At 44.8% G+C, this 265,895-nt stretch overlaps 2 protein-coding genes across 2 annotated transcripts; one reads left to right on the top strand and one right to left on the bottom strand.

Moving 5' to 3' along the window:
• Positions 1 to 48,963: 48,963 nt before the first annotated feature.
• Positions 48,964 to 58,566, bottom strand: LOC115458674 (inhibin alpha chain-like). Its single transcript, XM_030188504.1, has 2 exons — positions 58,249 to 58,566; positions 48,964 to 49,727 (listed from the first exon to the last, which is right to left on the bottom strand). The coding sequence occupies exons 1-2, from the start codon at positions 58,538 to 58,540 to the stop codon at positions 48,979 to 48,981; spliced, it is 1,041 nt and encodes a 346-aa protein (XP_030044364.1). The 5' UTR covers positions 58,541 to 58,566; the 3' UTR covers positions 48,964 to 48,978.
• A 24,638-nt stretch (positions 58,567 to 83,204) lies between these two features.
• On the top strand, positions 83,205 to 260,577 carry LOC115458670 (obscurin-like protein 1). Its single transcript, XM_030188499.1, has 25 exons — positions 83,205 to 83,514; positions 115,721 to 115,990; positions 125,882 to 126,142; positions 127,126 to 127,428; positions 133,846 to 134,133; positions 142,855 to 143,130; positions 147,079 to 147,351; positions 151,332 to 151,607; positions 152,117 to 152,389; positions 158,291 to 158,566; positions 162,604 to 162,876; positions 166,765 to 167,040; positions 173,172 to 173,447; positions 191,874 to 192,149; positions 203,417 to 203,692; positions 208,142 to 208,417; positions 208,505 to 208,771; positions 215,226 to 215,495; positions 216,503 to 216,769; positions 216,938 to 217,204; positions 230,266 to 230,378; positions 245,814 to 245,967; positions 254,736 to 254,897; positions 256,422 to 256,526; positions 260,507 to 260,577. The coding sequence occupies exons 1-25, from the start codon at positions 83,220 to 83,222 to the stop codon at positions 260,512 to 260,514; spliced, it is 6,057 nt and encodes a 2,018-aa protein (XP_030044359.1). The 5' UTR covers positions 83,205 to 83,219; the 3' UTR covers positions 260,515 to 260,577.
• The last annotated feature ends 5,318 nt before the right edge of the window (positions 260,578 to 265,895 follow it).

Raw genomic sequence — 265,895 nt, 5'->3', positions numbered from 1 at the left:
AAAAAAAAGCCAGAACTGATCACTTTCTCAAGATGATTACTGGTCACGAGAAGTTGGGTTCAGCCTTGCTGAGGGGCAAAGAGAGGCCTGCCTTATGCGTGCAGTGTGGACTTTAAACAAGGAAAAGATGTTACAGCCCAGGTCACTGCCAGTTCTGTTCTAGGGCTGAACGCCAGCAGTTACTTCTCAGTCTTTTCCACGCAATCATAGGTCACATTTTGCATTTTTCGCCCTCAATTTATTGTGTTCCTGTGCTAACCAAAACCTCCTCACTGTGATTGAGGTGGGGGGGGGGGGGGGGGGGAGCTGAGCAGTGCGGACAGCACTTGCCTCTGAACTTACTAGGGTGGACAAGTGCCAGCCCCTGGCTTGACTGATCAGGGATTGCTTCACTGTACAGATCCAACATCAAAAAATGCTGTCAATTTCTAGAATAGCAGCCAGTAGATTTATCGTAGGATGTGTGAGAAGACCTTCTTATAAGAAGAGCAGTATAGGCAGACAACCTACACAAAGTATAATCCCAGGTCCAATAAAAGGCACCACAATGAATCATTTAGCTGCCTTTTAAGTCGCTTAACCCTCCACTGCCCCTGGGACAATATAAGCACCTATATATATTATATAACTGCTTTGATTGTAATCACAGAAAGGTGGTATATCAAACTCCACCCCCTTCCCTCTTTATTGTGTGTGTGATTATACTTTCTGTAGGTTGTCTGCCTGTAGTGCTGTTCTTATATGAGGGTCTTCTCACACATCCTATCATGAATGAGTATTTATTGTAATATATTGGCTGCTATTCTAGTAATGTTTTGACTAAGCCTTTTTTAATGTTGGACATGTGTTATTGCTCAACGATTCTTTGGATCCTACTGTTAATTTCTAGATCAGCATTAAGCCAACAGCAGGTAAGGGAGCTGCTGTCCTGTTTCCTACATCAATCAAGAAAATAATAATAACCAAACATTAATAATATTTAAAACTATGCTGGAGGAAGCTTGAAGTTCTGAATCATCTCAAGTAATTTTGTATTTTGTTGAATTTTTTGAACTTTTACATGTTTGTTTTTTAAGTATCTTGAGAACATTTATATTTAGTAAACAATGGAACATTTTGTATTCAGAAGTGGGTGAAGTTTGTGTTTCTCTGACCCTTTTATGTTTGAGGATGCATTTTCAAGAAAGTACCAATGATATAAAAAGGCCCATTTTATGTATGACTGAGAGACCTCTAGGCTGGGATGGGCTCAGTTCCCCCAGTATTTTGCAAAAAGGTTCTTTGAATGAAAAGCCTTTTGAAAAATACATATACATGTTCAAGAGTGCCAGGAGTATTTGCTGTCATGTAGAATGAGAGCAGCCATTTTGCAAATATATATGTGCGTTAAAAGTGTCATCAGCTTAGCAGCATCCACATAGAAGAGCCAACACTTGTAACTGGAAGGGGCAATTTAGCAAATTTCATCTGTTCAATGGTCACATGCCTGTGTAAAGGGGGGGCCATTTTACACGCCTATACCTATAGTACCACTGATTAACTAGTGAAGCCGTAATTTATTTAATTTGGAAGAGGAAATAATGGGGGATTAAGGAGAACTACTCTACTAATCCCTCTTGTAAAACCTAAAGCCCTGCCTAAAATGAATCAGTCCATGCCAGTGATCTGGTGCAGCCCCCAATTGTGAAATTTGAATATACGTGTGTTCCTAAATACACATACAAATTAAATCTCTGCATCCTGAGGGATCTCAGTGTGTACATAGCTTTCTGAAGTATATGCAGTCTCCATGAGTAAAATCAACCTCCAAAATGCACAAACTAACCTGACATTCAAATGCAAACTACACATACATTTTCAAAACATGCTCACTGTCCATATTGGATGTCTTCAAGTTTAGGCTTCAATACATTTGCATAGATTTAGTTGCTGAAGTTAGGGACCTAATGCCAAAGATTGGGCCTAATTTTTTTTCCTTAAATGTTCCTTCACTCCTGAAGGAAGAGGCTGATTTCAGTGTTAAATCATTTCCTATAAGAATGTTATATATGTATGTACATCACTGAAAAAATACTTGTTGTGAAGTTTTCACAGTTCCCCCTCCACTCCTGCCCTGTGCCCCTGAATTTCATAATGGCTATTCTAACCCCTACCACTAGGGTTCATCCTTTCATATAAGAGCAATCACTCCTTATGTAGAAGATGACCTCCTGAGGGTACTAGGGCAGATTATATGGACCGTACTAGATGGACTAGATGAATCATTCTTGTCTTTATCTGCCATCATTTATTATGTTCTCTGTTATCCCCTAACAAAATGTCCTTCTCCCTGCAATTAAAAATATGCACATGCCTTTAGATGACTGAAAATGAACTTAGGCAGATTTGCTAGATCTACCTGTGTAACTCAGTTTATACCCATATAGATTCTGATGAAGAATTTGAAAATGTCCCCCACCCCCGAAGTTTATTTTTACATATATATTCGGCACCAAGCCATGCTAATATTCAGCACTGGGACCCAATCACTATCCGGATAAATTAGGACAGCAAAATAGCTATCTTAACTTGTCCAGATAGTGTTATGGGTATCCAGATAGCGCAGAGTGTAAAGATGTTCATTCACATTATCTGGATAGTGCAGGATGGACAGTAAAGATTTTCATGCATATTTTCTGGATAGCACCGGGAAGATCAGTAAAGATTTTCATTCACATTATCCAGATAGTGCCAGGTGATCAGTAAATATTTTTATGCACAGGGGATCCAAGATGGCGCTTTACTAGAATGTACCTGACGGAGCTCTGTCCCGGTTGTTGGTTTTTGGCTCCTGCCTGCTGAGCTCCTGACCTCAGAGAATGAGGAACAGGTGAGGATAGGTGCGGGGCATTCCCTCTGTGCCTCATAAGAACATAAGTGTAGCCATACTGGGTCTGACCAATGGCCCATCTAGCCCAGTATCCTCTTTTCCAAACAGTGGCCAAGCCAGGTCACAAGTACCTGGCAGAAACCTAAATCTTGGCAACACTACAAATCCCAGGGCAAGCAGTTGCTTCCCATGTCTGTCTCAATAGCAGACTATGGACTTTTCCTCCAGGAATTTGTCCAAACCTTTTTTTAAACCCAGATATGCTAACCGCTATTACCACATCCCCCTCCCACCGATATGGCAAATTTACAGACTACCTTGGACCTCCTGGATTTGGCGACTGCTTCAGCCAAGCCTGCTAATTTGTCAGCAGACAGTACATAAGTGTTGCCATACTGGGAAAGACCAAAGGTCCATCAAGCCCAGCATCCTGTTTCCAACAGTGGCCAATCCAGGTCACAAATACCTGGCAAGATCCCAAAAAAGTACAAAACATTTTATACTGCTCATCCCAGAAATAGTGGATTTTCCCCAAGTCAATTTAATAATGGTCTATAGCATAGACAGGTTCTTCTTGAGCCCCGTCATTTGTATGGCATCTCCACAGCCCAGAAGTGATTCAGTCATTGTGAACTTGTGTGCCCAGGCAGGATTCCACGAGAGTGTCTCTGGGCAAGCTAGAGAGTTCCAGTCTCTGCTTCTTCACCTCAGGAGAAGAGCCGATAGCAGTATCCTTAATTTATCTTCACTACAAACTGTGAATGCTGTGACTCAATCCTGATGGTTGATGGTTGCTTCTACTTTGGGACAACAGGCTGTGGAGAAACCAGCCATGGTGACACTTGAGTCACTATGGGATGCAATTCAAAATTTTAGTACCTCTCTACATGATATAACTGCACGCTTTGCATGTGGATGATGTCATCTATGGAGCCTGGTGCAGACACTGCCAAGTGCACTGTCACTTTTAAATCTTTGAGGCAGTGTCCCAGGTGCCTTTCTGCCTGATGCTCAAGCACAGGCCAGCAGTCTATCATTTTTTAAATCTCAGCACGTCAAACATTTATCTCCATGTCAATGAGGGTGCCAAGTGGCTTTAAGAAGTGTACTTGATGCAATAGGACTATTTAAGGCCCAGACCCCCATAACTGGTGTGTTCAGTGCTTGGGTCCAGAGCACCAGGACATACAGAGTAGCCTCTGCCTGCGCATGCAATTGGGGACCCTTAAAGCCTGCAGAATCCAGTGTGAAAAACTTTGGTTCTGCATCGACATTGGCACTTGACATGGAACCTGCATCGACATCGGGTGCACTGGTGCAACATTGAGTTGGTCCAATGTCAGACTCGGTACCCCAGCCACACATGGACTCACGTCCTCTTCAGCAGTGCTGCTTGCATCGAGGGACCTGCAACTTAACCTAAGAAGCATCGCCATCGTTCTTCCAGGCATTCTGCCAACACCTCCCACACATCAACGTGCTGAATGCATGGGAAGTATCCATGCAACTTGGACCACTCTCCTTCTCTCCAACATTTCTCATCAAGAGCCTTCGAGGTCTTCAAGATCTCCTATGCCTGCACATGCTATAACTCATGCTGCATCCACACCGCTTTGTCAGCCGGTACTGACACCTACTCTACAGGAGAAAATCTGGGTAAAGAGGAGTTCTCAGGGCTTCTTCATACACAGTCTGTACAGGGTGCTTGCGCTAACCTTGGTCCAGCCCATCAATAGAAAGACAGTCACGGGAGAGGTCCTGCACACTGGCTCAACGACAACCATCAGGGGCAGCACAAACTTGCCTGACCGATGTATTGCTCGGCAGAGGAACTTTCTCCAACCTCAGAGACTTATCTACTTTGACGCAGAGCCAATGCTCTAATCGACACTCTCTTCCACATACTTCCCATGAACAGCACTTTGAAGAGTCAGATTCAGACCTCTCCTAGGAGACATATTAGGATCCATAGGACATCTCGCCCAAGGATTTCTATGGCATCCCATCTGATCCTTCTCCACCACCTGAAAGACGTAGAGCTCCTCCTACACAAAATATATCATTTCCTGTTTTTTTCTGTGAGATGGCTCAAGCCATACCTTTCAAATTACACAGGAAGAATCTCATTCAGATCTCTTTCAGGTTCTAGATTATGACTTTCCTCCTAAAGAAGGAATCACTGTTCAACTTCATACAATTGTGAAAAATACTGTAATCAAAAACGAGGAGACTCCAATGACAGTTTGACTTGCCCCAAAGAAAATTCATACAATGTGTAGAATACAGAAATGGGCTTTAGAAAACTCAGTTAACTTCACCATTCAATAGTTGTGGAACCAGCTTTAAAATACTTTTGCAGTGCAAAATTTATGTTTCTGCTCCTCCAGGCTGAGAAGCTAGAACATTAGACTCTTGGCAGAAAACTTTTCAAGCTTCAGTGTTAGCCAATTGCATATTAGATTACAACTTTATTCCATGATTTACTTAAAATCTCTAATACAGAGTATTCTCTCCTTTGCAGAATTCCTTGTACTTGAGAAGGCCAATGAATTCCATAGGCTTTACAGAAAACTTCTAGACTGTTGTAAATATCTGGCATGGAAAGCCTTTGATGTGTTTTCACTCATTTCTGCCTTAGGAGAAGCAATGCAGTGTCTCTCCTGGCTCAGGGTCTCTGAACTCAAATCTGCTGGCCAGGAGCATCTAGCAGATTGGAGAAAATTTGTTCAGTGACAGTTGAGGAAGTGGCCAACTTAATTAAAAAAAACAGATACTATAAAAACTCTATCTAAGCCACAAATTTCTGCTATCTCTCTTTCTAGAAGATTTGCACAAGGTTTTTGATGCTGCAAATACAATCTACTCCATATTTAAAACTAACCAGCCAGGAACAGCTCCTGGCAAGTTAAATGGCACTTAATCAACTATCCAGCAATATTCAGCAGGAGATAGCCAGTTATCTCCCACTGAATATTGCCAGTTTGCGGATAGCCGGTTATATTGTACAATATAGCTAGCTATCCGTCGATATTCAGTGCATCGTCGTTTAATTTGGCCAAATTAGGCTGCCAAAATAGCTGGAATATCTTTGGCCGGTGTAAACTTACTGGCTTGTGCTGGTCACCAAAAATGGCTTGGCATTGAATATCTGGGCTCAGCACCGACAGCGGGAGGCAGCCTGGCTACATCCTGTTGTCTGAATATCGGCCCCTATATGTCTAAGTGTTGTTACATTCCAACTCCTCCACTTAAAAGGACTACTCCCCAACGCTGACTTCCAAGGCAGCAATGGAGTCAATAATCCCAGACTCCTCAATCTCAACAGCGTAGTCTTTGCCTCCTTCCTCGAGAGCATTCTTACTGTACAGTTGTCTGTGCCAAGAGACCCACTGGTAGAAACATAAGAGTAGCCATACTGGGTCAGACCAATGGTCCATCTAGCCCAGTATCCTGTTTTTTTCAAACAGTGACCAAGCCAGGTCACAAGTACCTGACAGAAACCCAATCAGCAGCAGCATTCCATGCTACCAATCCTGGGGCAAGCAGTTAATTCCCCATGTAACATAGTAACATAGTAGATGACAGCAGAAAAAGACCTGCATGGTCCATCCAGTCTGCCCAACAAGATAAACTCATATGTGTATACTTTACCTTGATTTGTACCTGCCTTTTTCAGGGCACAGACCGTACAAGTCTGCCCAGCAGTATTTCCCGCCTCCCAACCACCAGTCCCGCCTCCCATCACCGGCTCTGGCACAGACCGTATAAGTCTGCCCTCCACTATCCTCGCCTCCCAACCACCAACCTCTCTTCCCCCACCTGCTCCGCCACCCAATTTCGGCTAAGCTTCTGAGGATCCATTCCTACTGCACAGGATTCCTTTATGCATATCCCACGCATGTTTGAATTCCGTTACCGTTTTCATTTCCACCACCTCCCGCGGGAGGGCATTCCAAGCATCCACCACCCTCTCCGTGAAAAAATACTTCCTGACATCTGTTTTGAGTCTGCCCCCCTTCAATCTCATTTCATGTCCTCTCGTTCTACCGCCTTTTTTGCGGATTAATACCTTTCAAGTATTTGAACGTCTGTATCATATCACCCCTGTTCCTCCTTTCCTCCAGGGTATACATGTTCAGGTCAGCAAGTCTCTGCTCATACGTCTTGGAACGCTCTGTCTCAATAGCAGACTATGGACTTTTCCTCCAGGAATTTCTCCAAACCTTTTTTAAACCCAGATACGGTAACTGCTGTTATTACATTCTCTGGCAAAGAGTTCCAGAGCTTAACTATTTGTTGAGTGAAAAAATATTTCCTCCTATTTGTTTTAAAAGTATTTCTATGTAACTTCCTCAAGTGTCCCCTAGTCTTTGTAGTTTTGGAACGAGTAAAAAAAAATCAATTTACTTCTACTTGTTCTATACCACTCAGGATTTTGTAGATCTCAATCATATCTCCCATCTATTTTCCAAGCTGAAGAGCCCTAACCTCTTTAGCCTTTCCTCATACGAAAGGAGTTCCATCCCCTTTATCATTTTGAACCTTTTCTAATTCTGCTATATCTTTTTTGAGATATGGCGACCGGAACTGAACACAATACTCAAGGTGTGGTCGCATCATGGAATGATATAGAGGCATTATAGTATTTTCAGTCTTATTCACCATCCCTTTCCTAATTATTCCTAGCATCCTGTTTGCTTTTTTGGCCGCTGCTGCACACTAGCAGAATATTTCCGCGTATTATCTACAGTGACACCCAGATCTTTCTCTTGAGCGCTGGCCACCAAGGTGGACCCTAGCAGTAGGCAACTATGATTCGGATTATTCTTTCCAATGTGCATCACCTTGAATTTGTCCACATTACATTTCATCTATATAGAGCCGGCACTTTGAAATTATGTCTGCTGCTGAGCGAGGACTTTTGAGGTCTTTTCCTCCCTTAATAAAAATCAAATTTAACTAAGTCTGACAGTGAGGAGTTTTCTAAAGATTTTCAGCTTGAGATTTTGTTTTTCATTTAATATTAGTCAGCATTGTGCAACCATAGGACATGGGTGGAGGAATACAGATTAAACAAATTGAGTCTTCAGTACTTATCTAAAGTTACATTTTGATCGAGAGGCAGAATGTAGGCAGTAATGTGTGGAAAAAATATGTAAAGAGGACCAAGTTGCTGTCTTGCATATATCAATCAAGGAGACTCCTCTAAGGTGCGCTGTGGAAGTTGACATCGCTCTCAAATGATGGGCTCCAGTGCAATGAGAAAATGGTATGTTGGCTTATTAATAACAGAAGAATATGCAATGCAATGCCTAAGAATGGTGATTGAAGGAAACAAATAATTGTGAAGATTTCCGAAAGGGTCGTGTGCATTCAAGGTAAGCTCTATGACATAAGTACATAAGTAATGCCACACTGGGAAAAGACCAAGGGTCCATCGAGCCCAGCATCCTGTCCATGACAGCAGCAAATCCAGGCCAAGGGCACCTGGCGAGCTTCCCAAACATTCTATACATGTTATTCCTGGAATTGTGGATTTTTCCCAAATCCATTTAGTAGCGGTTTATGGACTTGTTCTTTAGGAAATTGTCTAACCCCATTTCAGAGTGTGTAATTGTCTGGGTGAGAGTGAGGTTTTAGGAAGAAAACAGGCAAATTTCCTGATTCAGATGGAAAGGAGGTACAACTTTGGGAAGAAATTCAGGATGAGTATGGAGAACTACTTTGTCTGTGATAAACTTGTACATGGGGAGTAGTGGACCAGAGCTTGGATTTCACAGATTCTTAAGGCTGATGTGATTACTACTAGAAAAATAGTTTTCCAAGCTAGAAACTTAAGATCTGTGGAGTCCATGGGTTCAAATGGAGGAGGCGAGGTTGAGATCCCATTCTGGAGTGAATAAATGAATAGGGGGTCTGGTATACCAAAGACCTTTAATGAAATGGATAATCAATGGATCAGAAGAGTGGTTAATTATGTAATGGGGTTGTGTAATGTGGAGATTGCAGCAATGTGTACTCTTACTGAGGAAGTGCTAAGACCAGAGTTAGAGAGTACATCAAGTATTGTACTAGAGTAGAAATGGAGCAGTTTTGTAAGACTTTGGGTGGAAAGTTCTCTTGATGCAGTGATGACTAACTGTATTTCTGAAGCTGGGAATTTCAGTCTGACCCCTAAGTCTCCAGACGGTGAGGCACACCTTGGCATTAAGGGGGCTGAGCACTCTTAAGGAATCTCAGCCCCCCCTTACAGTGCCTTAGTGACATAGTTAATGATGACAGATGAAGACCTGAACAGTCCATCCAGTCTGCCCAACAAGATAAACTCATTTTACATGGTAATACTTTATATGTATACCCGAGTTTGATTTGTCCCTGCCTTTCTCAGGGCTCAGACCATAAAAGTCTGCCCTGCACAGTTCCTATATTAAAAGTTATGAAGCTAATGTCGAAGCCCATTCAAATTTACACTCCAGCCCCTCCATATCTATTCAGTCACAATCAGGGCACAAAACACAACAGAGTGAATGCACACATAAATCAATAAGAGGAGTTTGAACTGTATGCGGAAACAGCAAGCCAATGACATGATGAGAGGGCTAATATGTGTGTAGCTACACTGGCAGAATATAAGTTGTGCAGCAGAATTTTAAATGGATTGAAGGGGGGAGAGATGGTTTAGTGGGAGACCTGTGAGGTGAAAATAGTGTGGATAAGGGTTCTGGTAGTGTGCTCAGAAAGGAAAGGACAAATTTTAGTGATATTATAGAGAAAGAAACTACAGGTTTTAGCAGTCTGTTGGATACGTGCAGAGAAAGAGAGAGAGGAGTACCCACTGGAGTCGATGCTATTACTTACTTGCCTGCAGCCCTGAATTTCCTCCTGACCCCAACAGCCTCCTGTGGTTTTTTTGGGCAGTATTCAATATTCAACCCAAAAGTGTGCCAAGCCTCATTCTGACATTTGCCACAGATTTTGACTACACTCCCGTGGGAATCCCGTAGCACCTTCTTCCATCCCCACTGGAATCCTGCAATCCCCATTCCCCTGCAGCTCTCTATTAGAGCTGTGTGTGTTTCTCAAGTACTGCAAAAGCAGGGTTGCTGCAGGGCAAGAGCAGTTGAGTAGCAGAGCTGAGTCAGTACTGGAATAGGGGCCCTGCAAGGCAGGAGTGAGGTGTGTGATCAATGCTGACTGCTATGTAGGTGTGGCAGTACATAAATTCAAAAGAAAAGAACACAAACTCCTTCCTCCCCCCCCCCCCCCCCCCCCCCCCCCAGAGCTTCCTAAAGATGAATTATTTCTCTCTCTCATGTAAAGTGCTTTGCAAGAACAATCCTTGACCTACTTTCGGTAGGAATTTGAGAGGAGGGAAGAAGCAGCGGTGTAAATGGCAGGGATCTTCTCACCCCTGGGATCCTTCCTACAAGAAAAGTCCTACGTGCAACTGCTCATTTCCCTCTTTTCTGACTCTCCGGTTACATGGGCTTGACAATCTGCAAAAAAATGAGGAAATCCTTTCTGCTGAGTTTTCAGGCAATTGCCAAGGGATAACAAGCCATACACTCCCAGCACCTCAGGGTGACAGTGAAGGAAAAGTGAGGTGGCAAATACTCAGCAAGCACAGACACTACTGCTAGGGAGCGAAAGATTAGTTGTAACATGTTACATGTTGATTAGATAGAAACTGGGGCACTAGCAGCAATGACTCCTCAGTTCTCAAGCTCTCATTCACTTTCTTTTAAAATAGAAACATTCAGGAGAAGTCCAGTAATTCAAAAGGTATGATAATCACCAACTTTTGTACATAGAGAAATCAGACATATGGGGTGGGGGTGAGGGAGGGGTATGGCTGGGCAAGGTAGCAAGCAGCAGCACAGTCCATGTGAAAGTATGAAAAACGCACTGCCTGGCATGGTGGCGCTGCAATCTCCTTATTCCTTCTCTGCAATAAAACTTCTGAAAGTTGAGAAAATCCAGGGAGGTGATCAATATTAGGCAGTGAATTAGGATCCTCATGAATGGGACAGTACTTAACACATCCAGGCTGTGTCCTGCTTACTGTGCAGTTAATTCATTACTTTCTACTGAAGAGATTTTTATTTTTCTCTAGATTTGCCATACTGGGACAGACCAAAGGTCCATCAAGCCCAGGATCTTGTTTCCAACAGTGGCCAATTCAGGTTACAAGTACCTGGCAAGATCCCAATACATTTCATGCTGCTTATCCTAGAAATAAGCAGTGGATTTTCCCCAAGTCCATCTTAATAATGGCTTATGGGGGGAGATCACGTGATGTGCTGAAGAGAGCGGAGGTGGAATTGCTCTCCTCTCGGGCGGAACCCTCCCTGTCGCCATAAAAACGTCCGTTTCAACCTCAAAATTATAAACTTAAAGCGTACAGATAGTAGGAGTGCATGGACAGCTTTGTTACGCGCCTAGACACGAGGATGCCGCCGAAAAATGTAAAGAAAGAGGCTGAGAGGCCCCGCGCCGCGGAAAGCAAGATGGCGGCGAGCCCGCCGAAAGAGACGCCAGAGCCGATGTTCACAAATCAGCAACTGATACAAATAACAGAGGCGGTAAAATTGGCGCTGGATCCCCAGTTAAAACAGTTAGCCACTCAGTTAACGTCAGTAGAAAATCTACTCGCCGATACGACCAGGCGCACAGGCGAACTAGAACAAAGAGTGTCCGCCATAGAAGACGAAGGAGCCGGAACAACAACACAGCTTCAGGCATTGAGATCCCTGGTGCAAAAGCAATCTCAACAAATAGACGACCTTGAAAATCGCTCGCGACGAGCCAACTTGCGAATAGTAGGCATACCTGAGAATGTATCAGAGCGCCTACTACCTTCAGTGCTAGAAAAGTGGCTGCAAAATGAGTTTGCGTTGTCAGACGGAATGGGTGCCATTTGCCTCGAGCGAGCACACCGAGTGGGGCGGAAAATGGACAATAATCAGAAACCCAGGATGGTGATGGTAAAAGTACACAACTTCGTGCATAAGGTGGAAATTTTAAGAGGTGCCCGACTGAAACGAGAAACCTTGGCCTTCGAGGGCTCTCCGGTGAGGATCTACCAAGATTACTCCTACGCACTGCAAGAACGGAGGAGGGCCTACAGCCAGATTTGTACAACATTGGTGGAAGCGAACAAAAAATTCATGCTAATATACCCCGCTACGCTACGAGTCAATCACCAGGGCAAATGGCAAGTGTTCATGACCCCCAAAGAAGCTCAAGAATGGGCGGCAGAGACACTTCAGTCACAGCAAAGCAGAGATAAATAAATAAAGGACTAAAGAGAACAGACTCTGGATTTAAGCAGCAGGCAAAGCAGAGGCCCAGAGCCATCCAAGGAGGTATTGAAAAGGGGCCCACAGATAAAGTAAATGGCGGGGGAGGGGAAGCCCCACATCATTGATCTCACTATTTCTCTCATATGTTAGGTGGGGGAAACAGAAAGGTTTGTACGGGGATGGGTAAGGAGTTAAGGGAGGGCGGGAGGGAAAGGGTGGGGCAGAAGGGTAGGAAGGGGGGAAGCAAGCAAGCATTGACCATGACACAACACATCTCTAAGAAGTCCCATAACACAACAAGAGAGACCTGGGTAAATAGAACAACTCACAGAGTCTCGGGTGAGGCTGGGCACCTGAGGCAGACATATAAATACTATTTGCCATATAGAGTCCCACAGACAAAAGCACATTAAAACCATCAGATTTGCCTCCTGGAATGTGGGAGGCATAACGACCCCAATAAAAAGGGCAAAAATCTTATCAAATCTAAAGAGACAGAAAGTAGATATCGGATGTCTCCAAGAGACAAGACTTACGCCAGAGGAGCATAACAAACTAAAAAGGCAGTGGGTGGGGGAGGTACACTCAGCATCCTCTGGGGATCGGAAAGGCGGAGTGGCAGTGCTGATAAGAAAAGGGATAGGTACAAAATCTGAATTAGTGAAAGCAGATCCAAAAGGGCGATATATTTTGGTACGGATATGGGTACAACAGAGAAACTTCCTAATTCTGGGAATATATGGACCAAATATTTATGAAGCACAATTTTATCCTAATCTCGTTCAGATGTGCCTCCCATACAAACCTGGGCAGCTCCTGGTAATGGGAGATCTCAACCTAGTGGCAGATCCAAATGCAGACTGTTCAAACCCGAGAGTTGCTTCGAGAGGAGGACCAAGAGCGCATGTACTTAATTCCTTTAAGCGTTCACTCAATTTGGTAGACACTTGGCGTAGTTTACACCCTGGGGAGAGAGACTTTACTCACCTTTCCAGAGCACATGGCACACTTTCCAGAATAGATTACATATTAATAGCCCAGACCGCGTTTCCGTGGGTGCGGGCCGCTGAGATAGGCCCAGAGGAGATATCGGATCACTCCATAATATGGATAGACGTGGAGGTACCAGGGTTCTATCAGCAGGGTAGGAGTTGGAGATTCCCAAACTATTTGTCCCAGAATAGTGAATTCCAAGAGCATATCAAAAAGAAATGGGAGGACTATGTTCAGAATAATAGGGAACACATGGATCAGCCTGGTCTGTTCTGGAGTGCAGCTAAAGCCGTACTCAGAGGAGAGATAATAGCCTTTGTACACGCTCACAATAAAAAACAAACAATAGCAATAATGAGACTGGAACAATCCTTAAAAAAAGCAAAAGCCAGATATATCAAACAGCAGACTCAAGAACATAAAGACCAGCTTCGAGCAATGCAAGTGACGCTAAATGCCTTACTTCATGACCGAAGCAAGAGATACCTAGCATACCAGAAATTTAAATTTCGCAGGTTTGGAAACAGACCAGGGACGATGTTAGCAAACTTAGTGTCGGCGTGGGGACCACGCAAACCGATAATAGCCCTCCAAGATGAGACGGGTCTCCTGCAGAATAAGAGCGAAAGGATAGCCGAGATATTGACAAAATTTTTTTCTAGACTGTATAGTTCGCCTGAAGACCCAGAGGAAGGAGAAATACAAAAAATTTTGGAACAGGCAGAGCTCCCGAAATTAACAGACAGTGAGCGAGCAGTCCTAGAAGAACCACTAGAGGCTAGGGAGATACAGGAGGTGGTGAAGTCACTACCACTTGGATCTGCGCCGGGCCCGGATGGGTATACTGGGGAATTTTATAAAATTTTACCACTCTCATTTTACCCTGTCATTAGTGACTACTATGAACAAGTAGTTGGGGAGGGGCAGTTCCCACATCATGCAAACACAGCCTTGATCTCCCTGATCTTAAAACCTGGGAGGCCAGAGGGCCAGGCTGACTCATATAGGCCCATCTCATTACTCAATGTTGACCTAAAAATACTGGCCAGGATACTAGCAAATCGCCTGGCCGGGATTTTGCCCAGGTTGGTGGGGGAGGAGCAGGTGGGATTTGTTAAGACCAGACAGGCAGCCAAAAACGTGCGCAGACTACTATTAGCCATGGCGACCGGTCAGCTGACAAAAACCCCAACATCCATAATTTCACTTGACGCTGAAAAAGCATTTGATCAGGTGGGGTGGACATATTTGTTCCAAGTACTGAGGCATATGGGATTTGGGGGCTGGTATTACAGAGCTATAGAATCCTTGTATGCAAATCCGACTGCTTCGGTGATAGTAAATGGAGTTAAAGCAGAATCATTTGGAATATCCAGAGGCACTAGACAGGGATGTCCCCTATCCCCTACATTGTTTATCCTATCATTAGAACCCCTACTGAGACTTATAAAGAGAGCAGAGGGAATCCCCGGGGTGAAAGTTGGGGGGGATACTATAAAGGCCCTAGCGTTTGCAGACGACCTGATGATAATATCAACCTGCCCGATGAGCTCATTGGACCAACTGCTGAGCCTAACAAAGGAATTTGGGCAAGTCTCTGGTTTCAAGCTAAATAAAAAAAAGTCTCAAATAATGGATGTATATCCGAGAGGAACTCAGCAGGAGAAGGAAAGCTGCCCCATAGCCAGAGTGGAAGAGAAAATTAAATACCTTGGAACCAACATACCACAAGACCTATCTAAATTATACCAAGAAAATGTCGAGCCCTTGCTTGAGACCACTCGCATAAAACTCCAGTTGTGGGAGAAATATCCGCTGTCCCTTATGGGACGAATTGCTATTTATAACATGATGATAGTGCCAAAGTGGCTCTATAAATTTCAAACCCTTCCACTTTTTCTTAAGAAAGAAGATGAAAAACGCTTGCACCGGTATATACAGCGCTTTCTGTGGAAGGGAAGGAAAGCACGCCTCCCAGTACGGACGTTGCAAATACCAAGAGAATATGGAGGATTGGGATTGCTCAGCATCAGGTATCTTACAATAGCAAGTGGCATGCGACATATTTCTGATTGGTACAGATCAACCTCAGACTTTTCAGCAACAAATCTGGAAACAACATTAACTCAGGGAATACATTTCAGTAGCCTGTTGCATGTGGGAGGCGGTCAAGCTCCTAAAGTCCTACAACAATCGCATATAATGCCCACGGCAAGGGCGGTCTGGAAGTGGGTTTGCCGTCACCATCAATTCTCTGGACGAATTACGCCTTTTCAAGCAATTTGCAATAACCCACAATTCCTACCAGGAACTCTACACCGTAGATTTAACCAATGGCAGCAGAGAGGACTGGTATACTTACATCAGGTCTTGACATCAGAGGGGAGAATCAGGCCTTTCGTGGAGCTTCAGGCCCAGTTTAAATTTGATGAAAGAGATAGATTCTACTATTGGCAATTGAGACATTATATAAACAGCTTGCCCTGGGAATGCCTCACGGAAGATGTGCAGGAGGAGATATCCTCAGCCTTTTAATTTAAGGCACAGGGCAGAGTGTCATTGACAATGCATCACAGACATTTAAGAGACATGACAGAGGAAATAGATTATGTAGCTCTGGCCCAGGCGTGGACGGAGGAACTACAAATGACCTTAACGCCTCAAATACTACAGGAATACATTTATTCGACGCAAAAATCATCAAAGATGGTCCAATATTGTGAAATGGAATACAAATTTGCATTAAGAACTTACATTCCACCAAGGAGAGCCTTCCATATGGGCATATCTCCAGATGGAGCATGCCCAAAGTGCGGGACGCAGGGCGCGACACTAGGGCACATGTTCTGGACTTGCTCGAAAATACAAAGATTTTGGACCAGAGTAATACAAATGACATCCAGTATGTGGGGCGCCACATGGAAGAAAGGGCCGCTGTTGCTGTTCGGAAGGCCAAGGATAGTTCAACCAACTACAGCAGGCTTCAAGGGATTTACTTGTAGAGCTGTACTGGCAGCGAAAAAACTTATTCTCACAGAGTGGATTACAAACAAAGAACCGACTCTGCAGAAGTGGCGTGAGTTGTTAATGGATTACATGAAATTCGAAAAGAGATTAGCAGATTATAGAGGAGAACGGAGATTCACAGACAAAGACTTTTATAGACTATGGACCCCATTTTGGCAATCAATACCCCCAGGGGGTAGAGGACATATTTTAAATATGTGAGAAATGGTCAATGTTACAATCAAGCAGAATAGTCTTTATTTAAAAGGGACGAGGGTGGGAGATGGGAGGAGGGGAGGGGGGATGGAGATGGGGATAGAGAGGGTGGAAGGGGGGGGGTAAGATTTAAAGAGTTAAATTTAAAGTTTGTGACTACACAGAATATTGTACTAAGGCTGGGAAGGGGTAAATTTCCCTAACCAGACCTGTGTATAACTTAGAGAATAGATTTGCATTGGAGAGAGAGAAGATTTTGTTAAATGTTTTATTGTAACCATATGCAAAATAATAAACAAATTTTGAAATAAAATAATGGCTTATGGACTTTTCTTTTAGGAAGCTATCCCAACCTTTTTTTAAACCCTGCTAAGCTAACTGCTTTTGCCACATCTGGCATTAAATTCCAGAGTTTAATTACACATTGAGTGAAGAAATATTTTCTACGATTTGTTTTAAATTTACTACTTTGTAGCTTCATTGCATGCCACCTAGTGCTAGTTGTTTTGGAAAGAGAAAACTAGTGATTCATGTCTACCAATTCCACTCTACTCATCATTTTACAGACCTCTATCATATCTCCCCTCAACCGTCTTTTCTCCAAGCTGAAGAGCCCTAGATGCTTTACCCTTTCCTCATAGAGAAGTCATCCCATCCCCTTTATCATTTTTGTTGCCCTTCTCTGTACCTTTTCTAATTCCACTATATCTTTTTTGAGATGCGGCGACCAGAATTGAACACAATATTCGAGGTGTGGTCGCACCATGGAGTGATACAAAGGCATTATAACATCCTCATTTTTGTTTTCCATTCCTTTCCTAATAATACCTAACATTCTATTTGCCGCCACAGCACACTGAGCAGAGGGTGTCAATGTATCATCAACGATGACACCTAGATCCTTTTCCTGGTCAGTGACTCCTAATGTAGAGCCTTGCATCACATAGCTATATTTCGGCTTCTTTCCCACATGCATCACTTTGCACTTGCTCACATTAAACATCAACTGCCATTTAGGTGCCCAATCTCCCAGTCTCGTAAGCAGGGGCGTATCTGGACTCTGGCGGTAGGGGGGGCCAGAGGGAGGGGGCATATTTTTGTCCCCCCCCCGGCGTCACCGATCCCCCCCGCCATTTCCGGACCCCCCCCCCGCCACTGCCAGACCCCCTTCCTCACCACCAATGACACTCTCCACCCCCTCCCACCGCCGCCAACCCTCCCCCGCTGCTGTCACTTACCTTTGCTGGCGGGGGACCCCAACCCCCCGCCAGCCGAGGTCCTCTCTTCCATGCAGGCTGCAAGTTGCAATGCTTCCTGTTCTTCTGAGTCTGACGTCCTGCACGTACAACGCGCAGGACGTCAGACTGAGTTCCAAATTCTGAGTCTGACGTCGACGTCAGACTTAGAAGAACAGGAAGCGTTGCAACTTGCATCCTGCACGGAAGAGAGGACTTCGGCTGGCGGAGGCTTGGGGTCCCCCGCCAGCAAAGATCGGCAATGGGTTGGTGGCGGGCGGGCGTGCGAGCGGGAGGTGGAGAGGGTCGGTGGTAGGGGGGTCCAGGGCGAAATCTGCAGGGGCCCAGGCCCCTGTGGCCCCACGCAGATAAGCCCCTGCTCGTAAGGTCCTCTTGTAATTTTTCACAATCTTCTTGCAAATTTAACAACTTTTAATAACTTTGTGTCATCAACAAATTTATTTATCTCACTGGTTAATCCCATCTCTAGAGCATTTATAAATATGTTAAAAAGCAGCGGTCCCAGCACAGACACCTGGGGAACCCCACTAACTACCCTTCTCCATTGAGAATACTGACCATTTAACCCTACTCTCTGTTTTCTATTTTTTAACCGGTTTTTAATTCTCCTATCCCATGACTCTCCAATTTCCTCTGGAGTCTTTCATGAAGTACTTTGTCAAATGCCTTTTGAAAATCCAGATACTTCAGATCTGATATCAAATCTGATTATATTATGATCACTGTTATCAAGCAGCCCCAGCACCATTACCTTCCTCACCAGATCATGCGCTCCACTAAGGACTAGGTCTAGAATTTTTCCTCCTCTTGTTGGTTCTTGTACCACCTTGCTCCATAAAGCAGTCCTTGATTTCATCAAGGAAGTTTACTTCCCTAGCATGCACTGATGTTACATTCACCCAGTCAAAATCAGGGTAATTGAATTCACTCTTTTTTTTTTTCGGTTACATTTGTATCCCACGCTTTCCCACTCATGGCAGGCTCAATGCAGCGGGCAATGGAGGGTTAAGTGACTTGCCCAGAGTCACAAGGAGCTGCCTGTGCCCGGAATCGAACTGAGTTCCTCAGGACCAAAGTCCACCACCCTAACCACTAGGCCACTCCTATTGTGTTCCCCAGTTTGTTAGCCTCCCTAATTTCTGATAACATTTCTACATCTGTCTGTTCATCCTGGCCAGGTGGAGGGTAGTACACTCTTTTCACTATCCTTTTTCCCCTTTACACATGGAATTTCAATCCATAGAGATTCCAAAATGTGTTTTGTGTCCTGCAGAAATTTTAGTCTATTTGATTCAAGGCCCTCCTTAACATACAATGCTACTCCTCCACCAATTCAATCCACCCTGCTACTCCTCCACCAATTCGATCCACCCTCTCACTACGATATAATTTGTACCCTGGTATGACACCGTCCCACTGGTTATCCTCTTTCCAGATGTGAAGCGTTTGTTTACACTTTCAAACAACAACAAAACCAGGAGACACAAGATGAAGCTAGAATATGGTAGATTTAAAACAAATAGGAGAAAGTTTTTCTTTACTCAGCGTGTAGTTAGACTTTGGAACTCGTTGCCGGAGAATGTAGTGACAGCAGCTGGCCTTACGGAATTTAAAGGAGGTTTGGACAGATTCCTGGAGGAAAAGTCCATTGAACATTATTAAAAATTTTTTTTTTTTTTTTTTTTGGGGGGGGGGGGGGGGGGTTGCCGGGTTCTTGAAGCCTGGATTGGCCACTGTCGGAGACAGGATGCTGGGCTTGATGGACCCTTGGTCTTTTCCCAGTATGGCGGTGCTTATAAGTACATACATAAGTACATCTAATGTTCTATTTAGTGGAATATATTCTAACATCTTATTTCTTAGGCTTCTGATATTCGCATATAGACATTTCAAACTATGTTATTCCTATTTACATCTTGCTCAGCAGCCGACAGTGATAATTTGCAGTCTTGACTATCTGTCTGCTTTTTATTTAAATACACTATCGGACTCATTTTCAAAAGAGAAAAACATCTAAAAAGTGATATGTTTAAATGATTTTTATTAACTTTTCACTTAACACAACATACTTATAATGCATAGTGTCCAGGCATTGTATTTTGCTAATACAGTCACTTCTATATTTTTGTCAGTGTCTGGACTCTCTTTACAGCTTAATTTCTTTACAGCTTAATTTCGTAACACCCACTCCCTCAGTTAAACATCCCTCCCCCCCCCCAGGGTCTACTACCCATCCCCCCTCCCTTCTCCCCCTCCCCAAGAGGCAGGTTCCATTGTCCTTTTGTAGAAGTCCATTTTGTTTGGCTTATTTACATATTCAATAAGTGTCCTCTGGCCACAGGTGTCATAGAGTTTAGAAAGGGGCCCCATCTGCATTGAAATCTCAGATCTCCGTCCGGGGGCTGACGATTTATTTCTAATCTTTCAAATCTCATCAGCTTTATCATCTCCCCTCGCCAGAATTGGTTTTGAGGTGGTTTCGGGGACAACCAAGCTGTAAGTATAGTTTTCTTGGCCACAATGATGGCCCGAGCTGCAAACTCCCGCATGCCCAGGGCCCCCTGGCCTTGCATTTGTAGTTTCCCAAACAACATCTCCGGTCCAGGGCACCAGTCGAATTGCCAAATGCTTGAGATCCATTGTAACAGTTTCTCCCAGAATGCTCGTGTGGCTGGGCATGTCCTAAAAAGTGATATAAGTCTGCCAGTATTTTAAAAACCTATTTTTAGACGTTTTTCTATGAAGTCCGTTACATCCAAATCTCAAGCGGGCATTTCAGGGGCCTGTTCAGGGCTGGACTTGGGCGTTCCTAAGACTTAGATGTTTTTCAGCCATAATGGAACAAAACAAAAACATCCAGGACTAAAACTTGGACATTTTGAGCTAGACCTGTTTTTGTTACAAATAAGGCACAAAAAGGTGCCCTGAGTAACCAGATGACCACTGGAGGGAATCAGGAATGATCTCCCCTTATTTCTCCAGTGATCACTAACCCCTCTCCCACCCCCCAAAAACATTACTTGCCAGCCTCTGTGCCACCCTCAGATGTTATACTCAGGTCCATCGGAATAGCATGCAGGTCCCTGGAGTAGTCTAGTGTTGAGACAGGTGGACCCAGCTTCCTACCTCTCCCTACCTATTACAATTCTGGAGGAAACTGTGAGCCCTCCAAAACTCACCAGAAACCCACTGTACCCACATATAGGTGCCCCTTCACCCGTAAGGGCTATGGTAGTGGTGTATAGTTGGGGGTAGTGGGTTTGGGGGGGCTCAGCAGACAAAGTAAGGGAGCAATGGTCAGATGTGTACCTGGGAGCATTTTATGAAGTCCACTGCAGTGCCCAAAAATGCTGACTCCTCCTACATCCCAATGGCTTGATTTTGTACGTTTTGCACTTGGACATTTTTTTTCCAAAATGGACCAAAAAAAAAAAGTCCAAATCACAAAATGTCCAAAACACAAAATGTCCATACTATTTTCGAAAAAATAGATAAGACGCTTTTCTTTTTTTTTAATTACCTTCTTTCCTGTTCAGAATTTGGACATTTTGTGAAAAACATCCAAATTCAGATTTAGACGTCATTTCGAAAATGCCCCATCCACGTCTACTATGGTCTCTATTGCAACCTCCCTATCGGGATGCCCTGACTTCCCTTTTTTGGTGATATCTTTAAAAGATACCTTGTAACGAACCATGCATTTTTGAATGACTGTTGGCCTTCCCCCAGTTTCTAGTTTTAAAAGCTGCTCTATCTCCTTCTTAAATGCTGACGCCAGCATCCTGGTCCCACTCTGGGTAAGGTGGAGCTCATCACTCTGGGAAAGAGGAACCCGAATTATAGCTATGTCATGCAAGGTTCCACGTTAGGAGTCACGGACCAAGAAAGGGATCTAGGTGTCGTCATTGATGATACGTTGAAACCTTCTGCTCAGTGTGCTGCTGCGGCTAAGAAAGCAATTAGAATGCTAGGTATTATTAGGAAAGGAATGGAAAACAAAAATGAGGATGTTATAATGCCTTTGTATCGCTCCATGGTGCAACCGCACCTCGAATATTGTGTTCAATTCTGGTCGCCGCATCTCAAAAAAGATATAGTGGAATTAGAAAAGGTGCAGAGAAGGGCGACGAAAATGATAAAGAGGATGGGATGACTTCCCTATGAGGAAAGGCTAAAGCGGCTAGGGCTCTTCAGCTTGGAGAAAAGGCGGCTGAAGAGAGATATGATAGAGGTCTATAAAATAATGAGTGGAGTTGAACGGGTAGATGTGAAGCATCTGTTCACGCTTTCCAAAAATACTAGGACTAGGGGGCATGCGATGAAGCTACAATGTAGTAAATTTAAAACGAAAATTTGTCTTCCCTCAACGTGTGATTAAACTCTGGAATTCGTTGCCTGAGAATGTGGTAAAGGCGGTTAGCTTAGCGGAGTTTTAAAAAGGTTTGGACGGCTTCCTAAAGGAAAATTCATAGACCGTTATTAAATGGACTTGGGGAAAATCCACTATTTCTGGGATAAGCAGTATAAAATGTTATGTACATTTTTGGGATCTTGCCGGGTATTTGTGACCTGGATTGGCCACTGTTGGAAACAGGATGCTGGACTCCATGGACCTTTGGTCTTTCCCAGTATAGCAATACTTATGTACTTAACATTACAAAGAAGCTAAGGTGTACAGCCAGTTGCAGGTTCACTCCTAAAATTAACCCACTTCACTATTGCCCTAGAGCACTGCAATTTCAGCACTGACCCCTCCCCCCTACACACATACACAGCTCTTGTTAATGTTGTGTCACTCTTGCATCACTCCTTGCAATTTGAGACTGGAGCTTAAAGTGCACAGAAGAACGGGGAAGGGAAAAGAAAGGGGTTTGTTTGAATGACATCTTACAAAAGGTTCTTTGTTCAGGGGAATGTGGGCTGCTGAAATCCTAGCCACCAGTCCAGCTTAGGGTGCAGTTCATGTGTTTACTATTCCCAGAGAGGCACTGATTCAAATCAGAGTAAAATATAAACTGTAATGCAATATGCATTCCTTTCAAATGATTTCCTTCATACAAAGGATCTCTAAACAGTTCTGAATCAGATACAAGTTTTTACCTTTATTGTAATGAATCCCTACTTGTAAATCACATGTGCTACTTATCAGTGTTCCCAGACATGGCAAGTCTCATATTCCTCTCCTCTTTGGCTTAGAAAGTGGCAGCAGTCAATGGTGGATTTAGGCACTTGAAAGACTAAGGGATGGGGGAAATGGAATTTGTGAGGGAGAACAATAAAACATACACAATTTAAAATATACACAATATAAAACATATACACGGGGAGAATGGGAAAGAATGGGGGGAGAGAAGGGTTCTCTTGTTGGGGGGGTTATCAATAGAAATCAAACAAAATAAAACATGGAAAATAAAATAAAATGATACCTTTTTTATTGGACATAACTTAATACATGTCCAATAAAAAAGGTATCATCTTATTTTCTTTTCCATGTTTTATTTTGTTTGATTTCTATTGATAACCTTTAAGAGTGGACTAACATGGCTACCACACCTCTCTACTTGTTGGGGGGTAAATTGAAAATTGTTGATGATTAGTTGCTTAAATTGTCATGATCCTAAGGAGCTTAGCCGAGATTGGGTGGCAGAGCCGGTGGCGGGAGGCGGGGATGGTGCTGAGCAGACTTATACGGTCTGTGCCCTGAAAAGGACAGGTACAAATCAAGGTAAGGTATACACAAAAAGTAGCACATATGAGTTTATCTTGTTGGGCAGACTGGATGGACCTTGCAGGTCTTTTTCTGCCGTCATCTACTATGTTACTATGTTTATGTTTGAGGTGTTTGTATCATCAATAAAAATGATTTAAACATAAAACATATACACAATATAAAACATACACAATAAAAAATTCATCAGACAAACAAAAAGCTCCATAATGTCCATAAAATTAAGCTAGTACCATTTGCCCTCCAACATCTCAGTTCCATTATATTTAAGCTATTCCTTTTCAGTTCACTTCATAAGATTCTTAAAATGATAATGTTTTGAGTTCCTTTTTTTTCACTGTCCCATATTCTACATCTGCTTGAGAGCGGGAGAGATGAATAGATCATTGAAGGTCGGGACCTGGCAAGGAAAATTAGATTTTGGTTGGGGGGAGGGGGTAGTAGTGTCTGAGTCAGAAAGCAATAGCTGAGAAGAGTTCATAGGTAGAAACGAGGGGGTGAGTGGGACCCCTGTATTTTCCAGCATAAATGAGATTAGAAGAATACAAAATTGAATTTCTGATTAACAGCTGTTTGAAATGAAATAAGGATAAGACCAAAGGGAAAGATGGTTTTGAATGATTATTTTACAATAGATGATATAAGTTGGAATGTAATTTGAAAATATTGGTGATAGATAAGGGGGAAACCACTGCTTGTCCTGGGATTGATAGCATGGAATGCTGCTACTAATTGGGTTTCTTCCAAGTACTTGTGACCTGGATTGGCCACTGCTGGAAGTAGGATACTGGGCTAGATGGACCATAGGTCTGACCCAGTATGGCTATTCTTATGTTGTTGTGTAATGGGAAATGCAATGTAAACAAGAAATGAATATTACTTGCATATCAGTACACAAATATGCACACACATACCCCTCCCCCCCCCCCCCCCCCCCCCACCACACACACACACACACACACACACACACATTAAACACTATAAAAAGCATGTTTGGAAAGCTATTCTCTGTGGTCTGCAAAAATACACTTTTCCAATCCACTTTTCATATGGAATTTAAAATTGTGAAATAAACCCATTGGAAACTAAGGGGTAATGTCACAACTGTGGCCGTGCCTCCACTTTCAGTCTCACCTTGTCTTCCGGTGGTCAGCTTCAGAAATGGCTCCAGTCTGTTCTTTTCTTTGCATTGTTGCCTCTGCTACCACTTCCCATGTGTTCCAAACCTCACTCTGGTGTTCAGTGTGTTTCAAGCTTCTTTCCTGTAGTTGTGACATCATCAGTGAAGGCCCTCATAAGAAAGATTAGGACATTCATCCAGGGCCTTTGCAAAGCCAAAGGTCTCCAGGTTTGTCAGTGTGCTTGTGTAGCACTTCTAGTTAGTGTGCCTGTGTGGCACTTCTGCCTTGGTTTTATCGGTCTGTCTGTGTGCTAGGGTTAGCACTTCTGTCTTGGTTATTGTTTGTTTTTTCTGTTTTTTGATTCTGAGTGGTTGTGTGGCACAGCCTTGCTGTTCTGTGTGGCTTCCCTCTACCCATGTGGCTGTGTGGCCCAGCCTTGTGCTCTGCCTAATCTGTCCTGCCTAGTGCTCTGCCTAGTCTCTTCTGCCTTCTGCTATTGTGCTTGGGTTCCAGTTCAGCCGTGCGGTCCGTATGAGAGGGCTCTGTGTGTACGGGTTCCACTTGCGGCCCATTTGAGTGTTTTCTGTTCTGGCTGTACTTGGTTCTGTCCCTGTGTTCCCTGCCTAGTCAAGTGCAGTCAAGTGCTGTTTCTTAGTACCGTCTGTGTGCTCTCTATACTTCTGGTCTGTTTCTGCCTGTGTGCTTATTGCACTTCTAGTCTGCTCCAGTCCTGGTTGGAGGGTTTGCCTGCTGCTGCCGTTCGTTGACAGCAGCCCAAGAGCTCACATTGTCCCTGAGTCCATGATAGCTTTAGTAATGTTAAGTAGTAGAAGAAGTAGTAGTTTGCTAAGACCCTGAGACCGTGACAGGTAAATGTTTAGCCAATGGCGGTAAGCATTTGTTTTGGCCACCGCCAGCATTTTGCCCAGATATTCAATGCTGGACCAGGTCTGGGCATTGACTTTGAGTACAACGTAGAAAAGAAGTGGGGAAGGTAGGCTCTTTCCAAACAGAAAGGAAGACGTATGATAAAAAGTTTTATTGATAGAATTCAAAAAAAGACTCAACACAGAATGGGCACCTGTTATTTGAACCTCAGTTGCCAGAGAATGTAGAAAAAGCGGTTTAGCGGGGTTTAAAAAGGTTTGGATAGCTTCCTAAAGGAAAAGTCCACAGACCATTATTAAAGTGGTCCTCTTGGAAACAGGATGCTGGGCTTGATGGACCTTTGGTCTGGCCCAGTATGGCAACACTTACGTTCTTGTGATTTTATGCTGCTTATCCGAGAAATAAGCAGTGAGTTTTCCCAAGTCCATGAACTTTTAGGAAGTTATAAACCCCTCTAAGGTAACTGCCTTTACCACATTCTCTGGCATAGAATTCCAGAATTTAATTATAAGTTGAGTGAAGAAATAGTTTCTCCGATTTGTTTTAAATTTACTACTTTGTAACTTCATTGCATGCCCCCACCCCTAGTCCTTGTATTATTGGAAACAGTAAACAAGCGATTCACATCTACCTGTTCCACTCCACTCATTTTATAGACCTATATTTACCTCAACCCTATTTGATTGAATCTTATCTTCCCTATCCTAATACAACATTTTGTACTTATCCCGTACTGGAATTGGTGAATGCCTTCACGCTATCATGTAAGCCACATTGAGCCTGCAAATATGTGGGAAAATGTGGGATACAAATGTAACAAATAAAATAAAATAAGTATTTCATTGCCGTTTCTTTTTTTTTTCTTTTTTTACACTAAGCAGCGCACAAAGCAGCTGCATTCCCGAACCAATATGCGGAAGCAAACAAAAACAAAATCGTTCCTGGGCTGGTCCGGAGGGACTAAAGGAAAGCAAATTAGGTAAGATCTAATTTCTCATTAAATGTAATTATAATTTTAAATATTAAAAAGTAAATAAGTACATATTTTGTGCCCTTTAATTATAGTTTGAAGTGTTAAACTATAATGTAAGTAGTTACAGTATTCCAATCTTAACAGTCTAGCGAATGGAGAAGGCATGGAGAAGGCAATAGCAAGTGAAGAAATCTGCATCAAAGGATATAGTAACATATATAACATAGTAGATGACGACAGAAAAAGACCTGTACGGTCCTTCCAGTCTGCCTAACAAGATAAACTCATATGTGCTACTTTTTGTTTATACCTTACTTTGATTTGTATCTGCCATTTTCAGGGCACAGACCGTAGAAGTCTTGCCCAGCACTAGCCCCACCTCCCAACTACCAGCCCCGCCTCTCCCCCACTGGCTCTGCCACCCAATTTTGGTTAAGCATCTGAGGATCCATTCCTTGTGAACAGGATTCCTTTATGTTTATCCCACGCATTTTTGAATTCCGTTACCGTTTTCATCTCCACCACCTCCCGCGGGAGGGCATTCCAAACATCCACCACTCTCTCCATGAAAAAATACTTCCTGACATTTTTCTTGAGTCTGCCCCCCTTCAATCTCATTTCATGTCCTCTAGTTCTACTGCCTTTCCATCTCTGGAAAAGGTTCGTTTGCGGATTAATACCTTTCAAATATTTGAACATCTGTATCATATCACCCCTGTTTCTCCTTTCCTCCAGGGTATACATGTTCAGGTCAGCAAGTCTGTCCTCATACATCTTGTAATGCAAATCCCATACCATTCTTGTAGCTTTTCTTTGCACCGCTTCAATTCTTTTTACATCCTTAGCAAGATACGGCCTCCAAAACTGAACAAAGTACTCCAGGTGGGGCCTCACCAACGACTTATACAGGGGCATTAAAACCTCTTTTCTTCTGCTGGTCACACCTCTCTCTATACAGCCTAGCAACCTTCTAGCTATGGCCACTGCCTTGTCACACTGTTTCATCGCCTTCAGATCCTCAGATACTATCACCCCAAGATCTCTCTCCCCGTCCGTACATATCAGACTCTCACCGCCTAACACATACGTCTCCCGTGGATTTCTACTCCCTAGGTGCATCACTTTGCATTTCTTCGCATTGAATTTTAATTGCCAAACTTTCACCATTCTTCTAGCTTCTTGTCAGGTTTTCAAGGCAGAAACTAGGTTTGTGAGCCCTTGGGACACTGCCGTGGAGCAGCAGTGGCAGGCAAAACCACCCCACACCAGAGGCAAGGCAGAACTCTGACAGGAACAGCTAGACTTCACCTGCACTTGACCACCGTTCCTCAGGAGTTGAGCCCCTGGGTGCAGGCGGCCGGCAGGACTTAGCAGACAGGGCAGGAACTGGATACCAACTAGGCTGAACATGGACTGAGGGTCAGAGGGGAAAGGAATATACATGGGCAGCAAGGCAGGAAACTGGGCTAGGACTCACAGGCAGACAATACTACACAAAGCAGGAAATGGACAAGCTAAAGAACAGGAACTGAAAGCTGCAAAGCAGCCACTTAGAAAGGAAGCACAGACAGGTAAGAGACAGAACTGAAAGCTGTCAGGCAGCCACTAAACAAGAAACACAGACAACCAAGAAGTAGACAGAGAAATACAAACAAGAAACAAGACGGGGAAACAAGCAATACAGTACAAGATAAACTACACAAAGACTAGACTAGAATCAGGCAAGAATCTCAGACAATAAACTGGACTAGGCAGAGTGCACAGCGCACACCAGCATACCAGGGACCTTAGGCGATGCCATGGCAAACACAGAAGTTTCCAGCAGGTTAATAAAGCCCATCAGCTGCTGAAATTCACTGCAGGAATCACAAGGCAGCTATGGGTGCTGTTCAGGCACAAACAAGAGAAGCAAATCTGGCAGCCTGGAAGATACGGACCGGACTGGGCTGAAGTCTGGAACGGGTGACAATCCATAGCAGCCATCAGTTCTGGCCACCAGAGGGCGAGGTGAGCACAGACAAGGAAACATTCACATGCGTGACACTTCTGCAGATCTTTTTTCATGTTTTCCACTCCCTCCGGGGTGTCTACTCTGTTCCTAATCCAGTTCATCACGTCGGGTCCTATCTTCAGCCCATCAAGTTTATTCAAGAGCCTCCTGTGGGGAACCGTGTCAAAAGCTTTGCTGAAATCTAAGTAGATTACGTCTATAGCACGTCCCTGATTCAATTCTCCAGTCACCCAGTCAAAGAAGTCAATGAGGTTTGTTTGGCACGATTTCCCTTTGGTAAAACCATGTTGTCTCGGATCCTGGAACTTGTTGGCTTCCAGGAAATTCACTATCCTTTCCTTCAGCATCGCTTCCATTACTTTTCCAATAACCGAAGTGAGGCTTACCAGTCTGTAGTTTCCAGCTTCTTCCCTATCACCACTTTTGTGAAGAGGGACCACCTCCGCTCTTCTCCAATCCCAAGGAACCTCTCCCGTCTCCAAGGATTTATTAAACAAATCTTTAAGAGGACCCGCCAGAACCTCTCTGAGCTCCCTCAATATCCTGGGGTGGATCCCGTCCAGTCCCACGGCTTTGTCCACCTTTAGATTTTCAAGTTGTTCATACACACTCTCTTCCATGAACGGTGCTATATCCACTCCATTCTCATTAGTACTTTTGCCAGTCAATCGCGGTCCTTCTCCAGGATTTTCTTCTGTGAAAACAGAACAAAAGTATCTATTTAGCAAATTTGCTTTTTCTTCATCATTATCTACATAGCGGTTTGCAGCATCTTTCATTCTCACAATTCCCTTTTTAGTCTTCCTCCTTTCACTAATATACCTGAAGAAATTTTTGTCACCCCTCCTTACCTTTCTAGCCATTTTTTCTTCCGCTTGTGCTTTCGCCAGATGTATCTCTATCTAAAATGACTCCAATAATTTTAACAGAACGAGAGTCCTCTGAATAGGTGGTAGAAGAGAAAGTGGGGGTGGTTCATGTCAGGAAATTAAGACACTGTTGGTCTTAGCTGGGTTTACATTTGGGCAATCTGCTTTATTTCATCAGCCACTGCATTACACTGTCCAACTCCTGTATTTGTCTTTTCTGCACACATTCCCAATTACTCACCAATTAGCCTCATTCCTTCATACAGTTCCTGTATCACACCCAATTATTCCACATCGCATACAGCTTCCTCTTCAATCTGTTTGTTTTCACTTTTATAAGTTTCAAGGAAAGGAATTTCCTCTCTTGCTACAGCATTGGTTCTAGCAAATGCTTCTACCTGCCATGAGCAACACCCTTAATCTCTCATCCATTATCCTAATTCTCTGGGTGTAGAAACTAAAGCAGCATCTCAACCAGCCTGCAAACCTCATTAGATATGAGACTCCATGATATAATTGTAATCCCCTATTAGATTGGGGATTACTAGAAGAGTAAGACCTGTAGAGAGTCACTGAGGTCCCTGGGTGGGAGGAAGCCCAGTCCTTGGGAGTGTTTATGCAGAGGAGGTGGAGTTGAGAGATAATAAAGGGGTGTGTATGCCCTTGGAAGGGGGGCCCTGGGGAGGAAAAGGAAGAAAGCAGAGCTTGAAGGAGAAACTTGTGGAGTCAGGGGACTGGGGGCTAAGGAGAGCCTGTCTCAGTGACCAGGATGATTCCAGGAGTGTGGACACCTCTGGGGAAGGATCAAACCAAGAGGGTTTGAGCTGATAAGGAAATGCTTCTTGGGATTAGAAAGGAAGCAGTGATTGACATCAAAAACTTAGTGCAAACTGCACAGGGGAACTGTATATAACTGTACATACTTTTAATTGCCCTGGTTGTCCCTGTAAATATACCTGGAAGTGAAGGAGACGAGATTCCCTTTGAGGAACCACAGAAGAGAGAAAGAGAAGTTTAATGCATTATCTGTTGTTGGACTGTTTTTCCTATTGAATTGACTGAAGCTGCTGGTTGCAGAGTTAAAATAAAGAGTTCCAGTTATTTTCTTACAAGCTGCTGACTGTGGAGTGGTCATTTTGTATGAGACAGTTTGTGGCTACCCCCAAGACAGCTTATGTTTAACTGCCAGCTTTGCTTCCCACACAGGATTTGAACCTGAGGCTGAGTTTCCTGAGGGAGAAGATGGTCATCCCATCCGCTAACACTTCTTTCCCCAGGTGGAGGCTCCACGTTCCAAGTGTGGCATTGGACTCGCCAACATGACATGTTCCTTCGAGCAAAAACAAATACCCTTGCTGACGGACTGAGCAGGATAATGCAACAGCACGATTGGTCTCTCAATATGGTCACAGCCCACAAGATCTTCCAAGCGTGGAGCACCCCCTTGCTGGATCTTTTTGCCACTGAGATCAACCACAAGATCCCTCAGTTCTGTGCCAGGCTTCAGGCCCACTACAGACTAGCGTCAGACAGGTCTTCTGTATACGTATCCTCCCATACCTCTAGTGGGCAAAACCTTGTTGAAACTCAAGCACGACCATGGAACCATGATTCTGATCGCACCGCTCTGGCTGCGACAGATATGGTTCCCTCTTCTTCTGGAGTTACCGTCCGAAGAACCGTGGAGATTGGAGTGTTTTCTGACCATTATCACACAGAACGAGGGGGTCATTTCTACATGCCAACCTCCAGTCTCTGGCTCTCACAGCTTGGATGTTGAGAGCTTAGAATTCGCTTTGTTGGGTCTTTCGGAGGGTATCTCCCAGGTTTTGCTGGCTTCAAGGAAAGACTCCGCTAAGTGGGGTTATTTTTTCAAATGGAGGAGGTTTGCCGACTGGTATGAGAGCAAGGCCCTAGATCCTCTTGTTTGCCCTACACAGACCCTGCTTCAATACCTTGTACACCTGCCAGTCTGGACTAAAGACCATAAGGGTTCACCTTAGTGCAATTAGTGCTTATCAACGTGTAGAAGGTAAGCCCATCTCTGGACAGCCTCTAGTTCGATTTCATGAGAGGTTTGCTTCTATCAGCCCCCTGTCAAACCTCCACCAGTGTCATGGGATGTCAATGTCATTTTCATCCAGCTGATGAGAGCTCCTTTTGAGCCACTGAATTCCTGCCATCTGAAGTACTTGGCCTGGAAGGTCATTTTCTTGGTGGCTGTTACTTCACCTTGTAGGGTCAGTGAGTTTTAGGGCTTACCGCACGATTTGCCAGAATTACAGCCTGCTCAATGTGGCTGCTGGTGATAGTTCCAGCTTGAGCATGCGCCATTTCCGTGCTCCAGGAAATTTTTGTTTTGTAGAGCAATGCTAACCTGCCGATACTTGGGCATCGCTGCGCACTGCTCGGTTAAAGCCAGGTTATAAGAGGAGCCCTTACTGCCACCTCAGTGGGTAAGACATAAGACATAAGCATCGCCACACTGGGACAGACCAAAGGTTCATCTAGCCCATCACCCTGTCTCCGACAGTGGCCCATCCAGGTCACAATCACCCGACAAGATCCACGGAGCAAAACATTTTGTATTGCTTGTCCCAGGAATAGTGGATTTTTCCCTACGTCCATTTAATAACATTCTATGGCCTTTTCCTTCAGGAAGCCGTCCAAACCTTTCTTAAACTCTGCTAAGCTAACCGCCTTAACCACATTCTCCGGCAATGAATTCCAGAGTCGAATTACGCGCTGAGTAAAGAAAGATTTTCTCTTATTTGTTTTAAACTTACTGCACTCCAGCTTCATCACATGCACCCTTGTCCTAGTATTTTTGGAAAGCGTAAATAGACGCTCCACATCTATCTGTTCCACCCACTCATTATTTTATATACCTCTATCATATCACCCCTCAGCCACCTTTTCTCCAAGCTGAAGAGCCCCAGCTTCTTCAGCCTTTCCTCATAGGGAAGTCGTCCCATCCCCTTAATCATCTTCGTTGCCTTTCTCTGCACCTTTTCCAATGACTTTTTACAAAGAACAAAGTGCAGTGTTCTGAACAGTCTGCAATCGCTTAAGTAGGGAGGTGTGAGGTGAGCAGGACAGACCACACTCTCCAGGCACACCCCCACACTCCTCAGTGTGTCCCTCCATGCCTGCCTCTCCCCGTTACTCTGCAGATTCATAACTGGATCAACATAACACCTTCCCCTAAGGATACGTCCTGCTTTGCCATACTGCACATAGCAGCTAAGGAACAGGATATCACACTGAAATATTCCTAGTACTGCAAGACATCTTATTCTGCTCTCTTACTGTTAACTTTTAGGGATATACAGATTTTCATAAAATTGGGAACTTTCCGCTTTCTTCATCTTGAACTTCAGAGCATTAGAGTGTGAAATTATTCTGTTGATGGATAGAAGATTGGGCTGAGCTCTTGACATCATATCTTCTCGTCACCTCAAAATTACTGTTTCCATTTTTGTTTGCGAGGTACCTGACAGAAACATGGAATGATGGTTGAAAACTGATAATGTTAGAAAAATAATCAGGTAAAAGGTGAACAACTGAAGGAAAGGAGGGTCTGATCTGTGCTGCTCTTCTGGCACACGTCTGAGCTTGTCTGCTACTCACGAAATACTTCAAACACAGTACAGTAAGTGGTGCCAAAGAATCTGACTCAAAAACAAGGAAGTATATTGAAAGCTGCATTTTCTGAGGTTATACATGTACTGGGAGTGAAAATAAGTCTGACTCACAGAGCAGAAAAACTCCATCTCACAACAACCACAATCCAGTAAAATTACAGAGACATCTTAAGGCAAAACGCCCAGAATTGAGTCCAGTTCTTGAGAAATAACATGAATCAGTGATAGCATCATATTGTTTATCATATGATGCCAGTAAAAATATGTCTGAAGCATGATGTCTTGAGTCATTCACACAAGAAAGACTGGGTGAAAAGTGAGCTAGGATTCATTCCACTGCCTCTTGTGAGCTCAGTCACGTCTTGCAGTGATGAAGCAGAGTTAGCATGTCCGGTTTACTTAATTCTCACTTCATGAACCCATGGCCCTGAGCATGTCCGGCAACTCAACTCACTTTTGCTGTATTCTAGAGACAGTGGCAAGAACGAAATCATCTTCACTCTCACAAAAGATTATGAGATTAGCTGGGGATGAGGCGCCAGTGGAGTTAGAAGCAGAAGAAGCCACATTGTTGATGTGAACAATCATGTGAAAAGCAAATTTTACAGCTGTCATCACCCAGCTTCCCAAGGCAGCACAGCTTCCAACCTCACAGCATTTACAGTGTTCTGCCCTTTTCACCGGATGTGACTGGCAATCAGCTAAAAGCAGAGTATAGAACATCACTATGAGAAGACTCAGAACTCTTGAACCAAAATCTTCTTTAATGCAGTAATCAAACAAAGAAACAACTTACAGTACAGATGTGCTGGACAAGAGTTTTTGCCTTGCAAACTGGGAGTCTGTCCTCCACCAGCCCTCTTCATGCAATAGAGAAGCTGAGTAGACATTCTGTTTATAGTTTTACACTGGTGAAATCTTGATAGCGTCACAGTAGCTTCAAGAGGGTCATACAGCAAAATACAGCATAGGCAGTGTAAGTTCACAGAGGAGAATGCTGCAGACTAACTCTTACAGAACTCAATGGGAAGAGAAAGAGGGGGCAACTAGCCCGGCATGCACAGAGAACAAGGCAAGCCAATAGAAAGAGTCCCATAAGACACAGGGATCTGGGACATGTGCTCTGGAAGACCCTATTACAGGGAACTACAAAATTACAGCGATATGTACCCTTGTTATATATCCTATCATCTGCCTCCATGCAAATGGGGGCAGAACATACAATGCTGTGTGTCATGTTCCCTGACTGTTCAGGATATGGGCATTTGAGGATGGGGCGGCCATCTTGGATTTGGGTATCTCCAGGATAGGGCGACCATCTTAGAGGTGGGCGTCTTAAGTTGTGGCAGTCATCTTGGAGTTGGGCAGTTTCAGGAAGGAAGGTCATATTTGGGCGTAAGAGCATCTCCGGTGGAGGCAGCCATCTTGTTGACAGCTGCACATGTTTGGGCCTAATTCCTGTTCTATTTAAAGCCCGACTACCAGTCCTTCCACGCTTAGGCTTCTACTCAGTTCCTTGGGTAGTTGCAGTTCTTCTGGATACCTTCACATCTGCTTCTTGGTCTTGACCTTTGCCTGTTCCTGGATCTGCTACTGCTTGCTGCCTGGTATTGACCTTTGCCTGTTCCTGGATCTGCTTCTGTTTGCTGCCTGGTATTGACCGTTGCCTGTTCCTGGATCTGCTACTGTTTGCTGCCTGGTATTGACCTTTGCATCTGCTACTGTTTGCCGCCTGGTATTGACCTTTGCCTGTTCCTGGATCTGCTACTACTTGCTGCCCAGTACTGACCTCTGTTGGCTCCTGGTCCTGCTTCTGGCCGTTACTTGGCCATGCCCCGTGGACTTTGTTCTGGACTCGGTTCTCTCTGCTGTTTGCTTCCCGCACCTGGGGGCTCAACCCCTGGGGAACGGAGGGGGACACAGGGGGAACTCGGGGTTGGCCGACACCTCGGTGAGGAATCCTCCTCCATCGGGCACAAGAGCTCACACCTCCACTGGGTGAGCCTGACAGAAAGCCGAAGCCATGAGCTCGTCGGACAAGTCCGAGATTGCTGAGTTGACCCGAATTGTACAACAGCAGCAAGGACGGCTGAATCAATTATCCACGGCATTGCAAAATGTCTGCTCCCAGATGCAGACGGGCCGCCAGGTTGCTCCCAGCCCGACGGAGTCGGTGGAATCTCTCTTGGGACTCCGGATGCCCGACCTGCCACGTTTTGATGGTACACCCTCGACCTGCCGAGGTTTTATTAACCAGTGCAGAATGATATTCGAAATGCAGCTCAGGGCCTTTCCATCTGACCAAGTTAAAATCACATATATGATGACCCTCATGTCTGGTTCAGCCCTGGGCTGGGCTACTCCCCTCTGGGAACAGAAGGACCCCATGTTAACCAATTTCAATGAATTCTTATGCCAATTCCGCATGGTGTTCGACGTTCCCGGAAGACCTTCATCCACCACTGGAGCATTGTTGCGGGTGCAACAGGGTACAGACTCTGTGGGGGAATACGCTATTCATTTCCGGACCCTAGCTGCAGAACTTGGCTGGAACCAAGAGGCCTTGACTGCCATATTCTGGCAGGGATTAAATGGTCACATTAAGGATGAGCTAGCTGGACGAGAGGTACATACATCCTTGGATGCTGTAATCTCCCTATGTACCCGAGTGGATATCCGGTTCCAAGAGATAGCCCGGGAACGGGCAAATCAGCGTCCGGGACCAAGTTCTGCCTCAGGCTCACAGTCCCGTCATGTTTCTCAAAGGGCCTCAGAGCCAGCAGCGGAGAGTTTGGAGGAACTTATGGTGATGGGCCGATCACAACTCCCCGAGAAGGAGCGAGTGTTTCGCCGAAGGAATCGGCTTTGCTTCTACTGCGGAGGGACTGGTCATGTGGTGGCTTCCTGCCCTTGTAAGTTGGGAAACGACGGGTGGCCCTGGGTCATGTATCCTCAAAGCCTGAACAAGGATTCCCATTACCCAAAAGACTTGTTATTATTCCATTAACTCTGCAATATCGGGATTTCACAGTATCCATCTCGGCTCTGATTGATTCAGGAGCTGTAGGTAATTTCATTGCCGCCGAACTCCTGACGAAGTTAGGTAACCCTTGTGTACCCTGTGGATCGCCCCTGCAGGTAACTTCGGGACAGGGGGTAGCCTTGCCTCATACTATCATGCAAGTCACAAAACCTTTACGGATGAGGCTGGGTGTGAGCCATGTTGAGACGATCTAGCTGTACGTTCTTCCTCAGGCTATTCACCCAGTAATCCTGGGCATGCCCTGGCTACGCCAGCACATGCCTCAGATAAACTGAGAGACCGGCAACGTGGCTAGTTGGAGCCCTCGGTGTCAGGAGACATGCCTTGAACTCAGGATCTCATCTGGAGGTAATGTGAGGGTAGCAACGGGAGGCATGAAGGCTTGCAGATCCCAGCTTCCCACTGAGTATCAGATGTTCCAGGACGTTTTTGACACCCAGGAAGCGGACGTGCTGCCCCCTCATCGTCCTTTTGATTGTGTGATTAACCTCATGCCAGGACGGACCCCTTCCCGGGGACGATTGTATACCCTGTCCCGTGGGGAATCAGATGCCATGCGCCAGTACGTTCAGGAGAATTTGAAGAAAGGATTTATCCACCCCTCCTCCTTGCCCGCTGGCGCGGGATTTTTTTTTGTGTCCAAAAAGGATGGCTCTTTACGTCCATGTATTGACTATCGAGGATTAAATGCCATCACGATTAAGAACAGATATCCTTTACCCTTTATCCCAGAGCTCTTTGACCGTCTCCAAGGGGCCACCATTTTTTCAAAGTTGGATCTAAGAGGTGCTTATAACTTAGTGCGTATCAGGCCAGGGGATGAATGGAAGACGGCCTTTAATACCCATGAGGGGCACTTTGAATATTTGGTCATGCCTTTTGGTTTGTGTAACGCCCCAGCTATCTTCCAGGATTTTGTCAACTCCATCTTTCAAGATTTGTTATACTCCTCCGTAATTGTCTATCTGGACGATATCCTTGTTTTTTCCAAGTCACCCCAAGAACATGTACAGCATGTACGGGAGGTACTACAAAGGTTACGAGAAAATCGCCTATTTGCCAAACTTGAGAAGTGTGAGTTCCATCAACAAAGCATCCTTTTCTTGGGATACATTATCTCTGCCACTGGGTAGCAGATGGACCCCGGAAATGTCCGGGCTATTCAAGATTGGCCACGTCCACAGGGACTATGGGCGGTGCAAAGGTTCCTGGGCTTTGCCAATTACTACAGGCAATTTATTCACCAATATTTGGTAGTGGCAGCCCCTCTTACCACCTTGACGAAGAAGGGAGCCAATGTGCGGAATTAGTCCCCACAAGCTATTGAAGCTTTTGAAAGCTTAAAAAAGGCTTTCTTATCTGCTCCGGTCCTCCACAGTCCGGATACCCAGCGGCCATTTATTCTGGAAGTGGACGCCTCGGCCTTAGGGGCTGGAGCTATCCTATCCCAGACTTCTGATACAGGGAAGAGTCACCCTTGTTTCTTTTTTTCTCAAATGTTTACAGCAGAAGAACGAAATTATACGGTTGGAGATCGAGAGCTGCTGGCCCTTAAACTGGCCTTAGAGGAATGGAGGTATCTCTTGGAAGGGGCACTACATCCTATTTCCGTAATCACGGACCACAAAAACTTATTGCATTTGCAGGAAGCAAAGAGACTTAATCCCCGTCAGGCCAGGTGGTCCTTGTTTTTCGCCCGCTTCAATTTTCATCTCAGTTTTCGCTTAGCCTCCCCAAGCCTCTTATACCGAGCGCCTATGGCCATTGAGCATATCCACTAATAACTCACATGAATAAAGATCTTCCGACACAACTAGCAGTGCTGAGGATCCTTATTACCTTTGAATAAAATGCCAAAAAGAAGAGGCAAGGCAGCAGGCTCTCCCAACGCCTGCCTCCTTACCTGTTGGCCCTATGGACCGATTTGCGAGGACCTCAGGGCAGGGTAGAGTAGTCGGGAGCGGATCCTTAGGAGACGCCGGCATGATGGAGGACTCTTCGGTGTCTCCAGGACTGGATACAACGTTGAGCCCCAACGTGAGTCCCTCCTCCAAAGCCCATGCGGGCGAGCTCTCCCACTGAGGGAGCGAACGCTCAGATGCCGGGAGGCATAGTTGGAGTGATTTCGAGAGAAGCCCAGAGAGAACAGACCAAGAGGGAGATAAGGAGAAGTTTTCTCTCCCCAGAAGAAGGCAGCCCATTGACAGAAGGTATGGGTCAAGAAGCCACAGGTACAGAAATGAAAACAGAGCAATTGAATATTTCCCTAATATTTCAGGTAATCAATAGAAATCAAACAAAATAAAACATGGAAAAGAAAATAAGATGATACCTTTTTTATTGGACATAACTTAATACATTTCTTGATTAGCTTTCGAAGGTTGCCCTTCTTCGTCAGATCGGAAATAAGCAAACGTGGTAGATGACAGTATATATAAGTAAAACATCCAAGCATTTCATTGACAGTATCATGTTATTTTCTTTTCCGTGTTTTATTTTGTTTGATTTCTATTGATTACCTTTAAAAGTGGACTAACACGGCTACCACACCACTCTACCTAATATTGCAGAAACCACCAGAGGTAACATTAGATTCTCCGTGGGACCTGGTAGCAAAAATGGTTCAATGCCAAATACAGCAAACTGATTTATTATCTCAAAAAGTCAATAAGATTGAAAAGACCTTTGAGAAAAAATGAAAATGATATAAAGCTTTGTTCTGAAAAGGTTGATATGTTAGAAGAAAAAGTTCTGAATATTGGAAATGTTCAAACAGCTATGATAAAGGACATATCTAACTTAAGGAACAAAATGGAAATTTATGATAATTATATGAGAAGATATAATTTGAGATTCATAAATTTTCCTAGACTTAAAATGATAAGTCCGTTGGAGATGATAAAAAGATATTTTAAAGAAATCCTGGAGATTCCTGAAGAAAACTTGCCACCTTTATCCCAGGCTTACTATGTTCCACAAAAAGTACAGGAATCGGTATTGCATCATCAAACATCCTTGGACATTACAAATCCTTTGGAGACATCAGATACTGAACAAGCCACCGATGCAACATTAGTTGCCACGGTGGCCCTATTTCCGGACAAGCAATGGCTGTTCAAAATGTTTTTTAAGCATAAGGACAAGCCATTTTTGGGTTTAAAGATACTTTTGTTTCCGGATGTCTCAAAAGAAACGTAAACAATTTTTGATATTGAAACCTGAAGTATTGCGACTAGGCGGAACATTTTTTCTTCGCTTTCCTTGCAAACGTATAGTATCATATAAAGATTGTAAATATGTTTTCACGGAGCCATCACAATTAACAACCTTTGTGGCTTCTAAGAAAGTTGAAGGAACGAACTAATATAAACCTTGCTATATATCTACTAGTTGTTAAAACTCCTTAAAGTTGTTTTCTTTTAAATCCTCCTGTTTAAAGGATGTCTCTCCAGTATAATGTGGACTTGAGTGTTTCGAGATATTATGTAACTACTTTGAAATATTCCTAAATTAACACTTTCCAATCAAGTGTAACTCCTTGAATAAATGTTTATGAATAAAAATTAAAATAAAAAAAATAAATAAAAAGATCTTCCAGGTTCAAGCGTGTCATCTTCTCTAGACTCAACCTCCAAGATGGCCGCTATGCCTTTCATACAAACACTATTTTGTCAGAGATTCTGATTGGACCATTCAAACTAATGACATCCAGTCTAATTCAGAGTTCAATCCCTTGGGTTCCAATTGTGTGAATAGTTTGCAAATGATGGAGAAGATAAGAATAAATACACAATTAATAGTGTTACAGTAATCGAGTCTTGATATAACAAATGCATGAATTAGGGTATGAAGGGAGGCAAAATCCAGAAGATGACTTACAGGAGTGAAAGCAATATAACCAATAGAAACCCTTTCTTATCACCTGCCAGACTCGGGGATCGAAAGAAAGCCTGGAATCAATAATAACACCCAGATATGTGAGCTCCAGCCTTTCTAATTATGAATCATCACAGCAGTTTGCAGACTTGGGGATAAGTAGCAGAGAATCTCAATACTTTTTCAGATCCTGTCAGGTTCTTGTGACCTGGACTGGCCACTGTTGGAAACCTTTGGTTGAATTCAGTATGACAATTCTTAGCCAGATGTACTCTAATTTATTTATTTTTTATTAAGTGATTGATTAATGATTGATTAAGATTTAATTACCTTTATGGAGATTTACCAAGGCATTTTAATATAAAACTTACAGTTTTGTTAACAGCGTAATAATAGTAAAATGACCAAATATAAACATAAATACAGTCAATGAGGTAAACTTGAAAACAGTAAATTGAAACCTAGTGTAACCGAGGCCTCAACCACACCAGCTCAACTCGCTGTCAACTTGGTTTAAAGGGACAAATTGTCTTTCAGTACTTTCTCTATTGTTCACTCTGCTCACCAACTCACACAGTCACCACCAAAGTGGTTCAAGTGGTCCGAAATAGAGATTTGTGGATTTGTGGTATGAATGTGGGCTTTGTATGGGCGCTTTAGCCAGTCCAGGAAGCAAGTGTCCTCACTCTCATGCTACAAGGAACTGTGCTGCTGCACACTGAGTATTTTAGTTGATGCAAGGTAACTTTACTGAAACTTCTGCTATTAGCAGTCAACATTTTATAACTCCTTATTTACAGTATGATATCACATATGTGGGATCGTTCACCCCAAGACAATTTGCAACTGTCTCAGCCACTCCATGTCCTTCTTGGCATAACTCAAAGATTTATATATTTACACTTCTACTGTCCATCTACCTATCCTGTTGGGTCAAGAATAATCTGAGGCTGCTCCTGACAATTCTGCTGCTGATCCAGTTCCCTCAGGCACAGACCCTTTAGGCTGCCCTTCCAGCGGTGCACCTTGCAAGGTTGCACCCTGATATTGAACAGGCTACCCCTGCTCTGGATCCTGCTTCTAGGCTGGATTCCCCTTATCCATCTGAAGTGCCAACTCCTTCTCAGTTGCCACTTATAGGGGCAGCATCTACTCCTTTACTCAGCCTGAGTTTATTTTGCACTCTAGGATCCCCCAATACTCCCAAGGGTCCTGGTAGGGGTACAAACAACCAAAAACCTTGTGTTCCCCATTAAAATCCCTTTTATTGTTTCCCAAATTCCATCCCTGCTGTCACTCACTACAGGGAACCACTTTACCTCAGCAATTTCTCTGCCAACCTTTCCCTTGGGCAGGCGTCCTACTCTCTCTCCAGCCCACTGGCAGGGACCTTCCTCCCCCTAGGGCCTCTGGAAAAATGTATCACCTCTAATAATACCCATATAATGGGGTATTACACTAGTAACTATTCAAAATGAATTAAGTCAAGAAAACAGGCCACACCTATCGTTTGTAACCTGTTATTTCTAATTTTCTAAGTGAACAAAGACAGCAGCCAATTTTAACTGGACGTTCTACCTTTCACAGCAACCCATCAACATTCAGTGCTAATTCCTGGTCATGTGCAGATACAGCAGATGTCCAGAAGGTGGTGCAATTCTCCAAACACTGAAAATGAAGCCTGTCCTGTCAGCAAGTGCCCAGCAGATATCTTTACACAAACAGGTTAAAAAAAGAAAACGTCTCTAACCCCCTAACCGCACCTCTCTATTTACAGAAGCAAAACATTGTTCAGAAAGACCTGTGGCTTCATTTCTTACAGCGCTCTTGGCATACCTCAGTTTTGCAATGTGCTACCTTTAAAATGGGAGCCACAGACGGGGATAATCTTTCAGCATTCGCTGCTCCTTGAAGCCCACACAGGAAGTTCTCTCTTACACAATGGAAGTACCAGGGCAAACATTAACTTCTGAGAGCCTGAAATCATACTCTACATCCTTTGCTTCAGAAGGGAGGTTCACTATGCTTATAGTATGCATGGAACTAACCCAACCTGAGGCACAGCCCCTGACACAATTGATGGTGTAAAAACCACACTTCAGTTGTTGCTGGATTCAGAGATGCCAAGTCACTCAGTTCCAGGCTGGAGATTTTGGGCCAATCATGGTCATCCTGGGCATTTTGGTTGGCTTTTTCCACTTCTTTTGATTGGTTTTGATCTTACATCCCAAAGCAGTGTGGGAATTATAATGTCTGATCCTGCCCATTGAAGACAGTGCTGCAATGGGGGAAAGCTGACAGTCACCTAGGAGCATATGGTTCAGTGTGGAGTATCTTTGAAGGATACTATTGAAACAGAACATTTAGGGAATCCCAGTAGAGAGGTGTCAACAATGCTGAAAGTAAGCCTGTGTACTTAATGAGAGAGCAGAATAAAGGATGCACGTTATCCCCCGTCAACTGCTAAGCAGCTTGTAGATTGAAGGAAAAAAAACACAATTTGAAGTGCCTGTATACAAATGCTAGAAGCCTAAAAAATAAGATGGGAGAGTTAGAATATATAGCACTAAATGATGAGATGGATATAATAGGCATCTCAGAGACTTGGTGGAAAGAGGACAATCAATGGGACACTGTATTAAATGATATGGAAATCGGAATGATGAGTGAGGTGATTAAATTTACAGATGACACAAAAGTATTCAAAATTGCTAAAACACATGCGAATGTGAAATATTGCAGGAGGAACTTAGGAAATTGGAAGACTGGACATCCAAATGGCAGATACATAGTAGATGACGGCAGAGAAAGACCTGCACGGTCCATCCAGTCTGCCCAACAAGATAAACTCATATGTGTTACTTTTTGTGTATACCTGACCTTGACTTGTATCTGCCATTTTCAGGGCACGGATTGTAGAAGTCTGCTCAGCACTAGCCTCGCCTCCCAACCACCAGCCCCGCCTCCCACCACCGAATCACAGGTACCTGATGCTGGTGTCCACCTTAGGAGTCAGCACTCAAGAAAAAGAGCTGAGTGTCATTGTAGATAATATGTTGAAATCTTCTGCTCGGTATACTACAGTGGCCAAAAAAGCAAACAGGATGCTAGGAATTATTAGGAAAGGAATGGTGAATACTACTACTACTATTTAGCATTTCTATAGTGCTACAAGGCGTACGCAGCACTGCACAAACATAGAAGACAGTCCCTGCTCAAAGAGCTTACAATCTAATAGACAAAAATAAAGTAAGCAAATCAAATCAATTAATGTGTACAGGAAGGAGGAGAGGAGGGTAGGTGGAGGCGAGTGGTTACAAGTGGTTACGAATCAATAGCAATGTTAAAGAGGTGGGCTTTCAGTCTAGATTTAAAGGTGGCCAAGGATGGGGCAAGACGTAGGGGCTCAGGAAGTTTATTCCAGGCGTAGGGTGCAGAGAGACAGAAGGCGCGAAGTCTGGAGTTGGCAGTAGTGGAGAAGGGAACAGATAAGAAGGATTTATCCATGGAGCGGAGTGCACAGGAAGGGGTGTAGGGAAGGACGAGTGTGGAGAGATACTGGGGAGCAGCAGAATGAGTACATTTATAGGTTAGTAGAAGAAGTTTGAACAGGATGCGAAAACAGATAGGGAGCCAGTGAAGCGACTTGAGGAGAGGGGTAGTATGAGTAAAGCGACCCTGGCAGAAGACGAGACGGGCAGCAGAGTTTTGAACCGATTGGAGAGGGGAGAGGTGACTAAGTGGGAGGCCAAAATAAGACCAAAAATACTAGAATGCCTCTCTATTGCTCCATGGTGTGACCTCACCTTGAGTATTGCATTCAGTTCTGGTTACCAAAGATATAGCAGAATTAGAAAAGGTTCAAAAAGAGTGACCAAAATGATAAAGGGGGTGGTACTCCTCTCGTGATGAAAGGCTAAAGAGGTTAGGTCTGTTCAGCTTGGAAAAGAGACAGATGAGAGGAGATATGATTGAGGTCTACAAAATCCTGAGTGGAGTAGAAGTAAATTGATTTTTTACTCGTTCTAAAAGTACAAAGACTAGGGGACACTCAAGGAAATTACATGGAAATATTTTTTTCACTCAACGAATAGTTAAGCTCTTGAACTCTTTGCTGGAGGATGTGGTAACAGCTGTTAGCATATCTGGGTTTAAAAAAGGTTTTGACAAGTTCCTGGAGGAAAAATTCACAGTCTGCTATTGTGACAGACATGGGGAAGCAAGTGCTTACCCTGGGATTTGTAGCATGGAATGTTGTCAGAATTTGGGTTTCTGCCAGGTACTTGCTTATTTCTGGGATAAGGAGCATAAAATGTATTGTAATGTTTTGGAATCTTGCCAGGAATTTGTGACCTGGATTGGCCACTGTTGGAAATAGGATACTGGGCTTGATGGACTTTTGGTCCCAGTATGACAACACTTATGTACTTGTGACCTAGCTTTGGTCACTGTTAGGAAACAGAATACTGGGTTAGATGGACCATTGGTCCAAATTAAGGTGGTCAGAAATCCAGTACTGTCCCAAAATCTCCAGCCTAGAACTGGGTAATTTGGCAGCTCTGCAGATTTTTGATGGATGAATTTAGGATATATGTCCACCCTATTGCAATAAGGAGTGAGCAGTTCATTTACCGTGGGAGCGGAACTGACATTTTCCACAGGGAAACTGTAGTAATGTACTGTCAAAATTTACCTAATATCAGTGCTTTTTTTTTTGGGGGGGGGGGGGGTTTCCAAGAAGAAATGATGCTAGTACGCATCGTAGAGACAGATTCTCTGCCTCCCCAATGACCACAGTGCTACCCCCCCCCCCCCCACACACACACACATACAGACACAAACGTAAGATCACCCTCCAGGAATGCGCACTCATTCCTGCCCATTCTAATTTTGCCATCAAAATGGCTGCCATGGCTTCCTGTTGCAGCTTGTGGCAGCCATTTTGAGACTGGATCTGGCCTAGGCAGGAATGGCTCCTACCTATGTTCATTAGAATCTTAAAATGGCTGCTGCAACCTCCTGTGGCAGTCTCGTGAGCTCCTGTGGGAAGTCATTGTTTCAGATGGAAAAAATATGCATAAGAGAAAAGAGGGTACGACCTGCACGGGGCACTAATCAAAGCAAAATCCATGCAGGAGGAAAGAGAGTGGACAAAACAAGTTATTTAAAAAAAATCACTTTTCACTCAACAAACTTTTTTTTTAAATTCCTGATCCCAGAGCAACACTGATAAATGGTCACACACACACACACACACACAAGCTCCTCCAGATAATTGCTTTACCTTTTTATCTGACTAGCTTCAAGAGAGACAGCTGATGTACTAGGACTGTTTTCTGGTAGGAAATTGATGGTCAGGAAGGCAGTTCTCTTTTAGCAGTGAGAGACAGGGGGCATGGCTGATAAATCATCTAAAGTAGAGGCTGACAAATGCGCAAACCAATAGGGAGATAATCTCAAAAAACAGTTTATTCAGAATATTCATATCAATATCAAGGACCCGACACGGTCCGTGTTTCGGCGCCAAAGCGCCTGCCTCAGGGGTCACAATCAACTTTCTCTGAGAAGAAGCTGATAGGCTTGAATTCCTTTATGTATGCAAGTTAATCCACAGAGAGAACAAAGGAACAGCCAACCGATCAGCAAACACCATGGTTTGCGCATTTGTCAGCCTCTACTTTTGCTGTTTTGCTTTGACTTTCCGTGGCGGCTCCTCTTGTCTTCTTGGATTTGATAAATCATCTAATCATTAGTAATAGTTCAGTTTTAACAATAGGATTTCTTGTTCACTCACAAGGAGCTCTCATGCAACTGCTCAGTTGTACAATACCATCCCCTCCTCAGCTTGGAATTCAGAGAGACTCCACAATGTCTGCCAATATGAGAGACCCAGTTACCCCCTTCCAGGAGGGAGCAGGGAGATGGTAGGCCAACCTTCCTGATGCATTATGGAACCTGCAGAATCAGGACCAAGATTAGAGAGATGTGGTAACCGTGTTAGTCCACTTTTAAAGGTAATCAGTAGAAATAAAACAAAATAAAACATGGAAAAGAAAATAAGATGATACCTTTTTTTATTGGACATAACTTAATACATTTTTTTATTAGCTTTCGAAGGTTGCCCTTCTTCGTCAGATCAGTGATTTTATGGTAAGAATCCTAAAAGGGAACTTTAAAACAATACAGGAACGTAAGACCTTTGAAGTCAGAATGATTAAATAATTTGACACCCACCAGACAGGACTTAACAAAGATCTGGGTTTTCTAGTCCATTATAAACCATAAAATTGTACTGCTTTGTCACCCTCCTGTCTCCATGCATATCTCCCTGTCCATCATCCACCTGACTCTTCCTGTCTCTCACCTAACCCACCCTCATCCTGTTAGACTGTCACTGAAATGCTTTGATGTTTCATTTATATACACTATCATCTACCAATATTTGCTTATTTCCGATCTGACGAAGAAGGGCTACCTTCGAATGCTAACTAAGAAATGTATTAAGTTATGTCCAATAAAAAAGGTGTCATCTTATTTTCTTTTCCAGGACTACAGTTAAAAGCAGAACCGGCCCAAAAGTCTCTCTCTTGCAACTGGATAATTTGGCAGCTTTTCGGATTAACACTGGATTGGACCCTATGCAAGCATGTACTTGTAGGCCTCACTAACATGGACCCCAGTTATTTCTTTCTTTTAATTTCAGATCATTTTTATTGTTTTTAGAAACAGAACAAAGAAATGAACAGTACAGCCAAATATTGATCCAGGAGTTGAATAGCCTTGTAAGTGATATGCACAAGTCAAGCAATGTAAAAGCAGTGTCTTATTTAAAGGAACCAACAATGAGAACATCAAGAAAAGATGAACCAGAGACGACAAGATGCAAATCCCAGATAGAGTTTCAGTCTTCTCCATCTTCTTGACTTAATTTGTTTGGATGGGTTCATCCTTACTATATTTATTATACTATATATAAACAGCTTGAACTCTGGGAACGTAATGGATTGAGATAACACTTCTCTCCTTGGTCTACTGGAGACCTCCCGTTATTTCTTTTCTTCCCCTCCTGAAATCACATTCATTTTTCTCTCTCTTCTTCCCCACCGCCCCCCCCCCCCCTCCCAGGGAACAGTGCAAGTGGCAGCAGTAATAGTTTGTGAGTAAGCACATACTTTGAATAGTGTGGTTTATTTATTTTATTTTATTTATTTAACACATTTGTACCCCACATTTTCCCACCAATTTGCAGGCTCAATGTGGCTAACATCAAACCGTAAAGGCAGTCACCAATCCGGTAACTAAACAAATAACATTTACTATCAGTTAGCAGTGGGATTTGATGCTGCATTTCTATCATGCAAAAATAAGCATTAAAAAATATTTCTATGGTTTTGTGTGCTTCAGCTCACTATATATGCAACACCTGGATTAATCCATACCACTTGAAAGCATGAATTGTCTACCACGTGGCAGAATATTTTAGTTTTTTATCTGCATTTTCAAAACCCACATCTCTAGATAAGCTAATCAATAGTCAAGCAGGACTGCATATTAACATTTTAGTCCCCAGACATTAAAGGATGTGTCGTAATATGTGCCAATGCTAATGATGGATATGTTGAGGAGGAAACATCGTTCCCTCCACCCTCCCAAAAATTTGTATAGAATATAAAGTGTTGGCACTAATTTATTACTAGGCCCTATGATTGAGGGACAATGGGAAATTCATTTCACGAGTGACATATGAATTGTAGGCACAGATGGATCATGGATCAAAACTTGCCTGAGGCGTCGTTTCCTGATCTTTGATGAGCTGATGGGATAGGCCAAAGGGAGGAAGTACTGGTGGACCTAATAAGCAATTCTATCTATTAACCACTTTAGTGGTTTAATGGATAGAGCCAGGGAATTGTCAAGATGCCCAGTTCCATGAGGCAGATTTTAATCCAGTCCTGAATTTCTGACAACCTTATCCTGATGCATTACCATTACCTGCAGTGATGATTTACAATTGCTAGTATCAGGGCTACACGTAACGCACCAAAGTAGGATATAACTTCAGAAGCATGACTGGCCAAAAGTCTCCCTCACAGAACTGGGTGGTTTGGCAGCTCTGGAGCACTGGCCTAACAACCAGGGAAGTTGGGCAAGTCACTTTTACTCTCCGTTGGCTCTGATACAAAGCAGAGACGCTAGAGTGGACTGCGCCAACAGTGAGATTTATAGGCCATGTGCAAAAAACCTCCACAAATGGAAGACTAGAGACAGTACGAGCAGAGTTTCAAAGGAATTTGCCCAAGTAAGTTAAGAACATAAGCATTGCTGAACTGACAGACCCAGAGTCCATCTCGTTGCCTACAGTGGTCAGTCCAGCTCACAAGTGCTTTGCAGATTGCCAAAAAGTATAAAGATTTCATGCTATGTAACCTTAGGGATAAGCTGTGGCTTTGTCCAGATCTACCTTAATAACCGTTTACAGATGTTCCTACAGGAATTTGTTCAAGGGGTCCTTTTACAAAGGTGCACTAGCGTTTTTAGCAAGCTCTAAAAATAAGTATGTACTAAATGTTAGAGATGGCCATATATTTCTATGGGCATTTCTAGCATTTAGCATGAGCTAAATTCGCTAGCTCGCCTTTGCAAAAGACCCCCTAAGTGACAGGAAGTTTTCAGCTCACAGAGTTTACCAGAACACGTGCATTAGTACAGTGGACTCTCCAGCTTAAATCTTCAAAGATAAATGTCATTTATGTGAGACCGTCTCCACCTGAGATATAGAAACATACACACACCTTCTCTTTTCCAGTGCTGAGCAATTGCTCCTCAGTTGATTCAGTCAGGGCCTCCCCTCCTCCCCCACCTCAAATAAACAGTTGTGTCCAGCACCATGTAAAATTCCTGCTGAAACATTGTTCTCACACTTTCTCCCTTTCCTTTTACATTTCTACCCCCCCCCCCCCCCCCCCACTGAGTCTCTCCCTACATACAAATGTAGTAGTTTGGGGAAATGATGGTGGTGAGGTCCTTCTAGTCTCACATAAAGGTACAGTAATGGGGGGGGGGGAGGTGATGGTAAAACGTTTTGCATTCTCACATATAGACAATAATCTGGGGCAGATGACTGATATCTTTTTAAATCTCACATACAGGCAGAGTAATGGCAGGGTGAGACCTCGTGGGGTCTCATATACAGGCACAATCTTCTGTGATGAGATTAGGAATGAATTCATATTTGAAGGAGTATCCTCCATCGGAGGTGGTACGGACCCGTAGAGAGCTCATGGTGCCAGGAAGGGCAGCACAACAGAGATTGAGGCCCAGCCTGTGGGTCAGGCTGGCGGTGTCTGAGCAGGTGCCGTGGCAGTAATGAAAGACAAATGAGCTAGGATGAACAATCCACTTGTCCCAGCCCAGCTCCTCAAAGGAGATGTTGAGGGAAGCCCGATGGCACTGGCTATGGTTCAGCAAATCTGAAGGCCTCTGCAACACTTTCACAGCTGCTGGTGACCAGGGCACAGATGAGCGTCGAGATCGTTCTGTACTTCTTGGGTTTGTGACAGACAGAATAAAGGGTAGCTTATCAGGCTCTGAGACACACGGACAGGCTGGGCAGCGCACCAGCAGTACAAAAAACTTCTGGGAAATATACGGAAGGAATGTCTGTGAAAAGTGAAAGCATGTCCAGTTGTCAGAAGTGTAGACTGCAGAGGGCTCCATGTTAATATGTCCATTCTTGGACAGGATCAGAACTTCTGCAGGGAATGTAGACAGGTTTTGTCCACTCGATGACGGAAGAGAACCTGTGTAGAGCCAGAACTGAGCAGATGTTACGAGGCGACTGAGTATGTGTGCTGAAGGCTGGAAGAGATAGGTGAAAAGATTCTCTGAATCGCCAACTGGCAGCTGCTTCTGAGGGTCCTCGCAGGGCACATCTACAAGAGAAGAACAGAAGGCATGAGAAAAGCCATATCTGGTCAGATCAAGATCCATCAGGCCTGGCAGCAGCTAATCCAGGCTACAAAGACGGACCCAGCAGATATCCCAGGGAAAGTGGGGCTTTCAGCATATGGGGATTTCCTCTCCAGGCTCTGCACTGACTTTTCAAACCTAGCCATGCTAACTGCCATGACCACGTCCTCTAGCAACAAATTCCACAGGTTGAATGCTTATTGAGTGAAAAAAGTACTTTACATGTTCTACCTTGCCAACCCAACTGCCCTAGTTTGTCTTCACCATATCCTTTACCAACATCTTCCACAGTTTAATTATGCATTGAATGAAAAATGACTTTACTTTTGTTTTAAATGTGCTAATTTCATGGTGCATACCCTTGTCTTGGTGTTGCTTGAAAGGTTAAACAATGGAAAGGGGATGGGAGTTGATATACCACCTTTCTGTGGTTACAATTAGACCCCGTTACATATTATATACATGTACTTATTTTGTATCTGGGGCAATGGAGGGTTCAGTGACTTGTCCAGTTACAAGCAGCTGCAGTGGGAATTGGATCTGGTTCTCAGGCCATTGCACTAACCATTAGGCTACACCTCCCCCATCCATTCCCAATTTAACAAGTTCACTCACTTCTAACCATATCTTCCCCTCTCAGTCATCTTTTCTCCAAGCTGAAGAACCCAAACCTGTTTAGCCTCTCTTCATAAGGGAGATGTTCCATCCCCTTTATTGTTTTCGTCATGCTACCATATCCTTTTTGAGATTGCATGACAAGAACTGCACAGAGTACTGAAGGTGCAAATGGACTAGGGACCTATGCAGAGGCATAATGATATTCTCAGTTTTGTTCTCCATCTTCTTTATTGATCTCTAACATTCTATTTGCTTTTTTGACCACTGCTACATACTGGCAGTAGTCATTGTATTATTCACAGTGACCCTAAGATCATTCCTTCATCATCACCTCTGAGCTAGGGCCATTGGGTACCAGCCCTCCTACAGTGTAGAGTCCAGAGAGACTACTCTTTCAAGGCATTAGTGTGGACAACCACATAGTTTCCCTGGAGGAAGGGCAAATGGGCTGCGCTGAAAAGGAAAATTATAGGAAGCACAAACATTCTCTGGCTTTGTTCCGTCTTGGTTTTCTTGGGAGAGACAACCCGTCACATTTTAGTGTATGCTCTGGTGGATCCTCCACCACTTCTATCAAACTATCAGTTGGTGTACCTCAGGGCTCTGTCTTGGGTCCTCTTCTTTTCTCTCTCTATACTTATTCTCCTGGCAGGGGAGGGAAGAGATGCTGCAGATGGACACACGGAAAGGCAGGAGGAGGGGAGAGATGCTATAACTGGACAACAGGAAAGGCAGGGGGAGGTGAATGATGCTGCAGCTGGACACAGAGCAAAATCACACTGAACAGTGTGATTCTGACCATCTGCCCCATGCACAGAGAAATAATTGGTGGGATGTGATGAGCCCAGGCCCTTTTCAGAGAAATGGACTCTGGACGGATGTTCTGGTCACTGCATCTCAAAAAAGATATAGTGGAATTAGAAAAGGTACAGAGAAGGGTGATGAAAATGATAAAGGGGATGGGACAACTTCCCTATGAGGAAAGGCTGAAGCAGCTAGGGCTCTTCAGCTTGGAGAAAAGACAGTTGAGGGGAGTTATGATAGAGGCAGTGGTGTGCTGGAGTTGGCTCGCACCGGCTTGCAAGAGCCGGTTGTTAAATTTATTGGCATCTTGCGAGCCGGTTGTTTACCGAGTGCGAGCCGGCTTGCCTCTCCTCCCCCCACCCCGCAAGCTGCAGGCTCCCCCGCTCCACAGGTCGTCCATCATCTCCTGTCTGCCCTCAGCTCCCCGATAGCTCTCATTTCCTTCCTGCCGCCGCCGCCCTGCCTTTAAATAGTGTATTCTTCCTCGAGTCGCGGCACCAGCATTGAAAGCAGCAGGCTCAGCTCAGCTCCAGCCTTCCTTCGCATGGTTCCGCCCTTGCGGAAAGAGGAAATACATCAGAACAGGGCGGAACCATGCGAAGGAAGGCTTGAGCCGAGCCTGCTGCTTTCAATGCCAGCACCGCGACTCGAGGAAAAATACAATATTTAAAGGCAGGGCGGCGGCAGGAAGGAAATGAGAGCTATCGGGGAGCTGAGGGCAGACAGGAGATGATGGACAACCAGGGGAGCGGGAATCAGGGGGAGCTGGAAGAAGGCAGGAAATGTCTGGCGTTGAGTAGGGGAGGGGCTAGAAGGTTGACATAGGCTGCTGGGGGGGGAGGCTGGAAGGAGATGGTTAACATGGGTGGATGGAGGGGAGGGCAGGGGGAGAGGAGGGTTGCTGGACATGGGTGGATGGAGGGGAGGGCAAGGGGGAGAGGAGGGTTGCTGGACATGGGTGGATGGAGGGGAGGGCAAGGGGGAGAGGAGGGTTGCTGGACATGGGTGGATGGAGGGGAGGGTAGGGGGAAGAGGAGAGTTGCTGGACATGGGTGGATGGAGGGCAGGGGGAAGAGGAGGGTTGCTGGACATGGGTGGGTGGATGGAGGGGAGGGCAGGGGGGAGAGGAGGGTTGCTGGACATGGGTGGATGGAGGGGAGGGCAGGGGAAGAGGAGGGTTGCTGGACATGGGTGGGTGGATGGAGGGGAGGGCAGGGGGAGGGGAGGGTTGCTGGACATGGGTGGGTGGATGGAGGGGAGGGCAGGGGGAGAGGAGGGTTGCTGGACATGGGTGGATGGAGGGGAGGGTATGGGAGAGGAGGGTTGCTGGACATAGATGGAGGAGAAGGAAGGGAGAGAGAAGAAATGCTGGACATGGATGGAGGGGAGAGAAGAGTGAGGAAGGAGATGAGATAAGGGAAAAGGAAGAGAGGAGAAAAACTGTACATGGATGAAGAAAATAGGCAGAAGCTGGATCCACTGGACAGTCAAGTCTGCAGAGGACCCAGCTTTTACTTACGGATGTAGGACAAGAAATGAAGAAGAAAGGTGGAAAGTAAAGAAATAAATGGAAAGGAAGCCCTGGAAACTGAGTTAAGAGGACAGATAGCAGCAGAATCGGATACTGGGCCAGCACAATCAGAAAAACAAAGTCACCAGACAACAAAGGTAGAAAAAAATCATTTTATTTTCATTATAGTGTTTGGAATATGTCCACTTTGAGAATCAGGTGCTCAACATTAAAAGTTTATATTTATTTACTTATTTATGGCATTGTATCCCACTTTAAACTTGAATTAGATTGGAACCTGGGCTAATTTAATTTTTTTTTCCTGAAGTAATGCATTGCCCCCCCCCCCCCCCGGCTCACTCCCTGGCTATAGCCAGCTCTGCAATTTTTTTTTTTGGGGGGGGGGGTGGAGGCAGAGGTGGATGAGGGGGGGGGCGCAGAGGTGGACCGGGGAGAGAGCCTGTTGTTAAACATTTACCAGCACACCACTGGATAGAGGTCTATAAAATGAGTGGAGTGGAACAGGTAGATGTGAATCGCTTGTTTACCGTTTCCAAAAATACTAGGACTAGGGGACATGCAATGAAGCTACAAAGTAATAAATTTAAAACAAAACAGAGAAAATATATTTCTTCATTCAATGTGTTTATTAAACTCTGGAATTCGTTGCCAGAGAATATAGTAAAAGCAGTTAGCTTAACGGGGTTTAAAAAAGGCTTGGATAGCTTCCTAAAAGAAAAGTCTATAAGCCATTATTAAAATGGGGGAAAATCCACTGCTTATTTCTAGGATACTAAAATATATAAATTGAGGAGAAAATCACTAAGAATACTTGCAGTTAACAACAAGGTGGAGTCTCATATCTTTTTGCACGGATATTCATATCACTCCCCTGGTGACTCTATCGACATGCATAGGTTTAATCATCGACTAAAACCACCTCCACCCTAATGTTGTAATTGCAAAACATAACTTATATTGCCACACCAAAATGTGCAAATATGCATGAACGTATACAAAAGACACTTATCTTAAGGAGCATATAAACTCCATCATTCAGACTGGCGTGTGTAGAAGCCCCGACAGTGCCTGTTTCTCTATGCTTCTTCTGGGGGAACCCACACCATTTAGCTGAATCGTGTCTCGACACAGCTACTTAGGATAAGCAGCATAAAATGTATTGCACAGTTTTGGGATCTTGCCAGGTACTTGTGACCTGGATTGGTCACTGTTGGAAAGAGGATTCTGTTCTTTATGGACCTTTGGTCTGTCCCAGTATGGCAACACTTAGTACTTACATATATAACCACATTTTGCAGTAATGTGTGCAAAATGATGGAGTAACAGGACAGCCAAATGACAAACCTCAGTTTTAATGATAATCAAACTCTGTTTAGCACTGTCTGCCTCTTCAGAGGAATCCAGGGAACCCAACTAAGCTAAAAATACTTTTATACTGCAAATATTTTATCAGTTACATGTGGTTTACAAATAAAGAGGCCAGGCATACATGTGAAAATACAGCCAAACTAATCAAACTAACCATTAAAAAACAAGAATACCTCCAAGTTTCTGGAATTTAGGGTACTTTTCTTAACAGACACACACTTCCCCAATTTCCACCAGACCTTCAGGAATCTTTTTGCAAATTTCCCCTGCCTATTCCTAGTGGAATAAAAACCAGATTACCATTACCACAGATATGATAGTCTAAATCATAACATCAGCTAAAGCCCAGAGAAAGATAAAAAGATGTAAAATTGGGGGGAGGCGGGGAAGCATGAACCCTGCACAACTGCAGAGGACCAGGGCTTAGCATATGAGAAGGATGAGTTCCCCTTCATCTTCACCAAACTTGTCCAGTTTCAAGGCAACATGGAGAAGTGGCACATTTGTAGGAAGGGGGGCAGCCCTCAACACTACTGTCCCCACAGCCTGTTTTCCAGGACCGCAAGAAAACAGCAGAAAAGACCAGGAGAACCGGCTGAAAACGTTGTGTGCATATCAAGACACATGTGAGACAGGGACAGCACCAAAGCTTTCACCCTTCTCCAACCAGGACTTTCTCACCAGACAGGACTTAACAAAGATCTGGGTTTTCTAGCTCATTATAAACCATGAAATCCTACTACTTTGTCACCCTCTTATCACCATGCATATCTCCTTGTCCCTCATCCACCCGGCTCTCCCTATCCCTCACCTAACCCACCCTCATCCTGTTAGACTTCTGTGAAGAAGAGAAGTGGTCTGAGGGTGACAGCCTTATATTGAGACTGTCACTGTGAGAAAAGAAGGGGTCAGTGGGTGCCAGCCTTATAACGAGGGGGTCACTGTGAGAGAAGTGGTGAGAGGGTGCCAGCCTTATAACGAGGGGGTCACTGTGAGAGAAGTGGTGAGAGGGTGCCAGCCTTATAACGAGAGGGTCACTGTGAGAGAAGTGGTCAGAGGGTGACAGTCTTATAATGAGGGGCTCACTGAGAGAGGAGGGGAGGTTGAAGAGCCTACAGTCTTATAATGAGGGGGCCACTGAGTGAGGAAGAGAAGGGTGATCGGTAACAGCCATATAATGGGGAGGTCACTGAGATATGAGGGGAGGGGTGGAGGGTAATGGCCATAGTATGAGATTATGTCAGATAGAGGACTGGTAGTGTGAGAGGGTAAGAGCTGACAGAAAGAGGAGAATTAGTATGAGGGTGACAGCTGTATAATGAGGTTCTGACAGAGGGGAGAGTTAGTGTGAGAGGGTAACAGCTGTATAATGAGGTTTTTACAGAGGGCAGGGTTAGTGTGAGAGGGTGATATCTGTATAATGAGATTGTGACAGGTTATCGTGAGAGGGTGACAGCTGTAAAATGAGGTTTTGACAGAGGGGAGGGTTAGTGTGAGAGGGTGACAGCTGTATAATGAGGTTTTGACAGAGGGGAGAGTTAGTGTGAGGGTGACAGCTGTAAAATGAGGTTTTTACAGAGGGCAGGGTTAGTGTGAGAGGGTGACATCTGTATAATGAGGTTGTGACAGGTTATCGTGAGAGGGTGACAGCTGTAAAATGAGGTTTTGACAGAGGGGAGAGTTAGTGTGAGGGTGACAGCTGTAAAATGAGGTTTTTACAGAGGGGAGGGTTAGTGTGAGAGGCTGACAGCTGTAAAATGAGGTTTTGATAGAGGGGAGGGTTAGTGTGAGAGGGTGACAGCTGTATAATGAGGTTGTGACAGAGGGGAGGGTGAGTGTGAGAGGGTGACAGCTGTATGATGAGGATTTTACAGAGGGGAGGGTTAGTGTGAGAGGGTGACAGCTGTAAAATGAGGTTTTGACAAAGGGGAGGGTTAGTGTGAGAGGGTGACAGTTGTATAATGAGGTTTTGACAAAGGGGATGGTTATCGTGAGAGGGTGAGCTGTATAATGAGGTTTTGACAGAGAGGAGGGTTAGTGTAAGAGGGTGACATCTGTATAATGAGGTTGTGACAGGTTATCGTGAGAGGGTGACAGCTGTAAAATGAGGTTTTGATAGAGGGGAGGGTTAGTGTGAGAGGCTGACAGCTGAAAAATGAGGTTTTGACAGAGGGGAGGGTGAGTGTGAGAGGGTGACAGCTGTATGATGAGGATTTTACAGAGGGGAGGGTTAGTGTGAGAGGGTGACAGCTATAAAATGAGGTTTTGACAGAGGGGAGGGTTAGTGTTAGATGGTGACAGCTGTATAATGAGGTTTCTACAAAGGGGAGGGTTAGTGTGAGGGTGACAGCTGTAAAATGAGTTTTGACAGAGGGAAGGGTTAGTGTGAGAGGGTGACAGCTGTACAATGAAGTTTTTACAGAGGGAAGAGTTAGTGTGAGAGGGTGACAGCTGTATAATGAGGTTTTTACAGAGGGAAGAGTTAGTGTGAGAGGGTGACAGCTATATAATGAGGTCTTGACAGAGAGGAGGGTTAGTGTAAGAGGGTGACATCTGTATAATGAGGTTGTGATAGGTTATCGTGAGAGGGTGACAGCTGTAAAAAGAGGTTTTTACAGAGGGGGGGGGGGGTTAGAGGGTGACAGCTGTAAAATGAGGTTTTGATAGAGGGGAGGGTTAGTGTGAGATGGTGACCGCTGTAAAATGAGGTTTTGACAGAGGGGAGGGTTAGTGTGAGGGTGACAGCTGTAAAATGAGGTTTTGACAGAGGGGAGGGTTAGTGTGAGAGGCTGACAGCTGTAAAATGAGGTTTTGACAGAGGGGAGGGTGAGTGTGAGAGGGTGACAGCTGTATGATGAGGATTTTACAGAGGGGAGGGTTAGTGTGAGAGGGTGACAGCTATAAAATGAGGTTTTGACAGAGGGGAGGGTTAGTGTGAGAGGGTGACAGCTGTACAATGAGGTTTTTACAAAGGGGAGGGTTAGTGTGAGGGTGACAGCTGTAAAATGAGTTTTGACAGAGGGAAGGGTTAGTGTGAGAGGGTGACAGCTGTACAATGAGGTTTTTACAGAGAGGAGGGTTATCGTCAGAGAGTGACAGCTGTATAATGAGGTTTTTAAAAAGGGGAGGGTTAGTGTGAGGGTGACAGCTGAAAAATGAGTTTTGACAGAGGGAAGGGTTAGTGTGAGTGGGTGACAGCTGTACAATGAGGTTTTTACAGAGAGGAGGGTTAGTGTGAGAGGCTGACAGCTGTAAAATGAGGTTTTGACAGAAGGGAGGGTTAGTGTGAGAGGGTGAGCTGTAAAATGAGGTTTTGACAGAAGGGAGGGTTAGTGTGAGAGGGTGACAGCTGTATAATGAGGTTTTGACAGAAGGGAGGGTTAGTGTGAGAGGGTGACAGCTGTATAATGAGGTTTTGACAGAAGGGAGGGCTAGTGTGAGAGGATGAGCTGTATAATGAGGTTTTTACAGAGAGGAGGGTTAGTGTGAGAGGGTGACAGCTGTATAATGAGGTTTTTACAGAGGGGAGGGTTAGTGTGAGAGCGTGACAGGTGTATAATGAGGATTTTACAGAGAGGAGGGTTATCGTTAGAGAGTGACAGCTGTAAAATGAGGTTGTGACAGCAAAGCTGGTGCCATAGTAGTGGGTTCTCTAGTCATGTCTTCAGTCTTACACCCTCTCCCTGAGGCACTTTTGAGGCCACTAGTCTGTGCCCTCTACTCTCCGCCCCTCCCCCCCCAGGAGCCTAGTGGTTAGAGTGCTGAAATGATAACCAGGAGAGCCCAGTTGAAATTGTACCACTGCTCCTTGTTACCTTGGGCAACTCATTTAATTCTGCATTGCCTGTGGTAGAAAATTATGAGTCTTTCATGGACAGGGCAATACCTAATGTAAGTCACCTTGAGCTATAGCGGAACAAAGTGTGAACAGAATCCTAATCAATAAAATGATTGAGTTTGGCAGTCAGGGCCTTTTGCTTTGCTTTGACTGCATATGCTCTTTGCCTCTCCCAAGAAGTTTCTGCCCTAGGCAACCACCTAGGCTTGCCCTTCCCAGGAGACGGAGAGGTTGAGCGGTGACGCAGTGACTGTCATATAGTGCCTGATAATCTCCTGAATAGACCTCCAGCCCCTGTCCCCTGTTGTGTCCCTGCCTCTCTCACCTGTGGAAGGGAAAAGGATAACCTGGGTGCTGTCCTCGTGCATCCTGGTGTCTTGGTCCCAAGTCTGACGCCTGAGCATCCTGGTTCCTTGCACTCCTCTCCTGTGTGTGTCCCTCTGCTCCCGATCAGTGACGTTCCTCACACCAGGGACTGGTCCCAGGAAGTCCAGCATCTTGTGCTGGATCATTGCTAGGATATGCTTGCGCTCAGCTTCAGTGGTCTCACAGTTCAGGACCCACCTTGGAGGCCCCAGGATACAAGCCAGAAGCAGGACAAAGTGCAGCAATGCCATTGTGATCTGCAGGCAAGTTGCTCTTGTGCTCAGCTCTTCAGCTGTGCTTCTGGGCATGTAGAGCTTGGTTGTTTTTATCAGCGCAGGGCTGGTGTGGCATTGAAATGATATTGAATAATCTGTCCCCACTTGGGAAAAACGTAGACAGCTCTGGAATGTGGTGTCTGCCTGCAGGGATACAGCCAGACTGGAGCAAAGCAGAAATACTCGGACAGTAAATGGGTTCCTAGAACCCATCTACTCACTATCACATGGAGCAGCAACCAGCCACCATGCACCGTTCCTCAAGAGCTGTGTTAAGCCCTGGACTGGCACCAGGGCCCGTGCTTTCACACAGCAGTGGTGCACAGCCCTGAGCTTCCACATGGGAACTGTACCCAGCCCTCTAGAATCACACAGGACCAGTGTACAAACCTGTAGAGTTACACACAAAGCTCTGTTCAGCTTCACCTATAACAATGGCACCCAGCCTGGCACTGTCACATTAACAGAACCTAGCCCAGCAGTGTGGAAGTGCAGGAGTGTTCAGTCCAGCTCAGCCTCCCGTGTCACACACAGAAGTGGGGCCCACCCATGCACTGGCATAAGAAAGCTTCATCCAGCCTCAACTGCCATATGACAGCTTTACCCAGCTCTGCATTTTCATATGGGAGCTGCACCGGGACCTGGAGTGGCACATGGGAGCTGTGCCCAGCCCTCTACAGCCACATGGGAAGAGAGCTGCAGTTAATGGACATTATTATATCAGAGCTGTGTCCAGCCCTGGATCTGCTATACCTAGTTCTGCACTTTCACATGGGAGCTCTACCCAACCCTGCAGCCACTACTGCAATGTCTCATGGGAGCTGAACCCAGCCCTGCAACCAATTCTGTGGTATCGCCTGGGAGTTGTACACAGCCTCTGCTGCCACTTCTGTAGTATCACAAGGGAGCTGCTCCCAGTCCTTCAGCCAGTCCTGCGGTATCACAAGGGAGCTGTACCCAGCTTTGCAGCCACTCCCACAATGTCACATGTGAGCTGTACCCAGCTTTGCGGCCACTCTTGTGGTATCACATGGGAGCTGTGCCCAACCCTGCAGCCACTCCCACAGCATCTCATGGGAGCTGTACCCAGCCCTGCAGCCACTCCTGTGGTATCACAAGGGAGCTGTACCCAGCCCTGCAGCCACTCCTTCAGTATAACAGGGGAGCTCTACTGAGCCCTGCAGCCACTCCTGCAGTATCACATGGGAGCTCTACTGAGCCCTGCAGCCACTCCTGCAGTACTCTACCCTTCCCTGTCACATGGGAGCTGCACTCATCCCTGTGCCATCACATTGGAGCTACACTCATCCAGTAATATCATGGAGGATTTGTACCATGAAATGGGCGCTGCTCCCATCCCTCTACCATTATGTGGGAGCTGTACCCATCCCTACTTCATCATATGGGAGTTGCACCCGTCTCTGCTTCATCACATGCAAGCTGCATTCATCCCTGCACCATGATGTAGGAGCTGCATCCATCCCTGCACCATGAGATGTGAGCTGCACTCATCCCTGTACCATCATGTGGAAGCTGCGCCCATCCTTGCATCATCACATGGGAGCTTCACCCTTCCCTAAACCATGATGTGGGAACTGTACTCAACCATGCAGCCACTCCTGCAGTATCATATGGGAGCTGTATTCAGCCCTGCAGCCAGTCCTGCAGTATCACATGGGTGCTGTACCCTTCCCTGCACCATGATGTGGGAGCTGCTCCCATCCCTGCACCAGCACGTGCGAATTGCGCCCTTCCTTGCACCACGACATGGAAGTTGCACTCTTCCCTGCATCATCACGTGGGAACTGCACCATAACATGGGAGCTGCACCCATCCTTGTACTATCATGTGGGAGCTGCACCCTTCCCTCACCATGACACGGGACCTGCATCCATCCCTGCACCATGATGTGGAAGCTGCACCCATCCTTGCATCATCACATGGGAGCTTCACCCTTCCCTAAACCATGGTGTGGGAACTGTACTCAACCATGCAGCCAGTCCTGCAGTATCACATGGGTTCTGTACCCTTCCCTGCACCATGATGTGGGAGCTGCTCCCATCCCTGCACCAGCACGTGTGAACTGCGCCCTTCCTTGCACCACGACATGGAAGTTGCACTCTTCCCTGCATCATCACGTGGGAACTGCACCATGACATGGGAGCTGCTCCCATCCCAGCACCATCATGTAGTACATGTACCATGATGTGGGAGCTGCAGCCTTCCCTGCACCATGACATGGGAGTTGCACTCATCCCTACATTATCACATAGGAGCTGCACTCATCCCTGTACCATCATGTGGGAGCTGCAGTCAGCCCTGCATTGTCACATGGCAGCTGCACCATGACACGGGACCTGCATCCATCCCTGCACCATGATGTGGGAGCTGCACCCATCCCGGTACCATCATGCACTTGGGTTACAAGAATCCAAGGGAATGGTACAGTATGGGGGGTGAAGTGCTTCTGTGTACGAAGGAAGAGAGGGACTTGGGAGTGGTTGTGTCTGATGACCTTAAAGCTTCCAAACAGGTAGAAAAAGCGACGGTCAAAGCCAGAAGGATGCTTGGGTGCATAAAGAGAGGGATGACCAGCAGGAGAAAAGAGGTGAGAGTGCCCCATTTAGAGTACTGTGTGCAGTTCGGGAGACCGAACCTACGGAAAGATGGAGTTGGTCCAGAGGGCGGCTACAAAATTGATAAGCTTATGAACCTCAACATGTATATGCTGGGAGAGAGGAGATATGATAGAGACGTTTAAATATCTCAGGAGCATTAATGTACAGGAAGAGAGCCTTTTTCTAATGAAGGAAATCTCTGGAACGAGGGGGCATACAATGAAGTTAAGAGGGAATAGGCTTTGGAGGAATCTAAGAAAGTATTATTTCAAGGAAAGGGTGGTGGAAGGATGGAATGGCCTCCTGGTGGAAGTTGTGGAGTCAAGGACTGTGTCAGAATTTAAGAAAGTGTGGGATAAGTATGTGGTGTCTGTTAGGAAAAGGAAGAGTTAGTGGTTACGGAGGAAGAGCAGACTGGATGGGCCATTTGGCCTTTACCTGCCGTCATGTTTCTATGCTTCTATCGTGGGAGCTGCACCCATCCCTGCATCATCGCATGGGAGCTGTACCCTTCCCTGCACCATGATTTGGGACATGCTTCTATCCAGGGCTGCCAAGAGACTGGGCCGGTCCCGGGCCAAGGCCGCCCCCGGGGCCCCGCTGCCACTCTCCCCTCCACCCCCCCTGAAGTTGCTGCCGCTTCCCCCTCCACCCCCCCCCGAGGTCACCACCACCGCTCCCACCCCACTCGAGGTCGCCGCCACCGCTCCCCCTCCCCCCTCCGTCCGCCCCCCTCCGTCCCCCACCGGGCCGGGCCCCCTGCATTGAAATCACAGCGCCTCTCACCTCCATGTGAAAATGCTGCAGGCAGCAGATCACCTCCCTTTGGCCCTCCTTCCCTCCTTGTGGGAAGCCCTTGCGGAAGTTACGTCAGGTGAGGGCGGGACACAGGGAGGGAAGGAAGCCCGAAGGGAGGCGATCTGCTGCCTGCAGCGCTTTCACACGGAGGTGAGAAGCGCTGTGATTTCAATGCAGGGGGCCCAGCCCGGTGGCAGACGGTCGACGATAGAGGACGGGTGGGATTGCGGCGTCGGGCCCCCCCTGGAGGCCCAGGCCCGGGGAATTTTGTCCCCCCTGCCCTCCCTCTTGGCAGCCATGCATCTATCCCTGTAACATTACATGGAAGTTGCAATCAAGCACAAAATAGTTTTCTGCCCTTCCCTGTCACATGGGGGCTGCCCCCTTCCCTGTACCTTCACCCAACGTATAATTAAACTCTGGAATTCGTTGCCGGAGAAAGTGGTGAAGGCGGTTAGCTTAGCAGAGTTTAAAAAGGGGTTGGACGGTTTCCTAAAGGACAAGTCCATAAACCGCTACTAAATGGACTTGGGAAACATCCACAATTCCAGGAATAACATGTATAGAATGTTTGTACGTTTGGGAAGCTCGCCAGGTGCCCTTGGCCTGGATTGGCTGCTGTCGTGGACAGGATGCTGGGCTCGATAGACCCTTGGTCTTTTCCCAGTATGGCATTACTTATGTACTTATATACATTGGAGCTAAACCCATCTCTGTACCATCATGTGGGAGCTGCACCCTTCCCTGCACCATGACGGAGCTGCACCATGACATGGAAGCTGCACTCATCTACCATCATGTTGGAGCTATATCCATGCTCAGGAGCAGCCTGTGCTCTGCTTCATATGGGAGCTGTATCCAGCCCTGCACTTTCACATGGGAGCTGTGCCCAGCCTTGAAGCAATGAGCAGAATTCAGCCTTGGGATGTGGAGGGAAGATATTTATCCTTGGATTCTGTACAATCTTAACAATTGTTTTGTATCAGGGAGACACTTGGCAGTTGCCCATCTTTACTGAAATACAAGGAGCTATCAGCAGCAGAGTACTGGGGAAAGGGACGGCACGTTGGACACACAGAAATCCTTGACAGTGTTCTTTCACACTTAGAGTGCTGAGTGAACAAAGTTTATGTCAGCTATATGTGGACTTTTACTGGAGGATTTTTATATGCATTTTAGCAGGTGGTGTTAGGTCAGTGGAGGTAACAATATGCATAACATTTCCATGAAAAGCACAATAAAAGGTTCACATGGGGACTTTTGATAGGAAAACAATCAAATTGAAAGTTCCCATGAGGGAAGAGTTAGGGATGACCATCATAATATTCATAGCTGGGTGGCTGGTGGACATGTGGATCAGTTGATAACTTGCCTTCCTGGGGTGAAGGTGGTGGACCTCACATGTCTGAGGAAAGGGGGAGTAGGAGGAGTAGGCTCGACAGCCCTGAGAAGACAGCTGTTTTAGTAGATCTGTGAACCAATGACATAGGCAAGAAATTTAGGCTTTTAGGTATGTAACCCTGGCCTCACCCAATTTACAGGCACCAGCTGGGACCAGAATTTAAGATGTCGAGCAAATTCCCAGTAGTTCAAAGTTTTCTGGGCACTCTTTATTTAATTCACACACAAAATAAGCAGCAGTCTCCATATTTCAACGTCAACTTGCTTTACTAACAGTAACTTAAAAAAAACCAAACAGTTCATAAACTTGGTCTGTACATATCAGGGCTCTTCATATGGTCAGCACAGCATCAAACAATCTCCAAATGATATCAGGGCATTCAAAATCACAGTTCACTTCTATCTTAAATCTCCTCTATTTGCAAACCAGAACAAAATACTTGGTAATCTCCCCATAGACGTCTTACAGTTTCACAGTCATCTCCACATGATTATCTCAGTTCTCTCTCTCCCATCCTGGAATATGAGTCATTCATATAGAGGTCAAGCTTGACTTTACAGCGCTGCGTAAGTCTGGTAGCGCTTTAGAAATGTTGAGTAGTAGTAGTCAATAAAAGCCCTACAGAAATGAGGCAACTCCAGCTCCCACTTCTTCTACCTGGGGTGTCTTTTTTTCCCCAAGTACTCCTACTGGAACCCTAATCGGGAACACTGCACAGGTACCTGCTGCCCTGTGGCAGAGGCTTCAATCATCACCCATCCTCCTGCCTTAGTTCCCAGGACTTCCTCCTCGATACTCAGCGTCTCAGCGGGGGTGGGTTACCAAAGACCAGAATTTTCTCCATACAATGCCTTTTTTTTAAACTTCTTGGCCCTGGCCCCATGGGCTGGCTCTGGCCCTTCCCAAAACCACTCACCAGGCTGGCAATCCCTGCCCTCGATTCAGTGACTACCCTGAAAATCCTTCCTCCTTCTATTCCAAGCAGAGTATTTTCAGGGGGAGTCGCATTCCCAGAAATGTTCCCTGTTCTTTGCACAGGACTCAAGAGCACACAGAGCTCCAGAATCTCAATGTGTGTGTGAACCCTCTCCCTGTGGGTGGATTTTTTTTTTGTTACATTTGTACCCCACGCTTTCCCACTCATGGCAGGCTCAATGCGGCTTACATGGGGCAATGGAGGGTTAAGTGACTTGCCCAGAGTCACAATGAGCTGCCTGTGCCTGAAGTGGGAATGGAACTCAGTTCCTCACTTCCCCAGGACCAAAGTCCACCACCCTAACCACTAGGCCACTCCTCCACTGTTGCTACTATTTGACATTCTACATGGAATGTTGCTACTGGAATAGCAACATTCCATGTAGAATCTCCAATACATAAGTACATAAGTACATAAGTAGTGCCATACTGGGAAAGACCAAGGTCCATCTAGCCCAGCATCCTGTCACCGACAGTGGCCAATCCAGGTCAAGGGCACCTGGCACGCTCCCTAAACGTAAAAACATTCCAGACAAGTTATACCTAAAAATGCGGAATTTTTCCAAGTCCATTTAATAGCGGTCTATGGACTTGTCCTTTAGGAATCTATCTAACCCCTTTTTAAACCCCGTCAAGCTAACCGCCCGTACCACGTTCTCCGGCAACGAATTCCAGAGTCCAACTACACGTTGGGTGAAGAAAAATTTTCTCCGATTCGTTTTAAATTTACCACACTGTAGCTTCAACTCATGCCCTCTAGTCCTAGTATTTTTGGACAGCGTGAACAGTCGCTTCACATCCACCCGATCCATTCCACTCATTATTTTATACACTTCTATCATATCTCCCCTCAGCCGTCTCTTCTCCAAGCTGAAAAGCCCTAGCCTTCTCAGCCTCTCTTCATAGGAAAGTCGTCCCATCCCCACTATCATTTTCGTCGCCCTTCGCTGTACCTTTTCCAATTCTACTATATCTTTTTTGAGATACGGAGACCAGTACTGAACACAATACTCCAGGTGCGGTCGCACCATGGAGCGATACAACGGCATTATAACATCCGCACACCTGGACTCCATACCCTTCCTAATAACACCCAACATTCTATTCGCTTTCCTAGCCGCAGCAGCACACTGAGCAGAAGGTTTCAGCGTATCATCGACGACGACACCCAGATCCCTTTCTTGATCCGTAACTCCTAACGTGGAACCTTGCAAGACGTAGCTATAATTCGGGTTCCTCTTACCCACATGCATCACTTTGCACTTGTCAACATTGAACTTCATCTGCCACTTGCACGCCCATTCTCCCAGTCTCGCAAGGTCCTCCTGTAATCGTTCACATTCCTCCTGCGACTTGACGACCCTGAATAATTTTGTGTCATCGGCGAATTTAATTACCTCACTAGTTATTCCCATCTCTAGGTCATTTATAAATACATTAAAAAGCAACGGACCCAGCACAGACCCCTGCGGGACCCCACTAACTACCCTCCTCCACTGAGAATACTGGCCACGCAATCCTACTCTCTGCTTCCTATCTTTCAACCAGTTCTTAATCCATAATAGTACCCTACCTCCGATTCCATGACTCTGCAATTTCTTCAGGAGTCTTTCGTGCGGCACTTTGTCAAACGCCTTCTGAAAATCCAGATATACAATATCAACCGGCTCCCCATTGTCCACATGTTTGCTTACCCCCTCAAAAAAATGCATTAGATTGGTGAGGCAAGACTTCCCTTCACTAAATCCGTGCTGACTTTGTCTCATCAGTCCATGTTTTTGTATATGCTCTGCAATTTTATTCTTAATAATAGCCTCCACCATCTTGCCCGGCACCGACGTCAGACTCACCGGTCTATAATTTCCCGGATCTCCTCTGGAACCCTTCTTAAAAATCGGAGTAACATTGGCTACCCTCCAGTCTTCCGGTATTACACTCGATTTTAGGGACAGATTGCATATTTCTAACAGTAGCTCCGCAAGTTCATTTTTTAGTTCTATTAATACTCTGGGATGAATACCATCAGGTCCCGGTGATTTACTACTCTTCAGCTTGCTGAACTGACCCATTACATCCTCCAAGGTTACAGAGAATTTGTTTAGTTTCTCCGACTCCCCCGCTTCAAATATTCTTTCCGGCACCGGTGTCCCCCCCAAATCCTCCTCGGTGAAGACCGAAGCAAAGAATTCATTTAATTTCTCCGCTACGGCTTTGTCCTCCTTGATCGCCCCTTTAACACCATTTTCGTCCAGCGGCCCAACCGACTCTTTGGCCGGTTTCCTGCTTTTAATGTATCTAAAAAAAAATAGATACTATTGGAGATTCTACATGGAATGTTGCTACTATTGGAGATAGTATCTATTTTATTTTGGTTACATTTGTACCCTGCGCTTTCCCACTCATGGCAGGCTCAATGCGGCTTACATGGGGCAATGGAGGGTTAAGTGACTTGCCCAGAGTCACAATGAGCTGCCTGTGCCTGAAGTGGGAATCCAACTCAGTTCCTCAGGACCAAAGTCCACCACCCTAACCACTAGGCCACTCCTCCACTGTTGCTACTATTTGACATTCTACATGGAATGTTGCTAGTGGAATAGCAACATTCCATGTAGAATCTCCAATAGTAGCAACATTCCATGTAGAATCTCCAATAGTATCTATTTTATTTTGGTTACATTTGTACCCCGCGCTTTCCCACTCATGGCAGGCTCAATGCGGCTTACATGGGGCAATGGAGGGTTAAGTGACTTGCCCAGAGTCACAAGGAGCTGCCTGTGCCTGAAGTGGGAATCCAACTCAGTTCCTCACTTCCCCAGGACCAAAGTCCACCACCCTAACCACTAGGCCACTCCTCCACTTATTGAGAATAAGGAGAAAGAAGAAATCCTGGTAAAGTGGTTTTAACACACAAATAAGTTGGTTCTTTCTGAGTTCATAACTGTCATTTTGCTTGCCTTAGTAGAGCTGCACAGGAATGTGACTGAACATCCTTACATTTGCAGGAGGGAAATGGGTCCCACAGCTCTGCCTGCAAGCAAAATGAAGACAGATAGAGACAGACTGGTAGAATGCTTTTATGAATATAGGATTCACGAGAGTGGAGGAACAGCAGAATCCCACGAAACAGAACAACAAAGAGGAAGGAAGTGGGAAAACAGAGAAAGGGCAACCAAATTTGGATAAACTCTTTTTATTGATGGTAGCTTACAGACTTGACATGGCATCATGTTTTGGCCAAATGTGCCTGCCTCAGGAGTCTAGTGGAAGAGAGTGTTCTATGTACCTTGGATATTGAAACTTCACCACCGAGGACTTAGAAGTGCTGGTCTTTAAAAGACCTTACCCTGATATTTAGCGTTGTTTAACCAGTTAGAATGACTGCTGACCGGTTAAATAGCGCTTAACTGGCTATCCACCAATATTCAGCAGGGGATAACTGGTTATCCCCTGCTGAATGTCCCCCGGTTAGCGGCTAACAGATAAATGGTTATATTGGCCGATATAACCGGCTATCTGCTGATTTTTAAACCAGGTTTCGTGGCCATATTTGGCAACTTGAAAAGGTAAGTACATAAGGTTTGCCATACTAGTGTGGGTCTCTCAGCTACCCTATGGGTCTGAGTGAAAATGAGAGTGGGGGTTTGGCTTTCTGGAAGCCAGCTAGGGGAAAAGGTCTGGGTCTGAGAGGAGGAGGTCAGAGCTGAAGCTCTGGGGCCAGCTAGGAGACAGGCTGTGGTCCCCAGCCTGCTGAATGAACACTGGTCAGGTTTTTTTTTTTCTCTAGCCCTGGGAGTTGGGAATTCTAAGCCTGGATTGCTGGTAGCTGCACACTGACTAGGGAAGAGCCAGAGGTGGGCTTTCTAAATTAAAAGCTGTTTTCATCCGGTTCATATGGTACGTGCAAGCAGCATAGACTTCAGTATAGGGTGGACACCCCAAAAGAATGACTTACCATCCACCCACCTTTCTTCCCTCAAAGTTGGGGACCTCGTCCTCTTCCCCCAGCCTTCCACTGGAGCAGACCGGCACCTCCTCTCTTTTCCCTTTCTCCTCCTCCTCCACTCCCCCCCCCCCCCCCCCCCCCGGCAGTTCTGCATCTTTCCAGTTTGTCACGAACAGTGTCAGTGATCACCGGCCAACCCCAGAAGTCTTGTCTCTGTCGTATCCCACCTATGCTGATTCTATTTCCTTTTCCCGCGTAGGTGAGATGTGGTAGAGACGAGGCTTCCGGGGTTTGCCAATGCTCACTGACACTATTTGGGATTAATTAGAAGGTTGCAGGACCATTGGGGGGAGGAGAAGAAAGGAAAACAAGAGGAGGTACCAGTCTACAATGGTGGGGTGATGGGGGAAAATGGAAAGATGCAGCAAGAAAGGGAGAGAGAGATCTGGCCACATGGCAGGGAGGGAGAGAAATGCTGGACTGAAGGAGAAGAGGCTTGAGCCACAGAGGGAGAGAGAGAAAGATAGATGCTAGGATTGGGGTGGGGGTATGAGCAGAGGGAAAAGAGAGAGACTGGATGGAGTGGGGAAGAATGGGAGAGATCTGTACTCAAATTAGGAGAGAGGTTCAGATAGCTGCTGGACTGCAGGAAAGGGAGCAGGGGAGAAATGCTGACCCTGGGGTTGGGATGTAGGAAAAAGGGAAGAGAGAAGGAGAAGCTGAACTCAAAGAGGGACAGGGGGTCAGAGAGTAATGCTGGACACAGGAAGAGGGTTGGGGACAAAGAGGGCAGGTCCTGAACATAGGGGAGGAATGGGGACAGGGATATAGATAGGGTATACTAGCCAGGACAGATAGGGACACAGAGGGAATGATAGTGGACATGGAAAGAGAAGAAATGTTAAATGGGCCAGAAACCTGGAAAGAGCAGAAGATGGATGGGACATAGGGGTGGAGGAACACAGCAGAAAATGACTGGGACTTGGTGACTGAGTGTGAGAGTTGCAGAGCAGGGAATTATGGACAGAAGAGATGGAGAAAGACCTGGCAATTAGTAGTTATGAGTGGAGGTGTGCTGATGGTTTGGGAGAATGAGTGAGGGTGTGAAATGGGGAACAGGGGGAAGAGAAAGGGAATGAAGTGTAGGAAAAAGCTGAAATATAATGTGAGTGACCTGGAAGACTGGAGAGAGAATGAAAGGAATTGAAAAGAGAACAGAACTACTTGGGAGAGGGGCATATGAGGAAAGGGAGTCTCTGAAGGGATTAAATGAGGGTGGAAATGGGGTTAGAAATATGGTGGAGAGGCAATAGGAGATGGGGTAGCAGGTAATAGATAGAAGAAAGTCCTGGAAGGAAGGAGAGACAGGGGTGGATCTGGGGCTGGTGAAAGGACGAGGTAGTGGAGGTTAGGTGAGGGTTCACAGGGACTAATCCACTGTCATTCCCTCTGCATCCCTATCTGTCATGAGGGAGGGGATATAGGGGAAGGAGAGAGACAGAAGGGGCAATGGGAGTACTGGAGAGGGGATGAGAGGTAGTAGATGAGAAAAGACGGTAGGCAGATGAAAGGTGAAAAGAAGGAGACTAAGTAGAGGGTGAGAGAAAGCGAGAAAGAGGGTAAAATCAAATGGGCGGATATAAATGTAGAGAAGAGAATTCGGGAAAAAAACCATAAAAAGCAAAATCAGTGCCAGACAGATGTAGAGAAGGAAAGGTATTAATCTGCAAACAAACCTTTTCAGGAGATGGGAAGGTGGTAGAAATAAATGATACGAATTGAGGTTGAAAGAGGGCCGACTCAGGAATAACGTCAGCCCTCCCATAGGAGGTGGTAGAGATGAAACTGTAACGGAATTCAAAAATGCGTGGGACAAAAACAAAGGAATCCTGTTTAGAAGGAATCGATCCAAAGAAGCTTAAGGAAGATTAGGTAGGAAAATCAGTGCTGGCCTGATTTCTACAGGCTGTACCCTGATCGAGGCTGAATAGACTTGGATGGGCTGGAGCGGAGCTTTTCAGGGGCTCTGTCAACAACTTCAGAGAGAACCGTATACCACTACCTAGAAAAATGCCAGAGTAGGGAGTAGTGTGATCAGCAGATTTCTTCCAAAAAAACAGCAAGACAAGGAAAACAATCTTTATTCTTCAGAACCCGATACAGCACTGTGTTTCAGCAAAAAGCCTATGTCAGGTCTGATGATCATTGAATCCAGGAAAGGAATCTGTTCATGTTCATTTTGAATCTAAGATTTGCATCTCTCTGGTTCAACCATTCGAAGAATTTTTCTAATGTGGAAGCTTCTCCTTTCCATATGATAAATATATCATCTGTACATAAGAATGTGGTCTTTAAATGGATGATCAATCAAGTGGCATTAAGGGCTGGATGCATCAAAATCCCGGTAAAGCACTGATCGCTATTTCCACCTTGGTAAAAATTACCGAGTTGGAAATAGCGAGGGATGCTCAAGAGAAACAGCATGCAAATGAGCTGCTCACAAAAACAGGGAGCAGCTAGGCAGAAGGGAAGCCAATTGGTTACCCGAGCATGTGCAGAACAGCCAATCGCTAGGCGTGGCTGCTCCGCACATGCTATTAATGTCTTTCATACATGCATTAGCTCCGTGTACGAAAGCAGTGTGTAGCTTTTTTTGTTTTCAAACTTTTTTTTTTCACTGCCAGACCCTCGGCAGCAGTAGAGAGCGAGGCAAAGGAAGAGTGAAGGGCTGCCTGCACGCATGCTTGGCGAGTGGGGGTGGGTGGGCTCTAGAAAAGGCGCAGCTCTCCTCAGCTAACTATTTCAGCGGTAATGGAAAGGAAACAGCAGCACCGGCAGCTACTGACCACCTGTAAGAATTTCATGGTCCTTGCTGTGCATCACTCGGAATACACATTTACATAGTAACATAGTAGATGACGACAGAAAAAAAGACCTGCACGGTCCATCCAGTCTGCCCAACAAGACAACTCATGTGTGCTACTTTTTGTGTATACCCTACTTTGATTTGTACCTGTGTTCTTCAGGGCACAGACCATATAAGTCTGCCCAGCACTATCCCTGCCTCCCACCACCGGCTCAGGCACAGACCATATAAGTCTGCCCAGCACTATCCCCGCCTCCCAACCTCCAGCCCCAGTAATTAGCTCATTATAATAACTTGCATACAATTTTCATTAGCTGCTACCATGAAAGGAAAAGAGCTCGTATGTCTTGCTGAACTCCGTGCTTGCTAAACCGGCTAGAACCACGTTGCTGGCTCATTAAGTTTTGTGTATCTGGGTGTGAATTTCTATCCAGCTCTTTTTTTGGAGAAGAGTTTCTTTTTGCTACTGTTTTGTGAATGCTGGTGAAGCTGTTGAATAAAAGGCCTGTTATGTACCCTGTGCAGCCTTGAAGGCCTGAACGAATAATTTGCTTTCCGTGGGAAGGTGAGCACTGTTCATTTATCTGCTAACTGTCTCCTGTCCCCAGAACTGCAGTGCTAAAATGTCGGCTAACTGCCTTGCTGTGTTTATAGAAGGTAAAGTGCACTGATTTCCCTGAAATTCTTTGGGTCCTTCCTGTTCAACAAATTGAGTGTGACAATATGCAAATGCTACAAGCCTAAAAAATAAGACGGGAGCATTAGAGTATATAGCACAAAATGAAGAGGTAGATATAACAGGCATCTCAGAGACTTGGTGGAAAAAGGACAATCAATGGCACACTGTGTTGACAAGGTACAAATCATATCGTAATGATAGAGTGGATCAAATTAAAGGGGGAAATTGAGTCAAACAAAATAAATATTCTACATACTACTACTACTTATCATTTCGATAGCGCTACTAGACATATGAAGCACTGTACATTAAACATGTAAGAGACAGTCCCTTCTCAATAGAACTTACAATCTAATCAAGACAGACAAACAGGACAAATAAGGGATAATGTAATTACTTAAAGTGGAATTACAAATAGACATGGGAACTGAACAAGTGAAACAGATAGCAGTGTGGAATCCTTGCGGATAGAAATTCCATGTGTGAAAGGAAAGAGTATACTAGTAAGGCTGTACTACCATCCGCTAGGACAGAACAAACACACAGTTGAAGAAATGTTTACAGAAATTAGGAAAGCTGGAAAGTTGGGCAACATTATAATAATGGGTGATTTCAGTTACCGAATCACAATGTAGAAGAAGCTCAGACCAAATAGTAACACACTCAAAGCTCATACAGGGACTGGCTTAGTAGACAATAAGGCTCCCAGTTACTCAGCTTCTTTCTTCAATGAAACAAACTACTGTGTTTGTTAATCAGGGAAAGGACCTCAGATACTGGCAGAGCAAAAGTTCAAATTCAGCAAACTTGCTCTGTGACACCAGTTCCAATATCAGTCATCGGTCCAGAAAACCCCTCAAAAAGTATTTTAAAATTTTTTCAAAGCAAGTAGTAATGCACTTATGTTTAGTGAAAAACACCCAACGGGTCCCGTCAATCTGGGCTTCTTCAGGGATCATTCAAAGTTGAATATCATGACACCACTGTGGTAATCAATGTCATCTCACAACATACTCTAATTCCTGCAGATGAAACAAAACTATTCAAATTTGTCAAAACGCATGCAGACTGTGAAAAATTGCAGGAAGACCTAAGGAAACTGGAAGACTGGGCATCCAAATGGCAGAAGAAATTTCATGAGGAGAAATGCAAGGTGATGCACATTGGGAAGAATAATCCTAATCATAGCTACCTGATACTAGGGTCAACCTTAATAGTCAGCACCCGAGAAAAAGATCTAGGTATTATTGTAGACAGTACACTGAAATATTTTCACCAGTGTGCGGTGGTGGCCAAAAAAGCAAACAGGATGCTAGAAATGATAGAAAAGGGATGGCAAATAAGACAAGAATATTATAATGTCTGTCTTTATATTGCTCCATGGTGTGACCTCACTTGAGTATTGGGTTCAATTCTGATTACCATGGGCTCATTTTCGAAAGAGAAGGATGTCCATCTTTCGACATAAATCAGAAGATGGACATCCTTCTCCCAGGGATGTCCAAATCGGTATAATCGAAACCCGATTTAGGACGTCTCCAACTGCACTCCGTCGCAAGGATGACCAAAGTTCAAGGGGGCGAGTCGGAGGCGGGACTTGGGCGTGCCTAACACTTGGACGTCTTTGACCCATAATCGAAAAAAACAAGGACATCCCTGATGAACACTTGGACGTTTACACCCGGACCTGTTTTTCTTATGGCAAAGGCACAAAAAGGTGTCCGAAAGGACCAGATGACCATCGGAGAGAATCGGGATGACCTCCCGTTACTCCCCCAGTGATCACTAACCCCTTCCCACCCTCAAAAAACATCTTTAAAAATATGTTATGCCAGCCTCTATGCCAGCCTCAGGTGTCATAATCAGGTCCATGACAGCGCATGCAGGTCCCTGGAGCAGTTTTAGTGGGTACTGCAGTGCACTTCAGACAGGCGGACCCAGGCCCATACCCCCCCCCCTACATGTTACAGTTGTGGAGGGACCAGCGAGCTCTCCAAAACCCACCACAAACCCACTGTACCCATATATAGGTGCCCCCCTTCACCCATAAGGGCTATGGTAGTGGTGTACAGTTGTGGGTAGTGGGTTTTGGGGAGCTCAGCACACAAGGTAAGGGAGCTATGTTCCTGGGAGCATTTTATGAAGTCCACTGCAGTGCCCCCTTGGGTGCCCGGTTGCTGTCCTGGCATGTCGGGGGGACCAGTGCACTACAAATGCTGGCTTCTCCCATGACCAAATGGCTTGCATTTGGCCATTTTTGACATGGACGTCTTTGGTTTTGAAAATCGCCGAAAGTCAGAAATGTCCATGTCTAGGGATGACCAAATCTAGGGACATCCAAATTTAAGGATTTGGACGTCTCTGATGGTATTTTCGAAACGAAAGATGGACGTCCATCTTGTTTTGAAAATACGGGTTTCCCCGCCCCTGGATTTTGCCGTTTTGCAAGGATGTCCAAATCGCAACTTGGACGTCCCTTTCGAAAATGCCCCTCCATATCTCAAAAAAGATATAGTGGAATTAGAAAAGGTTCAAAGAAAAGCAACCAGAGTGATAAAGAGGATGGAACTCCTCTCATATGAGAAAAGGCTAAAGAGGTTAGGGCTCTTCAGTCTGGAAAAGAGACAGCTGAGGGGGATATGATTGAGGTCTATAAAATCCTGAGTGATATAGAATGGGTAAAAGTAAATCGATTTTTCACTCATTAAAAAAGTACAAAGACCGGGGACACTCAATGAAATTGTATGTAAATACTTTTAAAACAAATAGGAGGAAATATTTTTTTACTCAAAGAATAATTAAGCTTTGATACTGGTTGTTGGAGGATGTGATAATAGCTGAGCTCTTAGCATATCTGGGTTTTAAAAAGGTATGGACAAGTTCCTGTAGGAAAAGTCCATAGTCTGTTATTGACACTGCTTGCCCTGGGATTGGTACCATGGAATCTTGCTACTAATTGGGTTTCCGACAGGGACAATGTTGCTACTGTTTAAGATTCTTCATGCAATCTTGCTATCCTTTGGGATTCCGGAATCTTACTCTTTGCGGTTCTAGAATCTTGCTACTCTTTGGGTTTCTGTCAGGGACAATGTTGCTACTCTTTAAGATTCTTCATGGAATCTTGCTATCCTTTGGGATTCTAGAATCTTACTCTTTGCGGTTCTAGAATCTTGCTACTCTTTGGGTTTCTGCCAGGTACTTGTGACCTGGCTTGGCCACTGTTGGAAGCAGGATACTGGGCTAGATGGACCATTGGTCTGACCCAGTATGGCTATTCTTATGTACTGGTACCGACTCTGTATCACTCCAACAGAATACCCAGATCTAGGCCCTGCAGTTTTCCCTCTGTTACTTTTGGGGAAATGAGGTCTTGGGAAAAGCCATGAACAAAGATCCTGGTGGGGGTGGGGGTGGGATGGAAGGCAGGGAAAGAGTGAATGTGACTTCAGGGGGTTATAAAAGACGTAGATGGGGGTGGGTAGTAGGGGCCCATAAATATATGTTTGCCTGGTGCCCAGTAGTGCCCTAATGGTGATTCAGGGGAGGAGAAGAGAGGACCAGGGGTGGACTGAGAGTGATCTGGGTCATGGGCCCCCTAACCACCTATCAAAAGTTAATAATTTAGATGGAAGCTAGGGGCGAGTGGGCCCTCGGGTCAGTCCAGCCGTGGAGAGGACTCTGTCCTGAGAACTTGAAGGGTGCAGGGTAGGAGGGGAGAAGAGAGAATTCTTCCCCCCTCTCCCAGCATTTTCTATACTTAGCCTCCAAGAGCTGCTGTATGAACACAGCCACACACCCGGCTTATCTCCCGTGCAGTGTCATCACAGAGTATTTTGGGGACAGCAGCTGCAGACATTTATAATGTTGCAACTCTCCTGCCACCCCCCTGGTGTGAGACACAGCAGACATACTCACTGGCTCACTGGGGACTAGGCAGAGCAGCTGAAGGAAGAGAGAAAGTCCAGCTCCTGTTAGGAGAGGGGTCCAGCTCCTATGTGTGATTAAAGAGAAGGGAGCAGCTTACACAGGGTAAGTTTTTACAGCTAAAAACAGTAGGCAAGGAACCAGACCCTGAAAGGAAAAAAACTCCTTTTCACCTTCCTTCCAAGTTCCCCATCTCAGGGAACAGGCTACTCTTTCCCTGTTTTTAGATTGCAGAGTCTGTCCCACGAGACACGTTGTCATTTCTATTTCTCTGTTGCAGAGACCCCATCCCATGGGACATCCCCCCCCCCCTCTCTCTCTGGTCCGTCCTACAGGATGTCTTCCTATTTCTATATCTCTTGGGACACGTGTCGCTCTCTCTCTCAAATTTAAGTCTTGTTTCACGAGACATGTTGCTATTTCTATATCTCTATCGCAGAGACCTCATTATATAGGACATCCTCATCTCTCTCTTTTTAGATTGCAGAATCTGTCCCTAGAGACATGTTACTATTTCTATATCGCAGAGACCCCCATCCCATGGGACATGCTGCCCTCTCTCTTTCTCTACAGTCTGTCCATTGAGACACGTTGCTATTTCTATATCTCTATCGCAGAGACCCCATTATATAGGACATCCTCATCTCTCTCTTTCTAGATTGCAGAATCTGTCCCTAGAGACATGTTACTATTTCTATATCGCAGAGACCCCCATCCCATGGGACATGCTGCCCTCTCTCTTTCTCTACAGTCTGTCCATTGAGACACGTTGCTATTTCTATATCTCTATCGCAGAGACCCCATTATATAGGACATCCTCATCTCTCTCTTTCTAGATTGCAGAATCTGTCCCTAGAGACATGTTACTATTTCTATATCGCAGAGACCCCCATCCCATGGGACATGCTGCCCTCTCTCTTTCTCTACAGTCTGTCCATTGAGACACGTTGCTATTTCTATATCTCTATCGCAGAGACCCCATTATATAGGACATCCTCATCTCTCTCTTTCTAGATTGCAGAATCTGTCCCTAGAGACATGTTACTATTTCTATATCGCAGAGACCCCCATCCCATGGGACATGCTGCCCTCTCTCTTTCTCTACAGTCTGTCCATTGAGACACGTTGCTATTTCTATATCTCTATCGGAGAGACCCCATTATATAGGACATCCTCATCTCTCTCTTTCTAGATTGCAGAATCTGTCCCTAGAGACATGTTACTATTTCTATATCGCAGAGACCCCCATCCCATGGGACATGCTGCCCTCTCTCTTTCTCTACAGTCTGTCCATTGAGACACGTTGCTATTTCTATATCTCTATCGCAGAGACCCCATTATATAGGACATCCTCATCTCTCTCTTTCTAGATTGCAGAATCTGTCCCTAGAGACATGTTACTATTTCTATATCGCAGAGACCCCCATCCCATGGGACATGCTGCCCTCTCTCTTTCTCTACAGTCTGTCCATTGAGACACGTTGCTATTTCTATCCCTCTATCACAGAGACTCCGTATACCATGGGAAGGGACTTTGGCTTACATTCAAGAACACTTGGGATGCTATTTCTATATTTCCAATGCAAGGACCTCATCCCACAGGACATAACTGCTCGTGAAAACCTCATCCTATAAGACAGACTTATACCCCCCCCCCCCCCCCCACACACACACACACATTTCTACTATTACTTATTTCTGTAGCACTGCTAAACCTGCACAGTGCTGTAGAAAACACACGATGGTCCTTGCTTAACAGAGCTTCCATTCCATTCAAGACCAGGGCCACCGAGAGGGGGGGGCAGGGGGGACAAAATTCCCCGGGCCCGGGCCTCCAAGGGGGTCCAGCGTCGGGGTCAAGCCGCAAGGCGCTGCAGTTCCCGGTCTCACTTGCCTGCCTCCTCGGCTCCGGGCCCCCTGCTTTCAAAGCGGCAGTCACAGATCGCCTCTCTTCTGGCCTTCCCTCCCTGAGTCCCACCCTCGTGGAAACCGGAAGTTACATCAGACGAGGGCGGGACACAGGGAGGGAAGGCCAGAAGAGAGGCGATCTGCGACTGCCACCTTGAATGCAGGGGGCCCGGAGCCGTGGAGGCAGGCAGGTGAGACTGCAGACTGCAGTGACGGGGGGGGGGGGGGTGGCAGCAGTGGGGGGGGGGGGGGGGGGGGCAGAGGCAGGGCGACCTTGCCCAGGGCCCGGCCTAGTCTCTCGGTGGCCCTGTTCAAGACGGGCAAAGAAGACGAATAACATTTATTACAGAAATGATTAATCCAGCATGGGTAAGATTATATTTCTAACAGAGCTTCACTTCTTGTTATGATTTTTAGAGAGTCTGACAAATGTTCTTAAAACTTATTTTCAGAAGAAATATTTTCAACCAGAAAAAGAAAATTCAAACGTATTTCTTGATATTGCTAAAGTTACTCAGGTTTGTAAGAAGGGCTTTGTTGCAGGTCAGAATTCGTGTCTTAGCTGCAGGGCTAACCTTTTTCCTAAGACTTCCATATACGTCTTTGCTAATGTATCAGAATGTGAAATATGTGAACATAAGAATAGCCATATTGCATGAGACCAATGGTCCATCTTGCCCAGTAACCTGTTCTCCAACAGTGGCCAATCCAGGTCACAAGTACCTTGAAGAAACTCAAATAGTAGCAACATTCCAAGCTACCCATCCCAGGGCAAGCAGTGGCTTCCCCATGACTCTCTCAATAACAGACTATGGACTTTTCCACCAAGAACTTGTCCAAACCCAGATACCACTGTTACCACATCCTCTGGCAAAGAGTTCCAGAACTTAACTATTCATTGAGTGAAAAAATATTTCCTCCTATTTGTTTTAAAAGTATGTCTGTGTAATTTCATTGAATGTCCCCTGGTCTTTGTACTTTGTCAATGAGTGAAAAATCAATTCACTTTTAACTGTTCTACACCTCTCAGGATTTTATAGACCTCAATTATATCCCCCCTCAGCCTTCTCTTTTACAAGCTGAAGATTTCTAACCTCATAAGCTTTTCCTCATTTAGGAGGAGTTCCATCCCCTTTATCATTTTGGTTGCTCTTCTTTGAACCTTTTCTAATTCCGCTAAATCTTTTTTGAGATATGGTGACCAGAATTGAATGCAATACTCAAAGTGAAGTTGCACCATGGACTGATACAGAGGCATTATAATATTCTTGGTCTTATTTTGCATCTCTTTCCTAATAATTCCTAGCATCCTATTTGCTTTTTTGGACGCTGCCGCACATTGGGCAAAAGATTTCAGCGTATTGTCTACAACGACGCCTAGATCTTTTTCTTGAATGCTGACCCCCAAAGTGGACCCTAGCATCAGGGAACTATGATTCGGATTATTCTTTTCAAAGTGCATCATTTTGCATTTGTCCACATTAAATTTCATCTGCCATTTGGATGCCCAGTCTTCTAATTTCCTAAGGTCTTCCTGCAATTTTTCACAATTCACATGTGTTTTGACAACTTGGAATAGTTCTGTGTCATCTGCAAATCGCCTCACTCGTTCCATTTCCCAGGTCATTTATAAATGTTAAATAGCACCGGTCTCAGTATAGATCCCTGCTGCACTCCACTATTCACCCTCTTCCATTGATAAAAATGGCCATTTAACCCTACCCTCTGTTTTCTGTCCAATAACCAATTCCTAATCCGTAACTGAACATTGCCTCCTATCCCATGACTTTCTAATTTTCTCAGGAGTCTCTCATGAGGAACTTTGTCAAAAGCTTTCTGAAAATCTAGATACACAACATCAACCAGCTCACCATTACTCACATATTTATTTACGTCTTCAAAGAATTGAAGCAAATTGGTGAGGTAAGACTGCCCTCGGCTTAACTCATGCTGACTGTATGTCTCATTAAACCATGCTTTATGATTGAGCGGTGAGTGAAATAGTGACAAAATGTGATGCACCAAATACTGAGTTGTTTTTGGAAATACTGGTGCTGTTTACTTTGGAAATTTGATGACTGATATCAGCCAACTGACATTTTGTTACTTTGTTTATTAGATTCCTTGTGGACCTTTTTACAATCATTGCTTGATATAAATAAATAAAATATGGGAAGGGAATAATTAGGAGAATGAATGATGTACAGAGCTTTTTACGTGAGCCAAATTGCTCGGTTTTACTCACTGAGATTAAGCTTGGCTGTGGATTTCAGCCTACACTGAATTCTCCTTTGTTTCCCTTTCAAATAACGCTTTTGAGATTGTTAGCTTGATACTAAAGCATAGGTCCCTTGGAACCTGATATCCAGTGGCGTAGCTACAAGTGGGCCTGGGTGGGCATAGGCCCACCTATTCTTGCCTCAGGCCCACCTAGTCCAGTGGCCCCCAAAGCACCTTTTTGGCAGTGCCTCACTCCTCTCTCTCTCTCTCTCTCTTTCACAGCAGCTGTCAATCTATGCCTCCCCATCTACCTTTGAGTCGTCATCTGCAGCAATTCCTGTAAGTGACCTGCACCAGCCCTGCAGGCTTCCCTCTATTGTGTCATGCCCTGAATGGTGTCACTTCCTGTTTAGTGGCATGGACGCAATAGAGGGAAGCCTGCAGGTTGCTTACAGGAATCACTACCAGCGATGACTTGGAGGTAGACCAGGGAGGGCGGAGTTTCAGAGACAGGCAGATGCCGGGGGGGGGGGGGGGGGGGGGGGGGGGGGGGGAGAGAAGCAGATGCCGGATAGAGGGGGAGAAATATGACAATAGCAGGGTCAGAGAGAAAGGTTTTTAAAATAATTGTATGTATGTATGGGAGTGGGGGTGGGAAGGGCCCACCCAGGTTAACTTGGGGCCCACCCAAAATGGCAGGTCTGGCTACGCTCCTGCTGATATCATATATATTTTTTGTAGTGGGATTGATTCTGTATCTTTTTGTCTCTCCCTTGGGGTTTTTTTTGGGTTTTTTTTTGTAAGTATTTGTAGTGGGATGTTCTTCAGTGCAAGACTGGGGGCAACCTCATTGTCATTGTTGTTGGGTTTTGTTTTGTTTTTTTGTTACTCTGATTCTGTACCCAAGCTGCTACTTGACATACGCAGCGCTGTACACATTATATACAGGTACTTTTTCTGTCCCTAGAGGGCTCACAACCTAAGATTTTGTATCTGGAGCAATGGAGGGTTAAGTGACTTGCCCAAGGTCACAAGGAGCTGCAATGGAAATCAAATTGAGGTTGCAAGGATCAATCCCACTTTCACTAACGATTACGCCACTCCTCCACTCCAGGACAGAAAGGGGGAAGAGCCGCATGCTCTCAATAGAGGAAGAGGATACATTTAGAAACACCCACCTCCTTGAGGACACCCTCATGAATAGCTAGAAGGTGGGCTGGTGGGGATGGATCTCATTGACATACTCTAGTCAGCAGCGTCATGGTCCTGCATGGGAAGATACTTGGTGGCTCCCCGTCCTCTCATTTGGATCCAAAGTGGCCCTGAATTAAAAATCAGTGAAGACTAGTGCTGTAGACAGAGGTTTAGCTCAATGGTCTCCCTCTCTTTTGTGGGAACAGTATTTATTTTTCCTGTACTCCCTCTAGTTCTCCTCGGTACTCTCTGGCTCTGTAGTGCTGTGGTTCTGCTCTCTGCCTGTGGACCAGGGATGGACAACTACATCCTCAAGGGCCATAATGAGGATGTAGTTGTCCTTCCCTGGTCTATCTCCTAGAACTGCTTGGGCTTAGATGCCTACAAATCCTGGGCTGCGTTTCCCACCCATGTCAGGCAGGTCATTTGGCCAGGGAGACAAAAAGCCAAAGAGAAGAATTTGAATTCTGTACAGGATTTTATACCCCTGAGAAGTTCCCTCCAAAACAAGTCTCCTCCCCTCACTATGAAACCTCCATCTACCTAGCAACCAGTGATGTAATAGTGAAGTCAAAAATATACTGTTTCAGTAGAGCCACTCCAGGGTCTGTAGAAATATCTCAGGAGCACAGGGGCCCCAACTCTTATCTCCCTTTATTCTTTGTCACATTAGCAGAGCAGCACATAAGCACCGGCATACTGGGAAAAGACCAAGGGTCCATCAAGCCCAGCATCCTGTCTCCGACAGCGGCCAACCCAGGCTTCAAGAATCCAGCAACCCCCCCCCCCCCCCCCCCCCCCCCCCCCCACCCCCCCCCACAAAAAAATATATATATTTAATAATGTTCAATGGAGTTTTCCTTCAGGGATCTGTCCAAACCCCCCTTAAACTCCGTAAGGCCAACTGCTGTCACTACATTCTCCGGTAACGAGTTCCAGAGTCCTTTAGGATATCCTTAAATTTTCTATCCTGGCATAGAAAGGCCCCTAAACCTAAACCTCTCTCCTGCTGTTCTGTGCCCTAACATTTTTATGAGTCTCTGCGGCAGAGAAGCCAAATTATCTAGTTCCAGGCTACAGATTTGGGGAGAGTCTGAGATTTCTGACCACCCCATCCTGACGCATAATGGAACTTCCAAAACTGATTTCAATGGGCAAATCCTCCACCACTTTGGGATGTAAGTTCATAAAGCATGACTGGCAAAAAACTTCCAGAGCAGTCAAGAAGCAGGAAGACACTAAAAACAGTGGGAAACAGCATTTAGCGCTCTTATTTCTTGACTGCTCTGGCAAAGACGTCTCCAGCTTGGAGCTGGGTAATGGCAGGTCTCTAATCCTGTCCCCTTTTTGCTTCCCTAGATCAACAATGGCTGTGGCTTTACCTCCCCGAAGCCTGCAAGCAGTCATGGATGAATTTGGAGGGGCTCCAAGGTTCCTCGCTTATCCTCGAACGCTTACTGTGTGCAGCGGCAGCCATGCTCTCCTGAAATGCCACATCATAGGAGACCCACGCCCTGCAGTGGTTTGGGAGAAAGCAGGAATAGTGATCGAGGCAGGTGGTCGGTTCCAGCTGAAGGAAGATGGGGACTTGTTTACTCTACTGATTTCGTGCTTGACAGTGACCGACAGTGGCCAGTACACCTGCAAAGCCAAGAACTGCATTGGGGAGACCTACGCAGCTGCTACGTTGAACGTAGAGGGCTCTGCAGATCAGCGGCCACAAATCCTCGCAAAGCCACTTTCATTGAAGGTCTGCAAGGGAGAAGATGTGTCCTTCGTGTGTGAGGTGTCTGGGCAGCCAAGCCCAAGTGTGTCCTGGGAGAAGGATGGCAGAAAGTTGTCAGATGTGTTTGAGACTTCTCATTTCTCCCTAGAGAATGAGGTGCCTGGCCGTCACTACTTGAAGATTCAAAATGTCCGACTCCAAGATGGTGGGATTTATGTCTGTAGAGCACATAACTCTTTTGGGGAGGCAGTGGCTGTGGCTGTGCTGCTGGTGGATCCTGTGGTGGGTGTGCAAAAGGAGGACCCCTTTCTGGACAAGCTGCAGAACTGCTACTCTTCCAAATCACAGCAGCACCAGAACCAGCGTCACTCTAGGCCTGACGCCAACGCTGGTCACAAGACCATGCCCCAGAATGAGGAAGTGAGCCATGCACCCGCTGCCAAGATATTCACTGTGAGTGAGGGCAAACATGCCAAGTTTCGCTGCTGTGTGACTGGCAAACCTCAGCCAGAGATTGTGTGGAAGAAGGATGGACAGAGCATTGTGCCAGGCCGACGGCACCTTCTCTATCAGGACAGGGAGGGCTACTTCACCCTGAAAGTGCTGTACTGCCAACAGTGGGACCGAGGACTTTACATATGCAGTGCTTCCAATGTTGCAGGACAGACGCTGAGTGCCGTGGAACTGCACGTGAAAGGTACCAGTCGGCATGCATTCCCTTCCTCTCTCACCATACTCCTCCCTCTCTCTTCTCTTCCACACTTCTCTCTCTCTCAGACTTCCAGTCTCTTCCATTGCCACACTCCTCCCTCTCTCACTGACTTCCACTCTCCTGTCTCACCATACTGTCCCTCTCTTGCTGACTGCCACACTCGTCCCTCTGTCACCACACTCCTCCCTTTCTCTCTCCTCCATTGCCACACTCCTCTCTTACAGACTTCCATTCTCCTCTCTCACCACACCCCTCCATCTCACTGACTTCCAGTCTCCTCCATTGCCACACTCCTCCCTCTCTCACTGACTTCCACTCTCCTGTCTCACCAAACTGTCCCTCTCTTGCTGACTGCCACACTCGTCCCTCTGTCACCACACTCCTCCCTTTCTCTCTTTCACTCTCCTCCATTGCCACACTCCTCTCTTACAGACATCCATTCTCCTCTCTCACCACACCCCTCCATCTCACTGACTTCCAGTCTCCTCCATTGCCACACTTCTCCCTCTCTCACTGACTTCCACTCTCCTGTCTCACCATACTGTCCCTCTCTTGCTGACTGCCACACTCGTCCCTCTGTCACCACACTCCTCCCTTTCTCTCTTTCACTCTCCTCCATTGCCACACTCCTCTCTTACAGACATCCATTCTCCTCTCTCACCACACCCCTCCATCTCACTGACTTCCAGTCTCCTCCATTGCCACACTTCTCCCTCTCTCACTGACTTCCACTCTCCTGTCTCACCATACTGTCCCTCTCTTGCTGACTGCCACATTCGTCCCTCTGTCACCACACTCCTCCCTTTCTCTCTTTCACTCCTCTCTTACAGACTTCCATTCTCCTCCATTGCCACACTCCTCCCTCTCTCGCTCACTTCCACTCTCCTCCATCCCCACACTCTTGCTCACTTCTATTCTGCTCTCACCCCTCCCAGTACTCCCCTCTTATCCTTCTTCACCCTCCATCCTTTTTTCTCATTTTGCTCTTCACCCTGCTATCTCTACTGATCTCTTCCCTGTTCCCATTCAGATTTAGGAAGCTCTATAGATACGATCATTTTCTTGAAGGTGTCAGATGGGGGAACTTTCAAGCTGTCCAGATTGGGTGAAAGACCCCAGGCATGTTTTACCCACAGGGTCTGCAGCACTTTTGAAAGTGTATGTGTTTTTAAGTTTGAATCTGTGATGGGCACAAAGTCTGCACAGTCCTTTCTCTTCTTGTGTGGGTGGAGTTTTGCTGAAAAAGTAGACACAACATGAGATTTGAAATTGCAGTGTCTGTGCACCTTTCTCCTCCTCATGCTCCCAGAGATGCTGTAGCCTCTTGGTTCAGCTGAAAGTTAGTTGATGAATTTTGTCGAATATTTTCAAACAGAGATGATAAAACATTCTCTACCCCCATAAATCACCTTGAAAATGATCCTCCCAGGTGGTTACTATCAAAAAGAGGGGGAAAATACACAATCCCAGTAAGAACACGGATCAGTCAGTGTTTTTTTCAACCCTAGCGGTGGCGATGAAGTCGTTCCTTTATATGCAGTCCTGCTGTACGTATGGATGACTACTGATGTTCAAATGCTGTCTGCGTAGCTAACGGTTTAATTTGGGGTTACCTGTTTGCGGAATGACCTTGCTCTGCCCCGGTTGTATTATAGATACAGTGGTGGAAATAAGTATTTGATCCCTTGCTGATTTTGTAAGTGTGCCCACTGACAAAGACATGAGCAGCCCATAATTGAAGGGTAGGTTATTGGTAACAGTGAGAGATAGCACATCACAAATTAAATCCGGAAAATCACATTGTGGAAAGTATATGAATTTATTTGCATTCTGCAGAGGGAAATAAGTATTTAATCCCTCTGGCAAACAAGACCTAATACTTGGTGGCAAAACCCTTGTTGGCAAGCACAGCGGTCAGACGTCTTCTGTAGTTGATGATGAGGTTTGCACACATGTCAGGAGGAATTTTGGTCCACTCCTCTTTGCAGATCATCTCTAAATCATTAAGAGTTCTGGGCTGTCGCTTGGCAACTCGCAGCTTCAGCTCCCTCCATAAGTTTTCAATGGGATTAAGGTCTGGTGACTGGCTAGGCCACTCCATGACCCTAATGTGCTTCTTCCTGAGCCACTCCTTTGTTGCCTTGGCTGTATGTTTTGGGTCATTGTCGTGCTGGAAGACCCAGCCACGACCCATTTTTAAGGCCCTGGCGGAGGGAAGGAGGTTGTCACTCAGAATTGTACGGTACATGGCCCCATCCATTCTCCCATTGATGCGGTGAAGTAGTCCTGTGCCCTTAGCAGAGAAACACCCCCAAAACATAACATTTCCACCTCCATGCTTGACAGTGGGGACGGTGTTCTTTGGGTCATAGGCAGCATTTCTCTTCCTCCAAACACGGCGAGTTGAGTTCATGCCAAAGAGCTCAATTTTTGTCTCATCTGACCACAGCACCTTCTCCCAATCACTCTCGGCATCATCCAGGTGTTCACTGGCAAACTTCAGACGGGCCGTCACATGTGCCTTCCGGAGCAGGGGGACCTTGCGGGCACTGCAGGATTGCAATCCGTTATGTCGTAATGTGTTACCAATGGTTTTCGTGGTGACAGTGGTCCCAGCTGCCTTGAGATCATTGACAAGTTCCCCCCTTGTAGTTGTAGGCTGATTTCTAACCTTCCTCATGATCAAGGATACCCCACGAGGTGAGATTTTGCGTGGAGCCCCAGATCTTTGTCGATTGACAGTCATTTTGTACTTCTTCCATTTTCTTACTATGGCACCAACAGTTGTCTCCTTCTCGCCCAGCGTCTTACTGATGGTTTTGTAGCCCATTCCAGCCTTGTGCAGGTGTATGATCTTGTCCCTGACATCCTTAGACAGCTCCTTGCTCTTGGCCATTTGTAGAGGTTAGAGTCTGACTGATTCACTGAGTCTGTGGACAGGTGTCTTTCATACAGGTGACCATTGCCGACAGCTGTCTGTCATGCAGGTAACGAGTTGATTTGGAGCATCTACCTGGTCTGTAGGGGCCAGATCTCTTACTGGTTGGTGGGGGATCAAATACTTATTTCCCTCTGCAGAATGCAAATAAATTCATATACTTTCCACAATGTGATTTTCCGGATTTAATTTGTGATGTGCTATCTCTCACTGTTACCAATAACCTACCCTTCAATTATGGGCTGCTCATGTCTTTGTCAGTGGGCACACTTACAAAATCAGCAAGGGATCAAATACTTATTTCCACCACTGTATAGTGCTGCTGAAAATTCACAGATAGGGCCACTGCGGCTAAATATACAACTGGTTTTGAACATTAACCACATGGTATAGCAGAGGTTAATAACAAGGACAGTTCCTCGGTTCTGATTCTGGTCTGTATTTTCTCTGGTTAAGTCACATTTCTGGCCTGGTGACAGCTGCTGCTTTTCCTGCTCATTCTTTCATTTTCTTTCTGTTTTGGGAAATGTGCATAGTATAATAAGAAATGTATATCTGTTTCTATTTCTCCAGTGTTGCGCTGCAGGCAGAGTCTGGGTTTTTTATATTTATTTCCAGCACTTTTATATACTGCATCTCCTTGAAGACTTTCCAGATACTTCACAGAAAATATAACAATCAGAAAAGAGATGGAAAACCAGAGTATATCCCAGCTGTACCAAACAGGACCAAACCTCAGAATTCATCCATACTGACCTATACAAAGGTTTTTTCATTTAAATTCACTACTCAACCCTCTTCCATTCCCAACCCATTTAACGAAATATAATTTTAACCTTTCCTGCAAGACCACAAATACTTGTTTCCCAGAACTCCAAATCTCGGGACCCACTAGTCTAAATGTCCCTTAATTTCACAATTGTTGGGATTTGCGAATAATTCTCTTGACAAGACCTCATTGAAACAACAACGTTGCTTCATCAGGAGCCAATGAAGTGACTGCAATATTGGCCTAACACTTTCAAATCTATTTGCCCCAACCGCCAACCTTACTGCCACATTTTGTGTCACCTGGAGTTTCCAAACCCACAAAGTAAGCTGTGAAAACTGTAAGGCTGTTTATAGCTACTCTCCAGGCTGTTTTACATTTTTCATTTGTATTTTGTGGTTCTTTTTTCATTACTTTTTATTCTTTACATTTTTTAGGGCTGCATTTTCAGTCAGATTTGTAATTGCAATTAATTGCATGATTAAAGGTATATTGGGGGGGGGGGGGGGGGGGGGGTCCTTACTGCAGCTCCTTGTGACTCTGAGCAATGGAAGGTTAGACTTGTCCAGAGTCACAGAGGAGCTGCAGTAGGGAAAAATAAATAACATTGCACAATATAATTTTAATCGAAATGCACCTTAATATAAAGAAACTACTTAAAACCAAACTTTGCACTACCATCCACAAGGCTTTCTCCTCTGAAAATGGTTGTGGCTGGGGGACAGACTGGGAGCCCCGCAGATACAATCAGGGTACAGTGTATATCCAAAGAAAACTTTTATTGCTGAACAGACAAACAAAATAAGTCTTTTTATTACATTTGTACCCTGCACTTTCCCACTCATGGCAGGCTCAATGCGGCTTACATATTGTATACAGGTACTTATTTGTACCTGGGGCAATGGAAGGTTAAGTGACTTGGCCAGAGTCAGAGGGAGCTGCTTGTGTCTGAAGTGGGAATTGAACTCAGTTCCTCAGAACCAAAGTCCACCACCCTAACCACTAGGCCACGCCTATCACAGACGCAGAACTTAACATGGCAACAGTCACACGAACAATGGTTTCTTCTCTCTTCAGCAGTCCTATCTTGTCAAACTTGTACAGAATATTTCAAGTCACTCATGCCTAAATCCGAATCTGGCTCTATTTAGGACCCTCAATTCTGAGTCTTCACAAATAAAGAAATGCACCTTTGCAGTCTTCTATTCCCTCTCTTGGGTATTTATTCTTTACCCCGGGTTTGAACCTTGGAAATAGGACTACTTTCTTACTTCCCTGGGTTTCCCCCACAGATACTGCAGCCCAGCCAACACCTTGGGAGGATTCTTTCACTCCCAGTCCTCCTCACCCCAAGGCCCTTGCCACACCTACTGTTATACGCTTCACTGCCCCGCCCCTCCATAAGCAACTGCCTGTACTAGGGTTGCCATCTCAGAAGAAAATTCTGCCACACGTATGTATGTTTTACGGTTATTTCATGGTTTGCCCTTCATGACTTTCACTCAGTGGTCTGGAAAGATAAATGTGAGCACTTCTCAAAGCATCTCCAGGTTGCTGCCAATCGCCCACAATGTGCGAACTGCATCCTGTCAGAATTAGCATCTTCCTACACAATTTCCCCCTCCAATGATTCCTCCCATCTCTTGCTTGAAGATCTGGCCCTTGCCTGGAAGGCCAAAATTGATGCCCTTCACCAGCCCCTGTTCCCCCTCCACCCAGCCATATGCCTATATCTCCAGATCCTGTTACAGATGTTTCCTCCCCCTCTGTCCTTTTGGGTTCCTCATGGTCTTCCTTTAATGTCCCCTCAGCTTCGGCAGTACTCCGGACGGTCAGGTCCCTCAACCCCTCCTCTTCCTCTCTCAACCCCTGGCCCACACATCTGTCATCTTTTTCCCTTGTTATCTCCACTAATTCTTCCTCTTCTGCACTCTAGTCTGGCCTCGGGCATGTTCCCCTCAGCATGGAAGCATGCCCTAGTCCACCCATTGCTGAAAAAGTCCAGTGTGGATCCAGCTCTTGGCGCCAGTTTTCACTGTGTCTCCAACCTGCCCTTCTTGAAAAGTTTGGAGAAATCACTCCTCCTCCAGCCTGAAGATTTTCTCAACCACACCAATATACTGCATCCTTTTCAGTCTGGGTTCTGCCGCCAACATAGCAGAGACTTTACTTCTTTCATTCTACAACACTTTGAATGTGTTCTTTTTATATTGATGTTTGAAAAATATAAATTAAAAAAAAATGTACATAAGCATTGCCATACTGGGACAGACCGAAGGTCCATCAATCCCAGCATCCTGTTTCCAACAGTGGCCAATTCGGGTCACAAATACCTGGCAAGATCCCAAAACAGTACAATGCATGTTATGCTGCTTATCCTAGAAATAAGCAGTGGATTTTCCCCAAGTCCATTTTAATAATGGCTTATAGACTTTTCTTTTAGGAAGCTACCGAAACCTTTTAAAACCCTGCTAAGCTAATTGCTTTTACCACATTCTCTGGCAACGAATTCCAGCGTTTAATTACACATTGAGTGAAGAAATATTTTCTCCGATTTGTTTTAAATATACTACCTTGTAGCTTCATTGTGTGGCCCCTAGTCCTAGTATTTTTGGAAAGAGTAAACAAGCAATTCACGTCCACCTGTTCCACTCCACTCAGTATTTTATTTACTTATATCATATCTCACCTCAGCTGTCTTTTCTCCAAGTCGAACAACCCTAGCTGCTTTAGCCTTTCTTCATATCAGTGTTTTTGGAAGGTTGCCAGATGGCCACCTTCTGAACCTGATTGAAACTTGCCTTGAGCTATTACTAAGAAAACTGTGATCAAAATTCAAATCCAAAATCAGTACCAGGCATACTGTGAAGTAATACAAAACACTACAAATGTCACTCGGGACCTAAAGAGCAAGTCTGCCATTCCATAATAGCAGTGTAACTTCCATGAGTCGCACAACAAGCACCTACTTAGGAAAACACAGCACCACAACACTGCAATAGGTACTAGAACATCAATAAACCCTGTTGGAAAACTAAAGAAGCCAGATTATCAATAAGTACATAAGTATTTCCATACTGGGAAAGACCAAAGGTCCATCAAGCCCAGCATCCTGTTTCCAACAGTGGCCAATTCAGGTCACAAATACCTGGCAAGATCCCAAAAAAGTACAAAACATTTTATACTGCTTATCCCAGAAATAGTGGATTTTTCCCAAGTCCATTTAATAATGGTCTATGGACTTTTCCCTTAGGAAGCCATCAAAACCTTTTTTAGACTCCGCTAAGCTAACCGCCTTTTTCCACATTCTCTGGCAATGAATTCCAGAGTTTAATTACACGTTGAGTGAAGAAAAATGTTCTCCGATTCGTTTTAAATTTACTACATTGTAGCTTTATCGCATGCCCCCTAGTCCTAGTATTTTTGGAAGGCATGAACAGACGCTTCACATCTACCCATTCAACTCCACTCATTATTTTATAGACCTCTATCATATCTCCCCTCAGCCGCCTTTTCTCCAAGCTGAAGAGCCCTAGCCGCTTTAGCCTTTCCTCATAGGGAAGTCGTCCCATCCCCTTTATCATTTTCGTCACCCTTCTCTGCACCTTTTCTAATCCCACTATATCTTTTTTCTGTGTTTAATTCTGGTCGCCGTATCTGAAAAAAGATATAGTGGAATTAGAAAAGGTGCAGACAAGGGCGACGAAAATGATAAAGGGTATCAAGACTTTTGAGGCTTGATGACTTAAGGCCCCAATATCTTGGAGTATAACCTTGGCACATCAATCACACGAAGTCTCTATTATTTTTGTGAAGTCTCTTTTATTGAATAAATCACAGATAATTTACTCACAGATAGATGTTCTGAGGTGCTGCTCCAGGACACAGAGACTCCTTAATCTGAGAGCTGTTGGGGGTGAAGATCTGAAGAGAGGTAGATAAATTGCAGGGGGGGAAGGATAGTTGAACAGGTAGAAATGGTTCAAAGCTGGGTGACTGGAATGTGCGATATCTCATTAGGGAGGAGATATCTTCAAGTTAAAAAACCAGGTTCGTTACAGGGAGTTTCAGCAGGAAAGAGCTGTCTGGAATGAGATGATCCGTACTCCATGTCTCTGGCTAGATGGTGTTAGAATGCCTCATGGCTGAAAGGACAAAGAGGTGTTGAGGCTTCACACAGGCTCAGGGAGGAGCAGATAGAGACCAATGGGGACAGAGCCTGCCATTGGGTAGCAAGGGGTGGCCCTAGAGGACGGCAGTCGATTGGGGGGAAAGGTCATACCTGGCTGACCTCCCAGGACAGAGATAGTGAGAATGACCAGGAAATGATAGCAGGAAGACAAAAGAGCCAAGTTTGGCAGAGAGAGGGAAGAGGTCTGGGCAGCCTCACAACCAGTGGTAACAGTTCTTACACAGCCAAGCAAGTGTGGTTGCACTGCCTGTGAACTACATTACCCACAGTGCATTGCTCATGTATCTTTGCAGTGAGAAAGTGCAGCAATGATAGTCCTTAGAACTGAGAATAACAGTAAGAGCATTACACACATTTTAGGATCACGTTATAAACTAGTGCGAGGCTGTCGGAGGACAGAACAAAGGGGATGGGACGACTTCCCTATGAGGAAAGGCTAAAGCGGCTAGGGCTCTTCAGCTTGGAGAAAAGGCGGCTGAGGGGAGATATGATAGAGGTCTATAAAATAATGAGTGGAGTTGAACGGGTAGATGTGAAGCATATGTTCACGCCTTCCAAAAATACTAGGACTAGGGGGCATGCGATGAAGCTACAATGTAGTAAATTTAAAACAAATTGGAGAAAATATTTCTTCATTCAATGTGTAATTAAAGTCTGGAGTTCGTTGCCACAGAATATGGTAAAAGCAGTTAGCTTAGCAAGGTTAAAAAAAAGGTTTGGCTAGCTTCCTAAAAGAAAAATCCATAAGCCATTATTAAGATGGACTTGAGGAAAATGCACTGCTTATTTCTAGGATAAGCAACATAAAATGTATTGTACTGTTTTGGGATCTTGCCAGGTACTTGTAATTTCGATTGTCCACTGTTGGAAATAGGATGCTGGCTTTGATGGACCTTCGGTCTGTCTCAGTATGGCAACTTATGTACTGTAATGCCCTGTACACTGGCCAAATCAAAAAGAGTTTATCAGCTCCAACTAATTCAGAGTGCTGAACCACGACTGATAGAATGCTGCAAACAGCATTACCACATTTCACCCTTCCATCAAAAGCTACACTGGTACCAGTACCTTAGAGGGCTAAATTTAAAACTCAGTGTTTGATTTTCAAGATCCTCAGACAAAATGGGCCAGAATTCTTAAAGAATAAGTTAGTCTTTTACATACCTTTAAGACCTCTAAGGTCCTCTCAAAGATCATCACGATCTGTACCTTTGTCAAAAGAAATTAAACAATGTGATACCCACCAGCGAGCCTTCTGAGGAGTAGCCCCCCCACTATGGAATTTACTCCCAGAGGAACTACGTATAACTCCAGACTACCTGTACTTCAGGAAGCAGGTGGAAGCCTGGCTCTTCTGCCAAGCCTTTAATACATAGGGTGACTGACTATACACTCACTCTGCACCTGGACTAACACACTGTAACTTAGATCAGTTCCTCATCTCTGGCTTAACTAGACAATGAACTTTCCTTGGCTTTAACTAACCATCAAATTATCCCAACTAACTCTGTACCAGGCATCTTGTTCCCATCATCTGCTCTTGATCCCTCAGCCATATGGTAAGCCGTATTGTAGAAAATCCTTAGCATCATATCTCTGTTAGTTGAATGTTCTAATGATGCTCATTACATATTACTACTACTACTACTACTAATAACATTTGTATAGCGCTACCAGCCGCACGCAGCGCTGAACACTTGACATAGAGACAGTCCCTAGTAAAAAAGGCCCGTTTCTGAGACCAATGAAACGGGCGCTAGCAAGGTTTTCTTCGTAGTATGTATGTTTGAGAGAGTGTGTGTGAGAGTGACTGTGTGAGAGAGAGAGAGACAGAGTGAATGTGCGAGTGTGTGTGTGTGACATAGAGTGAGGCTGTCTGTTTGAGAATGTGTGTGTTAGAAAGAATGAGAGTGTGCGGCAGGGGCCCCCCCCTCTGTCTCCCGCCCTCCTTCCCCTCTCCCGTCTTCCCTTCCCCCCTTCCTTCCCCCCCTCCCCTTTTTTCTCCCCTCCCCCTCCCAGCTTCAGGGTCGTGGGCCCCCCTCTCTCCACCTTTCAGGGTAGTGGCCCTCCCTCCCTCCCACTGCCACGTTCAAGCTGGCTCCCTCCCTCCCACTGCCATGTTCATGCTAGCTGCCTGCCTCCCTCCCTCCCATATTTAAGCTGCCTCCCGTCCCTCGCTTCCTCCCAAGTGTCAGTGCTCCGTTGTGACGTGAGGGTGGGGCGATGGTAGTCCTCACTTTCTTGCAGGTCGTGCTGGCTCCCTCCCTCCCAGTGCCACGTTCAGGCAGGCTGGGTGGCTGGCTGGGTGGCTGGCTGGCTCCCTCCCTCCGACGTTCAGGCTGCCTGCCTGCCTGCCTGCCTGCCTGCCTCTCTCCCTTCCTCCCACGTTTAGGCTGGCTCGCTCTCTCCCTCCCACGGTCAGGCTGCTTTCCTCCCTCGCTTCCTCCCAAGTGTCAGTGCTCCGTTGTGACGCGAGGGCGGGGCGATGGTAGTCCTCACTTTCTTGCAGGTCGTTCGCTTTCACGATGTTTCTGACGCCACGTTTTGTGGGCGATGCGATTCGTTGAGTGTAAGTGCTCCGCCCTCGACGTCATCACGTTGTGACGTGAGGGTGGGGCATACACTACTACTACTACTACTATTTAGCATTTCTATAGCGCTACAAGGCATACGCAGCGCTGTACAAACATAGAAGAAAGACAGTCCCTGCTCAAAGAGCTTACAATCTAACTCATGGAGGAGTTTCGATCTACACAACTACAGGCTTCAATAGAACGTTGGGGGGTGTTTTATATAGAGAGATAATCATTAGTATTATGCTAATATTGTATTATATCTCTGGTATTTGAATTCCACTGCTGTTAAATGTGTATATTTTAGATACTGTTTCATGACAGTTTTATTATTAGGTTTCAATTTACTGTTTTCAAGTTTACCTCATTTATTACATTTATGTTTATTCTTGATTATTTTACTATTGTTATTGCTGTTAACAAAATTATAAGTTTTATATTAAACTGTACCTACTGTACACTGCCTTGGGTGAATCTCTTCATAAAGGCAAATAAATAAATAAATATAATGCACATCGGTATGATCAGTGACAGATTTTCTTATAAGACATCATTAGTTGCCAGTGCTTGGATACAGCTGAAAATTTTAACCTTGGTTTTCAACCTTCTGTTGTCTGATTGCCCATTTTGGTTTCTAACTTACTGATCCCTACATTTCTTCGATCCAACAAACAGAATCAGTTGGTTATTCCATCTAATAAGATAATTTACTTGGACTCATTTGGACATTAGGCACCATATTTGTGGAACAAAATCAACATATCAAATCTGATGTTATGCATTCAATGTTTAGGAAGAAGAAGGTTGGCTATTTCAGATGTGTGTGTTCTTTAAATGTGTCATCTGCTATGTTTTGTTTTTGTTATTTTAATTTATGGTTCTTCTAAAAATACTACTACTACTACTTAGCATTTCTATAGCGCTGCCAGGGTTACGCAGCGCTGTACAAGTTTAAACATGGGGAAGGACAGTCCCTGCTCAAGAGAGCTTACAATCTAAAGGTTACAAACTATGTAGTCAGTGTAGGTATCATGAATGGGGAAGGTGGTTAGGCGCCAAAAGCAATTTATGGTTCTTCTAAAAATAATTTTAGCAATTTTTGGTAGCATCCTTTGAATTTATGTTAATTGTTTGCATGATTGTTTTATTGATTTTTGATTGCTTTTATTTTATTTTGTAAATCGCTCTGTTATTTACCATGAAGGGTGATCTATCAAATTATTAAACTAACCTAAACTGCTTCTGCAAGGAGCGTGTAAATGTGGCCGCAGTTACAAGACTGCCCTTGCAGTGAAAGGCTTGAAGATATGATGAAGTCGTGCACTGTAGATTTTCAGTGGTTCTGAGACATGGTTGATGATTTTGCCGTGTCTGCAAAGTGTTTTACGGTGGTGAATTTAAAATAAAAACTGAACATTGAGATGAAAGTTTCTTTTACTGATGAAAGTTGCTGTAATGTCCAAATCCCAAACAGCTATGTTACTATGTAGATAAACGCAATCACAGTTTAAAAGAAATCTGAAATGCAGCTGAAACAGCCGGGCTGGTGCTTCAGGGAATTCTTGGAACCTCTGGGGGCTTCTTTTATCTCCTGGGCAGCAACGTTCCAGTTGGGGTTAATTTGTTCACTGATTCGGTGAACCACTTATTGGATCTATTTGAAGACAGACTCCAAATATAATGGACACTCTCCTGGCACCAAAGGGACTGTGAATCCACCAGCCTGCAGCCCACACTCCCAGTACTACTGGTGATGAGGAAAAAGGACACAGCCCCTCCCATTACATAGGGTTTTATAGTCTGAGCACAGACACCCCCACAGGACCATACTGCTCCCCTTTTCTGAGGCACAATAGAAATCAGGGACTCTTCAGACCCTCCAACCCATAATGTACAATAATACAAAAATAAGCTTAACTTCAACAAAATGTAATGAAAAAAACCTCATAAGCCAACTAATCCCCAATGCTGAACATTTCCAACAGAATGATCAAGACCTGTGGATCTCTGGTGCCTGTGATAAGGAAACGCTCTTGATGAATTTTTATACATATTTATGTGATTTCTGAGAGGCACAAAGTAAACCATAAGAAATATGTAAAGCAAAATACATAACAAGAAACAAGAAAAGGAAAATGATGATGACAGCTGCACTGTGGCCGCATGGAGAAATCTTTCTCCCAAGATTAGCCGGCTGGGTCCCTTCCATATACATTAGCATTATAACAGAAAAATACATCCTGACATCCTAGAGTGGGATTAGGCAGCAGGGGAATGTGTCCACTTCCAGCTGTCAAATTAACATTCCAGGATCAGTGCCAGGGAGATTAGAGACAGCTATGCAGCCAGGAATCTAATTCAGAAGCATTACCAGAGGAAGGCTTGAGAAGGACATTAATTCGGCTGCACTGCTTCAAAGCTGTGGCCTCACCTGGACTTTCTTTCACACATGCTGAGAAGTAGCATTTTCTGAGAGAAGTGTAGTTTCAGGAAGTAAACCACACAAACAGATTTATTTACCGCCTTTTTTAAGTGCAAAGTGTTGCACTTGGGGTGCAGAAATCCACAGGAGATAGGAGGAAAGAGATTGATAAGCACAGCCCAGGAGAGGGACTTTGGGGTGATGGTGTCTGAGGATCTCAAGGTGACGAAACAATGCAACAAGGTGGTATCATGTCCCCTACCTCAATGCAAGCGGCGTCCTCGGGCTGCGCGGGGTCCCGTCAACACGTACACTTGACTGGCACTGCCCTGAACCGTGTGTGTAGTTCTTCTCTGGGTTTGTTCAGAGAGCAGTGGTTGCAGGCTCCTTAATTGCTTTGCTTCCATCCAAGTAGATTACATCTAGCGCATGGCCTTCATCCATTTCTTTTGTCTCCCAAGCAAAGAAGTCAATGAGATTCGTTTGGCAGTATTTTCCTTTGGTAAAGCCATGTTGCCTCGGGTCCTGTAACCCGTTTATTTTTGTTACATTTGTACCCCGCGCTTTCCCACTCATGGCAGGCTCATTGCGGCTTCTAGAAAGTTACCTATCCTTTTTTTCAGCAGCGACTCCATTATTTTTCCTACCACCGACGTGAGACTTACTGGTTTGTAGTTTCCCACTTCTTCCCTGTCTCCATTTTAGTGAAGAGGGACCACAACCGCTCATCTCCAATCTTGCAGAACCTCTCCCGTCTCTAAAGATCTATTAAATAAATCTTTAAGAGGTCCCCCTAGGACCTCCCTGAGCATCCTGGGATCCCATCCGGCCCCATAGTTTTGTCCACCTTCAGATTCTCAAGCTGTTTATAAACTCTTTCTTCTATAAACGGCGGAATATCCATTCCATTCCCAGATATTCGGCAGCCAATCGCAGTCCTTCACCAGGGTTTTCCTCCGTGAACACCGAAGACAAGTAATTGTTTACCACTTTCACTTTATCCTCCTCACTCTCCACATAACCATTCTCATTATCTTTCAGTCTCACAATTCCATTCCTACCTTTTCTCCTTTCTCCAATATATCTGAAAAAGGTCTTGTCACCTCTCTTTACATTTTTAGCCATTTTTTCTTCCGCTCATGCTTTTGCTAGCCATATTTCCCTCTTCGCTTCTTTGAGTTTAATCCAATAATCTTTTCCTTGATCCTCTCGTTGCGTTCTTTTGTATTTCTTGAACAAAGTCTCTTTTGCTCTTATTTTTTCAGCTACTTGGTTGGAGAACCATATAGGCTTCCTGTTTCTCTTGTTTTTGTTTACTTTCCTTTATCAGATCCTTGTCTAGCTTCTCCATTTGTACCGGAGGTCTGTAGATAACCTCTGTGTGGATACAGGTTCCATCTTCTCTTCCCAGGGCGATCTATAAAGTTTCTTCCTTAACCCAGGTCCCCCGCATTTCAGCTGCTATGATATTGTCTCTCACATACAACGCCACTCCTCCACCCCTTCGGCCCTCTCTATCCTTTCTATAAAGATTATAGCCCAGTATAGTCACATCCCATTCATGGAAATCATTAAACCACGTCTCTTTAAAAGCAACAATATCCAAGTTTTCTTCAAAACATTAGAGCTGGCAAGTCTTGAACCTTTTTACCTAGACTACAAGCATTTGTGCTCATTGCTTTCCATGTGCTTATTTTTTTTGTTACATTTGTACCCTGTGCTTTCCCACTCATGGGCAGGCTCAATGCGGCTTATATATACACAGTAGAGAGTTGCACAGGGACAGAAATCTTACCCATCCCCGCCCGTCCCTGCTGGAATCTTACCCATCCCTACCCGTCCCTGCTGGAATCTTACCCATCACCGCAAAAATTTAACCCATCCCAACCCGTCCCCGCAAGAATGTAACCCATCCCCACCCATCACTGAAAAATTTAATGGTACATAAAAGAAAATTCCAGTCAGCTCCCTCAGTCTCTCTCTGGATTTGAGCCACAGCACTGTAGGCAAGGAAGGAATGGAAGCTGAAACTTGGAAAACTCTGGTGTGCACATGTAAGATTTGTCTCTGATTTACTGGCACTGTGTGCTGAGAGGTCACCACATGCACGTGCCAGTAGGTCAGGTGACATCTGATGTTCATGCCTGTGTCAGAGCTAAGGTCTGCTCATCAGCCCGGGAGCAAAGAGGATTAATTGTAACATAGTAAGTGACAGCAAATAAAGACCTGAATGGTCCATCCAGCCTGCCCAATAGTCACACTCATTATCAATTCATGATTAAATCAATGAGTGTGATATTATATACTTGATTATGGTCTTTCTTTTGTGTTTCTGGAACATAGACCATAGAAGTCTATCTGGCCCTATCCTTATGTTCCCACTGCTGGAGTTGTCGTTGAAGCCCACTCCAGTCTATGCGTCTTCTCATTTGTGGGACACAGATTGTAAAACATCTGTCCAGAACTGTCCTTATGTTTCAGCCACTGAAGTTGCTGTCTAAGCCCTTTCCAACCCATCCTAAACCAGACTTCCATATATTAGACACAGACCATACAAAGCTGCCCGGTATTGGCCCTAGTTAATCATAGCCAGAGTCGCCATCTAAGCATTACTTCACACATCCACACACATGCAGCCATTTAAGGTTAGGTTTTTTATAACTTCCATTTTCTAATTAGAGATCCTCTGTGTTCATCCCAGGCCTTTTTGAATTCCATCATCATTTGTGTCTCTACCACCTCCTTAATGGAAAATTTTCCACATTTGTGCTGTTAAAGCAAGGAGGAGAAGACAGCACTCAAAGAACTTGGTAGATGAGAGGCTGGTGCAAGTGTAGCTTACACTTTCACAGGAACCCCACAGAACTGCTTCTGTCCCTGCAGGAATCGGGATTCCCACAAACCCTGTTCCTGTGCAGCTCTCTAATACACAGGTACTTATTTGTACCTGGGGCAATGGAGGGTTAGGTGACTTGGCCAGAGTCACAAGGAGCTGCCTGTGTCTGAAGTGGGAATTGAACTCAGTTCCTCAGGACCAGAGTCCACCACCCTAACCACTAGGCCACTCCTCCTCCTTAGTGAGTTTAGGTGGTTTTCTATATTTAGATGACCTTTCCCTCTGCCATCAAGTTTATTCTGGGGGTGACTCCGAATTCCCTTCTTTCCTTTTGTCACCCCACCCTCTAGTTTAAATGTCTAGAAACATATTGTCTGAATTTCTCCCCAAGGATCCGTTTTCCCGTCACAGAAAGATGTAGCCCATCATTACAGTACAGCCTGTTATTTTTCCACATAATACCCCACGCTCCTAAAACCTTCTTCTTTACACTAAGACTCAAGCCACTTATTGAACTCCACCGTTTTACATAGTCTTTCCTCTCCCTTCCCCCATATGGGAATTACTTGAGAAAAAGCCACAATCCGAACCAAAGATTTCAGTCCCTCCCCAAGCTTCTAGAACACTCTCTGTGCTGTAAACTTGCTATTGTTGGCCAGGTCATTTGTCCCCAGGTGAATTACAACATCAGTATTTGAAGCCTCACTCTCTTCTCGATCACTTTCAGTATTTGGTCGGTACATCTGGTCGCTGAAGATCCTGGAAGGCATTTCACTAGGTTGGAACCTAAGTTAATGCCTCTGATAATGGAAGTATGCATTCAATTTAAAATCTTTATGCTACTTTATAAAACCCTCTATGGCTTGGCTCCTTATTTAGTTGAGTGGATTAATATTTCCAACAAAAGATCGTATGTTGTTACATTTTCCAAACCCTAGTAACTTGAGAAATGTAACATAGTAATATAGATGAGGCATATTTTCAAAGCACTTAGATTTGCAAAGTTACATGGAGGGGCATTTTCGAAAGAACATCTAAATCAGAATTTGGACGTTTTACAAAAACGTCCAAATTCTGAACAGGAAAGAAGGTCATTTTCGAAAAAGATAGATGTCTATCTTTTGTGTTTGAAAATGCTATGGACGTCTTGTGATTTCCATGTTTTTTTTTTTTTTTTTTGGTCCATTTTCCAACAAAAGACTTCCAAATGCAACCTGTCCACAGCAGAGGAGGAGTGGCTTAATGGTTAGTGCAACAAGCTTTGATCCTGGCAACATGGGTTTAATTCCCACTGCTGCTCTTTGTGACTTTGGGCAAGTCAAATGCACAAGGAGCATTTTTGGATGTAAAACATCCAAAATCAGAAGAGGAAAGGTCATTTTCTACAAAAAAAGTCTATCTTTTCCTTCTGATTGGAAAAATGTTTTGTGATTTGAGGGAGTAAGGGGAGGTGAGCCCCGAGTCCCTCCAGTGATCATCTGGTCATTTGGGGCACTTCTTGTGTGTAGTAGAAGAGTAGCCTAGTGGTTAGTGCAGCAGACTTTGATCCTAGGGAAGTGGGTTCACTTCCCACTGCAGCTACTTTTTATAAAAACAGGTCTAGCTCAAAACATCTAAGTTTTAGTCCTGGATGTTTTTGTTTTGTTCCATTAAGGCTGAAAGACTTCTAAGTCTTAGGAACGCCCAAGTCCCACCTTGAACACACCCCTGGCACGCCCTCTTGAGATTTAGATGGACTTCAGAGAAAGACGTCTAAAAATAGGTTTTGAAAATACTGATTTGGACTTCTTTGTGGGATGAACGTCCAAATGCAGACTTATGTCACTTTTTGGATGTTTTTCTCTTTTGAAAATGAGCCTGATAGTAACCTATGGAACTTTGTAAGTCTAAGTGCTTTGAAAATGAGCCCTCAAGTAACATAGTAACATAGTAGATGAGATGTCGTCAGATAAAGACCTGTATGGTCCATTCAGTCTGCCCAACAAGATAAACTCATTACGTACGGTATATATACCTGTTCTTGAATTATTCTTGCCATCTTCAGGGCGTAGACCATAGAAGTTTACCCAGCAATGGCCTTGTTCTTAAATTGCTGAAGTTGTTGTCAAAGCCCCCAAAGCTCCACTCCGGCCAATCCAAATCTAATTCAGCTTCCATCAGGGCATAGAGCGTAGAAGTCAGCCCAGCACTATTTTCTCTGCGAGTTTTGCGTATCAGGCCCTGACTATTTGGAATTCACTCCCTACTTATATTTGAGAAATTCGGGATTATTTGATTTTAGGAAGTTAGTAAAGACTTTTCTTTCTAAGAAATTTTTTAATGTTTAAATCAGTGGTGTGCTGGAGCAGGCTCTCACAGGCTCGCAAGAGCCGGTTGTTAAGTTTTTAAGAATTTTGGGAGCCAGTTGTTAAAGTAAGGCCCTCCATGGCTACTTTAACAACTGGCTCCCAAAATGTGGGCTTGGGCCCCCTGCTGAATTCTCTTTTACTTTGCTGGTGGGGATGCTGAGCCCTGCCAGCCAAGTAAATAGACTACTGCTGCTCCCCGCTCCTTGTTTCCAGCTCTGGGCAGCAGGCTGGGACTTCTCAAGCATGTGAGAGAAGTTCCAGTATGCTGCTCAGAGCAAGACGTAGGGAGTGGTGGCAGCCCATTTATTGGCTGCCAGCAAAGGTATGCCTAGCATGCCCACATGAAGGGAGAGAGGAGAGAGAGGCAAGTGTTGCTCCCTCCCTCGGCACTTCCAACTGCAGAGCTGGCTAAGTCCTGAGAGCCTGTTGTTAAAAAAATTTACCAGCACACCCCTGGTTTAAATAGGCTTTGATGTCACTATTAGATAGCTCTGTTGTTAGCTTTGAATATATGCCTGGTTATCTTTGATCTTGTGGTTTGCATAGAACTCTAATGGAATATAAGAATTTTTATATTGTAATGTTATCATGAAATGCTGTGTTTTTTATAAGGCTGAAATAGTTTTTGATGTCCTGGGGTAGTGGAGTGAGGGCAATTTGAGTGGAGGAGTGGCCTAGTGGTTAGGGTGGTGGACCTTGATCCTGAGGAACTGAGTTTGATTCCCACTTCAGGCACAGGCAGCTCCTTGTGACTCTGGGCAAGTCACTTAACCCTCCATTGCCCCATGTAAGCTGCATTGAGCCTGCCATGAGTGGGAAAGCGCAGCGTACAAATGTAACAAAAATAAAATTGTGGGTTAGAGGGGGAGAAGCTAGTTTTTGATTTATTCAATATTGACTTTAAAGTAAGAACTATATAAAAGATAACTATTTATCATTGTATAGGCTGGTGTAGGTAGACCATCTGCATAAAATTCCCCTGGAACATCTCAAACGTTTTTGAGTCACATGGTAGCAACAGATTTTCTGATGCCTCCAACTTAAGCAGTCACCCTGCGCCCTCTGCTGGCAGCTTTGTGCAGTAATATAGGTTTCTTTGATTCATACGTGGTAGGGGTCCCCTGTTCTAAGATATTGGGAGAAAATTGTAAATTCATTAATTGCATAACAAACACAGGACCCCGAGAATGTTTTGTTAGTGACCCTATGATGGGGTCAGTCCTAAATTGATCAACCAGGGGCAATTATTATCCATTTCATTTACACCAATAATCAAAGCAAATAACAGATAATTCTACTTTGATTATTTACCCTGAGATTTGCACCTGCCTTCTCTGGGGGTAATGTTTTACCTAAAACTCAATACTACACCCTCTCTCCACCCCTGGTCATATCTGTAGGGAAAATAGAAGAGAATTAGAACATATAGGGGCAGTAGGGTTACTGCACGGGAAACCAACACTACTGTTAGGTGCTTTAGTTCTGTTTTTGGCGTGTGCCATTTTCCACGCTAGAAAATCATTTTTATTTTCTAGCTGGGGGGAGGGGGGAGTAGGCAATCCCAGTGGTAATCGGGCAGTGTACAGCCATCATCATGATAAATATAATTTATTATATAATACCACTTAAATGTAACGCCCTGACCTGGGCACTTCTGGGTTCAGGATCAGATTTGCCTGGAGCCTCCCGAGGGCAGTCACCGTCGGACCATTACTTGCTTGGTGCTCGGTGTTGCCACCTGGGGAAAGAAGTGTTAGCGGGTGGGATTACCCTCTTCTCCCCTAGGACATCCAAAAACCAAGTCCAGCTGACACTGTGGGAAATTCAACTGGCTCTTAATCTGGCAGGTTTGAATGATACTTATAATTTCTCAAGTCCAGTAACCACACTGAAGTCAGCAGTTCATGCAAACTCAAACTGTTTAGGGGAGAGTATAGACCAATATGGTTTCTATATCTTTTGGAAAAGAATCCACTGTGAATCTCTTTGTTCATCTGCTCTCATCCATTCCATGGCTAGTAAATAAGTCATATACATAAGTAATGCCACACTGGGAAAAGACCAAGGGTCCATTGAGCCCAGCATCCTGTCCACGACAGCGGCCAATCCAGGCCAAGGGCACCTGGCGAGCTTCCCAAACGTACAAACATTCTATACATGTTATTCCTGGAATTGTGGATTTTTCCCAAGTCCATTTAGTAGTGGTTTATGGACTTCTCCTTTAGGAAACCGTCTAACCCCTTTTTAAACTCTGCCAAGATAACCGCCTTCACCACGTTCTCCGGCAACGAATTCCAGAGTTTAATTATGCGTTGGGTGAAGAAAGATTTTCTCTGATTTGTTTTAAATTTGCTACACTGTAGTTTCATCGCATGCCCCTAGTCCTAGTATTTTTGGAAAGCGTGAACAGACGCTTCACATCCACCTGTTCCACACCACTCATTATTTTATATACCTCTATCATGTCTCCCTTCAGCCATCTCTTTTCCAAGCTGTATAGCCCTAGCCTCCTTAATCTTTCTTCATAGGGAAGTCGTCCCATCCCTGCTATCATTTTAGTTGCCCTTCGCTGCACCTTTTCCAATTCAACTATATCTTTCTTGAGATGCGGCGACCAGAATTGAACACAATACTCAAGGTGTGGTCGCACCATGGAGCGATACAACGGCATTATAACATCCTCACACCTGTTTTCCATACCTTTCCTAATAATACCCAACATTCTATTCACTTTTCTAGCCGTAGCAGCACACTGAGCAGAACGTTTCAGTGTATTATCAACAACGACACCTAGATCTCTTTCTTGGTCCGTAACTCCTAACGTGGAACCTTGCATGACGTAGCTATAATTTGGGTTCTTTTTTCCCACATGCATCACCTTGCAATTGCTCACATTAAACGTCATCTGCCATTTAGCCGCCCAGTCTCCCAGTCTCTTAAGGTCCTTCTGTAAGTTTTCACAATCCTGTCATGAGTTAACGACTTTGAATAACTTTGTGTCATCAGCAAATTTAATTACCTCACTAGTTACTCCCATCTCTAAATTATTTATAAATATATTAAAAAGCAGCGGTCCTAGCACGGACCCCTGAGGAACCCCACTAACTACCCTTCTCCATTGTGAATACTGCCCATTTAACCCCACTCTCTGTTTCCTATCCTTCAACCAGTTTTTAATCCACAATAGGACATTTCCTCCTATCCCATGACCCTCCAATTTCCTCTGTAGCCTTTCATGAGGTACCTTGTCAAACGCCTTTTGAAAATCCAGATACACAATATCAACCGGCTCCCCTTTGTCCACATGTTTGTTTACTCCTTCAAAGAATTGAAGTAAATTGGTCAGGCAAGATTTCCCCACAATACACCAAAAAGCCACAGTAGGCACTTCAGCCAACTTCCAGTGTAACAATGTGCATTTCCAAGGAATGAGTAATGCTTTTTGCAAAAAAAAAAAAAAAGGTTGGGTATCTTGGCTTTAACTGGAAGTACCGAAACAACCTCAAACAAAAGGTCAGCACAAGGAGTAAGAGAGATGTTTAGTAAAGCTCCTCAATGGTTATAGATGTTGGACCAAAATGTTCTGATGAATGGATAGGACCAGAACATATGACCAAAAGTTGCTCTGTCCTGTTTATATTTAGAACATTCATCCATGGGGGAGAATACGGAGGCCGTATCTTACTAAGGATGTAAAAAGAACTGAAGCGGTGCAAAGAAAAACTACGAGAATGGTACGGGATTTGCGTTACAAGACGTATGAGGAGAGACTTGCTGACCTGAACATGTATACACCCTGGAGGAAAGGAGAAACAGGGGTGATATGATACAGACGTTCAAATATTTGAAAGGTATTAATCCACAAACGAACCTTTTCCGTAGATGAGAAGGCGGTAGAACGAGAGGACATGAAATGAGATTGAAGGGGGACAGACTCAAGAAAAATGTCAGGAAGTATTTTTTCACGGAGAGAGTGGTGGATGCTTGGAATGCCCTCCCGCAGGAGGTGGTGGAGATGAGAACGGTAACAGAATTCAAACATGCGTGGGATAAACATAAAGGAATCCTGTTCAGAAGGAATGGATCCTCAGAAGCTTAGCCGAGATTTGGTGGCTGAGCTGGTGGTGGGAGGTGGGGCTGGTGGTTGGGAGACGGGGCTAGTGCTAGGCAGACTTCTACGGTCTGTGCCCTGAAAATGACAGATACAAATCAAGGTAGAGTATACACAAAAAGTAGCACATATGAGTTTATCTTGTTGGGCAGACTGGATGGACCTTGCAGGTCTTTTTCTGCTGTCATCTACTATGTTACTCACGTTACTATGAAAGCTCTGTGAGGGAAAAATGAGCTTGCAAAAATAGTTTGTATTATAGTTCATATAAATTATTATTGTAAATGCTTTTGTAAATAACTTTCATGCACTTTTTAAAAAAATCCTCAGTGATTGTACACTGTAGTTCTGTACTCCATTTCACAGCCAGAATATTATAAGCAAAGCCAGAATGACACCAATGTACTCCCTTCTGGAGCAAAGATAGATGTACTTGGGCCTGAGCATCCAATCCAATGTGTTCATTGAGTTTTTCATATATAGCACACACTCTTCCCTCTCCCTCTCCCTCATTCTGGCTCTTCCTCTTATGCCTTGTTATATAGGATTTGTCTCCATAGCCATTATTGGTATGTCTGTTATTGGCTGTTGACAGGCTAACATGAAAGTAATGGAGCTTGGCATTTCATGATTGGTCTAGCTTAATGAGGGTTAAGTCATGGGGCTTAGTCCTATGATGCAAAGGCCTAGTCAGCTTAAGTATACAAAAACTATTCTCAAAGGGGAGTCTCCGCAGACCTTTCTCAGTGACTTTGACGCCTGGCTTGCCTTCTTCCATGATCCTTCCTCCCCCTCTCTCATCCTTGGTGACTTTAATATTCCTGCTAATGATCCTTCCAACTCTTATATTTCCAAGTTATTCGCTTTAACGTCCTCCTTTAATCTCCAACTATGCTCCACCTCCCCCACTCATCAAAATGGTCACTGTCTTGATCTCATCTTCTCCTCCAACTATTCACCTTCTAGTTTCCTTGCCTCTGATCATCCCTCCTCTGATCACCATCTTATAACTTTCACACTTAAATCTCCTCCCTCCCAGTCCCGTCCTATCCTATCTAATTTATCTAGGAATCTTCACGATATTGACCCTTCATCTCTAGCCTCCCATGTTTCAAACCTCCTTTCTACTGTGGCACCATCCACGTCTGTCAACGAGGCTGTTTCTTCTTACAACAATACTCTCTCTTCTGCCTTAGACACTCTTGCACCTTTGATGACCCACCCTGTAAGGCGTACAAAACCCCAACCTTGGCTGACTTCTAATATCCGCTACCTACGTTCCTGTACCCGCTCCGCTGAACGCCTCTGGCGGAAATCTCGGGCCCTTGCTGATTTCTTACACTTTAAGTTCATGCTGACCTCCTTCCAATCTGCTCTTTTACGTGCCAAACAGGATTATTATATCCAACTGACCAACTCTCTTGGTTCTAATCCTCGACTTCTCTTCACCACATTGAACTCTCTCCTCAAGGTGCCCCCTCCCCCAACTCCCCCTTCATTATCTCCTCAGACCCTTGCTGAATTCTTTCACAACAAGGTTCAAAAGATAAACCTTGCTTTCTCTACCTCACCAGCTCTCCCTCCACTAGTCCGTTCCCCTCTCTCTCCTTCCCCTCATTCCCTTTCCTCCTTTCCTGAAGTTACTATTGAGGAAACTACACTTCTCCTTTCTTCCTCAAAATGTACCACCTGTTCCTCTGATCCCATTCCCACCCACCTTCTTAATGCCATCTCTCCTACTCTTATTCCTTTTATCTGTCACATTCTCAACCTCTCACTTTCCACTGCAACTGTCCCTGCTGCCTTTAAACATGCTGTGGTCACACCTCTCCTTAAGAAGCCTTCACTTGACCCTACTTGTCCCTCTAATTACCGACCCATCTCCCTCCTTCCTTTTCTCTCCAAATTACTTGAGCGTGCTGTTCACCGCCACTGCCTTGATTTTCTCTCCTCACATGCTATTCTTGACCCATTACAATCTGGTTTTCGCCCTCTCCACTCAACCGAAACTGCACTTACTAAAGTCTCCAATGACCTATTACTGGCTAAATCCAGAGGTCAATATTCCATCCTCATTCTTCTTGATCTTTCCGCTGCTTTTGACACTGTCGATCACAGCATACTTCTCGATACCCTGTCCTCACTTGGATTCCAGGGCTCTGTCCTTTCCTGGTTCTCTTCCTACCTCTCCCTCCGCACCTTTAGTGTTCACTCTGGTGGATCCTCTTCTACTTCTATCCCTCTGCCTGTCGGCGTACCTCAGGGTTCTGTTCTTGGTCCCCTCCTCTTTTCTATCTACACTTCTTCCCTTGGTTCATTAATCTCATCCCATGGCTTTTCCTACCATCTCTATGCTGATGACTCCCAAATCTACCTTTCTACCCCTGATATCTCACCTTGCATCCAAACCAAAGTTTCAGCGTGCTTGTCTGACATTGCTGCCTGGATGTCTCAATGCCACCTGAAATTAAATATGACCAAAACCGAGCTTCTCATTTCCCCCCCCAAACCCACCTCCCCGCTCCCCCCGTTTCTATTTCTGTTGATGGCTCTCTCATTCTCCCTGTCTCCTCAGCTCGAAACCTTGGGGTCATCTTTGACTCTTCTCTCTCCTTCTCTGCTCATATCCAGCAGACTGCCAAGACCTGTCATTTCTTTCTTTACAACATCCGTAAAATCCGCCCCTTTCTTTCCGAGCACTCTACCAAAACCCTCATCCACACCCTTGTCACCTCTCGTTTAGACTACTGCAATCTGCTTCTTGCTGGCCTCCCACTTAGTCACCTCTCCCCTCTCCAGTCGGTTCAAAACTCTGCTGCCCGTCTCATCTTCCGCCAGGGTCGCTTTACTCATACTACCCCTCTCCTCAAGACCCTTCACTGGCTCCCTATCCGTTTTCGCATCCTGTTCAAACTTCTTCTACTAACCTATAAATGTATTCACTCTGCTGCTCCCCAGTATTTCTCCACACTCGTCCTTCCCTACACCCCTTCCCGTGCACTCCGCTCCATGGATAAATCCTTCTTATCTGTTCCCTTCTCCACTACTGCCAACTCCAGACTTCGCGCCTTCTGTCTCGCTGCACCCTACGCCTGGAATAAACTTCCTGAGCCCCTACGTCTTGCCCCATCCTTGGCCACCTTTAAATCTAGACTGAAAGCCCACCTCTTTAACATTGCTTTTGACTCGTAACCACTTGTAACCACTCGCCTCCACATAAGTACATAAGTACATAAGTAGTGCCATACTGGGAAAGACCAAAGGTCCATCTAGCCCAGCATCCTGTCACCGACAGTGGCCAATCCAGGTCAAGGGCACCTGGCACGCTCCCCCAACGTAAAAACATTCCAGACAAGTTATACCTAAAAATGCGGAATTTTTCCAAGTCCATTTAATAGCGGTCTATGGACTTGTCCTTTAGGAATCTATCTAACCCCTTTTTAAACTCCGTCAAGCTAACCGCCCATACCACGTTCTCCGGCAACGAATTCCAGAGTCTAATTACACGTTGGGTGAAGAAAAATTTTCTCCGATTCGTTTTAAATTTACCACACTGTAGCTTCAACTCATGCCCTCTAGTCCTAGTATTTTTGGATAGCGTGAACAGTCGCTTCACATCCACCCGATCCATTCCACTCATTATTTTATACACTTCTATCATATCTCCCCTCAGCCGTCTCTTCTCCAAGCTAAAAAGCCCTAGCCTTCTCAGCCTCTCTTCATAGGAAAGTCGTCCCATCCCCACTATCATTTTCGTCGCCCTTCGCTGTACCTTTTCCAATTCTATTATATCTTTTTTGAGATACGGAGACCAGTACTGAACACAATACTCCAGGTGCGGTCGCACCATGGAGCGATACAACGGCATTATAACATCCGCACACCTGGACTCCATACCCTTCCTAATAACACCCAACATTCTATTCGCTTTCCTAGCCGCAGCAGCACACTGAGCAGAAGGTTTCAGCGTATCATCGACGACGACACCCAGATCCCTTTCTTGATCCGTAACTCCTAACGCGGAACCTTGCAAGATGTAGCTATAATTCGGGTTCCTCTTACCCACATGCATCACTTTGCACTTGTCAACATTGAACTTCATCTGCCACTTGCACGCCCAATCTCCCAGTCTCGCAAGGTCCTCCTGTAATCGTTCACATTCCTCCTGCGACTTGACGACCCTGAATAATTTTGTGTCATCGGCGAATTTAATTACCTCACTAGTTATTCCCATCTCTAGGTCATTTATAAATACATTAAAAAGCAACGGACCCAGCACAGACCCCTGCGGGACCCCACTAACTACCCTCCTCCACTGAGAATACTGGCCACGCAATCCTACTCTCTGCTTCCTATCTTTCAACCAGTTCTTAATCCATAATAATACCCTACCTCCGATTCCATGACTCTGCAATTTCTTCAGGAGTCTTTCGTGCGGCACTTTGTCAAACGCCTTCTGAAAATCCAGATATACAATATCAACCGGCTCCCCATTGTCCACATGTTTGCTTACCCCCTCAAAAAAATGCATTAGATTGGTGAGGCAAGACTTCCCTTCACTAAATCCGTGCTGACTTTGTCTCATCAGTCCATGTTTTTGTATATGCTCTGCAATTTTATTCTTAATAATAGCCTCCACCATCTTGCCCGGCACCGACGTCAGACTCACCGGTCTATAATTTCCCGGATCTCCTCTGGAACCCTTCTTAAAAATCGGAGTAACATTGGCTACCCTCCAATTTAGGGACAGATTGCATATTTCTAACAGTAGCTCCGCAAGTTCATTTTTTAGTTCTATTAATACTCTGGGATGAATACCATCAGGTCCCGGTGATTTACTACTCTTCAGCTTGCTGAACTGACCCATTACATCCTCCAAGGTTACAGAGAATTTGTTTAGTTTCTCCGACTCCCCCGCTTCAAATATTCTTTCCGGCACCGGTGTCCCCCCCAAATCCTCCTCGGTGAAGACCGAAGCAAAGAATTCATTTAATTTCTCCGCTACGGCTTTGTCCTCCTTGATCGCCCCTTTAACACCATTTTCGTCCAGCGGCCCAACCGACTCTTTGGCCGGTTTCCTGCTTTTAATGTATCTAAAAAAATTTTTACTATGTATTTTTGCTTCCAACGCTAATTTCTTCTCAAAGTCCTTTTTTGCCCTCCTTATCTCCGCTTTGCATTTGGCTTGGCATTCCTTATGATCTATCCTGTTACTTTCAGTTGGTTCTCTTCTCCACTTTCTGAAGGATTGTTTTTTGGCTCTAATGATTTCCTTTATCTTACTGTTTAGCCACGCCGGCTGACGTTTAGTCTTTTTTCCCTTTTTTCTAATACGTGGAATATATTTGTCCTGAACCTCCAGGATGGTGTTTTTAAACAGCATCCATGCCTGACGCAAGTTTTTTACTCTGCGAGCTGCTCCTTTCAGTCTTTTTTTCACCATTTTTCTCATTTTGTCGTAATCACCTTTTCTATAGTTAAACGCTAGCGTACTTGATTTCCTAGTTTCACTTCCTTCAATGCCAATATCAAAACCGATCATATTATGATCACTGTTATCAAGCGGCCCTCGTATCGTTACCCCCTGCACTAGATCATGAGCACCTCTAAGGACTAAGTCTAGTATTTTTCCTTCTCTTGTCGGCTCCTGAACTAGCTGTTCCATGAAGCTGTCCTTGATTTCATCAAGAAATCTTATGTCCCTTGCGTGTACAGATGTTACATTAACCCAGTCTATATGCGGGTAATTGAAATCCCCCATTATTATTGTGTTGCCCAGTTTGTTTGCGTCCCTGATTTCCTTTAACATATCCGCATCTGTCTGTTCGTCCTGGCCAGGCGGACGGTAGTACACTCCTATCACTATCCTTTTCCCCTTTGCACATGGAATTTCAATCCACAGTGATTCCAAGGAGTGTTTTGTTTCCTGCAGAATTTTCAATCTATTTGATTCAAGGCTCTCGTTAATATACAATGCTACCCCTCCACCAATCCGATTCACCCTATCACTACGATATAATTTGTACCCCGGTATGACAGTGTCCCACTGGTTATCCTCCTTCCACCAGGTCTCAGAGATGCCTATTATATCTAATTTTTCATTTAGTGCAATATATTCTAACTCCCCCATCTTATTTCTTAGGCTCCTGGCATTCGCATATAGACATTTCAAACTATGTTTGTTGTTCCTAAGTACATCATGCTTAGTACTTGACAGTATTAATTGGCAATCTTTTGTCTGATTTTTATTGTTATTTAAGGATACCCGATCTACTACAATCTCTTTTGCAACCTCACTATCAGGATACTCTATCTTCCCTGTTATGGTGATATCTTTGAAAGATACCTTATCCCGAACCATGCTCTTTTGAGCGACTGTCGGCCTTCCCCCCACCTTCCCTCCTCTCTTCCTTCCCGTTCACATTAATTGATTTGATTTGCTTACTTTATTTATTTTTTGTCTATTAGATTGTAAGCTCTTTGAGCAGGGACTGTCTTTCTTCTATGTTTGTGCAGCGCTGCGTATGCCTTGTAGCGCTATAGAAATGCTAAATAGTAGTAGTAGTAGTAGTAGTAGTAGACCACCCTTTCTTTCCATCCGCATGGGTGGGCATAAATGTACTAGATCAATGTGACCTAACCGATATTGCACCTTGGTTCTTCTGTCCCATGATCTCACCCAGAATAAACACTTCAGCTCCACGTTGCAATATGTATTCTGGTACAGAAGCTATAATGCTTAAAGCTTAATTCTCTTTAAAATGCAGTTCAGACCTGGTCTGAAAAGCTATGTAGATAAACCTAACTTCTCTTGTAGCCTACTTGTGACCTGGATTGGCCACTGTTGGAAACAGGATACTGGACTAGATGGACCGTTGGTCTGACCCATTATGGCTATTCTTATGTTCTTATGTACAAGCCCAAAACACACCAAAACTAACCATAACAATTATAAATTTGTCCATCCACAGCCAAAAGACGAGGATCAATACAATTCGTCCTAATAGAAAGGCTGTAGAATCTGGAGAGATTATTCGAGGGGGCCTTCAGAGCACTTCAGTCTTGCTTCCAATTCTGCTCACCGCATCACATGACCTCTCCTAGCTTATCAGGTTTAAAAGAGGGTTGGACAGATTTCGGGAGGAAAAGCCTATAATCTGCTATTAAGGTAGATCATTTGTAAATATGTTAAAAAGCAGTGGTCCCAGCAAAGACTCATGGGGAACCCTACTATCTACTAGTGCTGTCCGATACAGCTAAAAAATGTTCAATTCGGTACAATTCAATTCTTTCAAAAAATTTGGTTTTTCAATTCAATTTGATTCGATTTAACTAGATTGAAATAGAGAGAACCACATGCAAATATTATATCACAACGGGTAAAACAAAACAGGCAGCAGCAATTGAAGAACTGTGAAAAAAAATGGGCACAAACTACAAAGTTTGTAATTACTACTTCTAGCAGCTACAATAATTTGTGAAGCTGTTTTAGTGATATTCAATTGTTATTTCTTTTTGTCTTCACCTTTTAAGGCATTGCCTAGCCAACTGAAACAGCTTTAGACTTGTTACATTCATGTTCATCTCACTTCCTCTCTCTCCCCTCCCCTCCATCCATGTGCATCTCCTTCCTCTTTCTTCCCTCCCCTCCATCCATGTCCAGCATTTCTCCTCTCTCCTCCGCCCTCCCCTCCCATCCATGTTCAGCGATTCTCCTCTGCCCTCCCCTCCATCCATGTCCAGCAACGCTCCTCTCTCCCCTGCCCTCCACTCCATCCATCCATGTCCAACAACTCTCCTCTCCCCTGCCCTCCCCTCCATCCATCCATGTCCAACAACTCTCCTCACCCCTGCCCTCCCCTCCATCCATCTATATCTAGCAACTCTTCTCTCTCCCCTGCCCTCTCCTCCATTTATCCATATCAAGCAATTCTCCCCTCTCTCCCCTGCCCAACAATTCTCCTGTCTCCCCTGCCCTCCCCTCCATGTCCAGCGATTTCTCCTCTCTCCCTGGGCCCTGCCCTCCCCTCCGTCCAGTGATTCTCCTTTGCTCCCTATACTCCCTTCCCATCCATGTCTAGTGACTCATCCCAGCCCCCACCTGCCCCCCCTTTTCAGCCCGCGAGGTCCAGTTCCAACCCCAGCCCCACCTGCCCGCCCTCTTTCCCCCCAACATCCCCCTTTTCATTCCTGCCACCCTGCATGGTTTAAATCTTTTATTTTACCTCAAGTCACAGCGGCGGCAGTGAAACCAGCAGGCTTGTCTCTAGCCTTCCCTTCCCTCTCAGTGTCCTGCCCTCATGGAAAGAGGAAATTACATCAGAGGAAGGCGGGACACTGAGAGGGAAGGGAAGGCTTTGAATTGCAGATAAATTAAATAACTAGAAATTTCTTTTTCAAGCTGCATCAGGTAAGAGCTGTTCAGTCTTCATGAAGAGCTCCAAGTTTTAGGATTATTGCTCAGTGTATTCAACTCCCCCAGTCAGATTATTGCAACTTTCTGTATAACACTGTTTCCGTTAAGTTGCAAAAAAATTACAACAGGCTGATTTTTAAATTAAGAACATTTGAAAGAACCATCTCACTTCTGGATAGTTTTCATTGGCTTCTCATACAGTCACGTATTGATTTTAAAATAGTTTTTAAGGGGTCCTTTTATTAAGCTGCGGCAAAAGGGGGCTTGCACTGGCATCAATGCATGTTTTGACGTGCGCTGAGGTCTCCGTTTACCACAAAGGCTGCTGTTTTGTTTTGTTTTGTTTTTTTAAAGAAATGGCTGTGCGTCAAGTGAAGCACTTGCTGTATGGCCATTTCGAGGGGGGGGGGGAAGAGCCCCAAAAGGCCTTGCACGAGGTGTTCTCAGGCATCCTGTGCTAATTTTATTTTTTAGCACTGGGGGAGAGTCTGGAGCAGAGAGAGGTGTGTTCTGCAGTAATTGATCGCCACAGCTACATCAGCTTATACTAACTGATTAACGTGTGGTTAGCGCATGAGTCCTCACCACCTACAAAACAGTGGTGGTGGTCGTGGCTGACGTCCTAATGCTCATTTATAGAAAAACTCAGAAATTCGGCCATTTTACCCATGTGGTAACAAAGGCCTTAGGGCAGGCTTACTTGGGTCATTCTCATGTCCTAAGGCCACATTTTACTACACTTTGGTAAAAGACCCCTAAGTGTTTTCATGGCCAAAATTCTGAAGACCTTCTGCGCTTACTAATTTGAGAGATGTTCTGAAGCTGAATTTAGGTTACCCTTCTATGAAAAATATATGCTATAGGAGCAATCTTTCTCATTTCAAAGCGTGAAAGTCTGGAATAATATTCCTCATCCTATTTTATCTTTTTCGCAAGGCATTAAAAACGTATCTATTTCTAGGCAATAGGCAGAAATTGTTCGTATATTAGATGTATCAGCTGAGAGTTACTGTTTGTAATTTTCCCCGTAATCTGTCTTCCATCCTACAAGATAAAAGTGGAACAGAACATCTGCCCCCATCCCCAACCCTTGTTAGCTCAAGCTGCCTTCTCCCATCCTAGCATCAGACCTTTCCCTCAACCTCTTCTGCTATCCCACCATCTGCCATCAACAGCTGTGTGTCAGCCCCCAGACCCCTTATCCCACCTCTAGCCCCCATGCCAGCTCCAAGCCCCAAGATCAGCATTAAAGCAATAGTCCACTTGTCCAAAATCTCTGTTTCCTCCCCAGATCCATTACTACTTCTCCCTCTCATTTCCCTCCTTCCTGTTATCCAGCATCTCTCCCTCCCTCTTCTTTCCCCCCTATCCCGGGGCCCTGGATCTCTTCTCCCTCCCTCCGCTGGCATCTCTCCACCACTTCCCTCCTTCCCTGCCTTCAGCCTGTCCCAGAGCCTTTCCTCTGATGTTTCTCCCCCACTTGGAAACAGGAAGTCAGGAGTGGAACTGCTGACAGAGGGTCTTGTATGTTGCAACTTACTGAGATATGGTACTGTCCTCTTCTCATCTTTCTGCTCTTCTTTCAGAACCACGAGTGAAGTTTCAATGCCAACTGGAAGATGCAGTGGTTTACGAGAGCGATGATGCTATTTTGGTGTGCAGGGTGCCAGAGGCCTCTGTGTCCACAACATGGTACATGGAGGACCGGAAGCTACAAACAAGCCAGAAGTACGTGATACGGGAACAGGGCACACTACGGCGTCTCATTATACGTGATGCCTGCATGGACGACGATGGCATTTACCTCTGTGAGATGAAGGGTGGAGGAAGGAGTATTGCAGAGGTAACAGTTAAAGGTGAGTTTGGATTCTGGGTTTATGGTATTAAGGGATTGTTGGAGAATGTCTGTATCAGCCATTAGTTAAAGGAAGTATACAGATGTGAAATCTGTTAATCTTTTCCTTTGTGAGATTGCTCTCATACCTTCTTGATGGTTGTGTCATCTGAACTGGCAACATAGCATCTAATAGATTATTCCAGTGGCATATCCATAAGCCTCCAAATGTGGCTCCTACCCCATAATCATGAAAAGGAATAGCCTTCAATTTCAGCATGATTGAGGGGTGGTTGCCAATGTCCCTTGACCAAGTCTTAAATTGAAATGCAATGATTCAACAACTTGCTTCCAGTCTGAGGGGTACAAATAATAGCTGGAATATACTCTACAGTAATCGGTGAAATACACACTTTGCAGATAAGCACAGAATAAGTGTCATCCCTTCAATGATTTCTGGTCTCTAATTCCACAGGTACATATGCAATAGAGTGAATCTCTTTATATTTTTTACCTTGTCTGATTGACTTTGATACATTTTACAAGGTTGGTTCACAGTTTCTTCTTTGTATGTTAAGTAATGATGTAGGGTCCCTAGAAGTACACTACTAATTTAGTCATGACATTTTGGTATGACAACAAGATGATTACTCATTTCAGCTCATATGACACATTGGCTTCTACTTGTCTCTTTCCTAGGGCGACTGTATTGCTTGTTTTTGTTTCAGGCTTATGGTAACAACTGGGGGTTCAGTAAACAGCCCACATGCTTCACAAGAGTGTGCAGACTTTCTGAAGAGTACAGTATTCAAGAAAAGAGAAATTTTTGGGGGTTTCCCCATACTTTTCGGCTACAACAGCATGAAATGAATTTTATAAGAATGTACATCCCTGCTAATGACACAAGTAGTGTATCTTACCGGCATTTCTCAGAATTGATTTTGACAGGTGACACGCCCACTTCTGGGTTCTCAGCCAATCAGTAGTGAGGACACACCCAAAACATGCCCCCCTCTGATGACATCATTGTCCAAGTCATGCCTACCTCACCCCCTTTGATGACATCACTGGATATGACATCTTGACCCACTTTTTTTGCACAGGTCCACCTCTTGCACCACCTTATTTGCATAGCCCCACCCAATTTTGGTGATGTCACATGGAGTGTTGTAATAGCCACACCCATTTACCAAGATTGGGGCCACTACTTTATACATCACTTCCTGTTTCCACTACTAGCTGCCATGGAGTCATGTGACGGGAAGTGACACCACCCCCTACAGCCTCGGTGGAATTTATTTGCAAATGCGTAGCTTAAACTTTTTTTCTCACAGGAAAGAAAAATAGGAATTTGTTTTTCTTTTTCCTAAAAAAACAAAAGGACATCTTTTTAAAGCTGGATTGTGTTAGGTCCATCTGCTTTTAAGAACGACAGGCTGTACAAAGCCTCTCTGCTTTTTTTCAAGAGAGATCGCAACGGCTCTGTTGTAAAAATAGATTAAAAAATCATTCAGTCTGCAACCACCCACATTTATTTATTTATTTTATTGCATTTGTATCCCACATTTTCCCACCTATTTGCGGGCTCAGTGTGGCTTACAATACATTATGAAAAATGGAAATACAATTTGTTACAATTCAGGTTATGGATTACATTATGAGGGTAAGCAAGATAAGGTCATCAACCCCCCTCCCTTTTCCTAGCCCAACAGTCATAGTAACATAGTAGATGACAGCAGATAAAGACCTGTATGGTCCATCCAGTTTGCCCGAAGAGATAAACTCATTATATAAGGTATGAGGTGATACAACGTATGTATAACTGAACTTGATTTATCCATTCTATTTTCGGGGCAAAGATCATAGGCATCTGCCTGGCACTGTCCTTATTTGAAGTTGTTATTGAAGACTTTGATAAGCTCCTTTTCAGCCCATCTAAATCTATCCAGCCACGATCAAGGCACAGACTGTAGAAGTCTGCCCCGTACTGGCTTTGCTTCCCAAATTACTAGTGTTGCCACCTAATCTCCACTAAGCTTCTTTGGATCATTTTCTTCTAAACAGGATTCCTACGTGTTTATCCCACATATTTTTGAAATTCCGTTACAGTTTTCATCTCTGCCACCTATCACTGTAGGGCATTCCAAGTATCCACCACTCTCTCAGTGAAAAAATACTTCCTGACATTATTCCTGAGCCTGCCTTCCTTCAACCTCAATTCATGTCCTCTAGTTCTACCACCTACCCGTCTCTGGAAAAGGTTTGTTTGTGGATTAATACCTTTCAAATATTTGAACGTCTGTATGATATCACCCCTGAACTGCCACTGCAAAAGGTTCCATTGCCATAGTGTTATGATCGTGGTCAGAACCCCTCTCAAACTTACCTTTTTCCTGGTGGTCAGCTTCTTAGCTGGCATCTGTTTCCTGTGTCTGTCCTTTCTGAGCTAGCTCTGTCTCTCTATGCTGGCAGCTTCCAGCAGCATGGCTCTAATTGTTTCACTATACTGCACCTGTGTGTGTGGACTGAGTTAGCTCTACCTCTCTTTGGGTGTACTGGCTTCAAGTGCTTCACGGTGCTGCATTGGTGTGGGTTGGGCCTCTATGGATTTCAGTGTGCTTTCTGTGTTTCAGGGTGCTGCCTGGGTCTAGGGAGTGTGACATCATCAGGGAGGGCCTTGATAAGGAAGTGGTGTTCTTTCCTTCAGAGCCTTTGCAACGGTGGTGTTTGCTTTAGGTAGGGTGGTGCAGTGTGCACTTCTGACTTTGTGTCTAGTTTCCCTGCTTGCTTTTGCTAAGGTCCAGGTTAGTGTTAGTGCAGTGTGCACTGGTGTCTGTGTGTTTAGCTTTCCTGCTTTTCCCTCTTGGTTTTGGAAGCACCTTGTTAGTTTTGTGTCTAGCTTGCTAGGGTAGTGCTTAGGAAGCACCTTGTTAGTTTTGTATCTAGCTTGCTAGGGTAGTGCTTAGGAAGCACCTTGATAGTTTGTGTCTAGCTTGCTAGGATAGTGCTTAGGAAGCACCTTGATAGTTTGTGTCTAGCTTGCTAGAGTAGTGCTTAGGAAGCACCTTGTTAGTTTTGTATCTAGCTTGCTAGAGTAGGGCTTAGGAAGCACCTTGTTAGTTTTATGTCTAGCTTGCTAGAGTAGTGCTTAGGAAGCACCTTGTTAGTTTTGTATCTAGCTTGCTAGGGTAGTGCTTAGGAAGCACCTTGATAGTTTGTGTCTAGCTTGCTAGGGTAGTGCTTAGGAAGCACCTTGATAGTTTGTGTCTAGCTTGCTAGAGTAGTGCTTAGGAAGCACCTTGTTAGTTTTGTATCTAGCTTGCTAGAGTAGGGCTTAGGAAGCACCTTGTTAGTTTTGTGTCTAGCTTGCTAGGGTAGTGCTTAGGAAGCACCTTGTTAGTTTTGTATCTAGCTTGCTAGGGTAGTGCTTAGGAAGCACCTTGATAGTTTGTGTCTAGCTTGCTAGAGTAGTGCTTAGGAAGCACCTTGTTAGTTTTGTTTCTAGCTTGCTAGAGTAGGGCTTAGGAAGCACCTTGTTAGTTTTGTTTCTAGCTTGCTAGAGTAGGGCTTAGGAAGCACCTTGTTAGTTTTGTATCTAGCTTGCTAGGGTAGTGCTTAGGAAGCACCTTGATAGTTTGTGTCTAGCTTGCTAGGATAGTGCTTAGGAAGCACCTTGATAGTTTGTGTCTAGCTTGCTAGAGTAGTGCTTAAGAAGCACCTTGTTAGTTTTGTATCTAGCTTGCTAGAGTAGTGCTTAGGAAGCACCTTGATAGTTTGTGTCTAGCTTGCTAGAGTAGTGCTTAGGAAGCACCTTGATAGTTTGTGTCTAGCTTGCTAGGGTAGTGCTTAGGAAGCACCTTGATAGTTTGTGTCTAGCTTGCTAGGATAGTGCTTAGGAAGCACCTTGATAGTTTATGTCTAGCTTGCTAGAGTAGTGCTTAGGAAGCACCTTGTTAGTTTTGTATCTAGCTTGCTAGGGTAGTGCTTAGGAAGCACCTTGATAGTTTGTGTCTAGCTTGCTAGGATAGTGCTTAGGAAGCACCTTCATAGTTTGTGTCTAGCTTGCTAGAGTAGTGCTTAGGAAGCACCTTGTTAGTTTTGTGTTTAGCTTGTTAGTATAGGGCTTAGGAAGTTCTTTTGTTAGTGTAGGCCTAGGAGTGCCCTGGTTAGTCCAGTTCCTTGGAGCACTGCTGTCTCTTCTGTTTCCAGTCCTGGTCCTTGTGTCATCCGGTATCCGGTAAGTCCTGCCGGCCATTCGAACCCAAGGGCTCAACCCTTGGGGGGGGGGGGGGGAGGGTAGTGGCCAAGTGCAGGTGAAGCTGTACGGACCAGTCCAGTGTGCTCCAGTCCAGTGTGTTCCGGTCCGGTGTGTGTTCCAGTCTGGTGCGCTCCAGTCCAGTGTGTTCCGGTCCGGTGTGTGTCCAGTCTGGTGCACTCCAGTCCAGTGTGTTCCAGTCCTGTGTCCTCCAGTCCGGGGGATTGCAGTCCCGTGTTCCAGTCCTGTGTTCTCCAGTCCGGGGGATTCCAGTCCGTGTGTTCCGGCTCGCTGGGCGGTGCCTGCAGTCCCTGCCGGTGCCGGTGTGTTTGCCCAGCGTTGATAGGTGGGTTTTGCCTGCTGCTGTCGCTCCTCGTCAGCAGCCCAAGGGCTCATGTTTGCTCCAGAGCCCGGCCCCGCGGGCTCTGAACCTGAGAACCTGACACATAGCAAGCAACAAGGGAGATAACGGGCACTCCTGACACATACCCTTAGTTAGAGGAAACAACGCTGAGTTCCCTCCATTAATACGAACACATGCTTTGAGAGAGGAATAGAAAACCTGAATCCAGCCCCAAAAACCTATACCCAATCCAAAGCGCTCCATCACCTGATAAGGTAAAGTTTGCCTTTTTGCAGATGATACTAAAATTTGTAACAGACGTTCAAATACTTGAAAGGTATAAATCCGCAAACGAACCTTTTCTGGAGATGGGAAGGAGGTAGAACGAGAGGACATGAAAGGAGAATGAAGGGGGGCAGACTCAGGAAAAATGTCAGGAAGTATTTTTTCACGGAGAGAGTGGTGGATACTTGGAATGCCCCTCTGTGGGAGGTGGTGGAGATGAAAATGGTAATGGAATTCAAACATGCATGGGATAAACATAAAGGAATCCTGTTCAGAAGGAAGGGATCCTCATAAGCTTAGCTGAGATTGGGTGGCAGTATAGTGCTGCATGAGTCTGGTAGCGCTTTGGAAATGTTGAGTAGTAGAGCCGGTGGGGGGAGGCAGGGCTGGTGGTTGGGAGGCGGGGCTAGTGCTGGGAAGACTTATACGGTCTGTGCCCTGACAATGGCAGATACAAATCAAGGTAAGGTATACACAAAACGTAGCACATATGAGTTTATCTTGTTGGGCAGACTGGATGGACCGTGCAGGTCGTTTTCTGCTGTCATCTACTATGTTACTATGTTACATGAAATGCCAATGAACGCAATCAAAGGCTTTCTTGACATCTAAGCTGAGAAGGCACATTGGAACCCCACCTCGCTGTGCTAGGTAAAGTAAATCTACCACCCAGCAGACATTATCCATTGCCTGACGACGAGCAACAAAACTACCTGATCTGGGTGGACAATGGATGGCGGAACAAGTGCAAGACAGTTTGCCAGTACTTTAGCCAATAATTTGACATCCTCATTCAGCACCGAAATAGGTCCGTGAGGCGCACAAAGTATGATCTTTATCAGGTTTCGGAATGAAGGCAATCCAGGCCTCCATCATAGAAGGAGGTAAAACATCTCTGGTTTGCACCCCATTAAGAATATTAGCTAGAAGAGGAGCAAAGTCAGAGGCAAAGTTCTTTAATAGCTTGCTGGACTTCAAACAGCGTCAACAGACGGTCAAGGTCAGCAAATGGAGTAGCAGAGATCTGGGGAAGACCACAGTCCAACAAGTGCTGCTCAGTGGTCAGTCGGTCCTGCTCAGTGTGCGGCGTTGACCAAAAAAGCAAACAGGATGGTATGAATTATTAGGAAAGGTATGGTGAATAAAACTGAAAATACTATAATGCCTTTGTATCGCTCCATGGTGCTTCTGCACCTTAAGTACTGCAGTCAGTTCAGGTCGTTGTATCTCAAAAAAGATATATAGGAATTAGAAAAGGTTCAAAGAAGAGTGACCAAAATGATAAAGGGGATGGAATCCTCTCATATGAGGAAAGGCTAAAGAGGTTAGGGCTCTTCAGCTTGGAAAAGAGATGGACGAGGAGAGATATGATTGAGGTCTACAAAATCCTGAGTAGTATAGAATGAGTAGAAGTAAATCAATTTTTACTCGTTCCAAAAGTACAAAGACTAGCGGGCTCATTTTCGAAAGAGAAGGAGGCCTATCTTTTGACATAAATCGGAAGATGGGCGTCCTCACAGGGTTGTCCAAATCGGTATAATCGAAAGCCGATTTTGGACGTCCCCAACTGCTTTCCATCGCAGGGACAGCCAAAGTTCAAGGGGGGCGTTTCGGAGGCATAGCGAAGGTGGGACTTGGGTGTGCCTAACACTTGGACGTCCTCGACCCATAATCGAAAGAACCAAGAACGTCCCTGACGAACACTTGGACGACTTTACCTGGTCATGTTTTTCTTACTACCAAGGCACAAATAGGTGCCCAAAATGACCAGATGACCACTGGAGGGAATCAGGGATGACCTCCCCTTACTCCCCCAGTGGTCACTAACCCCCTCCCACCCTCAAAAAATATCTTGCAAAATATTGATTGCCAGCCTCTATGCCAGCCTCAGATGTCATACTCAGGTCCATGACAGCAGAATGCAGGTCCCTGGAGCAGTTTTAGTGGGTGCAGTGCACTTCAGGCAGGCGGACCCAGGCCCATACCTCCCCCTACCTGTTACGTTTGTGGAGGAAACAGTGAGCTTTCCAAAACCCACCACAAACCCACTGTACCCACATCTAGGTGCTCCCCTTCACCCGTAAGGGCTATGGTAGTGGTGTACAGTTGTGGGTAGTGGGTTTTGGGGGGCTCAGCACACAAGGTAAGGGAGCTTGGAAGCCTGCAGAGCACACCGAGGGTGGAGAGAAGGGAAATCAATGCCAGACCACAGGGAAAGGAAAGAGAAAGAGGGACGGAGAGAGGAAAATGTGATGCCAGACCAAAGGGGAAGGGGGGTGGAGAGGAGGGAGAGCGATGCCAGACCAAAGGGGTAGGGGAAAGGAGGGGGTGGAAAGAGGAGGGAAAGTGTTTCCAGACCACAGGGAAAGGGAAAATGGGGAGGAGAGCAATGCGATGCCAGACCACAGGGGAAGGGACAAGGGGGTGGAGCGAGGAGGGAGAGCAATGCGATGCCAAACCACAGGGAAGGGAAAAAGAGTGTAGAGGGGAGGGAGAGCGATGCTGGACCAAAAGGGAAGGAGGAAGCGAGAGCAAGGAAGAAGAGAGGGGCAGAAGCTGGACCTACCGGAGGGGAGGGTAAAGAGAAAGGTGGGACGCATGAGGGAGGGGAGAGTGGGAAAAGCTGGATTTGAGGAGGGGGAGAACGAGATGTAGTACTATGGGGCAGGGGAGAGAAGAGGAAGAGATGCTCCCCTTCTTTCTTCCTCTCTCCTCTTCCTCTCCTACCCCAGGGCCAACAACATGGGAACAGAGGGGGGGATGGGGACACAGAGGGCAGATGCTGAACATGGGGGAAATAGGGACAGAGACACAGAGGGGAGGTTATGGACAGGAGAGATAGGGAGCTAGAGGGAATGATGGTGGATGTGAAGAGAGAAAAAAGTCAAATATACAGGAGAAACTGGAAAGCAGAAATTGGATGGGGATGAGGAACAGAGGAGAGATAAAGAGGGAAAGAGAGGGGGGAGATGCTAGAATTCATCATATAAAAAGAACAGGCAGGATGGAAGGGGAAAAGGGGCAGGCAGTGGATGGAATGGGCAGAGAAATCTGGCAGACACCATATGGAAAGGGGGAGGGCAGACTCAGGATAGAAGAGAGAAAGGGCAGACAGTGGATGGAAGGGGCAGAGAGAGGACGGACGCTGGATGGAAGGGAGAGAGTGAAGAGAAGATGAGGAAAGCAGAAACCAGAGATAGCAAAAGTAGAAAAAAAAATATATATATATTTGCTTTAGAATAAAGTAGTATTGTAGCTGTGGTAATAGAAAATGAAAATAAGGTGTTCTTTTTATTGAGCTGATTTTAATATATATTTGACTAACTTTCAGAGACCAAAACCCCCATCCTCAGGTCAGGACAGGATACCGTAACAGCAGAAGACTGTACTGACCTGAGGAAGGAGGTTTTGGCCTCTGAAAGCTAATTGTATTACTCCAATAAAATGGTATTATCTTATTCTCCATTTTTTGTTTTATTTCTATTTGTTAATTTGTAAAGTGGTGATTGGTATTTGACAGTTTCAAATTTACATCTGCTATCTTTATATTTTTATTTTGCACAGTACTAGGCGACATACATCGCTGTTTCATATAGAGGAGGGGGGTGTTAAAAAAATGATCGGCCCTGGGTGGCAAATATGCTAGACCCAGCTAAACCCTCTATCCTGTGGCCTTTTACTGTATAATCATCTCAGAGTAAACTGGCTCCCCTGTCTTCCATTTTAAAATCTTATCTTAGCCTAAATATCCCTTGTTATCCCATGAAATTTTCAATAACTTTTGTTCCTGATACATTTACTATGTTACAATCGCACTTGTCCAGACCAGTGTGGCTTGGACAAAGGAAACCATAAAACAAACTTTACTGAACAGTTCTTCAGTATATTGCTTACAAAAATTTTAAGAACTAGCCTAAGGACATACCATTGCTAACAATGCCCTTATCTTCAGAGTGAACACTGTATACCACTGCCATTTTTCGCCTCCCACTGAACCAGTTTCTACCCTAGTCAGTCACTTTAGGGTCCACTCTAGTTTTTTTAAGTGTGTTGAACCACTGTCCAGAGAGGTAACCCGACAGCAATTTTTCTGTCCTAACTTTATGCAGGTAGTTGTCTGAACATCGCTGCTAATTGGAGAACTGCTGGCACCATCCATGCGCTGCTCTGGTACTATCTGGATACTGCCTCAGCAGTCCATAATGTTTTCAGTGTCACTGTCTGGATAGTGACCCTCTTCCCAACATAGATACTTGCAGGGGCATAGCTACGTGGGGCCTCGGGGGCCTGGGCCCCCATAGATTTGGCTCTGGAACCCCCCTGCCGAAGACCCTCTCGACCCCCCTCCCGCTGTCGCCTACCTTTGCTGGCGGGGGACCCCAACCCCCGCCAGCCAAGGTCCTCTTCTTCCTTCATTTTGTTTCTGAGTCTGACGTCCAAAACAGAACGAAGGAAGAAGAGGGCCTCGGCTGGCGGGGGTTGGGGTCCCCCGCCAGCAAAGGTAGGTGACAGTGATGGCGGGGGAGTTTTGGCGGTGAGAGGGGGGGGTCGAGAGCGGCGGGGGGGGGGGGTGAAAGTTGTTGGTGGTGGCGGTAGCGGCGGGGGGGTCAGCAATAGTGGGAGGGGTGTCGGCAGCGACGCCGGGGGGGGGGGCTAAAATGTGCCCCCCTCACCTCAGGCTGTGGACCCCCCTCCTGCCGAAGTCTGCCTACGCCCCTGGGTACTTGTATTGTAAATTCAAATGTTTTAACTTGTGCATTGCTTTTGGGGGTCTTTGGACAGGAGGATGGTTGACAAATCTTGTAACAGCTAAATCATAAAGTACTCTGAGGGAATGACAGTAAATAGTAGGAGAGGGGAACTTTGCACCACTTGGTCTTCTTTCCATGAGGGGGCACTGTTTTTCTTTCCTCTCACCACAAGGTGGCAGGTAATGATTCCGCACAGCTTCACTTAGCTTTATAGGTTAACAAACTGATTTTCAGCATTTTCTTTCTTCCCAGGCTGATGTCTTCCTCTTACCTTCTCAGGGCCAATAGTGAAGCGTCTTCCTACTAAGCTGGATGTGCTGGAGGGAGAGAACACTGTGCTCTGCGTGGAGACAGAGGCTGCCACGGATGAGGTACGCTGGTCCAGAAACCAACAGCAGATTCAGGAGAGCCCCAGAACTGTTCTGAAAAGCTTCGGAAAAACCCACCTCCTGGTGCTTGTCAACGTGACCCGGGAAGATGCTGGCAGAATTACGTTTTCTGTTAAAGAGTCTCAGACTTCAGCCCAGCTGCGAGTGAAATGTAAACCATTTTCTTTTATGCTTTTTTTGTTTCTGCGTGAGCACAACTGGAAGAGAACTGCATTTCTGTAATGCTTTGTCCAGAGATAAGATGAGGTTCTCAACACTAATGGCCCTGCGTGAACGTAGCACTGTAAAACGTTTCCGATGTAGCGGCATCTCTCCCTGTGCTGCGACTCCTCACAGGATAGCTGAAGCGAATATACTTTCTCAGCTGCTGGGCCTGGTACCCAGGAGAAACTCCATACACATTGATTGAGGCCTGGGTGTGGGAGAAAGGGCAGAAATGTCTTCCAGCCACAAGGGGAGAGAGGGGAGAGAGGGGAGAGGGAGAAGAGGCCAGAGTGGGTGAGCTGGGAGGAAAAAAAGGTTGAGTAAAGGGGTATAATAGTGAGAGAATTTGGCTGAGGAAAGAGGGAACTGCATAGGGAAGGGGAAAAGGATTGCGGAAAGTTGAATGAAAAAGAGAGGGTAGGGAAGAGATGTGCAGGGGAGGAGAGAAATATACACTAGGATAAGGTGAGGTGGATGGTGTGAAGGACAGGGAGGGCTGTATGGGTTGGGGTGAGAGAAATGTACTCATCATGCACTTTCACTACCCACAAAGCAAATTACTGAGAGGGAGAAGGAAATGAGGAGAGAAATGCCTAGTGCAGTTTGAGCCTGCAAGAAATTGAGAAACCTAGATGCCTCATACTAATATGCAGACGTCACTTCTCAGGCTTAGAACGGGCTGTTGTGTAAACGTTTGCACAGATATTGAACACACTTATTCCTCACACTTACAATGGGATGTTGGGCGAGTCCTTGCACAGATGACGTTGTGAATGCTGGCTGTGGTGTATAAAGCCGGGTAGTGTGTTCTTCAGTGAAGAAATGATTTGTTCTCTGTACCGGTTGAGCCTTGTTTCGTCTGCTTTGATTGTTTATCTTCTGATCTTTACAAACTAAAATGATTAAGCGGATTTTTTTTGTTTGTTGCAGGTATAGCTAGAGCTCCTCCAGGCGCTCCTGTGGCAGTGAAAATAAAAGAAAATCCGAATGCAGCTCTTCTCAGCTGGTGCCCTCCCCCCAATTTACAGGGGACCCCACCAAGCACCTTCATCTTGGAACGTCAGGAACTGGGAGACAAAGACTGGGTGAAGTGTTTCACAACAGATTGTGCAAGTGTTGTGGAGATCCAGGGAGAGAGTGTCCCATCCGAGGCCAAGTACAGGTTTCGCATCTGCTCTGTGAATAAGTACGGCAAAAGCAGATATGTGGAGTTCCCTGGAAACATACACCTGGGTAATTAGCATTCGGTAACTACAATGCCAGGCTATGTAATTAATACTCTCTAGCCCCGACACCAGCTACTACACAGCTGTGCAATTATTTATTTTATTTACAGCCTTTCAATCCCGCATTTGCCAACTAGCTTTGTTTCAATGTGGCTTACATGGAACTAAGAAATACAATAAGATCAGGGATCTGAATTACATAGAATCAAAGTGGCTTGAAGAGGGATAGAAGGAGAAATGAGGCAGGAGGAAATATGAAGGACAGGGGAAGGGCAGCAGGGTGAGGAGGTGGATCTATTTGCAGAAGCCAGTGTGGGGTCGAGACCAGGCAAGGGATAGAGAGGACATTGTTGAGTAAGAGTTATGACTAGTCTTAGCCGATTTACAGTGGAGCTTCGTGGAAGGATTTTTTGAAGAAGTAGGCCTTGTATCATTTATCAAACATCAGGTAAGTGCTTTAGGGAGTGCGTTCCAGCTATAAGTGCATAGGTAGGTAAAGCCTGATGAGTAAACTGTCTTGTATTGTAAACCCTGGCAGTAAGGGAAGTGAATTGTGAGACAGCTTTGTGCTTCTGTGTGTATGTTGCGTTGCAATCGGTTTATTAGGTTCAACCTGTATTCTGGAGCCAGACTGAAGATGATTCTGTATGCTAGTGTACAGAGCTCGAAAGTTATCCTTGCCTGCACAGGGAGCCAGTGCAAGGCTTGCAGCAGTGGACTGGCTCTTTCAAGACGCGATTTTCTGAAGATCAGTCTGGTGGCTGTGTTTTGTACCGTATGAAGTTTTTTTTAAATAATTGAATCTTTGCAGCCAACTTAGACGCTGTTACAGTACTCAATGTGTCCAAGGGTTAGGGTTTGTACAAACATCTGGAAGACTTCTTTCGGAAAGTAGCTTCTGATGTGCCTAAGTTTCCACATATTTTGGTCACTGTATTCTTTACTTGTGTTTCTGAGGACAGGTTTTGGTCTAGTGTGATTCCTAGGATTTTCGGGTGGACCTGTGAATCACCCCAGAGGACACTGGGAGGGATATGCAGATGGATTCTGCAGTTTTAATCCCAGGCCATGTACACTTTGATCATTGTTACACCAATTCATGGTAATGTGCATCTGGATATTTAATACCTCGCAATGCCAATCTCCAATGATGCCTATGTAATGGATAAGGCGAAATCCTGTAGTAAGTGTTCTCCAAGGACAACAACACATATATTCTCACATATGCGTGACGTAATTTGATGGAGCCTGGTTTGGACGTGACCCAACGTTCTATCACTTTAAGAAGCCTATGGCAGCATTGCACTTTGCATGTGTGAGTGTCTTCCTGTTCGACTTGAGCGCACAAGACCAGAAGTACAATATTAAAGATCTACAGCCACTACTCCAGGAAGATGAACTACTGAAAGAAATATTCCCAGCCCCACCAGTGCTGGCCTTTTGACAGCCACCCAACTTAAAACACAAATTAGTGAAAAGCAAGCTCCTAATACAAGCTCAAAAAGAAGAGAATGACACATGTCCCTGCAATATACCCAGCTGCAAACTGTGCCAACACATCTCACAGGATCCCCCAGTCACTCACATGGGAAAAACATTCAGCATAAGGGGATCTTTCACATGCTGATCTTCAAATGCAGTATATATCATTCAATGCAAAAAGTGTGAAGAAGGGTGCTATATTGGAGAATCAAGCCAGATGCTAAAGAGGAGGCTCCATTTACGTAGAGATAATATTAAACATTCCAGTGCCAACCAGGATGTCACCTCTGTGGAACACTACTTTACAAAACCAGAACACTGTATCAATGATCTTATTGAGAGAATACTAAAAAAGACATTTTAAGACAATCCAGAAATGTAAGACCTTTGAAGTCAAAATGATGAAATATTTTGTCACCCACCAGACAGGACTTAACAAAGATCCCAATGTAAACCATAAAATTATACTTCTTTGTCACCCTCTTATCAGCCATCCATCTTTCCTTGCCTCTCACCTACCTAGCTGTCCCTGTCTGCAACCTGCTCAGCTCTCCCTGTCTATCACCCACCCAGCTCTCCCGGTTTCTCACCTAACCCACCCCACCCTCTTCCTGTGAGACTGTCATTGGAACGCTTTTGTCTTTCACTTATATATTCTGATATTTGTCAACATTTGCTTATTTCTGATCTGAAGGATTACCTTCGAAAGCAAATAAAAAAAATGTAGTAAGTTAGTCCAATAAGAAAGGTATCATCTTATTTTATTATCTCTGTTTTGTTTTATTTCTATTTATTACCTTTAAAAGTAGACTAACACAGCTACCACATCACTTTTCTCAATATTAAAGCTAAAAGAATGCAACTCCAAGGGGAGATGGGAGGGGTTGTAATAATACATGTCCTGCCATCTTCGGAGAACACCTGCTACAGGTGAGTAATTTCGCTTTCTTTGAGGAAGTTTCTCATCTATGTGGAATCCCTACCTACCAGGCTCATTGAGAAGAAGAAACCAAGGACAATAGGGACATATAACGGCAAGGGCAACCAGATATCAATCAAACTTAACTTATATAGTCTTGTTGTGAGGGTGCAGCCTGGAACAGAATAAAAATGGGTCTAGGAGGGTGGAGTTGGATTCTACATACCAAACAAATTCTGCAGAACTGTCTGAATGAAGCAACTGTCATGTCGGTGTTCTGTTCAAGGCAATAATGAGATGTGAATGTGTGGACTGAAGACCATGTTGAATGTTTGCAAATCTCTTTAATGGAGGCTGACCTCAAGTGGGCTACCGACACAGCCATGACTCTTGACATTGTGAGCAGTGACATGACCCTCCAGAGTCAGCCCAGTCCAGATGCAGCCTGCTAGCTAGTTGGATAATGTGCATTTTCTAATGACTGCCCTCATCCTGGTTTTTTTTTGTTACATTTGTACCCCGCACTTTCCCACTCATGGCAGGCTCAATGTGGCAGGCAATGGAGGGTTAAGTGACTTGCCCAGAGTCACAAGGAGCTGCCTGTGCTGGGAATCAAACTCAGTTCCCCAGGACCAAAGTCCACCACCCTAACCACTAGGCCACTCCTCCAAGTTTGATTCAAAAGAAATAAAAAAAACTGGGTGGATGTCTTTGGGCTTTAATCTGCCCCAGATAGAAGGCTAAGGCTCACTTGCAGTCTAATGCACTGCGCTTTTTTAACAGGATGGGTATGAGATTTTGTGAAAAATGTTGGCAGGAAAATTGACTAGTTAAGATTGAACTCCGACACCACCTTAGAAAGAATCATAGGATGTGTGTGGAGAACTAATCTGCAATGATGAAACTTTGTATAAGTTGGATCAGCTACTAGAACCTGAAGCCCACTAACCCTGTGAGCTGAAGTGACACCACCAAAAACAAGACCTTCCAGGTCAGGTACTTCAGATGACAGGAATCAAGTGGCTCAAAAGGAGCTTTTATCAGCTGGGTGAGGGTGACTATGAGGTCCCATGACACAGTCGAAGGTTTGATAGGGGGCTTTGTCAACAGCAAACCTCTTATGTATCGAACAACTAGAGGCTGAACAGAAATGGACTTACCTCTTTCACAGTGATGGTAAGCGCTAATTGCACTGAGATGAACCCTTAAGGAGTTCATCTTTAAACCAGACTCGGAGAGGTACAGAAGCTATTCAAGCAGTTTTTGTGTAGGACAAGTGAAAGGATCTAGAGCCTTGCCTTCACACCAGATGGCAAACCTGTTCCACTTAAAAGCATAACACCTCTTGATGGAATTGTTCCTGGAAGCCAGAATCTTGGACACACTCTAAGGTAGTTGAAGAGATGCAAATTCTATGCTCTCAACATCCAGGCCAGGGACTGAAGGTTGGAAAGCAGAAAAAAACCCTCATTCTGCATGATGAGGGTCAGAAAACACTCTAGTTTCCAAAGATCTTCGGAGGATAACTCCAGAAGAAGAGGGAACCAGATTTGTTTTGGCCAAAAAGATGCAATGAGAATCATGGTTCCCAGGTCCTGCTTGAATTTCAGCAAAGTTTTCTCTATCGAAGGGATTGGAGGACATGCATACAGAAGGCCCTCCCTCCAATCAGAAGGCATCTGACTCTGGAGCAATACTGAGGGAACGTTTGTTGAGATGAGTGGCAGAAATTTCCACCTAGCAGTGCCACACACTTGGAAGATCTTGTGGGTTATGCCAACGTTGAGAGACCATTCATGCGGTTGCATTACCCTGCTCAGTCTGTCCACCAGACTGTTGTCTCTCCCCACCAGGTATCTGGCTCAGAGCACCATGCCATGGCTGGTGGCCCACTGCCACATCCCGACTGCTTCCTGACACAAGGGGTAGGAGCCCATACCCCCCTGCTTGTTAATATAGCACATGGCAACCTGATTGTCTGTTTGGATGAGAACAATTTGGCTCATCAGCTGATCACTGAAAGCCTTTAGAGCATTCCATGTTGCCGAAGCTCCAGAAGATTGATGTGAAGCTGAGTGTCCCTGGGAGGAAAACGTGTACATATTGTGCAACTATAAGATTACCCTGAAATATATTGTTTCTCCGAGGATAAGCAGGACACCCTTTCTCACACAGGGGTTACAGGGATCGAAAGAGAGACAGGAGATCAGTGATGTGCGTGCAGCAAAAAGAAAGCAGCAGACCATCAACATAGAATAAATACAAGGCTTTTATTTCACAGAAATGTACAGCACCTGACGTGACCCACATTTCATCTGTAAGGCTGCATCAGATGCTGCTTGGAACAAACATTCTGAAACTTATATATATATATATGTTTTTAAAGATATGATTTATGAATCAGTTGTATGTTAGTTTTAACATTATGTTTTAATATTATTTATTTTATGATTTCTGACTTATTTGCATGTTTGTGTTGTATATCATTTTTTGTTTCTTTATTTCTAACTGATTATTTTGACAGTTTTTTGCCTCTGATATAGTCTTACAGATGAAATATGGTCATGTCAGGCATTTATTCTACATTGGGGTCTGCTGCTTTCTTTCGCAAATCTCCTGTTTCTCTTTCGATCCCTGGCATGTAAGAAACAATGGGACCGACATTCAGACTGTGGGAGGTAGATGGGCTGCATAGGCCATTTCCAGTGATTGGCATTTAATATCCAGTTTATTTTTGGTTTGAACTTAACTGGCAATAAATAGAAATACATCAAAACATAGAAAACAAAATAAGATGATACCTTTTTTTATTGGACTTACTTAATACATCTTATTTTCTTTTCTATGTTTTGATGTGTTTCTATTTATTACCGTTAAAGTGGACTAACACGGCTACCACAGTACTTAACTTAACCAGCCAAGATGATATTCAATACTGACCGGTTAAGTTTGAACCGGCCAAATATATATACCACCTATTGACGTGGCCAGATTTGGCTACCAAACTTAGTGGATGATGTGCCAAAAATTGGTGGATAGCCAGTTATATCGCACGATACGACCGGCTATCCGCTAAGCATTAACCGGCGATATTCTGCAGAACATAGCTGGCTAAGTGCCGCTTAACCGGCCAGGAATCATTCCTGGCTGGTTAAAGGGTTTTAAATATCGGCCAGAATACAATTTGTGGTAATCTTATAATTGCACGATATGTGCATATGTTTCTCTGTCTGAGTTTTGGTGAATTTTTAAAGCCAAAGCACGTTCATAGTTCCTGTTTGAAAAGTATCCCGGGGAGTTTGCAATACACCTGCTCTTTCGCACAGATCTTCTGGGTTAACATTCAGACCTGTGGCTACATTTTCAAAAGAACAGACAGGGAAGGCACCTGTGTGTGAGGGCGGAGTAGTCACCTATTTGAAGTACCGTTGTATCTTTATAAAAAAAAGCCTCAGCAAAGCTGCCAAACTGGAACTGTGAACATTTATAATGCTTGGTAGCAGGTGAAGTATGTGAATAGGTAGTAACTATGCATGTACGTCATGACTCTGCCCTGAACATGCCCAGGAGCCTGTCCCATAATAGTGTCACCTTCTTGTACTTTTATACACAAGTCCCACTGGGTAATTTCATAAGAAACCTTTTACACAAAATACGTGAAACAGCATTTTCACTCAAAAAGTTCTTTGTAATGCAGACCCTGCCCCAGGAGGATCTCGAATCAATCTGGGCAGCCTTCACATTTACAGGCATCACACATGGAAGTTTACCCTTGTATCAGGCAGCTGATTTTAGGAAAATGTATTCCTGGCTTTGAAAATGATCCTCCTCCTTGTTGGCTGTCAGGAATTTGTTCTCCTTTCTTCAGGTCTGAACAGTCCTAATCCCCTGTTCTGAGATGACTGAGCAAAGCAGTGCTGACTTCCACACAACTGTGTTTCCTTTAATTTCTGTACAGTGTCGCCTTCTCACCTGTTCTCTCGCCATTTTCTCCCCCCACCCCTTCCACTCTGCTCTTTTCAGTGCCACGGGCTCAGGTACGGAGACCTTTACAGAATGTATTTGTGAGAGAAGGGGAGGATGCTGAGTTTTTCGTGGAGCTGTCGGCCTCAGTCACTGGGAGCTGGTTAGTGAATGGGAAGCAGGTGAATAATGGTAATGAGGAAGAGGAGGAGGGCAGAAGATACCACACGAGCCAGGAAAGGACCCTGCAGTCCATGCTCATACAAGGGGTTCTCCACAAGCAAGATGGCGCAGAGATCACATTTCTTGCAGAAGGCATCAGAGAGTCAGCACGTTTGCATGTTCAAGGTAAACTTTGTCAAGAAACTCTCTTGCTTGGGGTGGGCACTTTTCAGAAATCATTTACCAGGGTAAATTAGCTGTCTAAATATATTGGTGATGAACACTGGCTTTCCCAAAGTCACAAGAAGCATCGGTAGGATTTGAGTCCTGGAAAGCTGCGCCATATTGCTGTCTAGGAGAGCCACATGAGCAGCTATGGAAAGCCCAGAGGGTTCTGACATGATCCACTGTCCCAACAGGTACAGAAGAACAAGAAGCCTCTGCACAGGTCAATCAAGGCAAACAAACACAGCGAAGGACACAAGAAGGATAATGACAAAAAACCTCTAATGGACTCAGAGTTGGACGACACGAATCGTGTTTCAGCCACTCAGGCCTGCCTCAGGAGTCCCTGTAACTTGTATCTATGGCAATTTCTGGAAACACTACTGTTCCTCAGAATTGTGTATCAGCATAGAGATGTCTTTTAATGGTGCTCATCAGAGTTTGGTGACGTTGCAATCAAGTCGAGTTCAAAACTGTATGTTTTACTCTTTGCTGATACACAATTCTGAGGAACAGTAGTGTTTCCAGAAATCACCATAGATACAAGTTACAGGGACTCCTGAGGCAGGCCTGAGTGGCCAAAACACAATTCGTGTCTGTCAGCTGTTGTTGTCCTGGGATGGTCCCGGGTCCAGTTCACAGAGGCAGTGGGTTCGTAGAGGCAGTCGGGTCCAGTTCACAGAGGCAGTGGGTTCCCAAAGAATACACAATCCACACGGGTTTGGATATATATAGAAAGTATATTGTATTTGCATATATATATAGGCTCACAGCACTTAGTACAGGGAAATAGTACAATGATGTATCTGTGTGTGTGTTTAGGTGGGAATCAATGAGAGAAAGAAAGGATAGTGGTGTTCAGAGGAAGAGAGACACTTTGGGGTAGAGCTGGAGAAGAAGGGGGGAGCAGAGAAAGAAAGAGAAGCCTAAGAAAGCAGAGCCATGTGCTCTGAGAGAAAAAGCTTTGGGGTAGGGATGAAGGAAAAAGGGGGACCAGAGCCAAGGGGGCTCTGGTGGCTGGAGATGTGTGTGTGTGCAGAGAGAAAGAAAGAAAGAGAGAGAAATGAGAGCAGAGCCCTGTGCTCTGCTTTATATATATCAAATAACTTATTTTCTTCCTAGCCTTTGATTTCAGCTCTTTGCTTTACAAACTCAAGTGTACCTTCTTGAGGCAAGGAAGGTGACCATTTTCATAGATTTTCCTCTTTGAAGTCCCTAGTTCTGGAGCCTATCTGTCTGGCTTTGGTTGTTCTCAAGCCCTGCTCCCAGATAGGACAAAAGGTATGTTAATCAGGACTAATTAAGAAACACAGGAGTAGCAGGCAGCTGGGCAACATTTGGTTCATTTGCCATCCTTAGTGATTCCTGAGGGAGGGGGGAGTTCTCAGAAGTCAGAAGCTGGTTTCATCAATCCTGACATGCAGCCATCCTGACATCTCCACCACTTTTTTTTTTTTGTGCATGGAGGCAAGATGGAAGGAAACCTGAATATCTGATCTGTCACTGTAGTGACGACTGTTCATGTTCCTTTTTACCTCCAGTTATATTGTTCCTGCTAGTTCTAGCAGGTCCCCTGCCCTGCTTATTCATATCTCGACAATAGTGAAATGTTTAAGACCCCTTTTGAGTCCAAGCCTCGTGCCTTAGGTGGGGCAGTCATTAGTGGGTGGGGATAACCCAATATGCCACCCCTTACCCGTCTTTGAGAATGGACAGTGCATAAGGGATGCAGCACTTTGGAGGTTAAGGCCTACAGGTACCAGGATACCCAGTATAAAAAGCTCAATTTAACCTGCTAGACTAGAGTGGTTCCAAGGTAGATGATGGAACTGTTAAAAAAAAACCCAATTACCATGCCAGATTAAAATGTAAATGCTGGGAAGAAAGTAGTTTAAACAAAATTTCAGATGGGAAGGAAAGTAGTGTGTGTGTGTGTATAGCTGCTTTATAGGGGTGAGGGTATTTTATAGGTTAAACTTTGCAAAGAGTTGTACATATGTCTAAGTTTACAGCACATGAAAATCATACCAATGCATAGCAATACTTGTACACCAGTTAAAATAATGATAGAGTGAATTAAAACATTAAAGACATGATCAGCAGTAGGTGAATATCCAAAGAATAATTCCCGTGCTGAGACATGGGAGTCTTGTAGCAAATTTTGAACAGTCTGTCTAATTTGTCCATTCTCATAGGTGATGGTATGATTCACTTCTGTGGAGGTTGTTTTCAGATGGTCCATATAGGCATGAAGTTCAGTAAAGTTCATTAGTTTGTGTAAAGTCTCTTCTCCCATGCCCAGAGGGAGTGGATGTACAGCCTATGGAATAAAATCTGGAATGTCAAGAGAGTCATTGGTAACCAGAGGTGCAGAATATGTTGTCTCATTAATGGTAATGAAGACCATCGGTGTATGACTGCACCAAGTATTGTTCTGTAAATAGTTCGAACTGTACAGCAAAGTGTTCTTAGGGAGGCGGATGTCATGTACATGGGGAGCAATGGAAAAATAAATATTTTGAGGAAAGAACAGATTAAAACAAAAGTGTCCAGCTCCAAGGTAGTACACCCTATGTGAGACAGTGGGTGAATACAATCGTTTGGCAGTCAGAGTACAGGAGGATGAATTGCTCCAGCAGGAGCTGTCCATCTCTTTAAACTGATGAGGTTCACACTGGAAATGAAAGGGCATCCGCTGGCACAGGCTAGAACAACAGGGTAAATAACTGTATGTTGTCCTGACCATGGGATCAAAGTACAGATAGAGCATCCTTGTTGTGAACTAACCGTCCACCAATCAAGGTGAGCTATAGCAAATTCTGGTAATTTGGTGCTAGCCATCTGAACAAGAGATGGTGGCTAGTGGTCTAACTTAGACGTGATCAGAATTTCCTTTAAGATAGTAATAAGCTCAATCTGTATTTGACCACAGGCCATAGCCCATAAAATATTCTTTCCCAACCTGTATTCTTCATGTGCTAAAGTCACAATTTTCTGTTCTACAATGGGTGATATAAGAGCAAAGGTATCTACAATTTGTTCAGGGCTGGTGGTTGGGAGGCGGGGATAGTGCTGGGCAGACTTATATGGTCTGTGCCCTGAAAAAGACAGGTACAAATCAAGGTAAGGTATACACATATGAATTTATCTTGTTGGGCAGACTGGGTGGACCGTGCAGGTCTTTTTCTGCCGTAATCTACTATGTTACCATGTTACATTAGATAATTTAGCTGAACCCTCATTAATAATATGTTGTGAGGTAAACCCTTCAGAAAAATGTTGAGCTGTGGATCCCATCTTATTCCGGAGCACCTCTATATCAATTGTATTAAGGGCTCCCAGTGCAGTTTCTGTGCCCCCTAAAATGGTGTCCAATAATTTCCACTTGTATCTAGAGGGATTGGCTGGGGGTGTGACTGACTGCATATCCAACCACGTATTAAACATATGTATGTGGTTGGCAACAAATTGAGAGCAGTTTGGATATTTGGTAGTGACTAGAAATACTTTAGGAAACAGATGCCAAGTAAGAAAGTGGTATTCTATATCATATAAAACATCATGGGGTGCATCGTATTTAATCTGAAATGGTTTCCCCTCCTGGAACAAATTAATATCTGAGAGGTACAGAATAGAAGGAGCTGGAGTGGTAGGGGAGGTGGGAGGAGGGGTGGTAGGTAAACAAGGTACATCAAAAAAGAAAGAAGTCTCAGTATTGTGCCGTTGAATACTTTGAATCAACGTATAAGTAATCTGCCAAGTACCTTTATCCTGGCAGGAAATATTGCACAGAATCAAGGCAGGAGGGCCTAGAAAGTATTTTTCTGGGGGTGCAATCAATTCTTGTGTTCTTTCTAGGGAAGTGGAAATTGGTGGAGCCCACTGTGCGTGAGTGATGTTTAGGGAATAGTAAACTGGTCTGTCTTGCGCCGAACAGAAACTCAGGATAACCAGGTCTTTTCCTTCAGGGAATGGTGGGGGTATTTCTTGATAGCGATATACCCCATCTGTGGAACTGGCCCAACCAATTGTGCATATTCGGACGATAGTTCCTGTAATGAGACTTGGGTAAAGGAGAACACATACAGTACCACACTGAACAGAAAACGTGCCATACTAGAAGCACACTGACTATCACAGTAAAATAACTGTAGGTAATCCCTAGACATTTCTGTGTTTGCCAGCACAGTGGTCTGGATTTCTTTTAGGTGTTCTTGCAGGGATTTCATCCACTCATTTGCAAGAACTACAGTCTGATCCTCCGGGAGAAAAGGATGTAGCAGATTTTCCCATCGAGGCATTGGCCTTCCCATTAAGGCTTCATATGGGGCAAAACCTGTGGACTTAACAGACATTGGCTCTGATACGCTTAAGGACCAAAGGGAGGGCCTGATCCCAATTTTTCCCTGTCAGATTCAGCATAGGGCTGAGATGTGCTTTGATTGTTTGATTCATACATTCTACCTGTTCTATGCCTAGAAAATCAAACAATTCCTTGACTAGCTGAGAAACAAAAGCAGGACCATTATTAGATTCAATAGGAATTCCCCAACGTGTAAAAAAATTGCATAGTTAAGACCTCAGCTGTGGTTCTGGCAGTTTGATCTGATTCCGGTAATGCTGCTACCCAATGGGAAAAGGAATCGACTATCGTGAGTAAAAATCTGTTTTTCCTAGTTGTTAAAGGGAGAGGGCCCACATGATCTATCTGTAGTCTATCAAATGGTCCCCGTGGTGGCGCTCTCATCAGCTGTCCCCTTTTCTTTTTAGGTTGTCTCCCAAATGAAGCACAAATCACACAGGAGGCCACATGATCCTGTATGTCATGTTTCATTTCTGGCCACCAGACCAACATATTCACAGTTGACAACCAGTGGTGTAGCCAGACTGCCAATTTTGGGTGGGCCTGAACCCAAAGTGGGTGGGCACAAAATTTTCTCTCTACCCCCCTCCCCCAGCAAAATTTAGTCACACTAATCAGATGCATTTGTCACACAAGGTAAAGTGCTGCTTTTCAGTGCATCAGATTTCAGACAATTTATTTAATAGCCTAATCCTTTTCAGTGAGCTTTCAGAGGCCAAAACCTCCTGCCTCAGGTCAGTATAATGCTGTTACGGTATCCTCTCCTGACCTAAGGAAGGAAGTATTGGTCTCTGAAACGTTATTAACACAGGTACCATATTACTTGATCCTAAATTAAAAATAAAATTATTTTCTTTACCTTTGTTGTATGGCCATTTACTTTTTCTCATTGTGTCGCTCCCAGTCTCTAGATTCTGCTTTCCTTCGTTTTCGCTTAACTCTTCTGCCAGGGTTTCCTGGCCATTTGTCATTTTTCTCTCCTTTTTCTTTGCTTTCTTCAATATTTTCAGCCTCTCTCTCTGTCCAGATTTAATTCATTCTTACTATCCATTCTTTAATTTCCTTCATCTACCTATGGCTTTTCATCTTTCACCCTTGTTCTTCCCATGCCCCTTCCTCTTATTCTCCAGTCTTTCTCTACTCCCCTTTTCCATTCAGCAGCTCTCCTCTTTCTCTCCCCATCCTTCCAGTGTCTCTCCTCTTTCTCTCCCCATCCTTCCAGTGTCTCCCCTCTTTCTCTCCCCATCCTTCCAATGTCTCCCCTCTTTCTTTCTGCATCCTTCCATACAGTGTCTGCTCTTTCTCTCCCCATCCTTCCACCCATCTACCCTCTCTCCTGATCCTTCCATCTAATGTCTCTCTCCCCCTCCTTCTATCCAGTGTCTCTATCTCTCTACCCTTTTCTGTTCAGTGTCCCTTCTCTCTCCACATCCTTCCAGTCTCTCGCCTTTCTCTCTGCATCCATTCATCCATCTCCCCCTTTCTCTCCCCATCCTTCCATCTGTTTTCCCTCTTTCTCTCCCAATCCTTCCAGTGTCTCTCCTCTTTCTCTCCCCATCCTTCCAGTGTCTCCCCTCTTTCTCTTCCCATCCTTCCAATGTCTCCCCTCTTTCTTTCTGCATCCTTCCATACAGTGTCTCCTCTTTCTCTCCCCATCCTTCCACCCATCTACCCTCTCTCCTGATCCTTCCATCTAATGTCTCTCTCCCCCTCCTTCTATCCAGTGTCTCTATCTCTCTACCCTTTTCTGTTCAGTGTCCCTTCTCTCTCCACATCCTTCCAGTCTCTCGCCTTTCTCTCTGCATCCATTCATCCATCTCCCCCTTTCTCTCCCCATCCTTCCATCTGTTTTCCCTCTTTCTCTCCCAATCCTTCCAGTGTCTCCCCTCTTTCTCTTCCCATCCTTCCAATGTCTCCCCTCTTTCTTTCTGCATCCTTCCATACAGTGTCTCCTCTTTCTCTCCCCATCCTTCCACCCATCTACCCTCTCTCCTGATCCTTCCATCTAATGTCTCTCTCCCCCTCCTTCTATCCAGTGTCTCTATCTCTCTACCCTTTTCTGTTCAGTGTCCCTTCTCTCTCCACATCCTTCCAGTCTCTCGCCTTTCTCTCTGCATCCATTCATCCATCTCCCCCTTTCTCTCCCCATCCTTCCATCTGTTTTCCCTCTTTCTCTCCCAATCCTTCCAGTGTCTCTCCTCTTTCTCTCCCCATCCTTCCAGTGTCTCCCCTCTTTCTCTTCCCATCCTTCCAATGTCTCCCCTCTTTCTTTCTGCATCCTTCCATACAGTGTCTGCTCTTTCTCTCCCCATCCTTCCACCCATCTACCCTCTCTCCTGATCCTTCCATCTAATGTCTCTCTCCCCCTCCTTCTATCCAGTGTCTCTATCTCTCTACCCTTTTCTGTTCAGTGTCCCTTCTCTCTCCACATCCTTCCAGTCTCTCGCCTTTCTCTCTGCATCCATTCATCCATCTCCCCCTTTCTCTCCCCATCCTTCCATCTGTTTTCCCTCTTTCTCTCCCAATCCTTCCATCCGTCTACCCCCTCTCCCGATTCTTCCATCCAGTGTCTCTCTCTCTATCCCCTTCTTTCCATCCAGACCCGCCCACCCAACACAGACCTGCCAAGTCTCCCATGAAACACGCATTGAGCTCCCATTTCCAGCCACTGCTGCTTCTCCTGTTGAGCAGCAGCAGCCGCTACAAAAACAAAAGAGCTAGTTAAACCACCAAAAATGTTTTTAAAAAGAAAGCTTGGCACCACAGGCAGCCATCAGGCATTGGCTGTTGGCTCTGCAGCCGCTCCTCTCACCTCTCATATTACTGCCCCTGGAGCATGACCCCGGAGGAGCGCAGCGACGTGAGAGGCGAGAGGAGCAGCTGCAGAGCCGACAGCCAATGCCTGATGGCTGCCTGCGGTGCCGCGCTTGCTTTTTAAAAACATTTTTTGTTTTTGTAGCAGTGGCCGCTGCTGCTCAACAGGAGAAGCAGCAGTGGCCGGAAATGGGAGCAGGCGCCTCGTGTTTCACAGGAGACTTGGCAGGTCTGTGTTGGGTGGACGGGCCTGGAGGGAAAGTGGCTGGGCCTGGGCCCGTCCATGCCCGCCCGTGGCTATGCCCCTGTTGTCAACATGACGTTTAATGTGAGCAAGTGCAAAGTAATGCATGTGGGAAAGAGGAACCCAAATTATAGCTACGTCTTGCAAGGGTCCACGTTAGGAGTCACGGACCAAGGAAGGGATCTAGGTGTCGTCGTTTATGATACGTTGAAACCTTCTGCTCAGTGTGCTGCTGCGGCTAAGAAAGCAAATATAATGTTAGGTATTATTAGGAAAGGAATGGAACAAAAATTAGGCTGTTATAATGCCTTTGTATTGCTCCATTGTTCGACCGCACCTCGAATATTGTGTTAAATTCTGGTCACCGCATCTCAAAAAAGATATAGTGGAATTAGAAAAGGTGCAGAGAAGGGCGACAAAAATGATAAAGGGGATGGGACGACTTCCCTATGAGGAAAGGCTGAAGCGTCTAGGGCTCTTCAGCTTGGAGAAAAGGCAGCTGAGGGGAGATATGATAGAGGTCTATAAAATAATGAGTGGAGTTGAACGGGTAGATGTGAAGCATCTGTTTACGCTTTCCAAAAATGCTAGGACTAGGGGGCATGCGATGAAGCTAAAATGTAGTAAATTTAAAACGAATGGGAGAAAAGTTTTCTTCACTCAACATATAATTAAAGTCTGGAATTCGTTGCCAGAGAATGTGGTAAAGGCGGTTAGCTTAGCGGAGTTTAAAACAGGTTTGGACGGCTTCCTAAAGGAAAAGTCCATAGACCATTATTAAATGGACTTGGGGAAAATCCACTATTTCTGGGATAAGCAGAACAAAATGTTTTGTACTTTTTTTGGATCTTGCCAGGTATTTGTGACCTGGATTGGCCACTTTTGGAAACAGGATGCTGGGCTTGATGGACCTTTGGTCTTTCCCAGTATGGCAATACTTATGTACTTATGAGCTAAATCCAATTATCTCATGTGTTGGCATCTGTCCCAGTGAAATACATCCCAGTGAATTACGTCTCTTGGTGTCAGTCATGTTTACATCCACTGATAGTATCTCATGTCTGTTATCATCTGATATATTTACAGTCACTCCCAATGAATGAGACTCTTGGTGTCAGTCCCATTTTCATCCAATGAAAGTATCTCATGTCTGTTGGCATCTGTTACATTTACAATCAGTCACAATGAATTATTTTTCTCTTGGCAAATTACGTCTCTTGGTGTCACATTTTCAGCCAGTGACAGTGGGTCTTTTTCTCAGCCCCTCAGGTCAGCATCACGCAGATCCCAGAAGAACAGCGAAGGAAGACTGTGGTTTCAGGCCAGCCCTTGTTCCTGGAATGTGAGGTCTCCAGTCCTGAGGCGCCAGTCCGCTGGTTCCGGGATGGGCAAGAAGTGGTTCCAAGCAATGACGTCTCCATCCGGTGTGAGGGCAGAAAGAGAAATCTGCTGATCTCCTGTCCTTGCCCCGAGGACTCTGGGATGTACACATGTGATGCACTCAATGACACGATGACATTCACAGTTGAAGTATCAGGTAAACTGGAAGGAAAGGGAAGCAATCTGTAGATCAGATCATCATAAATGTGGTTCTTTGTTTAAAAAACTGAAACAGACTACCTGCTCCATAGTACACTCCATGAACCAGTCAATGTCTTACCATTAGCACAAAACAAAGTTTCTATTTCTGGTGATATGGTTCGGGCTCTGCCTCATTAACTTGGTTCTGTTTGGTGACACCAGCCAGTGTCATCTTAGCTTTTCCCAGTCCTCAGGGGATCACCTCTAAGAGAATATTTACTGGCCTGTTTGCTTATCAAGCAGCTAGTTAGTGCAACTCCCTTTTAAGGAACTTATCCCCTTTTGATCTTTTTAAGAAGGGTCCAAAGACCCTGCTTTTCAATACATTTGTGATAAGGACATTATTTATTATATTATTTTGTTTTATTTTGTTATGTAGATTAGTTCAGTTATTTTTATTTTGTTACATCCTAGATTTATTTTTTCTAGCTTCTTGGTTGTAGCCCACTGTGAACTACGAAACTGGTATTAGCGAGCTATGAGAGACCGAACTGTAACTGTAGTTGTGATTGGAAATTATGGGCAGTGTGAGGCAGGCCAAAGAAGAGTTTGAAAACAAGTTTACCCTAGAGGCAAAAATTAATACTAAAAACCTTTTCAAGTACATTTGAAACAAAAAGGTCATGAGGTAGCTGGATTGCTCTATGACCAAAGGGTAAAAGAAGTGCTCAAGGAGGATATGGGCGGACGCATTCCAACTAAAACTAAACGCAGAAAAAACACAATGTCTCACCCTGACCTCACAATACAATACAAACAAACCCAATACCATAAAGACCCCGGACTATACCCTTACGGTCTCAGACAGCTTGCAAATCCTGGGAGTCACAATTGACCGAAATCGCACACTTGAAGATCATGCGAAAAATACAGCAAAGAAAATGTTCTACTCAATGTGGAAACTTAAAAGGATCAATCCTTTCTTCCCAAGGGAAGTATTCCACAGCCTAGTACAATCAATGGTGTTAAGCCATCTAGACTACTGTAATGCCATTTATGCTGGACGCAAAGAACCGCTCAAAACACAGCAGCTAGACTCATATTTGGGAAAGCGAAATACGAAAGCGCCAAACCCCTAAGAGAGAAACTACACTGGCTCCCATTAAAAGAACGAATTGCGTTCAAAGTTTGCACCCTAGTCCACAAAATCGTCCACGGGGAAGCCCCGACCTATATGTCAGACCTGATAGACTTACCTACCAGAAACGCAAAAAGTTCAGCACGCACATTCCTCAATCTCCACTACCCTAACTGCAAAGGACTAAAATATAAATCCACATACGCGACCAGTTTCTCATACATTTGCACGCAGCTATGGAACACACTACCAAAGGCCATAAAAACAACTCAAGACCTAACTATCTTCCGAAGGCTACTGAGCTAAATCCAATTATCTCATGTATTGGCATCTCATGTGTTAAGTTATCAATTATCTCATGTGTTAAACAGATCTGTTCAAGAAGGCATACCATAAAAACCCATCTTAAATACTAAATAATTAGACTTTATAAGACCTAGACATAGTTGAAATCTTATCACTTGACTGATTAACCTCTCTGCTACTAATGAACAAACACTACCTCTCTAATCCTTATGTCGAATACGATCTTTCCATATTTGACGACCTAATGTATGTTACAATCCAATTTATTACTCAGGAACCTTCATGCATTACCATAATGTATTCTTCCTTATCATGTATATATGCACATAATACATATTTATACCATGAACTGTTCCGTGTATGTTATGATTCCATGTATGCTACCATTATATATTATTAAGGTATTGCATATACCTTAATGCAATACCACTTGTAATTCCATGACCCGGAAATGGCAACCGCCATTACAGCAAATGTTATGCCACATTGAGCCTGCAAATAGGTGGGAAAATGTGGGAAACAAATGCTACAAATAAATAAATAAATAAATAAATATGGTAATAGCAGATAAACTATACAAATTCATCACCTTGTTCTTTACTGAAACCTAGCAACTAAAGCACATCGATGGAGAAGATGTAATAGAACATATTGGCAAACTAAAGAGTAACAAATCTCCAGGACCGGATGGTACTCACTTAGTTCTGAAAGAACTGAAACATTAAATTGCTTATCTGTTACTAATCATCTGTAACCTATCGTTTAAAACAGTTGTAGTAGCTAAGGAGTGGAACATGATTATTGTAATGCTAATTTTTAAAAAGGACTCCAGGTTGATAAAAAACAAACAAACTATAGATCAGTAATCCTGATGTCAGTTCCAACCAAAATGATTGAAGCTATTGTGAAAAAACAAAGATTATTGAACATATAGATAGACACAGTTTAATGGGAATGAATAAGCACTGTATCAGCAAAGGCGAGTCTTGCCTTGCTAGTTTATTAAACGTATTTGAATTCTCTACCATCTGAATTAGGAGTTCTGATCCTCCTGACTCCGCAGAGTGCTTCGCCCTCACAGCTTGAATGCTGAGAGGTTGATATGGATTTGCCAGACAGTATATTACAGATCTTGTTAGCTGTTAGGAAGCAGGGGCATAGCCAGACACCCAACTTTGGGTGGGCCTGGACTCAAGATGGGTGGGCAGAAGAACCCCTCCCTGTCGCACAGGTGATCTGGTCTCTCCTTGTCTCACCTGCATGCCATCTGCTATTTACAAGGTATGCAGGAGGGACAGTAGTTGGGAGTTTTCAGCTGGTGGGGCTAGGGAATCAGCATAGGTGTGCTGCTACTGGGTGGGCCTGAGCCCAAAGTGGGTGGGCCTGGCCCACCCAGGCCCACCCTTGGCTACGCCACTGTTAGGAAGGACTTCACCAAGACAGCAAATCAGTTTAAGTGGAAGAGGTTTGGTGTATGGTGTGAGAGTAAGACCATAGTTCCTTTTACTTTCCCCACATATAACTGCTTAAATACCTTCTGCAGTTATCAGAGGGTAACTGTTAGGTACATTTTAGTGCAATTGGAGTTTATTTTCATCAGAGAGAAAGTAAACCCATCTCCCTTCAGCCTTTAGTTTGCTTGCTGAAACCTCTCATCAAGTTTCATGCAGTGTCATAGGACCTCAGTGTTGCACTTACCCAACTGATAAGACTCCTTTTGAGCCATTAGATTCCTGCTGCTTGAAGTACCTGACCTGGAAGGCCTTATTTTTGGTGGCAGGTACTTAAGCACACAGAGGTAGTGAGATCCAGGCCCTAGTAACTGATTCTCCTTACACTAAGTTACTTAACCTGTAGCAGAACTTAAATCTTCACAATTCTCCCACCTCTCCAAGGAGTTGAATTCCTCTGGCTAGCTAGTAATGGACTGAAGAGGTCGCACATAACAGCAGCAGGTGGGAACAGCCACGCATTTGGGGTGAGTCTGCCCAAAGGCTTCTAGAAAAATCTGCTTGAGTACTGCTTCCTGGACTGGGCTTAGTCATTGCCATAGGTGAGAATTACATCCTGCCGCCCTCAAGGAACATCTGTTACAGGTAAGTAATTTTATTTTTCCTGGAGTAGTTCATTTAGAGCTTGATTATGGTATAGGATGCATTGAAGCAGTTGTAGAAATGTTTAAGGTTCTCTTCCTTCAGTTCAAATTATGAAGATATCATTTGTTTACTGGTAATATTTGACAGGTTTGTTGTGGTAACTCTTTAGAAAGGTCTCTTCCCAAACACTCTGGTGCCCTGTAATCTCTAAATACAGTAGATGTGTTTATTGAAGTAGTTGTGGATGAGGATGAATTCAGTTGGTTTTGTAACAGGTTCTGTTGTGCATTCATGGTGCAGAGAGCTTGCCTTTAGGGGTTTGTAACATGCCGTTGGGCTGTTTGCATGTGGATGTTGCTGTACAGTGATTCGCTGTTGTAAGTTTTCATTTGCACATGTCCTGTGTGTGTTTGTGCATTTGCAGAGCCGCCCGTAAGAATCGTGAATACCAGTGATGATTTCATACAGGAATACGTGACCGGGGAGCCGGTGGTACTGAGTTGTGAGCTGTCACGAGCGGGTGCCCTGGTGCACTGGTACAAGGATGGCGTGGAGGTAGAGACGAATGAAGACATGAGAGTGGAGAGTGATGGAGTTCATCACAGGCTGATCATTCCCTCAGTGAAGATGCAAGACTCGGGGGAGTTTGTCTGCGATGTGGGACATGACTCTGTTTTCTACACTGTGAAAGTGACAGGTCAGTCATGGCTCTGCCAACTTCACTATCACTGAGTTTTGTACAGGAAATTGGGATTATCAGTACTGTACCTCCTATCTGGTGATGTCAGTTGCAGTCAGTGACAGGGAATTCCATCTCTGGATGACAGTCAGCCTGTTTCAGCCATGATGAAAATTAAAGTTGTAAACCTTTCAGTCAATATCTTGAATAAAGTTTAATTTTATAAAGCATTTTCTTCATTTAAAGCATGTTTTAAAAGAGTGTGCTCAAATTTGTGCTTATAAGTAATATACTGAGAGGATGGCACATACTTCTCTGTGCTGTATGTGGACACTCCAGGAGGGGGAGGGGAGTTGGGGCAGAGTATTTTATAAAATACACATTACACACATGGAGTTCACCAGCCCATGACAGGAGCCAGCAACTCAGACTTCTTACCCTTCCCTCTTCAATCCTCACTCTCCCACCCAGAATTCAGGAGCGGTGGAGGGACTGGTGTCCTCCGGGGTCTGTGCAGCAACTGTAGGGCTGACTCTTTTCTCAGACCTTAGTAAATTTAGCTGCTAATGCATCACTGCATAGCACTGCCAGAAGTCGGCCCCCCCCTTTCCCCAACCAACATACCAACGGCCCCAAACAGATGTGCCTGAGGCAATTCCCTCTTTGGTTCACTTACCAGCTGTGGCACAACATCTCTACCAGGCTTCTCCTCATCTCTTCCACCACCCTGCTCTCCCTCAGCTGCCTCTCTCATCACCCCTCTACCACTCTATCAGCTCTAAGATGCCTCTTTCTCTCATCCCCATCCTCATTCAATCATCCCGTCTCTCACTGTCCCCCACCACCCTATCCACTTGCAACCACCTCTCCCTTATCCTTTCCCAGCCACCTCTCTCTCTTTCATCCCCTGTTGGTCTTGCCAGGTAAAGGAAATGCATGAACGAGAAGGCAGGAGGAGATGCATCCACCAACCAGCATAGCTATGTCACCTGGTCAGAGCCAGGGTTTGTCTAAGAAGGTTCTCGGCAATTAAGTCAGGGATGAGTAGGCTCTTATGGCAAAAGAGTGAGTGTTCACGTTGCTTAGCACCAGGGGAGGGGACGGGGGTAAGGGGCACCCATAGAGTACATGGACACATTTACACCAAGTTTGCAGCCTCCCTCAGGAGATCATTCCAGGCATCCACCATTATGAAAAATAATTTTCTGACATTACTCCTAAGTCTACCACCCCACAACCTCAATTCATGTCATCTAGTTTTATCATTTTCCTTTCTCTGGAAAATATTTGTTTCTACAATAATACCTTTCAAGTATTTAAACGTCTGTATCATATCTCCCCTGTTCCTCCTCTCCTCTAGGGTATACATATTCAGGTCTTCCAGTCTCTTCTCATATGCCTTTTGGTGCAAGTTCCATATCATTCTTGTCACCTTCCTCTGGACTGCTTCAAGTCTTCTTAAATCTTTAGGAGGATATGGCCTCCAAAACTGAACACAATATTCCAGTTGGGGCCTCACCAAAGACTTGTACAGGGGCATCAACACCTCCTTTGTTCTGCTGGTTACACCTCTCTCTGTACAGCCTAGCATCCTTCTGGCTACGGCCACCACCTTGTCACACTATGAAGATCCCTCTCCCTGTCTGTGTATATCAGCCTCTCACCATCTAGCACATATGTCTCCCTTGGATTTCTACTCCCTAAGTGCATCACTTTGCACTTCTTTGCTTTGAATTTTAATTTCCAAACATTAGACCATTCTTCTAACTTGTGCAGATCCTTTTTCATGTTCTCCACTCTCTCCAGAGTATCCACTCTGTTACAAATCTTGGTATCGTCCGCAAAAAGGCTGACTTTACCTTCTAAACCTTCGGCAATGTCGCTCACAAATATAATGAACAGAATCGGCCCCAGCACTGATCCTTGAGGCACTCCACTACTCACCTTTCCTTCCTTCAAGTGAATTCCATTAACCCCCACCCTCTGGCCTCTGTCCGTCAACCAGTTCCTAATCCAGTTCACCACTTTGAGTCCTAACATCAGCCTGTCAAGTTTATTCAAGAGCCTCCTTTGATTGTGGATTGTGATCAGGGAAATACAGAAGCAATCTTGGATTATAACAAGTCTCTGGGATGGATAAAGGACAGGAACATAGGAACATAAAAATAGCCTTGCTGGGTCAGACCAATGGTCCATCTAGCCCAGTATCCTGCTTCCAACAGTGGCCAATCCAGGTCACAAGTGCCTGGCAGAAACCCAATTAGTAGCAACATTCCAAGCTACAAATCTCAGGGCAAGCAATGGCTTCCCCATGTCTATTTCAATATCAGACTATGGATTTTTCCTCCAGGAACGTGTCCAAACCGTTTTTAAGTCTAGATACACTAACTGCTATTACCACATTCTCTGGCAGTGAGGTTTTGAATCAAGGGATTGAGGTTGTAATGCACAAATCTTGAATGGACAAGAGGAGTTCTACTGGATAGATGGCATTATAAGATTGATTTGGCTGCCATTTGTAGAAAGTTCAGTAAAGTTGAGTTTACATCAAAAGACACTATTGGAGTGCTGTGTGATTTCTTGAAGCGGGAGTGGGGACGCTTACTCCAGGGACTGGTAAGGCATTATAAATAAGCCCCACTTAATTTTCCCAATCCCCAGATCTCTATTCCAGAACTTGACCCACTCCCAAGCTCGAATTGGAAGGACTGGGCTATATGGAGAGTGCAGAGTGAGTGAGAGTGTGGTGGGTGGGTAGAGAAAAATTATCCCTGTGACCCAGGTCAGGTAGAAGAGGAACTGAGCTGAGCCAATTAGAGGGCAGACCCGAGTTACACTGATGTATGCAGGGAGACTCAATAGCAGCGGAAGCTATTTTTGGCCCTCCGCTCCAGAGTTCTCCAGGACAATGGAGAATATATGTCTTACGTGACAGTTAATGACATGGGATGGAGTCAATCATAGTTACAGTCAGCCACACTGAATCATGTCACTCAACGTTAGTCATATTTACATCCAGTGACAGTTAATGACGTAAGATGGGGTCACAAACAATGACCAAGGTGGAGAAACAGGATCTGCTACAAACAGAACAAAGTCAGAGAATAGGGAATAGCGTGATGAACAGGACTTTTCCAAAAATCCCAGGAACGGGTAATGATGAAGTAAGAGTCTTTAATCAATACTAAAATCGTACTCAACATGGCACCGTGTTTTGGCAAAGTGCCTTCATCAGGAGTCTGCGATTGGTGAAAAACAATGAAAATATACTAGAAACGGGGATAAAACAGGATTGAGTCTTTAGAAAGACTAGCAATGCTGATACACCATTGAGGGTCGTAGCAGCAGCAAAAGTGCAACTATGAGGAAGATGATGTAATCCAAAGGCGTTGAGAAAATGCCAAACCGGCCATGTTGAGTCCTCTTACGTAGGATGGGGTCAGTCACAGAGTCACTCGGCATTAGTCATGTTTATATCCTTGACATTTATGGACATAGGATGGGGTCACTCATAGTTACAGTCAGTCACAGTGAATCACGTCTCTTAACGTTAATCACATTTACATCCAGTGACAGTTACTAACGTAGGATAGGGTCAGTCATAATTATAGTTAGTCATATCTCTTGGCATTAGTCTTATTTCCATCTATTGACAGTATATCAACTTCTTTTGACAGAGGCAGATTGCACCTTATAGGCTAATCAGTTTGAGGCCTGAGCTTTTGAGGACCAGAGTGCACTTCATCAGACACATCTCGAGAGTTCATGCCTCAATAAATAAATTGATCGATGTAGAAGATACCACTTGGGTCTGTCAACTTTGTTTCACCGACCAGACTAATACGGCTACACTTTTTAAAGTTTTTACTATGACTGTTGGCATCTGTTATACTTACACTAATTAAGTCACAGTGAAGCATGTCCCTTAATCCTAGTGAATTATTTTTCTCTTGGCATCAGTCCCACTTTCAGCCAGTGATGGTGGGTCTTTCTCTCAGCCCCTCAGGTCAGCATCACACAGATCCCAGAAGAACAGCGAAGGAAGACTGTGGTTTCAGGCCAGCCCTTGTTCCTGGAATGTGAGGTCTCCAGTCCTGAGGCGCCAGTCCGCTGGTTCCAGGATGGGCAAGAAGTGGTTCCAAGCAATGACGTCTCCATCCGGTGTGAGGGCAGAAAGAGAAATCTGCTGATCTCCTGTCCTTGCCCCGAGGACTCTGGGACGTACATATGTGATGCACTGAATGACACGATGACATTCACAGTTGAAGTATCAGGTAAACTGGAAGGAGAGGGAAGCAATCTGTAGATCAGATCATCATAAATGTGGATCTTTGTTTAGAAAGTGAAACAGAATCATGTTACTGCCATAGAATACTTTATCTGAAGTGCACTCCATTGTTTAGGCTTTACATTATTATTATTAATATTTGTATAGCGCTACCAGATGCACGCAGCGCTGAACATTCAACATAGAGAGAGACAGTCCCTGCTCAAAAGAGCTTACAATCTAAAAATCATCAGTTTGATCCTGTTCATTTACTCTGGGTACTGCCAACCTATGAATAATAGCATAGGCATGGCCAATCTGGTTCTGACTGGTGAGTCTGTGCAGTGCCAGCCTGGTTCTGATTGGTGGTTCTGGGCAGTTCCAGTCTGGTTCTCATTGGTGATGCTGGGCAGTACCAGCCTGGCTGGGACTGGTTACGCTGGAACAGATATTTACTCAAGAGTTACACTTTGGTTTTCATTTGCACATGTCCTGTCTGTGTTTGTGCATTTGCAGAGCCGCCCGTAAGAATCGTGAATACCAGTGATGATTTCATACAGGAATACGTGACCGGGGAGCCGGTGGTACTGAGTTGTGAGCTGTCACGAGCGGGTGCCCTGGTGCACTGGTACAAGGATGGCATGGAGGTAGAGACGAATGAAGACATGAGAGTGGAGAGTGATGGAGTCCATCACAGGCTGATCATTCCCTCAGCGAAGATGCAAGACTCGGGGGAGTTTGTCTGCGACGTGGGCGATGATTCTGTTTTCTACACTGTGAAAGTGACAGGTCAGTCATGGGTCTGCCAACTTCACTATCACTGCGCTTTGCACAGAGAATTGGGATTTAGGACAGGAATCCAGTGTCTTGGGTCAGTTCATTAATCTTGAGCTTTTCTGATATATGTGACTTCTAGAGTGTCCAAGCCTTTCCTAACATCATCCTAGCAGAAGCTTTTATTGTCAGGAATGCAAAGATTCAAATGGAAGAAAAAATAGCCAATATGGTAAAATTGGGGACAAGACATTTTTTGGATATGTTAGTGACAGGCGGAAGTGCTAAAATGGCAATTGTGCTATTCACCGCCTTTGCCTTGACTTTCTTTCATCTGACGCTATTCTTGATCCACTTCAATCTGGCTTTCGCCCTCTTCATTCAACTGAAACAGCCTTTGCTACAGTCTCCAATGATGTGTTCCTGGCCAGATCCAAATGTCTCTATGCTATCCTCGAGAACGGCAAACACAGAAGAAAGTGGTCCGCTTTCTTCTGGTTTTTCCATTGCGGAGGTCCGCTTTCTTCTGTGTTTGCCGTTCTCCAGTGTTGAAGAACGACATGGCTTTCGACCCTTGGGGAGACGTACTTAGTTTCTCAGAAGATAGACTTCAACGATTATTACAGGAACCTGTTCCAGAAGAAGAAGTCTTTAGGACTGATACAGACAGTCTAGAAGACATATGGTCAGAGATGATACATCTTAATAAGAATTTTATACAAAATGAATTACATTATGTTACCATTTTGCAATATTTAAGGAAACAACGCATCCCTAGGGGGCTTCGAATCATGAAAGAGCCTCGTCTCTTTCAGGATGATGCTCTTTTCCTCCACCAGTAGTGCTCGATCCTTAATACGTGCGTATTGGATCTTATGATCCTCATAGTAGAAACTTCCAAAAAAAAGAATTAGAGCATAAAACCATTGGTCGAAGAAAAACTTGAACTACTTAAGCAAAAAGACACAAATTTTGATAAGGTTATTACTAATGTGAACAAATGTCTTAATAATTTCAAAGTTGACATTAAAAAAGTTAAGATAAATAAACTTAACAGAGACGACAATGATGGTAAGAAAGGCCCTATTTATCCGGAGTCCAGTTTTTTAAGAATAAACTCTTGCTGTGAACTTTTTTCTGAGTCCAGTAGAAGTTTGTTTGGCGTCATCCATCTTGTCACCTTCGCTGTTTTCTTTTCTATGCTATCCTCACCATTATCAATCCATCTGCTGCTTTTGAAACTGTTGATCACCGCCTACTCCTTGATACGCTGTCCTCGCTTGGATTTCGTGGCTCTGTTCTTTCCTGGTTTCTCCCTTACCTCCCCTCTTTTCCCTCCCATCTATTCCACTACCTCCCTCCCTCTCCCTCCTCTTTATTCCCTTTTATTGTGAATCGCTTAGTCACCTGTAAAGGACCAATTTGCTGTATATCAAATGTTCAAATAAATAAAATAAGTAAGGGTCAAATGTGTACCTGGGACCTTTTAGGTGAAGTTCACTGCAGTGTTCCTAGGATGCCCCACTGCTCTGCTGAGATGTCTGTGTGGCCAGTCTACTAAGAATGCTGCCCCCCCTCCATATGCTCCACTGACTTACATAAGTACATAAGTATTGTCATACTGGGACAGACTGAAAGTCCATCAAGCCCAGCATCCTGTTTCTAACAGTGGCCAATCCAGATTACAAGTACCTAGCAAGAGCTCAAAAAAAGTACAATACATTTTATGCAGCTTATTATAGAAATAAGCAGTGGATTTTCCCCAAGTCCATTTTAATACTGGCGTATGGACTTTTCTTTTAGGAAGCTATACAAACTTTTAAAAACCCGCTAAGCTAACGGCTTTTATGACATTCTCTGGCAACAAATTCCAGAGTTTAATTACACGTTGAGTGAAGAAATATTTTCTCTGATTTGTTTTAAATTTACTATTTTGTAGCTTCATTGTGTGCCTCCTAGTCCTAGTATTTTTGGAAAGAGTAAACAAGCGATTCATGTCTACCTGTTCCACTCCACTCATTATTTTCTAGACCTCTATCATATCTCCCCTCAGCCATCTTTTCTTCAAGCTGAAGAGCACTAGCTGCTTTAGCCTTTCCTCATACGGATGTCATTCCTTCCCCTTTATCATTGTTTGTCGCCCTTCTCTATACCTTTTCTAATTCCATTATATCTTTTTTTGAGATGTGGTGACCAGAACCGAACACAATATTCAATGTGCGGTCGCACAATGGAATGATACAAAGGCATTATAATGTTCTTATTTTTGTTTTTCATTCCTTTCCTAATAATACCTAACATTTTATTTGCTTTCTTAGCTGCCTCCACACATTGAGCAAAGGGTTTCAATGTATCATCAACGATGACACCTAGATCCGTTTCCTGGTTGATGACTTCTAATGTGGAACCTTGTATCATGTAGCTATAGTTCGGGTTCCTCTTTCCCACATGAATCACTTTGCACTTGCTCACATTAAACGTCATCTGCCGTTTGGATGCCCAGTCTCCCAGTCTTGGTTTGGACCATTCAATTATCTCACAATCTATCATTGTCAACATTAAACTTTCATTTCAGGTTGAACATGAGTTAAGAATGTTGGGTGTTATATTGGATCATTCCCTTTCTATGGAACCTCAAGTAAAGAATGTTATACGCAAAGCTTACTTTAAACTTAAGCAATTACGCTTGACGTTCGCCTACTTTTTAAATTAATATTTCAAAACTATAGTGCAGTTAACAATTCTTTCTTTGCTAGACTAAGGCAATTCTTTATACATAGGACTTATGGTTAAACAGATGTCTAGATTACAGATGATTCAAAATTCAGCAGCCAGGCTGATATTTCGTTGCTTAAAATATGATAACTTTTCTCCATTGCTGGCAAAGTTGCACTGGCTGCCGGTTTCAGGTGGAATTAAATTCAAAATAATATGTTTACATGGCCTTTGTTCTGCTGATTTTTTTGAATAGTTTTAAGCTACTAAAAAAGCTTGGTTTTATTGAGAACATGTAATTTCCTGCTATTGGCTTTTCCATCTGTAAAAGGCATTTGTTTTTAGATACTATTTTCAGAATCGTTTTTGTTCTCTGCTGTCCGTCTTTGGAACAGTTTGCCTATTGAGTTTCACTCTTTACATAATTTGATTTTCAGAAAGCTTTAAAAACATATCTTTTTCCTAATGGTAGTTAGTCTGCTCTAACTCGTTTTAGTTTCAAATTGTACTGTAGTTGTTACATCCTGATGTTTTGTATCAGTTGTTTATCTGATTATTATCCCGCCTTGAATTCCTTTTGCAAAGATTTGGCAGGTTATAAGACCCAAATAGCATAGCATAGCAGGGGTCAATTTCCTAGTTTCATTTTTTCATACTCTTCATTATAGTGGCTGGACTCTCAAACTCCATGGGCTCCTCCCCTTACTTCCTCCAGAGTATTAGTGGCTTCCATATCCATGGGTTGGGGAAAATGCTTCTCCTTTTCCCATTCCCAGTCCCGTGTTCTAGGAGTTTTAAAGCCCTCCCCCTTTTTGGGCAGTTCCTTCTCAACCTGTCTGGGTAATCAGAATTTTTCCTGAACCTTCCTCCCCTTTCCTTGGGTGCCTAGCAACCTTTTACTAGAAGACACGGCAGCCCTCTCCTAGCTGCAGGTTTGCTTACAACTGGTTTTCCTATGCTTTCTTTATTCCATAAAGGGGTAGGGGAGTAATGAGCTTCAGGTGGCAGGTCCATTACAATCCCTCTTCTTTTTTTCTCACAAGAGGCATCAACACTTTCTTTCTTCTGCTGGTTATGTCTCTCTGTGTGCAGCCTAGCATCCTTCTGGCCATAGCCACCGCCTTGTCATATTGTTTTGCTGCTTTGAGATCCTCAGAAACTGTCACCCCAAGGTCCTTCTCCTGATCTGTGCAAATCAGTCTCTCGCACCCTAGCACATACTGCTTTTTTTTATTTCTACACCCCAAGTACATCACATGGCACTTCTTTGCATTAAATTTTAACTGCCAATCATTTAGAACATTTTTCTAATTTTCGTAGCTCCCTTTTTATGTTGTCCATTCCCTCTGAGGTGTCCACTCTTGTTACAAATCTTGGTGTCTTCCACAAAAAGACAGACTTTTCCTTCTAACCCTTCGGCACTGTCACTCTAGTTAGAATGTTGAATAGAAATGGCCCCGGTATCGATCCCTGAGGCACTCCACTATTTACCTTTCCATATTCTTAGTAAATTCCATTTACCCACTACCCTCTTCTATCTGTCAGTCAACAAGTTTCCAATCCAGTTCACCACTTTGAGTCCTAAGCTTAGCCAGGTGAGTTTATTCATCAGTCTCCTATAAGGAACCATATCAAAGGCCTTGCTGAAATCCAAGCAGACTACATCTAAGACGTGTCCTCCATCCAATTCTTAAATCAATCAGATTCGTTTGACAGGATTTTCCTTTGGTAATGCTATGTTGCCTCGGATCTTCTAACCCATTGGATTCCAGGAAATTCATTATCCTTTCCTTGAGCAGTGCCTCCATTACCTTTCCAGCTACCGAAGTGAGGCTTAGGGGCATGTAGTTTCCTACATTTCTGTGTCCATTTTTATGAAGAGGGACCTCATCTGCTCTTCTCCAGTCCTCTGGAACCTCTTCAGTCTCTAAGGATTATTAAACAAATCTTTATGAGGACCCACCAGAACCTCTCTGAGCTGTCTCAAGATTCTGGGATGGATCCCATCTGGCCCCATGGATTTGTCCACTTTCAGTTTTTCAAATTATTCAAAAATGTTTTCTTCCATGAACAATACAATATCTATCCATTCTCATATATACCCTTTATCAGCTGACTGAGGTCCTACTCCAAGATTTTCTTCTGTGAAGACAGAACAAAAGTATGTGTTAAGAACGTCTGCTTTTTTTGTCATCATTCTCCACCTAATGGTTCAAAGTTTCCTTCAGTCATACAATTCCACAATTACACTTTGTGAAGAAATATTTTCTCTGGTTTGTTATGAATTTACTATGTATTTTTGGAAAGAGTAAGTAAGCCATTTCCATCTACCCATTCCACTCCACTCAAGATTTTTTAGATCTCTATCATATCCCTCCTCAGCTGTCTCTTCTCCAAGCTGAAGTGTCCTAGCCTCTTTAGCCTTTCCTCATAAGAAAAAGGTTCCAAATTTATGCACAGACTTTACTTATACGCTGCAGGTTGAGCTGAGAGGTACTGCTATTACAGACCCTAGGAAATCCTTGTACTAAACAGTGTCCCAATTTGCTTTCCTTATTGTGCTGTGTTAAGAAGCATGAAGTCATGGTACAAGTTGATGATGAAGTCCTAGAACTATCATCTCCAATAGCCAACTGCAGAAAGGCTGAACACCCACTGCTCCTTTTGGATATATAGACTTGATGCAAGCTATTTTTTCATTGAACTACGTTTCTATGTTTCTTGCTTTTGGAAGTGTTATGTATGTTTTATTTGTACTCCACCTTGGATAAAGGTGGTTTAGAAATAATAAATTCTAATTTTAATTCTCCTGCTTCACTAGCACCAGACACCACAGATAATAACTTTTATGGGGTGTGAATCATGTCTCTTGGTGACAGTGACATTTACATCCGGTAACAATATCTTATATCTGTTGGTGTCTGTTACATTATAGTCAGTCGTGGTGAATCACATCTCTTGGTGTCAGTCACACTTTCAGCAAGTGACTAAATTCCTTGTCTGTTGGCGTCTGCTACATTTACAGTCGGTCACAGTGAATTACGTCTCTTGATGTCAGTCCCATTTTCAGCCACTGACAGTATGTCATGTCTTTTGTTGTCTGTTACATTTACAGTCAGACATGGTGAATTATTTTTCTCTTGGCAAATTACGTCTCTTGGTGTCACATTTTCTGCCAGTGACAGTGGGTCTTTCTCTCAGCCCCTCAGGTCAGCATCACGCAGATCCCAGAACAACAGCGAAGGAAGACTGTGGTTTCAGGCCAGCCCTTGTTCCTGGAATGTGAGGTCTCCAGTCCTGAGGCGCCAGTCTGCTGGTTCCGGGATGGGCAAGAAGTGGTTCCAAGCAATGACGTCTCCATCCAGTGTGAGGGTAGAAAGAGAAATCTGCTGATCTCCTGTCCTTGTCCCAAGGACTCTGGGACGTACACATGTGATGCACTCAATGACACGATGACATTCACAGTTGAAGTATCAGGTAATCCATAAGGAGAGGGTAGGCAATAATCATAAGCACAGGCCCTTTTTCACAAAGTGACATAATCTGTTTACTGCCACAGAATGCCTGCTCCACTATAGACTCTTTGAACCAGTGAATGTCCTACCATCAGCACGGAACAAGTTTTGTATATCTGATTATGGGGTTCACTTTGGTTCTTTTCGGTGACTCTGGGTATTGTCAACGTGACTGATGACTCTGCAATACACTGTACTTTCAATCCTATGATTGTGCTAATTCCTAGGAACAGGTGGCTGACCCCTAATAGCCAATAGGAGTCTGTTCTAACATTATGGGTGGCATTGGGATTAAAGAGGTCCTCCTTGAAATGCTGTCAGTTGGCTGGCCTAAAACAAGGACAGGGCTGTGAAGAGTCTGACTCCTGGGGGGTGGGCAGCTTTTTCTAGGCAGTTCTCTACTCTGCATATAGGGAAGGCTGTCTGGCTCAGGCTTGTTTTATGAAACTAGAAAAGGTTCAGAGCAGGGTGACATAAATAATAAAGGGGATAAAACAACTCCCATATGAAGAAAGACAGGCTAAACAGATTAGGGTCCTTTAGCTTGGAGAAAAGAAGACCGAGAGGGGATTTGATAAATATAATATGTAATTCACAGGGTGGTACAAAAAACAGAAGAAACCAATCTTCGCAAGAAAAACAGCCAAAAAAGCAAAACAGCGAAGAAGGGTGGGTCAGGAGTCTCCAGGAAAGGAAGAATAGAAGTTAACCACATAGAGGCTTATTTTCAAAGCACTTATAGGCATATTTTCAAAGCACTTAGCCTCCCAAAGTTCCATAGAAACCTATGGAACTTAGCCTCCCAAAGTGCTTTGAAAATATGCCTCTTAGTGTCTCCAGGGAGACCCCCAGATCCCAGAAAAAACTGCAGAAATATAGATCCTGTTTTAGGAAAGCACCCTGTAACAAGGCGGAACAGAAGACATAGGGGAGGTGGCAGGAACCAAAATCTAAGAGCTACATCCAGCAGCCAGCTTGGGCAGAGAGCAGAGTCTCTTGAGAGGTAAGAGCTGCAACCAGTTTCTTTCCAAGTGAGAGAGCTACATCATTAGCTGTTCTCACCGGTGGAAGAGAGAATGGCTGGAGATACCCACGGGCTAAGCTAACAGTATATGAGGACAGGACTGAGAATCCCAGGAGAATAGGGTCCCAGAAGAAGGTAACTGCCTGGCAAAAGGGCTTTGAAGAATAAGCTTTTCCAAATGAACTTGTTCACTGCAGTCTAAAGAGAAAGGAGGGTTTAAGCAGGTAATGGTTTGTCCTAGGTCTGGGAGGTAAAGAAAAACTGAGAGCAGAGAGAGTCCCTTTGATTGGTGAAGAGGGGAGAGAATTAGCCCAGGAACAAGAAGTTGAAGGAAAGCAGTGTTGTCTTCTCTCTGCGGGGCCATGAATCCCAGAGCAGTCCAGCACGGGGAAGCAAGCAGGGGAACAGCCTGGGAAAAGTCGGAGCGGGGGTAAAAGAGATTTGAACTGCAGGGCTTCTCGAAGGTAACAGAGGGGTCTGGGAAGCTGCTGGTCTGTGGGTTAGGAGTCTGTGAATGAAAAACTTGGGGAATTACAGTAAGTTTCAGGGCTGGATGAAGAGGCCTAAAAGTACAGGGTATGCCTTGTATTATGCATTATAGAAGGGAAGAGAGAAGTGAAAGCTATGTGAGCGAGTAGCAGTTTGTTAAAGGCTTAATAAAAGCTTTTCTGTTAAATGTCTCATATGTCTCATAAAGTTTCACATTTATTAAGAAATTTAATATACTGCTTTTAGGAAAACCGTCAAGGTGGTATAAATAAATAAGTGAGGGTTATTTGGGGAAACCTTACATAAACCAGGGTTAAGCTGGTTCTGGAGGGGAAAGTAGTGGGGCAGACTACATGTCCTTTACAATATCCTCCAAATCTGTGTGAGATACTTTCAAGGCCAGTCATCTCTACCTGATGACTGAGGTACAAGCCTTAGGGTGACCCCTAGTGGTGACAAAACTCATGAGTGGGTGGGGGTGCAATGGTTAAAACTAGTAGGCGTTCTTGAAGTCTTTAAATGTTTATTTCAACAAAGTTCACTGGTTTCAATTCATATTGTTGACTTTCACACACATCTCACACCCCGAGGCAGCATCTGCGAAACATGCCGCATGTCGCTGAGGGTGTCCGTGCTCTGAAAAATGTGAAAATAAATTTGGAGAAGAACTTTTACCTTGGAAAATTTTAAAGTATTTTCTACACAAGTCAGACATGTGTGTGAAAGTCAACAATATTTGTTGATACCAGTGAATTTTGTTGAAATAAACATTTCAAGACTTCAAGAACACTTCACTTCCTGTGCTGTTTGGAACTGAGTATGAAAAAAGGAAAAAACATTAGATACAGCTGGGAGTTTGTTTGAGAGTTACATAAGTACATAAGTATTGCCATACTGGGAAAGACCAAAGGTCCATCAAGTCCAGCATCCTGTTTCCAACAATGGCCAATCCAGGTCACAAATACCTGGCAAGATCCAAAAGAAGTACAAAACATTTTATACTGCTTATCCCAGAAATAGTGGATTTTCCCCAAGTCCATTTAATAACGGTCTATGGACTTTTCCTTTAGGAAGCCGTCCAAACCTTTTTAAAATTCCGCTAAGCTAACCGCCTTTACCACATTCTCTGGCAACGAATTCCAGACTTTAATTACACGCTGAATGAAGAAAATTTTCTCCAATTCGTTTTAAATTTACTACATTGTAGCTTCATCGCATGCCCCCTAGTCCTAGTATTTTTGGAAAGCATAAACAGACGCTTCACATCTACCCGTTCAACTCCATTCATTATTTTATAGACCTCTATCATATCTCCTCTCAGCCGCCTTTTCTCCAAGCTGAAGAGCCCTAGCCGCTTTAGCCTTTCCTCATAGGGAAGTTGTCCCATTCCCTGGCTCATTTTGACCATTAAACTGATGAAGCTAATAGGTAGCACTTGTCAGAGTCTTTTTTTCACTCAATGCACAATTACAGCTGTGGGGGGTTTTGCCGGAAGATGTGGTGAAAGCAGTTTCAGTACTAGCTATAGCACCTTTCATCACACAACTGGGTATACTACTACTACTACTACTTAACATTTCTAAAGCGCTACTAGGGTTACGCAGCGCTGTACAATTTACATAGAGGGACAGTCCCTGCTCAAAGAGCTTACAATCTAGTAGACAAGTGAACGGTCAAATTGGGACAGTCTGGATTTACTGAACGGTAAGAGTTAGGTGCTGAATGCAGCATTGAAGAGGTGGGTTTTAAGCAAAGACTTGAAGATGGGCAGGGAGGGGGCTTGGCGTAAGGGCTCAGGAAGTTTATTCCAAGCATAGGGTGAGGCGAGGCAGAATGAGCGGAGCCTGGAGTTGGCGGTGGTGGAGAAGGGTACAGAGAGGAGGGATTTGTCCTGTGAACGGAGGTTACGGGCGGGAACGTAAGGGGAAATGAGGGTAGAGAGGTAATGAGGGGCAGCAGACTGAGTGCATTTGTAGGTAAGAAGGAGAAGCTTGAATTGAATGCGGTATCTGATCGGAAGCCAGTGAAGTGACCTGAGGAGAGGGGTGATATGAGTATATCGATTCTGGTGGAATATAAGGTATAAAAAGGGTTTAGTCCAGTGGTTCCCAAACCTGATACTGGAGGCACCCCAGCCAGTCAGGTTTTTCAGGATATCCACAATGAATATTCAGGAGAAAGATTTGCATGCACTGCCTCGAGTGCATGCAAATCTCTCTCATGAATATTCACTGTGGATATCCTGAAACCCTGACTGGCTGGGGAACCACTGGTTTAGTCTATTGCTGGAGGAATAGTTCATAAACTTGGGAAAGCCACTTCTTACCTCTGGATGTGAGCAGTGAGGCATGGATCTACTGCATGGGATCCTGACAGTTTTGGACTGGCCAGTGGACTCGATGACCTTTGGTTTAACACAGTTTGGCAGTTCCTATGCACTTTGGTTTTCATTTGCACATGTCCTGTGTGTGTTTGTGCATTTGCAGAGCCGCCCGTAAGAATCGTGAATACCAGTGATGATTTCATACAGGAATACGTGACCGGGGAGCCGGTGGTACTGAGTTGTGAGCTGTCACGAGCGGGTGCCCTGGTGCACTGGTACAAGGATGGCGTGGAGGTAGAGACGAATGAAGACATGAGAGTGGAGAGTGATGGAGTCCATCACAGGCTGATCATTCCCTCAGCGAAGATGCAAGACTCGGGGGAGTTTGTCTGCGACGTGGGTGATGACTCTGTTTTCTACACTGTGAAAGTGACAGGTCAGTCATGGCTCTGCCAACTTCACTATCACTGCGCTTTGCACAGAGAATTGGGATTTAGGACAGGGTCATTAATCTTGAGCTTTTCTGATATATGTGACTTCTAGAGTGTCCAAGCCTTTCCTAACATCATCCTAGCAGAAGCTTTTATATACTCCAAAATTGCAAATCAACGAGAACATGTGTGCAGGTGACTCCACACAGCTGTGTTTCAGTATATGTGCCTGCATCAGGAGTCCTTCTGGCTGACTTTTAAACTCAAAATAAGTAGAGAAAAAACTAAATTTCACAATCCAGCATAATGTTTATCTTTTTGATACAAAACTAAAAATTCTATGAGTTGTCTTGACCAGGTCCTTGCTGTAATTGCCAAAATGTTCAAGACAATGTGGAAACTCAGGCACAGGCATCAGGTGGATTCCCCAGCCAGGAAGTTTCAGGCACTCATGCCAGAGATTAACGAGCCTTCATCGGGTGGCAAGACTTGGAGCCATCTGAATTTCCAAGAGACAACAGCTAGAAAGCCAGCTAACTGATAACACCTTCAAAGAAGGGGTCTTTATACCTTTCTTAGTGCCAGATGGTGTGCAACATGACAACCTGAAGTCCCTGTAGTGATGTCCATGATGATAACAATATAACAACAAAAAGTTGTTTTGTCTTTATCAGACTGGATGGCTCCTTATGCAGCTCAAGGCCTGAAAACAAACCCCTGCACCAAGAGAGTGCCCCAGCCTCCACTACCTCAGCGAAAAACAGTGTGAAAAGCATCTCCCTAGGCTACTATCCAAACAGTACCCAATACAGTGTTCATATGGTATGCACACAGGAATCCCTCCAAACCCACCCTCCTTCCTCCTCTGCAAAGACCTCCCACCTAACCCCTTCCCTCTTTGTTTCCACCCCAACCCTTCCAATCCCTTGCTTCCTCCCCCAAATCCTTACCCCCATCATGCATCTTTGCGTAACTTCCCGCATAACAGAGTTCAGAGCACCCCCCTATAATGCTGGCGAACACGTTCCCCTTTCTCCCCCCCACCCCTCCGGTGCTGCATTTCACAGCCCTATCTTTCTATGAACATCACCCTCATGCAGCAATCTTTTTATTGCCCTCTTGCTGATGTAGACGGTAGTCCATTGAAAACAATAGCATCCTCGGGGTCACATCTGATGAGCCCTTATGTCTCTTCTAAACAGCAACCTGCAATCTGCGACCTCATCTGTAGACATAGCAGTTCACAATCCATTGCATCCCAAAGTACTCCAGCTCTCTGCATTCATGCCCAGATCTTTATCCATTTTTTTTGTTACATTTGTACCCCGCGTTTTTCCCACTCATGGCAGGCTCAATGCGGCTTACATGGGGCAATGGAGGGTTAAGTGACTTGCCCAGAGTCACAAGGAGCTGCCTATGCCTGAAGTGCCGTCATCCTGTCTACATACAGCCTTAGCTCCTCCACCTGGTCAAAAAATAACACTTGTCCGCTATCAATCAGTTTGAGCTTCGCCGTATATAAAAGGCTAAATTTGTATTTCAATCCAAAAAGTTTAGTACATAAGGGAGTGAAATCCTTGCGTGCTGCCGAAACTTTAGTCGAATAGTCCTGGAAACATAGAACACATGAATTCTGATATTCAAGAGATTGTCCCGCCCTCAAGGCTTGTAGAATTGCCATTTTGTGGGCATAATTGAGGATCCGAAATATTACCACTCTAGGCCGATCCATTCCTTCTCTACTTTGGCCCAATCTGTGCGCTCTCTCCACCTTCAGTGACCCCATAAGATCCATCTTTGACAATGTTGTGGGCAGCCATGTCTCTAAAGACGTACATAGGTCCCGTTCTGGTAATACCTCCGGGAGTCCCACCAGATGAAGATTATTCCAACGTGAACGATTCTCGGCTAATCAGGCGCTCAGTTTTGTTTGCTTCTCTGAAACCTTTTGTATGTCGTCTTCAGCTTGCCCCACTCTATGTTGCACCACTTTGCAGCTCTGTCACCAGTGTCGCATGCCGCTCGTCAAACCTCTTCAATTTATCCAGAATGCGTTGCAGTTTCTTCCCCACCACCTGTTCGACCGCCATTTTTACTTCCTCTGTTATCTCCGGTGCCCAAAGAGAGCTGGGGGTCGTAGATGGCGGCACGGTCCTGTCCGCCATCTTGGCCTCGTTATTCCGGGCTTTCTCCTTGGGGTCTTTCCGGACTGATTTTGAAGCCATCCGCTTCACTAATTTCAACCCCTGATTTCACGAGGGCTGTCTGCTTGCTCAGAACGAAATCTCTCTCTCCACACCAGAGGGAAGGCTTTTACAGTGTGCAGATGGTTTGGGTGCTCCGGAGCAGCTCTCCCTTACGTCCTCGCTACTCCATAACCCAACCGGAAGTCACAAAGTAGTAAATTTAAAAAGGAATCGGATAAAATATTTCTTCACTCAAGTTATAATTAAACTTTGGATTTTGTTGCCAGAGATTGTAGTAAAAGCACTTAGCTTAGTGGGGTTTAAAAAAGGTTTGGATAGCTTCCTAAAAGAAAAGTCCATAAGCCATTATTAAAATGGAGTTGGGGAAAATCCACTGCTTATTTCTAGGATAAGCTGCATAAAATGTATTGTACTGGGATCTTGCCAGGTACTTGTAACCTGGATTGGCCACTGTTGAAGGAGGATGCTGGGCTTGATGAGCCTTTGGTCTGTCCCAGTATGGAACACTTATGTTCATATATTCTTAACCCACAGCAAGTTGGGGGATGGCCGGTTAGTGGAAATATCCCCATTTAGCCCCGACCAAGCAATTTTGACCGTTTAAATGACTTTGAATGTCTACCCCGTAAATGTTTAGAACACTAGCCCTGACATGTAAATGATAGAGCAGCACTTGTCTGGTCTACGAGTAGCTGCTTAGGGCACAGCATCTGCAGAGCTGCCCCTTATGCACCTAACTTACAGAAAACTGGAAGGTTTCCTATGTGCTGCTGCTCTCTTCACCTAAAGATTAGGGAAGTTAAGATCCGCTTAAACTAGTAATTGTGTAACAGAAAAAGTGGCTACTTTCCAGTATGGGACAGTCTCCTACCATGTGCCCTCTGAGCCCCCTCCAATGAAGAGTGACTCCCCCGCATTGTCTGGATACAGCCAGGCAGGGCAAGGCCACAGAATGGGTGTTCTGCCAAACTGTACAGGTAGCCAATATTCAGATAGCTCTGTCCTTTCGTAAACTGCTGCCCAGATAGTTTAGGTGCGGTGGTGTTTGAATAATGACACGTATGTATGAATTCAGAGCTGTGTGCATAGAGTGATAACGTGTTTGCTAGGTGAAATACTGCATAAGTGCATTTCGCATTGTGAGAAGATGAACGAGACTTTTACTAGGAAGTAGTAATCCGTAGTCATTGAGCACCAATGCAGAACCACATCTGTTTGGCTCCTTTAGCCCCCCATGTTCTGTTCTCATAATTCACAGCATCTTCAAATCTCTGCTTAAAACTCACCTCTTTAATGCTGCCTTCGGCACCTAACCGCTTGAGAAATATAGAATGCCCCAATCTATCCACCCTATCAGATTAACTCGTCCTCTAGATTGTACACTTGTCTTTAGATTTTTCTCTTGTCTTTTAGATTGTAAGCTCTTTGAGCAGGGACTGTCCTTCTATGTTTATTTGTACAGCGCTGCGTAACCCTAGTAGCGCTTTAGAAATGTTAGTTAGTAGTAGTAGTAGTAATATGGTAAAAGGGGCATTGAATAGGGAATCCTAAAACATTAGATGAGGACACTGAAATCTGGGGTGTGCAGTATGTTGTGGATATGAAAGAGGCTATAAATGTTTCTGGGGGTGACTGTATGGGACACTGAAGTATAAATAACCTTCTGGATCCTTTTGTCTACTTCAGACCCTGCAGTGAGAATAGTTCATCCCACTGATCACAGCGTGAAGTTGAAATTTCAGACTTTTCATCACATTGAACTGAAATGTGAGCTGTCTCGCCCTAATGCTGAGGTTCGCTGGTTTAAGGATGGTCTGGAGGTAGATGAGACAGAGAATCTGCGCCTGGAGACTGACGGAGCAGTCCAACGTCTTCACATCCTCAGCGCCTCCATGGAAGATTCTGGAGAATACATCTGTGATACCAGTGATGATTCTGTCTCATTTGATGTCAAGGTGACAGGTGAGAGTCAGGTGATGCTGGTGTGAGGACTTAAAGTCAGGCATGGTGAGAATCAAAGCTTAATTGACATTCAATTATCAAATGAGTCTCCTGTGTTTTAGGCCTTCTCATTCTAAGAATAACATGTTGTCACCGAAGGCACAGAATTTCTCACAGTATAACAGAAGTGAAGGTCAATACAATAAGAAAAATTTATATAAGATGATACCTTCTTATTAGTCAAATGTAATATATTACAGGGTTAACATTTGAGAGCAAACACTCCTTTCCTCAGATCAGAGCCGAATTTATACTCCACACAATCCAGTGAACATATCAGCCAGGACCTGCATAAAGGGATCTTTCACTGTCTACCCTCCCCAATACCGAACCTCTATCCTGTTCCCCACCCCCAACAGAAAGATACCTCAGCAAGGTCCAACACTACCTGCCAATCATGATGGACCACCTTCCTGAACCCTTCCCGCACAAAAAGGCTCTTGGCCTCCCTCCTTCGTCGCAGCAGCCTTTCCCCCCTTCCCCCACCTTTATATCCATGGTGATCTAGTGGATCATCCAGACAGAAGCGAACCCCACTCACTCCTGCCCCTGGTGTATCCAGATGAAAAATGACTGCTGTAACCTCTAGCAGTAGTCTCTCATGCTACCAATAGGGGTCAGCCTCTAGCGATAAAATCTCAAGTCTACTGCTAGACATAATGGAAGACATTTTTTATCCAGAGCCACCAGGGACAGGATCGAGCGGGGTTTGCGCTTGCTTGGATGCCCCACTACACTACCAGGGATTAAAGGTAGGCCCAGGACGGCCTACTGAGACATGGAAGGAGACCAAGAGGGGGCCTTTTCTGGGGAAAGGCTTCAGGAGGAGGGGTCCAGTTGTGGTTGTGGGTTCAAGTCATGTTGGGGCAGGATCAGGAGGGGGTCAGACCTTGTTGGAGGGGGAGCCTTCTCTTGCTGGGCAGATCAGACCTTGGAGGGATGGGAGGCAGTGGAGAATATCTACCCAGAAGTTATACACTGATACTCAGTGCTGGCAGCTGCATAGGACTTCCAGAGCATTAGCATTGAATATTGTCAGTAACCACATAAGTTGTGTCTACTCCCTGCCCCTGCCCTTCCTCTGGTCAGATTTGACATGGCTGAGTAATGCTGATATTCATTACATACTGCTGAAAATCAGTGACCTGCCCAATTAAACCATGCTCGATATCCATCCCAACAGTTAAAACAAAAAAACAAACATGGCAGATATAACAGGGAACCCTGCATCACCAACCAAATGCCTTTCTGAAATGAAGCCTTGAAGCTGCCTGCAAAATTCTAGTATATTCAGCTCTAATCATAGTCCTTCTGGCAAAGAATTCCACAAGATCGAGCCTGAGACAGACATAATATACTAGGTTGTGAGATGTTGGCAGTGGATCGAACCCTGATGCATTATAGCAAAACATTGGTCTCGCAACAGAAACATTCTAAGATAAATGGTTTTTGCATTTTAAAATAACTGAATATAAAAAGAAAAAAATGAAATGGAAAATGTGTGTTGATTAAAGATTAGCAAGGACCGATGAAGAAGCAGGTGAATCAAGAGAATATTAGTTCTTGTGAAACGAGTTGCCGCTGAGGTCTTGAATGCGTAAAAAAAAATAATTGAGCCTGCTTATCAATAAGGAAGCATTTGAAAAAGATTTTGGTGCAGGGTGTTACAGTTACTACTACTACTACTACTATTAAACATTTCTATAGCGCTACTAGACTTACGCAGCACTGTACAAATGAACATGAAAAGACAGTCCCTGCTCAACAGAGCTTACAATCTAAATTGGACAGACGAACAGACAGCTAGGGGTGGGGAAATTGCAGTGGTAGGGGTGATAAGTGAGGGTGTTGAGTAAGAGAGTCATGGTTAGGAGTTGAAAGCAGTAGCAAAGAGGTGGGCTTTAAGCCTAGACTTCAAGACAGCCAGAGACTGAGCCTGACGTACTGGCGTACTCAGTTATTGGAAGTTATTGAGCTACTTCTGCCAGTTCAGCATCACATTGGCCAATCAACAGTGATTTTTTCCCTCCTGAAGCATCTCCACTCTGTTTGATCCCATGGGCTGTATTACACTGGTACTGAAAAATTCTAATCTAACGTACACAGTTGAAGACTTGGCTCATTCCTCCCCATGGCCATTTGGTTTATTTATTTATTTAATTTATTCATTAGGACTAAGCTATATGAACCTAAAAATGCCCATATTTGTTGCATTTCACCATTTATTGAAAAATAAATGCACATCCCTATTAGTTGATATATTAATTTCTGGAAAGTGTAACATACACTTCCAATGGTATGGCTTCCAAGTCTTCTTCTTGTAATTACTAATACTACTTATCATTTCTATAGTGCTACTAGATGTACACAGCACTGTACACTTGAACATGAAGAGACAGTCCCTGCTCGAGAGAGCATACAATCTAATCAGGACAGACAGACAAGACAATTAAGGGATAAGGGAATTAATAAGGTGGGAAAGATAAAATATACAAGGGTACTGTACTGCTAGGAATTATTAGGAAAGGGATGCAAAACGTGACGAAGAATATTGTTATGCCTCTGTATCGCTCCATGGTGCGACCTCACCTTGAGTATTGCGTTCAGTTCTGGTTGCCGTATCTCAAAAAAGATATAGCAGAATTAGAAAAGGTTCAAAGAAGAGCAACCAAAATGATAAAGGGGATGGAACTCTTCTCATAAGAGGAAAGGCTAAAGAGGTTAGGGCTCTTCAGCTTGGAAAAGAGATGGATGAGGGGAGATATGATTGAGGTCTACAAGACCCTGAGTGGTGTAGAACAAGTAGAAGTAAATCAATTTTTTACTTATTTCAAAAGTAGAAAGACTAGGGGACACTCAAGGAAGTTAGATGGAAATACTTTTAAAACAAATAGGAAAAAATATTTTTTCAATCAATGATTAGTTAAGCTGTGGAACTCTTTGCTGGAGGATGTGTAACAGCAGTTAGCGTATCTAGGTTTAAAAAAGATTTGGACAAGTTCCTGGAGGAAAAATCCATAGTCTGTTATTGAGATGGTCATTGGGGGAAGCCACTGCTTGCCCTGGGATTGGTAGCATGGAATGTTCTACTAATTGGGTTTCTGCCAGGTACTTGTTGTTGAGGACGTCCTCGCAAAACGTCCCGATGGAGGGGCGGGGAAACCCGTATTATGGAAACAAAATGGACATCCATCTTTCGTTTCGATAATATGGTTGGGGACGCCCAAATCTTGAAATTTAGGTCGTCCTTAGAGATGGTCATCCCTAGACTTGGTCGTTTCTTATTTTTGGCAATAATGGAAACCAAAGACGCCCATCTCAGAAATGACCAAATGCAAGCCCTTTGGCCGTGGGAGGAGCCAGCATTTGTAGTGCCTTGGTCCCCCTGACATGCCAGGACACCAATCGGGCACCCTAGGGGACACTGCAGTGGACTTCATAAAATGCTCCCAGGAACATAGCTCCCTTACCTTGTCTGCTGAGCCCCCCAAACCCCCCCTAGAACCCGCTACCCACAACTATACACCACTACCATAGCCCTTACAGGTGAAGGGGGGCACCTAGATATGGGTACAGTGGGTTTCTGGTGGGTTTGGACAGCTTGCTGTTTCCTCCATAAATGTAACAAGTAGGGAGGGGGATGGGCCTGGGTCCGCCTGCCCGAAGTGCACTGCACCCACTAAAACTGCTCCAGGGACCTGCATAGTGCTGTAATGGAGCTGAGTATGACATCTGAGGCTGGCATAGGGGCTGGCAAAAAATATTTGGTAAGATGTTTTTTGAGGATGGGAGGGAGTTATGACCATTGGGGGTGTAAGGGGAGGTCATCCACGATTCTCTCCGGTGGTCATCTGGTTATTTAGCCCACCTTTTTGTGCCTTTGTTGTAAGAAAAACAGGACCAGGTAAAGTCGTCCAAGTGCTCGTCAGGGATGCCCTTTTTTTCCATTATGGGTCGAGGAAGTCTATGTTTTAGGCATGGCCAAGTCCCGCCTTCGCTATGCCCCCTTGAACTTTGGCTGTCCCTGCGACGGAAAGCAGTTGGGGATGGCCAAACTCGGCTTTCAATTATACCGATTTGGATGACCCTGTGAGAAGGACGCCCATCTTCCAATTTGTGTCGAAAGATGGACGTCCTCTTTTGAAAATGAGCCTGATAATATACATTTAGTCTCACAGCTTCAGTTATTGAATTCATCTCTGAGGCTTCAAATAATGAGGAAAAGCATTGGTAAGGAAGAATTATTAGTCCCCTTTACGTAAATATCATTTGAATTTCTTAACGTTTAGTTGCAAACTTTTAAAGAAATCATAGGAGAACGATGGGGATCAAGACATCATCTAATCCTAGATTGAGCAATCTTTAAATGAGGTTATGGCTGAAAGTTGACAGTTACCAAGGAGGGCATGGCTTGGCAGGGGGTATTTTCTAAGGATGCTATTAAAGCAGGGAAATTGGTCTTAGCCAGAAAATGGAAGGGTGAGAGGGTCCCTTCAAGAGACACATGGCTGGCCAAGCTATGGCCTATTTTTGACACGGAGAAAACATTGGTGGAGCAGAGGAAATCTATTCAAAAGTGGTAGAAGATTTGGAAGCCCCTGTGACCCCTGGAGGCACCAGCTGAGTAACTTCTGGGATTGGCCCCTCATATATTATGAATTTGATCACAGAGAAATTCTGAATTCTAAGGGTGGGGGTTGATGGAGGGAGGTGGTAGGAGGTGGGGATTCTAGACTTTGGGTAAAAATGAGTTAAAGATTTCCACACACTAAAAGAAGATGTTTTTTTAAATAATTGTTATATTGTGTTGTTAGTATCATTGCTTTAACTGAATATGTCAATGGTTTAAAGTTCTTCCACAAATTAAAAACAAAAATACAGAGAGAGTATCCTGATAGAGAGGATGTGGCTCAAGCTAAGATAGTTTAGATGAATAGAAATAATGTGAATGATTCCAAATTAGAATCAACTGCTAATAAGCAAATAGTGAATAGGAATAAAACTAATGGATCACAAGATATGCAGGAAAGTGGATCGGGGTAAATCTTCAGTAGTCATAGCCGGAGTGTGCTGCCGCTCTGTCCAGTGAGCACCAGGGTGGTCCAGGAGCACTACTACTACTACTTATCATTTCTAAAGCGCTACTAGACGTACGCAGTGCTGTACACTTGAACATGAAGAGACAGTCCCTGCTCCACAGAGCTTACAATCTAATTAGGACAGACAAACAGGACAAACAAGAGATAAGGGAGATAAGCAGAGCTGGAAATTATTAAGTGCCTGTGCCTGGATAACAGATACCATTCCCGGCCTGTCCAAATCCAGTTACAGCCACAAAAGACCCAGATATTTGGTGCTGGGAGCAGGATAGGAGCCAGCACTGAATAGCCTGGTCCAGTTCAGCTGGGGGCACCCGTATTTCTAAGAATGCTGATTGCTAATGACTGAATATTGATCTGAATCTATTTCAGCGTCTATGTACAGATGCCATAGGTCTAAACAGTGTGCAACAATTAAAGTAGGCAAAGGTAAAACAGATATCTCACAGATAGCCAGTGGGACACTGTGAACACAAGTTCCTGGAGAAAAAGTCCAGAATCTGCTATTAAGACGATCCTGCAATGTTAAGAACTCTCAGGATCATCTTTTTCTCTGTCAGACCCCCCACAGAACACCACTCTGGATCTGCCTCTCTTTCTCTATCAGACCAGTGGCGTAGCCACAGGTGGGCCTGGGTGGGGCAGGGCCCACCCACTTAGGGCTCAGGCCCACCCAACAGTAGCACACATTTAGTGGTAGCTGGTGGAGATCCCAAGCTCTACCAGCTGAAGACTTCCCCCTGATGGTAACAAAAATACTAGTCTCCATGCTACCGGCACCTGCACATGCTCAGTTTTCAGGGCATGCTTGCTGCAGACTACCAAGGTGGAAAGAAGCATTTTCTCACCAGCTGAGATATTTTTGGTTGGGGGGGGAACACTTGGTGCCCACCCAGTTCTTGCCTAGGCCCACCCAAAATCTATTTTCTGGCTACGCCTCTGTATCAGACCCCATAGTGGTAACAGTTCTTCCTCTCTTTCTTTCTGTATTAGACCCTGCAGTAAGAATACTCCACCCCAGTAACCACAATGTGAAGCTGGAATTTCAGGGTTCTGATCACATTGAACTGAAATGTGAGCTGTCTCGTCCTAATGCTGAGGTTCGCTGGTTTAAGGATGGTCTGGAGGTAGATGTGTCAGAGAATCTGCGTCTGGACACTGACGGAGCAGTCCAACGTCTTACTATCCTGAGCGCTTCCATGGAAGATTCTGGAGAATACGTCTGTGATGCTAATGATGATTTTGTCTCATTTGATGTCAGAGTAACAGGTGAGAGGTCAGGTGATACTAATGTGGGAAGTCAAGGTCTAGGCTGGTTAAACTTCAGAAATCATTTGCAGACTTCATGAGATCAGGACAGAGATCAGGACATAAAGTCTTACAGTTGCTCTTGTAGTCCAGTTGTATATGGAAGAAAAAGACAAGCTTACAGAATATTTTATTAATGCTGATGGATTGTTTTTAGAATTTCATCATTTATTTGTTTGTGATGTATTATTGTTGATTTTTGTTACTGATGACATTTTAATTTATACAACACTTGGAACCTATATTTTAGCTGATAAACTAAACTGGAAAAAAATAAACAGATACATTGTAGGTGAGAGGTTTTGATTGGACTGTATTGCTTTCCAGAGCTCTCCTAACTTCAGTAGATCCGTGCAAACGAGCTACAACCCTCCACTGTCATTTTCCTGCAGCTACAACTTCACTTATCCTTGCACAGCTCTGGCAAACTCATTGTCAAAAATGTATTATGTTAGTCCAGTATCAAGGTCTCAACTGCAAACTGTTCTGGAACCCGCGACAATGTGAAAGTCCCACCGAGATCTTAAATATTTCCATCTGAATAAGCAAAAAAAGTTATTTTTCCTCAAGCAGCTCTGTGGCAAGGGAAGAACCACATTCTTTCCAGAAAATAATCCAAACTTTTCAGGACATACTTTGAAGTTAATCTCTTTGGGAATTTTATTGTTTCAACAAAGAGTGAACTATATACTTTTCAAAAGAAGGAGTTTGCTTCGATCCAAGATGGCGTCTTAGTGAATGATTGCATCAGATGCCCTCAGCAGCGCTCTGTTAATTTGCTAAGGAGGAATCTAACCCCTCGGACGATGGGCAAAAGACAGTAAAGGAAAATCCCTCAGCCTCTGCTGGAACTCACCCTCCGGCCAGCGCAAGCTACGCTAGAGAGCTACGGGATAGCGCCTGGACCCAGACTATCTTCCTCCGTTATCGATGCCGATACGTCTGCATTGGCTGGCAGTTTAGATGGGGTTTCCCTAAGCCCCGTCGTACGTGCAGCTCCCCCACAACCAGGAGGAAGCATGGAATTGGAGTCTGTTACTCTGCCTCCAGAAGAGGGGCAGAATTTACAGAGAGGGAGCCCATCCATGCCGGAGAATGTGGAGGAAGACCGGGTAGGATCACAATCTTTAAAAAATTCCTCAAAAATGTTATCTGAATTGAAAACGATCCTCAATACCCCCACTCCTGTGCTGCAATTGGGGTCAATTAATAGACCTGCCTTAGTGACATTGGAGTCACTCTGGGACCTGACCTTTAATATGAACACTTCAACACTCTAAGGAGATTAAGGTACTTTCTGAGTCAACAATAGCAAACCAGGTCTCCGAGGTGGAACAAATTGGAGAAAACCTAAAGAAGCTAGAATCTTTAAATCAAACTTTTGCAAAAGAAAAACTTTATACCCTACGGAGAATAGAATATTTTTAAAACCAATCCAAAAGATTGAATTTACATTTTACTAATTTTCCCAGGTCTCCAATAATTACACCGGTGGAGAAGGTTAAAAAATACTTGACAGAGGTGCTGGGAATGTGTAGTGATGTACTACCTCCCATAGTGCGAGTACAATATTTTCAAACTAATACTGAAGGTGTTATTATTTCTCAGGCACATATGGGAGAAGGTATGAACTTAACTTCCTTTATTGAATCCTCATTAGAAGTCATTACTCAAAGGACAACTGCATTGGTTTCTTTTGCCTTAGAAATGGACCGTAATACAGTATTAAGAGTTATTCTTCAGACATTTAGATTCCCTGTTTTTAGGTTCCAATATAAGAATATATCCAGATCTCGCCAGAGAAACACAGAAAAGACGCGAGGCTTTTTTAGCTTTACGTCAAAGGACTTTGGACATAGGAGCAAATTTTGTGCTCAAAATTCCATGTATTTGTCGAATTTTATTTCAATCAAAAAATTACCAATTCTTCGAACCTAGACAGTTAATTGATTTCCTGACTTCTAGAGAAGAGGAGAATGTAATGTAATAGTCAAGTAACAGAAGACAATGGGTCAGCATCACTCCCAAATTTGGTTAATATAATTATAATAATTATTTCATTCTCTTGGATCCATATTTCTTAAAAGTATTGGACGAAAATGTTAAAGGTTTATTTCAATCTCTGAATTTTCATTATTGTGATGAATATTACAAATTGCAATATTATATTGTTTTGTGTTGTATAATAATATAATAAAGAAATTATTCACAAAAGAAGGAGTTTTTAGTTTGTGATAAATAGAGAGACTTTTTCATACTTAATGATCCCTATATTTAGTGATTTGGATTGAGCTCACACCTTTTCTGTAGTAGCTCAAGCTGGAAATTAGAGGGACACGGGATCGGAGGTAGTGTCTTACTTTGGATTAAAAACTGGTTGAAAGATAGGAAACAGAGAGTAGGATTAAAAGGTCATTATTCGCAATGGAGAAGGGTAGTTAGCGGGGTCCCCCAGGGATTGGTGCTGGGACCTCTGCTTTTTAACATATTCATAAATTACCTAGAGATGGGGGGGTAACTAGTGAGGTAATCAAATTTGCCGATGACACAAAGTTATTCAAAGTAGTCAAATCACGGGAAGATTGTGAAAAACTACGAGACTGGGAGACTGGGCGTTTAATGTGAACAAGTGCAAAGTGATGCATGTGGGAAATTGGAACCCAAAATATAACTATGTCATGCAAGGTTCAGCGTTGGGAGTCACGGACCGAGAAAGGGATCTAGGTGTCATCGTAGATGATACGATGAAAACTTCTGCTCAATGTGCTGCTGCGGCTAGGAAAGCAAATAGAATGTTGGGTATCATTAGGAAAGGGATTGAAAACAAAAATAAGGATATTATTCTGCCTTTGTATCGCTCCATGGTGTGACCGCACCTCGAGTATTGTGTTCAATTCTGGTGGCCGTACCTCAAAAAAGACATAGTGGAATTGGAAAAGGTGCAGAGAAGGGCGACAAAGATGATACAGGGGATGGGACAACTTCCCTATCAGGATAGGCTGAAGAGGCTGGAGCTCTTCAGCTTGGAGAAAAGGAGGCTGAGGGGAGATATGATAGAGGTCTTTAAGATAATCAGTGGACTGGAACGGGTCGATGTGGAGCGTCTGTTTACGCTTTCCAAAAACACTAGGACAAGGGGGCATGCGATGAAGCTGCAGTGTGGTAAATTTAAAACGAATTGGAGGAAATGTTTCTTCACTCAACGAGTAGTTAAACTCTGGAATTTGCTGCCGGAAAAGGTGGTTAAGGCGGTTAACTTAGTGGACTTCAAAAAAGGGTTGGATGGCTTCCTGGAGGAAAAAGCCATAGAATGTTATTGAATGGACAAGGGAATAATACAGCATTTTTAGGATGGGCGGGACAAATTGCTTGTTCTTTTGGCCGCTGTTGGTGACAGGGTGCTGGGCTCGATGGACCCTTGGTCTGTCCCAGCATGGCGATGCTTATGTACTTATGTACTCTTATGTTCTTATTGTAATGGCAGCATGTTCTCTCCACATGCAAAACATGCACGTGGAGAGAACATGTTGCCATTGCAATAAGAACATAAGAGTAGCCATACTAGGTCAGACCAATGGGCCATCTAGCCCAGTATCCTGTTTTCCAAACAGTAGCTAAGCCAGGACACAAGTACCAGGCAGAAACCCAAATCGTGGCAACACTCCATACTACAAATCCCAGGGCAAGCAGTTGCTTCCCATGTTTGTCTCAGTAGCAGACTATGGATTTTTCCTCCAGGAATTTGTCCAAATCTTTTAAAAACCCAGATACGTCAACTGCTGTTACCACCTCCTCCGGCAAAGAGTTTCAGAGCTTAACTAGTTGGTGCAAGAGGTGTCGATGCGTTTGTCTCTTGGCAGCCCGGTACGTACTCCCGAGCCCCCACGGATTCTGACACCGCCTGTTCCACCGGCCCCGCAGCCTTCTCCGATGGTGGCTCTTGACGAGCGTATCCGGGCCTTGTTTCCAGAACTTCTGGAAGGCTTACTGCAACAATTTACTTCGGTATTGGGGGTGCTTGCGCCTTCTGTACCATCTGCTGTAGCGGTGTCTGGCCCTTCTCCTGTGGTGAGGTCTCCGACTTCGGTACCGCCTGCAGCAACTGCGTCAGCTGCCACCCAGGTCGACTCCACTTCGACGTCGGTGGAGGGAGCTTCGCCGCAGTTGGATCGGGCGTCAACTTCTCGACATCGCCACAGAGGACATCATTCCTCAGCGTCGAGGCAGGTCCAGTGTCAGAGTACCTTGACACAGGTTGTGTCTGACACTGAGCAGGAGCGCTCGTGGGAATCATAGGAAGATCCCAGGTACTTCTCTTCCAATGAGTCCTTTGGGATTCCCTCTGACCCTTCTCCTCCGCTGGAAAGAAGACTATCTCCACCAGAGAGTCTGTCTTTTTCCTCTTTTGTCCGGGAAATGGCTACGGCTATTCCCTTCCCTGTGGAGGTTGAGGATGAGCCCAGGTCTGACATGCTGGAAGTCCTGGATTATTCTTCTCCACCTAAAGAGGCTGTGACAGTCCCTCTGCATAAGGTACTGAAGGAAGTCCTTATGAGAAACTGGTCCGCCCCTCTGTCTGGACCTGTGGTTCCCAAGAAAGCTGAGTCCCAATACCGGATCCACGGTGAACCTAGATTGATGAGGTCCCAATTACCCCACAATTCTATGGTGGTGGATTCCATTCTCAAGACAGCTAGGAGTACTAGAGACTATGCTTCGGCGCCCCCAGGTAGAGAAGCTAGGACTCTTGACTCTTTTGGGAGAAAGACGTATCAGGCCGCTATGCTCGCTGCCAAATCCAGTCATACCAGCTCTTCACGAGCGTACACTTGCGAGACTCGATAAGTCAACTGTCCAGCTTGGTTGATGCACTCCCTATGGATTTGGCTGAGCCTTTTTGCCAGGTGGTCAGGCAGCAGAAGGCGTGTCGTAAGTTCCTGGCCAGGGGTACTTTGACACTTTTGACATGACATCCAGGATCGCTGCTCAAGGTATAGTGATGCGCAGACTCTCATGGCTGCATGTCTCTGACCTGGATCATTCTGTCCAGCAGCGGATGGCGGATGTTCCTTGCCGGGGGGGGACAATCTTTTTGGCGAGAAAGTAGAGGATCTCATTAATCAGATTAAGAAGCATAATAATGCTGTGGATTCTCTCTCCCACCGGGCGCCTTCTGCTACAGCCACCTCATCTAGGAGGTTTTTTGGAGGGGAGAGAAGTGCTCCCTATTACACTCCTGCTTCTTGGCAGCCTGCCCAGGCTCAGCCCCAGTGCGCTCGTTCTCGTCAACAGTGTGCGACTAAGGCCCACTCTCCTCCCCAGCACAAGAAAGGGACGGCTTTCGACTGGCTCCAGTTCAGCATAGCCTCAGTAAAAGTGTCTGTACTGGACGACTTGCTGGTAGGGGGGAGGTTGATGTTTTTTCACCAAAGGTGGCCTCTCATAACCTCCGACCGGTTCTTCAAATAGTCCGGTTAGGATACACCCTCAATCTGGAATCCAAACCTCCAAATTACCCACCAGGAGTTCATTCTTACAGCTCCCAGCACAAGCAGGTACATAAGCATATAAGCACATAAGCACCACCATACTGTGAAAAGACCATCAAGCTCAGCATCCTGTCTCTGACAGCAGCCAATCCAGGCTTCAAGAACCCGGCACCCCCCCCCCCCCCCAAAAAAAAAAAAAAATTAATGTTCAATGGACTTTTCCTTCAGGAATCTGTCCAAACCCCCCTTAAACTCTGTAAGGCCAGCCGCTGCCACCACATTCTCCAGCAACGAGTTCCAGAGTCCAACTACATGCTGAGTACTTGCAGAGGAACTCTCCACCCTTCTAAAGGCCAGTGTGGTCGAACCCGTTCCACCAGGGGAAGAAGGGCTGAGATTCTATTCCAGGTACTTCCTTGTGCAAAAGAAAACAGGGGGGGATGCATCCCATCCTAGACCTAAGGGGCCTGAGCAATTATCTGGTTTGAGGAAAGTTCAGGATGGTTTCCCTGGCACCCTTCTTCCCATGATTCAGGAAAACGATTGGCTATGCTCTCTGGACTTAAAGGATGCTTATACTCAAATCTCGATACTCCCAGTTCAGAGGAAGTATCTTCGATTTCGGCTGGGAACTCAGCACTTTCAGTACTGTGAACTGCCCTTTGGTCTGGCATCTGCTCCCAGAGTGTTCACAAAGTGCCTGGTGGTAGTCGCAGCGTCGCTACGCAGACTGGGAGTGCATGTGTTCCCTTATCTCGACGATTGGCTGGTGAAGAGCACCTCGGAGGCAGGCGCTCTACAGTCCATGCAAATAACTATTCAGGTGCTAGAACTACTGGGGTTTGTGATCAATTATTCCAAGTCCCATCTCAAACCAAAAATTGGAATTCATTGGAGCACTGTTGAACACAAAGATAGCTCAAGTTTATCTCCCCAAGGTGAGGGCAGACAACCTCCTGTCCCTAGTGTCCTTGGTTCAAGGGTCTCAACAGATCTCAGCTCGGCAGATGTTGAGATTTGTGGGGCACATGGCCTCCACAGTTCACATAACTCCCATGGCACGCCTACACATGAGATCAGCTCAATGGACCCTAGCTTCCCAGTGGTATCAAGCTGCGGGAAGTCTAGTGGATGTGATCCAACTGTCCACCGACTTTCAGAATTCCTTGCGGTGGTGGACGATTCGGCCCAATTTGACCTTGGGACGTCCATTCCAAATCCCTCAGCCACAGAAAGTGCTGACGACAGATGCATCCCTCCTGGGGTGGGGAGCTCATGTAGATGGGCTTCACACTCAAGGAGCTTGGTCCTTTCAGGAAAAAGGTCTTCAGATCAATCTGGAATTGAGAGCGATCTGGAATGCTCTAAAGGCTTTCAGAGACCGGCGGTCCAACCAAGTTATATTGATTCAGACAGACAATGAGGTTGTCATGTATTACACCAACAAGCAGGGGGGCACCGGATCTCGTCCCCTGTGTCAGGAAGCCGTCCAGATGTGGCTTTGGGCATGCCGTCACGGCATGTTTCTCCAAGCCACTTATCTGGCAGGCGTAAACAGTCTGGCCGACATACTGAGCAGGGTAATGCAACCTCACGAGTGGTCACTGAACATGGATGTTGTCTGCAAGATCTTCTGAGCGTGGGGCACCCCCTCGGTGGATCTTTTTGCCACTCAGATCAATCACAAGGTCCCTCAGCTCTGTTCCAGGCTTCAGGCCCACGACAGGCTAGCGTCAGATGCCTTTCTCCTACATTGGGGAACATGCCTTCTCTATGCATATCCTCCCATACCTCTAGTAGGGAAGACTTTGCTGAAACTCAAGCAAGACTGCGGAACCATGATTCTGATTGCGCCCTTCTGGCCGCGTCAGATTTGGTTCCCTCTTCTTCTGGAGTTGTCCTCCGAGAAACCGTGGAGATTGGAGTGTTTTCCAACCCTCATTACCGAGAACGAGGGATCACTTCTGCATCCCAATCTCCAGTCTCTGGATCCACGGCCTGGATGTTGAGAGCTTAGAATTTGCCTCCTTGGGTCTTTCAGAGGGTGTCTCTCGAGTCTTGCTTGCTTCCAGGAAAGATTCCACCAAGAGGTGTTACTCTTTCAAATGGAGGAGGTTTGCCGTCTGGTGTGACAGCAAGGCCCTAGATCCTCTTTCTTGTCATCTGATTGGAGCCTACCAATGAACTCACACCAGCGACACCCAATCCAATTTTACATTCAGTCCTCATAGGGCTATTGTTTTCTAATTCAAATATCCACCGGTCCACATTTTACAGAATCTATGATACGCCAGTGTATATCAGTGACAAAATGCTTTTCCTGAAGCCAGTGAGATACATATGGAACTGAGATCTGTTCATTTTTAAGCTGAGGTTTGTGTTCATTTAGACGTATCCTTACAAGGATGGTGGTTTGGCCAACATCTACCTTTTCACATGGACAAACTATGGCATATATTACAAAAGATGAGTAACATGTAGTCAATGACTTCACAAACATCTGGGAAACTATTCATGTCCCTCAGAGCCAGTCTTAGGCAGGCACAGGGCCTCGCGTTCCCAGGGGCCCCATGGCAGCCTTAGCATCTCCCTCGTGCTCCCTGCTTCAGCAGTCATTGCCGTCTCCTGTTCTCAGTCTAACTGCCTTTGTCAGCTCTCTCCTACTCCCTTTCGGCTCCCTGCAGCGCTGCATTCTTCAGTCCTGACCACTGGCAGTGCCAGTGAGGTAAACACACTGCCTTCGGCGGCCCAGAAGCTTTCTCTCTGCTGCAGTTTCCTTTCCTGCATAGGCAGGACGCTGCAACAGAGGGAGAGCTTCCAGGGCCGCCAAAGGCAGTGTGTTTACCTGACTGACGCTGCCGATGGCCTGGAAAATTGAAGAAGGCAGCAGTGCTGCGAGCCGAAACTAAAGGAGCTGGTAGAAGAGAGCTGAAGGCGGTTAGATTGAGACAGCCGCTGAAGCCCATGAGGTTGGTCTCCCTTTCCCTCTACTCCATGCACCCCTCATCCCCTTACCCAAACAAAGCAAGCAAATCTATGAGCTGCTCTATGTTATCGTTCCTTATTGTTGGCAGCATTTTCATTGGACCTCACTTATATTTTCAAAGATGCTGGCTTGTGTAGCATATGGACGTACAAAGTGGAAGTATTGGTTTCATCTAGTTAGTTCTAAATAGTAACATAGAGTAACATAGTAAATGACGGCAGAAAAAGACCTGCATGGTCCATCCAGTCTGCCCAACAAGATAAACTCACATGTGCTACTTTTTGTGTATACCTTACCTTGATTTGTACCTGTCCTTTTCCGGGCACAGACCGTATAAGTCTGCCCAGCACTATCCCCGCCTCCCGCCACCGGCTCTGCCACCCAATCTCGGCTAAGCTCCTTAGGATCCATTCCTTCTGAACAGGATTCCTTTATGTTTATCCCACGCATGTTTGAATTCTGTTACCATTTTCATTTCCACCACTTCCCGCGGGAGGGCATTCCAAGCATCCACTACTCCCTCCGTGAAAAAATACTTCCTGACATTTTTCTTGAGTCTGCCCCCCTTCAATCTCATTTCATGTCCTCTCGTTCTACTGCCTTCGCACCTCCGGAAAAGGTTCGTTTGCAGATTAATACTTTTCAAATATTTGAACGTCTGTATCATATCACCCCTGTTTCTCCTTTCCTCCAGGGTATACATGTTCAGGTCATATCACCCCTGTTTCTCCTTTCTTCCAGAGTATACATGTTCAGGTCATCAAGACTCTGCTCATACGTCTTGTACGTCATAATCATTGTGTCATTTGGAGGGGCTGGTTTATAAGGACTCACTCTCTTTTGGTGGCCCTCTACTAGGTGAAAACATCAGAATAGACATTATGATGATCAGATGCTTAACATTCAGACTTACTATTTATATAAGTACAGTTTAGAAAAATCATTAATTAGGTTGAGACCTGGGAGCATTTAGCATCTTTTTTTCCTGTGCCTACATCAAAAGAAAAAGATGGCATGTAGGAAGTTGCTCCTTTTGCTTTGTGAAATGCAGTGGTATATTATAAAAATGCTCTTGTCCAGAGTCAATCTAAATGTGCCAACATTGTCCAGTTCAGCAAACTATTAGCCGCCAAGTTCATACAGCATTAATTACGTTCAGTTGAAAATAAATCTGTTGGCTCAGGCTGCTTGCTATGTGAATATTCAATCACTGTTTCATTTTTGCTACCAGGTAACTATGATTCGGATTATTCTTTCCAATGTTCATCACCTTGCATTTGTGCACATTAAATTTCATCTTCCATTTGGATGCCCAATCTTCCAATTTCCTAAGTCTTCCTGCAATATTTCACAGTCAGCACGTGTTTTAACAACCTTCAATAGTTTTGTATCATCTGCAAATGTATTCACCTTACTCATTCTGATTTCCATATCATTTATAAATATGTTAAATAGCACTGGTCCCAGAACAGATCCCTGTGGCACTCCACTGTTCACCCTCCTCCATTGAGAGAAATGACCATTTAACCCTGCCCTCTGTTTTCTATCCAATAACCAATTCTTAATCCACACCAGAACCTTGCCTCCTATTCCATTGACTCTTTAATTTTCTCAGGAGTCTCTCATGAGGAAGTTTATCGAACGTTTTCTGAAAATGTAGATACACTACATCAACAGGCTCACCTTTATCCACATATTTATTCACGCCTTCAAATAAATGAAGCAAATTGGTGAGGCAAGACTTCCCTCAGCTGAATCCATGCTGACTCTGTCCCATTAAACCATGTCTACGTGTTCTGTAATTTTATTCTTTATAATAGTTTCCAACACGGATTTAGTGAAGGGCAATCTTGCCTCACCAATCTACTACATTTCTTTGAAGGGGTGAACAAACATGTGGATTAAGGTGAGCCAGTCGATATTGTGTATCTGGATTTTCAAAAGGTATTTGACAAAATACCTCATGAAAGACTCCCGAGGAATTTGGAAAGTCATGGGATACAAGGTAGTGCTCTATTGTGGATTAAAAACTTGTTAAAAGATAGAAAACAGAGAGTAGGGTTAAATGGTCAGTATTCTCAATGGAGAAGGGTAGATGGTGGGGTTCCATAGGGGTCTGTGCTGGGGCCGCTGCTTTTTAACATATTTATAAATGACCTAGAAATGGGAGTAACTAGTGAGATAATTAAATTTACTGACAACAACACAAAGTTATTCAAAGTTGTTAAATCGCAAGAGGATTGTGAAAAATTACAAGAGGACCTTACAAGACTGGGATTCCAAATGGCAGATGACGTTTAATGTGAGCAAGTGCAAAGTGATGCATGTGGGAAAGAGGAACCCAAACTATAGCTACGTAATGCAAGGTTCCACATTCAGAGTCACCGACTAGGAAAGCGAGCTGGGTGTCATCATTGATGATACACTGAAACCTTCTACTTAGTGTGTGGTGGCGGCTAAGAAAGCAAAAGAACATTAGGTATTATTAGGAAAGGAATGGAAAGCAAGAATAAGAACATTATAATGCCTCTGTATCACTCCATGGTGCGACCGCATCTCAAATACTGTGTGCAATTCTGGTCACCGCATCTTATAAAAGATACAGTGGAATTAAAAAAGGTACAGAGAAGGGCAACAAAAATGATAAAGGGGATGGGACGACTTCCCTATGAGGAAAGGCTAAAGCGGCTAGGGCTCTTCATCTTGGAGAAGAGGCAGCTGAGGTGAGATATGATAGAGGTCTATAAAATAATGAGTGGAATGGAACGGGTAGACGTGAATCACTTGTTTACTCTTTCCAAAAATACTAGGACTAGGGGGCATGCAATGAAGCTACAAAGTAGTAAATTTAAAACAAATTGGAGAACATATTTCTTCATTCAACGAGTAATTCAACTCTGGAATTTGTTGTCAGGGAATGTGGTAAAAGCAGTTAGCTTAGCAGTGTTTATAAAAAGTTTGGATAATTTCTTAAAAGAAAAGTCCATAAGGCATTATTAAGATGGACTTGTGGAAAATCCTCGGCTAAAGGGTAAAGTAAGAAAGAAATTTATAGATTCTTTATTATCCTATCAAGCTGCTAAATTGGACAAAGATATTTCTTCTTTAATAGTACAGGCATCAAGTTGTGGACATTTTAGACGGCTGCTTAAAGGCATATCTGTTTTTGAATTTTGGTAGGAAATGATTGTTAGTTTTTAAATTATGTACTGTTTTATATTCCTGGATTGTCCAATTTTTTGTATGTAACCTGCATTGAACTGCAAGGTATTGCGGGCTATAAAAATAAAATGTTACGTTTTGCTATATTATGTTCTCCGAGGACAAGCAGGCTGCTTGTTCTCACGACTGGGTTGACGTCCGCGGCAGCCCCCACCAACCGGAAGAAGCTTCGCGGGACGGTCGGCACGCAGGCCACGCCCACCGCGCATGCGCGGCCGCCTTCCCGCCCGTGCGCGACCGCTCCCGCCAGTTACTTTTTTTCCGCGACTGAGAGAGTTGTGCAATTGCCTCTCTCTCTGTTCAGCCGCCGGATTTTCGACCGCGCTTACGCGGATCGTCGCTTGGATTCCCGTTCGGTTTCCTCTCATCTTGTTTGTATTGTTTTAAAAAAAAAAAAAAAAAAAAAAAAAGAAATTTTTCGGGGACGCCACGTTGCGGCCTAGTGGCCGCTCGGTCGGTTGATTTTTTTGTGGTGTGATTTTAGCCACCATTGTCGACTTTGACTTCGCCGACGCGATTTTTCCGTCGATGTCCTCGAAGGTCCCGAGTGGATTTAAAAAGTGTGGTCGCTGCGGCCGGCCGATCTCGCAGACCGACACCCACGCTTGGTGCCTCCAGTGCCTCGGGCCGGAGCACAATCTCAAGTCGTGCGCTTTGTGTCTCGGTCTCCGGAAACGGACTCAGGTTGCGAGGCAAGTTCTGCGGGACCGTCTTTTTGGAACTTGCGCCGGCCCCTCGACGTCGACCTCGACGGCATCGGTATCGAAGGCCGGTTCTTCGGTACCGGTATCGATGCCCGAGACATCGGCACCGATGGCAGCGACCCCAGGAGAACAGGTCCCGTCGGCCCGCCGGTCCGCCGGTGAGAGTGGGGTTGAGAGGCCGCGTGGGCAGTCGGCCCCGGTCACTCCCTCAGCTCGTGAGCCACGGGACCGAACCCTGTCGGACCCGGTACCTCGAGACCGAGGGGGATCGAACTCCTCCTCCTCCATGCCCTCCGGCGCCGGTGACGTGCACCGGAAAAAAGATAAGAAGCGCCGTCACCGGGAGCCCTCGGTGCACCCTGAAGAGGAGTCGACGCCGAAGCGTCATCGCAGAGAGGAGAGATCTCCGTCGGTGGTGGAGGTACCGACGCGTCGGGGTTCCAGCACCTCGGTGCCGTCTCCTGGCCCCCAGCAGCTTCTGGCACCGACACCCTTACCGGCCCCACCGCCTTTCCCTGCAGCGGGCCTGGACGAGTGCCTCAGAGCCATCCTTCCGGGGATCCTGGAAGGGTTGATGCGCCAGGCTGTGCCGGCGCCGGGAGTGCTTGCGCCCTCGGCGCCGATGACTGTGGCGCCGGCGAGCTCTAGCCCGGCGCCGGGGCTGTCGACACCGCCGCCGCTTGCGGTGCCGGTCTCGACCGCCACGCAGGTGGAGTCCCCGTCGACGTCGATGGAGGGAGCTCCGTCCCCGCCGGCGCGGGAGTCCACCGCTCGACGACACCGAGACCTCGGTGCCTCGACGTCGAGCCGGGCCCGGTACAGGACTCAGCTACATGAGCTAATGTCCGATACCGAGGATGAGGACTCGTGGGGGGAAGAGGAGGACCCTAGATATTTCTCCTCAGAGGAGTCTACGGGCCTTCCCTCGGACCCCACGCCTTCACCGGAGAGGAAGCTCTCACCTCCTGAGAGTCTCTCCTTTGCCTCTTTTGTGCGGGATATGTCTATAAGCATTCCCTTCCCCGTGGTCTCTGTGGAAGAGCCGAGGGCCGAGATGCTCGAGGTCCTCGACTATCCATCACCACCTAGAGAGTCCTCCACGGTACCGCTGCACAATGTCCTGAAGGAGACGCTGCTTCGGAACTGGGTGCGACCACTAACTAACCCCACCATTCCCAAGAAAGCAGAGTCCCAGTACAGGATCCACTCTGACCCAGAGCTCATGCGGCCCCAGTTGCCCCATGACTCAGCGGTCGTGGATTCTGCTCTCAAGAGGGCACGGAGTTCGAGGGATACCGCCTCGGCGCCCCCGGGGCGGGAGTCTCGCACTCTGGACTCGTTTGGGAGGAAGGCCTACCAATCCTCCATGCTCGTGACCCGCATCCAATCTTACCTGCTCTATATGAGCATCCACATGCGGACCAATGTGCAACAGCTGGCGGACCTGGTCGATAAGCTCCCGCCGGAGCAGTCCAGGCCTTATCAGGAGGTGGTCAGGCAGCTGAAGGCGTGCAGAAAGTTCCTGTCCAGGGGGATTTTTGACACCTGTGACGTGGCATCTCGTGCTGCGGCCCAAGGTATAGTGATGCGCAGGCTCTCATGGCTGCGTGCCTCTGACCTGGGCAACCGCACCCAGCAGAGACTGGCTGACGTCCCTTGCCGGGGGGATAATATTTTTGGCGAGAAGGTCGAGCAGATGGTTGACCAACTGCATCAGCGGGAAACCGCTCTCGACAAGCTCTCCCACCGGGCGCCTTCAGCACCCGCCCCCGCGGGCGGGCGTTTTTCCCGGGCTCGGCAGGCTGCACCCTATTCTTTTGCGAAGCGTAGGTACAACCAGCCGGCCCGAAGGCCTCGTCAGGCACAGGGACAGCCCCAGCGCGCTCGTTCCCGTCAACAGCGTGCGCCTAAGCAGCCCCCTGCGCCTCCACAGCAAAAGCCGGGGACGGGCTTTTGACTGGATCCATGGGAACATAGCCGTCCTACAAGTGTCCGTACCGGACGACCTGCCGGTCGGAGGGAGGTTAAAATTCTTTCACCAAAGGTGGCCTCTCATAACCTCCGACCAGTGGGTTCTCCAAATAGTGCGGTACGGATACGCCCTGAATTTGGCCTCCCTGCCTCCAAATTGTCCTCCGGGAGCTCAGTCTTTCAGCTCCCATCACAAGCAGGTACTTGCAGAGGAACTCTCCGCCCTTCTCAGCGCCAATGCGGTCGAGCCCGTACCACCCGGGCAGGAAGGGCAGGGATTCTATTCCAGGTACTTCCTTGTGGAGAAGAAAACAGGGGGGATGCGTCCCATCCTAGACCTGAGAGGCCTGAACAAATTCCTGGTCAAAGAAAAGTTCAGGATGCTTTCCTTGGGCACCCTTCTGCCAATGATTCAGAAAAACGATTGGCTATGTTCCCTGGATTTAAAGTACGCATACACTCACATCCCGATACTGCCAGCTCACAGACAGTATCTCAGATTCCGCCTGGGCGCACGGCACTTTCAGTATTGTGTGCTGCCCTTTGGGCTCGCCTCTGCCCCACGAGTGTTTACCAAGTGCCTCGTGGTGGTAGCGGCCTACCTACGCAAGCTGGGAGTGCACGTGTTCCCATATCTCGACGATTGGCTGGTCAAGAACACCTCGGAGGCAGGAGCCCTCCGGTCCATGCAGTGCACTATTCAACTTCTGGAGCTGCTGGGGTTTGTGATAAATTACCCAAAGTCCCATCTCCAGCCAACTCAGTCTCTGGAATTCATAGGAGCGCTGCTGAATTCCCAGACGGCTCAGGCCTACCTTCCCGAAGCGAGGGCCACCAATCTCTTGGCCCTGGCTTCGCAGACCAGAGCGTCTCAGCAGATCACAGCTCGGCAGATGTTGAGACTTCTGGGTCATATGGCCTCCACAGTTCATGTGACTCCCATGGCTCGTCTTCACATGAGATCTGCTCAATGGACCCTAGCTTCCCAGTGGTTCCAAGCCACCGGGAATCTAGAGGATGTCATCCGCCTCTCCACCAGTTGCCGCACTTCACTGCTCTGGTGGACCATACGGACCAATTTGACCCTGGGACGTCCATTCCAAATTCCGCAGCCCACGAAAGTGCTGACGACGGATGCATCTCGCCTGGGGTGGGGAGCCCATGTCGATGGGCTTCACACCCAGGGTCTGTGGTCCCTCCAGGAAAAGGATCTGCAGATCAACCTCCTGGAGCTCCGAGCGATCTGGAACGCACTGAAGGCTTTCAGAGATCGGCTGTCCTGCCAAATTATCCAAATTCGGACAGACAATCAGGTTGCAATGTATTACGTCAACAAGCAGGGGGGCACCGGATCTCGCCCCCTGTGTCAGGAAGCCGTCGGTATGTGGCGTTGGGCGTGTCGGTTCGGCATGCTTCTCCAAGCCACGTACCTGGCAGGCGTAAACAACAGTCTGGCCGACAGACTGAGCAGAGTCATGCAACCGCACGAGTGGTCGCTCCATTCCAGAGTGGTACGCAAGATCTTCCGAGAGTGGGGCACCCCCTCGGTGGATCTTTTCGCCTCTCAGACCAACCACAAGCTGCCTCTGTTCTGTTCCAGACTTCAGACACACGGCAGGCTAGCGTCAGATGCCTTTCTCCTTCATTGGGGGACCGGCCTCCTGTATGCTTATCCTCCCATACCTTTGGTGGGGAAGACCTTACTGAAGCTCAAGCAAGACCGCGGCACCATGATTCTGATAGCGCCCTTTTGGCCCCGTCAGATCTGGTTCCCTCTTCTTCTGGAGTTGTCCTCCGAAGAACCGTGGAGATTGGAGTGTTTTCCGACTCTCATTTCGCAGAACGACGGAGCGTTGCTGCACCCCAACCTTCAATCCCTGGCTCTCACGGCCTGGATGTTGAGGGCGTAGACTTCGCTGCGTTGGGTCTGTCTGAGGGTGTCTCCCGGGTCTTGCTTGCCTCTAGGAAGGATTCCACTAAAAAGAGTTACTTTTTCAAGTGGAGGAGGTTTGTCGTTTGGTGTGAGAGCAAGGCCCTAGAACCTCGTTCTTGCCCTGCACAGAACCTGCTTGAATACCTTCTGCACTTATCAGAGTCTGGCCTCAAGACCAACTCAGTAAGGAATCACCTTAGTGCGATTAGTGCTTACCATTATCGTGTGGAAGGTAAAGCCATCTCTGGAGAGCCTTTAGTCGTTCGATTCATGAGAGGCTTGCTTTTGTCAAAGCCCCCTATCAAGCCTCCTACTGTGTCATGGGATCTCAACGTCGTCCTCACCCAGCTGATGAAACCTCCTTTTGAGCCACTGAATACCTGCCATCTGAAGTACTTGACCTGGAAGGTCATTTTCTTGGTGGCAGTTACTTCAGCTCGTAGGGTCAGTGAGCTTCAAGCCCTAGTAGCTCATGCTCCATATACTAAATTTCATCACAACAGAGTAGTGCTCCGCACTCACCCAAAGTTCCTGCCGAAGGTGGTGTCGGAGTTCCATCTTAACCAGTCAATTGTCTTGCCAACATTCTTCCCCAGGCCGCATACCCGCCCTGCTGAACGTCAGTTGCACACATTGGACTGCAAGAGAGCATTGGCCTTCTACTTGGAGCGGACACAGCCCAACAGACAGTCCGCCCAATTGTTTATTGCTTTCGACCCTAACAGGCTAGGGGTTGCTGTCGGGAAACGCACCATCTCCAATTGGCTAGCAGATTGCATTTCCTTCACTTACGCCCAGGCTGGGCTGGCTCTTGAGGGTCATGTCACGGCTCATAGTGTCAGAGCCATGGCAGCGTCGGTGGCCCACTTGAAGTCAGCCACTATTGAAGAGATCTGCAAGGCTGCGACGTGGTCATCTGTCCACACATTCACATCTCATTACTGCCTCCAGCAGGATACCCGACGCGACAGTCGGTTCGGGCAGTCGGTGTTGCAGAATCTGTTTGGGGTGTAAATCCAACTCCACCCTCCAGGACCCGAATTTATTCTGGTCAGGCTGCACTCTCAGTTAGTTGTTCTTCGTAGGTCAATTTCTGTTGTACCCTCGCCGTTGCGAGGTTCAATTGACCTGGGTTATTGTTTTGAGTGAGCCTGAGAGCTAGGGATACCCCAGTCGTGAGAACAAGCAGCCTGCTTGTCCTCGGAGAAAGGGTATGATACATACCTGTAGCAGTTGTTCTCCGAGGACAGCAGGCTGATTGTTCTCACCTACCCTCCCTCCTCCCCTTTGGAGTTGTGTGTTTCATATTTTATTGCTTGTCATTCAACTGGCGGGAGCGGTCGCGCACGGGCGGGAAGGCGGCCGCGCATGCGCGGTGGGCGTGGCCTGCGTGCCGACCGTCCCGCGAAGCTTCTTCCGGTTGGTGGGGGCTGCCGCGGACGTCAACCCAGTCGTGAGAACAATCAGCCTGCTGTCCTCGGAGAACAACTGCTACAGGTATGTATCATACCCTTTATCCCCACACCCACCCTGACACATACAGACCAGACTGGAGCACCATTTTCACATGTATGTACACACGCATATATGAACACAGACTACATAGCCACACAAAAAATAGCCACACACACACACACACATAAATAACCTATTTTGAAAGCATCATCTTTCATAGACACACACATATACATAGTTACATACAAAGCTCAGCCATAGGAACACTTTCACACACAGACCAACTCACATATGCACACATAGAGCCTGGTCGGGCAAACATTTCCTATCTCACTTTCTTACACACTTCTTGGCCATACACACGCTGTCTCACACACACACTTGATGGTGCATTTGGCTGCTGGGGTGTGTGGAGGGCTCTCTCTCCCACTCTGACAGCACAGGTCATTTTCTGAAGGCGGGGTCACTTTGTTTCCTGTTCTTATTTATTTGTTAAATTTATATTCTGTCAAGCCAAAATAGTGCTCCAGACACTGAATAAATATCAAAATAAAATACATAAAAATCTAAAAAAAACACACACACATATATAATCATACCAATCCATTATATTTTCCTTTTCACAAGAGCCCTTGGTGAAAATTCTTGACAGAGAGAATCTGAAGACACATCTTCGCTGCCTGCCTCATGAGGACTTGGCTCTGCAGGTCAAGCTGTCTTTAGCCAGTGCTGATCTGAAGTGGTTCAAGGATGGGGAGAAGATTGTGGACAGCAGCCACACCCACGTAGAGGAGCAGGGAGCTTTGCGCTCACTCCTTCTTCTTGGAGCAGAGAGTGGAGACTCCGGCGAGTACCTCTGTGTCACCCATGATGATAACTGCATCTTTTATGTCACTGTGGAAGGTAATACAGCTTCTGCCAAGTCCTTACAGTGCCCTTGCTTTTGCATGTCTTACATACACTCCTGGTCTAGCTGTCTCCCCTCCCCCCAACTCCTCACTTGTTAGACTCTTGGAGATATCTGTAGTGATTCCAGGTTCCTATCCTGAGGGATACAGGGTAATACACATAGCACTGCAGAGATGTCAGTGAATAAATTTATCTCCCTAAGTCTTACTGATTATCATCACATAGTAACCTCATTTCCTTTTTTAAGAGCTAGACCATATCTCTGCAACGTTATCAATACAATTGAACAATGACAAGAAAGATAAGAAAAATTCATATGGGCCTTATGTCATTCAGAATAACATAGATTAGGGCTAATGATGATCATAGCAACAGTGACGGCAAAAAGCAGAGATGGCCGGGGATACTACTACTACTTAACATTTCTAAAGCGCTACTAGGGTTACGCAGCGCTGTACAGTTTAACAAAGAAGGTCAGTCCCTGCTCAAAGGAGCTTACAATCTAAAGGACGAAATGTCAAGTTGGGGCAGTCTAGATAATGACATGCCAACCCATAATTCAGGCAGTGGGACCCCCTTCCCCTCTTGGTTTCCATCTGAGAATAACTCATTGAATGTTACACCCAGGTCATGAGACAGACACCACAGCTAAGGAATTTAGGTCACGTGGAGGGGCATAATCGAAAGGGGCACCCAAGTTTTCCTGAAGACGTCCTTGCAGGATGTCCCGGCGAAGGGGCGGGGAAACCCGTATTATTGAAACAAGATGGGCGTCCATCTTTTGTTTCGATAATACGGTTTGGGACGCCGAAATCATGAAATTTAGGTTGCCCTTAGAGATGGTCATCCCCAATTTTTGGCGATAATGGAAACTGAGGACGCCCATCTCAGAAACAACCAAATCCAAGCCATTTGGTCGTGGGAGGAGCCAGCATTCGTAGTGCACTGGAACCCCTGACATGCCAGGACACCAACCGGGCACCCTAGGGGCCAGTGCAGTGGACTTCAGAAATTGCTCCCAGGTGCATAGCTCCCTTTCCTTAGGTGCTGAGCCCCACAAAACCCACTCCCCACAACTGTACAACACTACCATAGCCCTAAGGGGTGAAGGGGGGCACCTACATGTGGGTACAGTGGGTTTGTGGTGGGGTTTTTTGAAGAGCTCACATTTACCACCACAAGTGTAACAGGTAGGGGGGAATGGGCCTGGGTCCACCTGCCTGAAATGCACTGTACCCACTAAAACTGCTCCAGGGACCTGCATACTGCTGTCAGGGAGCTGGGTATGACATTTGAGGCTGGCAAAAAATATTTTTAAATTTTTTTTAGGGTGGGAGGGGGGAGTAAGGGGAGGTCATCCCTGATTCCCTCTGGTGGTCATCTGGTCAGTTCGGGCACCTTTTTGAGGCTTGGTCGCAAGAAAAAATGGACCAAGTAAAGTCACCCAAGTGCTGTCAGGATGCCCTTCTTTTTTCCATTATCGGTTGAGGACGCCCGTGTGTTAGGCACACCCCAGTCCCACCTTCGCTATGCTTCCGACACTCCCCCCCCCCCCCCCCCCCCCCCCCCCCCCGTGAACTTTGGTCATCCCCGCGATGAAAAGCAGTTGAGGGCGGCCAAAATCAGCTTTCGATTATGCCGATTTGGGCGACCCTGACAGAAGGACGCCCATCTCCCGATTTGTGTCGAAAGATGGGTGCCCTTCTCTTTTGAAAATAAGCCTGATAGGGTGCTTTTATGGATATCAATTTATCATATTTGATGATATTCTTAAAACAAAAATACCTCAACACTTTTGGTGTTGCAAATGCAGTGTGTTTAATGGTCCAGTTATGCCCTGGAGCAGCTGCTGTTGTCGGCAGCTAGAACCATGTTCCTGTGGTGAAAACAACTATATGGCTTCTCCTACTAACCTACAAATGCACTCGATCTGCAGCCCGTCCTTACTTCTCTACCCTCATCTCCCCTTACATTCCTACCCGTAACCTCCACTCTCAAGACAAATCCCTCCTCTCAGTACCCTTCTCTACCACCGCCAACTCCAGGCTCCGCCCTTTCTGCCTCACCTAACCCCATGCGTGGAACAAACTCCCTGAGCCCATACGCCAGGCCCCCTCCCTGCCCATCTTCAAATCATTGCTCAAAGCCCACCTCTTCAATGTCGCCTTCGGCACCTAACTACCGTACCTCTATTCAGGAAATCTAGACTGCTCCAACTTGACATTTCGTCCTTTAGATTGTAAGCTCCTTTGAGCAGGGACCGTCCTTCTTTGTTAATTTGTACAGCGCTGCGTAACCCTAGTAGCGCTCCAGAAATGTTAAGTAGTAGTAGTAGTAGTATGGCCTAAAGAGAAGATTATTATATTCTTTGAACCTTTTTGGACAATTATAAGTTGTAATTAAAATTTTCGCTCTGCACATTGCACTACACTGCTTTTTACTTACGGAGGTTTTCTATGCCTTTGATTGAAGGTGGGAAGTACAATTTAAAGTACTCCAAAATACTCTGAGGCTTTTCCCTCCATTTATGGTTTGCATTGCTTTCACAATGATATTGTTTTGTATTAGTAAAGTGTTTTTGTTTTTCTTTGATTAAGTTCTTCTATATGCAATGTCGGTGTTATTTAATGAGCTGACCTTAGACTGTACCACAAGGATAGGCACTTTTTCATTTATTTATTACAAGTTAAGCAATTAAATGACATGATAAATACAGAACATAATATATACAAGCAACTAAAATTAACAGGAAATATAATTTACTCTTCTTTAGACCCATATACTCATAGGGGGGAAGAGATCTTGAAAAATAGGACTCTCTAAAAGGCATTTCCTCGAGAATAAGTAACAAAATGCAGACTTATATTACTTTCTTCAGATCCCTGAAAGCCCTCAGCTGCTCAGGGGTGAAGAAGACATACTTGAATTGTCCATATCTAATTTGCATTTGGCCCCTACATTTTTCACTTCTGCCTCATAGCAAGAAAAGCTTTTCTACGCTCTTGCGTTACCTTAGCATAGTTTTTGTCCATAAAATAAATCCTGAGTATTGTTTCAAAAACCAAGGATGCCAATAGTTGCTCTTCAAGATGTTTCATTAACAGATTCTTCCAGAATGGCTGAAATATAATTTCTCCTCTGATATTCTGATGAAACTGGCAAATAATATACCTTGTTAATAGGGGGAAGTCCATCAGAGGAAAATTTTTTAGCATGTCAGTCAAATATTTCTTAAATAAAACCAAAGGAGTCATGGTCAAAGACTTTAAAAAAATTCAGAATTTGGAGATTAAACCTGCTATTCTGATTCTCTAGTTGTTCTAGTCTATGATGTACCATGAATCTGTCCACCACTGCAACAGTTTTAGACTCCTGTAAGCCTTTTATTTCAGCTTACTACTACTACTACTACTACTTAACATTTCTAGAGCGCTACTAGTGTTACGCAGCGCTGGACGGTCCCTGCTCAGATGAGCTTACAATCTAAAGGACAAAATGTCAAGTTGGTGTAGTCTAGATTTCTGAGTATAGGTGTGGTGGTTAGGTGCCAAAGGCGACATTGAAGAGGTGGGCTTTGAGCAGTGATTTGAAGATGGGCAGGGAGGGGGCTTGGCGTATGGGCTCAGGGAGTTTGTTCCACGCTTGAGGTGAGGCGAGGCAGAAAGGGCGGAGCCTGGAGTTGGCGGTGGTGGAGAAGGGTACTGAAAGGAGGGATTTGTCTAGAGAGCGGAGGTTACAGGTAGGAATGTAAGGGGAGATGAGGGTAGAGAGGTAAGGAGGGGATGCAGATCGAGTGCATTTGTAGGTTAATAGGAGAAGCTTGAACTGTATGCGGTACCTGATCGGAAGCCAGTGAAGTGACTTGAACTTGATTAATCTGTCTGGAAAAAAATACTTTTAGTTTTTCAAGATTGATATTCATATCATCAAATTTAGAGGCCAAAGATATTACCTCCAATGCAGTCTTCTTCAAAGTCACACTGAACTCCTGAATGGTGTTTCAAATCAGATCCAGAGAAACTGCCATGGGAGCTGTAAACCCAGCTCTTGTTGTCTGTCCTGGAAGTTGAATACTCGGTGCCCCATCCCCCACAAGGCGCTTCAGATGCCGAGCCTGCGACGTGAGTCTCACCTTCAGGGGTCATCGATCTGGCCGCTGGACATGGTGGAGCATTTGCGACTGGGGGAGACAAAGAAGTTTCATGCTCCAGCGAAGAGGACACTCCTCCACCCTTCTTTAAAATGGAGCATCCGCACCCAGAATGCAGCTTTGATAAGTCTGCTTCAAAGCTGTCAATCCGCCGCCGCTGGTTAGGGGGAACCTCAACGGCCGGCGAGGACACAGCCTTAACGACCCCCTTCCTTTTTGTGTGTGGCATATTTGCAATAGTATAACCGTAAAGAAGGAATCCCCCAAAAAGGACACCAGCTAGTAGGATTTTCTAAGTCCTTCTTAATAATGGCTTATGGACTTTTCTTTGGGCTGAACCTTTTTTTTAAACTATGCTAAGCTAACTGCTTTTAACACATTCTCTGGCAATAAATTCCAGAGTTGAATTACATGTTACATGAAAAAATATTTTCTCCAATTTGTTTTTAATTTACTACTTTGTAGCTTCATTGCGTGCCCCAGTCCTTGTAGTTTTGGAAAGCATAAACGAGTGATTCACGACTACCCGTTCCACTTCACTCAGTATTTTAACATTAACAGTATAGCCTGTATTCTGTCGTATACCTCCCGGTTCAAAGCGACATTGTAAAAGAAGCCGGACATTTCCAGGAAATACAGCCTTCAAACCTCAAATATACATACTAAATTATACTGAAAAATAAAAACACACCAACCCAGATTAATTATTAGATTGCAAAACAAATGTCCTAAATAGGTAAGTTTTGATTTGTGTACAAAACTGAAAATAGCTTGAAGTAGAAGACAAAAAGTTCTGAAGTTCTTTTTCAAGACCAGCAGCTTGAAATGAAAAAAAGATTATTTAGTAACCTAGATCTCTTCACGGCTTTTAAAGAGGGAAACGTGAATAATTGATCTAGTGACCCTCGGTTTTTGAGCTAACCCATGAACTACTTTGTAAATAAGGCAAAAGAATTTAAACAAGACTCTGGCATAAACTGGAAACCCGTGATTCTCTTTAAAAAAACGGTGATACACTGTCATGCTTTTTCAAGGAGTGTATCAGGCGGAGTGCATTGTTCTGAATGGATTGTAGGCTCTTTAATAGTTCTTTAGAGGATCCCAGGTAGATGATAGTACAATAATCTAACATACTCAGGATCAAAATATTTGCGCACACACCTAACATTTTGCATAATAAAAAAAAGCTCTTTGAGTAAGTGTGTTAACATGAGATTCAAAAGATACCTAACACTTTTATAAAAGGAGAAAATTGATAGACCTCGGTCATATCTCCCTTCTTCCATCTCTTTTCCAAGCTGAAGAGCCATAGCTCTAGCCTTCCCTCATAGGGAAGTTGTCCCATCCCCTTTATCATTTTCATCACCCTTCACTGTAGGAGGAGGGAAGCAGCAAGTTGATGAGTTAAAAGAAGGATGGAGGGTAAGAGGCTCAATCAAGGAAGGAAGAGGGGAAAGGCCGCAAAAAGAGGAGAAAGGTCATGAGGAGGATGGTGAGAAAGAAAGATGGGAGAGAGAGACAAGAGGAAGCAAACTGAAGGACACAAGCACATAAGCACTGCCACGCTGGGAAAAGACCAAAGGTCCATCAAGCCCAGCACTCTGTCTCCGACAGCGGCCAATCCAGGCCCCAAGAACCTGGCAAAAACTCAAAATTTGATAACGATCAATGGACTTTTCCTTCAGGAATCTGTCCAGACCCCCTTTAAACTCGGGCAAGTGTTGGGAGAGGAAAGATGGAGAAAGGCAAGACCCAATGGAGAAATAAAAGACAGGGACAGGGGAAATTTGGTGATATCATCCGTATGTTGGAATCCTTGCACTGGTTGCCAATTTTCTTTCACATTTGGTTTAAAGTTTTGACTTTGCATTTTAAGGCTGTTTGTGGAGTGGCTCCATTTTATTTAAGGCAAGCTCTTTAATTTTACCATCCTCTCGGAGAGTTATGCTCTGAAGGACGTAGATTTCTGTCCGTGGCAAGTCACTATGGAGCTAGCTATGTGGTTACGAGGGAAGCTGGGTTTTCTGCTGTTGGTCCTATTTTATGGAACCAGCTGCCAGAATGCTTGCGCCATCTTTTAGAGTTTTTTTTCCATTTAAGAGGCAGCTCAAGACTAGCTTTTCACCCAGGCCTTTTAATGGTTGCTGAGGGTACAAATTATATGCAATGATAGTGGATCAAATTGGAGTTGGTGGGGGGGGGGGGGGGGGGGGGTTGTGATATATGTTAAAGAAGGAATTGAGTCAAACAAAATAAATTTTCTACATAGTACTACTACTACTTATCATTTCTATAGTGCTACTAGATGTACGAAGCTCTGTACACTGAACATTAACAGACAGTCCCTATCAACAGAGCTTACAATCTAATCAAGACAGACAAACAGGACAAATAAGGGATAATGGAATTACTTAAAGTGGAATTACAAAATAGACATGGGAACTGAACAAGTGAAACAGATAGCAGTGTGGAATCCTTAATTCCATGTGTGAAGGGAAAGAGTATACTAGTAAGGCTGTACTACCATCCGCCAGGACAGAACAAACACACAGATGAAGAAATGTTTACAGAAATTAGGAAAGCTGGCAAGTTGAGCAACATTATATTAATGGTTGATTTCAATTACCCCAGTATTGACTGGATACATCAGGGAGCGCTAGGGAGGTAATATTTCTAGATGTAATAAATGATTGCTTCATGGAGCAACTGGTCCAAGAACTGACAAGAAGGAGAGCTATTTTAGATCTGGTGGAGGAGTGGCCTAGTAGTTAGGGTGGTGGACTTTGGTCCTGGGGAACTGAGGAACTGAGTTCAATTCCCACTTCAGGCACAGGCAGCTCCTTGTGACTCTGGGCAAGTCACTTAACCCTCCATTGCCCCATGTAAGCTGCATTGAGCCTGCCATGAGTGGGAAAGCGCAGGGTACAAATGTAACTTAAATAAATAAAAATCTAGTCCTTAGTGGAATGCAGGGCATAGTAAGAGAAGTAATGATGTTGGATCTGCTGAACAGTGATCATAACATGATCAAATTTGAACTGATATCTGAAGTGAAGTCACTAAGAAAATCTACTGTAACTGCATTTAATTTTCAAAAGGGCGACTACGACAAAATGAGGAAAGTGGTTAAAAAGAACCTAAAAGGATCGGCTGCAAAGGTTAGGATTTTAAATCAGGTGTGGTCGTTGTTTAAAAATACCATCATGGAAGCCCAGACCATATGTATTCCACGTATTCACAAAGGTGAAAAGAAGAGCAAACGACAGTCAGCATGGGTAAAAGGTGAAGTGAAAAGGGCTATTAGAGCCAAAAGAACATCCTTCAAAGAATGAAAAAAGGATCCGAATGAAAAAATAAGAAACAACATAAGCACTGTCAAACTAGATGCAAAGCATTGATAAAGAAGGCTAAAAGGGAAAAACCTGCTACAGAGACAAAAACTGATAGGAACAACTTTTTCAGGTGCATCAGAAGCAGAAAGCCTGTGAGGTAATCAGTGCCGTAGCGAGGGCGGCTGACACCCGGGGCGGGTTGCCACTGCGACCCCCCCCCCAGGTGCAGCACGGTGCACCCCCCCTCGGTGTGCGCAACCCCCCCCCCCCCCCCCCCCCCCGGAGAGCATTCTTACCTCTGACGTAGGAAAGGGGACGGGTGGGAGGGCCACTCCGCCCCGAGTGCACGTCGCTGGGAGCTGCGTCGGCTCCGCTGGTTCCCTGCTCTCTCTGCCCCGGAACAGGAAGTAACCTGTTCCGGGGCAGAGACAGCAGGGAACCAGCGGAGCTGACACCCCCCCAGCGGCGTGCACCCGGGGCGGACTGCCCCCCCCTTCCTACGCCACTGGAGGTAATCTGTGGGACTGTTAGATCATAAAGGAACTTAAGGGGCAGTCAGGGAGGATAAGGTCAAAGTGGAGAGATTGAATGAATTATTTGCTTTGGTCTCTACGGAAGTAGATGTATGAGACCTACCTGTACTGGAAATGGTTTTCAAGGGTGACAAAGGGAGGAACTGAAAGAAATCTCGTTGAACCTGGAAAATGTACTTAGCCAAATCAACAAATTAAGAGTGATAAATCACCTGGATTGGAAGGTGGCCAATGTAATGCCTATTTATTAAAGGGGTTCCATGTGAAATCCGCAAAATTACACACCAGTAAGCCTAACTTCAGTGCTGGGCAAAATGTGGAAACCATTATAAAGAATAAAATTGCAGAACATATAGACAAACATGGATCAATGGGACAGAGTCAGCATGGGTTCAGCCAAGGGAAGTCTTGCCTCACCAATTTGCTTCATTTGTTTGAAAGGCATGAATAAACTTCGATAAAGGTGAGCCAGTTGATGTAGTGTATCTAGATTATCAGAAAGCTTTTAACAAAAGTTCCTCATGAGAGACTCCTGAGAAAATTAAAATGTCATGGGAAAGGAGGCAATGTCCTTCTGTTAATTAGGAATTGATTATTAGACAGAAAACAGAGGGTAGGGTTAAATGGCCATTTTTCTCAATGGAGGAGGTGAATAACGGAGTGCCACAGGGATTTATACTGGAGCCAGTGCTATTTAACATATTTATAAATGATCTGGAAATCAGAACAACAAGTGAGATAATTAAATTTGCAGATAACGCAAAACTATTCAAGTTGTCAAAACACATGTGGATTGTGAAAAAATTGCAGGAAGACCTTAGGAAACTGGAAGACTGGGCATCCATATAGAAGATGGAATATAATGTGGACAAATGCAAAATGGTGCACATTGGAAAAAATAATCTGAATCATAGTTACCTGATTCTAGGGTCCACCTTGGGAGTCACACTCAAGAAAAAGATCTAGGTGTCTTTTTAGACAATACGCTGAAATCTTCTATCCAGTGTGCAGCAGTGGCAAAAAAAAAAAATCAAACAGGGTGCTAGGAATTATAAGGAAAGGGATGGTAACTAAGACCAAGAATACTATAATTTATTTAGATTTTGCTCACATCTTTTTCAGTAGTAGCTCAAGGTCAGTTGCATTCGGGTACTCTGGATATTTCTCTATCCCAGGAGGGCTCACAATGTAAGTTTGTACCTGAGGCAATGGAGGGTTAAGTGACTTGCCCAAGATCACAAGGAGCAGCAGTGGGATTTCAACCAGACCGGTGCTCTAACCACTAGGCCACTCCTCCACTCCATATCTTGTCATACTACTATCATGTCTTATCATTATCACGTTACCAAAAATTTTCTGTAACACTAAATGCCTATTTTTCTATTATATTTCCACTATCCATGATGTATTGTAAGCCACATTGAGCCTGCAAAGAGGTGGGAAAATGTGGGATACAAATGCAATAAATAAATAAATAAATATCTATATTGCTCCATGGTACAACCTCACCTTTAGTATCGCGTTCAATTCTGGTCGCTGTATTTCAAAAAAGATACAGCAGAATTAGAAAAGGTTTCAAAGAAGAATGACCAAGATTAAAAAGGAAATGGAACTTCTCCCATATGAGGAAAGACTAAAGAGGTTAAGGCTCTTCAGCTTGGAAAAGTGATGGCTGAGGAGGGATATGATTGATATTTATAAAATCCTGAGTGGGGTAGAATGGGTAAAAGCCCAAAACCAGGGGACACTCAATGAAATTACATGGAAATACTTTTAATAGGAGGAAATATTTTGTCACTCAATGAATAGTTAAGCTCTGGAACTCTTTGCCGGAGCATGTAGTAATGGCAATTATCGTATCTGGGTTTCAAAAAGGTTTGGACAAGTCCATAGTCTGTTATTAAGATGGACATAGGGGAAGCCACTGCTTACCCTGGGATAGGTAGCATGGACTGTTGCTACTATTTGGGTTTCTGCCAGGTACTTGTGACCTGGATTGGCCAGTGCTGGAAGCAGGATACTGGGCTAGATGCATAGGCGGTCGGTGGCCCAACTGTTTGGGGAGGCTAAAGGGGGCGGGGTTAGGGGTGGGGCCAGGGGTGGAGTTTAAATCCATAATTGTCTGATAACACACAGAAAAAATAAATAAATAAAAAAGTCACAATTAATACCTTTTATTAAATTTAGATATTAGATATGTATCATATGTCAATGAATAAAGTGGTTGCTCAAGACATATTCTAACCACAATCGCTCAACTGCAAAACACTATGCACAACTTTGTCCAAAAACACACTCAGAACCTTACTGTACCATAAATATTACACTGGGCAGACCTAATACACCAATATACCACCCATACGGAAAATGCAGACCGTCAACTATATGAAACAAGGGATCATATCATCACAATTCTCATGTAGAGCCACAAAACACCCTAATTCATGTTTAATGTGGGATAAAATGCCATAAATAAGTAAATAAATAAATATAAACTTTTAATGTTGAGCACCTGATTCTCAAAGTGGACATATTCCAAACACTATAATGAAAATAAAATGATCTTTTCTACCTTTGCTGTCTGGTGACTTTTTCTGATCATGCTGGCCCAGTATCCGTTCTGCTGCTATCTGTCCTCAGTGCAGGTCAGGAAGTCATCCTCCTTAAATATCTCCCTGGCAACCCAGGACACCTCCAGCCAACCCCCCCTCCATTCCCAGCAGTAAGGTAAACAAACCATAAACCAATTTCTACAACTGCTAGAGGGCTTTCACTGCAGCTCCTGCTGTGAAGATGGAGGTAAATCAACAATTTAATCCCCTCAGAGCAGCTGGACTCCACAGTTGATCCATTCTGATGCAGCAGGGGGGAGGCTTAGGCTCTCCAAGCCTCTTATACCGGGCGCCTATGGCTAGATGGATGACCATTGGTCTGACTCAGTATGCTAATTTTTGATTTATTTGAGTGGGAGCATCTCAGTATGTGCTTAAATGTTGTTTTGTGTCATTTCAAGATACCTACATTTTAGGCATCATTAACTGAATCTGGCCTTAAGTGTAAAATGGTAAGTGAGATCCAGATAACAGTTCATTATAATACTGCAGAGACCACCATATCCCCATCTTTGTTCTTCTACTAATCCCTGGCTTTCCTGAAGTCTGTTGCTGTTTTTGCTTCCACTACCTCACCTTGGAGGTCGTTTCATGCATCCTCTCCTAAATCAACCATTTTTATCTTTTTATTCAGAGCCTCCAGTTCAGATTTTGAATAAGGAAGATATTCAGAACACTATAGCAGTGCTTCAAGGGGAGAAAGTAACCCTGACTGTGAAGGTCTCTGAGCCGACAGCCCCTGTTCAGTGGCTGAGGAACTGCCAACAACTGAGCTCTGGTTCAAAGGTTCAGATTAGCAACGAAGGTTCGATTCGTCTTCTCACCATTGAGCAGGCCGAGATCATGGACAGTGGTACCTATACCTGCACAACCACTGGTGATGAGCTCCATTTCTCTGTCCAGGTGAATGGTAAGGTGCTAGACATATGATTAAACTAAACTAAATCCAAGAAGGACCTGGTACCTTAAATAGTTCTTGCTTATTGCTGTCGATCAAAACTTTCTGAGGGACCTTGCGTAGCCCCAAGCCCTTCAGGACCCTCTGAGGAAATTTGGGCAACCCCAACTCTGTTGAATGTCTGAAGAACTCTAGGTAGTCCTGAGTCTTACATAGTAACATAGTAGATGACGGCAGAAAAAGACCTGCACGGTCCATCCAGTCTGCCCAACAAGATAACTCATATTTGCTACTTTCTGTGTATACCCTACTTTGATTTGTACCTGTGCTCTTCAGGGCACAGACCGTATAAGTCTGCCCAGCACTATCCCCGCCTCCCAACCACCAGCCCCGCCTCCCAACCACCGGCTCTGGCACAGACCGTATAAGTCTGCCCAGCACTGTCCCCGTCTCCCAACCACCAGCCCCGCTTCCCACCACCGGCTCTGGCACAGACCGTATAAGTCTGCCCAGCACTATCCCCGCCTCCCAACCACCAGCCCCGCCTCCCACCACCGGCTCTGGCACAGACCGTATAAGTCTGCCCAGCACTATCCCTGCCTCCCAACCACCAGCCCCGCCTCCCGATCTTGACTAAACTCCTGAGGATCCATTCCTTCGGCACAGGATTCCTTTATGCTTATCCCACGCATGTTTGAATTCCGTTACCGTTTTCATTTCCACCACCTCCCGCGGGAGGGCATAAAAAAGGTATCTTTCAGAGCCCTCAGATGAATCCTGGGTAGCCCCAAGGCCTTCAATATCCTTAAAAAACTCACCCTAAGACCCCGATGCTCAGAGGTCATTACCACTGGACTAGTGTCCACATTTACCTGTGCAGTATGTTTGGAGGCCCTCACCTCGGGAAGGGACAATGCAAATGGTATGCTAATGTATGCAAGAAAATATAAATGGGGGTCATCTTCTATTCCCCATGATGTTCAAAGAACAGCGCAGGGAAGAAGAGCATCCATACCACTACAAACCCTACACCAGCTTAGAGTTGGCATTAGGGTGTCTGAGGCAGGAGAAGCTCATTTTCCCGTCACTTCTAGAAAACATACATCAAGTCATACTCCTCTCCCTACTCAAAAAATAAGAAAACCATATGAAGAATAAAAGAAGCACAAGTCAAAACATCCCCATCCCCCTCAAATTTCCAGTCTGGATTTAACACAATAATATGCCCTATACAAGTTCAATATGATTCCGCTAAAGGGGACAAAGACTTGCAGGCTTAGGACCTACGGATCTCGGCAGGAAAGCAGGCTTGCCTTACCCTCTAGCTCGGAGCTGGGCAACTGGCACCTCTTCCTCCTCCCCCTCCCGCTGAACTCCCTAAAGCTCAATGCTATGAGTGCGCTTATATTTACATCTGGAATTGTGCCAGTGCGCTGTCTCTCTGTATCTAAACCCTCAGGATCTCTGGGTGATCCCAAGCTATTAGAGCCTTTTGACTGAATCTGGATAGCCTTCAACCTGTTCAATTCTTTTGGCTACCTTTCTAAATTTTCAACATTCTGACAACAGCAAACAGTGCAACTTGGAGGGCATATATATGAAACAGGATCCGTGTGGTATTGTTCATTCCCTGTCGGACCTTTCTAGTTTTGTGATATCCTAACAGGTTTGGCATCTTTTAAATTTCTTTGTTGCACAAGGCACCAGAGAAGACTGAAGAGCGTTACCAGCAATGTGAGCCTGAGACATTTACAGCAGGATCTATATCACTGCAATGTTGGTGTCATTTCTTGTGCTTCTCTCTTTTTCATAATTTAATTAATTTATAATGGCATTTAAATGGAGGTAGATATTAGAAAGGATCTAGCCACCTAACTGTGGATTCAACTGGAGTGGTTTAGATGGTTATTTTAGAAGCTCTATTCTTGTTTTGTACTGGCACTTAGACATCCAAATCCCAGTTTGACAAAGGCAGGATATGGACGTCTATCCATATGGCAAGGGGGCATGCTCTGAGTATGTTTTGGATGGGGCTAGGGAGGGCCCAAAATATGGACGTCCAACTCCCGATCACAGAAGGAAAGAGACGTCCATGTCTAACAAGATGGACATCCATCTTTAGACCTGGTACTTGTCAAGTCCAGGTTACAGAAAGATGCTCTAATAGAGCAGCTATCTACTGGAGGGATTAAGGTACAACACCTCCTTAATCCCCTGTTTCCCTTCCTCTCCCCCGAACGTGAAACCAGGCTCTATGACAGCTTCAGGTATTATGGACATTCTTAACATACAGGCCTGAGAAGTAGCCCAATTGTTAGTGAAGTGGACTGAGACCCAAGAGATCTGGGTTCAAATTCAACTCCAGCTTTCTCATGCTCTTAATAATTGTGAACCCTCCAGGGACAGGAAAATACCTATTGTACATGAAGGCTATTGAAGTGGTGTACAGTGGGCATTTTGCTGTTCCTGGATTGCTTACAATTAAAAAAATAAATTACAAACTACTGAAGTGGGATTTGAACCTGGGTCCCCTAATTCCCAACCCACTTCTCCTAACCCTTAGGCTACCATTCAACTCTACATGGACATTTGTGTGACCATTCTATAAGAGAAATGTTCCTATGCTGCCTTACAGCCAGTGGCGTAGCCAGAAGTCAATTTTTGGGTGGGCCAACAGGTTGGATGGGTGGGCACTAGACAGTGGTGTGCTGGTAAATGTTTAACAACAGGCTCTCTCCCTGGTCCACCTCTGCGGGCCCCCCCCCCCCCCCCCCCCCGTCCACCTGTGCACCTCCCCTCAAAATTGCAGAGAGAGCAGAGGAGACGCTTCCGGGTTAGAAGCAGGAGGCAGCGTGTTTGAATCTCGACGCTACCGCTGCTGTTGAGAGTGAGACAGAGGGAGGAGGTAGATCGTGCGATCGTGGCGGCGGGAGGCAGCGTCTGGGAAGCACTGCTGTCAGAGAGAAGGAGGCAGATGCAGGATCAGCGCTGCCTGCTCCCTCCGCTCCGCTGCTGGGAGGGCCTGAACCCAAACTGGGTGGGCCTAGGCCCATCCAGGCCCACCCGTGGCTACGCCCCTGCTTACAGCCATACATATCCCTTGTTTTCCCCGTTCGTAATTGTGTGTCTGTGCTGGATGTTCCCAGTACATGGACATCTGGATCCTGAGAGTTTAATAAACTCCTGGTCAAGTTGTCTTTTCTCAGTTCTTGATTCTCTGACACCATGTTGCGATAAGCGTCAACCTAGAGTAGTTGGAAATTCTTGGTTTTCTAAAAATGTGAAAGCAATGGAACGGAATTGCTGGCAGAGATCGGGGAGTGAATCAATCTGAAAGCAATGGAAAAGCTTTTCTACTCACTATAAAACCGAAAAAAAAAGTGCAACACAATTATTATTCTGATTTGATAGGTCTGGAACAACCTGATCTAAATAAACATTTTTCTTTGCTGAAACATTTAACATCATGTTAAATAAATATAAAGTTTGTTGATAAAAACACCACCCAATCACGGATCTAGTATTCACTATGTTAATAAAATAAATCATTAAAACCTCAAATGTCCAAGTAGGGGAATTCACACTGAATTTACATACCCACTACCGTTGTCATCCTTAGTCTCCTCGGATGTGAGTTCTTTCCTCTGTAGAGGAGTAGCCTAGTGGTTAGTGTGGCGGACTTTGATCCTGGGGAACTGAGTTTGATTCCCACATCAGTTCCTGGAGAAGTCACTTAACCCACCATTGCCCCAGATACAAATAAGTACCTGTATATTTATGTAAACCATTTTGAATGTAGTTGCAAAACCACAAAAGGCAGTATATCAATTCCCTTCCATTTACCCTTAGGAGTTTTATCAGCCCACTCTCAGGTATCTCCAGTCCTTTCATACTCCCTGTGTACAAAGTACACATTAAATTGAAGAACAATAAACCAACTCTACTACCAAAACACAACCTGAAAAGCAAACTAACCTCCTTCAAGAAAAATGTCAAAAACTGATTTGCAATATTGGGGTTAATATTTAGCCCGTGGCAGAAAGCAGCTGGTAAACCACTTCCAGCCACGGGCTGAACTAATTCCGGATATTAACTGCTGGGACATGCTCCTGGCATTGAATATCTGGTTACGTCCATCACGTTTAGAACTACCTCATGGGTTATGTGTGTAAAAAACAGGTGTTCACTTTGGCACGAACCACATGATGTAGAAGTGCTCCCCAATGTGTCTTTCTAAACTACCCACAAAAGAGGAGCCTGCTTTGACCCTGTGCAGGCTTTCCCTTTGAAAATGGCCTAAATCCAGGCCTGCCTGCAAGTTGAAATCTTCACATCATCATTTCTCCTGCTTATTATTTTCTGCATCTTCCAGAATAACAATAAAAACACATAAAACCTTCTTCAAAAAGTACTGTAGCCTCTTTTCCTCCCCTCACTTAAAATCCTGTCCTTTCTCTCCAGAGGGTCCAGTGAAATTTGTAAATAAGCAGGACACAGTGGAGGACATTTTGGCGCTGGAAGGCAGTAGTGCTGTGCTGGTGTCTGTGGTGTCAAAGCAGTTTGCTGCGGTTACCTGGTATCGACATCAGCAGGCTTTGGCCGCTGGACAGAAGTATGAAATGAGGCAGGAGGGCTGCATGAACAGCCTGGTGGTGAGCAGCATTGAGAGAGAAGACTCTGGCCTCTACACCTGCCTCTGCAAGGGTGATCAGATGCAGTTTGATGTACGAGTGAAAGGTGAGAAGAACATTTCCTGTAATCCTCTTTGCCTCTCTGTGTCTAGCGCCTGAGTAACCCTCTTTTGGTGTTTCTCTCTTCACCCAGAACTGCCGGTGGTATTCACACGAGGTCTGTATGACCTGACTGCACAAAGGGACAAAAGCGTTGTTTTCCAGTGTGAGCTGTGTAAGATGCGGGGTGATGTAATGTGGATGAAGGACGGGCGTCTCATCCAGCCTAGCAGAAGACATGTTATTAAAGCTGAGGGCCGGGAGCGTTCCCTCACCATTCTCCATGTGGATATGGCAGATGCGGGCGAGTACTCCTGTGAATCTAAGGATGATAAGACATTGGCTACACTGACTGTGGAGAGTGAGTATGGGGAACAGTCCTCAGTGGCATTAGTGACCAGTCTAACCATCTCCTTCTCTGGATCTGTTAGACTCGGATTGTGAACCCTGCTGTGGTCCATTCTCCTCTAATACAGATTTCAGAAACTTAAGGAGAACCATTTTCAAGGTAGACAAAGTCCTGAAAACAGAAGAGGGAGGAAACAATGTTTCAGACAAAAAAATAAATATCATGAGCCGGTCTGGGATCTAGATGAACATGAATTTAATTAAGGCAACTCATGGGCCAGCTCAGTTGCCGTGCAGTGTGCTGTCATTTGCAAGATCTGGGCATGATTCCCAGGCGAACTTCTACTTCATTGGTTGTCTGAGGCTGGAGATACTGCAGAAGTTTCAATCCAGACACAGGCCGGCTGATGTTTAAAACCATTTAACCGGCCAGGAATGGCTCCTGGCCGGTTAAATGGTAGTTAACCAGCTAACCGGCGATATTCAGTGGGAGATAGCCGGCTATCTCTCTCTGAATATCGCTGGTTATATCATGAGATATTATTAGCTACCCACCGACATTCAACGCGCTAAGTTGGGCAGCCAAATATGGCCACCAACATAGCAGGGTATATCTTTGGCCAGTTTAAAGTTAACCAGCCAGTTCTGAATATTGGCTTTGCCGGTTAAATTTAAAGCAGCCAAAATACACCCGGATATTCAGTGCCGGTCTCCGGAAATGGCCCTGCATTGAATATCCAATCTCAGTGCTGATCATGGGAGGCAGCCCGGCTACCTCCCGTGGTCTGAATATCGGGCCCAAGGTGCACAATTACTGGGTCTCTGTCTAAAAGCTGGGCTGGCTGATGGAGGACCAGGCGCTTGCAAAATGGAGAAAACAACTAGATGTAGATGTGAGAATGAGATTATTTCAACACGGTCCTGAGGGAAGAGTCATTTACAGTGGCTGTGGTCAGCTTGCAGACACTGGAGTTTACATTTAATTCTTCATCTTTCCAAATCCAAGTTCAAGGTGAGGTAGACATTCAGGAATAAAAAGCAGTTCTGTATCAGAGAATTTACAATCTAAGTCTCAGGGTTCACCTAGCCAGTCAGATTTTCAGGATATCCACAAGGAATGTGTATGACCTAGACTGTCTTTTCATGTTCAAGTGTACAGCGCTGCGTACGTCTAGTAGCGCTATATATATATATATATTTATTTATTTATTACTACTACTACTACTTATCATTTGTACCCCGCGCTTTCCCACTCATTTCAGGCTCAATACTTATATAAATGATAAGTAGTAGATTTGCATCCACTGACTCTTTTGCAAGAAAATCTATCGTATCCACAATCCTTGTGGCTATCCTGAAAATCTAACTGGCTAGTTGTGCCCGAAGGACTGGGATTAGAATCCCTGATCTAAGATCCCTGGTAACACTGTACCTTTGTTCACTACTTTACTCGGGGAAATTTACTGCCAGTTTCCCTGGGCAGCAGGGCTTCTGTGTGTAGGTGAATTGCGTAGTAAATGTATTTGCATTGCTTTAGTTGGGAATATTTGTGCTTTCCTGGCTTCAGCAGTGCAAGGACATAGATGTCACTAACAAAATAGCTCCCCACCCTCAAATCCCTTTAAAAGAAGTTGTGCATCCTCCTGGATCAACACCCCTCCCTCCCTCCCTCACTTCCCAACACCTTTAGGAAGAGAAGCTCCACGGACTCCCCCCCCCCCCCCCCCCGATCCTTTTTAAAATATGTTGGGTCTGCCTGGATCCCCCCACCCCAATCTTTTCTTAATAAATGATAGGTCTTGCCAGCCCTCCCAGAATTCCCCCAGCATGTACCAGCTATTCCTGGGGTCCAGTAAAGGGCAGCACAATCCACCTGGGTCATGGATGGCAAAATTGTCAGATTTTTGATGGCACTGAGCAAAGTTAGCACTGAGGATTACAGTGTTGTTATTTCAAGCAATTTTATTTTTTAGAAAAGAAATATCATAAAGAATCTGGCAGTTTTGAAGTCCTAGATCCCTAGACATTGCTCTGTTGGGTTGATGTGATTGCCCTGACTTCGAATGTCCATTGGTCCAGAGGTCTAGTACAGCTTCAAGAGCTTCCTATTGACCATTCTGATGTCTTATGTATGCATTCTTCCCGGAGCAATGATCCATATCTTCTGAGTCTTTTTACTACAGGGTTGCTTGTTTCATTGAAGGATTATCATTTAGGCCCTTGGGTTAGAATTACAAGATGGATTTAAAAGATACAGTGATTGACTGACTCTTAAGAAAGCCTTTGGTGATCCAGGAACGGCGGGAAATTTCTGGACAATTTCAAATCTGCCTTCCTTAGGAAAGATCAGTGAGAAAGCGATAGCTGCTCAATTATTGAGTTTTTATAAACCACAGAGTATTACATAGTAATCAGTCCGGTTTTCATCAGCAGCATAGCACAATGACGTTTTTTTGATACTGTCAACTGTCGCTGTGGGCACTAGGTCAGGTAGGCATAAGGGACACGGTACATAAGAATATAAGGGGTCAGCCCAATGGTCCATCTAGCCCAGTATCCTGCCTCCAACAGTAGCCAATCCAGGTACCTGGCAAAAACCCAACTGGTGGCACCATTCCATGCTTCCAATCCCAGGGCAAGCAGTGGCTTCTCCCATGTCCATATTAATAACAAATGACGGACCTTTCCTCCAGAGCTTAACTATTCTTTGAGTGAAAAAAAATATTTCCTCCTATTTGTTTTAAAAGTATTTCTATGTGTTTTCTTGATGGAGCCTTCACAGTGGTTGCAGTTCTCCAGCACGGAACAAGGTTCTGTGTTTGACTCCTAATTTGAAATGGGTCTGAGTTATGCATTTGATATACCTCCAAAGCAGCTTACATATACTATCTACAGGTACTTACCCACAATCTTTCTACCTGGGACAATGGAGACATAAGTGATTTGTCCAGCTTCTGTATTTGGCTCCACTTTGTCATCAGATGCATGCTGTGTGGGGTTGTGTTTTTATGTGTATGCTGATGATGTTCAGGTACTAGTTTCAGGCACGGGCAGCTCCTTGTGACTCTGGGCAAATCATTTAACCCTCCATTGCCCCAGGTACAAATAAGTTCCTGTATATAATATGTAAGCCGCATTGAACCTGCTATGAGTGGGAAAGCGCGGGGTACAAATGTAACAAAAAAAAAAAGGGGGGAGTGCAGCTGTGCATGACATAGTTAAGTTGAGAATGTCTTTGGTTTAGGGCTTTTTTCCTGATTTATGGTCAAAGTTGAATAAATTATTATTATTATTAGTTACATTTGTATCCCACATTTTCCCACCTTTTGCAGGTTCAATGTGGCAAGGGAAAGGGGATGGGCCTTTCTGTGGTTACATTCATTGTGGTTTATATATTATATACGGGTACATACTTGGGGCAGTGGAGGGTTTAGTGAATTGGCCAGAGTCACAAGGAACTGAACCCTATTGAGAGGTCTGAGTTTTTGTGGCTCAGTTGTAGACAGCCAGTGGCTGCCTCTTTTGGTGGGAGTGCCGAGAGTGTGGGTCATAACCTTGGTATTTGGATAGACTCGCATTTGGGGTTGAAATCCTATATTGATTCACTGGGGTTTCTATGTACTTATCCAGGTAACATCATTTGCTACCTAGATAACTAGTGTTCACCAGGCCTGGACAATGATATCATTTCTGACCACCTCCGCACTGTCCGGGTACTGCAGGGGCAGTCAGAGGGCAGAAGTAAGGTGGGGATAGAAGTTCTTTGGGTACTGTTAATATTCAGCACTGGTAATCAGATCAAGAATCAGGCCAGTTAGGTCAAAGAAATAGCTGTCCGGATACCACTGCGGACCCGGACAGCTTCCAGCAGCCACCGAATGCCAGATATTCAGTGCCAGTATTTGGGTATGGACCGGCACTGAATATCCAGGTATAGAAAAACCTGCGTCTGCCTGTGTTTTAAAAACGCAGTACATCCCGAATTTAACATTACCCCCATGTTCTCTTGCCACCTTGTGTGAATGATTCGCCAGCTGCAGCTGTTTTTAGCCAAGGTAATTTGGTATCAGTGATGTGCAGTTTAGCTTTATCATGTATAGATTATTTTAAGTCTTTCTAAAAAAAGATTTTCAGTGTCTACACCACGGCAGGGTTATTTGAAGGCTTGGCAAGTTTGATCGTTTCACCTTCGCTGGCTGGTTGTTCAGTTTTGAAGCTTTATAAGATCTTGATGTTGCTTTTTAAGGTGTGGATGCGTGGAGGGGGATAATCAAAAGGGGCGGCCATGTTTTCCTGAGGACGTCCTCACAGAACATCCCAGCGAAGGGGCGGGGAAACCCGTATTATCGAAACAAGATGGGCATCCATCTTTTGTTTCGATAATATGGTTGGGGACTCCCAAATTGTGAAATTTAGGTTGACCTTAGAGATGGTCGTCCCCGATTTTCGGCGATAATGGAAACCGAGGACGTCCATCTCAGAAACGACCAAATCCAAGCCCTTTGGTCATGGGAGGAGCCAGCATTCCTAGTGCACTAGTCCCCCTCACATGCTAGGACACCAACTGGGCACCCTAGGGGGCACTGCAGTGGACTTCAGAAAAAGCTCCCAGGTGCATAGCTCCCTTACCTTGTGTACTGAGCCCCCCCAAACCCACTCCCCACAACTGTACACAACTACCATAGCCCTTATGGGTGATGGGGGGGCACCTACATGTGGGTACAGTGGATTTGTGGTGGGTTTTGAAGGGCTCACATTTACCACCACAAGTGTAACAGGTAGGGGGGGGTGGGCCTGGGTCCGCCTGCCTGAAGTGCACTGCAGTACCCACTAAAACTGCTCCAGGGACCTGCATACTGCTGTCATGGAGCTGAGTATGATATTTGAGGCTGGCATAGAAGCTGGAAAAATATTTAAAAAAAATTTTTTTTAGGGTGGGAGGGGGTTAGTGACCTCTGGGGGAGTAAGAGGAGGTCATCCCCGATTCCCTCCGGTGGTCATCTGGTCATTTGGGGCACATTTTTGTGGCTTGATCGTAAGAAAAAAGGAGCAGGTAAAGTCGTCCAAGTGTTCGTCATGGATGCCCTTCTTTTTTCCATTATCAGTCGAGGACGCCTATGTGTTAAGCACACCCCAGTCCCGCCTTCGCTATGCCTCCGACACGCCCCTGCGATGGAAAGCAGTTGAGGACGCCCAAAATTGGCTTTCAATTATGCTGATTTGGGTGACCCTGTGAGAAGGGCGCCCATCTTGCGATTTGTGTTGAAAGATGGGCGCCCTTCTCTTTCGAAAATAAGCCTGATAGTGCTCCAGAGAACCTTCAGGCAAAGGTCCAGGTTTATGTTCTGTCTCAAAGTCTGCAGTTAAATGGAACATTTGTTTTCCATTGTGGGGACCAGGGAGATGAACCCATCAAGGTATCGTGATTGGGATTGTCAGTGAGGTGACTACAGCTCTGGAAGACGCTCTTAATTGAGCTTTGTAGGAAAACAGATTTGGTTAGGTTTAGGAAAGCCTTAAATTTGTTTCAGTGTGCTTTTACTTAGTGGTGATGAGGAAGGAAGACTGTTTGTTTTTATTGTTGTTGAACACTTTTTGTGCAATACCTTCTAGAACTGTGGTATATAAATGAGAATGAATAAATAAATGTACTTGGGAACAGAAGATACTTGATAATTGCCCACCGTCCATGTGGATAAAGTACATGCTGATGGTTTTTTGAATTTCTGTACCTGTCTGGACCTTCTTTTTTGCTTGACTGCAGTTTCTGTTTGCTGCTCCCTAGAAGCTGTCGCCCCAAAAAGTGACCACTAGTTTACACAATTGTTAAGCCAGTCCTGGGATCACTACCTTCTCTTTTTCCCATAACTCTTCTCCCATCTCAGGACCCCAGAGAGCACAGCTCTATCATCATATGACATTCCCACATACAGAGCACTTCTCCCATCTCCTCTCTCCAAGAACCCCAGACAATGACAGCACTGCCCCATCAGCTCTACATCTGCCCAGGACCTGCACATAGAAAGAACTGCTCCCATCAACTGTCTCTCAATGAAAGACCCCACATAGAGCATTCTCTCTCATTTCAGGATCCCACACGCAGAAAAGCACCCCCCCCCCCCCCTCCACCTCACCTTTCTATTATCTCACCTCCTTTTCAGGCCATTCACTTCTTCCTGAATTGTTTTCTCATAGGATTTCTTCCTCCCTCCATGAAAGTGTTTGTCTCTTTCTCTTTTTCCCTCCCTTCCTTGTGCATGTTTCTGTTTCTTGCTCTTTCACCTCCATCCACGTGCAATGTTTCTGTCTTTCCCTCCCTTCATGTGTTTGTCTCTTTCTCTGTTTCCTTCCCTCCATGTATGTCTTTCTATTTCTTTCTCTTTCCCTCGCCTTCCATGTATGTTTGTCTCTTTCTTTTCTTTCCTTCCCTTCCTTTCTTTTCTCTCACTCTCAGTCTTTTGTTTCAGCTGCAAGGGCCGTGGAATTTATCTCTGAGCTTCATAATGTCACCGTGCTGGAAGGGGACACTGCCACTTTTAAGTGTGTGGTATCTCCGGAGGATGTTGATGTCTGCTGGCTGCTGAATGGCTCTCCATTCAGTCCTGACCCCAAGTACATCGTGAACAGAAATGGCATGTGTCATTCTCTCACCATTCGGCAGTGCCAGATCAGTGATGGGGCCACTGTGACTGCAGTAGTTGATGGGGTTGTCACCAAAGCCAGACTGAATGTGCAAGGTCAGTGGGAATAACACGCAAACGAGAAAGGTTGGTGACCCCATCTTCAGATGAAGATCAATAGAACTTATAACCCTACATTTGGTGGGGAGGCTCACTCAAACCAGGACTCATTCAAACTATCAAGCTCAGGTTCATGAGATGAAGTGAAGTTAGCTACTCCTTGTTCAGAACAGGTGGGATTCAAAAACTGACTTTAGGGATTGAAATACTGTGTTCATAACCCCCCCCCCCCCCCCCCATACACACTCTCACTTATCCCATCTATATTTGGGATAAGGGATAGGGCTTAAGATTTAGAGTTTCATGTTAGTGTTGCTTCTATTTGTAGGGTTTTGGATTTGTTTTAGGGTTACAGTTAGGTTTAGAAGTTGGATTTTCTGTTTTCGATTATGATGGAAACTGGAAATAATATTAGGGATAACTTCTAGACAACTCAAGTCTTATGTTGGCTACCTTAATAATAAATGGCTTAGAGGTAGTGGTTGGAGTAAGGGTTTGAATTTAAGGATATGGTTCAGATTAATGGATGGAGTTGGGATTGGTTTAGGGGTAGAGTGGGTTTGGTATTGGGATTAGGGGAAGGGTTTAGGCTGGAGCTGGGATTAGGGATATAGCTCAGGTTGCGTTTTAGTGGTGGGAATTGGGTATAGTGCTGGGATTGGGTTTGGGGGTTAAGTTTAAGAATACAGTTCAGAGTTGGGTATAGGGGTAGAGTTTGGGTTTAGTGTTGGAATTAGCAGCAGGGTTGGGGATGGAACTAGGAAAAGATTCAAGTTCATAGCTGAAGTCAAGGTTAGGGGTAGAGTTTGGGTTTAGTGTTGGGATGAGCAGTAGGGTTTGGGTTCGGGATGGAATTAGGAAAAAGTTTGAGTTTATGGTTAAATTCAGGGTTAGGAGTAGAGATTGGATTTAGTGTTCAGAATAGGGATAACGTTTGTGGTTAGTATAGAGACTAGTATCATAAATTAGGTAATATCTATCCACTCTCTCTTTCTGTTTTGCAGAAGCTCAGGCCATGTTTCTGAAGAAACTACAGAATGTGATAGCAGAAGAAATGCAAGATGTGACTCTGGAGGTAGAAGTAAGCGTGGAGGGAGCCGAGGTGCAGTGGTTGAAACAGGGAGTAGTTATCCAACCAAGTGGAAAGTACACCCTGGAGACATTCGGCCAAAGACATATGCTGACGATTCACAATGTTACATTCTCTGACCGGGGGAATTACCGCTGTGAGAGTCTGCATGACAAGACACAGGCCAGGCTGTGTGTAGATGGTGCGTATCTCCTGCAGGGAGAGGGGCTACAAAGCACAAGCCAGGCCAACCTGTGAATGTCACTCTTGGAGGGGGGGAGGGACTGTATGTGTATGGTACATGTCAAGGATAATCTGATTCCAGTGTTTCCATACTCCTTCTGCTTTTCTTCTATCTATAATGAACCAGCTCGCAAGGTCATGCTGCGAACACCACTGGTAGACATGGAGGTGTGCGAAAAAGAGACAGTCACCTTCCAGCTGGAGTTATCACATCCAGGTGTGGAGGGTGTGTGGACTAAGGATGGTATCCGTGTCAAACCAAACAGCAGGGTCAAAGTCAGTGCCAATGGCTGTCTACACAGTTTGACGCTCTCAGCACTCAGACTAGAAGACTCTGGAGAAATTATATTCAGTGCTGACAACATTCGGTCCTGTGCAAGGCTCAGAGTGCGAGGTACGTCCTTAGCAGCATATTATGTGGTATTCGGTGTCTGTTCACTTTATTCCTATTCCCTTACTGCCCCATCACTTATTATCCCTGACTGTTACGCTTTTACTGACATTATCCTTCCTCCATTTCTCATGTCTCTGGGGGGCAATGTCTCCAAATGAGTTAGGTTTAAGCAGTAATGAACCTCACTCCTAAGCCAGGGTATGTAGAGTATATGTGGCAGGCTATTGGAATTATTTTTCCCTATGTCTCTCTTCAACATTGCTTTGCACTGCAGCCTCTTTATTTCTCACTGTCTCTATGGTGTCATGGGCTCTGTGTACACTGGAATTATTCTCTGTATTTCTGCAATGTTGAAGGTTCTGTGTATTATTTCGCCTTTCACCTTGTATCTGTAAAATTTATTTATTTATAATGACATTTGTATCCCGCATTATCCCAAACAGAGTTCAGGTTCAATTTGGCTTATAAATCTTTTGATAGTGATGGTTGACTCCCTTTGTTGAGGAGATGGGATTCTTATGGTGGGGAAGGGGGGGTTAGGATTCGGGGGGGTTAGGGGGTGAGTTAGGTTGGAAAGGGTTTGGGGAAAGGGTCCTTGGGGGGGGGGGGGGGGGAATTATGTTTCAATAATTTTTTATTGATGAACATGAAAAAGATCCAATACAATAAGATAAGAAACATTTAGATACCAATCTCAAGAAACAGAAAATTGTTTTTACCACATTTGTTCCTAAAGCCATTGTCATCAATTCGTTTTTCAATTTTATATCCCCCCTCCCCCTTCTTCTATTATAGCACTAAACAACAACCAAGAGAGCAGATCCCAAGGAGCCTGTGTTCTGATGGCCCCCCGAGATCCCCCCCCCAGGTCCACATTTTATCACCTATTCCCACCCCTCTACCCTCCCCTTCCCTTCCAAAGCTCTAGATATAGGTCAATGGGACAATGTTCTGGGTTATTCTATCAGTCAAATGTTCAACAGGGAGCTTTTCGCTCTTGGGGGCAAAGAGTCCAAAAACGGGCCCCATCTTAAACAAAATTTTTCAAACTCACGCCTGTCTCCTTCTTTTATCATCATACGCTCAGTTCGCAATAGTTGTACCATCCGTACTCGCCAGCTTTGAAAAGATGGGCCTTCCGGTGATAACCAAGCTGCTAGAATGGACTTTTTTGCAATCAGAGTAGCTCGCCGGACAAAGTTTATAAGACCTTTCGGCCTTGGAGCTCTTAAGCAGGGATTCCCAAACAGCAGGAGTGGCGAACCAGACCACTTAGTTCTCCACAAAGCAGAAACCTTTAAAAGTAGATTTGACCAGAAGTTCTGAATTTTTGGGCAGGCCCAATACATATGTCCCAAGGTCGCCCCTTCAGCATAGCACTTGGGGCACATCCCATCTGGAGAGGCCCCTGCATAGAATGCTCGTCGGGTTGGCATATGCATCCGAAAAGCAAAGCGATACTGTATCTCTCAATGGTCCGCTAGGGGAGACACTCTAAGTAGTGTTAACACATGTTCTTTAAGCAAACCCGATGAAACTTCTACTAGCAGGTCTCTGCTCCAAGCCTCCTCGTATTTGCCAAAATCCGGTTCTGCAATTGTATCTTTAATATGTCGGAGATGGAATCTCAATGGAACTTTTTGTTGCGATCCCAAGGCAAACGCCACTGGCAATTCCTCTTGTACATCTTCCGCTAAAGATTCCCAAGGTAGGCTCCTCGTGTAATGTAACAACTGCCAGTAATGAAAGTAGTCTTTAGGGTGAAATAGGCCTCTTTTTTGTAATTCCTGAAACGATTGCAGCTTTCCTTCCCGGGTTAAGATCTGTTGCAGGTAAATTATGCCCCGCTCTCTCCATTGTTTGAAAACATTGTACATCATTCCGGGGTGGAATTCAGGGTTCCCACACAATGGTAACATCGGGGTGACCCTTGTCGAAAAGTGATGTAATCTGCAGATCCAGTTCCATGCCTTCTGCGCCTGTGGCAGGATATTAGAAATGTTCAACAGTGAAGAGGCCCCCCCACTCCCATGGAGACAACTACTGAAATGAATAGGTTCAAATAGGCTCAATTCCATGGCAGTGGCTGAGAAGTCTGTAGAGTTACGGAACCAGTCTGTTACGTCTCATAGCATTTGCAACCGCCAGGTGTCGCACACTTTGTAAGCCCAACCCTCCATACTCTTTTGGAACATACATTTTGTCTAAAGGGAACCTAGGTTTCCTTCCCCGCCACAAGAATTTCCTTAACATTCCATTCAATCGTCTTTCATCCCTATTAGTGAAGTGTAGAGGTAGGGTTTGGAACACATATGACCAGCAGGGGATAACCATCATGTTGTAAAGCGCGACACGTCCCAAGAGGGAGATAGGAAGACCCCGCCACTGCTCCAGTTTTCTAGCCGTGTCCCTCAGCAACTTTTGAATGTTCACCTCATACAGACAGCTTAATGTCCTAGGAATTAATATGCCTAAATACTTCATCTCCGTCCCCGCCTTCTGCAGTGAAAAATGCTTTGGGCCGGGGCCATCTAAATGATCATGTAATCTCATCATTTGCGATTTTTCCCGGTTGATTTGAAACCCTGATATAACACTAAATCATTCTATCTCCTCCAAAAGGGCTGGTAAGGCCACACTCAGGGATGTGGATATGATCAACAAATCATCTGCAAAGGCAAATGTCTTTACCCGGTCTCCCCCCACTGACACCCCTGCCACCCCTTCTCCCCGCTGGATACTTCTAATCAATGGCTCAATGGAAAGCACAAAGAGGAGTGGGGACAGGGGGCATCCCTGCCTGGTCCCCCTCTCTATATTTATTTGCTGAGTTCTGCCTCCATTAATCAGCACGGCTGCTTTAGGGTTAGAATATAGCGATCTGATAGCCCCAAATGCCCAGCCTCTCACGCCTACAAGTTGTAGTACCTCAAACATATAATCCCAACCCACCTTATCAAATGCTTTTTCAGCGTCCAGGCTGACCAACATCGTTTCACAGCCTGAACGCTGGGTCTGAGCTAGGGCTAATAACAATCGCCGCACGTTGGTTCCTGAATGTCTGTTACGGACAAATCCCACTTGTTCTTGACCAATAAGCCTAGGTAGGTATTCCTGCAATCTATTAGCCAACAACTTTGCAAGAATTTTTACATCTACATTAATTAGTGAGATCGGTCTGTAAGAGCCAGCTTGATTTTCAAGTTTCCCTGGCTTAAGCAATAATGTTATTAATGCTTCATTAGCATAAACTGGAAATTGTCCCTGAGTCACTACCTCTTCCAGGTATGAATGTAGGGGACCCACCAAGTGCGGACTTAAAATTTTATAAAATTCGCTAGAGAACCCGTCTGGGCCTGGAGCTGAGTTTGAGGGGAGTGCCCGAATGATTCCCTGCAACTCCTTTCCTGTGATAGGGCTATTTAGTTCCTCCACTTCCAATGCCGTCAATTCTGGCATCCCAGCTTCTCTCAAATAGTCTGCTATGGTTACTAAGGATGGGGGGGTTTGCTTTTTATACAAATCACTGTAAAATTTTTGAAACACCTGTTGCACTCCCTCCCTCCCATTCTGGATGTGCCCTGCCCGATCTTTCACCGCCACTATCACTCTCGGTCCACCCCAGGACTTAACCACCCTTGCTAACATTGCTCCAGACTTATTCCCGTATCTCTGGAGACGGAACTTCCTGATCACTAAAGCTCTAGAGGCTCTTTCATGTAATAGAGAGTTTAAAGCTATTTGGGCTATTTTCATCTGTTCCCGGTTATGATTCGTTGGGGTCGCAGCAAACCGGCGTCTAGCTCTCCCCAAGTTGCGTTCTAGATTAAAGATCGCCCCTGTAATTCTACGTTCACGTTTCACCGTGAAAGCAATCACTGCGCCCCGAATGACCGCCTTCGCTGCCTGCCAGGGTCATCCTTGTGTCTTCCATTAAATCGTAAGTATTCCCCCCAGCTCTCTAACAAATGCTGTTTAAACGCTGGGTCATTAGCCAAATATGAGGGAAACCTCCACCCTCTTCCCCCAATCCCTGGGTCTCGATCTTCTAAATCCAGCCAAACCATAGAATGGTCTGAAATTTCCTCCAGGCCAATCTCCACTGCACTCACGTATAGGAATACCCTTCGGTCTACCAAAATATAGTCCAATCGGGAGAGAGTCCCATGTGCCCTCGAAAGGTGGGTAAAATCCCGTTCCCCTGGATGTAAGACTCGCCAAGAATCCACCACTTCAACAGCCTGCATAAATTGAGATAAAATCCTTGATTCTGGGTCCCTCCGGGTCGCCCTCCCAGAGGAGGAGCTATCTAATGTGGGATCGGCTACTAAGTTAAAGTCTCCCATTAGAAGCAGTGGCAATGATCTATGTGGAATACACATCTGGAGCAAATGGTCATAGAAGGGTCTCCCATGTTAGTTTGGGGCGTATAGCGCTACTACCAAATATTCAATATGATGGAGCCAGAGACGTACCACCACATACCTCCCCTCAAGGTCACTACCCACCAATTGTGCCTTAGCCACCGCCCCCCTTCGAATTAGGATTGCTACCCCACTACGCTTGCCCTCAGCCTCCGCCCCGAATACCTCTCCTACCCAAGCACGCTTCAACTTTTGTAATTCCTCCTGTGACAATCTCGTCTCCTGAATGCAAGCCACATCGGCACGGTGTCTTTTTAAAGCATGTAGGATCTTAGTCCTCTTAATTGGAGATGTTATGCCCCCTACATTCCAAGTTATAAATCTAGTCCGGGCACCCCCCCCCCCCCCCCCCCCCGTTACAAATGGAGTAATTTCCATAAGTATAATACATAGTAACGTACGGGTAACCCAGGCGCCCAGCTCCACCTAAGTCTCCCTCTGTCTTAACCCTTAACCCTGCAACGTATCCATGACCCTCAATCCTCTGATATTCTGTAATCCCCCCCTTCCCCCTCTTCCTCCCTCCCGTACCCTCCCCCCTGCCCAAATTCCCCCCCCAACTGCCCATGCCCTCTTCTTTCGCAACATCTACTAGAAGAGCGCCGGTCTGTTAATGGCAGGGGTCCCCTTCCCCGCCCCCTCACTCATTCCTTTGTCATCCATTCCTCTTTCCTTACATTAAGTTACAACTTATGCATAACATACAACAGCCCCCAAACAAACTGATTCAAATGACAGTATAACATAACAGGTGTCAACTGGGTGCACCATTTACCAACAGCCCATGTGCGACTTGTGCCTATTAACGTGCCCCCCCTTGGCCCTCTTCCTGTGAGTTCCATCAGCCATTTTGTCCAGGGGGAGAGGGAGGATTCTCCCGCAGTAGGCCCTGAGCCTCTTCCGGCGAGTAGTACATCTTCCAGCCTCCCTCTTCCAGCACTTTAAGCTGGGCTGGGTATAGTAACATAAATCTTTGATTTTTCACTGCCAAATGGCGGCACACTGGGCCGAACGCCTTCCTACGCTCTTGCAGGGCCGCAGAGTAATCCTGAAAAATTTTTACAGCTGCTCCATCAAACGACAATGAGTCCCATTTGGAACGAGCCCCTCTCAAAATTTCCTCTTTGTGCAGGAAGTTATGTACCTTAATTATGACCACTCTCGGCCTGTTGCCTCCTCCGGTTTTCCTACCCAGGCGATGCGCTCTCTCCAGGCACAGCGGGCCAGCGCTGTCCGAGAGCGCGAACTCGGATTTCAGCCAATTCTCCAACTGGGTAGGTAGGGCACGATCTGACACCGATTCCGGGATCCCGATCAGACGGAGGTTAGACCTCCTAGATCTATTTTCTAGGTCGTCCAAATGTTTTGCTTGAGTTCGCAGCAATTTCTGTAAGTCTTGCACAGCAGTTTCCCTGTCCCTGCTCGAGTCCTCCAGCTCAGACACTCGTACTTCAAGTTCCCCCGTTCGTCTAGTTGTTTCTCCTAACAGCGACTCCACACCCGCTATTTGTTCAGATAGCTTTGTTAGCTCTGGCTGTAAAGCCGCTTTCACCGCTTCTGTAATTTGCTGTACTTGTAGCGGGTGGAATCGCGGAGGGGAGTCCGAGATCGGGTCGGGCGCCATCTTGGCATCCCCCGATCCACGCTGTTTCTCGGCGCTTTTTTTCCCTGATTACAGCGCTGACGCCCGAGTCTCCTTTGTAACAAAAGAATCCATTGATAGGCAGTAGATGTGCGTTCAATTTCGGAATGTTTTCATTCGATTTTCACTCGTTATTCGGGGAATGAAGGAAGGGGAGCCCCGGAGAGAAGAAAGACGCGACTTCCTTCCTCAAACCATCACGTGACCTCCGGGGGGGGGGGGGGGAATTATAAAAACGCTTGATGGCACGTAGTAACTGTATAAATGTATTTAAGATATCGCATTTATTGTCCTGTATAATATGGATACTGACTATGTACTGTGAAATGTTCCATCAATAAAATTGTTGAAATATAAATCTTTTGATAAAAGAAAAATGTTCCGTAAATCATATGGCCATTTAAAACTTTACAAAAATTAGTTTATGAATTATTTTACAAGGTTGCATTGTGTAACAAAGATCAAATTCTTAGCAGTTGTACAGGACAAAGTTTGAAACAGCATTTTGCATAAAAGTGGTTATTCCTGACTTCCGATTCATGTCGGGTCGTTTTTATTGATTTCAATAAAGACCTTGTTTAGGAAACACCATTTGTGAGAGGACTTCTTTTTGGATCCACTATTCATGTCATCCAATATCTTGTTGCAGGAACGTTTTGAAAAGAAAAGTTTTTAATAATTTCCAAAAGCAACTGTAATCAGGTACCGATCTAACAACCCTTGGAAGAAGATTCCACCAATTAGTACATTGATAGGTGAAGTCAACAGAGAGGACTGTTTTGTAAACAATCTTTTTACAATTAGGATGATGGAGAATTAGGAATTCTCTGGACCCAGCGATGGAATTATGTGTAGGGAGGTCAATCAAAAGGAGCATACAGTCAGGGGCCATACCATAGATAATTTGTAATGCAAAGACACATCATTTGCTTTTTAACATATTTATAAATGATCTAGAGATGGGAGTAACTAGTGAGGTAATTAAATTTGCTGATCACACAAAGTTACTAAGAGGATTGTGAAAAATTACAAGAGGACCTTATGAGATTGGGAGACTGGGCATCCAAATGGCAGATGACGTTTAATGTGATCAAGTGTAAAAGTGGTTCATGTGGGAAAGAGGAACCCCAATTATAGCAAGGTTCCACATTAGGAGTCACCGACCAAGAAAGAGATCTAGCCATGATTGTTGATGATACGTTAAAACCCTCTGCTCAGTGTGCAGTGGCGGCTAAGAAAGCAACTAGAATGTTAGGTATTATTAGGAAAGGAATGGAAAACAAAAATGAGGATGTTATAACGCCTTTGTATCGCTCCATGGTGCAACCGCACCTTGAATATTGTGTTCAGTTCTGGTCACTACATCTCAAAAAAGATAAAGTGAAATTAGAAAAGGTACAGAGAAGGGTGAAGAAAATGATAAAGGAGATGGGACAACCTCCCTATGAGGAAAGGCTGAAGCATCCAGGGCTCTTCCGCTTGGAGAAAAGATGGCTGAAGGGAGATATGATAGATGTCTATAAAATAATGAGTGGAGTGGAACGGGTAGACATGAATCGCTTGTTTACACTTTCCAAACATACTAGTTCTAGGGGGCACGAAATGAAGCTACAAAGTAGTAAATTTAAAATGAATTGGAGAAATTTCTTCTTCACTCAATGTGTAATTCAACTCTGGAATTCATTGCCAGAGAATGTGGTAAAAGCAGTTAGCTTAGTGGGGTTTTAAAAAGGTTTGGCTGGCTTCTTAAAGGAAAAGTCCATAGACCATTATCACTAATTATGTCCGCATCCATCAAAACTAGCTGGAAAGGTCAACAAACTCATCAATGGTGATCCACATCACAAAGATTCCCAATCATGATGCAGGGATTGACATTTTTCCAATCCTGACCCAATTAAGACTGGCGAACGTAAATAAGACTCAAACCTTTCTTTTTCTCTGCGAATTTCATCAGTGATCAGATCGGGTTTTCTGGCCCTGCAGAAACTAAGATCAGTTTGCAATTATTTAGATTTTAATTCTGTTCACACCCTTTTTCATGCCTTTATAGGATCTCGTTTAGACTATTGTAATATAGTCTACTCTGGAATTACGAAAGCTGAACTCAAGTGCTTGCAAACAGTGCAGAATCAAGGATACTATGCTATGCTCAACGACAAGGTCATGTTTCCACACTTCTTATTAAACTTCACTGGTTGCCTGTGGAATATCGTTTGAAACTTAAAATGTTGTCTTTAGCATTTAAAGCATATCATACTGGTACCCCCAACTATTTGGCCTCTTTAACAATTCCATATGTACCTACATGTACTCTTCATTCATTTAGGGCCCCTTTTAGTAAGCAGTGCTGGCATCAGTGCCTGTTTTTAATGCACACTGAGGCCCCCTTTAACTGCAGTGGGTAAAAAGCTGTCTTTTTTTTTTTTTTTTTAAGAAATGGCCATGTGGTAAGTGAACCACTTGCCACACAGCCATTTTTTTTTTTGGGGGGGGGGGGGACACTTGGTAAGGGCTCCCACCCTAAACTGGCGGTAACTGGGCAGCGCATGGAACTGCCCCACTGGGTAAACACCAGAACTACAAAAATGTGCTGGGAGTTGGAGCTAGCACCGGGCTGCTGCGGTAGCCTGGCGTAGTTCCGGATTAGCAAGTGGATGCCTGCATTGGGCTTGCTACTGCATGTGGGAAAAAAGAACCCGAATTATAGCTACGTCATGCAAGGTTCCACGTTAGGAGTTATGGACCAAGAAAGGGATCTGGGTGTCGTCGTCAATAACACACTGAAACCTTCTGCTCAGTGTGCTGCTGCAGCTAAGAAAGCGAATAGAATGTTGGGTATTATTAGGAAAGGTATGGAAAACAGGTGTGAGGATGTTATAATGCCGTTGTATCGCTCCATGGTGCGACCGCACCTTGAGTATTGTGTTCAATTCTGGTCGCTGCATCTCAAGAAAGATATAGTAGAATTGGAAAAGGTGCAGCGAAGGGCGACTAAAATGATAGCGGGGATGGGCCGACTTTCCTATGAAGAAAGATTAAGGAGGCTAGGGCTATTCAGCTTGGAGAAGAGACGGCTGAGAGGAGACATGATAGAGGTATATAAAATAATGAGTGGAGTGGAACAGGTGGATGTGAAGCGTCTGTTCACGCTTTCCAAAAATACTAGGACTAGGGGGCATGCGATTAAACTACAGTGTAGTAAATTTAAAACAAATCGGAGAAAATTTTTCTTCACCCAATGTGTAATTAAACTCTGGAATTCGTTGCCGGAGAAAGTGGTGAAGGCGGTTAGCTTAGCAGAGTTTTAAAAGGGGTTGGACGGTTTCCTAAAGGACAAGTCCATAAACCGCTACTAAACGGACTTGGAAAAATCCAAAATTCCAGGAATAACATGTATAGAATGTTTGTACGTTTGGGAAGCTTGCCAGGTGCCCTTGGCCTGGATTGGCCGCTGTCGTGGACAAGATGCTGGGCTCGATGGACCCTTGGTCTTTTCCCAGTATGGCATTACTTATGTACTTATGTAAGCCGTATGGTAACAATATATAGGCCGGTATATGGGAGAATGCACCTTATACAACATTCTCATTTTTTAATATCTCTCAGTCCTAAAGGTGTTCATTACTGGAAATTATTTCAGACAATTTATACGTATCAAGCATCAGTCTTTTGGTCACATCTCTCAAATGGGATTAAAGCTTTGTCTAGTGTTGTTAGTGTTTTAGGAAATGTTTTAAATACAGTGAATTAGTTATAATTTTTGTTGTGATGTTTGATCTAGTTCTCCTACTCTTATCTGCTTTGAACTACATATGGTAATCGTGAACCATAAATTCTGTAACTGTATTAGATTGTCCTTTCCATGTTCTTCCTTTCTGGTATTGTCTGTTACCATACTCTGGTATATCTGGTTTAGATTTTCCTGCTCCTTCAAACTTTCCTCAGTGTTAATCTTTAATGAGATACTTTTCCACTGTAAGTTGATAGCCTAAGTTTGTATAAATCAGACAAGTACTCCCTCCCGTCTGTTTGCACAATATTTTTGCCAGGCTTTCACACTTAGATTACAAATTCTTCTGACTTTTTTTATTCTCTCTTCCACTCTCAGGGTTTTCACTCACTGTAGTCAGAATGTCACTTGACTCAACTGGTTTATTCTGATAAAGTAATTCACTTTAATTTTTTCCATGGCTCAAGTTATCAATTACACTTGCAGCAGATAGGAGCTGTTTCTTTCAAAAGATCTTTAGATACTGGGGTCCTGATGCAGAAAATTTTCCACGTGATTACCATGGGTTTTACTAGCCAAACAATGCAGAAAAGGTTTCAGCATGGGTGTTAACTCACACAGAATCCCTGAATGCACACTTAATTAAAATGATTGTTAACTCATCCAGAGGCAAGATGGCGACTGAGAGGGAGCTTTGAAAAGACGCTCCATATCTCTTACCTCTATTTTCTTCTGAACTCCTGTTCGGCATGCCTAAGAGGAGGGGCAGGCAAAGAACCGGTCCCGCGGTTCCTGCTTTGTCGTCGCTTTCTACTTTGGAGCGTTTTTTTGTTCCGGGAGCAATGTCGGGAGCGAGTGCTCCGTTGACGGAGAGAGTGGGGGAAGGAGAGCCACCTCACCGCCTGGAGACAGAAACAACGTTGAGCCCCGAACAGCGGTTGGCCCCGCCTATGCCGGCAGACACGCCGAGCAGGGATCGAGAAATCCCTAGTACCCAAGTGGTGGAAGGGAGACTCAGCGCGGGACCCGACTTGGACGAAGTGCTGCCGAGAGAAACAACACATGAAGTGTTGGAAATGCAGGCGGGGAGACTCTTGACTGGAGACCAACTATCAAGGGAAGCTGGGCAATTGGAACATCCTACCCCTATGGATACAACAAGTAAGTTTTCAATTGGTGAGAAACCAGAAAACATAACTTTGGATGTCATTTGGGGAGCACTAAAGAATTTGGAAACTTTATTTGTACAAAAGCTCTCCCCATTGTCTGATCAGTCACAGACATTGTTGAATAAAATACCAGCCCTAGAAGGACGGATACAAACAATGGACAAATCTCTAGAAAATAATTTGAAAGAAATACAAAGGTCACAACAAGTGCAAACTAACTTAATTAAAGAAAATCAATACCTACAGAATAAAATAGAAATGTTGGAGAATGCACAGAGAGCTAATACACTCAGACTTATAAATTTTCCTAAGCAGCCTATGATAGCTCCATTAATAACTTTTAAAAGATACTTAAGTGAAGTTTTGAAGATTCCGGAAAAGGCATATCCGCCTATAGCAAAAATTTATTTTCTATCACCTTATAAGAGAAAGGAGAACCAACAATTGAATGAAATTCCTTTTGACACCTTGGATTTAAACCTGACTCAGACCCTGGAAGATGATAATCTGGGATTAACACCAATGACCTTAATTGTTTCACTTGTATTACAACCGGACAGAGACTGGTTATTAAAACAATTTTTCCTCCATAGAGAACAGCTCTTTTTGAATTATAAAATTCAAATGTTTCCGGATATCTCAAAGGCGACCCAAAAACGACGTAAAGAGTTTCTTAAATTACGCCCAAAAGTGCAACAATTGGGCGCTCTTTGTTGGTTAAACTTCCCATGCAAATGTGTAGTTAAATTGAACTCGGTTAAGTATATATTCTTTGACCCTGTTCAATTTGACTCTTTTTTGGGTGCAAAAATTGCCATGTTACCTTCTGTACAGTTAAGACAAATAATTACATCAACTCCGTGATTAAATAGTACTCCTAGAACGCCCTCTCATTCTTCATTTTCTTACAGATAGAATTTGTAACTCATTCTATATAAATTCCTGAATATTGTGGTTTGCCTCCCATATAGTGGACTATAGATGAATGATTTAATGTGATTTAAAATCTCATCTTATATTGTAAACCTATTTTCTTAAATAATATGTTATCTTGATTTGATTATTTCAATGTAAGATGAGAATTATGGAATTACTTTCTTTGTTAATTTTTCCTTTTTCCTTGTTAAAGCATCTTTGCCAAGCAAGATTTTTGTCTTGTAATTAATGTAAATTATAAATAAATAAATAAATAAATAAATAAATAAATAAAAATAAAAAAAATAAAATGATTGTTAATATGGTGTTGACCAATTCTGCATCCATGAGAGAAAAACAAATTTGAGCCACACAGCTAACATGACAATTTTTTTGCCAGGTCTGGAGCAGTGTAGGACAGTTGACTGAAAGGAGTGTGTGTCTAGTGGCACCCCCTCTCAACCCCAACCTCACCACCTTCCCCTTGATACCTTTTTTACATTGGCCCCAACTTCAAAACCTATCCTTAGTAGTCTAGAGGCCCCCTTCCCTCCTCAACCTAACTCCTCTTTCCCCAGCTACCCTGGTATCTAGTGGCACCTTCCCACCCCTGACCCCTGCCCATCTGCCATCCTGCGGATGCACTGGGCATAGTCAGTTTGCCATATAAGAGAAAGTTCCTTATATCTCTGCAGTACTGAGGGGCTCTGGGGTCCTTTTACATTGGTGCACACGCAGGTTCATTTTTCAGCACACCTGCAAAAAAGACCTTTTTTCCCCCAAAAAATGGACCTGCGGCAAAATGAAAATTGGCAAGCTTCCATTTTGGGCCTGAAATCTCACCATCAACCATTGACTTAACGGTAAGGTCTCCCGCATTAACCAGGCGGTAATCATCAGCATGCGTACATTGCCAATTACTGCCCGGTTAGCGCCGCATGCCGGACAATTTCTGGCGCATAGTGACCAAGCATAAAAAATGAAATTTCCACCCGGGCCAAACAGTAGTTCTGAACCTGCGTGCTTATGCGTCTATGCGGCTTAGTAGAAGGGCCCCTCTGTCTGTTATTTCTCGCCTGTATTTCTGCAGTACTGAGGTGCTCTGTCTATAATTTCTTCTGACTTTTTGGCTGGTTCTGGGGGTCACTTCCCTCTTTCTCTATCCTTTTTCCTCTCAGAGCCTCCTGTCACCATCATTAGGAAGTCACAGGATGTTGGTGTTCCTGAGACTGTTGGCGCTAGATTTGAGTGTGAGCTGTCTCGTGCAGCAGCTGAGGTGAAGTGGTACAAGGTAATTGTTCATTTCAAGAATTGTTTGTGCTGTTTGCAACTGACTTTGTCTCCCCATGTCTTCTGCTCTCTCGTGTGTCTTCCTTTCTGCTATCTGTCTCTCTCTGTCTATTTCTGTTCCTTTGTCTTTGTATATCTGTTCATGTGTCTATTACTATCTCAGTTGTTGTGTCTTTGTTAACACTTATAAAAGGAAGCCTGAACAAAAATGTAAAGACCAAACTGAGTAATAATAATATAATAATCCAAAGTTTTATAGACCACCTCCACCAAAAGCTTGAGGCAGTTTAAAGATTTTACATAAATAAAATACAACGCAGAAAAACAAAACATTCAGATTAAGAAAAATATTTCATCATTTTTCTAAACATCCACTAATTATTCTCTAATCTTATTGTAAAGAGAGGGAGTTGAAGTTTATTGAGATGAAGAGAGTGAGACAAACATGACCTTGATGGAAGGTGTGACTCCTACTGGTCGGTGTAAGACATATAAATAAAGGCACAAAATCTAGGGGAACTGCAGAGAAGAATAAATGCAAAAGAGGAAGGAAAAAGCCTCAAAGAGCTCAAGGTAAATTACCTTGTGGGCAGATGATCGAAAGCTCGACACTGTTCCAAACACCAATCTAAAAATAGTGCTGAAACACTTTACTACCCCTATGATCAGAGATAATAGCATGCAAGTTTAAGCACGCTATTATCTACTACTACTACTACTACTTAACATTTCTAAAGCGCTACTAGGGTTACGCAGCGCTGTACAATTTAACATGGAAGGACAGTCCCTGCTCAAGGAGCTTACAATCAAAAAGACAGGTGTAAATCTAGAGACAAGTGTACAATCTAAAAGACAGGAACAGGAGATGGTACGATGCTACCTAGCCCATTATATGGGTTGAAGCCAGTAGGTGGAGATTGCCGCCACACTGATTCACCAAATACAATAGCAAAAGATTATTAGAAATAAGGGTCTGCCTATGTGTGGTCCATCTGTAAAAAGTCAAAAGCTGTTCCTGTTGTATAGGCAGTGCCTTAAGGCGGAGGACAAAAGATTTTATTTTTATTTTCCTTGACAGCTGTTTATTTGAAAGCTTCTCATATATAGATATAAATATCATGAAATAAAAATTGAGTATCACTAAAACAGCTTAAAAATGATTGTATATTGTAGAAACAACACTAAATAAAGGCTGTATTTTGTGCTAATTTTTCTACACTGTTCTATAGAATACAGTAACAGATGGTCAAATTTCAGTGAGGATATCCTGTTTACTGATGGGTTCATCTTAACTGTTGTTGTAATCTTGGAAAGTCTGGAGTTATAAAGATTGGGAGTAAAATTAAACTCTCCTTTCACTGGGGCATATGGAATCACATCTTCACCTCATCTCTTTTGTACAAATGGATTACTCTGTTTTAAGCATGTTTCAGGGACAAGTGGATTTCATAGGTCAAAATAATAAAAATAAATATTTCATGCAGATCTCTTTCTTGGGTTTGGGTTGATTTGTGGTGGGGGGGGGGGAGCAAGGTGACTGTGGTGCGGAGCAGTAGAGGCTTGGCAGGCTGGGATGGAGGAGATTACTTGGGGTGGGTAAGGGTTAGATTCCCCAGGAGGACGGGTGGGGATGGGATCTCTGATCATAAGGTAAAGTGTGGGAGAATTGTGCCTGAGCATGCACTCAAGCACAATCCTCCCGCACTCGTTTGACAGGTCTGGGCTGTCAAAAGCCCAGAGCTGTCAAACGCAGGGGCTGGAGGTCCATGGGACCACCAGACCCCAAGTACCCCCACTCCGAGCCAAGCGACACAGGGGCCATCCCCCCAAACCCCCCTAGCATCCCCTCGAATACTGGGCCGTGAGTCACCCCCCTGACCCAAGTGTGATCAGCAGAAGAAAGGAAGTGTTGATGCCCCTGTACAAGTCGTTGGTGAGGCCCCACCTGGAGTATTGTGTTCAGTTTTGGAGGCCGTACCTTGCGAAGGATGTTAAAAAAATGGAAGCGGTGCAAAGAAAAGCTATGAGAATGGTATGGCATTTGCGTTCCAAGACGTATGACCAAAGACTTGCTGACCTGAACATGTATACCCTGGAGGAAAGGAGGAACAGGGGTGATATGATACAGACGTTCAAATACTTGAAAGGTATTAATCCGCAAAAAAATCTTTTACGGAGATGGGAAGGCGGTAGAACGAGAGGACATGAAATGAGATTGAAGGGGGGCAGACTCAAAAAAGATGTCAGGAAGTATTTTTTCACAGAGAGGGTGGTGGATGCTTGGAATGCCCTCCCGCGGGAGGTGGTGGAGATGAAAATGGTAACGGAATTCAAACATGCGTGGGATATGCATAAAGGAATCCTGTGCAGCAGGAATGGATCCTCAGAAGCTTAGCTGAAATTGGGTGGCGGAGCAGGTGGGGGGAAGAGGGGTTGGTGGTTGGGAGGCTAGGATAGGGGAGGGCAGACTTATACGGTCTGTACCAGAGCCGGTGATAGGAGACGGGACTGGTGGTTGGGAGGCGGGAAATACTGCTGGGCAGACTTGTACGGTCTGTGCCCTGAAAAAGACAGGTACAATTCAAGATATGAGTTTATCTTGGGCAGACTAGATGGACCATGCAGGTCTTTTTCTGCCGTCATCTACTATGTTACTATGTAAGTTCAGGGGCTGTAGATCCAGTGGGTCTTCAGCCCCCCTAACCCTCCCCCCCAGCATCCCCTCAAATGTCCCTGCCAGCTCATAATCGAAAGTGATCGTCGGCCATTTCCCGACACAAATCGGGAGATGGCCGGCGATCTCGGAAAAGCGGCAAAATCAGTATAATCGAAAGCAGCTTTTTTGACAGCGCCGCTTTCCTGTCGCCTCGCCGGTGAAAGTTCAAAAGGGCATGTCAGCGGTGAAGCGAAGGCGGGACATGGGCGGGTATGGGCGTGGCTACCAGATAGCCGGCTTTCGCCGATAATGGAAAAAAAACTGCGTTAAGCAGTATTTCGCCGGGTTTACTTGGTCCTTTTATTTTCACGACCAAGCCTCAAAAAGGTGCCCAAACTGACCACATGACCACTGGAAGGAAGCGGAGATGACCTCCCCGTACTCCCCCAGTGGTCACTAACCCCCTCCCACCAAAAAAAAACCCACTTTAAACACTTTTTTTTCCAGCCTGTATGCCAGCCTCAAATGCTGTACCCACTTCCATGACAGCAGAATGTGTTCTGTCCTCCAACAGCCTTTTCCTGCTTGTGATGTGGCTCTGGGGTGAGTGTGACACCTTTTCTGTTATTTGCACTGCAGAGTCACATCAGCAATGCATTGTGGTGGGTGTAGGTATGGGTAGTTGGTAGGCTCTACTTCCCTGGTGCTTTCCCCCTGCTTACTGGGTCAGAGTGTGCCCTGTTTTGTTTCCTGTTGTAGTCCACGTGGTAGTGGCCATTTTTGTAAGCCAGTTTTAGTTCCCTTTCCTGTGTTACCCACGTTAGAGAACGTTCTTACCTTGAATGGTGCTGAAAGAGGGCATTGCACACCATTGTGTCAGCTCTGACCTACTACTTATCTTAGTACCAGGGGACTCTTTGCCAGTGGGGCACAACCTCTGATCTGCAGTTAACTGTGAGTAAACGTGCTTATTCAAATAAAGGACTTTTTCAAAGAGATTAGTCTTCAGGTGTCAACTGGTGTGCCAAAGTTATACAGCAGCAATAAGTCCTAGAGGCTGTATACAGGTCCCTGGAGCAGTTTTAGTGGGTGCAGTACATTTGTGGGTAGTGGGTTTTTGGGGGGGTTGGGGGGCTCAGCTCCCAAAGTAAGGGAGCTATGCACGTGGGAGCTTTTCTGAAGTCCACCGCAGTGACCCCTAGGGAGCCCGGTTGGTGTCCTACCATGTCAGAGGGGCCAGTGCACTAAAAATGCTGGCTCCTCCCACGGCCAAATGCCTTGGATTTGGCCGGGGTTTGAGATGGCCGACATAACTTTCCATTATCGCTAAAGAACGACGCCGGCCATCTCAAACCCCGGCCAAATGCAAGGCATTTGGCTGGCCAGAACCGTATTATCGAAACAAAAGATGGCCGGCCATCTTTTTCGAAAATACGGGTCTGGCCAGCTGTTTGTGGCACCGCCAAAATACATCGCCAGCCATGTATTTCGCCGGTGCCATTCGATTATTCCCCTCCTGGTGACCCAGTGGGCTGTGAGTCAAACTCCCCCCTGACATGGTGGTGTAGCGGCCCTCTTCCACACCACCCTACCTTCATTGAAGGAGAGATGTGGCCTCCCTCCTCTTCCATCGACTCCGCCTCTAAAGTGGTGGCACCCAGCCCTGCCCAGTGCATCCTGGGATGCGCTGAGCAGGGCTTCACACTATATAAGGGAGTTTCTTGTGGCCCACAGGGTCACCAAGGACATTTGAGGGAATACTGCGGGGGGTTAGGGGTGCTGGAGACCCACTGGATCTCCAGCCCCCCCCCCCGAACCTGTGTCAGGGGGTGGGGTCGGGGGAATGGAGGTCCACTGGACCTCCAGCCCCCGTGTTGCTGGGGGGGGTCCGGGTCTGGGTTCCTGCTGCTGAATTGGGGGGAATGGGGGTCCTGCTAGCATGCAAGTACATGCTGAACAGGGCTCACCATTCCTCCTGAATGGTCTGCAAACCCTAACACCAGCTCCGAGCTGGCGTAGGGTTTGCTGCAAACAGTGCGTCAATGTTTGGCATGCTGCTCACTGATCATTGGGGAGGAATACATTTAGCATGCATTTGCATGCTACTTGCACTAAGAGCCCCGTTTTGCATGCATTTGCATGCTAGTTGTGTTCGGAGCCCTTGAGCATGTTGTTTAATACGCTTGGGGGTCTGATCATGGGGCGGTAGCAAACACAGGTGCTGGTACGGCACTAACACCCTCTAGCACCTGCATTTGTTTCTGATCATCGGCCCATTAGAGAGCTTGAAGATTTCATCATCAGCATAGAAAACCTTCCTCTTGCAAACCTTATTTATTGAAAACAAACACCACTTATCATCTATTCATTTTTTATACATTTTAGATAAATATATCAAACTTAGCTTTGTTGATAGCACTGCAATGTCTTAGAGTTGTTTAACGGTAGCACACCCTTGACCAACAGTGGCCAAAGTTTTGTCTTGCTTCATCAGGGTCAGTGGTGTATAAGTGTAACAAAAAAGAAAAACAATCAGGCACAAGACATCTATCAACACTTCAGAAAATACATCTTACTTGCTCCGGAAACCCGGTTATACTTCTACAGGCTCTCACAATGATGAAATATGGAAAGGTAACAAAGAATACCTCAGAGAAGACCAACTATCAAGAGGGTAAATCAGGCAGGGGCGTAGCCACAGGTGGGCCTGGACGGGCCTAGGCCCAGCCACGTTTGCTCCAGGCCCACCCTAACTAGCCCCAGTCCTACAACAGCTGCTTTGGGCTCTGGTCCGGGAGTGTTGCCTGCCTGAAATTGTTCTCCCCGCTGCTGCCTCGGTCCCTGCAGCATTCCTTTTTTCACCCGTTGCCAGCAGCGCTACGATTCACATAGGCTGTTCCGCTCCCCCCTGCAGCGTCCATCTGGCCCTATGAAAACAGGAAGAGCATTAGAGAGATGTTGGACCAAGGGCACAAGGAAGGGTGACAGTGAGAGTGATGTTGAGAGAAGGAGAGAAGGAGGAAGAAAGAGAGGTTGAACATGGGGGTGGATGAGAGGGTAAAATGTGGGGGTAGGACAGGGGCAGAATAAAATGTTGTGCCCATCCAATTTGGGCTCAGGCCCACCCAAAATTGGCTGTCTGGCTACGCCACTGAAATCAGGTAGAATTTTCAATTTATCAAGTAGAGTTTTCAATACATATGAAATCTCAGTATTGGAGAAAAGGTACGTCGTTTGTACCAACGCCAAGTTACAATGCTTTTAATACAAGGGTGGAACATTTTAAACTAACTAGAAGTTGAAAATAATGGACTTTTTTTCCCAAAAAATTCAACACGCAAAACAAATAGTACTTGGGACCCTCATGGGTCTACAAACCCAATAATACAGACTTTTGAAACTTTAGTACTTAAAGATATTGCGTTGTTAGAGGAGAAGAAAAAAACACCATTTTTCAATATGTCGAAAGATGAAAAGAATGCTATAGAATCCTTAAAGAACGATCCTAGAATAGTTATCAAGCAGGCGGATAAAGATGGGAGAAAGGTTGTGCTAGATAGAGTAGCTTACATTAAGGGAAATTCAAAGACAGATTAGTGACACTAATTTTTATGAGAAATTACCAGGTGATCCTATAAAAGTATTACAGAAAAGAATACAGGTCCTACTTAAAGAGGCAGGATGTCTTACAAATAAAGAGTTTGAACAACCGAAAATTCCAGTATTATATATATATATTACTTAAAGTGTGTAAATCACTCTGCTCCACCAGGATGCCCAGTAGTGTCTGGAATAGGCTCAGTGCTACAACCCTTGTCTACATGTGTAGATGTATTTCTGTGACCACTTGTACCACAGATTTGTTAGAGATTTGAGTCATATTATTAATATATGCACTCACTGAAAGGCTCCGCTTAGCACAAGACTATCTCCACTTCAGGAAGTAGGGGAAAGCTTGGCTCTTCAACCAGGCCTTTAATGGAAGAAGTAACTAACTTCTTAGTCTCACTTATACACACAAGGATTGACTCGGGCTGCACATACTGCAGCAGGACATGTTTATCCACTCCTACCCTAGCTGAGATAATATTTAATCATCTCTCTGACCTCATGTCCAACTTCCTTAAATTAGTCCCCTTATTTTCTAACTCCTCTTACTCTCTTACCTATCTATATGTTCCATCTTGGCTTATACCCTACACTGTCAATTAAAATGTTTTATTACGTATTGTGTTGACATTGTGAGTAGTATACTATTGCCATACTTTGTACTGTTATTTGAATATTTTTACTGCTGTAATTGTCTGTTGCTTATGTTTGATTTATTCTTACAGCACAGCACAAGAGTGGAAGAAGCCAACTACAATTCTCAAGTAGATCACAAAGTTGTTTATTCTTCCCAAGTGGACAAACATGAACCCAACACGGGCTGTGTTTCGGCATCCAAGGCCTTCGTCAGAGGTTCTTAAACAAAATAGAAATTTCAGTCAAATAACATTAAAATAAAATACAATAATTAAAATAAAAACATGGATATAATGCAGTGGTTCCGAAATCTGATCCTGGAGGCACCCCCGCCAGTCAGGTTTTCAGGATATCCACAATGAATATTCATGAAATAGATTTGCATGAGGTGGAGGCAGTGCATGCAAATCTCTCTCATGAATATTCATTGTGGATAGCCTGAAAACCTGACTGGCTGGGGTGCCTCCAGGATCAGGTTCGGGAACCACTGTAATGTAAATATAAAAAATATCTGTATTACATAAGTACATAAGTATTGCCATACTGGGATAGACCGAAGGTCCATCAAGCCCAGCATCCTGTTTCTAACAGTGGCCAATACAGATCACAAGTACCTGGCAAGATCCCAAAAAAGTACAACTCATTTTATGCTGCTTATACTAGAAATAAGCAGTGGATTTTCCCCAAGTCTATTTTAATAATGGTCTATGGACTTTTCCTTTAGGAAGTCATCCAAACCTTTTTTAAACCCCGCTAAGCTAACCGCTTTTACTACATTCTCTGGCAACCAATTCCAGAGTTTAATTATACGTACATTATATTGGCTTCTTCCACTCTTGTGTTCTGCTGCTTGATATCCCTGTGGAAGACATTTTTCCCTGCTTGTACTGATTTATTCTTAACTGTACACTGCCTTGAATTAATTTTTTCAAAAAAGACAGTAAATGAATCCCCATAGAAAAATAAAAACAACTAAATATTAAAAAATATAGAGGTAAATGAAAAAACTATTCTTGCAACTCTGGATTTGGAGTCTATCTATACGAACGTCCCCTAGAAGGACGCATTGAATACTATAAGAGAATGTTTGAGAAACAGGAGTTTACATTCATGCATACCAACTGAATTTATTATAGAACTGGCAGGTTTGGCTTTACAAGAGAATAATTTTGCTTTTGAAGAAAAATGTTTTAAACAAATAAAAGATATCGCCATGGGAGCTACCATGGTTCCCTCACTGACCAATCTTTACGTAGCAGAATTTGAAGATAATTTTCTCAAAGATAATCCTTAAAAGAACTTTATTAAACTGGGCAATTGATTTTAATAAAGAGTGTATTTCTACTTTTACTCTGGTCTGCATTGTTCTCCCATCTTGGTGGCTCACCTCTGCAGAAGCATCTCTCTATAGGCCTAGAGCCATGTATGCCTATTGGGATAACACTTTCTTTACAGCTGAAGTGCGTCCTGATAGCCATGCCAAAACCTGTACTCCTTGCTGAGGTTACTTACTACGCATCCAAGCTTCTATCGTTCTTCATGGATTACATTTTCTGATACAAGCATGTGCCTCCCTTCCAAAACATCTCAAATTTGCCACAACCACTCAAGAATCTCAGCCAGCTTCCCAAGCCATCCTCTTCACATTGGCCATTGGTTGACTTCTGATGAAGCGTCTCCATGATGGCCACCCACACCTCTGGACTTTAGGCCACTCGTGTACAGCCTTGCATTCCTAGATCACAACACATAAACTCAACCCTTCTCATGCCATCAATTTTTACACTATACTAGTCAGGACTACCCCATTCTTAATATATCCTAGTCCGAAAGGTGTTGTATATAAATCTCTGTTTTCATCCACTTTCCAATACCAAGCTGTTATGATGAAGTTTAATTATGGTGTGTTTCAAAAAAAATTCTTAAAGCTTTTGTATTCTCAAAATACATATTATATGAAATTTATTATTCTAAATGTAATTAAATTTGTAGCTCTGGAAATGCCCAGTTTATATAGAACTCTATTTGGGGAAATTACAGGATATAATAAATTGAACTGAATTAATTTAAACAAATATTTGTAACCCACCTTTCCCAACAGATTGAACTAAAAGTGTCTACAATAACAAGCCAAATAAAATAATATCTACCCATACCATAAAACACGGATCAAATAAAAACAGCCCGGGGAGAGGAAATGACATCAGCCCCTTGCATGGAAGCTTGAATCAGAGCACCTGGTCCCAACTCGATATAACAGTAGAACCGAGTGTCATCTGCTCAAGATTCTGCATTTGCTCTCCTCTCTTGAGTGTGGGGATGCATTGAGATAGCAGGTAAGCTAAAACAAATGGATCTTAAGGATACTTTTCACCAGATTCGCCGACAGGGTGTTGAAATGGCCTTGCAGCCTTCCTCGCAGCCTGCAGTTCCTGATCGTACTCGAGATGCTGCTACCCCTGATAGCTTGGCGGATGAGACAGAGGAATTGCGTATTAGTTTGCAAAGCCTGGACCATGAATTTCAGCAGTACTTCAAAGAGCTTACTATATTACTGAAAGCTATGCAGGGTGACCTCTCCTCTGGGACTGAAACTTTGCATAGTGACATTCTTGACCTGGGATCATGAATGGAAGGCCTAGAGGTTCTCATGGATGAGCAAGTTGACGCTGTTACTGCTTTACAGTCTCAGTCCTGTACTGTGAGGAACTACAGTACAAACTTGACGACTTAGAGAACAGAGGGTGACGGAAAAACGAGATTCTGTGGAGTTCCTGAAAACAACAACCAGGAAGATGTCTCGTTGCTTGTACATAAGAATATAAGAATAGCTATACTGGACAGACCAATGGTCCATCTAGCCCAGTATTCTATTCCCAACAGTGGCTAATCCAGGTCACAACAACTTTATGCCAATTTCTTGGGAACGGAGACGGCACCCCCGCATTGGAACTGGACAGAGCACATCATGCCTTGAAAGCACAGACTCCTAATCATTCCAGAGACATAGTGGTACATTCTGCCAAATTTGCTGTCAAGAACGGATCCTCCAACAAGCCAGAGCTGTAGGGTCTCTGACTTATCAAGAGGCCTCTGTTACTGTTTTTCAGGATCGCTCTACCTACACCCTTGCAAGACGCAGGACTTTTAAGATTGTGCTTGATACTCTGGTGATGGCTCTGATAAAATGCCGCTGGTCTTACCCCTTGGCTCTCTGCTTCCCGGTCAGAGGTAAGCTCCGTCGCGCAAGGACACCAGAATATGCTCAGTGCAAGCTGTGGGACGTGGGCCTTGTCACTGATCCTGTACTGACTGCAATGATGGAGTCTGTCTCATCTTGTGGATGTCCAAAATGGCAACGGGTTCCCTCCCGCAGCATCTGTCCAGGAATTCCATTGAGATTAGGTGGTAGTATTTTTCTGTGACACTTGTGTTCCAACCTCTGTTGGTCGCTACATTTCCATGGCATCTTTCGTTTCAGTCGCGGTTCTGCTTCCTGACTCGGCATGGGTCTAACATTGTAGATTCCTTCTCCCTGCACCAGAGGAACAGTCTTGGGATTTTATGCTTGTGGAACTCTTGTCATGGGCTTGTTGTTATGTAAGAGTTAATTGTTCCTGATGGGTGGGGGGCTGAACTGCTATCTTCTCCATGTTTTTCTCTTCTGTGGGAGGGAGGGCTTCTTTCTTCTCATCTCCCCCTAGATTGTTGGGTTTGTATGACTAAAGAATGGCAAGGTTTGGGTTTGGGGTTCAGGGTAGAGGGTGGGATTTGATGGGACATTTGTTGAGGTGTTTGCTTTTCTTCTTTATTGTTTTGGTTTATTTGAAGGGGGATGGGTCTTATGTGTAATGGGAAGGGTGTCTGCTCTGCTATTTATATTGATAATGTTGTCTATATTGTTCCATGGTTTCTGAGTTTAAAGTACTTACTCTAAATGTTAAAGGCTTGAAATCTCCCAGAAAGCACTTCCTGTTGTTCCAAGAATTAGCATGACAGCAGGCACATCTAGTGTTCCTCCAGGAAACACACTAGAAGTGTAGTCACAAGCCCATGCTTCATCATCAGCTGTACCCCACTATTTTATTTGCATCGGCCCATGACAACATCAAGACCAAGGGGGTGGCTATTTTGATTCACAAAGACCTTAGACTGCAAGTTCTAAAAACCAAGCGTGACGTCTCTGGTAGATTTCTTTATGTACATGTTCTTTTGGACCAGGTTGACTTGACCCTAGCTAATATCTATATCCCCAGTACTCACCAGGCAAAAGTTTTTGCTGCCCTCGAGATTCACCTTGCAAGTTTTGCTCAAGGGGCAGGATATGAGGGCAAGGATCTCAACGCCCACATGAATTCACATTTGGACACTACAGGGAGGTGTTCCGCAGGGGATGATAAATTATCTCAATCCTTGAGGGACTTTACGCAAGACATAGCACTCTATGATCTCTGGAAGGAAAACAATGCAAACCAAAAGAGACCATACACATTACTCAGCTCTTCATTCTCTATACATATATCCTCCTGGATACCCAATTCCAAGGGAAAGTAGGGAGGGCTGACATTGGGAACATTACCTTCTTTGATCACACCCCCTCGGGTGGACATTTCAAAGCTCAGGGAGGATTTACAGGATAGGGTCTGGACCCTCAACACAATGAAGTTACATAGAAATACTTTAAAAACAAATAGGAGGAAATATTTTTTCACTCATTGAACAGTTAAGCTCTGGAACTCATGGCCAGAGGATGTGGTAACAGCGGTTAGTGTATCTGGGTTTAAAAAAGGTTTGAACAAGTTCCTAGAAGAAAAGTCCATAGTCTGCCATGTAGATAGATATAGGGGAGGCCACTGATTCCCTTGGGATTGGTAGCATGGAATGTTGCTACTTTTTGGATTTCTGCCAGGTACTTGTGACCTGGATTGGCCACTATTGGATACTGGGCGAGATGGGCCATTGGTCTGACCCAGTATGGCTATTTTTATGCACTTATGTAATAATTGAGAATCATGCAGTGCCCTAATAGACCGGCCTGGTCCATGAGGAACTACCATCACCAATAAATCTGGTACACCCAAATGCAAAACTTCTTGAGCCAATGTACGGATTTTAAACTTCATCTTTCTTGGCTCATTTATGTAATATAAGTATTTAGGGCTATTTGAATAGCTTGAAAGTTTTCATTATGAGTTTTAATATGTGTCTGAATACTCTTTGCTTGCAGGTATAAACCCTTCCATAGATGTTTTGTCCAGGTGGAAATCCATTAAAATGCACCATCATTACGTAACTCTTTTTGTATTAATGTTCAACAGAGTAACTGCCTGCTTTGATTTGGGGCATATTTATTAACTAATATCTACTCCTTATTAAACATTTGAGGGGGGGGGGGGGTCAATATTCAGTCAGCAGCATTTTGCAATTTGCTGACTGCCGCAGGCTTTCTTCCCAGATATTCAATGCTGGCCCATGTCCAGGCACCAGCATTGACTATTTGGGCAAACCTGGCCAGTTAAAACATTGCTAGTTAATTGCAATATTAAGTACTTAACCGGCTATGATGAACTGCATAAAGATAGGACCATGTTTTATGTGGTCCTATCTTAGCCAGTACAAACAAAGATGTCACGCCTGTGGGACAGCACTTTACAAAACCAGAACAGGCGGGTTTCTAGCCCATTACAAAGCATAAAATTGTATTGCTTTGTAAATTGCAGTGCTCTCCTGTCTGCCTCTCACCTATCCACCCCCATCCTGTTAGACTGTCACTGAAATGCTTTGATGTTTCGCTCATATATATTGTCATCTACCAATATTCTTCTGAGGAAACTGCCCTTCTTCTTTCCTCCTCTAAATGTACTACCTGTTCATCTGATCCCATCCCCACTCATCTACTTAACACTATCTCTCCTACTATCATCCCTGTCATCTGTCACATCCTTAATCTCTCACTCTCCACTGCAACTGTTCCTATGGCCTTCAAACATGCTGTTGTCACTCCACTCCTTAAAAAACTCTCACTTGACCCTACCTGTCCCTCCAACTATCGCCCCATCTCCCTTTCCTCTCCAAATTATTTGAACGCGCTGTTCACCGCCACTGGCTTGACTTCCTTTCTTCTCAACCTATTCTTGACCCACTCCAATCTGGTTTCCGCCCTCTTCAATCTACAGAAACTGCACTTACCAAAGTCTCTAATAACCTGCTGCTAGCTAAATCCAGAGGTCTCTATTCTATCCTTACCCTTCTAGACCTATCTGCTGCTTTCAACACTGTTCACCACACCATACTCCTAGATACGCTATCCTCGATTGGATTCCAGGGCCCTGTTCTTTCCTGGTTCTCCACTTACCTCTCACTTCGCACTTTCAGTGTTCACTCTGGCGGTTCCTCTTCAACTTCCATCCCGCTTTCACTTGGTGTCCCCCAGGGTTCTGTCCTTGGACCCCTCCTAGTACAGTCAATGGTATTAAGTCATCTGGACTACTGCAACGCACTGTACGCTGGCTACAAAGAACAGACTATCAAAAAACTCCAAACAGCCCAGAATACCGCCGCCAGACTCATATTTGGAAAAACCAAATACGAAAGTGCAAAACCCCTAAGAAAGAAACTTCACTGGCTCCCACTCAAGGAACGCATTGCGTTCAAGGTATGCACGATTGTACACAAAATCATTCACGCAGATGCACCAATATACATACCAAACCTCGTGGACCTGCCGCCCAGGAACGTCATAAAATCAACCCGCAAATTTCTCAATCTGCACTTCCCCAGCTGCAAAGGACTAAAATACAAGCAGACACATGCCACCACCTTCTCGTACACGAGCACGCAGTTGTGGAATGAACTACCTACAACCCTGAAAGCTATTAATGAAATAACCCACTTCCACAAATCTTTGAAGACACATCTCTTCAATAAGGCCTACAAAGAGAACCCATAGCCTTACAAAACTACCTCACCAATCCTTCCAATTATCAATGTCCACCCCCATACTAACCTACCTGACACCTTTCTTCTCTCTTCCCTTACTTAATCTCTACATAACACTAAGTGTATCTGATATCATGTAATGACAATGTCATAACAAACTCTGTAATCCACATTGAGACTGCAAATAGGTGGGAAAATGTGGGATACAAATGCAATAAATAAATAAATAAATAAATCTATACCTCTTCCCTTGGTACCCTGATTTCATCTCATGGCTTTCAATACCATCTTTATGCAGATAACTCTCAGCTCTACAGCTCCACCCCTGAAATCTCAACCGTAATCCAGGACAAAATTTCATCTTGCTTGTCTGACATTGCTGCTTGGATGTCTCAACGCCTTCTGAAGCTAAACATGACTAAAACTGAACTTCTCATTTTTCCTCCTAAACCCACCTCCCCTCTTCCCCCATTCTCTATCTCTGTTAATGGCTCTCACATCCTCCCTGTCTCCTCGGCTCGTAACCTTGGAGTCATCTTTGATTCCTCTCTCTTCTTCTCTGCACATATTCAACAAATCGCTAAAACCTGTCGTTTCTTTATCTACAACATTAGCAAAATCCACCCCTTCCTTTCTGAATACGCTACCAAAACCCTTATCCAAACCCTTGTCACCTCTCACTTGGATTATTGCAATTTACTTCTCACTGGTCTTCCTCTCAGCCATCTCTCTCCTCTCCAGTCTGTCCAAACTTCTGCAGCACGACTTATTTTCCGCCAAAATCGTTATACCCACACTAGCCCACTCCTCAAGTCACTTCACTGGCTCCCTGTCCGCTTCCGCATACAGTTCAAACTTCTCTTACTGACCTTTAAATGCATCCATTCTGCAGCCCCCCATTACCTCTCCACTCTCATCTCTCCCTACATTCCTCCCTGTGAACTCCGCTCACTGGACAAATCTCTCGTCATTCCCCTTCTCCTCCACTGCTAACTCCAGGCTTCGTTCCTTTTCCCTCGTGGCACCTTATGCCTGGAATAGACTTCCTGAGCCTATACGTCTAGCTCCATCTCTACCTGTTTTCAAGTCTATGCTGAAAACCCACCTTTTCACCACTGCTTTTGGCTCCTAACCACTCCTCAATTACCTCCCCTTGTTCCTTCTCACCCAGTACTTCCCTCGCCCTTAATTGTCTTGTCTGTCTGTATATTTTTTAGATTGTAAGCTCTATTGAGCAAGGATTGTCTCTCTGTGTCAGGTGTTCAGCACTGCGTGCGTCTGGTAGCGCTATACAAATGTTAATAATAATAATATTTGCTTATTTCCAATCTGACGAAGGGCAACCTTCGAAAGCTAATCAAGAAATGTATTATGTTATGTCCAATAAAAAAGGTGGTATCTTATTTTCTTTCCCATGTTTTATTTTGTTTTATTTCTATTGATTACCTTTAAAAGTGGACTAACACGGCTACCACACCTCTCTAATCAAGAAAATTAAAAGAAAGCAATGCAGTAATTGCCTGATTTCATGCAAAATCTAGTTGCATTAGCAGATAACTGAACCATGTAATAATCTCCTCTCCTCTGGTGCCTTAGGATGGAAAGGAGATGGAAACCGGTCCGAACTGCCGCATCTATTCAATGGGACGTCGTCGCATTGTGCAGCTCAGTCACTGCAGGCTAGAAGATGCTGGAACCTATACGTGTGATGCTGGAGACTGTGCAGTGACTTCCACACTACAGGTCTATGGTAGGGTCATAAAGAAAGAGAGAGGCTCTGTGATATTATATTTTGAACCGTGGTATATCAAAATATAAACTACTACTACTAATGGTACAAGATGGTGAAGTTCAGGTGGATAATATCATTTCTGGGAACCAACACTGAACATTGGTATCTGACTGGATTGAAGATGGCCACCAGGACCAATGTAGGTCCTGGCAAATGAATACCATCCTGGACCCACATAAGTGTAGGCTGCACATCCCCCCAATGCTAGAACCTCCTCCCTGCCCCCCCCCCCCCCAATCAGCACAGGCACCCCATCCCACTTCCACACCTCCTCCTGCCCCAAGCTTTAGCAGGCCCCCCCAGGCCTATCTGTCGTCCTTGGTGATCCATGAGGCGGGAGCAAACCTCACTTGCTCCTGCCCCTCGCAGTTCCTTTAAGAAAATGACCGTTGAGACGTCTAGCAGAAGTATCATAGTACTAGCAGTAGAGGTCACAGAGGCCATTTTCTTAGGGGATCTTCGAGGGGCAGGAGCAAGCAGTGGCAGCAGAGGGGGAATTGAGATGTCAATGTTCTATGGAAGCAGAGAATTGAAGGGGGACAATGAAAAAAGACATACTTGGGGGATGCAGCAGAGAGGACATGGTGGGTCTATGTGGTTGGGTTTGAGGTGGGGAGAAGGACCTGTGTGTGTATGTGTCATTCTTTCCTTTGTTTGTGGCCTCAATTTATACAAGGGTTATGCCAAGACTGACCATATTTAGTCCCAAAACTGCCCTCGACTTATCCACAAGATTGACTTATAGTCACTTATATACAGTAAATCAAGTTTATTTTGTGTTAGTTTATCTAGACTCTCAAAATGGAGAACTGTAAAAATCACTTTGCACAAAATATCTCTTATGGAAAGATATACAAATTGGAACATTTCTCACTTTCCCAAAAGAAAGGAAATGTTTGAAAACACTTACTCACAAAATCACTCCTGTCTGAGTACTTAGCAAGCACTGGGTGGGGGGAACAATCTCTCACAAACATTACTGGATATCTCAGGGATTGATAAGATGCACCCACTAGGCCACACTCACTTCCTGAAGGATACCAAAAATCTGTCAAGCAGCTGGACAACTTCAGGATGCTTCGGTTCTGTATTATAGCTTCTGTTGCTTCCCTGCTGACTTCGCCTCCAAACTCCTCCTTGAGTTCTGCCAACCTCTTGCTCAGGACTAACCAGTCTAAAGCAGCTCTTCTCCCTGTTCAAGACCAACATCTATGGTGTGGAAGGATATATTGCTTCACTGGAAGTATCATTTTAATGCCACACCAAGGTGATGCTCTCCTTCCAGTTAACCTCTTATCCAAGACAGCACAGAAGCTGCCATACTGGAGATGACTCTTCTCTACTATGTCCCTGAAAGTCTCTTATATGTACGTACCCCAGGGGCCAGATGAACTAAGGTCCCCGTAAAGAATTGCTCTGTATTTCCACCTTGGTAAAATTTACTGATTTGGAAATACAGAGGGATTCCCAAAGCGAATCGCATGCAAATGAACTGTTTGCTGCTTTTGCGAACAGCTCATTTGCATGCGATGGGGTTGGGGGAAGCCATTCGGTCAGCTAAGCATGTGCAGAACAGCCAACTACTAAGCAGACAAGCTGCGTGTGTGAAAGCAGTTTGGTAGCCCTTTTTTTTATTTTTTATTTTTGTTAGGGGGGAAAAAACGAACGCCGCATATTGCGAGAGAAAACCAACGTAACCCCATCCCGCAGGACTTTGCATTGCAAGAGTTTCTAAACATTTCAGGTACACTTGAAAGCAAAAAGTTAAACCTTCCTTTCCTATGTCGGAAGCAGTTTATTTGTGACCCACTGTTTTCAACCCTGCTGCTTACGTCAACAAAGCTGACAGATTTCCTCAAGAAACAAAAAATCCCATCACGCGAGGTAGACGAAAAAATAGTTTAAAAACAAGCAGCAGACTTATCATTTTGCTCCTTAGGGCTTGCAAAGTAAAACTTGCTGCTCAGATTGGATTCAGCCACGATCACTGCTGCAGGACGTCCAGGGCAGAAGTCAAGAGAAGTAAAGTTAAGAGGATGATTTGGATAAATAAGGGAGAGCACGCACAGGGAGCACTGCAGATCAGAAGGAGTTAATTTCACCATGGAACGGCAACTGAGTTGCCTCTTGCAAGTAGGAGATGATGTCTTAAAACTCTCTTAAAAAAAAAAAAAACTTCAAAATTCGACATCTGATTTCATTTTCCTTTCTGATTAGTTTAATAAAAAGGGGGCAGGTCTGGCCCTGTATAGTATACGTATTTCCCAAGCCTGCATGCCTTGCACCACAGGGGATGGGTTTTTTTAACAATAGGATGAAAGCTCTCCCAAGCGCACATCCAAATCTCTGCTCTGATGGGCTGATTCTTCCCTCCACTGTGTTTCACCTGTCATTCTTGCAATACTGACAGCTGTTAAATTTTCCATAGTACAGGTAGGGGCTGCTTCTGTGCAGGGGCGTATCTGAGGTTCAGCGGTAGGGGGGGCAGGGGCTAGAGTGAGGGGGCACATTATAACGCCCCTCCACCGTTAACCCTCCCCCACCGCCGTTAACCCTCTCCCGCCTACCGCCAACCCTTTCCCTGCCTACCGCGGTCACCTACCCCCCGAGGTCCGCTCCTGCCAGTTTTTTAAAATATTACTTCAGCTGGCGGGGGACCCCAACCCCCGCCAGCCCAGCCAAGGTCTTCTTTAACTTCTTCATCCTCGTGCTGTTCCTGCAATGCATCCTTCCAGTTGGACGGAGTTTGACGTCGCAGCACGTTGACGTCCTGCACGTACAACGTGCTGTGACGTCAAACTCCGTCCAACTGGAAGGATGCATTGCAGGAACAGCACGAGGATGAAGAAGTTAAAGACCTCGGCTGGGCTGGCGGGGGTTGGGGTCCCCCGCCAGCTGAAGTAATATTTTTAAAAAATGGCAGGAGCGGACCTCGGGGGTAGGTGACCGCGGTAGGCGGGGAAAGGGTTGGTGGTAGGCGGGGGAGGGTTAACGGCGGTAGGGGGGTCCAGAGCGAAATCTGCAGGGGCCCAGGCCCCTGTGGCCCCACGCAGATACGCCCCTGCTTCTGTGAATCGCTTGTAAAACAGCTGTGCATCACTTTCCATGCACATTTGTATAGTAATTAGCTCATTATAATAACTTTGCATTCAATTTTCATTAGCTGTTACCGTGACAGTAAAAGAGCTCGCAGAACCCTTTTGTGCATGTCTCACTGAACTCCGTGGTCGCTAAACCAGCTAGAACCAGTGTAAAAATCACATTCTGGCTTGTTAGGTTTTGTGCATCTGGCTCCAGGTCTGCTATTCTAGCCTCAAGAGATTAGATTTGTTCTCTGCCAGGAGCTCTTTGCACCATGCACACATACGACCTCCTACTAACTAGGAGATCATACAGGTGGCTAGTGGTTCCCAAACATTATTGGTTCAAGGCACCCTAAGCTACATATTTTCTCTCAGGTCCCCCCCCCCCCCCCCACCAACGGTGTTGAGTCCTACCTACCATGAATTGAGCATGCACTACAGCACCAGCATCAGAGGCTGAAGCATGCCACCAACTTCCTTGTTGGTCAGGCAGAATGGAGCTCAGGCCTTGGACCTCTTCAGCTGGCGAGGCTTGGGCATCCCTGCCAGCCAGCCACAATTTTGGAGGGGTTCTTAAAATATTCCAATTTCCAAGTAACTTCCTTGATCGTCCCCTAGTCTTTATAGTTTTTGAAAGAGTAAAAAATCGATTCACTTTTACCTGTGCTAACCAACCTTTTCAAATTCCGCCATATCTTTTTTGAGATGTAGTGACCAGAATTGCCATGGGATAAGGAGGCAATTGCACCCTATACTCAAGGTGAGATTGCACCATGGAGCATTATAATATTTTGTCTTATTTTCCATCACTTTCCTAATCATTCCTTTGCATTTTTGGCCTCTGCCAACACACACTGGGCAGAAGATTTAAGTGTATTGTCTACATTGACACCTACATAGTAACATAGTAACATAGTAGATGATGGCAGAAAAAGACCTGCATGTCCATCCAGTCTGCCCAAGATAAACTCATGTGTATACCTTACCTTGATTTGTACCTGTCTTTCTCAGGGCACAGACCGTATAAGTCTGCCCAGCAGTTTTTCCTGCCTCCCAACCACCTGTCCCGCCTCCCATCACCGGCTCTGGCACAGACCATATAAGTCTGCCCTCCCCTATTCTCGCCTCCGAACCACCAACCCCTCTTCCCCCCACCTGCTCCGCTACCCAATTTTAGCTAAGCTTCTGAGGATCCATTCCTTCTGCACAGGATCCCTTTATGCATATCCCACGCATGTTTGAATTCCGTTACCGTTTTCATCTCCACCACCTCCCGCGGGAGGGCATTCCAAGCATCCACCACCCTCTCCGTGAAAAAATACTTCCTGACATCTTTCCTGAGTCTGCCCTCCTTCAATCTCATTTCATGTCCTCTCGTTCTACCACCTTCCCATCTCCGGAAAAGATTCGTTTGCGGATTAATACCTTTCAAATATTTGAACATCTGTATCATATCACCCCTGTTCCTCCTTTCCTCCAGGGTATACATGTTCAGGTCAGCAAGTCTCTCTTCATACGTCTTGGAACGCAAATCCCATACCATTCTCGTAGCTTTTCTTTGCACCGCTTCCATTTTTTTGACACCTAGATCTTTTTCTTGGGTGTTAACTCCTAAGGTGGACCCTAGCGTCAGGTAACTATAATTATTCTTCCCAATGTGCATCACTTTGCATTTGCCCACATTAAATTTCATCTGCCATTTGAATGCCCAGTCTTCCAATTTTCCTAAGCTCTTCCTGCAATTTTTCACAGTCCGAATGTGTTTTAACAACTCTGAATAGTTTGTATCATCTACAAATTTAATCACCTCACCTATTGTTCCACTTTTCAGAAGGTTAAAATGGCCATTTAACCCTACCCTCTGTTTTCTATAGCTTGTTGGATTACCAGGTCTTTGTCTCCGCCATCTGTCAAATCCTTTCCTTCTGGGAAAGCATATTGCTCCTGTTTCATCGATCTGTTATCTTGGGGTTGTGCTTGATTCTCAAGTTATAAAACAATATTTTTTTTTCTTCTTGAGAAAACTCAGATCCATTCATAATTTTTTAGATTTCAGCGCACTCTGCACCTTATTCTATGCCTTTCTGCACGCTAGGTATGACTATTGCAATATTGTTTATGCCAGGATATTCAAACAGAATCTGAAAAGGCTGCAAACACTGCAAAATACCGCAGCTTGCCGCTTTGACCGTGTCTCACCATTATTTCAAAAACTACACTGGTCACCCATTGATTATAGGGTTAGGTTTAAAATTCTTACATTAAACCATACCAGTGGCTTAGCTACATGGGGCCATTGGGGGCCTGGGCCCCCGTAGATTTGGCCCTGGTCCCCCCTGCCGACGACCCTCTCGACCCCCTCCCACCGCCAACCCTCCCCCGCTGTCACCGTGGGCTACCTTTGCTGGCGGGGGACCCCAATCCCCGCCAGCCGAGGTCCTCTTCTTCCCGCAAAGGCTTTGTTCTGTTTTTGATGTCCTGCACGTTGTACGCACAGGACGTCAGACTCACAGAAACAGAACAAAGCCTTGCAGGTCAGCTGATCTGCAAGGCTTCGTTCTGTTCTGTGAGTCAAACAGAACGAAGCCTTGCGTGGGAAGAAGAGGACCTCAGCTGCCGGGGATTGGGGTCCCCCGCCAGCAAAGGTAGGCGACGACAGCGGCGGCGGGGGAAGTTTGGCGGCAGAAGGGAGGGTCGAGAGGGTCATCGGCGGGAAGGGGGTCATCAAAGTTGTTGTTGTTGGTGGTGGTGGCAGCGGGGAGGGTCGGCAATGGCAGGGGGTGGGGTAAAATGTGCCCCTTCACCTCAGGCTCTGGGCCCCCTCCTGCCGAAATCTGGCTACGCCCCTGATACCACACAGTGCTTTATACTGGATCTCCTGCCTACCTCTCTTCTTTGGTAATCCCTTATACATCTTCTTGAACATTGCCCTCTCTAAACCAAAAACAGACTGCTTCTCCCCCATCTCTCTCAGGCTTAAGTACAAACGTATTGCCACACTGCGACAGACCAAAGATCCATCAAGCCCAGCATCCTGTTTCCAACAGTGGCCAATCCAGGTCACAAATACCTGGCAAGATCCCAGAAAAGCTCAATACATTTTATGCTGCTTATCCCAGAAATAAGCAGTGGATTTTCCCAAGTCAATTTAATAATGGTCTATGGACTTTTCCTTTAGGAAGCTGTCCAAACTTTTTTTAAACTCTGCTAAGCTAACCGCCTTTACCACATTCTCTGGCAACTAATTACACGTTGAGTGACGAAAAATCTTCTCCGATTTGTTTTAAATTTACCACTCTGTAGCTTCATCACATGCCCCCTAGTCCTAGCATTTTTGGAAGTTGTAAACAGACACTTCACATATACCTGTTCTACTCCACTCATTAATTTATAGACCTCTATCATATCTCCCCTCAGCTATCTTTTCTCCAAGCTGAAGAGCCCCAGCCGCTTTAGTCTTTCCTCATAGGGAAGTTGTCCCATCCCCTTTATCATTTTCGTCACCCTTCTCTATACCTTTTCTAATTCCACTATATCTTTTTTGAGATGCAGAGACCAGAATTGAATACAATATTCAAGGTGTGGTCACACCATGGAGCGATAGAAAGGCATTATAATGTCCTCATTTTTGTTTTCCATTCCTTTCCTAATAATGTCTAACTTTCTAATTGCTTTCTTAGCCGCCGCAGCACACTGAGCAGAAGGTTTCAACATATCATCAATGATGACACCTAGATCCCTTTCTTGGTCTGTGACTCCTAACGTGGAACCTTGCATGACGTAGCTATAATTCGGGTTCCTCTTTCCCACATGTATTGTATTTAAATTATAGTATAATAAAGTTGAATATTTGATACATATAAATATAACTCTATGGTGAACGATTAATACAATTAGCATAGGAAAAGCTCTGGTGTTAGTAATACTGCCCCCTAATTAAGGGAATTATTGTGTATATATTTATCAGAGGAAAATGAACACTGCCATAAGGAATCTTCCCTTATTATCCCTTTTCACCCCTTGTACTTCAACAGTGATCCCCTTCTCAAATAGAATACCCATTCCTCACTTCTTGTCTACACCTTGAGTGAATGCCCAAAGAGCAAGCGGAAATCGAGGGTCATACACATATCTCTCATGGGTTTTCAGCAGATGGTTTTCTTGTACAAAGCACATTGAGACTTGCACTCTATTTAGTTCATGAAATAATTGCCTCCTGAAGGGTGAGTTAAGGCCCTTAACATTTTAAGTCAGTATTTTCAAACCCATAGTCCCCATTAAGGGAGGGAAAAATAAAAACACATTTACTCTCCCTCAATGTTGCCCTGCCCCTGAAACCCTCCCTCTTGCCCCTCATCCCTCAGATTCCCCCTCACCCCACCCTCCCGTCCTCTCCCCACCACAACCACAACAAGCTCTCATGGGAAAACCCAATGGTTCCCACCATATTTGACGGAAGTATCCCCCTTGAGTAGCCATCCTGCATGAGGCATCTCATCAATCTCTTGATCACCTCCTTTGAATTTTTATACTCTGCTGTCTCCGTGACCCCGTGCACCCTCAAGTTAGTGCGGCGTGTGTGGTTTCCTACAATTTAGTTGTCAGTTCCAGATTTTCAGTTCTAAAATTGTCTGTACCTTTTCGCTCTTCAGTTACCACCTCCTCACGTTCATCCATGCGATTTTCCATACCAGTATCTGCCAGGTCAGATTTTAACTCCTGCACTGCATCTCAAATCTGCATTTTCACCGACGAGATCTCCGATTTCACTTCCTCCATCAACTCCTGTAAATCTGCTTTGGTGACTCCCTCCATGCTTCCCGTCAGCAGTTGTTCTGAGCAGTCCATCACAGAGTCACTCTCCATATATGCGCAGCAAAGGTAAACGACGGATACTGTGGGATTCTCCTGGATCTTTTAGTGAAGTTTGAAAATGTCACTTTTTTGTTGCAAAATCATTGAGATGCGGACTTTTTACATATCCCCCCTCCCCCTGGCGTGGCAAAAGGTAAATGACAGATACTGCGGGATACTAGTAGATCCTTTAGTAAACTTTGAAAATTTCACTTTTTTGTTCCAAAATCGTTGAGATGCATTTCACTCCCGTTCCTGCTGACCATGAGAATCACTGTATACTGTAAGCACTAGTAGCCATCAAAACAAAGAAGTACTCCAGTCTTAAGGTAATACTTAACAGATTCGGGAGATCCCAGGGATTCTGCAGATCCAGCTTTTACACCGTCCCCATGTGCGCCACTTTTACTCCCATCATCGCTCAGGCCCGCACCACGTGGTCACTGACTTGATACACAGTCTCCAGTTTGGGGTACCAATTTCCTGTTGTCTCCCATCTTTTTAGTCACCATGCTGCTGCACTGTACCTTCACACAACCTTCTCCAGTCCAACAGCAAAACATTTCTCTCCTGGCAGTAAATGTTAAATAGTAGTAGTAGTAGATATTACTCAGGCTAGCAGCAGAGCCCTGACTTCAGGCATCCATCTTTCTTGGTGACATCACTTCCCATGAGAATTTCTTTTACGTTTCTTTGTATTTGCATGTGATCATATGTGGAAGGCAGAATCATGTGTGCACATCTCTAAGGGCCCTGTGCAGTTAATTCACTCTTTTTCCATTGGTACAGAACGAGAATTGAAGATCCTGAAAGAGCTCGAAGCTGTTGATGTACGGGAGAGTGACAATGCTGTGTTCATGTGTGAGGTTTCACAGCAAGATGTGAAGGGTGAATGGTTCAAGAACGGAGAAAATCTGAAGAGCACAAATAGGATTAAAATACGGCAAGAAGGTGAGGAAACCTGGCCCTGAGGGACAACTAGGAGAAGCTAGGGATTTGGGTGTGGTTCTAGGGAAGGCTATAACTTCAGGTGTGGAGGAAGGGATGCCGACCAGCCAGTATTTAGCCAGCCTGGTTGGTTTTCTGCATGGGAGGCCAGCAGCTTGCAAGAGAGAGAACCAGTGAAAGTAAATGTAGGTTTTTTGCCAACTGTCACCACCTATCAGCTTTCAGCTTCTGATCTCTGGGCCCTACTGCTACCTTCAGACTTTGCCCTCCCCCCTCCTCAGTCTACTACTACTATTTAGCATTTCTATAGCGCTACAAGGCGTACGCAGCGCTGCACAAGTCGTGAAGTATCATCCTTAGATCTGTATCCACTGCATTAATAAATGGGACCTTGAGCCTGTGCCTGCATCCTACCTCCACAAGGTCCCATGCTCTGTATCTATAGCTGCACGTTTAGAAGGGGGATACATTGTGATTGGCCTTGGCCAGCCTGGGCACTGGAGGGGAAAATTGGTACCAGCCTTGAGGAGAGGAGAGAAAAGCGGGGAGGGCATATGCCAAACCATTCCACCAGGGAAGAGAGAAAAGGAAAACAGCCAGGGAGACACTGGACTTGATGGGGAAGGGAATAAGATATTGAGGGGAGATGCTGGGCATTAGGGAGGGCTAGATTTGCTCACAGTATGCCTTCTACTGAGAGGGTTTATGTTGCTGTTACTGAAATGATAGTAAAATCATAAATGTTTTTTTGAAAGCTTTTATGGGGAAATATCCTAGCTCTACTTTGCAGCCATTGTTTGAGGAGTAGCTCAGAGGTCTGTGGATGCAGAATATATATTTAGATTTAATACCATGTGTTTGGGTTAAAGAGGAGACTGTGGATCAATGGGGGCTAAAGAGTTTGATCTCTTGTACTCCTCCCCTCCTCCAATGTGGCCTTGCTGCCCTCATTGCACTTATTTGTTGAGGGGAGGGTCACGAGTGTAGGCAGAGACAGATGGTGGGTTTCTCTCTTTCAAATAGTTGGCAACCCTATATGGGAGTCATAGTAGACTGGAACTTGGATGTGTAGCATAGTTCAGCCTGGGACTTGGGCAAGAGGACCCAAGTTAGGATAAGTTCCAGCCATGAGGGTTGCTCCTGCTAGGAATCCATCTATAAGGAGCTTTTAAGGCTGGGGCTCTGGGTAATGGGGCCCGTGGAGTCTTGAGCTCTGAGTTTGTGGAGAAGTAAAGCCTAGACAATGTGTGTGGGGGCTGGTAGAGGTTGGGAGTCTGGGGGCTGATAGCTAGAGCGCCAGGTGTGAAATTTGTTGAGGGTGAGGTTGGGGACATAAGGGCTAATGCAGGGTGGGGCTTAGGCATGAGGCCCATTGTAGGTTAAATGGCATAAATTTAGGATTGGTTTCACTATCATGCCAGGTGATCTGGATTGGCCACTGTTGGCTACTGGGCTTGGTGGACCTTCAGTCTGTCCCAGTATGGTTAACGCTTATGTTCTTATGTTTCATTTTTCTTCACTTGTTAGGATCAAAGCACTTCTTGCTTATCTGTGATGTCATGGCTGAAGATGCTGGAGAAATAGTATTCATAGCAAAAAAGGCCGTGTCCAGGGCTCACCTCACTGTTAATGGTACGACTACCACGCTGTAAGAAACATTGTAAGATACATTTATTTCTGACATTGAGGGGAGCACATACTAAATTTGGGGTTTATAGCCAAGTGTTAGGGGAAGAGCACAGTGCTGCTGAGGTTTATAACCTAGTGTCTGGGTGAGGGAATGGTACTGGGGTTTACAACTGAGTGCCAGGTTTATAACTCCGTATCAGGGAAAGATCTGGTGCTGGACTTAGGAATGAGTACCTGCTTTCTTTGATTTTTTTACATTAAGATCAAGTGTCTGGAGGTGAATTTGTGACACTGGAATTTATAACATAGTGTCAGAGAGAAAGTGTGTGGCATTGGTATTTATATGTGGTACTTGTATTTATAACCATATTCTGCCTTGCCTCACCCTATGCCTGGAACAATCTTCCTCAACCCCTACGCCAAGCCCCCTCCCTACCCATCTTCAAATCTCTGCTTAAAACTCACCTCTTCAATGCTGCTTTTGGCACCTAACCTTTCGAGAAATATAGTATGCCCTATCAGATCGACTCTACACTTGTCTTTTAGATTGTATATTTGTCTTTAGATTGTACACCTGTCTTTTAGATTGTAAGCTCCTTGAGCAGGGACTGTCCTTCCATGTTAAATTGTACAGCGCTGTGTAACCCTAGTAGCGCTTTAGAAATGTTAAGTAGTAGTATTATATAAGCCCTGACCTTTGGGATCACCCTAAGCATGTGCCTAGAGTGTGTTCTGGGGCATGAGAGCTGGCTGGATACACAATGTATTTGTTTAGGGCATGGGCCAAGACTGGAGAAAACCCCAGGAGGCTGAATAAGGCTACGCTCACGTACTTACAGTCACTCAGTTCTCAGAACAAAAGCAGATCACACAGTAGATGTGCTCTGAACTACAATAATAATTTACTTCAAACATACGCAGGTTTAAACAACCAAGGGCAACAAGGCCTACAACGAGAACCAACAACTTCACTAATTCACTTTCCCAACCCAACCAGTTAGGAAAATCCACTTCTAATATCACCCGCCCAATCACTTCCTCTTTCTTCTCTACTTAATCTCTACACACTACTAACTGTATCTGATATTCTGGAATGACAATGTCATAACAAAACTATGTAAGCCACATTGAGCCTGCAAATAGTTGGGATAATGTGGGATACAAATGCAATAAATAATAAATAATAAGGCACAGGCAGGTTAGATTTTATACTCCAGCTATATAGCAGCAGATGTCTTCGGCAGTAGGTATGAACAAAGAATTGACGAACTTATAGTTGAGTCATGCAATACTAGTTCTCACCCCCTCTGAGGAATTGGGAGGTCAGTAGGACAGTCAAACAAAGGCTGGGGTTTTTGTTCAGGAACTGTAGAGTTCTCCTTTCCCAGCTGAGCTCTGACAGACTCTGCAGTATTTTGGGTTGGAAACTAAAAGATGCCTCTGGTGTTACAGCACAGATCAGACACAGGTACTTTCTTCTCCGTCTCCTTCTAGTATTAACCCAAAGGTCATGAGGTAGCTCAAACCACAGACAAGAAACAGCAGGTCAGAGGTCTGGGTGACACTTCTGAATCCTGTCTGTAAAAAGAAACAGTTAAAATGTGTTGGCAGGGTTAGTACAACACTGCTGTAAGTATGTCTTCTGTGTCTAAAAAGGCTGGAGACATCTTGCTGAAGCAGTCCCCTTAAAATCAAAACTATATAGAGCAGGGCTCAAACTTTGTCCTAAAAGAAAGTTATTTTCTGTTCTTTGGCTGCTGGAGAGGTAGCACTGCGACTGACCTGAATTGGGTGTTAATTAAGCCGTAAGGAAGTAGAATAGTTGCAACGGTTAATAGGGCAATCTGATTATTGGGTTAGCTTCAAACGGTCTGAATGAAGCAGTCCCCTTAGAATCAAAACTATATTATAGAGAGGAAAGGTCCTACTTAACCTTCCTTATCAGAAGTTATGAGAGAAGAGGACCATTTCTCTGGGTATGTGAACATTATTTTGTTCTGTGCTTTGGTAACTTAAATATTGGTGTTTAAAAGAGGAGTTGTAGGTTTATTGATGAAGATAGAATAAAAAGAAAGAGCAAACTTTATTAACTAGTCTCCATACCCTTTTACCCATAGTTTTAAAACATGAACTTTCTGCCACAGCATTAACAGTTAGCCTTTAGAAGGCACAGCATATCATTGTAATTGTCACAGTCTCAGGCTCTAAACAAATTGTCATGGACTCAGGAACAAAGTGAACTCTTGGGCTGCTGTTGACGAGCAACAGCAGCAGGCAAAACCCTCCAACCAGGACTGGACTAAACAAGCAAGACTAAAGGCAGGCAGGACTAGAACAAGAGGACTGGAGCTTAAGCTGTAGGCAGGCAGGACTGGAACAACAGGACTGAAGTTGTAGGAAGGCAGGACTGGAACTGAAGCTGTAGGCAGGACTGGAACAACCTCTAGGCCAGGCAGACTAGGCTGAGCTGAAGGCTGGACAGACTAGGCAGAGCTCAAGCCTGGGCCACATGGCCACACAAACACACAATAGAACAAATAGGCAAACCAAGACAGAAGTGCTAACACCAACACACAAACAAGCTGAGGAACTAAGGCAGAAGTGATAAGCCTTGCACACAGACAAACAGAAGTACTAACCCTAGCAAACAGACAGACAGAAGAACTAAAGCTGAAGTGCCACACAGGCACACTAACTAGGAAACAGGACAGAAGTGCTAACAAGCACACCGACAAACCTGGAGACCTTTGGCTTTGCAAAGGCTCTGGATGAATGTCCAAACTTCCTTATAAAGGCCCTCACTGATGATGTCACAACTACAGGACAGAGGCAGGAAACACACTGAACACCAGAGTGAAGCTTGGAACATACAGGAAGTGGAAGCACTACAGGAAGAGGCTTGAAATACACTGAACACCAGAATAAGGCTTGGAACACAGAGGAAGTGGCAGCAGGGGCAACAATGCAAAGGAAAAGAACAGACAGGAAGACCTTAGGAAACTGGAAGACTGGGCATCCAAATGGCAGATGAAATTTAATGTGGACAAATGCAAAGTGATGCACATTGGGAAGAATAATCCGAATCATAGTTACCATGTTGTGGTCCATCTTGGGAGTCAGCAACCAAGAAAAAGATCTAGGCGTCATTGTAGACAATGCGCTGAAATCGTCTCCCAGTGTGTGGTGGCAAAAAAAGCAAACAGAATGCTAGGAATTATTAGGATAGGGATGCAAAATAAGACCAAGAATATTATAATGCCTCTGTATCGCTCCATGGCGTGACTTCGTCTTGAGTATTGCATTCAGTTCTAGTCGCCATATCTCAAAAAAGATATAGCAGAATTAGAAACGATTCAAAGGAGAGTGACCAAGATGATAAGAGGGGATGGAACTGCTCCTGTATGAGGAAAGGCTAAAGAGGTTAGGGCTCTTCAGCTTGGAAAAGAGACAACTGAGGGGGGATATGATAGAGGTCTATAAAATACTCAGTGGTGTAGAACAACTAGAAGTGAATCGATTTATTACTTTCAAAAATTACAAAGACTAGGGAACACTGAAGGAAGTTACATGGAAATACTTTTAAAACAAATAGGAGGAAAAACATTTTCAGTCAACAAATAGTTAAGCTCTGGAACTCTTTGCTGGAGGATGTGGTAACAGCGGTTAGTGTATCTAGGTTTGAAAAAGGTTTGTACAAGTTCCTGGAGGAAAGGTCCAGAGTCTGTTAGTGAGCTAGACGTAGGGGAAGCCACTGCTTGCTCTGGGATTGGTAGCATGGAATGCTGCTACTAATTGGGTTTCTGCCAGGTACCTGTGACCTGGATTGGACACTGTTGGAAGCAGGATATTGGGCTAGAATTGGTCTGACCCAGTATAACTAATCTTATGTTCTTAATAGTCAGTTTCAAAGTTTTAGAAGTGAAGGGCTTTAAAAACATAAGATGTTGATAATGTTTTATTTTTATTCTGTGTTTTCTTTGCAGATGTGTAAGAGTTGGAAGGATCATGGAGAGAAAAAGAGGCGATGGCACTTCAAATAAATCTGGCAAAATTGTGTCCAGTTTCCATCATCTCTCACACTGCAGAGAAAGCTGAGCCTGGGATACAGTGTATCTACTGTCCATTGTCTCTTGTATTTCTGGGGAAGCTGATTCTAAGACACAGTCCCCCTGATATTCAGCCGGTGATGGTCAGTGTTTTTTTAAACGCTGATCATCACCGGCTAAATTAGCCCCCAATATTCAGTACTGAGCCATGTCTGGGCACTGGCATTGAATACTGGGGGCTACACATGGGCGGGCTAGGCAGCGGGGCTTATGCAGGCTCAGCCGATATTCAGCCCCAGTCCGCATAAGAGTTATACAGGCCCAGGCTGAATATTGGCCAGGACCCCCCAATTTTTTTTTAAAGTTAAAATCCCCTTCCCCTGAGCCCCTGACATTTGCATCCCCTCCCTCCCTCTCTCCCTCCCAACCCACGACCACAAGCCACTCCCCTTCCTCCAAATGCCACCCATCCCAATCGCCAACCCCCAACCACTCATCTCTCCGAAGTTCAGGTAGGTCATGGTGGTCCAGTGGTGGTCTTTGGGGGCAGAAGCAGGGCCTCCTCGCTCGTCCCTTGCGGCACCTTTGCATAAGCTCCGGCTCTTCCCTAACACGCCCCCTGGCCTGCCCCTGACCAGCCCACTTTTTTTTGGGCCGGTCAGAGACGATATTCAGAGGCATTGCCCAGTTTAGTACTGCTGAATATCGGCGGTTCGGTGGGGACAGGTGATTTAAGTGGGCCAGAGCCTCTCCAGCCCGCTTAAATGGCTTTGAATATTGGCCTCAGTGTGTCTAGTGTCCAACATCCGTCACACACCAGTAAAAACTGATTCTGGGAAACTGTATTTACTGTCCCTGGTCCCTCGTGATACAGGTGTGTCCAATACACATTGCTCCTCACACTGCAGTGAAAGCTGATTCCAGGAAGCAGTGTGCCCAGTATCAATCTCTCACGTTGCAGTGAAAGCTGAATCTGGAATACATTCTGCCAGATATTTAAAACCAATTAACAGGCCAGGAATGGCTCCTGGCCAGTTACACGGCTCTTAACCGGCTATCCGGCAATATTCAGTGGCAGATAGCTGATTATTTCCCACTGGAATTTGCCGGTTAATGCTTAGTGGATAGCCAGTTATATCATGCAATATAACCGGCTATTCGCCGATATTCATCGCATCATCGTCTAAGTTTGGTGGCCATGGAATATCGGCTTAGGTGGTTAAATTTAAACCAGCCAAAACACACCCAGATATTCAACGCTGGTCTACCAGAAATAGCCTGGCAGTGAATATTCGGGCTCAGCACCAACCACAAGAGTCAGCCTGGCTAACTCCTGCAGTCTGAATATTGGGCCCATTCTGTCCAATGTAGATTGCTGCTCACACTGCAGTGAAAGCTAATTACATAGTAACATAGTAGATGACGGCAGAAAAAGACCTGCATGGTCCATCCAGTCTGCCCAACAAGATAAACTCATATGTGCTACTTTTTGTGTATACCTTACCTTGATTTGTATCTGTCATTGTCAGGGCACAGACCATAGAAGTCTGCCCAGCACTAGCCCCGCCTCCCAAACACCAGCCCCGCCTCCTACCACCGGCTCCGCCACCCAATCTAGGGCCAAATGGCCTATCCAGTCTGCCCTTCCTCAGTAACCACTAGCTCCTCCCTTTCCTAAGGGATCCCAACTGCCTATCCCACGCTTTTTTAAATTCCAACACAGTCCTCATCTCCACGACCTCCACTGGGAAGCCATTCCATGCATCCACCACCCTTTCCTTGAAATAGTATTTTCTTAGATTCTTCTTAAGCCTATTTCCTCTCAACTTCATCCTATGCCCTCTCATTCCAGAGTTTTCCTTCATTTGAAAAAGGCTCACCTCCCGTACATTGATGCCACTGAAGTATTAAAACATCTCTATCATATCCCCTCTCTCCCGCTTCTCTTCCAGCGTATATAGGTTGAGGTCCATGAGCCTGTCCCCATATGTTTTATGACATATGGTAGCCGTCCTCTGAACCAACTCCATCCTGTTTATATCCTTCTGTAGGTGTGGTCTCCAAAATTGCACGCAGTACTCCAAGTGGGGCCTCACCAGAGACTTATTCAAGGGCAGTATCACCTCTTTTTTCCTGTTGGTCATCCCTCTCCTTATGTACCCAAGCATCCTTCTGGCTTTGACTGTCACCTTTTCTACCTGCTTGGCCACCTTAAGGTCTTTGGACACAATCACCCCCAAGTCCCACTTTTCTTCTGTACACAGAAGCACATCGACCCTTATACTGTACTGTTCCCTTGGATTACTGTAACCCAAGTGCATGGCCTCCATTTCTTTGCATTAAATCTTGGTTGCCAATTTTCAGACCAGTCTTCAAGCTTCCCTAGATCCTTCCTCATGGCATTCACACTCTCCGGGGTGTCCACTCTATTACAGAGTTTGGTATCATCCACAAAGAGACAAACCTTACCAGACAGCCCTTCCGCAATATCACTCACAAAGATGTTAAAAAGGGCCAGCCCGAGGACCGATCCCTGTGGCACACCACTGATAACATCCCTTTCCTCAGAGCAAGTTCCATGTACCACTACCCTCTGTCTCCTCCCGTTTAACCAGTTTTTAACCCAGTCAGTCACTTTAAGTCCCATACCAAGGGCACTCAGTTTATTTATCAGTCACTTCTGCGGAACTGTGTCAAATGCTTTGCTAAAATCCAATTACACCAATCTAGTGCCCCTCCCATGTCTAACTGTTTGGTCACCCAGTCAAAGAAATCAATCAGATTTGTCTGACACGACCTGTTGCCTCAGGTCCAGCAGTCCATTTGATTCGAGAAACCTTGCGATCCTTTGCTTTAGAAGCGTTTCCATTAGTTTACTCACCACCGAGGTCAGACTGACAGGTCTGTAATTCTCAACCTCCTCCTTCCATTCTTATGCAGAAGGACTACATCCACTCTTCTCCAGTCCTCCGGGACCACTCCAGACTCTAAGGAGGCATTGAAGAGGTCAGATTGCGGAGCCGGCAGAACATCAAGTTCCTTGAGCACCCTCGGATGTATACCATCAGGCCTCATCAATTTGTCTACTTTTAGTTTAGCCAGCTCCACACGAACACAGTCTTCTGAGAATTGGTCCCGATCTACCACCTATCCATCCCCCTTACCATTTGTTTTCTGCGGTCCTTCCCCCAGTCTTTCATCCATGAACACAGAACAGAGATAACTGTTAAGCAGTTCAGCTTTATCCTTATCGGCTTCTACATATTTCTCCCTCTCAGCTCTGAGCCTCACAGTGCTATTTTGGCACTTCCTCCTGTCACTTATATGTCCGAAAAACATCTTGTCCACCAACTTTGCCATATCGGCTTAATTTTCTTCCATTTGTCTCTTCGCTTTCCTGACAGCTTTTCCAGTTTCTCTTAGCTTTTCCAAATATTTTTGCCTGTCTTCCTGTTTCTGAGTCCTCTTGTAAGTTATGAAGGCTAATTTTCTTTCCCTTACCTTTTCACTTACTGCTTTTGAGAACCAGAGCGGCCTTCTTTTCCTCTTACTCTTATGTAATTTTCTAACATAAAGGTTAGTTGCCTTTAAAACAGCTCCTTTCAGTTTTGCCCACTTCTGTTCTACTTCCTTCAGCTGTTCCCATTCCGCAAATTAGAAAAGAAAGACGGAAGTCCAAAAGACAGCCGGCGTGGTTGAAAAGTGAGGTGAAGGAAACTATTAGGGCTAAAAGAAACGCCTTCAGAAAATGGAAGAAGGAACCGTCTGAAAATAACAAGAAGCAGCAAAAGGAGTGTCAAAGCAAATGCAAGGCGCAGATAAAGAAGGCCAAGAGGGATTACGAAAAAAAGATAGCATTAGAGGCAAAAAAACATATCAAAAAGTTTTTTTCGGTATATTAAAAGCAGGAAGCCGGCAAAAGAATCGGTTGGGCCACTAGATGACCGAGGGGTAAAAGGGGCGATCAAGGAAGATAAAGGCGTAGTGGAGAGATTGAATGAATTCTTTGCTTCGGTCTTCACCAAGGAAGATTTGGGTGGGATACCGGTGTCGGAAATGATATTTCAAGCGGACGAGTCGGAGAAACTTACTGACTTCACGGTAAACCTGGAGGACGTAATGGGGCAGTTCAGCAAACTGAAGAGTAGCAAATCTCCTGGACTGGATGGTATTCATCCTAGAATACTGATTGAACTGAAAAATGAGCTTGCGGAGCTACTGTTAGTGATATGTAATTTATCCTTAAAATCGAGCGTGGTACCGGAAGATTGGAGGGTGGCTAATGTAACGCTGATTTTTTTAAAAGGTTCCAGGGGAGATCCGGGAAATTATAGACCGGTGAGCCTGACGTCGGTGCCGGGGAAAATGGTAGAGACTATTATCAAAAACAAAATTACAGAGCACATCCGAGGACATGGATTACTGAGACCAAGTCAGCACGGCTTTTGTGTGGGGAAATCTTGCCTGACCAATTTACTTCAATTCTTTGAAGGAGTAAACAAACATGTGGACAAATGGGAGCCGGTTGATATTGTGTATCTGGATTTTCAAAAGGCGTTTGACAAGGTACCTCATGAAAGGCTACAGAGGAAATTGGAGGGTCATGGGATAGGAGGAAATGTCCTATTGTGGATTAAAAACTGGTTGAAGGATAGGAAACAGAGAGTGGGGTTAAATGGGCAGTATTCACAATGGAGAAGGGTAGTTAGTGGGGTTCCTCAGGGGTCTGTGCTAGGACCGCTGCTTTTTAATATATTTATAAATGATTTAGAGATGGGAGTAACTAGCGAGGTAATTAAACTTGCTGATGACACAAAGTTATTCAAAGTCGTTAACTCGCGACAGGATTGTGAAAAATTACAAGAGGACCTTACGAGACTGGGAGACTGGGCGGCTAAATGGCAGATGACGTTTAATGTGCGCAAGTGCAAGGTGATGCATGTGGGAAAAAAGAACCCGAATTATAGCTACGTCATGCAAGGTTCCACGTTAGGAGTTATGGACCAAGAAAGGGATCTGGGTGTCATCGTCGATAATACACTGAAACCTTCTGCTCAGTGTGCTGCTGCAGCTAGGAAAGCGAATAGAATGTTGGGTATTATTAGGAAAGGTATGGAGAGCAGGTGTGAGGATGTTATAATGCCGTTGTATCGCTCCATGGTGCAACCGCACCTTGAGTATTGTGTTCAATTCTGGTCGCTGCATCTCAAGAAAGACATAGTGGAATTGGAAAAGGTGCAGAGTAGGGCGTCAAAGATGATACAGGGGATGGGACAACTTCCTTATCAGGATAGGCTAAAGAGGCTGTGGTTCTTCAGTTTGGAGA

Source organism: Microcaecilia unicolor, unplaced genomic scaffold (assembly GCF_901765095.1).
Source record: "Microcaecilia unicolor unplaced genomic scaffold, aMicUni1.1, whole genome shotgun sequence".
Lineage (NCBI taxonomy): Eukaryota > Metazoa > Chordata > Amphibia > Gymnophiona > Siphonopidae > Microcaecilia > Microcaecilia unicolor.
Note: the sequence above shows the minus strand (reverse complement) of the source record. Positions and strands in the feature narration are given on the sequence as shown.

Coding starts and splice junctions, on each gene's coding strand:
- LOC115458674 (XM_030188504.1), bottom strand. CDS start 58,540: ATGGCATTGCTGCACTTTGTCCTGCTTCTGGCTTGTATCCTGGGGCCT. Junction 49,728..58,248: donor TATCCTTTTCCCTTCCACAG/GTGAGAGAGGCA, acceptor CTTCTCTTGTAG/ATGTGCCCTGCGAGGACCCT.
- LOC115458670 (XM_030188499.1), top strand. CDS start 83,220: ATGCCCCAGAATGAGGAAGTGAGCCATGCACCCGCTGCCAAGATATTC. Junction 152,390..158,290: donor CTACACTGTGAAAGTGACAG/GTCAGTCATGGG, acceptor TCTTTCTCTCAG/CCCCTCAGGTCAGCATCACG. Junction 215,496..216,502: donor AGCCAGACTGAATGTGCAAG/GTCAGTGGGAAT, acceptor TCTGTTTTGCAG/AAGCTCAGGCCATGTTTCTG.